General features: G+C 44.0%; 1 protein-coding gene and 1 pseudogene across 1 annotated transcript; both read right to left on the bottom strand.

Moving 5' to 3' along the window:
* Positions 1-103,464: 103,464 nt before the first annotated feature.
* LOC148477064 (uncharacterized) lies at positions 103,465-104,556 on the bottom strand (annotated as a pseudogene).
* A 19,585-nt stretch (positions 104,557-124,141) lies between these two features.
* On the bottom strand, positions 124,142-241,061 carry SLC6A17 (solute carrier family 6 member 17). Its single transcript, XM_088457312.1, has 12 exons — positions 240,997-241,061; positions 217,876-218,259; positions 204,649-204,806; positions 202,699-202,825; positions 197,933-198,114; positions 180,428-180,538; positions 180,108-180,349; positions 172,356-172,548; positions 145,035-145,227; positions 139,265-139,424; positions 138,425-138,587; positions 124,142-125,691 (listed from the first exon to the last, which is right to left on the bottom strand). Exons 2-12 carry the CDS (start codon positions 218,156-218,158, stop codon positions 125,323-125,325), a joined length of 2,181 nt encoding a protein of 726 aa, XP_088313438.1. The 5' UTR covers positions 218,159-218,259; positions 240,997-241,061; the 3' UTR covers positions 124,142-125,322.
* Between the last annotated feature and the right edge of the window lie 43,480 nt (positions 241,062-284,541).

The following is a 284,541-nucleotide window of genomic DNA, read 5'->3' as shown; positions in this document are numbered from 1 at the left end:
CTGAATGCCGCAGTGCAGCGGAAACTGCCATGGTGTTGAGATGGATTCACCCAGACGCTGCAGTGCGGTTGATACAGATGAATACAGACTGAACAGGAGAAGCAGGAACATAACATGAGAATAGATTCCAACACCAGTACCGGAAATACGTACAGGACGCTATAGCCAGTACCCGAGCAGAGAATCCACAGAGGTAAAAAGGAGAGGGATCCAATCATGATAAGGCAGAGATGACGAAGCAGCCAGGTAGAAGGACCTCATGAAGTAGCAGCCCGGCATCCTTGTTTCCTAGCAATGGGCCTGAGAGAGCTGCCCGAAGTACTACTGTCAGACAAGATGCAGCGGTGGCTTGTGACACTCCTATCCGTTCCTGACCTTGGCTTTCCTTGTGGCATGAATCCGTCTCCTCCCTGGTACTGCGATTGGTGATTCCGTTTTGACTTTGGTTATTCCCTGTGATCTGATTTTATCTGATTCTTGGTACTGGGCTGTCCATCTGGTTCTGCTTCGACTTGTTAACTTCATCTTGCATACCTTCCAACATACCCTCCTGTATATAGCAGCTCTTATACTGTGTGTTGGTGCAGCTAAATCCAAACCTCCTTGAAGAGGTCCCTGGTGAAAACAACCACCAGCATGTTAAACTCTGCACTAGGTCTTTGTCAATCCCAAAGTATGAGCAAGCATCCACCATCCACTAGAGAATAGTGACAGAATACTTTTGACCATAAAACAAATTGATGCCGCTGGTACTCAGTCACCAAAAAAGTTATTAGAGCATCTCGCCAGATTCGAGAAACAAGAACAAGAACAAGCTTCAGATAATGCAGTGCAGCAAGTCAGTGTGATTCAGTCACCTCTGGAGCAGTCAGCCCATCCATCGGTAATGCCAGAGCTTCTGCACCATTACAGATTCCAAACCCCTCCAAGTTTAATAGGGATCCCAAAAGCTGCCAGGGATTCCTGAGGTAATGCTCAATTTAGTTTGAGATTCAGGCTCATCATCTCACTGCTGTCTGGGTAGGCCTTAGCTTGGGCTTTCCTGCTGTGGGAAAGACATGACCCATTAGTCAACAACAGCGTTAACTTTTTCGAGGCCTTCAGATGAGCCTGAAAGAGTGTCCTCTGCAGCATTGGGCATCCTGCGATTGAAACAAGGCACTCAGGGCCTGATACAGAGCAGCTCGTAAGCGGCCGCTCGTTCGCTCCGAACGATGTTCGCACATCTGCACATGCATATGGGTCGTAATGCGCATGCGCCAACCAGTCAGTGCGGTCGGAAAACGTTTGTTCGCAAAATTGCGAGTGCCTGCTGATTTGAGTGACCGGATGAGGCGTCTGTGGGTGGTAACAGGGGAAGGTGCTTGAAAACGGGGAGTAAAGATCCGAATCTTTGAACTCGCACTGGTTTGCTTCCCAAAATGGTTACTCGTTTCCATATTAATGAGGAAATCGTAGCCAGGGCCTTCCAATCACCAGACCTCTTGGAGGTGAGGCCTCCTTGGATGTGGTCCATGCTCTCAGGATCTACATGCACCTTACCAGTTCTCTAAGGAAAGCAGACTCAGTATTTGTGCTCTATGGATTTCACAAGGAGGGTTGGCCAGCCAATAAACAGACATTGGTTGGATGTTATCGCATGACTACATCACAGGCTTATATGCAGGCAGGCCTTCCTGTACTGGCTACTGTCACTGCTCATGGGCAGCTCGCCGTGGCACCTCAGCTGAACAACTTTGTAAGGCAGCCATGTGGTATTCTTTTCTCACCTTTCTTAGGTTCTATGCCTTTGATATGTCAAAGCCGGATGGTTGGCTGAGACCTAAATTGTAACAATAATATCTTCAAGACGCCATTTTGTGTTGTCCGCATGATGCCATCCTGCGGCACTTACACAGTACTATTATTATTAGCGTCGTGCATCTGTCACTGCCCTATGTTAAAAGTCCCCCCACAAAGCACGTTTCATACTGTACTCCACAATCACGTAGACGCACAATGCATACTGGCGTCTTTACTTAATATCCCCACACATACACATTGCTCACATACACTGAAAGGTTTCCTAGCATTAAGGTTAATATTAGAGGTTTTACTCGTTGTCAGTTATGTTGTGTAATGAATGTATTTGATATCTAGGGTTTAGTACAAGATAAGCAGACCATGTTTGGTGCCATTCTAAACACTGTTTATTTGCAGATCTCCAGTTCCATCGGCAAGGAGATCGCAACATGCATCTGCAAGTTATGAATCATAGAGAGTTAGGTATTGAAATGTACTCTGTAATGTAATGTTTACTAGCCAGTTTAGACTTGTTCTTCACCGGGAAAAGATACACAAAGAGCCGTTGGAGGGCTGAACTACCACTGTACAAACTGACCTATGAACTACATCATAACAGAAGAACCAAGAGGAAGAACCAATGGGATTATGCCAACCCTTTCTATTGTATTGCCCACTCTATATACGGTATATATTCAGGCGCTCTATGTCCAGTAGTTAGTCATCATATTCTTTCTTTTGATGGAGGCTTCACCTTTGATGCTGGAAATTTGGATCCAGAGCGCCTGCATATGTATCGACTATACAGTACCTTATGAATGTATAATCTTTTGTGCTAAATTGTGTTAAGATCAAGGCATGTAACTGAATGCTTTTTATGTGAATAATAGCTTTTTGTGCTTTGGAACCACACTCAAAGTCTGGAAGGCAATTATTTCTTGTGCGACTTGCAACGCTAAATAGTGACTTTAGGGTATATAGATTATTAGGTATTCATAGTTGGGGGCTCTTAGTAGTGAGGTCACGCTACCACAATTTACACGGTAACACATGGTTATTGATCTCTCACCAAAGGGTGGACAGCGCCATATGCAGGAAAGGACGCACTGTGTCCGAAAACCTGCTACCACTTGATGTTGGGAGACCTATATCCGTTATTGTGTGAGTTCAAAGAGCGCTGATTAGAATCCAGGGACAAGGAAAGAAAAGTTTGTTTTCTTTCATTGATAAAGTTTTGTGTTAAAGGCTAAGTCACACAATAGCATACGCATATTTCCTGTATTGCTGCCATGTGTTCAAAAGGTCATTGTATTCATAGCATGATTGCTTGTTAAACCTCTGAATTACACTACTATATTTAGGGAAAAGGTTTAATTTGTTTTTTCTGCGCAGAAAAGGTATATGTAATTGAAACGTGTGATTGTAAAGAGGAATCTACTGTTTGTTAAGCCTAGGTGGAAACTCAGTAGGTGCCTGACGGTGCCATACAAGCTACTGGGTCAGTGTACAAAGCAGGTACATTGTGGTTATCGAGAAACTAAGGGCTTTCTTGGTCCGACACCCATTAATCGAAAAGTCCATTGATCAGTTCTTTGGGCAATGCGATCGAGCCACATGGTTATATAAACTGTGATTGTGAAGTGTGTTGTTATGGGAGTGAAACTGCTGGCAAGGTTAGGAGTTATTGGAACTCCTAGATGCTACCAGCTGGGAGTAAACTCAAAGTAGGAAGCTGAGAGGTGAAGCTTTGAGATGAATTCACCACAAGTAAAATAATCAGCGGTTATTTTACTCATCGTTTATGCACACGGACCATATCGCTTATCGGGAAAGTGGTGCATAACGGGATGAAGCGAGCGGCTGAAGCTTGGTTTGAATTTGCCGCAGGTAGAATAATTTACAAAAGGTGATTATTCTGCTCCTCGTTGTGCAAGCTGACTGTAGCGCCCTGCGGGCTGGCTGTGTATAATGGGAGGGAGTGCGTGAACGTAGCTCACTGGAAATAGTTCACCAATTTAAATTCTCTAGAAATTGCTAACCGTTTTCCCAGATGGGTGCGAAGCAATCTCTGGAAATGGTCAATGATGTGCTGCTGGTTGAAGGACCGACTAGATCAGCCAGGTATATCATGTTTAAAAAGTATGGTGCGTACACTACGGCGTACTGTAGCATATGGGTCAACATGACCAAGGAATGTAGAAAACCTTTTCCTAAGATTGGTAGCTTTGATCCAGAGGTACTGAATAATGTTAGAGATAGTATATGTTTAGTGAAATCTCTAAAAAAAAAGGATAAAGTTTAATTATTGTTTAAAGTTGTGGCAGCATGAGGGGAACATGTGGCTTAGCGGTGTGCACATGATGCAAACTAGCATTGCGCTCACGACGCAAGGGAGCACGTATGCAATACTAAATAGCATTGTGTGCGTGCTGCAAGAGTGCGCACACACACAGCAAGGTAGCGTTACCAAAGGTAATGTTAGTAGCGCATGCGCACCACCTCCGCCCTATATAATAACTATAAGGAACATGTTTATAATGCAGATGATGAACCTGTTGTAATGTCAGCTCTTTCCCATGTTGCCCAAATGTTAAATCTACCATCACAGCAAGCACAGGTAACTGACCCACTAGTACCAGTGATGGAGGTAGCCCCACCAGTGCAGGAAGTATTCACACCCGTTGTAACAGTAGCGGAGGTTGTTAATACCATACGTAGTAGTAATAGGCTAAACCCTCAACCAGGTAGCAAGGCCAAAGGTAGCAGTGTGGCAGGCTTCCATCCCATCCAGACAATAACTGTTCCCAATGGGAATCTGGACGCAAATGGTATAGAGACCACAAGGGATGTAGTGATGCATTGTCCATGGACGAGAGCAGAGCTACATTCCATAATGACAGATTTCCCTGACCCTAGGAAAGAACTAGCAAAGTGCCAGAGATTTGTAAAGGATTTAGGTAATGCTCATGAGCCAACCAACAAAGATTAGCAAGTGGTATTACGGGCATGTCTTCCACACTATACCGACATGAAAAAGTTTATCACGGCTTGTGTATTGGATGGAGATGGTCCCATAACTGATGAAGGTAATCAGGACAACATAACCCGCATAGTCACCCAATTGGCCGTTTATTTCCCAGTAGTAGTTAACTGGAGTAAAATTTTTACAATTAAGCAGAAAGAGAGTGAGCCTGCAGCAGATTATTTCACCAGAGCGCTGCAGACTGTTACCCAATACACAGGTATAGAGGATATAAAAGACAACACACACCACAGGGAAATGACCATAACAGTGCTTATGGTTGGTCTTAAAGATACTCTAAAGACCAGGGTTCAGACCTCACTTCCTGGATGGAAGGGAGTTAAGGTAGACACACTCAGGGAATCTGCAATTGATCTTGATAAAAACATCTGTAGGAAGAGAGAAATGCAGAGCGAGAAACTAATGGCTGTTAGTATTCAATCTCTGGAAGGAATGCAAATATCAGCGCAGCACTCTTATCACACACAGCCACAATACACCCGTCCCACACAACCTCCAAACCCATATCCCCATATACAACCACAATCTTTAAACATTCCCCAACCCACACAACAACAACCTTTCAATACACATCAACCGCGAAGGTGTTATATTTGTAACAAGGAGGGACACATAAGTAGGTTTTGTAAAGCTAGAATGTGAGAACCGCCAAACCAGGGAACACTGAGATACCCACAGAAAGGGCACCCACAACAGGACAGTTCCAGCAAACACCTGGTCACATCGTGGCAGTAAATGCTTTACTGAAGGAAGACAGTCAGCTCTAGGGATCGGGTCACACCTGTAGTCTACAGCCAGTCAGGTTAACTGAGGATACTAGGGAAGAACCTGTAATGATAGTTGATGTAGCTGGTACTAAATAGGGATGTGCGCCGGAACATTTTTTCCGAATTTGGATTTGGTTCTAATTCGTCGTCCGGCATTGGATTTGTATTTGCCAAACTGCGGTGACTGGCTTTGGATTTGGGTTTGGATTTTTTTACAAAAATTGACAAAAAAAAAAGCTAAAATCACATAAATTGGTCTTTTTTTTTCTTCCTAGAGTATTATTAACCTCAATAACATTAATTTCCATTCAAATTTAGAACACATCACAGCTTATAATATTGTTTTCAACATTATTGGCCAAAGGTTGCAGTGAGCTGACTGGTTACCAAGCGACAAAGCAGCGGTGCAGCGGCACAGCGGCACAGACACCACAATTTAAAGCACATCTATAACACATTGCCACACAGCAGTGGCAGAAATGAAAAGTAGTGCACCCACTCAGTGGGGTACGGCCAGCAGAATCACAGTACTTGTTTACAAAGTGGGCTACGGCCCTAGGAGTCACAGTGCACAATCTTATTCACATTACACCACACATAGGGGGTCATTCAGACCCGGTCGTTAGCGCCAATGCGCTCGGACCGGGTCGATGGCCCCCCACAGAGCGTGCGCACGACGGCGCCGGCGCCATCATGCGCATGCGTGAGACCCGCTACGACTGACAGTGCCGGTCGTAGTGGGTCTCGATCCAAAGGGGGCGAGCTGTCGATGTTGATTGACAGCTCGCCCCATTTGGAAGGCGGGCCGGGGGGGTGGCAGCCCAAATGGGGGCGTTCCCATGGGAACGCCTACAATTTGGGGGCGGCCCCACTGACATCACTAGTGATGTCAGTGGAGAGCTTCCGGCTCAGACAGAGCCGAAAGCTCTCTGGGGCTTACGACAAGGGAGACCCTTCCCTAGGGTCTCGTCGTAAGCAGCGATGGTCACGGTGGTCTTGACCATCGCGACTATCACCTTAGGCGGTCGTAAGGCTCTGGGTGTTAACTCACAGCCTTACCACTGCAAAGGAGGACGTCTTGAAAATTCAAGAGGTCCTCCCCTCATTCAGACCGACCGCACGCTCTGTGCGACCGGCTCTGAATGAGGTAAATAGTGCCCCTGATTCACATTACACCATACAGTAGTGTCTCTTATTTATGATACGACACACAGTAGTGCCCCTTTTATACAATACCCACAGTAGTGACCCTTTTACACAATGCCCAAAGTAGTGACCCTTTTACACAATGCCCACAGTAGTGACCCTTATACACAAAGCCCACAGTAGTAATGCCCCTTACACAATGCCCACAGTAGTAGTGCCACTTATACAATACCCACAGCAATAGTGTCCCTTACACAATGCCCCCAGCAGTGGTGTCCCTTACACAATGCCCCCAGTAGTGGTGCCCCTATGCAGTCCCCTTAGTCGTAGGGTCCCCTATGCAGTACCCCCAATAGTAGTATGCCCCCCAGTAGTATGCCCCCCATTAGCAGGCCCCCAGTAGTATGCCCCCCCAGTAGTATGCCCCCCATTATCAGGCCCCCAGTAGTATGCCTCCCCAGTAGTATGCCCCCCATTAGCAGGCCCCCAGTAGTATGCCCCCATAAGCAGGACCCCAGTAGTATGCCCCCATTAGCTGGCCCCTAGTAGTATGCCACCCCAGTACTATGCCCCCATAAGCAGGCCCCCAATAGTATGCCCCCCCAGTAGTATGCCCCCATAAGCAGGCCCCCAGTAGTATGCCCCCATAAGCAGGCCCCAGTAGTATGCCCCCCCAGTAGTATGCCCCCCATTAGCTGGCCCCCAGTAGTATGCCCCCCATAGTATGCCCCCATAAGCAGGCCCCCAATAGTATGCTCCCCCAGTAGTATCCCCCCAGTAGTATGCCCCCCATTAGCTGGCCCCCAGTAGTATGCCCCCATAAGCAGGCCCCCAGTAGTATGGCCCCCCAGTAGTATGCCCCCCCAGTAGTATGCCCCCCGGTAGCAGGCCCCCACAGTAGCAGGCCTCCCCAGCAACAGGCCCCCTGTAGTATGCCCTCCCCAGTAGTAGGCCCCTCCATTAGCAGACCCCCAAAACTTACCTGTATCCCCGCTCCAGCCGCCGTCTGCTCTGCTACCACGTTATGAGGAGGGAGCCAGAAGACAGAGCTAATGAGTGAGCTCCAGATGGCTCCCTCCATGCAGCAGCCAATGAGAGTCTGTGTGACTCTCATTGGCTGCTGTAACAAACACACAGCTGCCGCTGGTGGCTGTGTGTTTGTTCTGTGTAGGGCAGACCACTATCACTGCGTTCTGCCCTACACTCGAGGAGACCTGCTGTCGGATTCTCTAACAAGAATCTGACATCAGGCGGCCACCGTTCAGCCCCGAACGGGGATCCGAGTAGACGGAGAACACCCGAACCGGGTTTGGGTGGACTCAGATCCCCTATGTTCGGAGCGGTTCGGATTCCACAGAATCTGAACCGCTCATCTCTAGTACTAAACATTCTTTTCTTGTAGACACAGGGGCAACCAGATCAGTGATAAATCTCCATCTAATTTATAGGTGACCTGCAAGACAGTACCAGCAATGGGTGTAACGGGTAAAGTGCAACATTATCTTTTAACCAAATCTGCAGAGGTTACTATTGGGCCATTGCATACCAGGCATTCCTTTCTCCTGGCAGCAACAGCTGCTACTAATCTTCTGGGAAGGGATTTGTTATGTAAAATGGGATGTGTCATTTATTGTACCCCTGATGGTATATTTTTAGATATCCCAGAGAGAGTTGCACACGAGGTAAGGGATATACTGGACACTCCCCAAAGGTTAATGTTTCACTCTACCATTTCAGATAAAAATCCATCTCAGGTAGAGCAGATGTTATCTCAAATATCAGGGTCCCTCTGGAACAAAGATGGACAGGACACTGGATTGATGGCAAATGTAGCTCCCATAATGGTCAATCTAAAAAGTGGTAGGCAAGCTCCAAAAATTCCCCATTACCCATTAAAACCAGAAGTAGAGATAGGGGTTTATCCCATAATAGAGCGGTTATTACAACAGGGAATATTAGTCCATACAGCAAGTGTAGCCAATAGTTAAATTTTTCCAGTGAAGAAGGCTGGGGGAGGGGCTATAGATTAGTACAGGACCTTATAGGGGTTAATAAGGTAGTTGAGAGCCAATTCCCCATAGTGCCAAACCCAGCTGTCATCCTTATGCAGATTCCACCATCCGCAACCAATTTTACTGTCATTGACTACAATTCTTCCTTCTTCTCTGTACCTATTCATCCTGTCAGTACCTATTTGCATTTACATATAGGGGGTACAATACACATGAACACGATTGCCCCAGGGCTTATAGACAGCCCCAGTATCTTCTCCCAGGCCTTACACGACTGTTTACAATTTTTCAACCTGCCAATGGATCTGTTCTAATACAATATGTAGATGATTTATTGTTGTGTTCTGATTCGTTTATGTCATGTTTAAATTATACTAAACTACTGTTGCTTCATCTCTCACAGAAAGAACACAAGGTTGCTAAGGACAAACTACAGCCATGCCAGACCAGGGTTAAATACTTGGGACACTGTCTAACCCAGGGATTATGACATCTGACTACTGACAGAATCCAGGCCATACAGATCATGACACTGCCGCAAAACCAACAGCAAATCTGTACCTTCTTGGGAACGTGTGGATACTGCAGAATGTGGATCCCAGGTTTTTCTATTTTGGCTTTACCATTACAGGACTTAGTCTCTTCCTCAAAGCCCGATCATGTAATACACACAGAGGAAACAGAGCAGGCTTTCCTTAACCTTAAGGACAGTCTGACAAGAGCACCTGCATTGGGAATACCTGATTATGAAAAACCTTTTGATTTGTATTGTACAGAAGCTGACGGTTGCGCAGCAGTTGTCCTCACACAAAGATATGGTGATGCCAATAGACCCGTAGCATACTACAGTGCACAATTGGACACTGTGGCAAGATCACTCCCAATGTATTTAAGAAGTGTAGCAGCAACTGCTCTATTGGTCAGTAAGAGTGAGGATGTAGTATTTGGCCATGATATGATTGTTCATACACCCCGTCCTGTATTTGCTTTGCTGAATTTTGCCCAAACCAGACATGTTTCCTCAGCTAGGTTCATGAAATGGGAACTAGCCCTGATAGCACCTGCAAACATCACCATCAAGCGGTGCAATATGTTAAACCCAGCAACGTATTTACCATATGTGCCTCAGAATGCACCAAGGGTGGAGAGAGGTGAGTTGCTGGTGGAAGGTGAGTTCTGCAGGTATACTGATGCACATGATTGTATAGAGTATTTGAATCAAACCTTTACAGCTAGGCCTGACATATGTGATACACCTTTAGAAAATGTAGATGTAACATTCTACACGGATGGGAGTTGTCATAGACAAACTGACACTGGAGAGTTATGTACAGGTTATGCTGTGGTAAATGACGAGGATGTTATAGAAGCAGAACCCCTTGGTCCACCTCACTCAGCCCAAGTGGCGGAGCTAGTGGCACTAAGAGGAGCGTGTGAATTAGCAAAAGGCAAATCTGATAATATCTACACTGACTCCAGGTATGCCTTCGGGGCAGTACATGATTTTGGTGCTCTATGGCGTCTAAGAAATTTTATGACAGCAGCAGGCACACCAGTCGCAAATTCAAAATATACAAAAGGACTATTGACAGCGATTCAAATGCCTAAGGCAGTGGCTGTCATTAAGTGTAAAGCCCATACATGTGAGGACAATCCGGTGTCACTGGGCAATAACAGGACAGATGAAGCTGCAAAATGGGCAGCAGGTTTAAGAGTGAACATGCCAATTAATCAAATGATGATGTTTCAAATGAATGATATGCAGAAATTTATTGAGATGCAAAATTTGTGTTCCATTCAGGAAAAGGCAGTCTGGAGATCAAAGGGATGTGGACAGGAGTCCTCTGGACTCTGGAGAGATGGACAAGGTAAGCCGGTAGCACCCAAGGCATATTACCCAAGCTTGGCTGAGGCAGCACATGGTATGACTCACCTGGGAAAGCAAGGTATGTGCAAGTTGATCGGGGCGTATTGGTGTGCACCAGGTTTCTCTTCCCAAGCCAAAAAGAGGGCAATGTCCTGCTTGACATGCTTGAGGAAGAACGTTGGAAAAACAATACCAACCGAGCCATCTCACATCCCTCCAACAGACAGACCTTTTCAGGTAATACAAATTGATTTCATTCAATTACCACCCTGCAGGAATCTCAAATATGTATTAGTTTGCACAGATGTGTTTTCTAATTGGTTTGAGGCATATCCAGCTGCCACTAATACTGCTGCGTTTACTGCGAAAAAGATTGTTCAGGAATTTGTATGCAGGTACGGTATCCCTAGAATTATTGAAAGTGATAGGGGTACTCATTTCAAAGGAGATGTCTTCCAGAACATGTGTAAGTTGATGGGCATTATTAGTAGACTTCACACCCCTTACCGACCACAAGCCAGCGCCAAGGTGGAGAGGATGAACGGTACTATTAAAAATAAACTGAGTAAGATCATGGCAGAAACTGGACTAGGATGGCCAGAAGCATTACAGCTAGTCCTTCATAGCATCAGGACAACTCCTAGACCCCCTCTCAATCTGCCCACAAGAAGTCCACAAGAAGATTTGAAAAGTAACAATGAGGTTACTGTAAATTATCTTATAACAATGAGTAAACAGTTGAAGCAGCAGCAGTAGAAACTGAAATTGTTGTCACCTGATATGCCAGAAACAAACTGTCATGATGTTAAACCTGGAGAATTTGTTATGATCAGAATTTTCTTACATTCAGTTTGTCTGACAGATAGGTGGGAAGGTCTGTATCAAGTGTTGCTGATGAGTACAACTTCCTTGAAAGTGGCAGAGAGCGATAAATGGGTCCATTCCACTCACTGCAGAAAGATCAACCAACCTGTGAAGATACAAGGCGAAGTCGAGGCAGATAACGTAGACCTGTCAATTGCGAGCTTGTTCCAGGAGAGTTAAAAGTTGCAGTGAGACACCTGAGCTAAAGAAATTTGTAGATCACTGTTCCAGCAATGGAGTGGTGTGCTGGGGTTCTGTTTGTGTCTTCTTCCAGAGTTTTTATCATCCTAGTTTGTTTCGGGATTTCTGGTTCCTGTGATGGAGGACAGATGACGGAGAGGGGAGCTGATGGTGATATCGATGGAGTGGAGTTGGGAGAAGGAGTACTAAACCAATTGGGGGAGTATCTGACCAAACTCAGTACAGTAATTTCTAAGAGATCTGTTAGCCTGGAAACTCGGTGACAGTGTGAAGGTTTATCGTCTGAGGAATATTGTATTTGTGAGTTTTGTGGGTCCCTAATTGATGAGAGATGCACCCAATGGTGCAACCAGTATTGGGGTGGGTATCCTTTAGAGGATTATCATACCATGGTGGTCAAAGTTTTAAATCAGACTGACTGTTGGGTGTGCTCTCACATGCCTCAGGGACAACATAATGTAGGGTTAGTGCCATTTCCATTAAATGTCTCTGAGGTTTTGGAACTACATCAAGGGAAGATGCTGGATGGAAAATTTGTTATGTCCAAACCACCTCATTTTAAACTCCACCAGTACCAAGTAGATAGATCACTTTTGTGTTTAAACATCACTAACGTCAACAAATCAGGAAGTTGGGAGGTGACTGGGAATAACCAAATGATGACCTTCTCACTAAGAGCTGATAATGAACCTATAAATTTTGAACTTTTACACACAATTAGATTAGGTGGGAGACACTTCCGGTATCTGTATACACATAGTGACACCAAAGAAATGGTTGGTAGGGTTACCAGAAGGGTACTGTGCCAGGGTTATACAACCAGAAACGTGTGTTAGTCAGATGGGAGAACCTGAGAGAGAAACATTTGTTAGGTAAATGTGTTTAATGATTATGTGTTTATCCCTTACATTCTCCCTGATGATGTGTATTTTATATGTGGAAGGAAAGCATATAAGTGTCTCTCTCTGAGTTCAGAAGGTTTATGTTACCTGGGAAGGGTACTCCCATAGGTTTGTACCCTTACATATAATGAAATGCTTGGTATTCATAAAAACACACCATCACCATATCTTCAGACACAGTATGAACACACAGACAAAAGAAATATGATACCTGGTGATGTACATACAGCCATACAGTTGATTAGCGAAACAACTGTCTTTCAAGTTTTAGTAGCATTGGATCCCACCAGGATCGCTCGGGGTACTTTAAATTTTAGATACATCCAAGACCTTGCTAATGTAATAGATAATATCACCGAGATGTATGATGATACATTCACATATACAGGTAAAGAGTTACAGGCCTACAAGAAAGAACTTGTGCAACATAGGCTAGTGTTAAATTATTTAACAGCTGTCACTGGAGGGTACTGTGTGACATTGGCCACCCAATTTGGTGTAAAGGGTTGCACGTACATCACAAATAATACTAGTGACCTCAAGGAGGTGATAGACCGGAAGATGGACGAAATTCTGCAGCTAAAATGGGAATTTTGGAAGAACCATAATGCTTCAGTGACTGAAGTCGAGGAAAAGGTAGAAGAGTGGTTCTCTTGGTTGAACCCTGTAAAATGGTTCTCCGGTCTTGGAGAGTGGGTCCAGGAAATTGTTGCTAGTGTAGGTAAACTTCTGATCCTCATATTGGTTGTCATCTTAGTAATTGGCTTATGTGTCAGATGTGTTCCTGCTGTATTGAAGTGTGGAAAATGTAATGCTAAGGTAAACCGAGAGAATTAAATTATGATGGTGGTTAGTAGTAATAATATGCATATGAAGATAAATGAAGAACTGCATTACAATCCTGAACTTGAATGTACCAGCAGATGATGTATAGATTGAGCCATGCATGAAATGTATTATTAAATGTTATTCTAAACATCCTAAATAATGTAAGTCCCTATCCCCTTCAAGACTTCCTTTATAGGTTAGGTGCATCCCCACAACTTTCCAATGATCTTCTAAGATCTGCGGTGTGCGTATAAGGGTAGTTTTATGTCCCTCTCAGAGACACATTATTGATGGTTTAATGACCAAATTGTGCCATCCCATAATATAACATTAAATATTTCATAGTGTAAGCCTGAATAAACTTTAAGATCAGAATGTGATAGCATATTGTTTGCTATCAAAGGGTGGACTGTCGAAGCCAGATGGTTGGCTGGGACCTAAATTGTAACAATAATATCTTCAAGACGCCATTTTGCGTTGGCCGCATTATGCCATCCTGTGGCGCTTACACAATACATCCGTGTACGGCGCTATATTGTTATTAGCGTCGTGCGTCTGCCACTTCCCTATGTTAAAAGTCCTCATTATACAAATACGTACATTTATTAATACATATAATATGAACAACCCCGCAAAGCACGTTTCATACTGTACTCCACAAACAAGTTGACGCTAAAACGCATGCTAGCGTCTTTACTTAAAAACCCCACACTTACAAATTGCTCACATACACTGAAAGGTTCCCTAGCATTAAGGTTAATATTAGAGGTTTTACTCATTATCAGTTATGTTGTGAAATGAATGTATTTGATATCTAGGGTTTAGTACATGATAGGCAGACCATGTTTGGTGCCATTCTAAACCACTGTTTATTTGCAGATCTAAGGTACCATCGGCAAGGAGATCACAACATGCGTCTGAAAGTTATGAATCATAGAGAGTTAGGTATTGAAATGTACTCTGTAATGTAATGTTTACTAGCCAGTTTAGACTTGTTCTTCGGCGGGAGGGCTGAACTACCACTGTACAAACTGACCTATGAACTACATCGTAACAGTAGAACCAAGAGGAAGAACCAATGGGATTATGCCAACCCTTTCTATTGTATTGCCCACTCTCTATATGGTATATATTCAGGCGCTCTATGTCCAGTAGTTAGTCATCATATTCTTTCTTTTGACCGAGGCTTCACCTTTGATGCCGGAAATCTGGATCCAGAGTGCCTGCATATGTATCGACTGTACCTTATGAATGTATAATCTTTTGCGCTAAATTGTGTTTAGATCAAGGCATGTAACTGAATGCTGTTTATGTGTATAATAACTTTTTGTGCTTTGGAACCATACTCAAAGTCTGGAAGGCAATTATTTCTTGTGCGACTTCCAATGCTAAATAGTGACTATATAGGGTATATAGATTATTAGGTATTCATAGATACATCTCAGGATGCTTCATTTGGATGCTGGATTCTTCTCTCAGCTCATGAGCGTCCCTACCCTTGAATAATTGTTTTGGGACATCCCCAATGTTTCTCTGTGGAGCCCTATGGACCCTGAAGAAGAAAATGAGAGTTATGGTAAAACTTACCTTTGTTAACTCTCTTTCTTCTAAGTTCATAGGGTCCACAGGGTACCGCCCTGATGCACCTGGCTTCTATGGGCTATGTTTCCTGGTTACTTGTTTCCCCATCTTTTTCTGTGTGAGAATGTGATTCTTGTGTATACCAGTCTTCTCTCCTCTCCTACTCCGGCCTTAGGCTGGTCACGAACTGAAGTGCCTCTTGCTCGAGAGCGGGGTTTAAGGGGAAGGACCATTGCATCCTGGGAGCAAAGCTTTACCTGTTCAGTGCCCGGTCCTCAACTACCACCTACTGTACACCCCAAGGTCTCCCTGTGGACCTTATGGACTTCGAAGAAAGAGAATTAACGAAGGTAAGTTTTAGCATAACTTTCATTTTCAGATTAAACTTTACCAGAGCCGTAACTAGACATTTTGTTGCCCTGTGCCAGAATTTGCATCAGTACCCCCCCTCCATGTTGTAAACAGGGACAGTGTGCGCTACAGGCCCGCGTCCCAAAAAAGGGTGTGGCCACACTTTACTACCCCCCAATTCACATTACGAGACATCGTAGTGATTACCCCCCTGATTTACATTACACTACATAGTAGTGTCCCTTTATACATGTTAGTGATGCCCCTTACACATTATGACCACACAGTAGTAGAGCCCCTTACAGATTACGCCACACAGTAGTAATGCCAATTAAACATTATGCCCACAGTAGTAGTGCTCCTTACATATTATGCCCACAGTAGTGATGCCCCTTACACATTATGCCCACAGTAGTGATGCCCCTTACACCAGGGCCGTAACTAGGGTAGTGCGACCAGTGCCATGGCACAGGGCACCGCAGGGCAGGGGGCACTGTTGGGCCTGTCAATTTTCTATTCATTATCATTCTCACTTATAGCTTCCTATTCTTTTATCACCAGCATCTCCTGGCCTCCCTTATCTCTTCCCTGGCTCTTCTCCGTGAGGTCATGGCCTTTTTTGGGGGGTGTTTCGTCTTATGTGCCTATTTGAAAAATAGGGTGGTGCCAATGCTCTTTCTGGCACAGGGCACCAAAGAGTCTAGTTACGGCCCTGCCTTACACATTATGCCCACAGTAATGATGACCCTTACACATTATGCCCTCAGTAGTGATACCCCTTACACATTATGCCCTCAGTAGTAATGCCCCTAATACACTATGACCACAGTAGTAATGCCCCTTACACATTATGCCCACACAGTAAAATTCCCCCCTGCCCCTTACACATTATGCCCTCAGTAGTGATACCCCTTACACATTATGCCCTCAGTAGTAATGCCCCTAATACATTATGACCACAGTAGTAATGCCCATTACACATTAAGCCCACACAGTAAAATTCCCCCCTGCCCCTACACATTATGCCCACACAGTAAAATTCCCCCTCCCCCTTACACATTAGGCCAAACAGTAAAAATCCTCTCCTCCCCTTACACAGTATGCCAATTAAAATCCCCCATCCCCGCAGGTCTCTATCCATAAAGCAGCACTTAGCTTTATAACGAGCAGGGGGGTGGGGGCATTGACTGGGACTGACTAGGAGAGACGTCATGATGTCAAGCACACCGCTACTATTAATCGTTGTAGTGGGCAGTAGTGGGCATGATCGTAGGTGGAGGCGGCCAGTTCCGCCCACAGAGCAAGTGCGCTCTGTGCGGGCGCAACGGCCGCACCACCCTAGTTACGATTTGCACTCTGAATAATATTACCAAATTATAGTATTACTGCTGTGCAGTGTTATTGTATTATTATGGGTAGGTCTTTACTATGCCTCAGGCTTCCTGATACAACCGCACAATACGTCTGAAAATGATACTTGAAAAACAGAAGCATAAAACAAAGAATAGGATATGTCACTCCCATGTTTGTTATTTGCATGCTATTCTTTTACTCTCTACATTTTCCTGGCTGGACGGCTCCTCTTGCAGCCCCTCATAGGGCCCTATTATCAATCATCTTCTTACTAAAATAATGAGAGTTTTCACACCCTTTTCACATTATTTAACTTCCACCTACACATATGAAAGGGCAATTGGAGTAGTTTTCATAAAAAAATACTCCAAACCCCTAAATTCGCATGTTTTTAGTAAGCAAAACACCACCCGGAGAAAGCAGAGCCTGAAATAAGCTTCAGTGATCAGCCTGCATGTCTGATAGAAAAAATAAATAAATACCTGCACCCAGACTGGTGATCCGGTGAGCAGCTCGGTGACCCGGTCATCTGATCGCTGTGACCCTATCATCTGATCTGTAATCTGAGATGCTGTGCTATATCCTCAGTTTACAACATCAGATGAATGGGGCACAGCGATCAGATGACCAGAACACAGAGAAGCTCACTGGGTCACCGATCATCTGAAGAAGGTAAGTTTCAGTTCTCCTGGAAATGGGCAAACTGTGGACGGGAGAACAGTGGTAAAGCTGGTGGCAGCGCATGTCCAGAACCACTGTCAGCTTATATGAAAAATACCCTAAAAGTGTGCAAAGCTCTGTCTCTGCATGTGATATTTAATACATCCTTGCAAAGTATTAAAATATCACATTGCAAATCCTGTCGATTTTATCACATCCAAATTCGCATCTGAGATGCGGATTGTGATAAATAAGGCCCATGGAGCGGTGACGAGTTGTAATGACATTATGATGTCTTGTGCCCCACAACCTCATAATGTATGTAGTCGGAGGAAGATGGGAACCAGGCCAAAAGGAAAATGGGAACAAGTCCAAAAGGGATTGCCAATTGATACAGGATCTAATACAGTCATCATGTTGACAGCTCATTTATGTCGACATTCACCATTTCTACACGGATCATATGCTGACATAATAATCTGTTTGCAAACTATCCCTGGTGGTCTAGTAGCTGTTTACCTTCTCCTGGTACACAGAATTTCCAGCATCTTCTTCTGGGTCCCGGCAGTCACATGAAAAGCAGTTCCGGTGGCGACATTCTGGTCAGTATTCTATCCACTATCCCTAACCCTAATTCCTAACCCTCCTCCTAGTGCCTAACCTTAACCTCCTTCCACCGCAGCCTAACCATAACCTCCAATGCAGGTCAACCCTAACCCTGTTGGTGACACCTAATATTAACCCTTGGAATCCTGATTATGTCGACATTTCAGATGTTGACCAGTGAACATGTCAACATTCTGAGGATGTCGACATGATGCCTGTCAACATGCTGAACCATGTTGACATTGTGGTGTTGACATTATGAATGTCGACCTGGTTACTGTCGACTATCTGACCGGATACCAGAATTATTATATTTAGTACATTATAAAAGTGTGGAAATAATATTGATCTTTTCCAGGATTGATATTATTTCCACGTATGTGCAGTTGAATAGAGAGAGAAGGTGCATACAGTAATGTAAGAACATTGCCGCCATCATCGCGATTTCTTGCTCAATCCAATCGATACTCCATGTCTCCAGTTTTGGACATAAAGATCGATCTTTCCAAAAGATTGAAAGAGGTGTCGATCATTTTTTGCACCATGGGCACTCCGCAGGGGTTGAGGTAGTGCACATGCCACCGTTAGGGCATTGTGCCCTGGGAAACAGCAATGGCTGCATTTGCCCTCGCCGCTACCTCACATAAGCCCAGTTTTTACCACCTTTTCTGCCCCACTATCACTACCACCACCTAGCTATGCCACTACAGCAAGTCCTTCTCTTGTAGTGTATTTTAACATTTTTACTTCAGGCATGTCCCTGCTTAAAACTAAGACAGTGTCCAGTGGGTGACTGGACAACTGTACACAGCAGGGAATACACTTGGCTTGTCACACAAAATAAACAAGCTGCCAAAAGCTTAATTGTTGTTAGATGCAAAGAAGAATTCAGACAACCAATCAGAAAGTTGAATCAGTCAATAGGTTCCGAAAAATGGAGATGGATGGGGGAAGGAGGTTACCCATCTGCAATGTAACAGAATGGACCTAATGAAATAACAATCACAATAATTTGTTTATCTTGAATAGACTGTGCTGATACGGGAAGACTCTTGATTTGAGTGCTTTCACTAGAGCATTATGCACCTACAGCCTGGGGCAACTAATAATTCAGGTAGGACTATACATGAGTAGGTCATGTTTTTGTTTGTATTTGTGTCAGGATCTTGCATGTCTTTTTGTTCTCGGTGGAACGAGAATATGATTCTTAGATACAAAGAGTTAATCAAGCCACACAAGTAATATATGTTAAAAAAGACATTTATTACAAAGGAAAGGAAAGCATATTTAACTTGCTTTTAGATCTACTTAAAACATAGATGGCTTCATTCTTCCCAGGAGCCTCTTCCTCCAAAACCTTGGAGCTGGGATCTCATACATCAAGCATAGACAGAAGGCTCACTGTATACTGACAGGTTTAGGAAGGCAACGTATGCATAAGCATTTAACAAGTACAAAGGTCATTTGGAAATATTAAGTAAAAGAAAGAGGAAAGAACAGACAGTAGGGGGCACTGCTGCCTCAATTATGAAAGTTGGACATGTTGTAGACATATGACTATTTATGACGTGTACTCAGATAAACTGAAGGTAAGACTATTGACGGATGCTTACATATGTATGACCACATCGCTTTACACAATAAGACACTATTGAAGGATGCTTACATATGTATGACCACATCGCTTTACACAATAAGACACTATTGAAGGATGCTTACATATGTATGGCCACATCTCTGGACACAATAAGACACTATTGACAGAGGCTTAGTAATGTCTGGCCACAATGGGACACTATTTGCTGTTAGGATTAAACAGTGAACTTTGGGCATTGCTAACCTTTCCTGACACAGCCATTTATATTGCACATAAATGAAACTGCCGAACACAGATGTATATAGCTAAAAACGCTACCTGATGTCTTACACAGATATACCCAGATATCTATTACCTTTATATATTTATAAAATCACACAACAATATGGCTTCCAGCAACCATATTTGGTATCCCTACCACATTCCACCCTTGATTCTATAATGTACTAAGGTAATACACATTATCAGGTAAACAAACATGTATAAACACAATCAGTTGACACTTGAACATATTCAGGGGTATTCAATATGAAACGTAAACTTCGCCGTCTATGCGTATCGAAGTTTTCGCCGCACATCGGAGCTTTTGCTGCCGAAAAAGTATCGCGCGCGCCCCGATTATAATCGTATTCAATATGAAATCGGCGAAAACGGCACCCGGCGAATGTGAAATCAGCAAAGACTTCGCTGATTTTTGGGGAAATCACCCTAACACCCCCAAAAAGATGCTCTGACATGGGGGATCACTCTGGATACCCCCGAATAGCCCTGCTGAAGGTTTTTGGAGTCTTTAAACGGGCTCAATAGCTGTTATTTTGGGGATTTGGGAAGGTGGTGAAGAATAGTATTTAGAAGTTTTTTTTGCATAAAATAAGTAGTTCCAGCAAATTTTATTACTTGAAAATGTAGGTAAGCATTTTTAAAAGTTGCTAAAGTGAAGTTTTCAAAAACATTAAAAATCCACCTGCCGCAAACACCTGCAATGAAAAAAACACCTGGGGCATACTTGGGGACCCCCCTAGATTGTAGTTCGCTAGTTTTTAACTTTGTATCCCCCAATTTTTTTTTTTGCCCCCAAAATGAAAGTGCTTTTTTTGGGGTCCTCTGAGTTATTTTTCAAAAAATTTTTAGCACAGTTTCTTTGGGGGGGGACTGTCTGATGGTTTCCGGGTGGTTTCCAAAATGTTGCACCCCAAAACCCCAATTCTGCAGTTTTTTTCGCCACCCATTTCTTGGTGATACTTTTTCGCAGGGTCGAATGCAATATACTTTTCACACCGGCGAAACATTTTCAAATTGAATACGGTGTAAAAGTAAAACCGGCGAAAATTACGTCATCTGAGCGAAAACCTTGCAGAAACTGCGTTTTCGCTCCATATTGAATACTCCTAATTGAATCCTTGATGGTATTTGTCATTGTCCTGTGTGAGATCACACCAGATCTCCCCGCCCTTGCACTGTGGGTGAATCCATACAATTTAACAGTCTGTCACTGTTGTCATTGGCACTGTAATATAGTCTCTGATGTATAGTAATATCACAAGAAAGCTTCTGGTATCACGATCCTGGAATAAACATGAGGGACGTCATCTTTCTTGATAATACATCTTGAAAAAGAAAGGAAAACAGTCTCAATATCTAATACAATATAATACATCAGTCCTATAGATATAATTTTCAACTTAACTGTCTCAGGGTATTTGCCTAACAGCAAAATCTACACCTTAACCCTTGTTAAACTAACTAAACTAACAGAATTAAACATTTTCTTTGATCAGCTGCTACTGTAATATTAAATCTTTACATAACATTCGAACTTATCAGTTCCCTAAAGAAAACATTCACACATTAATACTGGCAGTTTGTGGATAGTAAGAAATGCAAATGACCGTTCGGTGTACTCCGTGCTGTGTTTGTCTAAAGTTTCTCAATTGTTTGTTGTCAAACATGAACGGTTTCTGCATTGTCTCTGTCCATGGTTGGAAATAAGTCTTTGCACAATCAGTGCTGCATCAGCGATGAATTTCACCATTCAATCTATGGGCATGTGTATTAGAATGTACAGAGGGTGAGTGACAATCACCAATAAGGTAGTAGGTGTACATCGCAGTGTGGACTCCCCCACGTCCAGTGGGCACAGGGCCAATAAAAGCTATCTGCCACACCTGTCCTGCTCGTTCTCCTCTGTATATAGACCCCATGTCTTCAGTTCGCTTTTACTTGTAGTTCCACAGCTGATTGGTTTTGAATTTCTCCACAATGTGTTTTGCCAGCAACTGTGTCATGGGAATTTATTTTCTTTGGGCCCAGGTATACGTGTGTTCTGCTCCTCTGCTTCATGAGCCATTTCTCCACACTGCACATGAGCCATTTCTCCACACTGCACATGAGCCATTTCTCCCAGATTGTACAGTTCTCTTCGCTCTCCAGGGGTAAGCACCATTGTTCTGCCTTGAACTAGTACATCCGTAACTGTATTGCCATCTAGTCCAGCGTGGGCATTGAGATGGCTCACGGACACAGGCCTACGAATGCACAGGGCAGTGTCACCCCAGATAACTTTGCTGTGGACTTGCCAGTTGTTCTACTTCCATGTCGGCATCCAAGTGGTGAAGCCTTGCAACACGGTCCAGCTGTCTGTGCAGAAATGTCCTTTCATTCTCAGTGTGGCTGATGCATCTGTGCACCACACAAGTTGCAGCTGGTGTTCCTTTAATTTGGCATACGACTCTGCCACCTGTATTGGTCTCGCACCTATTTGCAGCAGGGATGACTCCTTTTCTTCATGTGTCTGCCTGACAGTCTGCAAAGATGGCTGCATTGCTGCAGCATCAATCCATACAAGTTCTGTATCAGTGCAGGCAGCACTATAATCCAGTCCTGGTAACATTGGCAACAATGCCTTAAACTAAACAAGGCCAGCAGTCGGCTGTGAAATAACTGGTACAACATAAGGGCATTTACGCTTCATGCGAATTCTTTCCTGTAAGTACCATCGTCCATGTATCAAATGCTGATCTTGCATGCCTCTGTTATGCACAATCCATTCATCTGCTTTAAACTCCTCAGCAATCAACATGCCAGCTCTGGTAATTCCTGTTGGTGACTGTGCATCTGTAAGCGGTTTTAAAACAATTGACTAACAAGGTCTTATCAGGGAAAACACCTGGGTCTGATCTTTTTTACCATTCACAATCAGCCTTCCTGCAATACAAAACACAGTGCTTATATCCCAAATTTTTCACTCTTGTTCTCTGTTATTGAACAAGATTTTCATTTCACCACTCAGTTTGTATGTTGTGGGTGCAAAGCTGTTGTGCATTGCAGTGGCGTAGCTATAAATTTTGCTCACCCCTGCCAAAAATGTTTCTGACGCGCCCCCCCCATCCCATCCCATGGCATTTTGGTAAAGACATTACAGGGCCATTTATACGCAATTTGGCTCCCAGTGCAAAAGTTAAAAATGTGCCCCCACCCTCCCTAGACGGTTGACAGTATTTTTCCTCCTTGTAGTAATTACGCCGCATTATGCCACACACCATAATGCCCCTTACTCATTATTCCACACACCATAATGCCCAAACATTGTGCCACACACTGTAATGCCTATTACCAAAGTGCTACTTACATTTTTGCCCCCTGACATCATTTTATGCCCCACAGTAAGGCTTCTAATTACTGCTTGTTGTCAGGGGTCATATACAGTGCCCCCAGTAGTGCCCCTTATATAGTGCCCCCAGTAGTGGTCCCCCTAAGCAGTGCCCCTTACATAATGCCCCAGTAGTAGTCCCCCTTAAACAGTGCTCCCAGTCCTAACCCCCAGTAGTAGTCCTCCCCCAGCAATGTCCCCAGTAGTAGTCCCCCACCTATGCACTGCCCCCAGCAGTAATCCTCAACTATGCAGTGCCCCCAGTAGTGGTCCCACCAGTGCAGTGCCCCCAGTAGTGGTCCCACCAGTACAGATGCCCTGCCTGGGTGACTAACAGATGCTAGAGGTCCAGTAGGACCTCTAGCATATGTCTCCTCCTAGGCGGTGGCCATTTTGGGAGGGCTGTTTTCTGCAGATTTCATGCGGATGGCTAGTCCACATGGAATCTGCAGCCACCTCGCCCCACAAGTCTACGCACCCCCAAGCCACCGCGGGGGCTGCGGGGGTGGTAGTTACGCCACTGGTGGATTGCCATATGTGATGGCTCACTGGTTATCATTATCAGTGTGTTTCCCACCACTACTGACTTATCAATATCTGATACACCATAATCGTAATTTGCAAAGCATGCATTTTCATTATTGTGAAACTTCACAATAACACTTTGATCATTATCATCATGGGGGTAGTTCTCTGTCTCAGGGGTATGGTTTTTGACTGCAATCCTGCCCATTTTCCACCCCCTGACTCTGGGTAATTCCCATTCATCACTGGGCATCATAACCACTCCCCCATTATCACTTAGCCCAACTTTTTCAAATGGACACTCAGACACTTCCTGGTTATTGTTCAGTTCACCACGCATAGAGGCAGTATGTGGTAATTCAGGTGTACAATCATTCACCTCACAAACCAATGGCATGTTGTGAGAAACATAATTTTTTAACACACCTTGCACACATTTGTTCACATTCAATACAGAACCATACAATTGTTCTAACACTGTGTGACTATCAAAATCTTCTGCAATGTCACAAGACTCTTCAGATACATTCAAAGTTTCTATCTGAAAACTTTCTTTCTCAAAGGCAACTGTGCTTTTAAAGTGTTCTGTCTCACTCTGACTAGCAGCTACTGCATAATAAATCCCCTCAATGCCCCTCCCTTGGCAATTCATGGGACACAGGGCCTGATTCAGAGCCGGACGCTCTTTCAGAGCGCTCGCTCTGAATCAGTGCCCTCCCTCTCTTTTTTTAGAGCGGCCAACTGGCCGCTTGCATAGCTGTGGGTGACCACCCACAGCTATAGCGAGCGGCCAAAAAGATGGTCGCGATGGTCAAGACCATCGCGACCATCGGGCTTGCGATGAGACCCTTGTGGTAGGGTCTCGTCTGCCGCAAGCCCTGGAGTGCTTTTTGGCTCTATCAAAGCCGAGAGTACTCCCACTGACATCATTTGTGATGTCAGTGGGGTTGGCCCCAGACGGTAGGCATTCCCATGGGAACGCCTCCATCTGGGCAGCAACGCCCCTGGCACACCCACCAAAGGAGGCGTGCTATCACTCAACATCGACAGCACGCCCCCTTGTAGTGAGACCCATAGCGACGGCTTGCCCGTCGCTATGCGGGTCTCGCGCATGCGCACAACGGAGTTGGCTCACTTGTGCGGATGCGCACTTGGCCAACATCGACTCACTTGCGAGCGCTCAGTGCTCGTGAGCAGGTCTGAATCAGGCCCACAGATTCAGATTTTCTCTCTCTGTCTGTGAGAGAGGCTTTCTAATCACTGCATTGTTCTGCATAGGTTTTATGCTCCCTTCTCTCTTCCCAACATATATGGGTCTATGTAAAATTTCACTATTTTTACTCTCAGGCAGTGAAAAACCAACATTATGCTTTTTCTGGAAATCAGCAGCTGAACTTCCAATTCAGCTTTTAGCATTTTTGCATATTTCTTAAAAATCTTAAAATGCATTATTCTTGTTTGTTTTAGTTAACACAAACACAAAGACAGTAAACAGACAACATGCAGATATACTGTGGTGTACAGTATACACTCTATGACTGATCAGGTCACACCTCCCTCATTCAATTATGAGACAGAGGATATTTTACTTGTTTGCACCTTCCTTACTAACATATAAGACAGAGGATTTTTTATGGGTTTGCACCTCCCTTATTAACATATAAGACAGAGGATTTTTTACGGGTTTGCACCTCCCTTATTAACATAAGACAGAAGATTTTTTACGGGTTTGCACCTCCCTTATTAACATATAAGACAGAGGATTTTTTACGGGTTTGCACCTCCCTTATTAACATATAAGACAGAGGATTTTTTACTGTTTTGCACCTCCCTTTTTAACATATAAGGCAGGGGATTTTTTACGGGTTTGCACCTCCCTTATTAACATATAAGACAGAGGATTTTTTACGGGTTTGTACCTCCCTTATTAACAGTTCAGCAGTCCATAGACTGACATTGCATTGAAGCGGATAGGTGGTACTATTTGTTGTACTGAGTGCATTAGATTAAGGAGGAATTAGCTATACTAACATTCAGCACCAGCTCAGCATTATAATTCTGGCCTTCAGACACCATAGACTCCTGCCTATTGTATTTATAGTCAGGCACCACAATTGCTAACATAGCACCAAGGATTATAAGGAATAACTCTACAGGCTGGTGCATATCACTGCTAGAGCCCATTGGATGAGAAGAGACTAATTTTAGGAATTCCCTATAAACCCAGATTTTACTACTTAAATGCATACTACTCTACTAATACGTGCACCAACAAGCATGGCCATTCACATTGACTAATAAGGGGAATTTAAGAACCGCATATGAGAGGGTAATCTCTTTAAAGCTTTAAAGAAAACAGGTTATTGGTTATTTGTATGTAATTTGTATAGAATAATATTGTGACAGTTTTATTCATACGGGAATGTTATTCTGAAAATGGTATGACTAATGCATTGCTCATTAACCATACTCACCTTCAGCAGAACAGAGAGTTGCAGTAAAATAAACTATGTTACCTATTCGTGTTTAATCCTGAGTATGAACATAGATTAAATTGAAGTGAATTATTGCTGCTGCATATTTGTAAGTATCACTGGTGGGTTAAATCAATTGATATTAAGGTATAACTTGACACATAACCAATACTTACCAGCACGGGGTGTTCCCAAGTCCACTCCAGGTTTAGCATAATGAGATACAAGACTTGGGTGGAGGCACTAAAGGGAAAGAAAGATTAGAAAGGTTTATAGTAGCAAGTAATGGAAAGAGAATACCTGCTACATAATGGAGGCACTGCTGAGATGGGAACAACCAAATTATAGGGGTCTCTGTCCTAATGCTAAGGGCACCATGAATACAGAGAAAGAGTATCACTGGGTATGATGTGTACACATGGTGTCAAAAGTATGGGGTAGAGTTAGATAGAGGTTTTGGACTGAGTGGGAATTTAACAGACACCCCTAAGGAGGAAGTGTTAGGGGTGTTGAGTAAATTGTATAGTATAATACAACCACATATAGTAGATCAATGGGTAGGAGAGCATGAGGTTATTAATGCCCTACTCATTGAAAATGTGAACAAGCTAGAACCTGCAGTACTCCCTTCGATAATTGTTGCTGAGAATGATCGAGGAAAGCGGTGGAAATTAGTGTGGCCTAAAAAGTCTTCATTGAGTTCTCCTCATATAATAACACCAATTATAAACTCGCAAGAACATGCTCCATCACATGATAATTTGCCCTCTAACCAAAGTGGTAATAATACGGCAACCTTGAATTTTAAAAATGACCCCTTTGGAAATCAGTTTGAAAACTTTGTAGAAAAAGTGTTGTCACAACTAGAAAGGTGGCATTATGAGGGTAGTTATTGTAAACTTCGTATATTCTCTGGAATAATACCAATTCCTACTGGGGAAGAAACTTATGAGGTGTGGAAGGAGGCCGCCATGCATCAAATCGAAGAATGGCAATGTCCAGACTACGTAAAAAAGCAGAGAGTGGTGGAAAGTTTGCGCAGTCCAGCTATGAGCATAGTACAAGCTACTAGATGAAATAATCCAAACGCTACTGTGCATGACTATATCGAGGCCTTGGATTATGCTTATGGAACAATAGAGGAAGTGGACGATTTAATCTCTAAATTTAGCAATACGTTCCAGGAGCCTGATGAAGCATTAACTGCCTATATATATAGGATAGATAAAATTATTTTTAAGATAATAGAAAAAAGAGGATTTCAGAGAAGAGATGCTGATAAGCAAAGGATGAAACAGATTATCCGTGGTGCCTTGACATCTGACCCAGTGGCTCAAAGGATTCGTTGTTCAGTCCTTAGTGTAAATAATCCAACTTTAAGTGAATTTATTAAAAAAGCCAAGCAGGAAGAGGTGCTGATTGGAGCTAGAGAAAATACTCTTAGAAAGGTTAAAATGGTGATGCCTGGGCCAGAGACCAGTGAAAAAAAAATGCAGTTTCTTCAATTGATGGAAGGCCAGAACCAGAAGATAGACAAATTAATTGCTCTACATCATGAGAAGTTAATAAACAACAATCCACTGTATCAGATGAATGGGACACGTGAGACTGTGAGACAAAGAGAGGGTTTCCAAATAAAAGGTTGTTTTAGGTGTGGTAAACAAGGTCATTGTGCAGCCAAATGTGTACTGTTGAACTCACACAGACCCGCTGGAACATCACAAAATGTTTAGCAGCTTTGGGAAACGACCAGGGGGAGTCTGTAAACCCCAGACAAACCCCTCAAACTGTAAAGATTTGCATGATGGGGAGTGCCCGATGGAGTAGTACTCTATCTGAAGGATTCATGGGACCTACTCCACTGGTAACAGCTATAGTGAATGGACATCGATGCAAGGTTCTGCTTGATAGTGGATCGCAAGTGTCAATAATCTTTGAGCATTGGTACCGCCAGTATTTATCTGATGTCACAATACAACCTCTCACAGGTCTTACTATCTGGGGACTAAGCGAGCATAAATACCCCTTTTTTTCTATATGTAGTGGTGAACATCATGTTCACTGAAAATTCAACCAGTATGATGGAAAAAATCCTAATGATTGCCTTAGTGTGTCCAGACTCCCCAGGAGATAAAGGAGAGGTATCTATAATTGTAGGAACAAATACCCATTTGTTTAAACGTCTGGCTCTTTGGTGTCAGCAAGAGGATAAAGAAACCCCCACAACCCTGGGTATGGATGCATTGTCCCTTAGTCTAAAGATGACAAACATGAATCATCCTGATACAGAGAAATCAAAGACTGACCGATTGGAAATTTGTTTTGCTGATAGTGACATTTCCTCTTCTGATAAGAGTTGGCTATTACAGGAGATCATTCAGCATCCTGAAGTTTTTTCATGGGAAGAATGGGACATTGGGACAGCCACAGGAGTTGAACATTCCATCAAGTTGACTGACACCACCCCTTTTAGGGAGAGATCTAGGAGATTGGCTCCAGCTGATTTGGAGGATGTAAGGGAACATCTAAAGAAGCTAATTGAGATGCATGTAATAACACACTCAGAAAGTCCTTATGCTTCACCAATTGTTGTAGCAAGGAAGACATCAGGAGACATAAGAATGTGCATAGATTATAGGACACTCAACAATCGCACAGTTCCTGATCAATATACTGTCCCTCAGATAGAGGAAGCACTTGACTGTCTTGTAGGCAGCAGTTGGTTTTCCATGTTGGACTTGAGAAGTGGATACTACCAGATACCAATGCATGTATCAGATAGAAATAAGATGGCTTTCATCTGTCCATTGGGTTTCTTTGAATTCCTCAAGATGCCTCAAGGAATTAAGGGAGCTCCTGCAACCTTTCAACGAACCATGGAGCAAACACTTGGGGACATGAATTATCGCGAGGTGATTGTTTATTTAGATGATATCATTGTTTTTGGAACCACTTTACAGGAACATAACCAACGACTCATTAAGGTGTTAGACCGATTGATGAACAGAGGACTTAAGTTGTCATTAGATAAATGCAGACTTTGTCAGTCATCTGTTAAGTATCTAGGCCATATAGTAAGCAGGGATGGAATTGCCACTGACCCATCAAAGGTGGAGGCAGTAATGAATTGGCCTAGACCAAAGAAGCTAAAAGAACTCAGATTCTTCCTAGGATTCTGTGGATACTACAGAAAATTTGTACCCCAATATTCTAAGATTGCCAAGTCCCTCACCGATTTCACCATGGGTTATGCTAATGTGAACAAGAAAAAACGAGTAGCTCCAAACATTTATTATCGATCATCAGAGGAGTTTGGGGAACGGTGTACAGATGCCTGTGAGAAAGCTTTTGCAGCACTAAAAGGTAGTCTCACTAAAGCTCCTGTGTTAGCTTATGCTGGTCCAAAGTTGCCCTACATATTACATATTGATGCCTCCTTTGACGGGTTAGGAGGAGTACTATACCAGCGGCATGAGAATGGACTTAGCCCTGTATCCTATATAAGCAGAGGACTGTTTTCTAGTGAAAGAAATTATCCTGTACATAAACTCGAGTTTTTAGCTTTGAAATGGGCAATTGTTGATCGATTGCATGACTATCTATATGGAGCTAAACTGGAAGTACAGACAATAACCCTCTGACTTACATCCATACAAGTGCCAAGTTAGATGCCACAGGACATCGCTGGTTAGCCGCTTTGAGCATCTATGATTTTAGTTTGAAATACCGCACAGGTGTGAGTAATATTGATGCTGACAATCTTTCCCGTATCCCAGGTCAGTCAGAATCAGGGGGAGAAGAATGGGTGGAAGTTCCTGCCTCTTCAATTAGGAGTACCTATCAGTGCGTGCAAAGTAACAGTGGAACTAGTGTGGCAGCAGTAAGTTACTTAGGTGTTTCTGAAAAAGTCAATCCTCCAGTCTACTGTTGGCTTAGTACTATGGAATTGGATGGATTACCTAAAATATCTTATGAACAAATTAAATTGGAGCAGCAGAGAGATCCTGTAATTGGTCCAGTTTGGAAGATAATCCAAAACAAACATCCTTCAATTGATTCTAGTAACCTCTCTAAAGAGTCAAAGATATTATTAAAGCAGCGAAAGCAGTTAATTAGAAAAGGGGATTAATGTACAGAAGACGACTGAAAGCCCATGGACAGGCATATCTCCAATTGATACTGCCTCAGATATATTGACCCCTAGTTTTGACGGCTCTTCATGACAAACATGGCCATCTTGGAGTGGATAAGACATTTGGGCTGATCTCTGATCGGTTCTTTTGGCCATGCATGGACCAAGAAGTCAACATTGCAAGAATTGTGGAAATTGCGTATTGAGGAAAATATTACCACAGCATGGAGCCCCATTGGTCAATATTACTAGTCAAGGGCCCTTAGATTTACTCTGCCTAGATTTTCTGACTTTTGAAGGGCCATCAGGTAAAGAGTACCACATCTTAGTTATAACAGACCATTTTACTCGTTACGCCCAAGCCTATATCACACCAAATGAGAAATCCACTACTGTAGCGAAGACGTTGTGGGACAAGTTTTTCATTCATTATGGATTGCCAGCAAGAATACATACTGATCAAGGCAGAGAATTCGAGAGTCAATTGATCCATGAACTTTGTGCATGCTGTGGGATAACTAAGTCACATACAACTCCTTACCATCCCCAAGGTGACCCACAACCAGAAAGATTTAATAGAACACTATTAGATATGCTGGGTACACTGGATCCTCAAGCCAAACATCAGTGGAGTAAGTACTTGAGCCAGCTAGTGCATGCATACAACTGCACAAAAACTGAGTCAACCGGGTACTCCCCTTATGTACTGATGTTCGGGCATGAGGCTCATCTACCTATTGATGTGAGTTTGGGGATTTCTGCCAACAACACTTCTTTTCGACCCCATACCAAATATGTACAGCGATTAAGAAGGGAGCTAAAGGAAGCCTATGAACTTGCCAGTCAAATTTCACAGAAATCTGGAGAACGCAACAAGATTTACTATGATAGAAATGTGAAAGGGCATGCATTGAAAACTGGGGACAGAGTGCTACTGCGACAGCTAGGACTGGCTAAAAGGAATAAATTATTGAACAGATGGAGGGAGGAACCATATGTAATTGTTGAAAAACTACCAGATCTTCCTGTTTATCAGTTAAGATTGGAGAATGGATCAGGACCTATTGTGACATATCATCGCCAACATCTTTTACCTATCAGCCATGAAATTCAGTTACCTAAGCCCAGTAAAAAAACTCAGCAGCCACGTGAGAAGGAAGTTAATCATTTAAAGAACAGAGCACATAGTCATCAACCTATATCTGTAGACACACTTCCTTATAATGAAAATGGTGATACGGGGGAGGGTAGCTATGAGTATAACATTGTCAAAGGAGCTTTATCATCTAACAACTGGGGCGAACTATCTTTGTAATAATACCCTCCAAAGTATAATCCCCATACTGGTAGTGATATAGATGACCCTGAAGAAGGCCCAACTGATGGTTTTAAGGAGGGTAGAAATGTGGAGAGAATTTCAAGTTCTGGGCATGTAATAGAAGGATCACTATCGAGTGATTCACCAGTAGTCTCAGAAATAGAAATCTCTCTTGAACCAGTGAGGACTCTCAGTAACCGTCCTGTACGAGAGCGAAAACCTCCTATGATATTTACTTATGAAAAGCTAGGATTACCTGTAGAAATACCAAGGGTAATACAGTCGTATTTTGTAAATTCATGGCCCTATTTTGGGAATATTTACTAGAATTAGGATAATTGAGAATACTGGTCATGTTATGCAGAAATAGGAAATGTAATACAGGTTATGTAAAGAAAACAATGGTGCTCTGGATCTGAAAATGTATAGTATATCTGTTTCAGTACCTGAGCACCAGGGGGAGAATGTAATCCCTTGCAATATTAAAATAAGCAGCTTTAAGCATGTAAATAGTATGTATATAGTTATTATATATATTTATAAATATGTATAGTGTGCCACTGTACTGTAATGTAATGTATATGTAGGGGTTTAATCATTACAGTGGTGACAGTGGTATCATTTATTGGGAGGACGATGAACTATTGCAGTATCCCTGGCACTGAAGGGGTGCGATTGGCAGTTTGTGAAGTGACAGTTGGAGCTGGCAGAGAAAAACAGTTATTCGAGGGGGCTCTTGAACTGCTGCGTACCTGAATAGAGGATGGCGTGCCATGGTGTTTGAGAGCTGGAAACCAGTGATTGATAGGAGGGATGCTGAGGTGAACACTGCTAGATATTAGGGGGAGGAACTGGAGAGTGAGTGCTGCCTATAACTCAGCTTTGTGGAGGAGAAACTTGAAAGTCAGCAAACCAGAGGGTCTGAGGCCCAGCCCCCAGGAGGAGTCTAGTCAGCGCTGCTCTGCCTGTGGAAGAGATGGAAGGAGACAGAGATAAGTCTAAAATGAGTCCTGCTGACAGGTCTCTTTATTACAGTAATACCACATGAGTACCAGACAGCAGTTCAGCAGTCCATAGACTGACATTGCATTGAAGCGGATAGGTGGTACTGTTTGTTGTACTGAGTGCATTAGATTAAGGAGGAATTAGCTATACTAACATTCAGCACCTGCTCAGCATTATAATTCTGGCCTTCAGACACCATAGACTCCTGCCTATTGTATTTATATTCAGGCACAATTGCTAACATAGCACTAAGGATTATAAGGAATAAGTCTACAGGCTGGTGCATATCACTGCTAGAGCCCATTGGATGAGAAGAGACTAATTTTAGGAATTCCCTATAAACCCAGATTTTACTACTTAAATGCATACTACTCTACTAATACGTGCACCAACAAGCATGGCCATTCACATTGACTAATAAGGGGAATTTAAGAACCGCATATGAGAGGGTAATCTCTTTAAAGCTTTAAAGAAAACAGGTTATTGGTTATTTGTATGTAATTTGTATAGAATAATATTGTGATAATTTCATTCATGCGGGAATGTTATTCTGAAAATGCATTGACTAATGCATTGCTCATTAACCATACTCACCTTCAGCAGAACAGAGAGTTGCAGTAAAATAAACTATGTTACCTATTCGTGTTTAATCCTGAGTATGAACATAGATGTTAAATTGAAGTGAATTATTGCTGCTGCATATTTGTAAGTGTCACTGGTGGGTTAAAACAATTGATATTAAGGTATAACTTGACACATAACCAATACTTACCAGCGAGGGGTGTTCCCAAGTCCACTCCAGGTTTAGCATAATGAGATACAAGACTTGGGTGGAGGCACTAAAGGGAAAGAAAGATTAGAAAGGTTTATAGTAGCAAGCAATGGAAAGAGAATACCTGCTACATTAACATATAAGACAGAGGATTTTTTACGGGTTTGCACCTCCCTTATTAACATATAAGACAGAGGATTTTTTACGGGTTTGCACCTCCCTTATTAACATATAAGACAGAGGATATTTTATGGGTTTGCACCTCCCTTATTAACATATAAGACAGAGGATTTTTACAGGTTTGCACCTCCCTTATTAACATATAAGACAGAGGATTTTTTGCACAACGCTAAGTTTGCACAGCAACGCTAAAACCATCGACCACCGGGGGTTCATGGCCACCAGCGCCCACTCCTATATCCTCTCACTATCTCTCTGACTGCCTGACGCTGCTGCCGTGTATATGGCGCAGTGCAGCCAGCACCCGGGCTCTGCACTGCTAGCCTATAGCACAATCGAGCAGCCGGGAGCATCCTCTCTGCCTGCCTCCCACAAGCAGCCACAAACACGGCAGCAGCGGCGGTCGGTTGGAGAGGAAGGGATATAGTACTGGGTGTAGGTGGCCGCGCGCTGGTAGAAGCGGACCACCGGCCGAGCCTGTCAGTGAGTGTAAATTTGGCAGGGGAAATGTAGTGGGGCCCCTCGTTGTGAGGTGGGAGGGAGATTACTGGGGGGGGTGTTTGCTGTGAGTTGAGGCTTTGTGTAATGGGGGCTGGGGGGGCCCTACCTATTTGGTACATCCCGGGCCCCACGATTTCTGAAGGCGGCTCTGTGTACATATTTTACCTTTGCATTGCAGAGCTTTTATATGTTTACCCTAAAAGCACACTGTATGCAGCAATTAATAGCAGGTACACATGTACAGTATATATGGCTTCCATCTGAGCCATTTCCCACAGTTTCCACACACATATTTGGCTTTTAAGTGGTTGCTGAGAAAATTGCCATTTTTGTTAATAGCGATATAATAAAATGAATAAAATATTAATGCCTGGTTGAGTGCACTGCATTACATTTTGTGTGCTGTCCAATATGACAATAAATATTAGAGAAAAAAATCATTCAGTCCACAGACCATTTTATATTCATTAGAAATTCAACTTAAAAGTGCTCCCAATGCTATTTGAGATATGAATACAAAGAGTTCTTGCATTTGCTGGGCTTTAGAGTCACTGTTGGTACCATCAACATTGTACATATCGGATAGTAGAAATTTAAATTACAAAATGAGTCGAAGAAGCGACTTTGTTTTGTAAAGGCATAATACAAAGGCTTAAATCTGTATAGATATATGATATACCTGCTTATTATTCTCTCTTTCCCTCTGGGATCTCCCACGTCCAAATCAAAACTGGAGGTGACGTTTTGGCGTAATTCATGTAATCTCAGCCCATCCTCGCTGAATCGCGGCATCACACAGTGGGTGGTGAGTCTATACAGATACAAATTTCCTCATGAGGACCCTGGACCGCATATTTCTCCATTGGTACAGGAGGTTAGTCTACTCTGCTGAAATCAGGAGTCTCCTGTATGATATGTAGGCCAAAATGACGTAATGTGCATGCAGGGCCAGCTTGAGTGCCGTTCCAGTAAAACAGGCGCATGGGGGCACCACTCCCTAGGGAGCACAGTGCGGCCAGCACCCGGGCTCTGCCTGTGCCCTGCCTGTGCGGCCACATCATTTACTAACAAAGCAATGGTCCTACAGGGCTCCTATAGTTATATGAGACCTGAAGGAGCAATGCTTTGTAAAGGGCACAGTCTCTGACTCATCCACCGAGTGTAATCCCCTGTGAACCCTGCTGCTCGAGAATTCTGCCACCTGCACTAGGGCTGGTGACAGCAGCAGAAGTGAAAATGTAGTTCAGTGGTAGAGGGACCCAGCAATTAATGACGCCAGGCCACTGTTAGTGTTTAGAGGAGGAGGAAGGAAAGAGCCAAAGTGGTAGAAGGTACTGAGAGAGAGGAGGACAGAAAATGAAAGAAAGCAAAACCCTAACATAAGTACATTAAAGGGATGCAGGCGCTCAGAATGCCGGCCCCGGAATCTCTACCCCAGTCAGAATCCTGGCGCAGGCATCCTGACCACTGGCATCCCGACCACCGGCATCCCGATGATAAGTAGTGGGGTTAGGGAGAGGGTTAAGGGTTAGGCACTAGGGGGGAGGGTTAGATTTAGGCTAATGGAGGGGTAGGTTTAGGGTGCGTAGAGGGAGGGTTAGGTTTAGTGGTAGGATTCTGACTGACAGGATCTCAAGCGCCGGCATCCCGTACTCATCCCCTAAAACAATTTAAGTGTAGAACTGATAGTCTGGGTATTCTGGGCCTGATTCAGCTTTGGGGATAGAGTAAGAAAGAACAAATAATTCTGCATCTTGATAAAATAGCAATGTAGATGGCTTTGAAAATGTGGGAAGAATTATTTTCCAGGAGCCTTCCTACTGCCCCAGCAGTGTGCTTACTGCAGAACTATATCACTTAGAGAAAGATACTGATGTCCATTTATGGTACCACTGCTTTTCTGCCTCTGCCAGTAATGATCACTTCTAATACCCCCGAGAAGTCTGAATGAATGCAGGACAATAAATTTCAATCAACATTAACAGTACAAGTACAGGTACCAGAATTACAGTCTCAAGATGCCCATGGTTCTGTTAGTTGAAAAGAGGGGTTCATGCTTCAGGGTTCATAAGACTTTCAGTGCAGGCGTTTGTTTTTTGAGAGGGAAGATTTGGGGGGGTTGCATTTTCCCCTACTTTCCTTTGACTAAGATGAACTAAGAGTAAGATTATTGCTTAATTTAGTGCGAAAGCAAAATTGATGATTCGTAATGATAGATCAGGACAGTATGTTTAATGAATGACTGGTATGTTGGGTTGCTAATGTCTTTTGCTCAAATGAAACGTATTTTGGGAAAATAAATGCACACTTATTTTACAATACGAGTATTTAGATATGGTGATCAAGTTTGCCAAACCTGGGTTCAACATCCTTTATTACACAAATCCTAAGTGCTCAACCATTCTGGAATAAACCCAAAGATTTTAAAGGTATGGATACCTCTAGTAGGGGGTTAGCAATGCAATTTTCACCTTTCCTCCCCTATAATAGAGACAACAGCCCTGAGCTGACTAGACTAACAGATGTTTTTTAAATACAGTAGTCCCGGGGTGGCGAGAAATTTGGCTTTATGTGTAATTTGCAATAAGGCTGTGTTGCCTGCTTTTTTTTATTTATATAATAATAATCTTATATATAAAATGAATTGGTCTGTTTGTTTGTCTGTCTGTCTGTCCGGTTATGCATTTGGACACCCCTGCATCGATTAAACCAATGTGAGGCAGTTCAGTTGGATTCTGGCCAGGTTTTAGGGGGGTAAGGGGCCCAATTGGACCTCCCGTTGATGTATGCTGGGCAAAACCTTGACCCGGGAGTCTGTTCTGAGCCTTCCACTGGATGGATTTAGATGGATTTAGATGAAAACTTCACATTGGTAACATTGGATCCCATAAGACATACTAGGTGGTTGAGGTTCCGGTTGGACCTCCCATTTGTGTACGCTGGGCAGAACTTTGACCCGGGGATGCTGGGCAGATCTATAACCCAGGGAGCCTGTTCTGGGCCTTCCACTGGATGGATTTCGATGAAAACTTCACAGAGGGGTGTCAATTGATCTAGGATGCCTAATGGAGTGTTTGGGGTCCCAGTCGGACCTGACGACAGTGTGCGCCGGGCAGAACTTTGACCCAGGCAGCCTGTTCTGCACCTTCCACTTGATGGATTTGGACGAGATCACATAATTTGGATGAAAACTTCACAGAGTGATAACATTGGATCCCAGAAGACATACTAGGTGGTTGGGGTCCCAGTCGGACCTCCCATTGGTGTATGTTTGGCAGAACTTTGACCCGGGGAGCCTGTTCTAAGCCTTCCACTGGATGGATTTGGACAAAAACTTCACAGAATGGTAACATTGGGTCCCAGAAGTCATACTAGGGGGTTGAGGTCCCAGTCAGACCTCCCGTTGGTGTATGCTGGACAGAACTTTGATCCGGGGAGCCTGCTCTGGGCTTTCCACTGGATAGATTTAGATGAAAACTTCACAGAGGGGTGGCAATTGGTCTGGGATGCCTAATAGAGTGGTTGGGGTCCCGGGCAGACCTCACGACGGAGTGTGCCAGGCAGAACTTTGATCCAAGCAGCCTGATCTGGGCCTTCCACTGGATGGATTTGGATGACATCACATAATAAAAGGTAATAACTTACATTTTTAAACCCAAGCAATGCCCAGTAATTCAGCTAGTAATAATAAAAAAAATAATATGTTTGATTTTTAAGGTGTCACAAAGTTTCAGCTGTACAGGGAATATAAAAAGTAACAGTGAAGGTACAGTAAATGTAAGTTGATATATTGTTGGTCTAACACTGAGCAATAACACGACAAGCTAGGTAGGATGCAGACAAGAGGTGAGAGTTGGGTAACTGTGTCTATTTTGACAAGCAAGTGGAGGTGAGTCACAGGGAAGGGAAGGCAGTTCAGCACTCAATGAGCATGTTCTCAATGAAATGAGGTGAGTCACTGAATGGGACTAGAAGACAAGAAACAAGAAGCACTGTAAGCAAGGATAGTGCTATAATGAACATGAGGGAGGAGGGCCCTGTCCTTACATGCTAAGATGAGGAATGAACAGTTGGCAGTTAATTAGGGAGAAAATAAGGAGAGTGAAGATTTAGGTGGAGGGATAGTAGGCTTTGAGTTGACATTTGAAGCTGGCAAGACTGCCAGCAAGTCTGAGAGAGTCAGTTCTATTGGAAGGGATCAGACTGGGAGAAATATTGGAGGTTGGCAGGACAGGAGGTAACCAGGTTGATGTAAAAGTAAGAGGAGTTTGAACTGGATTCTGAGGAGTATGGGGAGTTAATGAAAATTGTTGCAGAGGGGAGGTCAATATAGAGTGGTTAGAAAGGAATATGAGATGGACAGCAGCGTTCATGATAGACTGAAGTGGGGAGTGATGAGTGTGGCCAAAGAGGAAGAGGTCACAGTAGTTGGGAAATAATGTCTGCAAGGTTGATGGTATTGATGGCATCAGGATTGAGAAGGTGCCTGATCTTAGTGAAGTTGCCATAGTGCAAATGGAGAGTAAGACTTATTTTGAGTGTGTGGGGTAACAGACAGGGAATAGTCAAGGAAGACACCAAGGCACATCTAGGAAGGAGATGATGGAGCCTTGGAATGGGTAAGATGATAAGTTCAGTTTTGGATTTGTTTAATTTCAGAATACGTTATATCACATTGAATTGCTTGAACTTATATATAAATATAGAGCAGAAAATATGTCCATAATTTAGAATGTCCACTGTGATGATTTTCAGTTGTGGGAAATCCACATAGTCATCTTAAAATAAGTGGCATATATGATAATAGAATGTACACATACTTATTTGTGGATGATTGTCCAGCATGTATCAAGGAGAATGTTAGCAGTCCTGTATAGGGTGGTGGAGTCTCAAAGTATCTTAAGCAATGAAATCCTTAGGCAGCAGTATCCTGGTCCCTATATTTCTTGGCTAGAATTAATTCAGAAATAGCTGTTACAAGTAGCCCACTGACAGTCCTGTTCCAGTGTCCTATAAACACCTAATACATTTTCCTGTAGCAGTCCTACAGCTTCATTAGAGGTACACAGGGAAATAGGAATGAGGTGAGTTGGAGATAAACAATCCTATCTAGAAGTTTGGAGGCAAAAGGGGAGAGGGATTTGGGGTGCTGGTTTAAGAGAGTCAGGGTCAAATAAGAGTTTTTTAGAGGTGGGTGCAACAAGTTTTTGAGGAGGGGCAATTATTCTTTACTTTATCTAACAGTACTGGTCATGTCCACTAAAGCAGGACCAGGGCTTTGGAGGAGGACCCCTCTGTAGTTTTCCCTGCCTTTTCTTAACCTAATTAATCAAAATCAACATCATAAACACTAATAAATGTTTTGATAAACTGGTAAAATATACAATTTTAATTGCATTTGATCCTCTGGTTTGCATTTAGCAACAGCTACAGGTTAAGTATTTCTTGGAAGTTATACTGGAGGGACAATAGTTGGTGCTGTGTCTCAAGTTATCACTGTGTCATCTTTCTGTGTTGTGAAAATGTACTCTCTTACTGCTTCCTATTAATCATCTATGTTTTGTAGTGTTATGATGTTTTAAATGTAATATTTATCCCACAGCTTTCCCTTCGGTGTTGACCTTGAGTCATATTCAATAACTTCAAAATGTGCAAATGCAAAATATCATTAAAATAAAGAAAACTAAAATGCACTTTGGTCCTGCTCCGTTTCCCTGGGGAGCTGTTATACTCCTATCTGCTAGGTCCCTGGCTCTCCACATTTGCTACTGGACTTATGTGTGCAGTTCCTGCTGCATCATGGACTCCACTTGAACTATTTATTTTATTCTCTCTGTATTTCGCAACTGCATGTTACACTGCTATGAATTGCTCATCCTGCCCACCGCATCCTATGTAGTGTGCCATAGATGGCTGCCTTGCCTGGTACTTTCAAGGACAGGATAAGTAACCCACTGAATTATTTATGCAGTGGGTATACTGTTAGCTCACTGCTAATTTTAGCATGGTATGTCCTATATCAATGCATTGCTTATTTGCACATCGTAACCAGCATGGTGAGCCCAACACAGCTGCCTGACCGGGTGCTGTGTGTAGAATTAAAATGCATGGTACAGGGGAACTTGCAAGGACCTTGCCTAGTATTCTTATTTCTTCCATTATATGTCATCAGTTCCAGGCATTGCCTATTCTGCCCAGTATGATCCTATGTAGTGCACCTTAAATGGCTGCCTCACCTGGCTCTTTCGTGGGTAGGATGAATAATTCCTTGCAACTCATGACCCAAAATGGCTACCACACCCTTGTATCACTGCCGTGGTCTCTGTGTTTCATGCAAAGCTAAACTTCCTTCTCATGTTCAGTTTCTGTACTGTTTTTTAACATGAACACCACGGTATCGTGTTCTTACTACCTTTTAAGTGCCTATAGCCCTATTGGAAAAAGAGCACTATATAAATAAAATTATATAATTAATCAAAAAATAGTTAACTTCACGTATCATAGAAAATTAATTGTTACACAACAGAAACCCTCACAATTTGATATAGACCACTGAACATGGCAGCCCTTAGTCAGTACAGGTAGAAATTATACAACTAAAATATACATGTATAAGTACTTGCCATTGTGCTTTAAAATTTGTGCTGGCATACATGGGTTGTTCCTGCGGTTTAAATATAGTATATTGTCAAATCAAAATACCACTTACTAAGAATATCCTTCAAAAGCACTTAATATGGGCATGCCATAAAAATAATAAATGCATAACAAAAATAAATCTATCTATAAGACAGAAAACCTATGTTCTGATTACAGTTTAATGCTCATTTTTAGGTCTTGTTCAATTTTCAGGCATAACAGATAGTGTTCAAGACCCAGGTCCTTCATCCTGAACTTCTGACCAAGTAGTCCCTTTACATCTTCAATGTGCTCTTCTTGACCTACCAGCAATAAGTCATCCAAATATACAACAATAATACATAGCTGGTTATCTATATGTTTGTGATAGAAACAGTGATCTATTTTTGACTGTTTCATTTACATCTCATGCAAAACAGCGTCTAGTTTTATATACCAGCACTGACTGCTTTGTTTTAATCCATACAATGCCCTTTTAAGGAGGCAAACTTCTCCATCCTTGAACATTCCTTCAACGTAGTGTTCTGGTGGCTCTATATAGATCTCTTCTACAAAATTCCCATCCAGTAATGCAAATCAAAATCCAGCTGTCACAGTGACATGTTTATAGAGCTGATATAGCCATAACGAGCCATAGGGTGCTATATTTTGCTACTGGGGAGTATATCTCACTGTAGTCAATCCCTGACTTCTGGGTATAACCTTTCACCACCAGTCAGGTCTTGTAACGTGCAATACTCCGATCGGCTTTTAGTTTCCTGCAAAATACCCTGTTACATTTAACAGTCTTTTGATAACTTTGCCTTTGGACCATGATCCATGTGTCACTATCGCTAAATTATTCAATTTCTTTATCTATGGCAGATTTCCACTTAGTCAAACCATTTCTGGATTTTGCCTCGCAAATACTTTGCAGAACTTTATGTTTGCATACTCTTCATCAGATCTTTTAGGTGGCTTGCCAATGTTTGATCTAGCAGATGACCTTTGTTGTGGTTGAACTTCCATGCTGGTAGTTTCTTTTATTGAGTTATCTCCAGCTGCTGGCATGTCCAATGACGCATACTCACCCTGCATGTCAAAATCTGGCTTTTCCTCAACTTCTTTTAAAAACAGCATCCCTGCAATTAATAAGCTTTCTTATAGTTGGATTCCACAATCTGTGGTCTTTACTCTCATGACAATATCTGAAGTTTATGCACTTTAATGACTTTGAATCCAGCTTACATCTTCTTTCCTTTGGTATATGGAAGTAAGCAGTACTTCCAAACTTTTCCAGATACTTTACATTTTTTTTGACCAGGTCTCAATTGGTGTTTTGTCCTTCAGGGCAAATGTTGGTGATTGATTCTTAAAGTAGACTGCTGTGGACACGACTTCCACCCAAAACTATTTCTTTAAGTTTGTGTCCTTCAATAGTAATAATATTAATAAATTGGACTCACAGTGTTTTACATTTGCCTGTACAGCATAAAATACAAAACAAGCTTAACAAGGGACATTAGTGAAATTCTTGGATGAACAGGAAAGTCTTGAGTCTATTTTTGAAGGATTCTAGAGTGAATGTTTTTCAAACTGTGTGGGGTAGCTAGTTCCATAGAGTCGGAGCCGTAAAAATGAAAGCTCGACCCCAAAATTAATTCCGGGACATTCTAGGTACTATTAATAGTCCTTCAACAGATCTCAATAATCGAGTGGGACAGTAAGGGATCAGAAGCTGCTTCAAGTATACACCTTGCTTGCTCCACTAGAGTATGGTTTCCTCATTCAATAACACCATTTTGCTCTGGACTGTAAGCAATGGTCAACTGATGCTCTATTCCATATTGTGTCAAGAATTTCTCCACCTCTCTGTTGAGATGCTCTCCTCCATTATCAGATCTCAGAATTTTTAAGTTTCGGCCAGTTTGGCTCTCTATGAGTCTCTGCAATTTTCTTTGCTACTTCAGATTTCTCCTTTATGAAGTACACGTGTCATTCTTGTGATGTCATCAATAAATGTCACAAAGTATCTATGGGCCTGATTCACTACCTATTGCAACTGCGATTGCAATAATGAATACGCACGCAGTTCAACTGCGATAGTATGCTAATCCATTGTGACAGCTATGCCGCTGCAGCATACCATAAGGACACCCACTTTACCTTACACACATCTGTAATGTTTAGCAAGACTGCAAAACCATTGGTACAATTGAGTACCATCACAGCCTCACACACACTTGCACAAGGTTAGAAAAGGTCAAAAATTGCTAACTTCAGCGCGCATTATGTGTCCTCAGGCTGCGTAGGGCATTGCAGTGGATAATTTATGCACGATCCTGCAACGGTTTTCAAATGCACTGGCACACCTGCATGTCGCCGACCACCTCCCCATCACCACCCACATATGGCACTTCCTGTCAATCACTGTGCGATGGGTCTGCGTAGTCTTGCGATCGCAGTCCTGATCGCAGTATCCAGCTCACCCATGTGCACTGTGATGCATACGCATGCGCAGAATGCAACAATCGGCCAATTGCATTCGTAATCGCAGTTGCGAACGGTAATGAATCAGACTCTATATCAACCAATAGATATTACTACCATTGATCTACACACATCTGAATGTTTTATATCAATTGCTGTTCTAGCTCTATTGGTTGATGACTTTGTTTTTGTTACAAGTCGCGGTCACGACTTGACACTTTCTGACAGTATGCCCAGACAGGATGGGGTTACTCCAGTTCTTCCTGTTGTTAGGAGATCGGCACGCCTCAGGAAGTGATGTGTTTTCCACAAGCGCAAACCTGATTGGGACTTCAGCGTATTTATACTCACTGATGTATTGCACCTGTGCCAACTATAGAGTGTCTGTGAGTTCCCTCAGCCTGGCTGCAGAGTCAGGTTGTTCTTGTTCTCCGGTTCACTGAACTCCCACACGGCTTCATACATAGCCGCTCCAAGTAGCTTCCGTGCTACCACCAATCTCCAAATGGCTTCCTAGCCATATCCAGCAGCTCCCGTGCTGCCATCGTTCACCATACGGCTTCCAGGCAGCTCCAAGTAGCTTCCGTGCTACCACCAATCTCCTAACGGCTTCCTAGCCGTATCCAGCAGCTCCCGTGCTGCCAACGTTTATCCTACGGCAATTGCCCCAACATCGGCACCATCGCTGCCAACATCGGCACACTTGCCGCACCATCTGCTCTCAAAGCCATCATCAAACCATAGACTGTGTATCCATGGCAATTGCCCCAACATTGGCACCATCGCTGCCAACATCGGCACACTTGCCGCACCATCGGCTCTCAAAGCCATCATCAAACCATAGACTGTGTATCCATGGCAATTGCCCCAACATTGGCACCATCGCTGCCAACATCGGCACACTTGCCGCACCATCGGTTCTCAAAGCCATTATTAAACCATAGACTGCTTGTCTACGGCAACTGTCTCTACATCGGTACCATCGCTGCAACATCGGCACACTTGTTGCACCGTCAGCTCTCAAAGCCATTATCAAACCATAAACTGCTTATTTATGGCAACTGCGCCAACATCGGCACCATCGCTGCAACATCGGCACAGTTGCTGCACCATCGGCTCTCAGACTGTTTATCTACGGCTATTGCCGCACTATCGGCACCATTGCCGCACCATCAGCATAATTGCCGCACCATCGGCACAGCTGCCACACCATCGACTCCCAAGCTATTGCCCAAAAAACCAAACTGTACTCTCACAACATCTTTACCATCAAAATCCTTAAAATCATCAACTGTGTCAGTACTAACCGTACATTCTTTACCTGTTGAATTCCCCTGTATCTCCATGTGAGCCACTACTACCTCGAGCATAAGTCCAGGTGGCCTCCTAAGTACCGGTGAACGTATCCCAGTTCTAAGGGAACAACGGGCGGTTGTTATTGGCAGAAGATCTTGCTAGCCGGGTTCTAGGGGTCTCACATGGAGCAGGCAGTGGTATTCGTAACAGTTTTCCAAATATGCAGCTTTCACATATGGATTTCTCTGAGTTAGTCACTGACATTCCTGTGACCATCCCATTCTGCAGCTTTTGAACACTATCATATCTGAGGTGACCAAATGTTCTGTGCCAGAGGCCCTGATTCAAAGCCGGATGCTCTGACAGAGCGCTCGCTCTGAATCAGGGCGTCTTTTTTTTTCATGGAGCGGCCTCCGGGCTGCTCGCATTGCTATGGGTTGCCACCCACAGCTAATGCAAGCGGCCAGGATGATGGTCGTGATGGTCAAGACCATCACGACCATAGGGCTTGCGACGAGACCCTTGTGGTAGGGTCCTGTGGCCGCAAGCCTCAGAGAGCTTTCGGCTCAAACAGAGCCGAAAGCTCTCCCACTGACATCACTTGTAATGTCAGTGGGGCCACCCCCAAACGGTAGGCATTCCCATGGAAACGCCTCCGTCTGGGCAGCCACCCCCCTGACCCACCCACCAAAGGGGGCGTGCTGTCACTCAACATCGACAGCACACCCCCTTTGGTGCGAGACCCGGAGCGACGGATTGCCTGTCGTTATCCGGGTCTCGCGCATGCACGCGACGAAGCCGGCTCCGTCGTGCGCATGCGCTCTGGGCCACCATCGACCCAGTTGCGAGCGCTCAGCGCTTGCAACCAGGTCTGAATCAGGCCCAGAGTTACAATGACTGTGACTTGCTAGTCATCATTGCATGGCAGTGCTGTGTATCAAGGACATACAATTTCTGGTGTTTTGTGCCTGTAGCAATGATTGTCCCACTTTTATTTCTCACAATGCACTTTTCTCTTGCAAACTGAACTCTGTGGTCCCTTTACTCTAGGACACTGATTGCAATAAGATTTGTTTCCAGCTAGATTCGTTACTCATCAGCATATCATTTCACATGGGCTGACTATCATCGCTATTTAGCGACTCATATCACAGGTGCGGACTGCCATCACTATACAACGTCTCATACCACCTGTGCTGACTACCATCACTATACAGCATCTCACACCACCTAGCGCTGACTTCCACCACTACTAGTATCTCAGTCTCCAGAGTTATCACCCACCGCTCATCTGCGTCTGGGTCTCCTGCATTTACATCCTTTTGGATCTCCTTGTCAGTCTTTACGACTGGAACTTCAGTGATATCATCTCTTACAAGAACACTTACTGCCTTGTCAGTGTATTATATAATCCTCTCAAATCTATCTCTGTGTTGTCTACAGGTACCTACCCTGAGGGCCGCAGCCTGTTCACTTGGTGCAGCGAAACCCACATCCTGCTTGGAGGGGTCACTGTCGAATACCATAAGGTTGACTAGACTCCGTGCCTTGGGGTAGGTCTCACCAACACCTGGGAGAGACATATGAAGAGGACTTATATATTGCCTTCCTGTTTCTTGTCTCCCGCTACCCTAGCTCTCCGTTCCTACGCCCTGATTCAGAGCCGGTCGCTATTTGCGGTCGTTCGTTCCAAAAAAAGGGGTGGCTTTTCAAATGAACAATTCGCTCTTTGCGGTCTGTTCACGCCTCTATGTCTGAACGAGCGAACAAAACTTGCGGTCGTTTTTTGGATAACTACGCCCCCAGGCCGCTCGCATCCTACGTCATGTCCGCTATTTATTGGATTAATCGAGTACATCGACCAGCGTATGAACTGCTCGCTATTCTTGTGGTTGGTTTTTCCTACCACAAATTTGCGAGCAGTTCTGACTATAAAATAACCCAGTGACGTGGTCAGTGACGCTGCTGTATTAATTATGCACACCCATAAAACGCCCGTTTTGACCTTTAAGCACGCCTGCGTTCGGATCTCCACTCCCCGTTTTCAAGCACCTTCCCCTGTTACCACCCACATACGCCTCCTCCTGTCACTCATATTAGCAGGCATTTGCTATTTAGCGAGCAAACGATTTACGGCCGCACTGACTGGTTCGCGCATGTGTATTACGATCCGTACGCATGCGCAGTTGGGCAAACATCGCTCGGAACGAACGAGCGGCCACTTACGAGTGGCTCTGAATCAGGCCCCTAGTTCCTACATTTGAAGCCAGTAAACACCTGGGCTTGACAATCTGAATCAATATACCATGACTCTTTTCTGTGGTTATCTGTTACACTCAGGACTGACTGATCTTTGTCATAACATTTCTGACTCTGCACTGGATCCACTTTTCTTTCTCTACAATTAATTGCCTTATAACCTATCTTCTGTCAATTATAACACTTGAACTTTAATTTTCTAAACTTTTCACTTTTTGTTTGTAATGCAGTTGTCTTAGCACTAGGTTCATAGGGTACATGTTCCTGGAACTGCAATAGTTTTGCTCTCACTGTGGACCTCATTCAGAGTCGGTCGTTGCGGCCGCACGGTCGTACGCCACCGATGTTTGCTAAACTGCGCATGCGTAAAATTCGCAATGCGCGTGCGCAAACTAGCTATTATGAACAGAAATTGCTCTCTCCTTCAACTTGGCCAGGTCGTTAGTTTGAGTGACAGGATGAGGCGTCTGTGGGTGGTAACATGGGAAGGTGCTTGTGAACGGGGGAGTGGAGATCCGAACGCAGGCGTGCCTGACTATGCAAACAGCGTTTTATGGGAGTGCATAATTAACTAAGTAGTGTCATGGCACATGTGACATGGGAGGTTTTTACACTGACTTGATCATAGTGCTTAAGAGAGGGTATGGTCAACCTTAAGGTCTACGACCAGCTCCGATGGTTCTCGATGGTCTCGATTAATCCTTATATGCCCAGAGATGACGTGTAATGGGAACGAGAAGGGGGCGTATTTTTAGTCTTACGGCCGCATCCTCCTCTCGCTCGTCCAGCTAACGATTCCATCTTAACGACGCAACTTGCGAGCGCTTCATTTGCATATCCGGCCCCTTTTACCTTACAACCGTGTGGCCGCAATGACCGACTCTGAATGAGGTCCTGTGTCTGTTGTCAAATTTGCACTCTTTGGTTCCATTGCTATGACTAAGAAGTCAAACACTGGTGTTAGATTCTGAAGCAGGGGTTAAAGTGGGCTAGAATGGTGCGGAACTCTTCTACGTTATTTGTATTTGGAGGTGGAATGGGTTCTGCCTTCTCCTGCCCATCTTACCAGGCCACAGCATGTCTACAGGTAGTGATGTGAGCTGCTGATGCCTGGTTAAGGAGAGGAGAAAGACTTGCCTGGGTGCTGTCTGGCCTCCCCCAGTGAGTTCCTCTCCTGCGGAGCTGGCAGCACAGGAACGAGATGATGCAGTGATGTCACTGGGCATCTGACTCTCCTGCTATGTGAAAAGGAGCCACTCTAAGAGGACCAACACGGATGCCACTCCTCATTGAAAAAAAAAAATTGTTAGTCTGCCTGTGTGCATCCCTGTGTGTACCTGCTGTGGAGTTCAGGCAGTGGGCATTTGTATAATTAACTTTGTGTGTGTGTGTCATGTCACAATTTAAGTCTGTCTCATGATGACTCATCTCATGTGGGGAAATGCTGGTTATCATTTTCTCCCCTGCCATTTCCAATTACACCTTGTTCTAATTATCAGCAGCTAGTATTCAAAAAAGTGTTTTCAAAATACTTAAATTGTGACATGACACACAAAGTTAATGAGACAAGCAGCACATCACTCATTAGTATTTCATGTAGAGTGTATTGTGCCCATGATATCTGGTTTGTTTGTAGTTCACCATCCCTTACAATGTAGTTCTGGGCTGTCAACTTGAATCAGAAAGGGGAGGGGCTAGGAGCATGGCATCTGCTAGGTGGGAAAGAAGAGAAGAGGCTAGGGGTGTGGCACCCTCAGCAGAGGGCAGCTGGGGGAGTGAGTACCACCACCTCTTTAGGACCACTTTAAGCACCATTCTAAAACATGTTAGTTACAATTTCCTCATCTTTTATCTTTACACCTAAATATGCTAACTGCTGAGATACAGACATCATATCTATATAGTCATTCATACCTCTGCATTCATGTAAACTTAGTGTTATATAATATACGTCTTAAGTTTACTCTCCTCATGAGACCTCCTCCTGATATGGATCTTGCAATGTAGTCCACATGTCTCTAGCAGACACTTTACCATGTATTGTGGAGTATACGTGTTGCTCCACACTCAAGCCTATGGTACCCATAGCTCTCTCTTCCTCATCTGGACTTGGCCTATCACCAGAATCTACTGTTAGTTTCCACAGTTTCTCTCACTTAAGTTGCATTTCCATAGCAAAGTTCTAGCTTATGTAGTTTTCTGCACCTATAAGTTTAATGAAACCCATTATAGGTGTTGTTCCTATGCTTGTGTTCCTTACAGTCATTATATCGCAGTTCTGATGTTGTAAAATATGTTTTCTGTGACACCTTTTAGCTAAAAATGCATTGTGCTTGTCTCCCTGTGTGCTGCAGCAGCTTTCAGCAACTTTACATGTGGCCAAGATGGCACCTATACACTTGTGTGCCATTTGTAACACACTTTCCACTGTGCCTGTGACACTTCTGTATACACATCATTTCAGGCTTTGGAGATATCCATGTTTGAGCACAGGTTAAATGCCTAAGGTACTAATTAAGTCACCTGTGGTCAAGCATGGATATCCTTAAACCTGGACTGTTATGATGTCTTAAGGACCAAGGGCCTGATTCAGAGCCGAACGCTCTGACCAGAGCGCTTGCTCTGAATCAGGGCCCTCCTCCCTCAACTTGGAGCGGCCTCATGGACGCTGGCATAGCTGTGGGTTACCACCCACAGCTATAGCGAGCGTCCATGATGATGGTCGCGATGGTCAAGACCATTGCGACCATCGGGCTTGCGTGACGGAGACCCTGCGGTAGGGTCTCGCTGCCGCAAGCCCTGGAGTGATTTTGGCTCTATCAGAGCCAAAATCACTCCCACTGACATCACTAGTGATGTCAGTGGGGCCGGCTTCAGACGGTAGGCGTTCCCATGGGAACGCCTCCGTCTGGCAGCCACGCCCCCGGAACTCCCACCAAAGGGGGCGTGCTGTCGATCAACATCGACAGCACGCCCCCTTTGGTGCGAGACCTGGAGCGACGGAGAGCCCGTCGCTATCCGGGTCTTGCGCATGCGCATGACGGAGCTCCCTCCATCGTGCGCATGCGCAGTGGGGCAACATCGACCCTCTTGCGAGCGTCCTGCGCTCGCGAGCGGGTCTGAATGACCCCCCAAGTTTGGGAACCTCTGACAAAGTTCCATCTGCTGTGCAGAACAGCAGATGGGATAAATGCAATGAACGACAAGGTTCTTTACATGCAAAATGTAAGGACACATCACACCAGGGTACACCAGATTGTGCAGTGTGCACAGAATGTGCAAAGTATCGTTACTTCGCATTGCACCATCAGCTGATCACACATCGTATAGTGTGTACCCAGCTAAAGGCTGCATCTAACTTAACATTCAAACAACATTTCACTATCTCATCCTCATCAAATGGATACATGGGTATTAGTCTAGCCTTTTGGCAATTTTTACACTTGTCCCCATTCCTTATGGCTTAATTCCTTTATCATCTAATATGTTTGGAAAAGCCTATTTTCGCAGCTGTTCTCGGCAAAAAGGGATCTTAGTACTGTTACCAATGTTGTTGTTGCACTCATCCCCATTGATGTTTTTTCAGCAAAGATCCCATATTACACAAATTACATTTTCATAGGACTTCCCTGCTAGTGGAGTCTTCCTTTATGCATGTGTTATCTTGTTATGAATGAGAATATCTATCTACAATCTACAGCTATCCTTGTAATTAATCTGTCTCTGATACATGGAATTAAAAGAACAAAAGACTTCCTTCATCCATGCAATAATTATTTAATTTGTCTTGGATGCTTATATATTTCTCTAGTCTTGGAATTGCATGTGTCACATAAAACATTTTGAGCAGAAACACTGCCACCACCAGATTCACAGATATTATTATGTGTGGCTTGCTATCCTTCTTCTTCTTAATAGGTTCTGTAAGAGGTACTTGGACCATTGTGCAATTCTGCTGCTGTGCAGGTGTAGTCAGGCGCTTGCCTTGCATCACCCACTTTCACCTTCAGGCCGCCGATGTGTTGATGGTCCTGGATCACAGGTTGGATATGGCTACTAGATGAAGATGAGGAAGATCTTCTGCAAGCGAAGACAGATGCACTTTTGGCCTCAGACTTAGCTACACCCTGGTGCAAAGCACCAGGATGCACCTGGTTGGAATCACCTGTTGAGACCACAGACAACAAGGATTGCACTCACCATCATAACCTTGTCATGTTGATTGTGGTTCACTGCATTCTGCACCCATCCACATAACATTTAGCTCCTGACACTAACCTTCTATGCTATGCCACCCACTTGAGCCTATCTACTGAGAGGCATCAAAAAGTACCTATAATAACTGGCCCTGTTGTAACAACTCACAGACTGGGTGGAGTATACTGGTACCTGAGGTGGCAGTAATAACATCCTACCACTATATAATCCATAATGGCACTACAACAATACAATAAAAGCACAATCAATGTGCCACCACTAGTTATTATACCCCTTAGCCTATCTTTTATTGGGGCTTCACTAGGAGAACCACCGTGGGGTGGTGATTTATCTAAAAGCATGCTGCACAGAGAAAGTTCATCCCCTATCTGTTGCACACACAACACTCACACACACATGCATAGTTTAATGGTGCTACCTAGCCACACACTGAACAGGAAGTGGCTGAATTATTGTGCTAGTTGGGGATGACAGCACCTAGTGCTGCTTGTCAGTGCGGTGGACACCTGAACTGAGGATCTAATGACTGCAAGTGACTCAGGCCTAGATCCCACAAGAGGTTCTGGGCCTAGTGCCTGACAATCTTGTAATACCCTAGTCAGCACCCTCAGGGTTTCTGGCACCTTCTGTCCTGTTTTTCACCTGGTGGACGGTGGTGAGCTCTAGCACTATTACAATGCTAACCGCTTTTCCAAGACTTTTCTGCATCTTCAACCACCACATCTTCTATTTTCTTCCTGCTGGGTATTTGCTCTTCTATGGCATCTTCTTTCTTCTCCTCTCTTACACCACCAGCGGACTCTCATGTCCCACCACAGCTAATATAAACCAGCATCCTGGTGATGACAAGGTGGGGAAACTACTGCCAATGGATCCACGGTCACCACTGAACCTCGTTGCATTGATTGACCGGGCCTAAAACTCTCTGGATTTAGGTCCGCCACCATGCTTGAAGCCTTCACCAAGCCCCTCTACAGTTCTACAAGGATTCTGAAGAATAAATACACATTTAACTGGCCTACATTTCTGCATCTACTGTCTTTTCACTCTTTAGGACTCAGGTTCCTTTCTGTTTCCGTACACTGGGCCTGATTCAGAGATGACGCTAATGCGATAGCAGCTGCAAATTTATATGCAACACAGCTGTGAAAAAAAGCTATTCTTAGCAAAGATCACCCGAAAATAAATACGCCAACTACTGCCTGTACTACCCCAATGTAATACCCCATAATTGTGTCCTGTGGATGTGTGTGTTGCATTGGTGGCAGTGGACAATGGAGGGGGCTGCTGCAGAGGCGGCCATGCAGGAGTGAGGCATGAGTCCCCACATGCCACAATGAAGCTGACTCGTGAGCCGGACAGTAGGCATTCAGGACCCGGTGAAGGGGCTTTAAAAGCAGGGTCTTAATGGCGGTTGGGGCGGTTAGGAGTAACTGGCTGAGCAGAGACGTGTGCTGAGCGTCGCGATCGTGGTTGTGATCAGCGTTGTGTCCCAGCAGACAATTTAGAAGCACTTCCCCCTGAAGTAAGCCCCAGAGTTCTGTATCCACTTTCCCATCAAGCTCCTGGAGAGTGGGCGGTCTGGAGGTGGAGCCAGATGGACTTAGTCAGCATTGCTCACATCAACAAAGGGAAGAGGATCTACAGAGCAGGATGGCCTCCCAACAGCAGCCCGCCCATTGGGCCAACCCACCAGTGACTCAACAGCTGAGAACCTACGGAGGCAGAGTAGAGACCTCTGCAAGTGTGAATGACAGTTGGGATAGCTAGAATCAATGTCCTGGAGGAGGTCTGTAAAATCCCTTTGACATTCCCCTACACCACAGATTAACTCATTAACTGCACCTAGCACAGGTACAGAGAGACATTGAGTTGCATCATAGTCAGTTTATTTGCCTTGTGGTCACTCTCTGAGAGTGCATACTGTGACCAGCTAGTACATGTTGCTTAGAGGGAGAACTATCATTTAGCGGATAGACTACCCAAAAATTGCCGACTATTGTCAGGACAATGATCCGGGTTACTCCATTGGACTTATTACGTCCAACCGAAGTCATAAGATACACCATTGACAGAGTGTTGAACAACACTTGAGTATCTTACAAGGAAAATATTAAAACTCCCAGCTACCGGCAGACAGGAGGAGCTCCTATAGGCAGTATCCACAGTACTGAGTTGCATCTTTTCCTAATACTACAGCTGAGTCATACTGCAGGACAGCATTGTAGATCAAACACTACTTTCAACCCAAGTTATATAGTCGACCAACTTCAGTTATCTAGTGCAGAGGATTAAACAGGAGATAGTAGTCACCAGCTACAACTATGACCCTGCAGGAACAAAATTAGCAAGCTTATTCTATTATAATTAACTGCACTTGCAACTGTTTGTTTTGTTTCTTTATTGTGCACCAACGAAGCCAACGATTCTGGGTGTGTTACACAATACCTAAAAGTGTTACTTACATTGTGATGTAGTTACTGTCAGTGAATATGTTTATTTACGATTGTTATTGAATACTGTGAGGAAATTTCTTTCCGTAACTTATTTACCCCTGGAGCCTGCCTCGAAGTGTTCCTTATTAATAAATTATAAACTGTTTCCAAATTGTGTGTTTATTGTGCGGGGTGCTGGGGACCACTTGCCTTTCTGCTGAGAAACTGAAAAGAGCAAGCCACCGGAACACCTATCAAGGTGATAGAGTATACATTGAAAGAACCGGACGCATTGCACATATTACATGTTAAATTTCTGGAGTCACGAACAGGATAATCCCATAAGAGACTAAAGCAAGTGATATGCCCAGCAAGTAATACCCACCGCTCAGAAAATATGTCTCACCAGGAGCGATCAGCCAGTGTAGGAAGCAGAGATGCACAAGATGATGAAGACTCTCCCATAACTACTGTGGCTACCCCCATAACAATGCCGTACTACTTTGGTGCTCCTTGGCTCCAAAGCTACTCTGGAGAGTCCCTGATGCCTGATACCAGTATGTTCATCGACTTCAAAATTAAAATAAAGGCCATGTTTAGGTTAAACCCACTTAACGATCAGCAAAAAGTAGAGATCCTCAGCAGACAATTAAAGGGGTCAGTGCTCCGGGAGGTGAACTCTTGGCCATTAGATCAAAAGAAGACAGTCAAAGAAATGTTTAAAAGGTTGGCCACTATCTTCAATTCCAAGACATTATCTGAACTTAAGATGCGTTTCTATGCTAGGAAACAGAAACTAGGTGAAACACTGCGTGAATTTGCCCTTAGCCTTCTAGAAGCCCTTAGAGCCATTTGCAAATGTTGATCCTAATGAAATTCAATTGCAGAATGAGGTGCTTGAGAGCCAATTTATTGAAGGAGCATATGGTGAAAGTATTAAGACCCAACTAGAGATGTTAAGGCTTCAGGCCCCAGATGACCCCTTCTTGTAGTTCAAAGAAACTGCAATTCGACTAGTTGGGAAGCAATGGGAACAAATAACTTTGAGTTCTCCATCCTCAGAGTACCCAGATGTGACAAACCTTTATGACATTCTACCAGGAGAAGCTGTGAACCCTTTCATAACCAAAGTAGCTGTGAGTCAGCACGTTCAGTCGACAGTAATGCCACATATGGTTAATACTTTTAAAGAACAGATTCCAGGTGTGACACAAGGTTTACACAATTTGTGTAGTGAGGTGAAGGAATTGAAGAAAAATCAAAGTCCAGTTCAGAGGGAGGAATGACATCCTGGAAGAAGAACCTGTTATAGAACTAGAGAAAACATCCCTCAGAGTTCCAGACGAAGACCCTCGGATCATTTCGATGCTCAGGGAAGACCGATTTGCCTATACTGTTGTGAAAGTGGCCATGTAGAACACAATTGCCACCAAGTTAGTGATTTAAACTCTGAAATCCTGAGGCCAGGGACACGTCAATAGGTCTGTTGTCAAGGGCATGGTGTCCCCAGTTTGTAGGGGAATGCCCATATGTGGAGATACAAATCAAAGGGGTCACCCTGCCAGCTTTTACTTGACACCAGATCACAAGTCACTACTATACAAATAACAACATTTCTAAGACATTGGAAAAAAAAGAAGTAACTTCAACACCGCCGTCATGGTTGAATCTCATAGCCAGTAATGGTTTACAGATTACTTGCGAGGGATACTGTGAACCCGATATAAAATTTGGACAAACTTCCTTGCCAAGACAGGGTTGCCTTATCACGACTATTCAGGATGATACTCTTCCTCCGGTGATCATTGCAATGAATGTTTTACAAAACTGTCAAGATGAACTGAATAGCACTCTGAAAAATCAATTACAGATGGTGGCACCGGTTAACTCATTAACTGCACTTAGCACAGGTACAGAGAGACACTGAGTTGCATCATAGACAGTTTATTTGCCTTGAGCCTCTCTCTGAGAGTGCATACTATGACCAGCTAGTACCTGTTGCCTAGAGAGAGAATTATCATTTAACGGATAGACTACCCAAAAATTGCCAACAAACTATTGTCAGGACAATTATCCAGGTTACTCCATTGGACTTATTACATCCAACCGAAGTCATAAGATACACCATGGACAGGGAGTCGAACTACACTTCAGTAGCTTACAAGGAAAATATTTAAAACCCCAGCTACCGGCAGACAGGAGGAGCTCCTATAGGCAGTATCCACAGTACTGAGTTATATGATACAAGTGTTGTTAATACATATTATTTTAATAAATTCATACTACACTGAACTCATCAACTGTCTCAGGCTGAGCGCTCTAATCCCCCCTTTTTCCTGTCCTTACAGATTGGTAAAGTTATATGAAAAGATCCACAACCAGATCTGTAAGCAGGTCTACTTGAGTTTGGCAGCCTGTACTTGGATGACAGTATCATATCAAATTGTTATTGTAGGGGTCGATAAGATAATGAACCACCTTAAATAGAGTGGCTTGCAACTAAATAGTCAACAGATTTGTCTGTATTATAAATGACACTTATACGGATAGTTCCAGAATGTATTATTTATTACAAACCAGTAGGTTTTTAATAAAAAAAAATAAAAATGCAATAGAATTCAACCCCTGTATTGAACCTCCAAATGTATACAGGTGAAAGATATTGCCCTAAAAATTAGCTTCCAATTAGTCTCTACCTGTGAATCATTAAACAGGCCATCTTTTGTGGATAAATACCCATACATTTAAATATCATTGGTCATACTGTAAATCTTGAAGAAAGCTGTAAAAATTAAGGTGAAAGAGCATTCTAAGAAAATTAAAGATATAGCACAAGAAACCAAAAGACTACAAAGTAATAATTAAGTGCTTGGATTTAGGAGTAAGCACTTTTGGATCAATTATGAGGAAACTGAAGATGAATCATACCATCCAGGCAAAGCATAGACAAGATGGTCCCCCATAAGCATCCGAGCAAGAAGGAGACTTGTAAGGGAAGCCACAGAGATACAAAACATCACTTTGAAGGAGTTGAAGAGTGACTAAAACTGAAGTGAAGATGCACCAGTACACAATATCAAGAGTTTTGCATACAACTGGCCTGTTTGGGATGGTGGCTACAAATAAGTCGCTACTGAAGAAAAACCACGTAAAAGCATGTTTGGAGTAACCCAGCTAAAACCTTTATATAAGCGTTTTGCGGTCAGATGAGACAAAAATAGAGATTTTTGGCCCCAAATCAAAATCCTATATGTGCGCAAACCTAAAGCTGCCCATTCCTCAGCAAGCACAATCACAACTGTGACCTATGGAGGTGACAGCATTATGTTGTGGAGAGGCTTTTCCTCAGAGGGGACTTGGCATCTTCTTAAAATTGAAGAACAGATGAATGGTGGAAAATACAGGGAGATACTGCAAGACAAAAGCTTGGGAAAAAATGCATCATTCAGCAGGACAATGACACAAGACAAAGCAACAGTGGTGTGGTTGAACAACAAAAAGATAAATGTTCTACAATGGCCAAGTCATACTACTTGTCAGGATGTGGCCTGGGATCGGCTGCTACTCACCTCTGCGCTGGCGTCCTTGGGCTTAGGTGTCCAGACGCTGGGAGTGGAGGTTTGGTGACTGAGTATTCTCCCTGGGGTCTGCTAGGGCTTCTGTGCATGCATCCTGGTTTCCGGGGTGCTGGGCATGGGCGCAGCCATGTTGGTTCATATCGCCTGACTAGTCTCTCCCAATGGTAGTCCTGTGGTCACTCAGCTGATCCTCTGATCCAATTATCAGCTACCCAGGAGTATTTAAGTTTGACTCCAGGAACAGGTAACTGCTGTTCAACTTCGCTGTTCCAGTGACTTATGATCCTCACCAGTGTTGCTCTCTGTTTTCCCTTCAGAGTGTTGCTTCAGCCCACTTACAGTTCTCTAGTATTCCTGCATTAGCTACCATGCTATTTTATGTCTGAGACAGTTCTCTCCCAGTACTCCTGTCTTGCATGTTTCTATGTCTGTGTGTCTTGTAATGTTCTGCCAGTTCTTCTGCAATTTCCCTGTGTTACTGAGGTGTTAGATTACCTGCTATTACTAATTAGCTCCCAGCTGCATCTCTTAGCATTCCCAGTATATGCTTGTGTCCACTCTGCTCTATGTCTTGTCTGTGCAAAACAGCACCTGCATTTCTAGCATTCCCAGTATATACCTATGTCCACTCTGCTCTGTGTTAGTCTGTGCAATCAGCACCTGGATTTCTCAGCGATCTTCAGTACATTTTTCAGTATTCCCATGCAAGCCTGTGATTAGGATCTCTACAGTGTCCTAGCATTTACATCATTTAATATAGTTCCGGTCTTCTGCCATTCCCAGGTACATGTCCAGAGGGCTGCGACCTGCTCACTTTGTGCGGCAAAACCAAATCCCAATTGGAGGGGTCACTGGAGAAAACCACCAAGTGAGTTAGACTCCGCGCCTCTGGGCAGGTCTAGCCAAACTTGGGTTCGGCCGCAACTAGGAGACCTAGTTCAGTCACGTCCTTAGTCACCCGAACCCCCCGGCTCACCGTCCTCCACAGAGGAACACTTACACCGGATCGTGACACTACTTGAGAATCTCTTCTACTATATGAAAATTACAGTCCAAAAGCGTCATCCACCCAACTTGAGTAAAGCTGCAAGGAAGAAAGGGCAAACTTGGTAGAAACTTGCCCTAACAGACTTAAATCTGTTATTTCAGCAAAAAGTGGTTCTACCAAGTAATAGTCTGCAGTGGTTAAATACTTAACCAAGTATCATTTTTCAGTTTTTAATTAAAAAAATAGCAAATAATCAATTATGAGTTTGAATATTAATACATATAATTAAATTGTGACTTTGTAATTGTAAAATTTTTAGGCGATTTGACTTTAGATGTATAGTTTATAGGGTACCTATACCAAATTAGCCATTTTTAAAAATTATGCCTGTCTGTTTGTTTTTTGTTTGTTTCTTAAGTTAAAACTTCTGAACCAATTTTGATAAAACCTTCACTAATCTATTTGATATATATCAGGGAATACAGTAGGATAGGCTAGATATTTTCACACCTGTACTCAAGGGGAATAAGCAGTAAAAAAAAAAAAGCAAATTGTGCGGAGGGGCCGCATGGCCTCAATGCGAGTAGTGGGGGAAATCACGGTCTGTATAATGGTCACTGGTCACATGGGCCAATCCAGTTTACAACTTGCTGATTTTTCAATACAACTAAAACAACTGAAATAAAAAAAATGTTGGCAAAAGCAAATTCAACACAGGTGAAGCTGCTAGCAACAGCTAGTATAGTAGCTGTTGCTAACAGCTTCACCTGTGATGAATTTGCTGTTGCCAACATTTTTTTTTTTTAAGAACCTACTAGTTTACAATAAAAATACTGTCTGGAACAATTTGTGTAAGTGTAATTTGCAATACACTTATCTTTGCTAAATAACAAGCTTAAGCATGTTTATTCCAATATTCAGCCCATCCCTCTACCACCCCCCAAAAAAAATGTTTCCTAGTGACCATATCTCCCAACAGTAGACTATCAATATCAAAGTATTATCCTGCCATGCCATGTGATGTGCATAGCAATTAACCACTTAACTGATGTGGTCACATGGGATGCGAACGCAGCCAACTGTGCTTCAGCTGACAAGGTGCGACCGCACCGCCCCACTGTGTTTGTGAAGAGGAAATTAATTCTACACAAGTGCAGAACGGATCTCCTCTGACTCCCCGTACTCTGCTGTGGACCCAGCAATTTCTGACTGGTTTTGCTGGAAATATTGACAGTTAAGTGGTTAAAAGGTAAACAAATGATAGCACAAATTCGCCTGTAATAAATCCATGAGACACAAAAAGGTATAGGCAAAATAACAATGTGGTTTATTGGAATAATCATTGTGATATCATAAATAAATAATCAGTATACCGGTCATAAAATTACTGTAAATCTAAAACATAATCTGCATGCAGAAAAAATCCAAATAAAACACATACACACACACACACACACACACACACACACACACACACATATATATATATTGCACAATGATCCGGCACTCACTGAAATCGATGTATAAATACTTGCTTCGGTGCCTTCCTTATCGGAGAACAGGGTCCCCTCCAAATAACCAACGTACCAGGCGGCACTCAGAGACCATGGGAGTATATCAAAAAAGAGCAATCAAGTTTATTGCATCCTCATCATCGACGTTTCGGGGCAACATCCCTTGACATCCCGGGGAACTTGACATCCTGATGAAGGGGTGTGTTGCCCCGAAACGTCGATGATGATGCAATAAACTTGATTGCTCTTTTTTGATATACTCCCATGGTCTCTGAGTGCCACCTGGTACGATGGTTTTTATATATATATATATATATATATAAAATCATCAGCTAATTAAGCTAATACAATATAGTCATTATTTTGGATCAATCTACTCAAATAAAATCTAATCTCCAAAGTCACAAAGTTTCATGTGCATGAAACATTGTATCCTTGCACTACAGAGACTTAGTATCCATGTATGATTGTTCCTAAGGTAATCGACCTGGACTCCAACAGTCTAGCTGGCTCATTGACTCAGTATTATGAACAGCACATATTACAATTCCACATAATCAATTATTATTGTTGTCATAATCGATAAACGTTTGATGATAGAAATCTGCACAGTCAGACTCACCAATAATGTAGTCGCTACATATCTTCCCTCCACCAACGTCGGTGGTAGAAGGGGTCTGTATGGTAGTGGCTGTGATTATGGCTCCTTTAATGGTTTTAACCTATTTGGGATCAACCAGTGTTAATTGCCGCAATAATGCCCAACTTTCCAAATAACAGTAAGAAGCGGGGGGGACGGCCTGTATTGCACCCAAGGACCCACCTTAATCGGTCAACCAAGGAGAGCCGTTTCACTGGCTATGTTCGCTCACCTGTTCCATGAGGGGTTAATTGCAGGCCAGGACACACTGTTATCACTGCGACTCCGGACTCGTGCAATATTCCCCCGGTCCACTGACCGCACGTCAATACCTGCTCTATAATGCAACTCGGGACTTATGTAGAGTGCCCGCTGTTGTAGCTATGGTCAGGGAGTCCATGTACTAGTATATTGTGAGCTGTGTCCTCCAGCTGTAATTACGACTTGTGATGCTGTATCAGGTGCAAGACGCTCCACTCCCCTTGTCCGTGTGGGGTTAATTGCAGGCCAGATCACACTGCTATCACTGCTGTTCCAGACTCGTATGTTATTCCCCCCCAATCCTCTGAAAAGCACACCAGGTCCCCCTCTACACTGCGGCTCCAGACTAGTACAGAGTACCCGCTGTTCTAGCTGCGGTCAGGGGGCCCGTGCACTACATGTGCCGTGGACTGCGTCCTCTCGCTGTAATTGTGGCTTGTGGGGCTGTATCAAGTGCAAGCGCTCTATTCTCCAATTAAAAGTCAGATATGGAGAATATGTGCAAATCAGTCTGCCATAATTCAGCAACACAGGTCAGATGTAGCTTCTTGATTTGGAGTTTCAGAAAAGGCATATAAATGGATTTATCACAAACTTGGTAACATTCATCATCTTCAATTGGCATTTGTTCCCAAACACGGCGCACACCCCACTCCTTGTCTCGGGTTGCGAAGAGGGATCCTTTCGGATCCTTCCGCCTCTGTCCAGCGCCTTCTGTCAAATGTCTGAACTTTTGTTCCAATGCGTGATTTGTAGGTCACGCATGCTCACTTGGCTCACTGCTCCAAAAGGAGCAGTGAAAAGACTCACTGTTCTGAAAGGAGCAGTGAAAACATTCCGGGAGACAGCTGATTTTCGGATAAGATCTCTCTTTGCTGGAGCAATGCCAGCGCTCGCCGCAAGAAGGAATATTAATTATCGGAGTCCGCCCAAACCCGATAATTAACTTAATGAATAAATGCCTAAGTTTTATTATGATATTCTAAGGTTTCCACTAGGTTCAGATAGCTCCCCGTGAAAATAAGTTTTATTAATTATAAAGACTGCAACATGTTGAAAAAATTTTTTCCTTAACAGTTTGTGAAACACTGCCCTCTTGTGTCTACTGGTATTTTTAAAACAATTGAGTTTGAAAATTGAGTAAACTCCTTAATGGTTGATGTTCATTAGTATACCATAAGCAAATGTAAAACATTAATATAACCAAAACAAGAAGACAAAAAGTTTTGAGAAAATTTGTATAATTTTAATAAATTAAATGAATTTAACTTAACTGGTAGCAAGTGAAAGCAGGAGAAGCCTAAAACAAAAAAGGGGCTATAACAGTCACCACTGTGCAGTTTGGTACAAAATTGGGGTCCTTTACCGCCCAACTACTCAAAAAAAATGAACCCCCTTGAAGGTGGCATCCATGACCTTCAGAGCAAACAGCAGGGGCAACAAAGGGCGCCCCTGACGAGTTCCCCTCTGAATCTGGAAAGGTTCTGATAGAAAGCCATTGCTTGACACTTGGGTTAACTCTGCATCTGGCGCAGCTGGCCTGACAGGCACCACAAAGCTGTTCTCACTCACCTCTCCGCCGCAAGGGGGCACAGGGGCCTGCCCTTCCTAGTACCTTCCTATCTCTAGGTGCTGTTTGAAACCCCCCTAGTCAGTTTTCCCACCGCCTGTGTGGATTGCAGTAGTGACCTTCCTGGCCTCTCAGGCTCATTGCGCCCGAACTCATCCGACTTTTGATGGTACATATTTCTTTCTATTTTTCTCACAATTTTGTGTATGTTGCTCATTTTATGAATGAAAATCACAAAGGTTGTGGGTATTTTGCAGAAATATGTAGGTTTGTCCAGGGTGGCCTCACTGCGCCTCTTAAAATTTAGTATTTTTTGTTTACTTGCTTTAAGGTTAATACAGTGCATCTGGAAAGTATTCACAACACTTCAATTTTCCACATTTTGTTATGTTACAGCCTTATTCCAAAATGGAATAAATTAGTATTGTACTCAAAATTCTTCACACAATACCCCATAATGACAACGTGTAAAAAGTTTTTTGCAATTTTTGCAAATTTAAAAAAAAAAAAAAAATAAGAAATCACATGTACATAAGTATTCACAACCTTTGCTCAATACTTAGTTGATGCACCTTTGGCAGCAATTGCAGCCTGAAGTCTTTTTGAATATGATTCCACAAGCTTGGCACACCTATCCTTGGGCAGTTTCGCCCATTCCTCTTTGCAGCATCTCTCAAGCTCCATCAGGTTGGATGGAAGCGTCGGTGCACAGCCATTTTCACATCTCTCCAGAGATGATCAATTGGATTCAAGTCTGGGCTCTGGCTGGGCCACTCAAGGACATTCAGAGAGTTGTCCTGAAGCCACTCCTTTGATATCTTTGCTGTGTGCCTAGGGTCGTTGTCCTGCTGAAAGATGAACCGTCCCCCCTATCTGAGGTCAAGAGTGCTCTGGAGCAGGTTTTCATCCAGTATGTCTCTGTACATTGTTGCATTCATCTATCCCTCTATCCTGACTAGTCTCCCAGTTCCTGCCGCTGAAAAACATCCCCATAGCATGATCCTGCCACCACCATGCTTCACTGTAGGGATGGTATTGGCCTGGTGATGAGCGGTGCCTGGTTTCCTCCAAACATAACGTCTGGCATTCACGCCAAAGATTTCAATATTTGTCTCTCATGGTCTGAGAGTCCTTCAGGTGCATTTTGGCAAACTCCAGGTGGGCTGCCATGTGCTTTTTACTAAGGAGTGGCTTCCGTCTGGCCACTCTACCATACAGGCCTGATTGATGGATTGCTGCAGAGATGGTTGTCCTTCTGGAAGGTTCTCATCTCTCCACAGAGGAATGCTGTAGCTCTGACAGAGAGACCATCAGGTTCTTGGTCACCTTCCTGACTAGGGCCCTTCTCCTCCGATCACTCAGTTTAGATGGCCGGCCAACTCTAGGAAGAGTCCTGGTCATTCCGAACTTCTTCCATTTATGGATGATGGAGGCCACTGTGCTCATTAGGACCTTCAAAGCAGCAGATATTTTTCTGTACCCTTCCCCAAATTTGTGCCTTGAGACAATCCTGTCTCGGTGGTCTACAGACAATTCCTTGGACTTCATGCTTGGTTTGTGCTCTGACATGCACTGTCAAGTGTGTGGGACCTTATATAAACAGGTGTATGCCTTTCAAAATCATGTCCAATCAACTGAATTTACCACAGGTGGACTCCAAGTAAGCTGTAGGAACATCTCAAGGATGATCAGTGGAAACAGGATTCATCTGAGCTCAATTTTGAGCTTCATGGCAAAGGCCGTGAACACTTATGTACATGTGATTTCTTAGTGGTTTTTTTTATTAAATTTGCAAAAATCTCAAAAATTTGCAAAAATCTCAAAAAAACTTTTTACACGTTGTCATTATGAGGTATTGTGTGTAGCATTTTGAGGACAAAAAATTAATGTATTCCATTTTGGAATAAGGCTATAACATAACAAATTGTGGAAAAAGTGAAGTGTTGTGAATCCAGATGCACTGTAAATGTGGTTTTGTGAATCAGATTTCCATATAATCTCTCTTTGTACATCCTAATGAAAGTCACTGATCACTTTAAGAGCATTAGAATTGAGTTAATTAGGTGCTAATGATGATTTTATAACAGGCGCCTGTCAGGCACATTGCGAATGAACCTGGGAGTCCCAGATGTGCGCCCAACGCAAGGTTAACGAACTGGAATATAAAGTCTGCAGGGTTTCAATAAAATGAGAAGGGAAACCAAATCTATCCAACATTTCATAGAAATGGTCCCATTTCTAAATCAAAAGCCTTTTCGGCATCCATTGAAATCATTAATAATTGATCTGGTGTAGTAGAATCTCTAATGGACAGTACATGCGCCAGCACTAGTCTAACATTAACCACAGAATATCTACCGACTATGAAGCCAGTCTGATCAGGGAATATAACACTGGGAAGTATTGACTTAAGTCTATCAGCTAATATCTTTCTTAGGAACTTTATAATCAGTGTCTAACAACGATATGGGTCGATAGGATCCCAAAAGATCAGGGTCCCAGTCAGGCTTGGGCAACACCTTAAAAATTGCAGAGTTAAAATAAAGAGGTCATTTTTTATCTAAAATAATATACATAAAGTATCACAAATTCTCCCTTGAAGGATTTTATAAAATCTCCTCATAGACTGTATGGACCTGGGGCATTGAACAATTTAAGATTCTTAAAAACCCTAAGAACTTCCTCTCTAGTAATTGGAGCAGTAAGTATATTAGAATGGTCCTATGAAATTTGGGATACCTTGATCCTGGACCAAAAATTGGATTTTGCTGATAAATTTATGGGCTCTTGTTGATAGTGATTTATAAAAGTCACTCAAAACTGCCATGATGTCAGGACCCCATTGACACTGGGAGCCATTGGGATGACAAAGAAGTTTAATATGAGAAGGGGGTGGTCTCCTCTCACTAAATTAGACAATAACCTACCAGACTTATTGTCAAATCTATGAATTAAAAAAAGTTGTAAAATGTGTAATGTTGTTCCATTTTGCGGAACAAGGCATCATATCTAGTTTTCGCTTGTAAGTATTCTTTTTTAGAAGCTGAAGATGGGGATGTTTTAAAATCCTGAAACTTTTGGTATTTAAAATATATTCTTGCCATTTTGCCTCCAGCATATTTCGGAACTGCACAGAATCAGAAAGATAAGAGGGGAACCTCCAATGTCTACAAGTACCACTATTCACTTTAGAGGACATGGTGATCCATATAAGGGCGTGATCAGACAGGGCAATGGATTCTATATCAGTATCTATAATCTATTCAGGATAGAGTGCCAATAGCCGCCGCAGACAGGTGTATTCTTTACCCAAAGATTGCAACATCCTCCAAACATCTATCAGTTGTAGTTGATCAGAAATATGCTGGATAGCAATCGGAGGCTGTCTGACAGACGTTTAGGTGGAAACTGTCTATCCAACACTTGAGAGGCTACCATATTAAAATCCCCTCCCACTACTAAGGGTAGATGAGAGAATGGGACAAGTTTAAGCAACAAACGGTGAAAAAACATTTAGAGTAAACATGTGGAGCGTATAGATTACAAAAACAATATCGAGAATCTACAATTGTTGCTTCAAGTATTACAAAATGACCCTCTGGGTCTGAGAATTGAGAATGTTTCTTTGGTGAAAGGTCTTGCTTTACTAATATAACAGTGCCGCTTGCTTTGGAGTTGTATGATGCAAATCCCAATACCTTAAATACCATATTATTAAGTTTAAGCACTTCCTTCCAACCAGATGAGATTCTTGTAATAAAGCTACCTCAGCTTTCATCTTGCAAAGATATAACAATATCTTTTTCCTCTTAATTGGGGAATTTATACCCCCTACATTCCATGAACATACTTTTAGGGAGGACATTTACACATCACTAGAGGATAAATCACTGGGTACAGAAACAAAAAAAGAGGGCAGAAGCATGGACTAACCGCCAGGCACTGCATACATAACAAAAAATTATCAAAAAAAACAAACAAGGGGGGGTGAGGAGATACTGATAGAAAATTGTAAACAGACAATGCACCATCCAGTGGTGGAATAAAAACAAACTAAAAAGTGCAAAAAGAAATAACAGATAAAGAAAACATACAGAGAGTACCACAAGAGTACTACCAAGATTGTCAACCTGACTTTCAGATAACTTATCAAATACAACCAATTCAAGGGAACGTCTGAATTGAAATCAAGCCCCTTTTGTAGGGGACCACAGCTTAAATGTAAAATAAATCAAACCGTGAACTAGCACACTAAGGGGAAAATTTACTAAGAATCGAGTCTGATTGAGTTTGTTTATTTTTAAACTCAATTTGCATCTCCGAAACTCGGGTGATTTTCCCATTTTTAAACTCATAAATTTGAGTTTAGCTGAAAGTGAGTTGGCTGATGGTGAAACAGATCGAGATTTCTCCAAGTTTAGATGATATTACTCACCCGAGATTGCAGTGTTTTCTCTCTGCAAAACTCTCCCGATCAAGCAGCCTGCACATATCAGTGAGATAAAGAGAAGGCTGCTTGTGTGTTGTACCTGTAAAAAACAGGCTAAATGTAAAAAAACTTACATAGGGTCACCCCCCCAAAAGCATAACCAGCCCTGGACTGCTCAGCCAGTTCTGGTTCTTAAAATTACGGGGCACAAAACGAGTAGGGTTCCCCTGTAATTTAGGAACCAGCACCTGGCTGCAGGGCCAGTGATGGTTTTAAATATAGGGTGAATAAAATGCGTAGGGTTCCTCCTATATATAAAACCAGCATTGGACCCAAACTGACCGGGGTGTAATGCCACAGCCAGGAGATCCTATCACAGGGGCTCTATTGCAAAAGCATTCACACCACAAGCCAGTCATCCCAAGCCGGGGATCTCAGGGCTGGTGGGGACCCCCCCAAGAAGGAGTCCCCCCTCTCCCAAAACCCCAGGCTTGGGCTGGAGCCCAGGGCTCTTCCCCGCACACCTGGGCTGTGGGTACGGGGGTAATAATGTGTTAAATAGTTATAAACTATTGTATTTTACAGTGGAACTACAGGTGCCAGCATGCGGCCGGCACCCGTACCCCAACTGTAAAATAGATAGTTAAAAAAAGACAGAACACAGACACCATAAATAGTACAGCTTTATTACATACATACCTACCTCACTCACACATACTTACCTACTGCCAGCTGGTCGGTCCACTTCTCCCATGTAGAATTCAATGGGTGTACCTGAAAAAAAGATATGATACTCACCTCCATCCTCGTGCTGCTTTCCGTAGCATCCCCGTACTTGGCAACATAACAAATCGAGTAACTGAACCCATACAGACAAGTATTGGTATGTGTTGGCACACAAACCAATGCTTCGCGAATGCCAGCTGATGGGCCTCCCCGAGAAATCCCACAGCCTGCCAGCCAATCAGAGGCCTCTGATTGACTGGCAGGCAGTTTGCTCCAATCTCACCCAAGATTGTAATCTCGATTCTTAGTAAATTTGCAAGTTGCATCTTTTTCATGAAAAGTACTTCCGAGTTTACCCGATGGTGAGTTGATTCGAGTTTCTCTCCCAAACTCACCTGAGATTGTCTTTAGTAAATTTGCAAGATGACAAACATGCCTCAACTCACCCGAGATAGATTCGAGTTTGGTCGAGATGACATAGTAAATTTACCCCTAAGTGTGCAAATATGAACCATCAAAACAAATGATACACATTTCAGCATAATTTTGACATCTCCAAAGACTAATGGTTTCTTTCAGGGAGATAGAATACAATACATAAAGAAAAACATACAGTAATATTGACTCATTCAAAATATCAGCACAATTAGTTTTATGATCAAGAAAAACATCACAGAAAATTATGTATAGTATCATAGAAAAAATATGAAACTTCAAGAGCCAAATGCAATGGAATCATTCCTAGGACATATACAAAAAGGGGTTAGATAGGTATAATTGGAGAAACAGGGGTTTCTCAAATTATACTGCACTAAGGGCCTGACGCAGAGTTGGGAATAGAGGGCCTGATTCAGAGCCGCTCGTAAGCGGCCGCTCGTTCGCTCTGAGCGATGTTCGCACATCTGCGCATGCGTATGGGTCGTAATGCGCATGGGGGCGTCTTTTCAAAATAGCGAGCGCATGTTTCGTTCACTCGCTCAGACATAGAGGAGTCAACTGACCGCAAAGAGCGAGCGCTCAATTTAAATAGCCGGCCCCTTTTTCTGAACGAGCGAGCGCAAATAGCGTCCGGCTCTGAATCAGGCCCAGAGAGAGAGAGATAGCACTTAACTGTGTACCGGGACAAACCATGTTGCAATGCAAGGGGTGTAAATACATAATTTTATTTTTGCATGCATGGTAAATACTGGCTGCTTTTACATGTAGCCCACAAATACTGCACAGCTTTATTATTACTCTACAATTTAGATTTCAGTTTGGACACCTCCCTCCCAAATCTAAATCTCTCTGCACATTTTAAAGCTGCCCCACCTGCAGTGCAGCATGGTTTCACCAAGATGATCAGTTGAGAGAGATATCTCACACTATTCCCAACTCTGAATCAGGCCCTACGACTGTCAGCTTCCTCATTTAGGAACGCCATTGCATCATCAAGAGTAGAAAAATCTTTAAAAGAGCCATTTTGAAACAAGCGTAACCTCGCTGGATACATCAACGCAAATTTACGGCTTTCTTGAATGAGGCGTGTACAAACCATTGAGAATGCTTGTCTGGCCCTAGTAACCTCAGCAGAGTAGTCCTGATATATAAACAGATTATGCTGTTCCCTTGTTAATGAACGTTTCTTCCTAGAGGCAGTCCAGATCGAATCCTTATGTAAGTAATATAAACAGCGAAAATGGTCACTCTGGGTCTAGCATTAGTGTTGTCTCGAGCAGGACCCACGCGATGCACATGTTCCACAACCATATCAGCACAGTCATTGACATTATCAAGTAACTCAGGGAGTGTGTTACGCACAAAGTGAGACAGAGCAGGGCCTTTCAGTGATTCCGGCAAGCCCACTATACAGGGGCAGATCTAGACTGTTGTATTAGGGGGGGGCGAGTTAATGATTCATTCCGGCTCCCGGGTCAGGTGACAGCCTGTTACTGACACATCCCCCTAACTGGGAGATGCCGGGAGCTCCAATCACAGCACAGCCCAGCCATTATCATCTCTCTCCTCTGAACTTAATGATGCAGAGGAGAGAGATGATAATGGTCGGACAAACTGTTCTGGGGGGGCGATCGCTCCAATCGCCCCCCCTGGATCCGCCACTGCCACTATATTGAGATTGTTTCTCCTAGACCTGTTTTCAAGGTCATCCAATTTGCTACGTGGAGAAAAATTTGATTTTTGCAGGTCTGAAATGTCCTGAAAAGATTCCCCCAGCCGAGATTCATTATTCTGGACTTTTTGGGATATTTGGGAAATGCTGGAGTGTATCTCTTTAAGAGCTTGCTGAAAGGTCCTAGCTTGTTCCTGCACAAGCGGTGACATAGTTTATTTAATAGATTTCACAACCTCCTTGTAGCTAACAGGGGAATCCATGCCACCAGACCCCACAGAGTAGCATTATCATCCCCTGGGAAAGGAGCTGGCATTTCTCCGACCTGCAGTAAAGTTGCAGCGGCCATATTGGATTTCCCCTTCTCCTTATCTCCCTTCGCACGCTGCTGATTGCGGGGAATGGGGGAGAATATATATTTGTCCATCCACTGCTGGCGATCCAGCGGACAATCAGTGACTGGAGAGCCCACTGTAGAGGTGCCTAGACACTGTGAAATAGCCGGATAAGCTGCGGTCCCAACGGAGCTGCTCCGCTCTGCTGCTTACAGCATGCCACCAGAACCGGAATTCGCACCCATTATTTTAATACTTACATCTCCAGAGTCCCACATCAATGCTATCAGTGCTATAAAAATCGCCTGGAAAATAGCCGCTGCGGCCATTTTCCTGGTGTTTTGCGCAGCGCAGTAGACTCTGGGCACAGACTATTGCTTTGGCGCTACGCTCAGTGTGCTGCCGGCTGCTGGAGAGAGAGGAGCGGGCCCCGGACAGAGACTGCACACGGGCCCCCTCCTCTCTTAAAACACCCCTGGAGACAGAATTCTGCTGCAGTGCTGCTCCACTATGCCCTCATGATCCTATACTAGTTGGTCAGGAAATTAACACATCTTCCTCTGAGAATGGGGTTATTGGGCTTCCTGACTTCTTGAATCTCTCAGATAGCAATCCGAGGAGACAACCACATCATTAACCTCATGCCTTCAATGTGCAATGGGGCTTCCTAATATTCCCCTCCCTCTGAGCATCTGCTGGTACCCACCCAACACCGACGCACGGAGCTCAAATTCCCCCTTCTACCTTTCCATCTGGTTTTAGAAACAAAAAGATGTATCTAAAATTGAAAGTACTGCAATTGATATTGGAAAAATACCAACACTTTAAATTGTTAAGAGAATGATGGATATGTAAGTATATATAAAGCCTGTAACAAAATATGTAAAAGGTAATCTACAAGAAAAACAAAAAGCTAATTGCCAAAAAGCAAGTCTAAACCACAAATGTCTTTGATTACATAAATAGCAACATAATAGCACAGAGCCAATAAAAAATAATTTATGGAAATGGATTGGAGACCATTAATAGAAAATGTATTACTGTACATTTCTTTTCATCATGTTTGTAAACATCACAACAAAGCCAGGAAGAAAAGTCATAGAAAATGTTTTTTTTTTTGTAAATATAAAAAGTCACTGTAGCGAACACTATGGGGTCGATCCAATTAGCAGCGATGATCTCTCCGGCACGAGTCCTCGCGGCAATGGGCACACTTTACGGTAGCCCGAATCAGCAGAATTTTGGGCTGCGAGCAAAATTCAGCTAATTTGGGCTAATAGCTGGTCGCGAAGGGCGCGAGATGCCGGTCCGTTGCCGGCATTTTTTTACGCCGTTGCAACAGCAACCTGCACCCTTTGCGACTAATTGGATTGACCCCTAAGGTTGATGTATGAAAAACAGTGAAAAAAAGTGGAGAATTAGGGTCCACCGAGGGAATGCAAGGGTAGAGGCCCATGCATAAGGGATGTGGTCAACCACTATAAGGGGTGTGATCAGCCAACACAGAGGCTTGGCTAACCATTAGAAAGTGCATGGTCTGGGCCCCCTCATAAATATATATAGTAAATGCTGATAGTGCATACATTATAATGTACCAGATTGATAACAGCAATGCACTGTAGTGAATATAACATGGGAATATAGTTTAATGTAAAATATGTATAAAAATGAAGTACATGATGTTGATACTGTCTATATATAACTTATATTTAAGGTAGGGATGGATATCCGTGCGCACAGAGTGTGTGCTTGTGTAACTAAGGTAAGTGCTGCTGCCACGAGTGGGCATACCCATCCCCACTGGGTATACTAGAAAATTGAGTTGTGTAGCGCTCAGACCTCAGTGGTATTGTTTCAAATGATTGGGTGATGTGTAAAGAAGAATGGACCCAAAATGTTGCAAGATAATAGTTTACTGGTCACAATAGACTGCAGCAGTAAACAGAATATTGTTGCTTGTACAGAGAAATTTAACAATCATAGATGTGGGTTGGTTTGTATGAACAAATACTGTAATGTGCAAAATGACACAAGTGGGGCAATCTTGGAAATGCAGGATGCAGCAAAACAAAACAAATGCAAAACAAAACAAGTCAATTTGGCAAAGTCCAGTAACAATGTTAGTGCGGCAATTATTTGCCGTAAAGTGGAGGCTGCTGGTATTTAGAGAGTCCAATACGTGGTTAAGCAGAGTCTAATTTCCACCTAGTGTTGTTGACTTTTCAGAGCTAGGGGCAGCATCCCACTTACCTGTCTGGTCGTCCTGGTTATGCGTGGCCGGTGCCTGGATACTTGTGGATGTGTAGCAGAGAGACATGGGCATGGGTGGCCTTGTGTGGTTAACCGTGGGATGTCAATCTCGCACAATGATGAGCTTCAGGAGATCCTTCATCCAGCAGTTCAAATGTAGACTGCCGTGGTGTATCGATCCTTCTTGTCTGTTACATCCAGGTACATTGCTGGCACGGTGTGATGAGACACAATAATCCAATCCTGGGGTTTTGCGGGTTGATTCCTGCTGGGTGTTGGTATAGGTGGTGATCTGCGTTGATATCGGCTAAGACCGGTGGGTAGCACGGCCCGCTGTGGGTGTGGGTGTTCATGCTAGCTGTGGTATAGTGTAGTGCTTGGTATGGAAGATGTGGATTCAACTCCAATGCGTTTCTGCCCAGCGTGGGCCTTCCTCAAGGAGTATGAGTGGTGCGGGCCAAGAAAAGTGTTAAGAAGCCATCTTGGATCTGGTGTCAGCGTTTGATTGGCTGTCAGTTTCAGGTATCTGATTGGTTGGTGATCTTGTCACTCAGGGAGTGCTTCTCTGATTGGGTGGTGGTTGTGGCTAGGTTATGGTTGGTTGTGCTGAGATAATCATGTGATCTTGTCGATTGCTAACAGATAAAAAAAAAATAAGAATAAGGTTTTTTTAATATCTTAGTACAGGAATTACTGGTCTGGTTAAATGAAATCAAGGGCCTGATTAATTATGGATTGCTATTGCGATCGCGGCTGCGATTTATACAGGCAGGTCTGCTGCGAATAAATACTAATTAATGCAATCGCAAAGCCATCGCACAGCCAGCATAGACACGCCTACTAATGCTATTTCACAATGGCGACACACCCCCATTTCTGTAATAGCTGCCAGGGAATGCCCCCGCTCTGCCTTCCAAGCGCCGCAGTCTGTCAATCAGGCTTCGGCTGGGAGACACTACGAACAGACTCGCAGTCAGGGGGCTGCACATGCGCAGTACACCTCCTACGCATGCGCATTCCTCCCACCTGCGCTACATCTCTGAATCAGGCACACTGTTATATGTTAGCTATTTATATTGACATTAGAGTGATTTGAATATTTTACATAATTATTATCTTATATTTTCGATATGTTTTACATTTTTTTCATTGAAAATTGCAAATTGCATATCAAAGAAAGAGCTGATGATATTAAAATTGAACCTCTATACACACCTTCCTATGCCTTCTAATATCCTGCCTATACCTTCTAAGGATGACGCTAATTTACGTACACAGTCATACGGTAAATAAAGACTTAAGACCTGGAATCTGTGGTTCCAAAGCACAAGTATTATTCAAGTAAAAGTACAGTCAGTTACACGCAATTGATCCAGACACAATTTAGGCGCAAAAGAATTATACAGACCCAAGTACAGTATACATACGCAGCGCTTCCGGTACCAGATGTTAGGCATCAGCAAGAAACCCCTCAGTCAGCATTCAGCAAGAAGACTAAAGACCCAGTCTTGGAGCACACATATTTATACCCCCCCATGAATAGGCAAAACAATAGAGACATTTGTTGCTGATGCTATTGGTTCCCAAGGGGAATCCATCTGTTACGGAACATTTAACAGGCTGGTTCACATAGACTCACCCAGCCTCTAACAACTTGGGGTCTCTACTTTCCCACCCCCTGTAACATCCTAACAGTTAATACATTTTGTTGCTTGAAGTCTCTGCGGTCCATAACTCGAGAATGCATGATGCGATCTCCCCACCTATTACATCGGAGTACTGTGGAAAGAGTACACAGCAGTACAAAACCAAACACGGCATGTTTAGCATGTATAATACCTTAGTTACCAAATATCTTTATTTCACAGAGTTTATATTAACTGAACAAACTTAAATCTTATACCTTAACGCTAATGGAACCTTGTAAGTGAATATGTAATGTGTGAGAGTACGGGGTTTGATATGAAGACGCTAGTTAACTGGGGACAGATGCGTGCGCATTTAGCTACTAAATGGTGTTTTCATACAGGATCTTAAGCATAATGTGTGTATGTGAAATGGTGAAAGATGCAATCGCATGATGCTAATAATTGTGCATTCGCTACTGGGCGTCATGTTAGCAGCTCAATTGTGCGTAATGTGCGGTGTTTATGCATGAGATTCCATCTATGATGGGCTTTATATATATATATATATATATATATATATATATATATATATATATATATATGCAAATGTGTTACCTCCAGCTGTGAAGCTAGGGCCATTCTGTCTGGGTGTGAAACTAAAACCTGTTTAGGATTCAGACACATTCAATTGTGTAGATCAATGCCTGGATTATATTACAATTGCCACAACTATACTTGTCTGCATTCAGGGATTCCCAATTTGTATGTAAAATACTCACAGTTTCTGGGTCATTGTCTATTCTATTTAGATTATCAAAAACATTGCCATCTGTTCTTAGCTCGTGAGTTGTAACTTAAAGTGACGCTGGTCGCAAAATGGCGTCTTGCAGATTCTGGTTTCTAAAATGGAGTCTAGCTGCCATTCGCAAGATGGCGTCACGCACGCTTCAATTTTAAACTGATCTTGTCTCAGCCAATTATCCAGCTTTGACAGAGCAGAAGTACTAACAGGAGTAGTTCTTTGAAGGTCGGAAGTGAAGAATCCAAGAATCATGACCTTGCTGGTTTAAATAGACAGCGGAGCAGAGTATCGATAACTCTGCTATCCTGAAAAATCCTGTGTTGACAGTGTTGAACGCGGAGCGATCAATCTTTTTGTTTATGTACTTTGTAAAGCGTTGTGGAACACTTGTAGCGCCATTTAAATAAATTATAATAGTAATAATAATCCCCATGCTGACACTGGATGTGCAGTGAGGGACAGTGCGCCAGCAGACTCTACTGCTCACCGCTGATACCAGCACAACGTCTCATACTAATCCGGACTGCAGCGAGAATGGGACAACCCTGTGGCCGCCCAGACCTCAGGTAAGCGTTCACACTATTTTGGCTCCTCTGCACTAGGGTGCATGGACGAGAACCGGAAAGAGGGCACGGGCAAGGCAATACCACATATGTAGACAGTAACATCAGCAGCAGGAGGGTATTTATAATGTTAAAGTTGTGCAGTTTGCAGTAGAGATGTCCCGGGAACGCAGATCGACCATGTTTCTGGAGACCTGCACATGCGCTGTAGACCTTGGCATAATGCCAGAGTCTACTGCACCGCCGGAGAGCAGGGGGCCCGATCAGAGCCTACACACGGACCAACCTCCTCTCTTAAAGCGCCTCTGATCAGGAGTTACAAATTTGTCTGTATCCTGACTGTCTATCTGTATAGGGTTGAGCATATACCTATTTCTGATAGCTGCTGTTTACGAGCAATCTTTATATTTGTATTTACACAAAAAAATATATACAAGCTAAGTAGGAGAGCACCTTTTCTTTTCTTTTTTTACTTGTCTGTATCCCGCATATTGAAAAGCTGCCTAGTGTGTGACCCGTGGGATTATTGATCTGAATTTGTTACACAGGCAATGGAATATACATTTTTTTAACTACTATGACAATTTTAAAAGCAATACAGAACTGATGTATGATTTTTTTCAGAGCAATTTTATTTTTTATTTTTGAACTAACTTTTCATCTTATTTTTTTTCTTAAATGTTTTTTGTCTTGTACCGGTATTAGACACCACTAAATAATTTATAGAATCTCCATACCACACTTCTGTAGAATATTAATATTGTTTGACGTTACTATTCAAAATCAAATAAAACTAATCATTGACTAAAATATTGTCATTGAATATTTTACACACATAGGGGCATGCACTGGTATTCTAGTTTTTGGTTATTGTGAAGCATCTACAGGTTTTGTAGTTTTACATGCACAAGGTGCTAGCAGCACTCCACTAGAATTTACGATCCCTCTCCAATTAGTGCAGCTTTTTTCTATACATATTGTCAATCGCAACTGCGCCTCTATGCACACACTCAGTGTAATGCATGTGCCATAGGAGGTTTTAGGGATTTATGTGCACACTCAACTCCATGAACATCTGCAATCAGGGGCGTAGAGAGGTGAAAGGGGATGTGGCCTACTCGCGGGAGGTTTGGCCACATCCCCTTGAGCTAAAGAAAACAGAAAAACACTTTTTCAGCCCCGCTGCACGCTGGGGAGAGGGGCGCTGCGAGCCCCCTCAGCCCAGCGCAAAGCCAGAGGGTGGTGCGATCAGTGTGATCGCTCCCCCCACAGGCATAGGAGACTGCTGCTCAGCAGCCGCGAGCAGTCTCCCACTGCAGCATAGCAAACGCTGTGTGCTGGGCTGCTATGTGGGTGGGAGGAGTGAGTGAGGGAGGGGGAGAGTGGACCAGGCCCCTCTAGCAATCTTAGGCCCGGGTAAATAGTACCCACTCCCCCACCCCTGTCTGCAATGAGTGTGATACAGAATCAGGCCTCATATGCTCTGATGGTATAAAACATAGGGTGCCTACTCTGACATCAAAGTTACCCTGCCACTTCATTGTATTCTGCTAAGGCAAATTTAAACAAATTAAAAAAAGAATTTTGAGGCAGTTTGTCAATTTTTCTAAGTGACATTTATCCAAATCAACTCATACAGCTTGTCTGGGGCTTCATATAACTCTACTGAGAGAAAGAACGGTACCACCAGGAATTGAGGGTTTATGGATAAAACTATATTTACTAAAGTGAGATTTTTAGAAGTGGAGATGTTGCCCATAGCAACCAATCAGATTCTAGCTATTATCTTCTAGAAGGTGTAGTTAAATGTTAGGTAGAACCTGATTGGTAAATTTAGCTCTTAGAAATAGTATTATCAGGAATTAAGTCAATGGCACAAATGTAAGGTGAGCGAAGTGGTAAAGTATCAGTCTACCATAAGTAGAACACAACTGGAGAAAGGAGTCCCAGAAACACTTTGGGGCCCATTTATGAAAGTGTATTTGAGGTATAATCTCCCCCCAAAAAAGGTTTTCGGGGGTTTACCTCAAATATTAAGTATTCCCCATATGTATCTCCGATACCTGCTGTGATCCCTCCATCCCCCATAAGTTTCTATGGGGGATGTAATTCTGCCAAATTTATCCAGAATGTGATGCATTCCAGATATTGGCCCCCGCAGCTAGCGCCATCTGAAGATAACATTAGCCGCTGTAGCCTATGGGCTACACCGTGCACTATTAGCTGGTGGAGGGATCCGCTGGAACCCTCCCCGGCTATGGCAGACGTGCATGTGCAAACCGCAGCCCCCCTTGCACTTTCGGAGCCCATGTCCCTGCGTATCCCGGATGATACATCTGGCCGATAGGATCGCTTTTTGCAGTGCGATCATGAGTGTTACTGTCATGCCCTGATCGTGTTGCAAAAGCGATCAGTGATAAATGGGCTCCTGTGACAAAGGCCAGAGGCAGAGAACAGTTGGGGTAAAATCTGTCAGGCAATTATTGAAGCAAAAAGGACCATATGAGAAATTTTATCCAGTGAAGATGTTCCTGTTCTCCACAGCCCTTTGCAGAAAACGTATCCTACCCACATCCCAGACAGGATCCTTTCTTTAACTTGAACTGCTAATCATATCTAAGGCTTGTCCTGAATACCCTATAGCATATACTGTATATCAAATACTGTATATAAACAAGAGCCAAAAACTTGTTCAGCATCTTTTCCTCAACCATGCTAGCCAAAATAGTAAAGTAATGGTACAAATTCCCAAATATTATCAATGTATATCCTGTCATTCCAATGTTAACTACTCTCATCTCCTCCCAGATAGTGTAAATGAAGTTGTTCCAATGGGAGTAAGGAAAATATTTACTCATCCTCCCTTCAAATCTGTTTCTTTGCCCCCTATTTCAGATGGTTCCCTCAAAACATACATACACAGATGTGTCCACATACACCTATGCTCAAATTGCACAAAATAGCCCCTTTTCGGCTCACTAAGAACTTTGCAACTAAGCTGGACCATGCCTCTTGCTACACAGTTTTGTGCCAAATATCGAAAATAGAAAATGACAGGCGCTATAAATATTAATAAATTAATGTAAGAAGACCACAATATAAGATTAAAATTAAACACAGAACCAAAAATTTAATAAATGAAACAAAAAGTACAAGACAATAAATAATCGAATAATTAATAATATGAATTAATATACCTAAGACAATAATTGATGAATGTAAAATATGGACAATGCTTGTTATAGATATAAATGTATACAATCTGCCCTGAGCAGAAAAACGGATCTGTAGGATAACATATGAGTAATGTAGCAATACACACAGGGTACATATGCTAACATATACACAGTAACAGTATCCTTAAATTATATCATTAGTGAGTGACTCTTGAATGGTCCATACAGCGTAAATGTAAATCAATCACTCTCACACACCTATGGAAGAGTGTTAATTAGAACACCAATAGTAAGCATAGTTCAAACTATAAGGCACAGTGTGAATATAGAAAAGGACTCGCAATGTCCAGTAGTATTCTAAAAAAGTTAAAATCTATAATGTAGATTTAGCCCTTAACGTTGGGCTTAATTAATAGTTCAGCTTGGAGCATGTGGCTGTTCCTTATTTATATATACTAGGGGTGAGCGGGTTCGGATTTCTGAAATCCGAACCCCCCCGATCCGAGTCAGATCCGAGTCAGGCTCGACTTTTCCCGCCTGACTCGGATCTGAAATCGAGGCAAAACGTCATCATCCCGCCTTCCGGGTCTCGCGGGTTTTGGATCCTATATAAGGTACCCACGTCGGCGCCATTTTCTCACTCGGCTGTGGATAGTGAAGAGGGAGGGTGGCAGTTAGGGCTGGCTGGGCTGGGCTGTGTAGTGTAGTGTAGTGTAGTGCAGAGTAGTGTTGTGCTGTGCTGCTGTTGTCCACTACTTCAAAGTCCATAGGGGCTGGCTGTGTTGTGCTGTGCTGCTGTTGTTAATAGGGGCTGTGTCCTCTACTTCAAAGTCCATAGGGGCTGGCTGGACTGTGTTGTGCAGTCAGTTCTCCATAGGGGCTGTGTCCATTCCAAAGTCCTGTGCAGTGTCCCAGTCCTAAAGGGGTGCTGTAGTGTTGTCCAGGGGGTGCTCTGTCCATCAGGGGTGCTCCCCCCAAGTGCTAAAAAAATAATATTCTTTCTGTGTTTGTGAATTGTGTGCGCAGTAGCCGCACGTGCATCAACAAAGTAGTGCCAAGCGTGCGCCTGTGTCATAAGTAAAGGGCCGGCTGGCTTGACCGTTAAAGGGTGCTGTAACTCCCAAAGTACACTCCAGTCCAAACCAAAAAAAAAATTATTTTCTGTGTTTGTGAATTGTGTGCGCAGTAGCCGCACATGCATCAACAAAGTAGTGCCAAGCGTGCGCCTGTGTCATAAGTAAAGGGCCGGCTGGCTTGACCGTTAAAGGGTGCTGTAACTCCCAAAGTACACTCCAGTCCAAACCAAAAAAAAAATTATTTTCTGTGTTTGTGAATTGTGTGCGCAGTAGCCGCACGTGCATCAACAAAGGAGCAGCGCCAAGCGTGCGCCTGTGTCCCATAAGTAAAGAGCCAGCTGGCTCATTTCTTAAAGGCTGGTGTAACCCACAAAGTGCACTACTCTCCAGCAAAAATAAAAAAATATTTTCTGTGTTTAGCCGCACGTATATATCAAATCGATATAACATAAATGGAGGACCAAACTTTCTCCGATAAAAATAAAATAGAGAAAGATCAAGAACCACTTCCTCCTAGTGCTGAAGCTGCTGCCACTAGTCATGACATAGACGATAACATGCCATCAACGTCGTCTGCCAAGGCCGATGCCCAATGTCATAATAGAGGGCACATACAATCCCAAATGACAAAGTTCAGGAAAATGACCTTGAAAAAAACATTTAAATCAGCTGAAGAGAAACGTAAACTTGCCAATATGCCATTTACGACACGGAGTGGCAAGGAACGGCTAAGGTCGATCCCTAGTATGTTCATGACTAGTGGTTCAGCTTCACATGACGATGGAAGCCCTCCTCCCACTAAAAAAAATCAAAAGAGTTAAGCTGGCAAAAGCACAGCGAAGAACTGTGCTTTCTAAGAAGATATCACAAATCCCCAAGGAGAGTCCAAGTGTGGTGGTGGTTGCGATGCCTGACCTTCCCAGCACTGGACGGGAAGAGGTGGCTCTTTCCACCATTTGCACGCCCCCTGCAAGTGCTGAAAGGAGCACCCACAGTCCACTTGCTGATATGCAAATTGAAGATGTCACTGTTGAAGTACAACAGGATGAGGATACTGGTGTAGCTGGCGCTGAGGAGGAAGTTGGCGAGGAGGATTCTGATGGTGATGTGGTTTGTTTAAATCAGGCTCCGGGGGAGACAGTTGTTGTCCGTGGGATGAAAAAGCCCATCACGGTCATGCATGGGCAGAAGACCAAACATTCCACCTCTTTGGTCTGGCAATATTTCTATCCAAATCCGGACAACAACTGTCTTGCCATATGTACCATATGTAAAGGTGAAATAAGTAGGGGTAGGGACGTCAACCACCTAGGAACATCCTCCCTTATACGGCACCTGCAGCACGTTCATAAAAAGTTACTGTCAAGTTCAGAAACTTTGGCTAAGACCGTAAGCAGTCCAGGGACACCTAAATCCCGTTGTCCTGTTGTATCCAAGCGCCTGCAAACCACACCGTCAACTCCCTCCTCGTCAATTTCCTCCTTAGTCAGGATCGGAAGTAGTCCTGCAGGCCATGTCACTGGCATGACTGACTCTCCTATCCGGGATTCCTCCGGAGGATCCTGCATTGCTACGCCTACTGCTGCCGCTGCTGGGAGTCGTTCATCATCCCAGAGAGGAAGTAGGAACACCACTACTTTTACTAAACAATTGACCCTCCAACAGTCCTTAGCGAGGAGGATGAAGTACGACAGCAGTCATCCTGAAGCAAAACGTATAACTGAGGCCTTGACTGCTATGTTGGTGTTAGACGTGCGTCCGGTATCCGCCATTAGTGCAGTGGGATTTAGACAATTGATGGAGGTAGTGTGTCCCCGGTTCCAAATCCCGTCTAGATTCCACTTCACTAGGCAGGCGATACCGAGACTGTACAGAAACGTCAGAAAAAGTGTCCTCAGTGTCCTGAAAAATGCCGTTGTACACAATGTCCACTTAACCACGGACTTGTGGACAAGTGGAACAGGGCAGACTAAGGACTATATGACTGTGACAGCCCACTGGGTAGATGTATCACCTTACGCAGCAACAGCAGCAGCGTCACCAGTAGCAGCATCTCAGCAACGCCAGCTCGTTCCAAGGCAGGCTACGCTGTGTATCACCGGTTTCAGTAAGATGCACACCGCCGACAACCTTTTAGAGAAACTGAGGGAAATCATCGCCCAGTGGCTTACCCCACTTAGACTCTCCTGGGGATTTGTGATATCTGACAACGCCACCAATATTGTGCGGGCATTACATCTGGGCAAATTCCAGCACGTCCCATGTTTTGCTCACACAATAAACTTGGTGGTGCAGAATTTTCTGAAAAGCGACAGGGGCGTGCAGGAGACGCTTTGGGTGGCCCGAAAAATTTCTGGCCACTTTCGCCATTCAGCGACTGCGCGCCGAAGACTGGAGCGCCAGCAAACACTCTTGAACCTTCCCCGCCATCACCTGAAGCAAGAGGTTGTGACGCGGTGGAACTCAACCCTCTATATGCTTCAGAGGATGGAGGAGCAGCAAAAGGCCATTCAAGCCTATACAGCCACCTATGACATAGGCAAAGGAGGGGGTATGCACCTGACTCAAGCGCAGTGGAGAATGATTTCCGTGTTGTGCAAGGTTCTCCAGCCCTTCGAACTTGCCACACGTGAAGTCAGTTCAGACACTGCCAGCTTGAGTCAAGTCATTGCCCTCATCAGGCTTTTGCAGAAGCAGCTGGAGAAAGTGAAGGAGGAGCTAAGACGGAGCGATTCCGCTCGGCATGTGGGACTTGTGGATGAAGCCCTTCATTCGCTTTGCCAGGATTCCAGGGTGGTCAATCTGTTGAAATCAGACCACTACATTTTGGCCACCGTGCTCGATCCTAGGTTTAAAGCCTATGTGGTGTCTCTCTTTCCGGCCGACACAAGCCTGCAGAGGTGCAAAGACCTGCTGGTGAGCACACTGTCAGCTGAAGCGGAACGTGACACGTCAACAGCTCCTTCTTCATTTTCTCCCGCAACTGGGGCTGCCAGGAAAAAACTTAGGTATCCTAAGCAACCCGCTGGCGGTGATGCAGGGCAGGCAGGACCAAGTTTGGACATCTGGTCCGGACTGAAGGACCTGGCAACAATTTCTGACATGTCTACTGTCACTGCATATGATACTGTCACCATTGACAGAATGGTGGAGGATTACATCGGTGACAGCATCCAAGTAGGCATGTCAGACAGTCCATACCTGTACTGGCAGGAAAAAGAGGCAATTTGGAGGCCCCTGTACAAACTGGCTCTATTTTACCTGAGTTGCCCCCTCTCCAGTGTGTACTCCGAAAGAGTGTTTAGTGCAGCCGGGAACCTTGTCAGCGAAAGGCGTAGGAGGTTGCTTCCACAGAATGTGGAGAAGATGATGTTCATCAAAATTAATTATCAGCTCTTCCTGGGAGACCAGCCTCCAGAACGTACAGAGGGACCTGTGGTGGTGGATTCAAGTGTGGACGAGTTAATACTTTGTGAGGATGAGGATGTACACACTGAAGAGGGTGAGGAATCGGTGGATGAGGAGGATGAGGATGACATCTTGCCTCCGTAGAGCCAGTTTGTGCAGGGACACATTAATTGCCAGCTTGTTTTGTGGGGGCCCAAACGAACCAATCATTTCAGCCACAGTTGTGTGGCAGACCCTGGCGCTGAAATGATTGGTTTGTTAAAGTGTGCATGTCCTGTTTATACAACATAAGGGTGGGTGGGAGGGCCCAAGGACAATTCCATCTTGCACCTCTTTTTTTTCTTTGCATTATGTACAGTTTGGGGCCTAGTTTTTCAAACTGCCATCCTGTCTGCCACTGCAGTATCACGCCTAGATGGGTCACGGGTTTGTGCCGCCCACTCGTGTCGCTTAGCATAGTCATCCAGCTACCTCGGTGCAACCTTTTGGACATAAAAACACTATTGTGAGGTGTGAGGTGTTCAGAATAGACTGGAAATGAGTGGAAATTAAGGTTATTGAGGTTAATAATAGCATAGGAGCAGAAAAACCTACAAATTCTGTGATTTTAGCTGTTTTTATGCTTTTTTAAAAAAAAATACAGATCCAAAACACAAAACCCAGAACCCAAAACACAGAAGGGTGGTTTTGGCAAAACCAATCCAGATCCAAAACACGAAGAAAGATCCCGATAAAAAAACACGAAAAGTGGCCGGTGCACACCCCTAATATATACAGAGCCGCTCCTATTCCGTGTAGACCACACAGCCGCAAATACTCTATTTGAGGTATCGGGGAGTGAAGATGAAAAAAAAATTATTATTTTTTTAAAAATGTGCACATTTAAGCATAAATGCTTTAGAGGATTTTTCACTCACAGTCCCATTGTGGTCATAAATCCTGCCGTAATCCTCACTTAGCTCTCTTAAGCAGTGGCTCCATAGTAGTCCACGGAGGAAACAAATTGGCTCCGGTGCATACACCCGTCGGTGAGCAGCGTGCAGCGTTACTGTTTGTCCTCCGGATAGGATGTTTAGTGACCCACTTTAGCCGGCTTGTGGTCTCACGTAATTCTCTCTATGCGTTTCTCCGCCTTGTAAATATCAGCGGCTTCTTCAGGAGACAGAGTTCTGGAATACTGGTGCAATTCCATTTAAATCAGCAAGGCTCTTATTTGTTCAGCTGATTGTTAATTAAATACATTACTCATACGTCTGGTGTGCAAACTGCTACTGCATTACCAGCCAGACTTTTCTGACATAGAGTTCAAACTTTTTTGTCCGTCCAACATTTCCAACAGAGATATAATAAAGACAAATAACCATCAATCGTTTATACACAATGTACAACTATAGCAGTCTAGCATTTTTTTAGAAAATTTTATTGTATCTTTGAGGCATATGGTATCAGGTGGTTTGGAACACAGATATAGTGAATATTCATAACGATGATTAACAGCATGCTTAATTCATCGTATCCAACTTCTTTGTATATTTCTATTTATGGACCGATTGACAACCTGATTTGGACATGAATACCTATGACTAGTACAGATAGATTGAAGTATTTAAAAAATAATATATTGGTTCCCATCTATCTGATCTGCTCATTTCTAATCCTCCATAGTCTACCACCACATATTAGAAAAACTCTACCTAACCGGACAGCCACAATATGTATCTATTCTATTACAACATATATATACTGTTGATGAAAATTCCGCTAACAACATTAGATAAAAATGATAGAGAATATAAATATAGTATGCAAGTAAATGTATATTATATGTAATAATGGTCGATGATAGAGAAAAAATAGTAATGATACCCATAACATAGTGCAGAGATCAAAAACAAACAGAGGAACATAATCCTCACCCTAATTTTATCGTTAAATTTACCAGTATCACCAATTCTCTCTCAATAAATTTCTTAGACATTGCGTTAACAATAGGTGAGGACCTTAAGATTCACACACAAACTTATATAAAAGAGGTAGACCAAAATAGATATCTAAACTATAGAAGTAGCCATCTACATAGATGGAAAGAAAATATCCCAAAAGGGCAGTTCCTTAGGTTAAAAAGGAACTGCTCTGAGGGTATTACATATGAGCAACAGGCTTCCTCCCTTTTTGGCTCCTTTCTGGAACAGGGATACCCCAAACAAGTGATAGATGATGCATATAATGGAGTAGCCACTCTAGACAGGAAGCAATTGATGCAAGGAAAAGAGAGAGATAAGGAAAATGAGGATAGATCTTGTGTCTTTGTGACACAATTTAATTCATATTCACATGAAATAAAAAAAGTACTTAAAAAGAACCTACCCATTCTTAAATTAGATAACTTTATTGGTCCACTGATTGTACCTCACAAATCAATAGTTTTCAGGAAATCAGCTAATCTAAAACTAAACCTAGCACCTAGTCATTTTAAAAGGGATAAAAAATGCACAGAAATACGTAATGACTGGCTCCCCCCCAAACCACTGGGTTTCCACAGATGTGGTAGAGATGCTTGTACTACCTGTAAATACACAGAAAGAAAAACAGTAGAATTCAAGTCCAATAACTCAGGGGAAATATTTCAAATTAGAGACTTTATAAACTGTAGATCGACGTTTTTGGTCTATGTGATTGATTGCAGATGCGGCCGGCAGTATGTGGGCCGCACCACGAGAACTCTGCATGTCCGCTTTATGGATCATAAAAGAAATATAAATAATCAACTAAAAACACACACTCTTTCTAGACATGTAGGATACTGTCAAGGGGGAGGTATGCAGGGGATTACAGTGAAAGCTATAGATTTCATAAAACCTACCAGAAGAGGAGGGGACAGATTCAATGTGTTATGTAAACGTGAAGCTTACTGGATATTTCGATTACAAACCTTATACCCTCAGGGACTTAACGATACAGTTGAACTTAACAATATTTAAATAATGTTCTAGTGATGTCCAAGAAGTATAGTACAGTCAGCTTAACTTCAGTTCATCAGTTGAGAGAAAATCTATTTAGGTCAGGCTGCTCTAAGTAATGTATGTTATGCAGATGCATAACTGTTGTCTGATTACTCTACATCTAATAGAAGTCTATATTTTAGGCTGCATCAATTAACGATAAGATTAGGGTGAGGATTATGTTCCTCTGTTTGTTTTTGATCTATGCACTATGTTATGGGTATCATTACTATTTTTTCTCTATCATCGACCATTATTACATATAATATACATTTACTTGCATACAATATTTATATTCTCTATCATTTTTATCTAATGTTGTTAGCGGAATTTTCATCAACAGTATATATATGTTGTAATAGAATAGATACATATTGTGGCTGTCCGATTAGGCGGAGTTTTTCTAATATGTGGTGGTAGACTATGGAGGATTAGAAATGAGCAGATCAGATAGATGGGAACCAATATATTATTTTTTTAATACTTCAATCTATCTGTACTAGTCATAGGTATTCATGTCCAAATCAGGTTGTCAATCGGTCCATAAATAGAAATATACAAAGAAGTTGGATACGATGAATTAAGCATGCTGTTAATCATCGTTATGAATATTCACTATATCTGTGTTCCAAACCACCTGATACCATATGCCTCAAAGATACAATAAAATTTTCTAAAAAAAAAAGCTAGACTGCTATAGTTGTACATTGTGTATAAACGATTGATGGTTATTTGTCTTGATTATATCTCTGTTGGAAATGTTGGACGGACAAAAAAGTTTGAACTCTATGTCAGAAAAGTCTGGCTGGTAATGCAGTAGCAGTTTGCACACCAGACGTATGAGTAATGTATTTAATTAACAATCAGCTGAACAAATAAGAGCCTTGCTGATTTAAATGGAATTGCACCAGTATTCCAGAACTCTGTCTCCTGAAGAAGCCGCTGATATTTACAAGGCGGAGAAATGCGTAAAGAAGGACGTGAGACCACAAGCCGGCTAAAGTGGGTCACTAAACATCCTATCCGGAGGACAAACAGTAACGCTGCACGCTGCTCACCGACGGGTGTATGCACCGGAGCCAATTTGTTTCCTCCGTGGACTACTATGGAGCCACTGCTTAAGAGAGCTAAGTGAAGATTACGGCAGGATTTATGACCACAATGGGACTGTGAGTGAAAAATCCTCTAAAGCATTTATGCTTAAATGTGCACATTTAAAAAAAAAAATAATAATAATTTTTTTCATCTTCACTCCCCGATACCTCCAATAGAGTATTTGCAGCTATGTGGCCTACACGGAATAGGAGCGGCTCTGTATATATAAATAAGGAACAGCCACATGCTCCAAGCTGAACTATTAATTAAGCCCAACGTTAAGGGCTAAATCTACATTATAGATTTTAACTTTTTTAGAATACTACTGGACATTGCGAGTCCTTTTCCATATTCACACTGTGCCTTATAGTTTGAACTATGCTTACTATTGGTGTTCTAATTAACACTCTTCCATAGGTGTGTGAGAGTGATTGATTTACATTTACGCTGTATGGACCATTCAAGAGTCACTCACTAATGATATAATTTAAGGATACTGTTACTGTGTATATGTTAGCATATGTACCCTGTGTGTATTGCTACATTACTCATATGTTATCCTACAGATCCGTTTTTCTGCTCAGGGCAGATTGTATACATTTATATCTATAACAAGCATTGTCCATTTTTTACATTCATCAATTATTGTCTTAGGTATATTAATTCATATTATTAATTATTCGATTATTTATTGTCTTGTACTTTTTGTTTCATTTATTAAATTTTTGGTTCTGTGTTTAATTTTAATCTTATATTGTGGTCTTCTTACATTAATTTATTAATATTTATAGCGCCTATCATTTTCTATTCTTGATTTTTTGGTAACTGTTGGGAGGTTCCAGATTCCTCCATCCTATGACGGCAGCTCTAAATTAATTAATCCCCCGGTCCTCCATCCATTCCAGACCTATCTCTCAGTCCACTGAAGTGGAATTAGTCTAGCGCCTACTTTTGTTTGTGTGTGAGTTTATTGTGCCAAATATGTATTTAATTCACATCACTAATGCAACAAAAGTACATTGCACAATTATCCTGGATACTATAACTACCATTGCATGCAGCTGTCGTGTGCGACTTGGACGCTAACGTGGTTAAAAAGGCAAAAGGCTGAGGACCAGTTGTGAATTTTACCTTGGGGATACTGGACTGCACCCCCACCCCAACCAGTAAAATATGCAACTCACGGGGACTGCCTAGCAGTGGCAGTGACTTCTCACCATCACAGCCAGACTGGCAGTCGCAGTGGAAGGTGTTTTCTCCCCCTTGAACTGCCAGTCCAGACTGCAATAGAAGAGAGAAGCCACCCCCCACTTTAACAGCAGCCCTCTTTGGCTTCTAGGGGCTGCAGCTGATGCAGTCCCTAGAAGCCAGCCTGCTTGCTAGCAGCTCAGAACTAAAGTCACACCCCATTATTTAGGCTCCACCGCTCAATGCCACTGGAATTAGCCCCCGCCTCCCAGTGACATCAGCTGTCAATCACCGGGATAGCAGGGAGGAGAGGGCTGCATAGACTGCAGCCTATGACAATAATATTTCCTTGAGGAATCTGCCTGGATGCCTGCCGCTTGTGTATGGTGGTCCCCGCTGCGTGCTCAATAGCTGCTCACTTAAGGTGTATACACACTAGTCGATGTGCTCACAAAGCGATATCATGAGCCATTACCCTTGAACTCTCCCCGGCAGCTCCCAGGCACTCCAGGACATGATATGGTGCTAAAAACTGTCCAATCTGACTTTAGATCTATCGTGCACAAAATCTATCTATTGTACAAAAAACGTGTATGAGATAGTCAAATCTTGCCTGCAGCAGGCAAGATCTGGAGATGCGCTGTATACCCAGCGGGTACACGCATCGGCATCATGATCGTGAGTGGACACTCACGATTTGGATATGTTTCGAAATCGTGCGAATCGTGTAAAATATCGTCTAGTGTGTAGACACTTTACTCTTTCCGCTGTGATTCTTGGGAGTATGGAGAGGAGAGACGTCATGCCATCTCTCCCATCCCAAATACAGAGAGAGCACCGAGTGCGGGAGCCATGAGGGAGGTGGAGCTGTAAGTGATAGATAGGCAGGGACCAGGGTTGCACCGCTGCAGTGAAGGTGCTGGGCCGGACGCACAACTACTGATATACACAACATTGTGCGCCCAGCAAAATAGGGATTGCAGTGGGCAGCCGGTTTCGCCCCAAGGCATCCTGCCCTCTGTGCGGTGGCACTGGCAGCACCACCCTAATTATGGCCCTGAGCAATGCCATACATCCGCCATGCAATGGAATTGGTATAGAGTTACAGATTAAGCAGAATTGTGCTTAATCTCTGGCTTTATACAGTACCAATTGCATTGCTACAAAAGTATTTATTTTAAGTGCCCAGGAAAAAATAAGCGACTTTGGATACAATTACAATACAAATAAAATGCTAAATTCAGATATGTCTGAGAATCCAGCAATCGATAGCCATCATGGAGCGTCTAAGTTGTCATGTGTCTCAAGCAATATTGCAAAAAGGATAGACTATGAGGACACATCTGTCACTTTCCCTTGACTGCGGCAGAAAATTCCCAGATTCCTTGCCCAGGCTGCCCTGACCCCCACTCCTGGAGGCTACCAAGATCACTTTTACGTCTGTCTCCTTTCAGTGCCCGGCTCCCGTCTTTTGTACTCACACACCACCACTGTCCACTATCTGGTTTTTGATACTAATAATAACCTGACTCCACTAAGACCAATTGTGACCAAGCTCACCAGGCTGGGCAGTGTCGGACTGGGGCATGGAGGGCACTCTAGGTAATGCAATCACAGAGGCCTGCTAAGGAGTGTGGCAAGCTGCTGGGTGTGGTGTGGCCATCTGACCAGAGAGGAGTGGTCAACCATTAAAGGAGCACCATAGTATATAAATAAATGTAACCTTTCAAATAAGGCCAGTGTCACATTTATCATTTATCCCCATCGTACTAGCAGGACATAGCATCATCTTTATAACAGTATCAGCCCTTATAAAGGTTAGAGGGCCTCACAAAATGCCCCCCAAACAGCATCATGTTGGCTATCACTGCCCTAGTGGATGGTCCTACGATAGAGCAGGCAAATACTGTATACTACAGTATACTAGTGTTCTCTCCTGGCTTCAACCTGGCACATGTTGTATACTACTGTTTTCTATCTATACAACTGGTGCATATGCCGTTACAGAGATGGATGCAGTATGAGATACTCCCAGCTCTGCAACCTGGCAAATACTGTATAACACTGTGTATCCATACATCTGGTGCACATGCCATTACAGAGATGGATGCAATATGAGATACGCCCAGCTCTGCAACTCAGCATACACTGTATACTACTGTGTATCCATACATCTGGTCAGTGGCGGATCTAGACTACTTTAGGGGGGGCGGTTAAAGAATACTGACTCCTCCCCTTCCTACTCATTACTCCTCCCTTACTTACTTACAGTTCTTCCCCCTCCCATTTTCAATCCCAACTCTTTTGGGCCCTTGCAAATTTCCTCTACTCAGATACCAGTACTGCCAGCCTAACAATAACAACTCTCAGTAATACATATTACAAGCTCAATATACAACATAATATATGTCACAGTGACAGGAGCCAATACCAAACATAGCCCTCTTATCCCCAAAACACAGTGACAGCCCATATAGGTATCCGTGCAACACACTGTGTCACGTGAAGCATAGACATCGTGCTCATTTTCAGCAAACGTCACACTAAAGGATCCCCTTTTCCCCACACAATATGCAAAAAAACCCCCAGCAATCTCCAGTTAGCATGTTTTAAAACAGGAGCCTATTTTTTAGCATCACCAGTGCTATCTGACATTCCATTGGGATACATATATGCATACTTAAGATGTGCACATCATGTTATTGTCACGGCCAGGGTTTCTCGGCATGGTGGTCACCGGGTATTACCTGTAAGGTCCTTGTGGCGTGGGGTCTCTGGCAGCGGTGCTGGTGTTTGGCGAGGGGCATTGGCTGCACGTGGTTCTGTGTGGGCATATTGTCACTAGGCCTGGTGAGGTCTGGCGGTGTTTCCGTTCCATTGGCATGGGTGCCACCATCTTGCCTGCGGCCATGTGATTCCAGCTGTCCAATCCTGATAGGTCATGTGCTCATTCCAGCCAGTCACAGCGCGGCACTGAGTATTTAGGAAGGTCCAGAGCCTTCCTTCCTTTGCCAGTGCAACGTGTTTCTCAGCTGCGGCTGAGAGAGACTACCCATAGGCAAACGCAGGGGGGTTTCCGTCTGCCTGGAAACCCCCCTCCCCAGCCCACACCATTACCACAATAGAAATAGTAATATAATCGAAATTTGCTAGTGCTGTATGTTCTTCTCAGTATCACAAATGAAATAATTAGCACCACCTGTGGATCTTTTAACATGTATCAGACAGTAATAAATAACCTGTGCACCAACCAGTAGAGTCTGGAAAACATGCACTGTTAGGGATGTGCTGCTATAGAGTCCAATATGTACATATATGTCCAGGGTAGTGCTAGGTTCTTCTGCTGCTCCCCCAGACTCCCGGACTTGCTCTAATACTCTGGAATGGTTCCCATATCCAAAATAAAACCATTCAGCTCAGGCAGGATGGCCCTACTGCCGCATCTAATGGGTTACACTAATTACTGGTTCTCTATATGCTGGAATTATGACACACAATACACTTTGTGTGACGCATATTAAAGCTGGTTAAGTACTAATTCTAACCGCTTCATGGACTGGCCACATTCACTCAGGCATTTGGAAACCCCCCACTAGAAATCCTGCGTTTGCCACTGCTACCTGTGCCTTACCTGCCTCCTTGGAAGCGCTACTAGCCTGAATCTTGCCTGCTCCAACCTGCTGGACTTACCCTGCACCCTCCATCTACCTTTTCACTTGCCTGAGTACCTGAACCTGCTGTTTCCCTGCACCTTGCCTCCATTCACTCCCAGCTGGACTTCATTACCTCTGCCTGCATCAGTTACAGCTCACCAAACCTGCATTCAGTTACAGCTTACCATACCTGTATAATGGACTGTTCCTGCCTGTCACTATCTGGACATTCTCCCATTAACCCCACGACAGTTATCAAGTGCACTTTAGTGCTATACCTGGACTTTTTTGTTTGCCATTCCCATGTCTTCTAAGCCACTTATTAAAAACTCCACTTTTTCATTTGTCTGCTTCTGTGTCTGCTCCTATCACCACCCCGGGTCCCCAACAAAATCAGAACCTCACAGTTATACCTTACATACAGGCATCATCCTTAATACCCTGCATGATATATTATACACATTGACTCCAATTTCAGCCAACAGATACCATAACCCAGTATATATAATTTGTACCATGCAGGGCTGCAACTATATACCCTAAATCAGTGGTTCCCAAACTGGGTGCCTCACGGCTCTTCTAGGTGTTCTGTGGGTCGATGGTCCAGTACGGAATATAAACTGTTTAGTCAGTGTGATGTGTGGCAAAACCTGTATTAATGGCTGCCAATCAAAACAATATGTGGACAAAAAGAAGTGCAGCCCTATAAACCACAACATAACTGAACCTAAGGGTGACATATAAGCACAATTTACTTAAGTTAATTTTTGTTGAATTTCTAAATAAGAAACATCTGGCCCAGGTGTGCCATGGAAAAAATACTAATGCTCTAGGGTGCCGTGATATGCAAATGTTTGAGAACCACTGGTCTAAATAGCAAGCAGCTGAATTTCAAATCAAATGTGAAAAAAAATAAAATGAAATGACCAACTGCACCCATGTGGTTGCCACTAAGCAAGTGATATATACATTGTTGACCATAAGTCCTATAGCAGCAGAGGGGTTAAATAGAGTGGTGATAAAAACAAAAACAGTTAAACATCACAAATCCATTACCAAGCCATCTCACTCACCTGATTTGTTGTACAGTCAGTCGTGTATATAATTGCATTAATTCACTGCAATGAGGCTGTCTGCAGACTTGAAGAGGACCCCTCTCACCTCACCTCAATTCAACCCCCAATACTCACCCTGCCCCCCTTGGATCAGTCACTAAGTGGTACTACCTGGCAGTGGAGGGCTCTCCCTCTTCAAGTTCTAAGCGACCTGCCATGTGTACTATTTCGTGCCAGTCCCAGCTAAGTGAGTATGTCACTCAGTCTCCCAATTCACATGCTGAGTTCAGTTGCTCTAGCAGCGGCCATCTTTGCAAAGGGCGCAATGCTTCATGGGATTTGTAGTTTATATTTTACTGCTCAGAGTCTGAGCAGTAAAACAAAAACTGCAAATCCCATGCCACACCACTTCCTTCAGTAGGTGGCCAGAGCTAGGAGATGTGTGTTACGGGGGGCGATCGCCCTTATCGCCCCCCCTGGATTTTCCACTGCATCTGGTGTGCACATGCTGTTACAGAGATGGATGCAGTCAGGGCTGCCATCAGAAATGATGGGGACTGGTACTGACAAAATAGGCAGGGCCTCCCTCCCCAGGGGATGTGGGGGCACAGGACTGGGAAGGCTGGCTTGACTAGTGGGGGGCACAGGGCTGGGAAGGAATAGCTGGACTGGGGGGCACAGGGCAGGGAAGGCTGGCTGGACTGGGGGGGCACAGGGCTGGGAAGGCTGACTGGACTAGGGGAGGTACAGGGCTTGGAAGGCTGGCTGAACTAGGTGGGCACAGGGCTGGGAAGGGTGGCAGGACTAGGGGAGGGCACAGGGCTGGGAAGATTGGCTGGACTAGGGGGGGCACAGGGCAGGGAAGGCTGGCTGAACTAGAGGGGGGAAGGAAAGGCAAGGGTGGCTGGACTGGAAAGGGTGCACAGGGAAGGCAGGATTGCTGGACCGGGGGAGAAGCATAGAGAAGGCTTCTCATGCTTCTTTGTAATGAATAGCATGGTACACCAGGGTGCTGTATGGATATAACTCACAATCCATGCCCCATGATCTGGTTACTTCCCATTTCCTAGTCCGAGGCCCCAGTCACCCCGGAACCACATTTTTCAATGGGTCTTCATTGCTCTGCTCCTTCTGTCCATTCAATAGCCCTGACATTCACTTCTTAACAGAGCAGAATCCGGAAACAAAGCCTCACCACTGCTAACTATCACAATTTAGCCATATTACCCACTAAACAACCTGATCACCATGATTAGTGTAATTCAATTAAAAGACTTCCTAGTCATATGGTAAATTCCTACACAACATGTTCCTTATAAATATAGCATGCCAATCTTCCTGTTTTGTATGTGAGCACATTTCTCTATTCTCTCTGGGCCTGATTCAGACCTGGACGCTATTTGCGTCCGCTCGCTGGCTAAAAGGGGCCGGCTATTTAAATCATGTGCTCGCACTGCATCACGTAAAGCCGCCCACTAAGTAATAGCGAGCGGCCGCACTATGCGCTCGCACCTGTATAAAGACGCCTCTTTGCCACTTGCAACACACTTTGCCATCGGAGCTGCTCGCAGTGCTTGTGGTAGCCTTTCCCTGCCACAACATTGCAAGCAGTTCTGGCTAAAATACAACCCAGTCATGTGTGTAATGATGCTACTTAGCTAATTATGAGTTAAGTTATACAGATGATATCAAGAAAACATGATCTCTGGGGGGTGATTCCGTCTTGCTAATATGCAAATGCAGCAGGAAGTGTCTTGACACACCCTGCTGCATTTGCGATGCCAGCACAGCGACTGAGCTTACGCAGGCTGGTCAGCTTGACTTGCATCCATGGATGCAGATCCTGGTTTGTCACTGCCAGAAATCGGGATGACATGCTCCCATTTTCGGGAACGCTGGTCATCCCCGCTGAGGCACTGCAAGGGCTGCGTGTAATCTGGAATCTGCGTTCAACATTGCACTGCACTTACATGCAATGCTGAATCAGCCCCTCTGTCTTTTAGTGAACTTCTCAACTCTACACTGCACTACTGCATTGCTTTCTCTGTTGCTTTGTATACTGTGCTAATTTTTCTGTTTAGAAAGCAGCTTTGTGTCTTTTGTAGTGTAATATCTTAATTGGTTAGACATCTTGCAAAAATACATACAGATGGGCCCAGCTGGTTTGTTGCTCATAGCGCGACACTCAGGCTTCTGAGTCACGCCTTGGAACGTTGCGTGATGGCTGTACTGTGACACACAGTGGCGTTCTACAACATAAGAGAATCCAGGGCATGTAATACACCGCTTAACCACTGGTTGGCGAGTGCTCCCCTGATGAAATTTATACTACTGAATACCATAGTGCAGAAGTGGATGGATGTCCCTGACAAGCCGGCCAATCACATTCACGCAGTGTATTTGCATGTTACATTTTTGGACAATCAATCTTTTTAATAATATTGCAGTACGGTAGTGTAATTGCTGTGTTGTTATGACAGTATAACCGATACATTAACGAGATGTGTTTACATGTACTAGGATATTATTTTGAAAGGAAGACACATTTCTATTATTATTATCAGCCGTTCCTGGCACCCTGCAAGCACAGGCCATGGTGTGGCACTGCTTCAGCATACCTACTGTAGTTACCGCCAAGAAGTGAATAAGGTGCACTACTGTGACATAACCTGGATAAGGGGCATGACTGTATGAATTAAGACAGCCCCTGCCTGCCCTGCCCTGTCACAGATTGTCCATGAGGTGAGTGCTTCATCATCTGTTATGAAATACTATAACATCATAAGGTAACATGAATAGAGGGCTCTACTGTGTTGTGTAACCCAAAAAATATTCACTACACTACATCCAGTTATATATTAAATATTATATAGAGTAATACTGTACATACAGTATTATGCTGAATATTTACAGTACAGTATATATATTTATTTTACCCTGTCTGGCCAAATGCCAGGTTCACGGACAAGTTTTTGTACTATACTGTATCTGTTTGTGTTGTTATTCGGGTAGAGACTTGTCATACTGTAGGAATTTTTGCATAACCCAATTGCTTACAAGCAAACTTTACTGTACTGTACATTACAGTTTTTTTTTTTCACAGGAAGTAAACAGCACCGAAGGCGCCATGCAGAGGGGGACCATCCCCAGGCCCAGGAGGCCGCAGTCAGGCAGCGCTGCCCTTCCATGCCTTGTACAGAACATTGTCTTCCATCTCTCTACTTTTTTTTTCCTTTTCAAAATGTCTTTCTCCCTCCTGTACTCCAAAAGGCTCATACACACTGGACGATATGCTCCATGAGCAATATCGTCTAGTGTTTGCCCGGGCTCTCCCAAGCAAATGATACAGTGTGAACATACACACTGAACGATATCGTTAACGATATTGTACAGTGAGATCAACTTGCTCCATCCATGAACAGGCAGAATCTGACAATACTGTATCTTCAGATTCTCCTGCAAGTTTGGGTGATGGAAGACATCTTTAATGATCCGCGAGAGCGGGAATCGTTAGCGATATCATGCATACACACTTGACGATCTGGAACCATATGAACCATAATGATGTTGTTATCATCCACATGGTTCAACTTATTGTCCTACTCTGTATGCAGCTAAAGACCCATCTCCAACCTCTTCTCCTTACACATGAATTTTTACTTGTGCATTTTTTTCAGTACTGTGCAGTATGTTTCGGTGATCTTGTCTTAAGGGGCATATACACTAAACAATTTTGATGAACAATAACTATATCATTCAACGATATATCGTTCATATCGACTATTGTGAATGCACTAAACGACCAACGATGCTCGCTCAATCGGGTCATTAACGATCTCCCCAGTCGGCTATACATGCAGTCTAATCTGGAGATATCATTAACGATACCATGCTGCCGAATGCACCCAATTCCCCATCATTGTTCATTGATGCCGGCATCATCAAGTGTGTATACAATTGCAGATGCCGGCACCCCCGCCAGCCCTCACTATATCTGCTCATATGTGTTATGTGCTAGTAATAGTACTGCCGGGCTTTATTTATTTTAAATTTTTCAAATTGTTTTGTGACAAAATGACATTGTGTTCTCTTTTCATAGTTCCAGACAATGAAGAGGAGGAGCAGCCAGCATAGGCATAGCAGGCCTTCCAGGCCTCATAAGTACTGTACCTCTACTGTACACTACTGTACTGTAGAGTAGTATTATCTTCTATCTCTTAACTTTTGTTCCTTTTTTAGAAGGTCTCTCTCCCTCCTTTAATCCATAGATCCATCTCCAACCTTTCCTCCTTACACACAAATTCTTACTTGTTTTTTTTTGCAGCACTGTGCAGTGTGTTTCAGTGACCTTGTCTTGTACTGTCAATAAAGTGTAATAATAGTAACATTACAGTCGGGCTCTATTTATTGACATTTGCACATTGTTTTGTGGCAAAATGACTTTGAGTTTTTTTCCACAGTTCCTAAAATTATTGAGGGGGATGTGCCCCAGGGTCAGAAGGCTGAAGCCGTCCCAAGCCGCCCTTCCAGGCCTCGTAAGTACTATACACTACATTGTCTTCTATCTCTCTACTTTTTTTCCTTTTCAGAGTGTCTCTCTCCCTCCTGTACTCCAAAGACCAATTTCTAACCTCTTCCCTTTACACACAAATTCTTACTTGTGTTTTTTTTTCAGTACTGTACAGTATGTTTCGGTGACCTTGTCTTAAGGGGCATACACACTAGATGATTTTGATGAACAATATGAATGACAATGATATCGTTCATATCGTCTAGAGTGTATGCACTAAACGACCAATGATGCGTGCTCCTGCAGTTCGTTAATGATGTCCCCAGTCAGCTGTACTTGAAGCCCAATCTGGAGATATCATTAATGATGCCATGCTTCCATATGCAGCATCGTCTACTGTGTATGAGCCATAACTGGATACTGCCAATAAGGTGTAATAATAGTAATAGTAGTGTCGGGCTTTATTTATTGACATTTTTCAAATTGTTTTGGGGCAAAATGACATTGTTTTTTTTCCACAGTTTCTGAAATTATTGAGGGGGATCTGCCACAGGCGCAGGAGGCTGCTGTCGGGCCTAGCTGCACTTCTTTTTCAGAATGTCTCTCTTCTTCCTGTACTCCAAAAACCCATCTCCAACCTCTTCTCCTCACACATGAATTCTTACTCATGCTTTTTTTTCAGTACTGTGTAGTACAGTATGTTTCAGTGACTTTGTCTTATACTGTCAATAAAGTGTGATAATACTGTAGTAATACTGTACTAGTGTCTGGCTTTATTTATTGACATTTTTCACATTGTTTTGGGGCAAAATAACATTGTGTATTTTTTCCACAGTTCCAGAAACTGAAGGGGATGAGTCCCCACCCCAGGAGGAGTCTTCTGATAGTGGTAATGATTAGTACTGTTAGGAACACAGGGCCTGATTCAGAACCGCTCGCAAGAGGGTCGATGGTTGGGCAGTGCGCATATGCCTCGTGTGCACTACGTGTGCGCGAGCCCCGGAGCGAGCGAGAAATCACTCACCCCGGGGCTCGCAACAAAACGGGGCAGCTGTCGATATTTATCGACAGCTCGCCCCGTTTTGTAGGTGGGGAGGGGGGTGGCTGGCCAAACGGAGGCATTGTCAGTAGTTGAGTAGTTGAGCTTCCTGCTGTTAGACCCTACCACAAGGGTCTCATCTCAAGCCCGATGGTCGCGATGGTCACGACCATCACCTGGCCACTCGCAAAAGCTGTGGGTGATCACCCACAGCTTAGCGAGCGGCCAGGAGGCCGGCTCCAAAAAAAAATGCCCTGATTCAGAGCGAGCGCTCTGGAAGAGCGTCCAGCTCTGAATCAGGGCCGCAGTACTGTAGTTACTGTATTTTTGTGACATGATAAAATTTTGTTTTTCTTTGGCAAACAGACTACCTTATAATAGAGGAAGTGTCACTTGAGGACAGTAGCCCTCCCCAGACCCGTAAGTACTGTAGTGTACAGCACATTGTATTCTACCACTGTGTACTTATGTTCCTTTTCAGATTGTCTCTCTCCCTCCTGTACTCTACCTTATTGAAACTTAAAACTGTAGTTTCCATCATGTCCCCCTTCACACTTTCACACTTCACTTCCATGTAGAGCCAATGTGTTTTATTATTCCTTTTACCTTTAGAAGAAGAGCCTATGGACACAGAGGAGGAGAAGGAGGAGATTGAAGGTAAATAATGTAATTACTGTGCAGTAATTATAGTAAATAATGCTTTTTACATCACCTTATTCGAACATTACTGCGATGTAAATTATTGTTTTTCCAAAACAGACAGACTATGGGGCTTTTGTAATACTCTAGCGAGATGCAGGCTGTGCTGGAGTTCCGGCAAGTACAGTGTCCACATATTTTTAAATCTGCAATCATGTACTGTACAAGGCAAAGCCAGGTTGTTTTGCCACACAGCCTATATCTCGTACAGCCTATATCTCGCTATCACATAAGCTGATGCCTGCCGAGGTACAGTAATTCTTATTACTACAGTCTTCTGTACTTCTTAGTATAATTTTCCAGTGTGTGTTTTTTAACTGTAGTGGGATTTTGAATGTGGGAAGATTTTCATGTGTTGGTACAGTATTTTGGTTAGAATAGCAGCGCTGGAGCGTGGTATTGAAAAATGTCACTCTGTATAAATCATGAGATTAGTGGTGTACTTTCACATATTTTATTTATACAATTCATCAATAAAATTTATCTGCAGAATAATCATCTTAAAATATAAACAATGAGATTTTCCCACAGAGAAACACATACAGTACAATATAACTATCCTCAATACCATCAAAGTACTGTAAAGTATTATACTAGAGTGTCTCATTGCTTATATTTTAAGATGATTATACTGTAGATACATTTTATTGATGAATTGTATAAGTAAAATATGTGAGAGTACACCACTAATCTCATTATTTATAGAGAGTGACATTATTAAATACCACGATCCAGCACGTCTACTGCATTCTACAGTACAATTGGTAGCAACCAACCTCCAGAGTACAGCTGCATGAGCTTAGTGGAACAATTTTATTCATGAGTATCCCTGGCCTAACATCTACAGTGTACAGTACCTCCAGACTCCAGTTGTTACTCAATCTAGTGTGATAGGATCACTGGTAAAGTGGTCTGTGGCAGGTACATTTGTCCCAGATTCCTGTCTTTTGTGTTTTAAACCCCCAGGAGAAAGTCTGCAGTGTAGCAGGCTTGAGTTTCTGCTTTTTGAAAAGCCGGTTTGGGACCTGGGGGTTGTGGGTGAGAGGAGAGGGAGGGCTCCACCCACGGCCACTCCAGGTTTTGGTTCTCGCAGCCTGGTAACAGGCTTGTTAGTTTTCCACCTGAGAGTGGCCAATATAAGCCTAGTGTGTTTAGGGCTGAGTGTCTCACCTGGGAGAGCAGGCAGGGAGTTTGCTCAGAGACACTTGAAAAACCTATTTGTGAGTACTGTGCTGTGCTTTGTTGCTGGCGAGGGCATTAGGCCCTGCCAGGTTCTGGTAGTGAGGGAACTACCTGTGAAGTTAGTGCCCCGACAGGGCTAGGATTTATATTTATGTTTTCTTTATATTTCTGTCATTGTACAATAAAGACTGGCGCCGACCAGCTTGTACTTGCATCCAGACTGGTGTGCTGCTTCCCTGCTGCTGTGTGTGTGTGTGTAAGGAAGGAGTCCTCTACCCAGGAGAGGGACCCCCTAACCTAACTGTGTCACACTAGTTTATGTTAGCGCCACTCCATTTTGGTGTAGCTTTATAGTACAGTATATCTGTATTTTGTTTTTTTGGGTATTTTGTCCATGTTGGTATTGTGGATGTACTGAAAGGGTTAAATATAGTACATTTACAGGTATTCTTACACTTTACAGTACAGACCGAGCTGATCATCTTCCCACATAACCTCCCACAATTGAATGATCTAGCATAGCCCCCATTTGTGCTGTCTTGGAGTTATCCTTGAATCTTCCCTCTCCTTAAAACCACACATTCAGTACCTCCTGCAGTCCTGCCATTTCCAGGATCTGAGGCTTTCTCTCCCTACAGTAGATGCTAGAAAGACCGTCATCCACTCACTAGTCATCACCAGATTGGACTACTGTATACTCCACTTACTGTATCTGGCATACTGTACTGTACCTTACTACTATACCACCTCTCTCCACTCCATTCTGTCCTCAATGCTGCTGTCCAGCATATTGTATCTTCCTCCGCTCTTTCAAGCAATACACTGGCTCCTCTACCCCTTCAGAATCTAAATCAAGCTTTTCACACTCACTTATAATGCACTGACCCAATACTATCCCATTTAAATATCTGACCCCTTTACACTCCTGCCCTCTTTGCTCCACAAATCCATGCCCCCTATCTTGCCTAGTGATTACTTCCTCACACTCCCTCCTCCAAGATTTTGCACATGCTGCTCCCTCTGGAATTCTCCACCTTGACTACACTCAAAATGGGCTCTGAAGAGTGAAGACCCACTTCATCAAACCCAGCCATCTCTCATACTAGCCCTCTGTTCCATGCTCACTTTCTGCATGCACCCTTTAAAATATAATGGTAGCTCTCACAAGCAGTGCCCTCTCCCTTCTTGTGCTTTTCATTCTCTTACTTACAGTACACTATTATCTACGCCATACAACAGCACCTACAGTAACCCTTGGTGTCTGACACCCTGATGCTTAATTCAGTGTCATAACCTTTGGTGCAGCAATGTTTAGACTGTATACTGTATCATGTACTCTACAGTACTTGTCCTGAACAGTCTTTTACTGTACAGTACATACAGTAGCTGTTTCATTGTTTTGCTCATTTGTTTAAGTACTGTAATCTGTTAGGAGCTACTCAAACCTAGTAGCACCATACAGTATAAAGATTAATAATACAGTACCGTACTGTAATGTGAATAATTATTATTTGTTTCCCAATACAGTAATCCATGGGGGACCATGGCTGGGCTATGACCAGGCCCAGGGCCCACAGCCACGCAGGTGCATGATTCCTGGTAATGTACTGTATCTACAGTAGTGACAGTAAGGAGGACATGTTCTGAACCTGGAGTGGTAGGTTCAGGGGAAATTTGAGGAAAAATGACATCACAGAAAGGGTAGTGGACAAGTGGAATAGGCTCTCATCAGAGGTGGTAGAGGCTAAGACAGTAGAGCAATTTAACATGCATGGGATAGACATATTCAGAAGAACTAAGGATCAATAAGGATTGAGGTAACAATATGTTTAAAAATGGGACAGACTAGATGGGCCAAGTGGTTCTTATCTGCCATCAAATTCTATGTTTATATGTTTCTAAGATAGTGGATGTCAAGATTTTACAATATACTGTACAGTATTGCATATTAGTGTTGTAATACTGTACCTTTTTTTTCTCCCCACAGAGCAACTTCAGCAGGTCACAGACCAGTTCTGTAATTTTTTTTTGAGTTACAATTTTTTGTTTTATTAAAATTTATATTTGTATACAACCTGTTTTGACTTTTCTTATGGGATCCGGTTGATAGATAGGCAGGAGCCACCAGATAGACAGTATAGATGAGCCACGAATATTATCCACAACACTGCCCCAGGGGGGCTTTTCCATTTTGTCAGTCTTGGGCACCACAATTTATGAGAGCAACCCTGCAATAGGTGCAGTACCATTGCTATGGTGCACAGAGAATTAGGGGGGCCATGACCCAATATATAAAGTTGCATACAGTACCAAATTGGCATTTGTGGCATACAGTATACTGTACAGTATTAATGGATAAGAATATTGATAATCAAAATATGACATGACACCAGGTTGTCTTTAGGACACTGTATTTATTGCCAGCAGATAATATTCGTGTAACAGTAAATCACAGATAATACAGTATACACACTACTTCTCCTATGAAAACATGCTGTATGTCTACAGTACAATAAGACTGTAAACAAAATGTACTGTATGTAGGTTTGCAAGCTTTATAAACATTACTATATACAGTACAGTCTCATATTATATTAATGAATATAGCCCTTGTCACATACTGTATTAATACAAATTTTATTATTTTTAACTAATTATTGGTGCTTACAGTATTTTGGTTTCACTATTACAAACTGTTATTATACAGTACTGTATGTTTGACTGATTTTTTTTCCTACATTCCAATATACAGTACTGTACAGTATATTGTAGACTGCTACAGTAGTACAGTATACAGTATTACTGAATATACAGTACAGTTTTTTTTATTTAGATACTGTGGCAGTGGTTTTACATTGTGCTGTGACCAGGAAGAGCTTGCTGTCTTTGTGGGATGACGATCCTCCATGGCTGTCTGCTTTGCATCTGTAGCAGGCCATTAAACTTTATAACAATACAGTACTCTACTCTGCAAAAATAAACAGAAAAGGTTCCTCAGTTTATTGATACCAACAATACAGTAAGAAAATAAATTACTTCAAGCATACAGTACATGAAGCTTTATTACAATACAGTACAGTTAATTGCAAAAATTAACAAAGTTTCCTCAATTTATTGATACTGTAGCAATAATACAGCAATAAAATAGAGTACTTAATGAAAACATAAAGTACATTACAGTATGCAGATTTAATGAATAATGCACATTACTAATTATATAAAATATATAGTACTGTACAAGCTACATAGCAGTTGCTTGACCATTTCATTTGATTATAACAGGTAAGACATTATACAGATGATTAATATAATTGTTACACTGGGCAGGTGTCAGTACTGTTTCCCAAAACTTTAGTATGCCATCTGATAGTTCTTTTTTTGTTTTTGGTTTCAAATCAGACTGATGAACCTCTTCAACTGGGCAAACCAACCAATTCAATGGAATACATGTCTGGTGACCTACAGGACAGTACAATACTTTAATAAAAAGTTTACTAGAATAATTACTGTACATACTTTATTGTACAATAAAGAGTGAATACAGTAGGACAATACTCACTCTGGTGGTGTGCGTTGCCAATTTATACCTCCCTCTTCCATGAATTTTGCTGAGGCAGAGTGTTTAGGATCATTATCCTGGAATAATAGGTGTCCTGATGGATAGCGTTTTCTCACATATGCACCATAAAGCCATCCACTATTTGTTCTTGGAAGAAAGTCTTATCCATGATATCTAAAGACATGAGAAATTTTGGTCAGGAACAAGTGCACACTGTACTATTGTACAGGACTGTAAATATTGCATTATACATTTTTTACAACAAACATTACTGTACATTCAAAAATTAAGATAGGTCCTACACCACAATAAGATATAGCTCCCCATACATGGAGCTTTAATGGATGCTTGGGAAGAGGTTTAATTGAGAGATGTGCCAGGTGCCGGAAGTGCAGTCTTGAGAACCTCTCCAGAGAAACTGAAGTTTCATCTGTGAAAATATCATTAAAATTGTCATCACTCTCTATCCACCGTCATGCTTGTTCAACTCTCTTTTCTTTATTAACATCCATTATCATGGGATGTATCCTGTGGAATAAAAAACATATTATTAGTTTACTGTCCCGTAATTCAGTGCATTATTAAGGACAGTTTATTGAATAAAATAGTGCATTGTAGAGTGCATTTGTGGGTTATTGTACAACACTATTTTACCTTGTAGGGCCAAAAGTCCATTCCAGTTCCTTATGCATCCATTTGATGCTGGAACAGGAGATGTCCAGGTCACATTCTTTTTGTAGAATACGTTTTATTTGTAAAGCTGTATGTTCATCATCCTCACAAATTAATTGGTGCACAATCTGTTTGACGCTCCTACGGTATAACACATACAGTACATATAGAAATTATTACACAGTTACAGTCTGTTGAGATTGGAACACAGTACAGTAGCAATCTAGTAACATTTAAAAAAGGTTGATGTAATGTCCCTACCATGTGCTCAGCATTCTCTCAAATGCATGATAGCGCACAGTCTGTAAACTGACTACAACTCCACTCTCTTTTAGCCAGGCCTGAATCTGTCATGTTGTTTTGTGTTCGTTGTTTGCAATTATCTTGCTCATGGATTTGCTGATCTTTGTCAGCATGTTTGACGACAGGGACTGTAGAGAGAACAAGATAAATACAGTGACTGAGTATTGTGAAAGGGACAGCATGCTTTCACATGAAGTTGATGTGGAGCAGCAGGTTTGGTCAGAGTTGGAGCAATAAACAGCATGGTAATGAGATCCAGTCCAGGTTTTCCTGGGATCACTTGTAAACCACAAGAAAGGCTAAATAGCAGCACCTGTCACCTGTCTTTAAACTTGTGTTAGTGCAAATCCACAATGATCCTGATGGTGAAGTAGTCGCCCAGGTTATAGGCCCAGGGATGACTAGTGTTAGGGATCCTGGATCTGAGGGTCCACTAAAAGAACTGTATTGCTGTATGGAAGATTCTGTGTACCTGCTGTAACATCATGCCTGTGAATACTGCACTGACCTGTATATCTGCCTGTGGTAAGAAAATAAACTTCTGTTGGATTTTACTCTGATCTATTTGATTCTTGCCACATTTGGCACCCAAACAGGGACCTTGCTGGATACTACTACGCAGCAAGAGCCTGGATACAGTGACCGGATCCACCCACAGTGGAAGTGAGACCGAGGCACAGTGGATTCCCATCCAAAAGGAAGTGTCTTTACAGGACTTTGGCCAAGACCAACAGAATGCTGGGAATTTGATAAATGCATATGAAAATGTTGTAGAAGTAAATGGTAAAGTAATCATGGCTTTACCAACAGAAGGTGTACTATACTTTGTTATTTGTTACATTGTGTAACATATTTGCAGGGTAAGAAAGTAGGCCAATTGGTGGTTCCACAGAAACACTAGCAGCTGGTGTTGAGGGTGGCTCATACACACCTGTGGGGTGGCCATTTAGGGGAGGAGAAAACTCTCCAGCATTTTCAGTTAAGATTCTTTTGGCCAGTAAGAAAATATTGTCAGGAATGTCCAGTGTGTCAGAAGATAACACCCCGCCCAGGGTTTCGGGCACCCTTGGTTCCCCTCCCTGTAATTTCTGTACCTTTTGAGAGAATTGGTATGGAAAAATCTGCTCGTGGGCATCAATACATTATTGGTAGTAGATTATGCCACCCGGAGGTCATACCACTACGTCATATGAAATCTAGCACTATTGCCTGGGAGTTATTGATGCTATTTACCTCTCTGAGAATACCAAAAAAGGTCCTTATGGATCAAGACACCCATCTAAATTAATGAAGTTTTGTGCTGACTGTTAAGGGTATATAGGATTACCACCTCAGTTTATCACCCACAAACAGATGGCCTAGTAAACTCTTTAACCAGATCCTTAAACAGATGGTAAAGAGGGCGGTGTAACAAGAAAAGCAAGATTGGCCTTATTTGATGTTTGCAGTTCGAGAGGTGCCCCAATCCTCCATCTGGTTCAGTCCCTTAGAACTCCTCTATCAGAGGCAACCTAGAGGGATTTTAGATGTGTTAAAGATCCTAATATCATTCAGTTTGTGTCTGAATTGTATGGCCGGTTAAGGCAGACTACTGAACGAACATATGGACAGAGCTCAACAGCATCAGAAACGCAATTACGACATTACCAGTAGACTGGTCTTTCAAACCGGGAGACAAGGTACAGTACTCATGCTTGTGCCTACTACTGAAAGCAAATTGTATGCTCAATGGCGAGGACCTTATGAGATCATAGATGCAATGGGACCTGTAAACTACAGGGTACGACAAAAGGGTAGAAGAAAGGTGGCACAAATTTACCATGTAAATTTATTAAAACCTTGGAAAGAAAGTGCCAGTCAGCCCTCTTGGTGGCAAAGAAAATTGAGGTCTCCCTCAGTCTTAGCCAAAAATAGGAAGTGGTGAGCTTAGTAGCACGAAACCAAGATGTATTCTCTGCTATTCTGGGAAAAACCCAAATTATACAGCATGATATTGTTTCTCCTCCTGGGGTGATAAACTCCTCCCGGGGTGATAATAAAGCAGAGACCCTATTGCATACATGAGGCAAAATGGGCAGCAGTTAAACGAGAGGTGGAAAATATGCTGCACTTAGGGATCATACAGGAGTCAAACAGTGAATGGAATAACCCCATTGTCTTAGTGCCTAAGCCTTCAGGGGCATTAAGATTCTGCAATGACTTTCGCAAGTTAAATAAAGTTTCTCAGTTTGATTCCTACCCTATGCCCCGGGTTGACGAGCTAAAAGCCAGTATCTAACCACTGATAAATAAAATATATATATATTTTTTTTAATATTTTTTTTTTATTGTATTATTTCTTATGTTTAACATTACACTTTGGTTCTTTATACTTTGGTATTATTATAGAAGATCTAGAAATAGAAATAATTATATGTTTATATGGGAACTTGTGTATTTACAGTATATTTATGTTTTATACTTATTTAGTTATCAGTATTAGTAACACGCCAAACAATAGTACTTTTGTAGTAATTTGATTGACATGGATTGACTGTACCAGATTCTCTGTATGTAGCAGGATATTACTAGTATATGTGTGTATATATATATATATATATATATATATATATATATATATATATTAATTGGGAAAGTAGACCTCTCTCTATTTAGTTTATATCATTTAGGATTTGGATTGAGATCAGTTAAACAAAAAAACTCCAACCTGCACCTGCCAGCTATCATGATTGACAGGTGCACACCTACAGGTGATTTACTAGTGAGCAAGGGTTTAAAAAGCCATTCATTGCACATTCACCTATTCTGCCTTCTTGAAGAAGCTACTATATGAAGTGAAACGCGGATTACAGAAAGGATCAATTACTGTGTGCACTAGCAAAGCTGACTACTCATTCAGATTTCAGTATCTGTTACGCTGTCTGTCTACTAGCCGTGGCGCAGCAGAGCGGAGAACACAAGCGCGGCTGCATCATTTCATTTAATCTCTCTGGAGAGAGCAACCTCACTGCCGGACATCCCACTGCCTCACTGATTGCAGTCCTCACAGCGGAGCTTTGGCTGTGTCCCACGACCGCCGAAGCGGCCAGTCCTCCCGGTACACGTGTGTAACCACTCCGCACACTCCTTGGCACTCTCCAGCTGCGTACCGGCCTCTCACCAACAGGCTGGCACCGCATCCTTCTCTGGAGCAACATACCATCATTGCCTTGGGGTGAGCTTTGATATGTGAGCTATTTAATATAGGACAATCCATATGCTATCCGGATAATTTGCTTTATTAACTTTTATATACTTACTGCAATTTATTTTTACCATCAACCATATACGGATCCATTTAATATTTTGGTCTATCCCAACCAGGCTATCTCCTTGGAGCTTTACATCTTGCCAGATATTTGGGAATAGATATTTAAACACATTTTTTCTTTATTGATATTTTTGTATCAATGTTTACAGCTATGTGATACATGAGTTGCTACAATATATCGATTGGCAACACACATATCCTGGTGCAGAGTGTCTATATATTAATTTAATACATTTTTATATGTTGATATTATTGCTTTCATTGATATCCAGTACTGTATTAATTACATTTATAATAAACGTTTTATGCAATTTCATTTATATCATGGTTTATATGTGATACTAGTGCCATTCCACCTTCTTCCATTTTCTACAGTACTCATGCTTGTGCCTACTACTGAAAGCAAATTGTATGCTCAATGGCGAGGACCTTATTAGATCATAGATGCGGTGGGACCTGTAAACTACAGGGTACGACAAGAGGGTAGAAGAAAGGTGGCACAAATTTACCATGTAAATTTATTAAAACCTTGGAAAGAAAGTGCCAGTCAGCCCTCTTGGTGGCAAAGAAAATTGAGGTCTCCCTCAGTCTTAGCCAAAAATAGGAAGTGGTGAGCTTAGTAGCACGAAACCAAGATGTATTCTCTGCTATTCTGGGAAAAACCCAAATTATACAGCATGATATTGTTTCTCCTCCTGGGGTGATAAACTCCTCCTGGGGTGATAATAAAGCAGAGACCCTATTGCATACCTGAGGCAAAATGGGCAGCAGTTAAACAAGAGGTGGAAAAGATGCTGCACTTAGGGATCATACAGGAGTCAAACAGTGAATGGAATAACCCCATTGTCTTAGTGCCTAAGCCTTCAGGGGCATTAAGATTCTGCAATGACTTTCGCAAGTTAAATAAAGTTTCTCAGTTTGATTCCTACCGTATGCCCCGGGTTGACAAGCTAATAGCCAGTATCTAACCACTCTTGATTTGACAAAAGGGTATTGCCATATTCCTTTGACTAAAGCTGCTAAAGGAAAAACTGCCTTCTCTACCCCAGAAGGCTTGTTCCAGTACAAAATGCTGCCTTTTGGTATGCATGGGGCCCCAGCAACCTTCCAGAGGGCTATGAATAAGTTGCTTCGGCCCCACAGGGAGTATGCAGCTGCATATTTAGAAGACATCATCATCTTTAGCTCTGAGAGTCACACCTTCTAAGGGTAGAAGCAGTGTTACAGTCTTTACATTACCTGGCCAAAACCCAAATGTAAATCACAACACAACATTCCTTGGTCTGGTCAGTTACTACCACAAATTCATACGTGATTTTGCCACTAGGGCAGCTCCACTGACTTAGTGCCTTAAAAGACATTCCCCAGACCAGATAATATGGTCTAAGCCAGCAGAGACTGGTTGGCAAGATTTCAGACGAGCCTTGTGTGTAGAGCCTGTTTTGCAAGCTCCTGACTGTAAGAAGCAGTTTGTGTTGCAGACTGATGCCTCTGGGACATGCTTAGGAGGTAGATGGGGATGAGAAACCTATACTTTATCTTAGCCAGAAATTGCTGCCAAACAACACAAGTACTCAACTGTGGAACAGGAGTGCTTGGCGATTAAGTGGGCTGTAGAGTCACTAAAATATTATCTGTTGGGGTGAGAATTCTGGCTAGTCATAGATCATGCTCCCTTACAGTGGATGCACACAAATTTACAGCCATTCAAATTTGAGGTACTGCATCGACCAGGGAAACAGCACCTCAATGCTGATGCTCTTTCCAGTTTGTGGGTCCCGAACCTCCGAGCAACCGTATGGTGAAGCTAGGGGAGGAAGAGGGGGAAAATGGTAGAGGAGCGCGCATCGCTGGCCATTTCCAACATTATAGTGCATGATTTTGTGCACGATTAAAGAGCGATTGAACGATTACGATGTTGTAATCGTTCAATCGCTCATTAAAATTGCCTAATGGATACGCGTCTTTAGTACATACATATGTGGCTAGGGACATGGACATAGCACAAACATGTAAATAAAATATACTGGGCTAGCATGGGACACAGCAGTAAAAGTTTATGCACGAGAGGGAAAAAATGGCCGCTGACCATTGAATCAGGCCACCTCATAGTCGCACTATAAGCGGCGGCATGCAGGGCATGTCAATTTACACTGCTTTATGAGACTCGATACACAAATATGCGTCTAGGGGCATGGACATTGTAGCAGCATGGAAAAGAGATACTGGGCTAGCATGGGATATAGAAGTATAGGCCGAAGCATGAGAGGGACAAAATGGCTGCCAATCATTGAATCAGGCCACGAGGGGGCTGGACCTTATGGAGCGATCGGCGGTGAGCAGGGCATAAAAAGAGAAGGTGCTGCTTTATGAGACTAGATACAAAAATATGAGTCTAGGGGCATGGACATTGTAGCAGCATGGGACAAAGATACTGGGCTAGCACGGGACATAGCAGTATAGGCCGAAGCATGAGACAAAATGGCACCCGACCGTTGAAACAGGTCGCGAGGCGGCCGGACCTTATGGAGCAATCGGCGGCGAGCAGGGCATACAAAGTGAAGGTGCTGCTTTATGAGACTAGATACACAAATATGAGTCTAGGGGCATGGACGTTGTAGCAGCACGGAAAACCGAGATACTGGGAACAAACAGCACTGGGCTCAGCCGAGCCAGTCCTGGTTTTGGATATACAGGGGACAAAAAGCGTAGGGGTCCCCTGTATATCCATAACCAGCACCAAGCTCTTTCTAGCAGAGGAGTAATGCCACAACCAGGGGAACACTTTCACCGGGTCTAGGGCACCCCAGGCCTGCGCTGATAGCCTGGGGCTATCCCCGGCAACTCCTGGGTTGATTATGTAAAATATGGTGCAAACGAAAGAAGTAAAAATATTGCCTTTTGCAGTAGAACTACGGGAACCAGCAAGACTCCCCCGCATGCTAGTACTTGGAGAATCACAAGTACCAGCATGCAGGGCATTACGGGCGCACTGGTACGTACCTGTACATGTAGTTCACCTGCAAAAGAAATATTACAATAAACACAGGACACACACACCGTGATAGTAAAATGTTATTAATGCATACATGCACAGTGACACTCACCTACAGTACTTTAGGTGCGTTTGAGTTTCTGAACCCCAACACCTGTGGGTGCGTCTGACCAGTCTAAGCCCTTGACGCTGTGAGTGCGTCTGAAACCTGACACTCCAGCCCACCGTGTGCAGTCTCCATCACAGGCCCCCTCCTCTCAGTCCGGTGGCCAGCGCTGCACTGATAGACTCTGGGCACTACAGTGTGCCAAGAGTCTATAGCGCAATGAGCGTTTTTGCAGCGGTGATACCAGCGCAGATGTGGGACTCCGGAGAGATAAGTATATTATAGCTACAAGGTGTGCGGTGCGGTCCCCCCCTGGACCTAGGGGCCCCTGTGCACTGCACATCCTGCACCCATTATAAATACACCAATGCTTGAGCAACTGCACCACATAACTGTATTGGTGTGACATTGCAGGGTGCAGTTGAGTTGTTGAGCAATGTAGTGCCTTCAATACGCTACTGCAACATTATTGAACAGGAGATCATGTGGTCTTATTGAAAACTGAGGTTGCATTTGAGTCCCTGAACCCCAGCACCTGTGGGTGTGTCTGACACGTCTAAGCTCCTGACACTGAGAGTGCGTCTGACACCCGACACTCGAGCCCCTGCTCCCCATAACTGTATTGGTGTGTCATTGCAGGGTGCAGGGGAGTTGTTGAGCAATGTAGTGCCTTCAATACACTATTGCAACATTATTGAACAGGAGATCATGTGGTCTTATTGAAAACTGAGGTTGCATTTGAGTCCCTGAACCCCAACACCTGTGGGTGTGTCTGAAACTTGATTAGTATGGATGGATCCACCACTGTACTTTATGGATGGAATGAATCTAAAGTAATCATGATTACAAAATAATATTGGGCTGTGGTGAGATTTGAACCCTGGACGACTCTACCACTAGGCCTAGAAGGATTTCACATCCATCTAGTGAATCCTTGTGCACTCCACCCACCCGCTGCTGTTAGGGGGGGCGCAGTAAGGGAAGCATAATTATAATGATAGTAATAAATGTGGTGTCCTTTCTAAATATTATACTAGTACATGTAAACACAGTAACCGAGCAGTTACCCGAATATTAAATCATCCCGTCTCATTGAAAGCTGTGCATGCGACCCGTCTGAGTCTGAGACAAATATATTAAAACATATATATTTTTTAAAAGTACATGACTCACACAGATACTGTACTGTAATGATTTTAAACTTTATTCCCTACAGCCCTGATTCCATTACGAAAACGCTGTACTATAGTGTACCGAATCACAGGTTCTGTCAGTCAATCACCAGGCAGTGATACAGAAAATGCAATGGATATCAGAAGCATGTTTAGGAAAAGTGACACCTGGTGGACAAAAACTTGTATTACACACTATGACTTTTTCCAGCGCTATTGTATGTTCCGTTGCAATTAATACTGAAAGGCGTACCATGTGGAACGAGATGCAGGGAGTGCTACATGGCATATGGTGCAACAAACTAGCTGGGCCCATCTGTAATATACTTAAACACATGAAAATATACATTATAAATAAAAGGGCAGATAGCTGTCATTAGAGCTGGATTAAAGGGGGGCTCAGGTGGCCGCCCTGGCCAGAGTTGCTCTGACCTAGCTCTGGATGCTGATGTCCCCCCTTCCGTGACTGGGACCTTCCCCTGCGCCACTGGCTGAGGCTGCTGCAGAGACACTGGAGACACAAGGGGCAGGGCTGAGGCAGCTACAGAGACAAAAGGGGTGAGTTGAGACCATGGAGATACATGGGGCAGGGCTGAGGCTGCTGCAGAGACAAAGGGGGAGGACAGAGCCTGCTGAAGAGACATAGACCCTCATTCAGACCCACTCGCGAGCGGCTGTCCGCTCGCAAGTGGGTCGATGGTCCCCACTGCGCATGCGCACGACGGAGGGAGCTCCGTCGTGCGCATGCGCGAGACCCGACGAGAGAAGGACTTTCCTTCGCTCGGAGTGTCTCATCAAAGGGGGCGTGCTGTCGATGGTGACTGACAGCACGCCCCCTTTGGTGGGCGTGCCGGGGACGTGCCTGCCAGACGGAGGCGTTCCTACCGTCTGAAGCCGGCCCCACTGACATCACTAGTGATGTCAGTGGGAGTGATTTTGGCTCTGATAGAGCCAAAATCACTCCTGGCCTTGTGGTTAAAAAACCCAACCGCAGGCTTTTGCTCGCAGTTTCGATGGTCGCGATGGTCAAGACCATCGCGACCATCATTCTGCACGCTCGTATATGCTGTGGGTGGTGACCCACAGCTATACGAGCGTCCAGGAGGACGCTCCATATTAATGGAGGTGGGCCCCGATTCAGAGCGAGCGCTCTGGTCAGAGCGTCCGGCTCTGAATCAGGGCCATAGTGGGGAGGGCTGAGGTTGCTGTAGAGACTTAGGGCGTGGCTGCTGCAGAAACTCAGGGGGTGAGCTGAGGCTTTGGATAGACACTGGAAGCAGAGCTTAGGCTGCTGCAGAGACACAGGGGTTGAGCTGAGACTAAGTAGCGGGGAGGGATGGGGCCCCCCAAAAAAATTAGTGTACTGGGTCCAAAGATTTTTGTTGCCAGCCCTGCTGCTGTCTGGGGATGATTCGGTTTGTCTCCAGCCTCTGCCACCATCAGACTGATTATGAGCAGAATTGGTCCCCATGCTGCCCGATAGGAGATTCCAGAGTCTGTAGGACCTGCGCTGCTACCTCATGGAGGTGCAGGTGGAGAAGGCACATACACAGTGGGCACAGCCAGGGGGGCGCTGATACACTGCCAACGAAAACATAATGTATATTTCAAAAGTTCTTACAGTGTGAAGTTCCTGCTAACTGGAAATTTACCTTGTCTTTGGTCAAGACATCAACATATAGCATTTGCAAAAAATAAAATAAATAAATTGGTGACTAGAATGGAAAATCAAAACGGTTTTGGAAAAAATGTTCCTTTCAAAACAATAGCATCTATGGGAGATTTATGTGACCTGCTGTTATCCTTAGATGAAGCAAACAAGCTTGCTTGCAGAGATAATTGCTTCATTGTACCAATTATATTCTTGTTGGAACAATTGTTAAACTATAATCAGCAAGAAAATGGTAAACAGAGCAATGGTCTTTAACCCTCTGAAACAAATATTGACAAATGTGTACATTGTTATATCATATGACATCGCGGAGAACGGCCCAGTGATGAGGATGGGTAGATATGTACTGACACAGGCAAGAACAAAACAATTACTGTGAAGATGACGAAATCCAAAATAAGATAATTCTTTGGTGGTAAGTAAGCAGCAGTCATTGTATGGGCTATGTTTCTGTGTGATAAATATAAAAAAGGGATGCGCCCAATATCCCGACCACGAGGATTCTGGCGTTCAGAATGCCGGCACCAAAATCCCGACACCCGTGACTGGGACCTTCCCCTGCGCCACTGGCTGAGGCTGCTGCAGAGACACTGCTGCAGAGACACTGGAATCCCGAAGGTAAATAGCGAGGTTAGGGGGAGGGTTTGTGTTAGGCACTAGGGGGTGGGTTAGGGTAAGGCACTAAGGGGGGAGAGTTAGGTTTAGGGTGCAGGGAGTGGGAGGTTAGGTTTAAGCACTAGGGGGAGGTTAGGTTCAGACACCAGGAGAAAAAGACAGTAATGTTCTGGAAATATTTTAATTGCCCTGAATTGTTGTGTTATCAGTGGCGGTTCTAGGGGCAGGCTAACAGGGCCATCGCCCGGAGCGCCGGCCCCTAGAGGGTGCCACTGAGTCCCCAGATGGAAAAAAAAAATCCCATAAAAAAAAAAAATCCCATAAGAAAAAAAAAAAAAAACAGCGCCGGTCCCCCCCGCGTTGCCGGGCGCCCACTGATATTTGTTATTGCAGCGGCAGGCGGGGCATGTCTATAAGGGGCATTACTACTGGGGGCATGTCTATAAGGGGGCATTGCTACTGGGGGCATGTCTATAAAGGGGCATTACTACTGGGGGCATGTCTATAAGGGGACATTACTATTGGGGGCATGTCTATAAGGGCGCATTACTACTGGGGGCATGTCTATAAGGAGGCATTTCTATAAGGGGCATTACTACTGGGGGCATGTCTATAAGGGGGCATTACTATTGGGGGCATTACTACTGGGGCACTACTAATGTGGGCACTACTATAGGGGGCACTACTATTGGGGGCATTACCAATGGGGGCACTACTATAGGGGACTTTTCGAATGGGGGCATTAACACTGGGCACTACTGATAAGGGCACTGCATGGGGGGCACCACTACCGGTCCCATTGTGTAAGGGGCACCACTGCTGTGAGCATTCTATAAGGGGTACCACTACTGTGGGCATTGTATTAGGGGCACTACTCCTGTGGGCATTGTATTAGGGGCACTACTACTCAGTACTGTGGGCATTATTTGGGCATTGTGTAAAAGGGGCACCACTGTGTGTTATAACATGAATAAGGGACTAATGTGTGGCATAATTTGAATTGGGGATACTGTATTATAAAGGGAATTACTGTGTGTGGCACAATGTATTATACAGGGCATTACTGCGTGTGGCATAATGTGTTTATAAAGGGCATTACTGCATGTGGCATAATGTGTTTATAAAGGGCATTACTGTGTAAGGCGCATTACTGCACATGGCAATTATTCGCCACGAAGGGAGAGCTTGAGGGAAGCCCAGCACCTTCACAAGTGCTGGGCACGCCCCACAGTGTGATGAATTGGGGGTGTTCCGCAAGGACACGCCCCCTTTCCGGAAGCGCGTGTGCTTTCAGCACGTGCAGAGGAACGTCATCTAAAAAAAGTTTTATTTTTATTTTTATGGGGGGGTGCAACTGTGAACTTTCGCCCTGAGCTCCACAATGTCTAGAACCAGCCCTGTGTGCTGTATATATTATTGTACGACCTAAAAAGTGGGTAATGGTATTTGCTAACGAAAAAAGATGGCTACATGGGGTAGTTCAAACCTTACTTGCTGCTAGGGATAGGGCTTTCAAATCAAATGACATTGATGCATACAGTATAGGACTGCGATGCTAAATTTACAAAGAGGGATAAGAAATGCTTAAAGAGAATATTCAGATAAATTTAAACAGGTTTGAAAGCATCAAAGATTCAAGGTTTACGTAGAATGGTATACCGGATATTACAGATTACTGAGCCAATAGGACTATTTCAGGTACAGTATACAGCAGAGCTGTAACACCGACTCTTAGTGCCCTGTGCCAGCCCTGCCCTTTTTACGCATGACGTCCTCATGTCGCGCTTAAGAGAGTAGGGGCACAAGCACCCGGAACTGCAGCAGTGCCCGGACAATCTTCTAAATGCTCCAGGCAGCTGTAATTACGGGAGGGTGCCTACCTGTAGCATTCAAAGGATGCTACAGACAGCACTGTCGCTGTGATACCAGCTACAGGGTGCCTTTCCTTGATTTCATCAGGACAAATGTTTTCCTTTGTTTTCTTTACCCTAGCAAAGTGTCGTGGGAATTTTAAGTCTGGGGACAAAACAAACCAAACATACGTATTTTCAGCACTGTTATCTGCCAATCCATGTAACCCATTATAACACCATCAAATATGAATTATTAGAAAAAATGTTTACACAATAACATTAATACTAACAACTCAATGACCCCTATGACTACTGCATAACCTGGGTTCTACAAAAAAATTGTTTTTCTTTGGAATCATTTGCATTCTTTGAGGGTTATTCACTAACAATGTTAAATATGCAGCAACTCATAGCACTTAACTTTGATCATTATTGTACAAGTTATAAAAAAGTTGTGATTGGTTTGATAGTAAATGGCTTCCTTGATATGCATCCAGGAACAAAACATGGCATCTTCAGGTACCATAGCAAAGTTTGGTGAGTAGGCCCCAGCAATTAAGATCCTTGTCCCTCCCTCCCCCAGTTTCTGAAAAAGTTAATGCTGGCCATGACAGAAAAGTGTCAGAACACACAATGCATCGCAGCTTGCTGTGTACGGGCCTGTGTAGCTGCAGACAAGTCAAAATGCCCATGCAGACCCCTAGTCACTGCCAAAAGTGCCTACAGTGGGCACGTCAGCATAATATTAGTTTTTTGGCATCATGTGGAAGGCCAGCGGCATGTGTGTTGTTTACCTGGGGAAGAGTTGGAATCTTGGTGCGCAATAGGAAGAAAGCAAGCTGATGGAGGAGGTGCGATGCTCTAAGCAATCTTCTGCTGGGAAACCTTTGGTCCTGGCATTCATGTGGACGTTACTTTGACACATACCACCTACATAAACATCGTTACATACCAAGTACACCCCTTCATGGTAATGCTATTCCCTGATTGCAGTGACCTCTTTCAACAGGATAATGGGCCCTACGACACTGCAAAAATTGTTCAGTAATGGTTTGAGGAACATGACAAAGAGTTCAAGGTGTTGACTTGGCCTTCAAATTCCCAAGATCTCAATCTGATGGAGCATCTGTGGGATGTGCTGGAATAACAAGTCTGAGCCTGGGAGGGACCACCTTGCAACTTATAGGATTAAAAGGATCTGCTGCTAACGTCTTGGTGCCAGATACCACAGGACACCTTAAGGTTAGAAAGGTAAATTGATTACGACATCAGCTTTCTGAATATTTTCTGGAACATAATGCCATTTTAGATTACAAATAAACAATATCATTAAAAAAACAAACAAATAAAGCCATTCTTATAAGAACTGAGTTTATTCATGTACATTGTACACATGTACTATCTGATCAGTTACACACCTTATTTTATATACTAAACAGAGCACTGAAGAGAATACTTATGGAAGTAGAAGATATTTATTATACACAATTAGAGATGAGCGAAATGTTCAAAAGTGTAATATTTTCCAAATTCCGCTTTTGGGACAGAATTTTGCACATGTCTCCAGCAGAATTTAACCTTAAGTGTTCTGCAAAGAATTCCCTGCTACTACCTCAACCACATCACAGAGCAGAACATTGTTGTCCCACTTATCAATAATGCAGAATTCACAAAACCATTTTGGCATTTTTCATAATGGCAAACTAAATAAAAAATGAAGTAAAGATTGGTTCTGCTGTGAAATACTATTTGTGCAAAATCCCTCTGCAACTCCACTCATCTCTACATACAATGAGCAGAATTTCTATATGACAACTGATACGTGGTGTGTGCTGCATAAGGAAGTGATACAACAGCATGTCAGAACACTCTTCAACAATCGCCGTGTGTCACTGCCTCAAGCTGGAGCTGTTTCTCCGTGTAACAGACCTGTTACTGTACACTACACACCGGATGTTCAGTTTCAACATATACACAAATGAATAATGTTCCCATGTTATTCAAGTTGGCCCTGCCATTTTGGAATATTGACAACAGTGGCATATTTTTCCCATGTCATGTTTACAATATTAACATTGTGTAACCTTTAATACCATCTACTACAATAAGTCCTGCTGCAAGATTTTTTTTTTTTTTTTTTTGATCTTAAAATGGCTCACTTACTATAAAACTCCACTATCAGTGGTAGGAAGCCTGTGAACAATGAAAATGATGGCAGCTGGTGTGGACTGAGTTTCCCTTAGTACATTTTCATACAGTAATTTATATTTCTACATTTATAAGTGTTTTTTTGTACTTAATTTATGTAACAAAATTGGCCCATAATTTTGTTTGCTATGTTCTTTTTTTTGTGCTATTTTTGAAGCATATATACAGTAGTTATTTGCTTGTGTGTTATCTGCTTTAAATAAGAAGAGTACTTTGAAATTATTGCTAAAGTGCCAGTTTAGTTCTAAACAGTTACCATACTGCATTAATTAATTCACTATGGCTGGATTTACGGGTAGGGAGGTGGGGCTGTGCCTTACAGTTCCTGCAGCAAAGGATGGAGAATAGTAACATTCCTCTTTCCCTTCCTATGAAAGCTTTTGGGCACTTCAAATTACAGTACAGACATCCACGTACTGCAGATATAACCATTAACTACTGGACTATGTTTAACCAAAAAGGGGAAAGAGACCAAGAAGAACAGAAAGCAAAAACAATTGTAGGATGGGTGTGCCTGTAACCTATCTGTGAGGAATATGGTCAATATCCCAACAGTCGGGATGCTGGCAGTTAAAATGCCCGTCGCCGGTATCCCGGCGGTAAGTACTGCGGTTAGGGGGGGGGAGTTAGGAGTTAGGCACTAGAGGAAGGGTTAGGCACTAAGAGAGGAGGGTTAGGTTTAGGGTGCAGGGAGGGGAAGGTTAGATTTAGACACTAGGGGGGGAGGTTAGGATCAGACACTGGGGAGGGTTATGCATAGGGTAGGGAGAGGGGGAGGGTTGGGATACTGACGGACAATTGTCGGCATGCTAATGCTGTTGGGAAGCCGGCATCAGGATTGTGACCGCCAGGATCCCGAGAGCCGGCATCCCGACCCAACCCACCTAGAGGCAGCACATTTTTGGGGGCAGGCCTGGATTTGTGGAAAAGATATGTTATCCCAATTTTCACCATTTTGTTAGTATGTTTTCTTAGAGTTTAACTAAATCTTTATTAAGTTGGGGGATCTGAAGTGCTTTGCCTGAGTATAGTAAATTGTGAATAGTGTATTCAAATTCAAGCTTGTTGCAGATAATGTATATATTGATTTGCGCAATATTTCAGGTGCACCCAGTGGCTTAGCAATAGGGGTTGAGAAAGTTGTATCTAGGTCCAGAGCAGTATTCCTGAGAACTTCCGGAATTAGCTTTCAAATTTAGCTCTAGCAATATCTCTAGTGCATCACACCCGAGACCAAATGCTTGATTGTGTTGTTATGCCAGATCATGGAAGAAGATGAGGCAACAAGTCAACGAAGTGGAGACAGGAAGACAAAAGCAGACATGCTGTACAAAATGGAGGAACATTTACCAGACAAAGTGGAGCAGACAACTAGGAAAGAGATAAAGAGAAGCGGACAGAATGTGATGCGAGGGTATACAGGAGGGTTCATAATAGAGAAAACATCCAGTATTGGAAAGAAGAAATGTAATGGAAGAGAGCTACAACACTGGGGACAGCAGCCAGAGTCTGTAAATGGCTAAAGCAGTACTTCCCAAACTTTCTTGAATCACATCACCGTAGAGCACAGGTTCTCAAACTCGGTCTTCAGGACCCCAAACAGTGCATGTTTTCCAGGTCTCCTCACAGAATCACAAGTAAAATAATTAGCTCCATCTGTGGATCTTTTAAAATATGTCAGTGAGTAATGAATACACCTGTGCACCTGCTGGGTGACATGCAAAATGTGAACTGTGTGGGGTCCTGAGGACCGAGTTTGAGAACCTCTGCCCTAGAGTATCAGCATTTGTTTCACGGCACCTTGACAAATTCTGCAAACATTATTAAATTAAGTCAATTGTGGTTATCTGTCATCCTTTGGGTCAGTTATGTGGTGGTGGACAAGGTTGAGCTTCTGTTTGCCTATCACATGGACCATAAATAATTTGATTTGGTCCTGGACCACCAACCTGTGGCGGGATGTAGTTATAATCCCGACAGTCAAGATGCCGGCGCTTAGAATGCCGGTGCTGGAATTCTTACATCTGTGACAATCCCAGCATCGGCATCCTGACCGCCAGCATCCTGATAGTTAGTACTGGGGTTAGGGGGAGGGTTAGGTAATAGGGGCAGGTTAGGTTTAGGCACAAGGGGGGGAGGGTTAGGTTTTGGCAGTGGGGAGGGAGGAGTAGGGAGAGGGGGATGATTAGGATACTAAATGACAGGTGTTGGTATCCTAAACCTGATGAGATCCCGGCGTATGGATTCTGACCGCCGGCATCCCATACCCAACACATCTGTGGCATCCCAGGGTGTCACTGCACCTAGTTTGGGAACCAGAGGTCTAAAAGCTCATACCGTAATGCAGGAGGACACTTAACAATAATGGCTACATACTCTGACTAACTGACTACAGTATTCCTCCTTCTGCATTCGTATATGAGGAGTATACCAATGAATGACTGCAAAATGAAGAGTGTGGAAGGAGAGGAAATGATCCAGATGATTACATATAGACTCAACTTCACTGCTGTGTCCAGAAGCTGCCTCAGCAAGGATAACTGATCTGCATGTAGTCTATCTGTAGCATATGTTTCTAGTATGTTTTATGGATCCATTTGAAAACTCTGCCTATAGTGCTGGTGAATATATTTTATTGTTTTTATTTTAACTACAGCATTACTATCACCACTCACAGCTATTCTGTTCATTAAACATCTGACTACACCCATTTTGATTATTGCTGGGTTTTCTTGTGCTCTTATATTACTATTCTTATTTTGCCACCCTACTGCCCCACCTCTTATTCACTACAACATTGTTGTGCTATATATCTGATATATAGTATTACTGACCATATGTTGATCAGCAATGTGCTTTTATACCAAGAGAGAGCTTGGCTCATTCTGTTTCCTTTGTGCTTCTCAATTCTTTATGTGCTATTTTAAAGCTATGTATTTTTAGGGCAGATTAGATATCGGCTGGAACTGCCCTCAGAGACTGATGAAGCATTGTATTGAGCTCTAGAAATGTGTTTAGTTGGTCTATTACATAGCACTGGCTCTCTCCCAGGCCATTAATTGCTTTAGTATGCAGGGGATCAGGTGAAGATGTGGCTGAGTATTATCCTTTATTAAGCTATGGAGCAGGCCCCATCTAAATGATATGTGCACACTGCTTCTCTTCTGCTTCCGCAGACGTTAAAATTCTATATGGCTCTAAAGTATATGGGCCGACACACAGATTATTCTAACACAACACACAGTGTTAACTAGCCCTAGCGTTAACTTAGAACTGTTAGCACACAGAAAATGACACAAAGCAACAAGCAGTTCTATTTCCAAAACCACCTAACTACAGTCACATACAATACAAGTAACCAGAAAATGAAAGTTATTTTACAGTATACAGCAATATATACAAAATGAAACGTCAAGTAGTTCACGTTATCTGAGGGACATAATTTACATTGACATATACAATTGAATATACAATATAACAATATATAATTATACATAGAATTCAGTGTATATATAGCTCTAATATTGTGACGTTCTATTGGCTTAATTATTTCAATTCTAATAGGAAAATAATCTGTTTACAGATACTAACATTTGGTACCAATCTCAAGTGGTTGAAGATGAGATGTACATTAATTGCTTCTGCCTGACTATAAAATAAAAACAATACAATGTATGCATACTTTGTAAGCTGGCAAAAATACAGACATTAGGTGAGTTTCACAAAACACTGTTGTCATGGTATTTAAACCTGAACTGGCGATGCATGCAAATATCACAAGATCAGGTTTCACCAACAAAACAGCAACACAAAATTAATTTCACAAAATGTCTACATTGCTTTGCAAAAAGACTTAGAATCAACAAAAGCACTGCAAATACTGATATTGCACAGTGTGTAAATTACATGGGCTACAACGAAATATAGAGACCCTGAGTAATAATATTTAAATCTCCTTTAAAGTGCATATGTAATCAAATAAGGAGGAAAGGAACTGGGCGTTAAACTTCATTAAGAGGCTTATTAGAACATAATTAACTGTCAATCAATGTTATTTTCTGTCATGTGAAGATTTTACTATATTATTCTAATTAATTAGTCATTTATTATCACAGCACAACAAGCAGTTTTAAGTTAACCCAATAATTTGGTCTGAAATTGTACAGTAATTGGTCAGCCAAACAAACAAATTTTATCATAGAAAATAAAAAAATATTCACCTTTGTGGAAGTAAACTGGAAACAAAGAATTACTAGATCATGCGATTTAGCCCTCCAGGTGAATGGATATTTAAATTTTGAATTCAAATATCCCCACTATGTACTAACTGTAACTCGCAGGGACAGTAGTAGCGCTAACCGCTGTCCCTTTGAGCTACGTTCCCAGCATATTGGAGGAGAAGTTCATATTTGTGAAAGACTCCTCCAGGGGAATTTGACACTGCGCATCCGCACAATATCAGATTCAGTAGCCGTCCAGAGGTGGGAGAGGGATCGGAAGGTCCCTCTCCTGTGAGATTGCTTCCATAGGATTAAAGTGGTTTATGTCATCTAAGCATTGACGTAAACCTATGAGGCCAAACTACGAAAAACTTTGCTCTTCCGAATTTGGTACATACTTCACAAAATTATGCAGAAACTAAAGTTTCTACAGAATTTTATGAAAATAGATGCTTGATAAATAGGCCCCTTGATCTTAAAGAGATATCATGTGGTTTCGGACCGCATGAACCAAAATATGACCACAACTCTCACTCCAGTAGAACAGAAATCATCTTGTGTCATATATCATAAGTAAAAACTATTATAGGATAAGAAAATTGTTATGTCAAGGCTCATTTGATATTATTATACTTTAGCTTCTTTTAATTTTTTCACAAGCCCATAAGTGCTGGTAAACATGCCACTTTAGATATGACGATGCAAGGACAATTTGTAAATTTACAGACTGCACTGTTCCTATGACAACGCTGAAGCAAGAAATTGACTGTACTTTTATGATTCAGGACCTGTAAAAATGGACCATATAAAGATATTATTTAAGTTAAAATATTAATTGTGCAACTTGGAAAAAATGAATTATCTTTAAATGTTCAATAAATGTAAAATACAAGTTGACTTATATAAAGCAGCTACTAATACCAGTCACATACCACATTTTACAACATACTTGATAATGACCATATGGGTCTGAGCTACATTATTATTAGACATCACACCCATTTTTAGGGCATCACAGTACGTAATCAGACCAAAGCACTATATCGCTGTTAACATTAAATGTGTGTGGCCAGTATAAACCTAAAAACCTACTTTTGCAGAAAGTGTCTGAAAACAGAGAGCAATAATCAAATTGCATAACAAATCTAATGTCATGCATCTCAAATTGTAGGTATGGGAACAAGCACACATATATTAATATATAATTGTAACAAAGGGGGCCAAATAAGAACTTGTTTGGTGCCCCTTTGGAATAATTGTATATGTTGCCTGCCTGGCTCCTCAGCTGGCAAGGGATCAGAAAGGGGAGCAGCCAAGTCTTTAAAGATTTTACAGTTTTTATAACTGTCAGAATTTGATTATATTAGTGCTAGAGAAAGGTTTGCTTTGAATATATATATATATATATATATATATATATATATATAATAAATTCCCATACGTGACAAGACCTGAGATATGCACACATATTATGTTATTAGTAACTGTTTTGTATGAGGCAAAATGTGTTTCAGAATTAGTGTCCCTTTACATTGAGACACATTGCATAGAAAAAATATAATTTGTAAAAGTGAACAAATATATTGTATAATCTAAACACATTTATAGCTAAATCACTAGGAGAGGACTATTGTGATACATAGTGATTTGTGCAGCCTGCTGGACACTGAAAACAACAATTACTTACTGCATAGGAAACCAGTGCAACACATTTTTCTATTTTTAAAAGTGCTTTAGCTATGTGCACACAGGCACTTTTTATCTGCTTATATATTATATAGATAAAAAGTTTATATTTTTTTCCCATTATATCATATTTTATTATTTATGTTAAAAAGGTTTCTTAAATATGTTTTTATACGATTCTTTCAGACTAAACACATTTTCTATGCCTGTTTTTCCTCTTCCTGTTCCCATTAACTCAATAAAAAAATAAAAACAGAAAATGTAGGGTATAAACTGCAGCTTTTTAACAAAATTAAAAGAAGTGATAGGAAAAACTGATTAGAAAATGTCCACGTGCATTAACAACCCATAGGCCTCCATTGACTGCAGTCTTGTTATACCTTTCCCCCATGAAAGACAGAAAAGCAATCCATCTGTGTACACAGGCCCTAACCCTTACTTTTATCTCACTGCTATGACTGCTTAGCATAGTAATGGCTACAATAAAGTGGACATACATTATCTTTCTCTTATAGCTTCATATTTTTTCTATGTAAATTAATATGTTCAGCAATAATTTATTCAGTCTCATAGTTTGTACATACAGTAGGTTATGCTAATAAACCACCTTTGTTGTGTTGTTATTACTCGTACTTTTATGTGTGTTAAACACTTGCAAATATTTAAAATATTTCAACAAGGGAAAAGCATAAAACAGTTGATAAAGTATACATGTTTTAAAACAATTATGCAGTACTATACACCAAGAAGCTTTTCTCTTCTAAGCATGAACATACATAGTGGGAGGATGAATAAACTCACAAAGCAGAAGCAAGCCGCCTGATGTCCATGATTGGAGGACCACTGTGGCACGATGACCTTTCTGATATGCCAAAGACAAGACAAGTCGTGCTATGGTAGAACATCTCTTTCTTCTCGTTAGACAAAAGTTCCATTGTTTTTATTAATCGTTTGCTGCAAGCTGTTTTGGAAAGGGCTTTTAATTGCAAAACATAAAGTTAATTGCATTTGACAGTGTTGTGAGATAATCCAGAGGGCAAGATCAAAGTTCTGACTCGGGAGTGATTGCCATTACATAGCCACTCCCATACTGCCCATTTGCTGATCCACCCAAATCCAAAGGAGAAGCATTTTCAGGACCGAGATATGGACGATGAGATGGCATTGGAGATGGGGTCTCACTAGGCACTTTGCTCAGGATAAAGCGTGTTTCATCATTATCTTCCAAGTTGGACATATCCTTCATCATACGACCTTTCTTGTATGACACGGATAGTCTATTGGAGCCATCCGGTAATAGTTGCAATTGAGAAAGAATCAAGATTACTGGCACTGGAAGGATTGCTAATATTATCAGACAAATAAGCAATGACAGAGCCCACGGAGGATACAGCAGAAATTGTTCTGCAGCCTGAAACAGAATAAAGGGTATAGTGATTAAAGTATATGAATGTTTCCATCAGGAAGCACTACATCAAATACATATACTGTACAGCCATAATCCAGGCCTAGCGCTCTATCACACACACCTACTCAGCATCCATAATCCAGACCTAGCGCTCTATCACACACATCCACTCTGTCCTTTTATATTTGTATAGGGAGTATTTGTGTTGCTCCCCAGGTGTGTGTAGTGCAGCAGGTAGCTTGGTTTACTGCGCAAGAATTGTACTCACCCAATTTTTCTACAATATACTGTACAGAAAAACGGATAATGGTACAAAAAGTAAGCCTTGTAACCATGCTTTAATTTTTGCAGTACAAACAGGTTTGAGAGGAAAACTAGCATTAATTAGTGGTCACATAGAACCCATACCTAGAGGTTCTACAAAAAATTATAGGCAATTCCCACCAAAGTTCTATAATGACATCAGGCTATTTTTCCTAAGATGTACAACCTCTGCACTTGGTGCATGTATGTTTAGTAAGGAATTTAGAGCCTGATTCAGCAGTGCACTAGCTGATCGCAGATTCCCAAATGGAATCTACGCATGCGCAGGACTCATACTGTGCATATGCAGTACGGGTCTGCGATCCCGCACGCAGTATGGTAGCCATTGACAGTCTGCTGCCATTTCTGGGCAGTGATGACCTCTGTTTCTCAAAATGGAGGCGTTTCGCTGCCACTGGGGAGGAGTGAAGAAGCCCAGATCTCTGTAAGTTGACAGAGAATTTCTGGCCTCTTTTGTGCATCTGTGGTATCGCAGATGAACCATTGCTGCGTCCTAGGATGCAGCTCGGATCAGTAATGGATGCAGGAGGCATAACACCTCCTGCTACATTACCATATTAGTGCTATCACAACTGCTGCCATGTTAGCAGCTGCAATAGCATCTCAGTCCTCTGCTGAATCAGGCCCTTAGACTGTAAGCTCCAATGTGGCAGATAATGATGTGACATTCTCTGTAAAGAGCTATGTAATGTGTTGTCACTTTATACGTACAGGGTAAAAATGATAAAACCGATGGAAAGGTACCAACAACGTCGTAGCATAACCAAAAGCATAAAATCCAAGGTACCTTCTCCGGCAAATTATCTAAAGAAAGAAGTGTCATTCACATATCTACACTACTAACTAAAATGGTCAAACCTGGTGACAAGATGATTCCACAAGTGTGACCGACCTGCATTCAGCAAGGAATGCCCTGATCTCTTCAGCATCAAAACATATATGCACTTCCCATAGAAGGCAGTGTCAGTGAGGAGTGCAAAAATGTTCATCTTTAGATACTGAATTGTATCCGGTGTCTGCGATATTAGCATATTTTCATATATCATCTGTGTATAAAATTGCAGCACGACGGCAATAGCGCACTTCTCTGAATAAGACCCCAAATCCTCCCCAGCCAAGGAGATAATACTCAAAGGGGTATATTTATTAAAGGTCGATTTTAATTGAGTAAATGTGTGATTGAGCCCCTGAAACACAACATCGATGTTGATCAATTTAAATAAATTTTCATTGATATTAAACTGATCAAATTCGATTTAAATAGACCTTTAGTAAATATACCCCTAAGAGAAAGTTTCAGCTTGGTCAGTATGGTTCACTGCAAGATCTAAAGTTTTTAAACGCACACTGTGGGTGTGGTTGGATATAACTTAGTCAGTGCCAGATGTGCAGTTAATGGCTGCGATTGGACTGGATGCAGGGTGGAAAGGATCAGCTGCAAAGCTGACTTTGCTATGGGAGGATACTGAGCTTAGGATCTGATTCAGACCCGCTCACTAGGATGCGTTCGCTCGTAGCTGGCCGATCACATTGTGCACATGCGCGAACCAGTGCGAGAGATGGGGAAGCGTTTGCTTGCTGCGCATAGACAGCCCAGCAGAGTGAGTGTCAGGAGAAGCCATTTGTGGGTGGTGACATGGGCTGGCCATTAAAAACGGGGGAGTGGAGGTGCGAACGCAGGCGTGCCTGAGCGTCTCACCACCGTTTTCAGAGGCGTGTATAATTACCAGGCAGCGTCAAAGTACACGCCACATGGTTGAATTTCAAACTGAAGTGCTTGCAGTGCTTGCGGTGCGGTATAGTCAACCACAAGCGCTGCGTTCGCTTCTGATGGTCCTTGATGTACCGATGGTTACATACACTTCCTGGAGATATAGGCCCTCATTCAGAGCCGCTCGTTAGCGGCAGTACGCTCGTTCCGAGCGATGTTTGCTCATCTGCGCATGCGTACGGTTTTTAGTACGCATGCGCGAACCAGTCAGTGCGGCCGAAAATCGTTTGTACGCTATATAGCGAGTGCCTGCTATTTTGAGTGACAGAATGAGGCGTATGTGGGTGGTAACAGGGGAAGGTGCTTGAAAATGGGGAGTGGAGATCCGAACGCAGGCGTGCTTAAAGGTCAAAACGGGCGTATTATGGGTGTGCATAATTAATACAGCAGCGTCATTGACCACGTCACTGGGTTATTTTATAGCCAGAACTGCTCGCAAATTTGTGGTAGCAAACACCAACCACAAGAATAGCGAGCAGTTCATACGCTGGTCGATGTACTCGATTAATCTAATAAATAGCGGACATGACGTATGGTGCGAGTGGCCAGGGGGCGTTTTTAACAAATAAACGAGCGTATGTTTTGCTCGCTCGTTCAGACTTAGAGGTGTGAACAGACTGCAATTTGCGAACGGATCATTTGAATAGCCACCCCTTGTTTTTGAACGAACGACCGCAAATAGCGAACGGCTCTGAATCAGGCCCATTGTGCGCAAGTGGGCATCTTTAGACTGGCTGGTGGGCGTCTGCATACACAAAGCGATCGCACGCCAAGATATAGTGGGCCTACTAATGCCTTGCCATACGATCGCCTACTTTGCCGTTATTTAGCTGAATTTGCATAAGCATCCAGCGAGCGTATGAATCTAGCGGGCGGGTCTGATTTAGGTCCCTAGTCCCTACCTAGTAGGTAGCACGGCTCAGCAGTCAGGATCAGAGTGACTGAGACAGAAGCCGGTGAGTAATAGGAGTATGTGTAATTTTCAGTGTGGAGAGTTTTTATACAATGAAAGGGTTCATCATGTTCATGGGACAATGCGTAAGTCAGGCCTACGGCAGACTAGCTGCTGTACCCGGCTATATCAGAGGAGACATAGGGCCTGATTCAGAGTTGTATGCTAATGTCACAGCTGCTGGGAATGTGTACGCAGATGCTATGTGAAAATATGTAAATATCACAGATGCCAGGAGATGTACTGAGCCGGCTACCAGCGGCTTTGCAAAGGCAAGCATCTGCATACAAAGATGCAGCATCGGTCACAGATCATTTGAGTATCCCAGTCCTGAGTGAGCCCATGGTCCTGCACAATGGTGTGGGAACTAAGACGCCGGAGCCATACTTCTTGTGTACAGGATCACCAAAATGGCTGTAACACACCTGCGTTCTACCCGTTACTTCCTCCAAATGCTCCCTGTCAATCACACTGTGAATAAAAAGTTTCTGCGTACTACAGGACTACGGTAATGTTCCTTGATGCATGCGCAGTGCAATTTAGACACATTCGCGGTTTACTGATAATCGCTCAAATCCATAAACATAGGCAATGCATACAACTCTGAATCAGGCCCTTAGTGGAATCCAGAGCAGATTGCGGTGAGTGGCTGCACCCGTCCGCTCCACCGGCCAATTCACTGGCTCCATATTTACCTCAGTGGTAACTTTATCTACAGTGTCCCAGATCCACCCCAGAGACATTTGCCAGCTGTGCCTGATGCCGGCTGCCATGTGTGACTGCACTCTTGTATTCCTCAGCCACTACCTGTTTTACATCTAACACAGCAGCAGCAAATTTCAAGTGATCTGGGCACTATAGAGGCATATTTGCAGGGCACATTATTTGCACTACGCCTACAAGAATTAGACTCTTTAGGTTGGTTTATAACTATTGGTCACAAATATACTGTATATACTGACTGTTCCCTCAGCGCTGAGTGACTCGGTTTATTGTATTGCCATCACATTTTGCTACAGTATTTATATGATTTATACATTTGCAGAACATTTTTAATATCCTTGACACAGTATATTTTTTTTGTAAGAACATATACATTCCTTACTAAGCTATTTTCATTCTGATACAGGCTTGTAAAATTACTAATACTGTGCATATTAATATAATATATCACTATAGCGCTTTGTTTAATCAGATCATATTAGCAATTTCCTTTTTGTTGATACATTGTTATATTTATGTCTACATAGTTTTCTTTTAATGTTTTTATTGTTGTCTAATAAATTGTCATTTGTGATACATGATTATGGATTGGAATATAAAGTTATTATATTCTATTTTTTTTTTTTTTGTGTTTATTTACCTATTTTAGAGTATTGGTGGACCCCTAAGTCTAGCAGCCGCTTCGTTCCATGTAGTGCTGTTCAGTGGGCGTCTTTTCTTTATTCTTGACTATAGCATCAGCAACCACCAACCACAGTACAAAGCTGGTGTGGCAGGATTCCAGAGTTGTGCTCAGTGTGAGTGATTTGCAGTCCCATGGCCAGCTACTTGGAAAGACCTAGCCCGACTAACAAACTGTTATTTATTCAGCTTTTTTTAAATTCACAGCAACAATCCAGCATGGAAGTATAACCATGGGTTCATGCTGAGTTGGCACACAACCGTATAAGTAGCATATAAATATATATATTACATGAGCAAGACAAAGACTGTTCATACTGTACATCCATGTGCAGATGTGACACTTGTGCCTGCTTATGCTTTGAGATACAGAACAGGGAAGATGCATGAAAATGCAGTCCGCATAATTGTGAACTGACCCACACGGAGACGCAGATATGTCTGTCAGTAGCTGTATCATTTGCAGGTGCCAGAGGGATGGTGCCAATACACACTAATGATGATGATGAAGGTCGCCAGCACTTGCTGGTCACATCTGATTGGTTGATTGTGGATTGACCATCTGAAGGTTTATACATTGCTTATGTCTACAGTATATGACTGTGTAGGCATATGTGTGAGTATGTTATTTGCTACTTTCATTCGCAAATGAGAAGGAAGCGCATACCTTATAAAGAGCCTTTTTATTTAAAGGAAACCTAATAGTGAATAATTTTTCCCTATCTAATGTTAAAATAACTTTTCTTGTACTTATGACCTAGTTGGCTGTATCTGGTCAGTGACGTGCAGTGAGGTAAATGGCTGGAGAGGCACTTGCTAGTATCAGAGCCAGATTTACAGATACATATATGAACCTGAGGGTTCATGTGGGCATTATACAAAGGTGCAGCAGTATATAGTGCTGGAAAGTTGATGAGTTTTGATCAGGGATGTGCAGAAAAGGTAGACAGGGGAGGCAGTGCCTCACCTGCCATACACTTTTTATTTCAGAGTTTTGACTATAAAAATGATTAAATACAAAGAATATGAGATATGGTAAGAACTTACCCTTGTTATCTCTATTTCTACGAAGTCCATAGGGTTCCACAGGATACCTTGGGGTATAGGCGATGGCGGAAGACATCCAGGCACCACAGAGTTAAATTTTCAGCCTCCCAGGATGCACTGGGGTCCCTCTCCTATACCCAGCCCCCGAGCCTCAGGCCACTCAGTTTCGTAACAAGCCATAGGCCGGAGCAGGAGCAAAAAAGAGAGAGAAGACAGTCTGGAACACACAAGAATCACATTCTCACCAGAAGGAGACGGAGAAACCGGTGACCAGATCAAAGCCCATCTGCAGTACAGGTGCGACAGTCCTGTGGAACCCTATGGACTTCGTAGAAATAGAGATAACAAGGGTAAGTTCTTACCATATCTCATATTTTCTACTTCAGGGTCCATAGGGTATCCACAGGATACCTTGGGGATGTCCCAAAGCAGTATCCTTTAAGGGTGGGGACGCTCCTGTGCTGTAAGGAGAATCCGCCGCCGAAAGGAAGCATCCTGAGAGGCGAAGGTATAAAAAGCATAATACCTTACAAAAATATGGACAGATGACCACGTGGCTGCCAATCACCGCTGAGGCGCCACGTCGAGCTGCCCACGAAGGACCCACAGACCTAGTGGAAGAGCTTTAATAGAGGATGGAACAGGAAGACCTGTGAATCCATCCTGCCAAAGTTAGCGTAGTGGCAGGCCAACCCTTTTTATGGAAACCAGAAAGGACAAAACCGAGAGTCTGATTTCCTAAATGGACTGGTACGGTCAACTTAAATTCTTAGCGCCCGTACCACAGTCAAATAGGCCTCACCAGCAGACAGGACTGGGGAAGTAAAGGCAAGCACTGCCCTGTTCCTAGGAAAGATGAGAAAAAGGGAGGTCTACATGACAGAGCCTCCCTTTCTGAGATCCTACTGGCCAAATTAAGAGCCAGAAGGAATACAGTTCTAGCCGTAAGCCATTTGAAATCCACTGAGCCCAGTGGATCAAATGGCGGTCCTCAGAGAGCCCTAAGGACCACAGCCAAATCCCAAGGAGCCAAAGGGATGCTGAATATAACGTACACCCTGCACAAAGGTGCGGACATCAGGAACAGTAGCAATCCTACACTGAAACCATACTAACAGGGCAGAAACCTGCACCTTCAGGTAAGCAAGGCGAAGACCGTTATCTAAGCCCACCTGTAGGAAAGCCAACCTCTGGATATCCGGAATACCCGAGGAGCCTAGCCTCTAGGGCGACACAACTGAAAGAAAGTATACCATACCTAATGGTAAATTCTTGCAGATAAAAACTTCCGAGCTCTTAGCATGGACAGAGCCCCTGTTAACTATAGAGCTGGAAAAAACTCCTAGACCTTAAGAGGGCAGTCTCCACCGCCACAGCGTCAAGGACAGACAACCCAGGTCTGGTTATCAGCCAGGATCCTGAGACAACAGGTCCGGGCGTAGAGGCAACAGCTTCGGAGTGTTAACTGAGAGGCTCCGAAGATCTGAGTAATAGTGCCATCTGGCCTACGCTGGAGCTATAAGCAGGAGCGTGCCTCCTTCTTGCTATTACTGGAGGAAGAAGGGATAACGGAGGGACGAGGTACACAACTTGGAAGGTCCACTGGACCTACCTACGTCTATCAGAAGAGTCTCATCTCTGAAAGGCTCCACTTGTTCACCAGAAGATTGAACACCTCCTGATAAAGAGGACATTTCCCTGAATGCACGTCTTGACGGCTGAGAAAGCCTGCTTTCCATCTGAGGATTCCTGAATGAACACTGCCGATGACGGCAGGGATATAGCCTTCCACCCAAGCCAGAATTCGGGACACCACTGTTAGTGTCGCCTGACTTCGGGAACCTCCTAGGTGGTTTACATAAGCCATCATGATGGCGTTGTCAGACTGTACCTGCACGGTATTTCCTTGGTGGACCTGTCCTGCATGCTGGAGAACCTTGAATACTGCTCAGAGTTCTCAGATGTTTATGGGAAGCGCAAAAACTACTGGTGTCCACCTGCCCTGGAACAAGTGTGGACCCGTCACTGCTTCCCAGCCACGGATACTGGCGTCCGTCGTCAGAAGGACCCTGTCCGCAATCCCAAAGGGGGTGCCCCTTGTTTAGGTGAGCTTTCTGCAGCCACCAGGCCAGAGAGAGACAAACCTCCGGGGAAAGCCTATTGACTTTATCCTATGGGACAACCCATCCCATCCGTAGAGGATCAAGTTCTTTAGAGTGAAGCTGGGTACTCTCCACCATGTCGAACAGCGACATCCTGGAACCCAGGAACCACATTGCCAAGTGAATAGACACTCGGCGACTCTGCAGGCAACTGCGTACCTTTGCCTGTAATGCAGAGATCTTTTCCTCAATCACAAAGATCCTCAGATGTTGGGATATGGAGCATCCTCTGTGAAGAATCAGAGAGGACCATTTCCAGTTTATCAGTCAGCCCTAACGTAGCAACACAGATATTGTCCGTTGCATATGGCACTGAAGTATCTCTGGAGACCGTGGTAATAACAGGAGGTCACTTGGATAGGGTAACAAGCGGACCCCCTGCATCCGCAGATGGGCTGCCATAACTACCATGACCCTGGTAAACCGTGAGGCGCGGAGGCCAGACCAAGGGGCAATGCCAGAAACTGGAAATGTTTATCGACCACTGCAAACCTGAGGAAAACACTGGTGTGCTAAGAAAAGAGGGATATTCAGGTAGTCACCCTGAATATATCCAACGACACCACAAAATTCCCAGGCTCCATTGAATGATGGAATGCAGGATCCCCCTCCCGAACCGAGGAACCCTTAAGAATTTGTTGAAGGATTCGAGGTTGAGAATGTCCTGGTAAGACCCATTGGGTGTCTGTACCAGAAAGAGGATGGAGTAATACCTCGTTCCCCTTTGGGGCAACGGAATAGGTACTATAACTCCTGCCTGGAGCATAGAGTGTAACACCCTCAAAAATTACAGGGCCTTGTCTTGAATTGACAGAAGACCTGTAACGAAAAACCGTCTGGGAGGCTTTTACCGGGAGGAGAGGACATACCTTCAAGAAAATACTTCTCTTACCCCGAGAGGAGGCCCGTCCCGTGAGGCTGAAGGCTTATAGTCCAACTTGGGAGTAGGACGTCTTGTACTCCAAGCCTGTTCTTATGGCTGAGCAGATTTTCTGGCTACTGACTGTCTTGGAAAGCTGTATTTTAGACTTACCCTGGCCTCACAGGGCCGAAAAGACAAAGCCCCAGACCCTGATGGGACTGTAGCCGTTGGCAGACACGCAGATGTAGCTGCTGCCTGCAGGGCCACAATTGCGTCCAGACGAGGGCCAAACAGGACTTGTCCCGTAAAAGGCAAAGCATTCCAAATGGAATCTGCGTCCGCTTTCCAAGAGCGCAACCACAGGGAGCGGCAAGCCGCTACTGTTGCCGAGGAGATTCTGGAAAGGAGTAGGCTATATGTAAGACCGTCTCATTATGAACGTGGCAAAGTCTCTGAGAATTTGCCACTATCCACCTGCTCTGCTGAAGAGTCAGTGTGCAGAGATCCAGTTACCTACTCAGTGTTCCATGGCTCTGGCCCCCCAGCACACGGCCATAGCCGGCCTGGAAGCCCCTCCAGCAAGGGAATATTGGATTTTAGATATATTTGCACCTTGCAATCTGGAACCTCCTTCAAAGAGGACCTGGAGGGCAAGGGCAACGTAGCACTCCTCACTAGGCGTGTAACATGAGAATCTACCCGTAAAGGTAACTCCCATTCGGAAATGTAATTATCCGCAAAAGGGGTATGCAAAAGGTCAACCGTTTTTGAGGCTGGAACCGCTTACCCGGAATTTCCACGCCTCCTCTAAATGATCCACCTGACCAGATAGAGGAATTACAGTGGCAACACCCTTATCCTTAAAGAAGGCATATCTGGATTTAGTCACGGGGGATATGTAATAACCAAAGCCGCACGGACTGCCCGTAGAAGGCCAGGTATATAGACTTTAGACCCAGACTACACCTCCTTTGCACTAAGGGGCTCGTGTCTGAAAAAGTCAATAATGTCACCGTCATCAGACGTCATGTCTTTACCCGTCTGAGACCCGAAAGGCCGTTTAGAAGGCCGAAATGGTGACTCCCCCTGTAAAATGTCCATCAGGTGCTATACCATTTGGACAATAAATTCACCCACACAGGCTCCTGTGAGACCTGGGGGGGCGAAAAACAGGATACACTGGGGTACCATCAACTGTCGAGGGACCCCTGCATGTGATGAGACCACCACAGGCTGCGATAACCCCTATGGGGAAACGCAGGGGGCGTTGCCCCAAAGGCTGTAAGCATCTTAGCCAGCCGAGGGCGGTCCCCTTTTTTGTGCAGGCACAGTGACAGAAATGGGGCGTGATATATAATACAACATGCCCTCCATAAACCCTCAGCGTCTACATATCCCTCCGCTAACTGCACATGATATCAGTACATTATAGCTGGAAGAGGATATCCTCGTTCACTTTCCGACATGAGGAGTGTGAACGGAGCATATGTGACCTCCCACACAGAAAAACCACGTTTACTGTGAGGTAATAAACACCCTGCAACACCGCACCGCAAGGGCTGTAGCAGAAGAACAGGGATAGGAAAAGGCTGACAGTCAGAAATGAAAGTACAGGCAAACAGCGCTAGCATTTAAGTCACATACAATGCACAGATAACATCCTGCATTAAAAGCACTGCAATCAACTACACAGACCAGAGCCTGGTAGGAAACAGTGCTGCATACACTGACCTTAATTGAGGAGAGGTATGCGGGGGACCCGGACCGCAATGGCATCTGTATCAGCTTCCAGCAGCGTTTGCCATCCCCAGCATATGTAGTGAGAAAATGGCCACCGAGGAGCAGAGAGAAGGTAGGGCCCGGGGGAGGAGCTCTGACACAGCCCGCTCAGACCGCTGTGGAATGGCACTGTGCAGCGGGGGAGACGCCGGCTGTGAGACAGGGAAGGCGTTCTCCCCTGGCGTGCTATTAACCCCTGGGACGCCGCGCTGTACCGCACATGCTGCGGCCCGCTGTCCCTGGTGGTCTAGTGGAAGGCGCAGGATCAGTACCTGGCCCCACGCGCAGCCGGTCCCCAGGGAGCCCCCTGCCTGGGGACCAAACAGGACTGTGTTACCGGCGGGTGCCCACCGCGGGACCCCGCCGCTTACCTTGTTCCCCGTGCATCCGGCCACAGTCCAGGTAGCCGGGGATCACCGCTAGCTGTGACCCCAGCTACCTACCAGCATCCCCGGATCGGTACCGGCGTTCTGGTACCGGCGGGGTGTAGGAGTGACAGCATGGACGTCAATACTGACTGTCCTATGCTGGAGCACTCTAGTTGTGCAGCCACAGCTGCGAAGAAATATTCAGGGGCCTTAAAAAGACCCCCCTCTGTACGGTGCGACTGGTCCGGCCAGGCACCTACGAAAACTGAGTGGCCTGAGGCTCGGGGGCGGGGTATAGGAGAGGGACCCCAGTGCATCCTGGGAGGCTGAAAATTTAACTCTGTGGTGCCTGGATGTCTGCCGCCATCGCCTATACCCCAAGGTATCCTGTGGATACCCTATGGACCCTGAAGTAGAAAAGATATTTATAATATTTTCTTTCTATTTTTCTAACCTGCCTTACCTGTCCGCACATCACTGTATCTGGGAAAAACTGAGAATGATGAAAACCTGGCACATACTGTATGCTACTGGTGCAGAGCTGGATACATCTTCAGATACCTTCTATTCATATATGAACTTAAATATGATTTTATAGCTATTTTACATGCATGTGTGACCATATCAGCATGAGCCTTATTCTGGTGTGATGTGACAACTCAGGCAGGGTTCAGGTAATAAAGAGCCAAGGCGCATATTTGCCACCTGCGATAAGACTGCTGCAGCATTTCATTTGAAGATCCACAGGTTTCAATATGACATTCAAAGCAAAGCATGTGCCAGGCATAGAAACATAACTGCAGTCACCTTGTCACACCTCTAATGGTAAGAATTCTGGCTAGCCACATACAACCTACAGGAGGTGGAACCAACATTTCCAAACCTTATTTTACAGATCATCAAGCGGTTATAAATTCCTCTGGCAAAATTTTCTAGCTTCATCTACTTGACTGGCCTACGTATCAGCTTGGAACGATAAATATGAAAAAGCACATAAGATGCAACCTCCCGATCCTGGCCATTGCACGAGCGTTATAAGCCATTTATCGAACACTCCTGCAACAGTCCTGCATACACACCTTAAGAACCATCAATAGATTTATTAGTTACACAAATTACATATCCAAAACAAATCAGTAGATTAGGGGGGACTCTGAGTCATTTTTCTATCGCAAAGAGACTTGGTCATATGCTTAATGAGGTTGCAGTGAGTAGAATGAAAGGGAACGCAGCATTTGTAACACATTCTGTCAACCTCCGCTGCTCAAGTTCCTATTCAATGTGGTTTTTTAAAAAGTATATGTTGTTTGCTATCACTCTAGGGGAGAGAGGCAGACTTCTTGTACTGGGGAGCATGCACAGCACACTTCTACTGGAGCAATTATAGTATACAAGAAAGTGCTTGGCAATAAGCACTGCAGTCAGTCACAGCATGTACCTCTGGAGCGACACAAAAGGATATTTCCATATGACAACATATGGGTGAACCCAAGGAGGGTCAGAGTGAGTACCTGCTAGAGCCAGGCAAAGTGTGAGTGCAGTGGGCCCACTCCCCCGATGTCTTAGCTTGACAATTCGAAGTGCTTTTGCAACTCCCCCTTTTCTAGATTATTCATTAAACTTGTTTTTCCATGCCCCAATCAGTCTTTTTATTCTATGGTGGGTAAAGCCCAAAGAGTAGGGGACATCAGACATGCTTAGTAATTTATGATTATTCCCCTTTCTGCTCAATTAACGGTAGCCTATAGAGATTTTGCCAGGATTAACTGCTCACTTTTAACTACTGATTTGAAATTAAGAGTACATATGCCCATATTAGTGCTCATATAATTTAACAGATGATGGTAATAATATCATTATAGTAGAAATTGAGCAGGCGTTGGTATGAGAAAAGTGCTCAATGATGCAAGGATACATTCTGGTTATTTTTGCTACTAAATACTTTATATTTTAGTTTCTTTTTCAGATTTTACTTTTCTCTACTTTATGGAGCTTTTCAGGTTTGTTCAATTTTTTCCAAATCTGGCTCAACAATTTGTAGTCTACATAGATCAGCGCTTTACTTACCAGTTCTCTGATCCATGCACTGTATCCTGGTGGACTGATAAAGAGTTGGATTACACTAGCTGACAGCAGAATTGCCATGAAGATTGGTGACACATACTTCCACGCATAAAAGTAATAGACATATGGGCGGAATCCCAGCATCTCTGTGAGCTCCTGCATAAATCTGGAAACACCGAGACAGAACGAATGTGAATCAATGTCCACAAAAATACACACACAAGACAAAGATCTCATGGTGCTCATTTGCTGAGTGGGGTGAAGTGTTAGCTCTTATCTTTGTTACAGAAATGAAAGGGATTTTTCTAAGAATTAGTACAAGACGCTCAACAAAGAAATAACCCTTTGTGTTTTTTGTATTTTAATGTTGCAATAAATAATATTAATATTTGTATTAAATACTTATACTTAAGCTAATTGTAGATGACCATTTGTAACTTATTGTTGCAGATGTCACACGTCATCAGTTTTATAGACATCATTTTTTTATACAATTCTCAGTATATAATACGTACAATGTTTGGTAAGTTGACTTGCTACTCGTATACTGCAGTTTGCATCTGGTCAGAAGTAACCAGTAAAAAATATTTTAGATCTAACTAATGGAGCAAGAAGTAAAATGAAACAATATTAAGTGGAGACAAGGAGAGTTAATAAAATCGGTTAGGTTAGTCTTCAAAATGATATTGGACAGATGATACAAATATTATTCATATAAAGAGCACATTTTATAAAACGTTATACAGTAGTCAGTAAATGAAGCACAAGACAGAAAGATCAAACTGGAAGGGAGGAAGTTCAGGTTGAAGGTGTTTGACAGACACGGAGCGGTAGAATTCTTACTTCTTTGTGCCATACACCCAAGCTACTGCAATGTTTTCCAGGATGACCACAATGGTGAGTGGTAGTGTGGCTGAGTAATCATCAAACATGGTGACGAAATAATTCCCAGAACGCTGAACAAAGATCAAGCCCAGCAGGAAGGCAAGGATGCAACAGCTGACTACAATTATTAGCAGAAAGAAAAATTATACAGTGGAATGATGTGCATGGTACATGAATGTAACAGTATCAACATGCAAGTTATACATGCAATCCACAGCGGATCGGGACAGTTCAGTTACCAGCAGAACTTCCTCATTCAGGATCCACTTGGATTTGCTATTACAGTGAAATCACTTAAGTCATCATATCCATAAACATGCTGAGCCAAAGGTCTGCACCCCCCAAAGTGATGCATACATGTAAATTTATAGGTAGCAGAGAAGCTAAATCATGGCTAATTATAACGGTGCAGATGCATTTAATTTCATGATCATAAATTGCAAATAAATAAAATAAATAAACATTATAGTGCTTCACTTAAGGGAATTCTTTTTTTTAGCAGTGATACTGTTAATGTGCATACACATGTAAAGATTTTCTGTCCAACCATCCAACTAGTTGATTGGTTGGAATGAAAATCTGGTAATGTATGAAAGCAAATGACAATCATCAATTTGCTCCCAAACGCCAGAAAATGGACAAAAACTGTTGTTTGAACAAATTGTTTAGATCAAACATTTAACAAACTTGTCTGACGACCATTTTCATCTGTTTTCTGGCATGTAGGAGCAAATTGCTGATCATCAGTTACTCCCATACCTTACCAGATTTTTATTTAAACCAATCAACTAGTTGGATGGTTGGACAGAAAATCTTTACGTGTGTATGCAGCTTAACTCTACCATGAGACGGTCTATGTTTGCATACATACATAGGTTGTTTAGGGAACATGCTTATATGTCTGTCGCACATATTTGTTCAAAGCGGGAACACACATCTGTGTTCTACAAGATTCAGTAGGTGTTAATATGCTCATCTGTATTTGCTATTTTGGGCTAAACCATTAGACATCATAATATTAGTCATAATTTATAGGACAAGAATTAACAAAATTAGCAACAAATAGTGATCATTTCTCAATATTTTAAGTGTAACAAAGTGGCAATGCAATGAAAGCTGTCTTCTTCCCTCACTGGCAGTTCTAAATATATAATTTATGGTTTTTAGTGTTTATTTTGGGGTAATTTTGTGTTTAATATTCTTGGATTTTTTTTCAGTGTTTATGAAATAAATATACCATAAGCATATTAAATACTCTATAAATGATCTTGTCACTTTAACTAATACCCCTTTTACACCGACCTAAAAATCCCAGGTTGATGTGCATTAACCCGGGATTTTTGTCTGTGTAAATGGATCCACCCGGGTCCAGAGACCCGGACATCCAACTCGGGTACTTTGCAGGGTTGGCCACGGGTCGTGGCACCCTGCAATGTAAACCATGCGATCCGGTTCACGATGACCCGGATCGTGCCGCATGTCGCCTGATTGGCCGGTTTCAGAGGCGCTTGCATCTCCAAGTGTCCACTGCAACGCCGGTAACAGCCAGGTCACTGCAGTGACCCGGTGTGAACAGCGCCGACTTGGGAATATCCTGGGTTGACGCCGCAGTATGAAAGAGGTAAGTTCCGGGTCTGATCCGGATTGGAACTCTGTTCCAACCCCCAGATCAGACCCGGAACTTTTGTATAACATTTGTATAAGTCAATGTCAAACTATTAAAAGACTAACATAGTTTCTCAGGGAAGATGGTCATCAGAGAGAATGAAGGGTTTGGAGGAGAATGTCAGAGACAGAGTCTCAAGGGACAGTGTGCTCTTCCACCAACATAATGCAGGAGATTGAATTAGCCATAGGTTGTACCACACAACAGCCTCTGCTCCAGGGTAAAGTGTCCAGAGCTATTCAATTTGTCTTTCTTTTTTTTTTTGGAACCTTAGGTGTGTTCTCCTGTTTCGCAGCATATTTAATTGTTATTCACAAAATATTCTCCCTTTTCACATACTTACAGAAATTTTTATCAGCTCCTAGTTGTTTCCAATCTACAATTCAATTAGAGGCCTGCAATCAACCCGCGATTAGCCCTGAAACAGCACGTAACGCAGATTTGTCCTAGCAACTTCCGGAGGCAGCGATCAGAAATCCGCATTAGATGCTGCCTCAGGGATAGTCGTTGGTTGATCATGGGCCTCAAATTGAATAACAAGGGAGCAGAGTCTGTGCGGTACAACCAGCAGCTCATTGAATCTCCTCCTAAGGACCTTATGTAATAGCCTGCGAGATGCAGACACAGGCGTAATTTTTATTAATCTGCCCGTATTTTTAAAGCAACGATAATTTCAAAACCTGGTTTGCCTTTTAAATTATTGCTACTTTAAAAATGTGGGCAGACTCACGGGAATCACACCCATGCCTTCATCTCGCAGCACAGGCTATTGTACAAGGCCCTATTCATTCTAGTTTTCCTATTTTGTTTGCAAGATTCATAGCATTTCTTACTATACTGTGTATCTGATATTTTTATCACTCTCTCAGAAGCATATCTTTATCACTTCTACTAACCCATCCCACAATTCCTCCCCATGGCTCCTTGGCTGCATCCCACAATTCCTCCCCATGGCTCCCTGGCTGCATCCCACAATTCCTCCCCATGGCTCCCTGGCTGCATCCCACAATTCCTCCCCATGGCTCCCTGGCTGCATCCCACAATTCCTCCCCATGGCTCCCTGGCTGCATCCCACAATTCCTCCCCATGGCTCCCTGGCTGCATCCCACAATTCCTCCCCATGGCTCCCTGGCTGCATCCCACAATTCCTCCCCATGGCTCCCTGGCTGCATCCCACAATTCCTCCCCATGGCTCCCTGGCTGCATCGTACCTTCTTTCTCTTCTATCTTCAACCCTTTCTTCTCTGACGGCTTGCCACACCGTCGCTGCGAGATTATTTTCTCACTTTAAAACTTTCTTTAAAAAATGGGTCACTATACTGTTGTTTGGTTCATGCTAAACCTTATGTTGTGTATATTTTGTGTTTTATGTATTTTTGAATTATGATGGTTGTACTCAATTGCGATTCGCTTAATAAAACCTGTTTCAAAAATCTAAAGAAAGCAAATATCAAGAAACTTAATGTGTTTCAATGCATCTTCATCAGAAGGATATATTTATCACATAACCTGTCATTACCTATAACTAAGATATCAGAATTTCTCTTAAAGCGATATTGCTTCCATAAATGATGGTCATTTAATCCTTTATGCAACTCAGTTAATGCAGTTTAAGAAATATTTATAATAATGATTGAATATTTTCTGCAATATTTTAATAATCATCATGTTTAATGGGTGAATAAATGTGAAACTACATTATGCTACCTCTGGGTTAGAATTTAATTTCCTGACTTCATTTTGGTGCTGGTTATTTCTTTTCTAGACATTTTTAACAAAAATGACACAAAAACATTGAAGATCATTTATGGAGCACTAAACAGCTAAGAAGCTCCACCAAATCACTTTGGCAGTGCAGTACGTCTTGATTTGTGTTCTACTCTGCAAGATTTTGCCATCTGGACTTATGTACAAAGTAACACTCGCTTTTCCACCAAAGCAGTGCATTTTGGAATAATAATGTTTCAAAGGGGATTTGTTGAGGAATGTGTACTACAGAGCAGATTCTTAGAGGCAGTTCTATATGTGCCATCCTCATTCATTATACCTGGAGTGTCTGTTCCATTTTTCCCCACCTAGTTCTGAAATGAATTAGCCTGAAATTAATTAAGTGGTGTAAAAATAAAAATACATTTAAAATCAGTTATTCCTGTTCAGGAGAATTTATTAAGAGAGTTAGAGTGAACCGCTGGAACAGTGGCCCTGATTCAGAGCCAGAAGCTCTGACAGAGTGCTCGCTCTGAATCAGGGCCGTCCTTCTGAATTTTTAGAGCGGCCTCCTGGCCGCTCGTATAGCTGTGGGTGACCACCCTCAGCTACAGCGAGCAGCCACGAAGATGGTCGCGATGGTCAAGACCATCTCGACCATCGCGCTTGCGACGAGACCCTTGTGGTAGGGTCTCGTTGCCGCAAGCCCTGGAGTGCTTTTGGCTCTATCAGAGCCGAAAGCACTCCCACTGACATCACTAGTGATGTCAGTGGGGCCGGCCCCAGACGGTAGGTGTTCCCATGGGAACGCCTCCGTCTGGCCAGCCACACCCCTGGCACGCCCACCAAAGGAAGCGTGCTGTCACTCACCATCGACAGCATGCCCCCTTTGTAGCGAGACCCATAGCGACGGCTTGCCCGTCGCTATCTGGGTCTCGTGCATGCGCACGACGGAGCCGGGTCCGTCGTGCGCATGCGCACTGGGCCAACATCGACCCGCTTGCGAGCGCTCGCGAGCGGGTCTGAATCAGGCCCAGTGTACAATGTCTGGGTAGAACAGATCATGGTAGGAAATAAACTGTATCTTACATACGTTTCTGCAGCTTAAAACCTGCACACGTCTTTCATAAATAACATTACATTATTATACTAAACAATTATTAAACAATAATAGTTGTGCAATATTTTTAAATCAGTAGAATAGGCTCTTCATATTATAATGTGACAAAACCTTTTTGTGACAATGGAGACTTATGGGATTCTCAACCGGTGGAGTCTAATATAATTTCTAGGATTACTTCAGCCTTTTACATTTAAATCAAAGTGATGCCGCGTATCCACTAGGCGATTAAAATGAGCGATTGAACGATATCGACATTGGGCACTATGATGTCGGAAACGACCAGTGATGAATTTTCCGCTGGTCGTTTCCAACATCAATCATCGCCTGAACATGCCGGTTAATCTGCCGATAACGACAGATTGGGCATGTTCGGACATGAGGGAAGGTGCCTGCACTGAATGTCATATCATTCAGTGTAGGCACTACAGGGGGGATGTAGTTATGTGACAGGAGGCCGCAAGGTTGTCGGTCACAATCCTGACAGCAGAATGCTGGCTAGGGATTTATGATAGGCGTTGAAATACCAACACCTATCATAATCCCGACGCCGGAATCCAGGACGACGCGTGCCTGAACGAGGTAAATGCAGGGTGCTTGTCCTGTTAGCCATGGGGGGGGGGTAGGTAGGTTTAGGGCAGTTAGCGGGGTTAGCATTAGGTTTTGGGGGGTGGTTAGAGTTAGGCACCCCTAGGGGGGAGGTTTAGGGAGCGGTAAGGGGGGGGTTAGAGTTAGGCACTAGGGGGGAGGTTAGGGTTAGGTACCACTAAGGGAGGGTTAGAGTTAGGGGGGGGGGGGGGGCAGGGGAGGTTAGCATACTTAACTGCCTGTGTCGGAATTTTCATCCTATCGGACAGCCACTGTCGGGATTTGAACCAGCGGCTAAACAGCCGTCCGCATTTCAATCCCATTCCCTACAGGGGATGAGGAATGACTGTACGATTACAATGTTGTAATCGTACTGTCGTACCACTATCTGCTATTGGAAACGCACCTTGACAGTTATCAGTATTATTACATGTTAAAATAGCCATAAAAATAATAAGAGGAGCAATTATTACATATTTACAGCCATAAAAATATAACATGAATCGAATAAAGGGCTCAGAAACCACTAAAAGATTTACAAGAAACCTTCCAGAAAGAGAGGCACTGGACACTTAAAACCTTCAATGTAAATTAGATCGATGTAAACACAATTACTTTTCTGTACGCCATTTCTAAGAGCTACTTACCAGTCAAAACTTCCTTTCGTACTTTAAATGTGTCAATGAGAGGAGTAATAATACCCGACATGGTGCCAATCATACTTCCTAGCCCAAGATTAACCAGCATGAAGAAAAACATAACAGACCAAAAGGGAGAGGCTGGGAAGTGAGTCATGGCCTCAGTGAATGCAATAAAAGCCAATCCTGTTCCTTGTACTGCCTGTGATACATGAAATCAGAATTAACATTTACTAAGTGCATACTCTGATCTATACCAACACTTCACATAAATGAGTCATCATTTTCCTGCCAGCACAAAGGAATATTAATTTGATATATTAACAGCAGAACAGTTTTCTGTGGTATTAGTGCACCAGCAGACCTCCATTATACCATTTAAGCACTAATTTGGAAGTAGATGTCTCAAAAAAAGAAATAGCAATGATTATCTTGTCATATGATGATTGACAATGCACGGCCATTTAAAAGTGAATATACACTGTATACATAACATAAAAAGCAAGTCTAAATCACCATTAATGTAGAAATCGGCATATTAATCAGTGTAGAATCAGTTGAAGTGAAATTGAGCAGTGATAGATAATAATGATGTTACAATTAACAATGATTAATATGATATAAATGGCATTATACAAAATGACAGTGAATACGTAAGATTTGTAAGAAGTCATTTAATATCTACACATTAGTGCCTAAGGCCCCTCATTCACTGCAATCATAATGCAAATGCAGTACTGTACATGCTTTTATGCACATTTTGTAATGTTATTAAAAACATGTAAATATGTAACAGACTGGAACCAGGCGTTAAAATAACCTAATAACCAGTAGTGTTTGCACTTGTGGTCAGGAGAATTAATTTTGAGACAGTGAAATGAATTGAGCTGAATGATGAAATAAATGGAAAGAGATAGGAAAGAGAGAATTGATTATGAAGGTAGAGCAAGCGTATGTTTAGAAACAGAGTCGGATTGGCTGACAGGGGTACAGAGGAAATCCCTTGTGGGCACCACTGCCTGAGGTCCCCACCCTCTCCTCTAATGTCAGGTTCCAGACTGTGCCCTCATGGGTGTTTTGTTTGTTTCTATATAAACTACACACATTTGCCCTCCTGCCAATCAAAATTATCAGTTAGGTTAACAGATCTAATGTTTTCCTGTGTGAAAATAACATTTAATATATAGCATATTGCAAACTAACGGCCTCATTTATCAATGAGTTTATCACTCAAAACTAGTGATAAATGAAACTTTTTATGATAAATGGTGCTCCAGCCAATCAGCTCCCAACTGTCAACTGTTACAAAAATGACAGTTGGGAGCTGATTGGCTGGAGCACCATTTATCACAAACAGTGATATTTATCTCTCATTTTGAATGATAAACTTGTTGATAAATAAGGCCCTTTAAGAATGTAGCTGTAAAAAAATATAAAAAGTAACCCACACTTAAGTCAACCCAGTGGTAATAATATTTGGCCTTTACTAGACCTAATGAAGATCTCTTTGAGTTTTAGACTCTGAATGGTGTGTACACAGGACCAAGTTAACAATGGGGCGGGTGGAGCTGCAGCTCCAGGCCCTCCAATGAAAATAGGCCCACACCACCAAGAAGGATCCGTTGGAGACTGAACAAGCGGCCATCCAAGGTCCTGCCCTTTCAAACCGCAACCCCAACCACCTCCGGGGGACATAATAATGGACACGGGGGGGGGGGGGACATACATAATATTGGACACAGGGTGGACATAATAACGGACAGAGGGGGGGACATAATAATGGACACAGAGAGGAGGACACAATAATGGACACAGGGAACACACACATAATAATGGACATGGGGGGGACATAATAAAAGACACAGGGGGGACTGGAGAGGAGGGGGTAGCACATTACAGAACATACAGATGAGGGGGTAGCACAACATCAAACATACAGATGAAGAGGTAGCACAACATCAAACATACAGATGAGGGGTTAGCACAACACAGGACATACAGATGAGAGGGTAGCACAACACAGAACATACAGATGAGGGGATAGCACAATACAGAACATACAGATGATAGGGTAGCACAACACAGAACATACAGATGAGGGGATAGCACAATACAGAACATACAGATGATAGGGTAGCACAACACAGAATATACAGATGAGGGGGTAGCACAACATCAAAAATACAGATGAGGGGGTAGCACAACACAGAACATACAGATGAGGGGTTAGCACAATACAGAACATACAGATGATAGGGTAGCACAACACAGAACATACAGATGAGGGGATAGCACAATACAGAACATACAGATGATAGGGTAGCACAACACAGAATATACAGATGAGGGGGTAGCACAACATCAAAAATACAGATGAGGGGGTAGTACAACACAGAACATACAGATGAGGGGTTAGCACAACACAGAACATACAGATGATAGGGTAGCACAACACAAAACAAACAAATGAGGGGATAGCACAACACAGAACATACAGATGATAGGGTAGCACAACACAGAACATACAGATGAGGGGTTAGCACAACACAGAACATACAGATGATGGGGTAGCACAACACAGAACATACAGATGAGGGGATAGTATAACACAGAATATACAGATGAGGGGGTAGCACAACATCAAACATACAGATGAGGGGGTAGCACAACACAGAACATACAGATGAGGGGGTAGCACAACATCAAACATACAGATGAGGGGGTAGCACAACACAGGACATACAGATGAGGGGTTAGCACAACACAGAACATACAGATGATAGGGTATCACAACACAGAACATACAGATGAGGGGATAGCACAACACAGAACATACAGATGATAGGGTAGCACAACACAGAACATACAGATGAGGGGGTAGCACAACATCAAACATACAGATGAGGGGGTAGTACAACACAGGACATACAGATGAGGGGGTAGCACAACACAGGACAAGCAGATGAGGGGGTAGCACGACACAGAACATACAGATGAGGGGGTAGCTCAACACAGGACATACAGATGAGGGGATAGCACAACACAGAACATACAGATGATAGGGTAGCACAACACAGAACATACAGATGAGGGGATAGCACAACACAGGACATACAGATGAGGGGGTAGCACAACACAGAACATACAGATGAGGGGGTAGCACAACACAGAACATACAGATGATAGCGTAGCACAACACGGAACATACAGTTGAGGGGATAGCACAACACAGAACATACAGATGATAAGGTAGCACAACACAGAACATACAGATGAGGGGTTAGCACAACACAGAACATACAGATGATAGGGTAGCACAACACAGAACATACAGATGAGGGGGTAGCACAACATCAAACATACAGATGAGGGGGTAGCACAACACAGAACATACAGATGAGGGGGTAGCACAACACAGAACATACAGATGATAGGGTAGCACAACACAGAACATACAGATGAGGGGGTAGCACAACACAGAACATACAGATGAGGGGGTAGCACAACACAGAACATACAGATGATGGGGTAGCACAACACAGAACAATCAGATGAGGGGGTAGCACAACACAGAACATACAGATGATGGGGTAGCACAACACAGAACATACAGATGAGGGGGTAGCATAACACAGGACATACAGATGAGGGACTAGCACAACACAGAACATACAGATGATGGGGTAGCACAACACAGAACATTCAGATGAGGGAGTAGCACAACACAGAACATACAGATGAGGGAGTAGCACAACACAGAACATACAGATGAGGGACTAGCACAACACAGAACATACAGATGAGGGGGGCAAGCTTAGTGCAATGCATACAGTTATGAGGGGGTGGGGGCAAACAATCCAGTACACACAGACCAAGAGGGGTACAATCATACATATCAAAGGATGGAGGACAACACAAATGTAAGATGGAAAGAATAATCTAAATAATATGTATATTATGACTGCAATAGTAATATTAGAAGGCTGTCTATCCAAATATATAAATCCTGAGAAGGTAAATTGGGGCTGTAGTCAGAATAGATAATTGTCAGTTACTTATTATTACTTTGCCCCATCTATGATAATTTTTGTGGTTAATATATTTAGATAGGTAACATTTCCACTTACATTATTATTACAATCATAATATATCCCATCATCTCCCCTGTCCCCCAACTTCACTGTTTGGGTGTCACCCTTGACTCCACCCTCTCCTTCACACCCCACATTCAATCTCTGGCTCAATCCTGTCGGTTCCAGCTACGCAACATCGCTCACATTAGGCCTTTCTTCTCCCAGAATGCTACCAAACTCATTATTCATTCACTAATCACTTCTTGGCTTGTCTACTGCAACCTTCTCCTTACTGTCCTCCCACATTGCCATCTTGCCCTCCTCAAGTCTGTTCTCAATGCTGCAGCTTGACTTATCTTCCACTTCTGCTGCTCCCCTCTGCCAAAACCTGCACTGGTTCCCATTCCCCTACAGAATCCTCTTCAAACTCCTCACCTTCACATACAAGGCCCTCACTAATTCCACTGCTCCCTACATCTCCAACCTCATCTCCTCCCGCTCAATCCGGTCTGCCAATAACTGTTACCTCTCCTCCACCATGGTTACTTCATCTCATGCTCGCATCAAAGATTTTGCCCATGCAGCCCCCTCCTCTGGAATGAGCTCCCTCGCTCGATCAGGCTCTCCCCGACCTTGCAGAGCTTCAAACGTGCACTGAAAACCCACCTGTTCATCAAAGCATACCCTTTCACCACATAACCATGTTACCAGGTCTCTGTCTCTCCCACCTCAGCCATCTCTACCTTGCTTACTTCCTGCACTCAGGTCCCCTTCTACACACTCATGCCTCATGTCATCTGTCTGTCTTCCCTCTCCCCTAGATTGTAAGCTCCTAGGAGCAGGGTCCTCCTCCCCACTGTCTCACAGCCTTCTTCTCTAGCACTTCTATGACAGCCTTCACCTTCAGAGCTGTACTGTGTATGGAGAATTGTGTTGCTAATTGTTACTTGTGTTCTGATTATATTTTGGTTACTGTATTGTAATGTAATGTTCTGTGTACCCTTTACTGTATGTACGGCGCTGCAAATGTAATAGTAATAATAATACTAATAATACTAATAAATTCTATTTACCTGTATATATATTTATATACTGTATTTGTGCCATTTTTTTCTTTTGCATTTTGTGAACCCTCTTCTAAAACAGGCTACCCCCGTGTCCCAGGCCAGTGATAGAAAAATAGCAACAGAGAAGCTTCTGCGTAATGCAGCCAGCGGGAGAAGGAGTGAATAACAACGGGACAACTGAGAGGTAGTAATTAAAAACTTAAAATGTTATAAAATTTTCTTTTGGTGTTTTTCTTTTTATGTCAAATTTTGAAAATAGTATTTGTGTGTCTGTTATGTTGTCAGGGCATGATGTGTGTGAGGGGTATTTGTGTCTGTTATGTGGTCAGGGCATGATGTGAGTGAGGGGTATTTGTGTCTGTTATGTGGTCAGGTCATGATGTGAGTGAGGGGTATTTGTATCTGTTATGTGGTCAGAGAATGATGTGAGTGAGGGAATTTGTGTGTCTGTTATGTGGTCAGGGCATAATGTGAGTGAGGTGTACTTCTGTCTGTAATGTGGTCAGGGAATGAAGTGAGTGAGGGGTATTTGTGTCTGTTATGTAGTCAGGGAAAGATGTGAGTGAGGGGTATTTGTGTGTCTGGTATGTGGTCAGGGAATGATGTGAGTAAGGGTATTTGTGTGTCTATTATGTGGTAAGGGCATGATGTTAGTGAGGGTATTTGTGTGTCTATTATGTGGTCAGGGCATGATGTGAGTGAGGGGTATTTGTGTCTGTTATGTGGTCAGGGAATGATGTATGTGAGGGTATTTGTGTGTCTGTAATGTGGTCAGGAAAAGATGTGAGTGAGGGGAATTTATATGTCTATTATGTGGTCAGGGCATGATGTGAGAATATTTGTGTGTCTATTATGTGGTCAGGGCAAGATGTGAGAGTATTTGTGTGTCTATTATCTGGTCAGGGAATGATGTGTGTGAGGGTATTTCTGTGTCTGTAATGTGGTCAGGGAATGAAGTGAAAGAGGGGTATTTATATGTCTATTATGTGGTAAGGGAATGATGTGAGTGTATTTGTGTGCCTACTATGGGGTCAGAGCATGATGTGTGTGAGGGGTATTTGTGTCTGTTATGTGGTCAGGGAATGATGTGAGTGAGGGTATTTGTGTGTCTGTTATGTGGTCAGGGCATGATGTGAGTGAGGGGTATTTGTGTCTGTAATGTGGTCAGGGCATGATGTGAGTGAGGGGTAATTGTGTCTGTTATGTAGTCAGGGAATGATGTGAGAGAGGGGTATTTGTGTGTCTGCTACGTGGTCAGGGAATGATGTGAGTAAGGGTATTTGTGTGTCTATTATTTGGTCAGGGTATGATGTGAGAGTATTTGAGTGTCTATTATGTGGTCAGGGCATGATGTGAGTGAGGGGTATTTGTATGTCTGTTATGTGGTCAGTGCATGATGTAAGTGAGGGATATCTGTGTCTGTTATGTGGTCAGGACATGATGTGATTGAGGGGTATTTGTGTGTCTGTTATGTGGTCAGGGAATGATGTGAGTGAGGGTATTTGTGTTTCTATTATGTGGTAAGGGCATGATGTGAGAGTATTTGTGTGTCTATTATGTGGCCAGGGCATGATGTGAGAGTATTTGTGTGTCTACTATGTGGTCAGGGCATGATGTGAGTGAGGGGTATTTGTGTGTCTGTTATGTGGTCAGGGAATGATGCGAGTGAGGGTATTTGTGTGTCTCTTATTTGGTCAGGGCATGATGTGAGTGAGGGGTATTTATGTCTATTATGTGGTCAGGGTATGATGCGAGAGTATTTGTGTGTCTATTATGTGGTCAGGGCACGATGTGAGTGAGGGGTATTTGTGTGTCTGTTATGTGGTCAGGAAATGATGAGAGTGAGGGTATTTGTGGGTCTGTTATTTGGTCAGGGCATGACGTGAGTGAGGGGTATTTGTGTCTGTTATGTGGTCAGGGAATGATGAGAGTGAGGGTATTTATGTGTCTATTATGTGGTCAGGGAATGATGTGTGTGATGGTATTTGTGTGTCTGTAATGTGTTCAGGGAATGATGTGAGTGAGGGTATTTGTGTTTCTATTATGTGGTAAGGGCATGATGTGAGAGTATTTGTGTGTCTATTATGTGGCCAGGGCATGATGTGAGAGTATTTGTGTGTCTATTATGTGGTCAGGGCATGATGTGAGTGAGGGGTATTTGTGTGTCTGTTATGTGGTCATAGAATGATGCGAGTGAGGATATTTGTGCGTCTCTTATTTGGTCAGGGCATGATGTGAGTGAGGGGTATTTATGTCTATTATGTGGTCAGGCTATGATGCAACAGTATTTGTGTGTCTATTATGTGGTCAGGGCATGATGTGAATGAGGGGTATTTGTGTCTGTTATGTGGTCAGGGCATGATGTGAGTGAGGGGTATTTGTATCTGTTATGTGGTCAGAGAATGATGTGAGTGAGTGTATTTGTGTGTCTGTTATGTAGTCAGTTCATGATGTGAGTGAGGGGTATTTGTGTCTGTTATCTTGTTAAGGAATGATGTGAGTGAGGGGTATTTCTGTATGTTAAGTGGTCAGGGAATGACGTGAGTGAGGGGTATTTGTGTGTCTGTTGTGTGGTCAGGGAATGATGTGAGTAAGGGTATTTGTATGTCTATTATGTGGTAAGGGCATGATGTGACAGTTTTTGTGTGTCTATTATGTGGTCAGGGCATGATGTGAGAGTATTTGTGTGTCTATTATGTGGTCAGGGCATGATGTGAGTGAGGGGTAGTAATATGTCTATGATGTGGTCAGGGTATGATGTGAGAGTATTTGTGTGTCTATTATTTGGTCAGGTCATGATGTGAGTGAGGGGTATTTGTATGTCTGCTATGTGGTCAGGGAATGATGCGAGTGAGGGTATTTGTGTGTCTGTTATGTGGTCAGGGCATGATGTGAGTGAGGGGTTTTTGTGTGTCTGTTATGTGATCAGGGAATGATGTGAGTGAGGGTATTGTGTGTCTGTTATGTGGTCAAGGCATGATGTGAGTGAGGGGTATTTGTGTCTGTTATGTGGTCAGGGAATGATGTGTGTTAGGGTATTTGTGTGTCTGTAATGTGGTCAGGGCATGATGTGAGTGAGGTGTATTTGTGTGACTGTTAGGTGGTCAGGGCATGATGTGTGTGAGGGGTATTTGTGTCTGTTATGTTGCTAAGGAATGATGTGAGAGAGGGGTATTTCTTTATGCTATGTGGTCAGGGAATGATGTGAGTAAGGATATTTGTGTGTCTATTATGTGGTAAGGGCATTGTGTGAGAGTATTTGTGTGTCTACTATTTGGACAGGGCATGATGTGAGAGTATTTGTGTGTCTGTTATGTGGTCAGTGCATGATGTGAGTGAGGGGTATTTATATGTCTATTATGTGGTCAGGGCATGATGTGAGAGTATTTGTTTGTCTATTCTGTGGTCAGGGCATGATGTGAGTGAGGGGTATTTGTGTGTCTGTTATGTGGTCAGGGAATGATGCGAGTGAGAGTATTTGTGTGTATGTTTTGTGGTCAGGGCATGATGTGAGTGAGGGGTATTTGTGTCTGTTAAGTGGTCAGGGCATGATGTGAGTGAGGGGTAATTGTGTCTGTTATGTGGTCAGGAAATGATGTTAGTAAGGGTATTTGTGTGTCTATTATGTGGCCAGGGTATGATGTGAGTGAGGGTATGTGTGTGTATGTTATGTGGTCAGGGAATGATGTGAGTTAGGGTATTTGTATGTCTATTATGTGGTCACGGCATGATGTGAGTGAGGGGTTTTTGTGTGTCTGTTATGTGGTAGGGGCATGATGTGAGTGAGGGTATTTGTGTGTCTGTTATGTGGTCAGGGAATGATGCGAATGAGGGTATTTGTTTGTCTGTTATGTGGTCAGGAAATGATGCGAGTGAGGGTATTTGTGTGTCTGTTATGTGGTCAGGGAATGATGCGAATGAGGGTATTTGTTTGTCTGTTATGTGGTCAGGAAATGATGCGAGTGAGGGTATTTGTGTGTCTGTTATGTGGTCAGGAAATTATGTGAGTGAGGGTATTTGTGTGTCTGTTATGTGGTCAGGGAATGATGCAAATGAGGGTATTTGTCTGTTATGTGGTCAGGAAATGATGCGAGTGAGGGTATTTGTGTGTATGTTATGTGTTCAGTGCATGATGTGTGTGAGGGAAATTTAAATGTCTATTACGTGGTCAGAGCATGTGAGTGAGGATATGTGTGTGTCTATTATGTGGTCAGGGCATGATGTGAGTGAGGGCATTGTGTGTCTGTTATGTGGTCAGGGCATGATGTGAGTGAGGGGTATTTGTGACTGTTATGTGGTCAGGGATTGATGTGAGTGAGGGTATTTGTGTGTCTATTATGTGGTCAGGGAATGATGTGTGAGATTATTTGTGTGTCTGTAATGTGGTCAGGGTATGATGTGAGTGAGGGGTATTTGTGTGTCTATTATGTGGTAAGGGCATGATGTGACAGTATTTGTGTGTCTATTATGTGGCCAGAGCATGATGTGAGAGTATTTGTGTGTCTCTTACATAAGAGACACATAAATACTCTCACATCATGCTCTGGCCACATAATAGACACACAAATACTGTGTGTGGTCAGGGCATGAAGTGAGTGAGGGGTATTTATTTGTCTATTATGTGGTCAAGGCATGATGTGAGAGTATTTTTGTGTCTATTATGTGGTCAGGGAATGATGCAAGTGAGGGTATTTGTGTGTCTGTTACGTAGTCAGTGCATGATGTGAGTGAGGGGTATTTGTGTATGTAATGTGGTCAGAGAATGATGTAAGTGAGGGGTATTTTTGTGTTTATTATATGGTAAGGGCATGATGTGAGAGTATTTGTGTGTCTATTATGTGGTCAGGGCATGATGTGAGTGAGGGGTATTTATATGTCTATTATGTGGTCAGGGCATGATGTGAGAGTATTTTTGTCTATTATGTGGTCAGTGCATGTTGTGTGTGAGGGGTATTTGTTTGTCTGTTATATGGTCAGGGAATGATGCGAATGAGGGTATTTTTGTGTCTGTTATGTGGTCAGGGCATGATGTGAGTGAGGGGTATTTGTGTCTTTTATGTGGTCAGGGCATGATGTGAGTGAGAGGTATTTGTGGCTGTTATGTGGTCAGGGAATGATGTGAGTGAGGGTATTTGCGTGACTGTTATGTGTTCAATGCATGATGTGAGTGAGGGGTATTTGTGTCTGTTATGTGGTCAGAGAATGATGTGAGTGAGGGGTATTTGTGTGTCTGTTATGTGGTCAGGGAATGATGTGAGTAATGGTATTTGTGTGTCTATTATGTGGTAAGGGCATGATGTGAGAGTATTTGTGTGTCTATTATGTGGCCAGGGCATGATGTGAGAGTATTTGTGTGTCTACTATGATGTCAGGGCATGAGGTGAGAGAGGGGTATTTTTGTATGTTATGTGGTCAGGGCATGATGTGAGAGTAATTGTGTGTCTATTAAGTGGTCAGGGCATGATATGAGTGAGGGGTATCTGTGTGTCTGTTATGTGGTCAGGGAATGATGCGAGTGAGGGTATTTGTGTGTCTGTTATGTGTTCAGGACATGATGTGAGTGAGGGGTTTTGTGTGTCTGTTATGTGGTCAGGGAATGATGTGAGTGAGGGTATTTCAGTGTCTGTTATGTCGTCAAGGCATGATGTGAGTGAGGGGTATTTGTTTCTGTAATGTGGTCAGGGAATGATGTGAGGGAGGGGTATTTGTGTCTGTTAAGTGGTCAGGGCATGATGTGAGTGAGGGGTATTTGTGTCTGTTAAGTGGTCAGGGCATGATGTGAGTGAGGGGTAATTGGTCTGTTATGTGGTCAGGAAATGATGTGAGTAAGGGTATTTGTGTGTCTGTTATGTGGTCAGGGAATGATGTGAGTGAGGGTATTTCAGTGTCTGTTATGTCGTCAAGGCATGATGTGAGTGAGGGGTATTTGTTTCTGTAATGTTGTCAGGGAATGATGTGAGGGAGGGTATTTGTGTGTCTATTATGTGGCTAGGGAATGATGTGTGTGAGGGTATTTGTTTGTCTGTAATGTGGTCATCACATGTGAGTGAGGGGAATTTATATGTCTACTATGTGGTCAGGGCATTATTTGAGAGTATTTGTGAGTCTGTTATGTGGTCAGGGAATGATGTGAGTAAGGGTATTTGTGTGTCTGTTATGTGGTCAGGGAATGATGTGAGTAATGGTTTTTGTCTGTCTATTATGTGGAAAGGGCATGATGTGAGTGAGGGGTATTTGTGTGTCTGTTATGTGGTCAGGGCATGATGTGAGTGAGGGGTATTTGTGTCTGTTATGTGGTCAGGGCATGATGAGAGTGAGGGGAATTTGTGTCTGTTATGTGGTCAGGGCATGATGTGAGTGAAGGGTATTTGTGTCTATTATGTAGTCAGGGAATGATGTGTGTGAGGGTATTTTTGTGTCTGTTATGTGGTCAGGGAATAATGTGAGTAAGGGTATTTATATGTCTATTATGTGGTCAGGGCATGATGTGAGAGTATTTGTATGTCTATTATGTGGTAACGGCATGATGTGACAGTATTTGTGTGTCAATTATGTGGTCAGGGCATGATGTGAGTGAGGGGTATTTATATGTCTATTATGTGGTCAGGGCATGATGTGAGTGAGGGGTATTTATATGTCTATTATGTGGTCAGCGCATGATGTGAGAGTATTTGTGTGTCTATTATGTGGTTAGGGCATGATGTGAGTGAGGGGTATTTGTGTGTCTGTTATATGGTCAGGGAATGATGCGAGTGAGGGTATTTGCGTGACTGTTATGTGGTCAGTGCATGATGTGAGTGAGGGGTATTTGTGTCTGTTATGTGGTCAGAGAATGATGTGAGTGAGGGGTATTTGTGCGTCTGTTATGCGGTCAGGGAATGATGTGAGTAAGGGTATTTGTGTGTCTATTATGTGGTAAGGGCATGATGTGAGAGTATTTGTGTGTCTATTATGTGGCCAGGGCATGATGTGAGAGTATTTGTGTGTCTACTATGATGTCAGGGCATGATGTGAGTGAGGGGTATTTCTGTGTCTGTTATGTGGTCAGGGCATGATGTGAGAGTAATTGTGTGTCTATTATGTGGTCAGGGTATGATATGAGTGAGGGGTATCTGTGTGTCTGTTATGTGGTCAGGGAATGATGCGAGTGAGGGTATTTGTGTGTCTGTTATGTGGTCAGGACATGATGTGAGTGAGGGGTTTTTGTGTGTCTGTTTTATGGTCAGGGAATGATGTGAGGGTATTTGTGTGTCTGTTATGTTGTCAAGGCATGATGTGAGTAAGGGGTATTTGTGTCTGTTACGTGGTCAGTAATGATGTGAGTAAGGGTATTTGTGTGTCTGTTATGTGGTCAGGGAATGATGTGAGTAAGGGTATTTGTGTGTCTATTATGAGGTCAGGGTATGATGTGAGTGAGGGGTATGTGTGTCTGTTATGTGGTCAGGGCATGATGTGAGTGAGGGGTATTGTGTCTGTTGTGTGGTCAGGGCATGATGAGAGAGAGGGGAATTTGTATCTGTTATGTGGTCAGGGCATGATGTGAGACAGGGGTATTTGTGTCTATTATGTAGTCAGGGAATGATGTGTGTGAGGGTATTTGTGTTTCTGTAATGTGGTCAGGGAATGATGTGAGTGAGGGAAATTTATATGTCTATTATCTGGTCAGGGTATGATGTGAGAGAGGGGTATTTGTGTTTCTATTATGTGGTCAGGGCATGATGTGAGTGAGGGGTATTTGTGTGTCTGTTATGTGGTCAGGGAATGATACGAGTGAGGGTATTTGTGTGTCTGTTATGAGGTCAGTACATGATGTGAGTGAGGGGTATTTATACGTCTATTATGTGGTCAGGGCATGATGTGAGAGTATTTGTGTGTCTATTATGTGGTCAGGGCATGATGTGAGTGAGGAGTATTTGTGTGTCTGTTATGTGGTCAGGGAATGATGCGAGTGAGGGTATTTGTGTGTCTGTTATGAGGTCAGTACATGATGTGAGTGAGGAGTTTTTGTGTGTCTGCTATGTGGTCAGGGAATGATGTGAGTGAGGAAATTTGTGTGTCTGTTATGTGGTCAAGGCATGATGTGAGAGTATTTGTGTGTCTATTATGTGGCCAGGGCATGATGTGAGATTATTGGTGTGTCTATTTTGTGGTCAGGGCATGATGTGAGTGAGGGGTATTTATACGTCTATTATGTGGTCAGGGCATGATGTGAGAGTATTTGTTTGTCTATTCTGTGGTCAGGGCATGATGTGAGTGAGGGGTATTTGTGTGTCTGTTATGTGGTCAGGGAATGATGCTAGTGAGAGTATTTGTGTGTATGTTTTGTGGTCAGGGCATGATGTGAGTGAGGGGTATTTGTGTCTGTTAAGTGGTCAGGGCATGATGTGAGTGAGGGGTAATTGTGTCTGTTATGTGGTCAGGAAATGATGTGAGTAAGGGTATTTGTGTGTCTATTATGTGGCCAGGGTATGATGTGAGTGAGGGTATGTGTGTGTATGTTATGTGGTCAGGGAATGATGTGAGTTAGGGTATTTGTGTGTCTATTATGTGGTCACGGCATGATGTGAGTGAGGGGTTTTTGTGTGTCTGTTATGTGGTAGGGGCATGATGTGAGTGAGGGTATTTGTGTGTCTGTTATGTGGTCAGGGAATGATGCGAATGAGGGTATTTGTTTGTCTGTTATGTGGTCAGGAAATGATGCGAGTGAGGGTATTTGTGTGTCTGTTATGTGGTCAGGGAATGATGCGAATGAGGGTATTTGTTTGTCTGTTATGTGGTCAGGAAATGATGCGAGTGAGGGTATTTGTGTGTCTGTTATGTGGTCAGGAAATTATGTGAGTGAGGGTATTTGTGTGTCTGTTATGTGGTCAGGGAATGATGCAAATGAGGGTATTTGTCTGTTATGTGGTCAGGAAATGATGCGAGTGAGGGTATTTGTGTGTCTGTTATGTGTTCAGTGCATGATGTGTGTGAGGGAAATTTATATGTCTATTACGTGGTCAGAGCATGTGAGTGAGGGTATGTGTGTGTCTATTATGTGGTCACGGCATGACGTGAGTGAGGGGTTTTTGTGTGTCTGTTATGTGGTAAGGGAATGATGTGAATGAAGGGAATTTATATGTCTATTATGTGGTCAGGGCATGATGTGAGTGAGGGCATTGTGTGTCTGTTATGTGGTCAGGGCATGATGTGAGTGAGGGGTATTTGTGACTGTTATGTGGTCAGGGATTGATGTGAGTGAGGGTATTTGTGTGTCTATTATGTGGTCAGGGAATGATGTGTGAGATTATTTGTGTGTCTGTAATGTGGTCAGGGTATGATGTGAGTGAGGGGTATTTGTGTGTCTATTATGTGGTAAGGGCATGATGTGACAGTATTTGTGTGTCTATTATGTGGCCAGAGCATGATGTGAGAGTATTTGTGTGTCTCTTATGTGGTCAGGGCATGAAGTGAGTGAGGGGTATTTATTTGTCTATTATGTGGTCAAGGCATGATGTGAGAGTATTTGTGTGTCTATTATGTGGTCAGGGAATGATGCAAGTGAGGGTATTTGTGTGTCTGTTACGTAGTCAGTGCATGATGTGAGTGAGGGGTATTTGTGTATGTAATGTGGTCAGAGAATGATGTAAGTGAGGGGTATTTTTGTGTTTATTATATGGTAAGGGCATGATGTGACAGAATTTGTGTGTCAATTATGTGACCAGGGCATGATGTGAGAGTATTTGTGTGTCTATTATGTGGTCAGGGCATGATGTGAGTGATGGGTATTTATATGTCTATTATGTGGTCAGGGCATGATGTGAGAGTATTTTTGTCTATTATGTGGTCAGTGCATGTTGTGTGTGAGGGGTATTTGTTTGTCTGTTATGTGGTCAGGGAATGATGCGAATGAGGGTATATTTGTGTCTGTTATGTGGTCAGGGCATGATGTGAGTGAGGGGTATTTGTGTCTTTTATGTGGTCAGAGAATGATGTGAGTGAGGGGTATTTGTGTGTCTGTTATGTGGTCAGGGAATGATGTGAGTAATGGTATTTGTGTGTCTATTATGTGGTAAGGGCATGATGTGAGAGTATTTGTGTGTCTATTATGTGGCCAGGGCATGATGTGAGAGTATTTGTGTGTCTACTATGATGTCAGGGCATGAGGTGAGAGAGGGGTATTTTTGTATCTGTTATGTGGTCAGGGCATGATGTGAGAGTAATTGTGTGTCTATTAAGTAGTCAGGGCATGATATGAGTGAGGGGTATCTGTGTGTCTGTTATGTGGTCAGGGAATGATGCGAGTGAGGGTATTTGTGTGTCTGTTATGTGTTCAGGACATGATGTGAGTGAGGGGTTTTGTGTGTCTGTTATGTGGTCAGGGAATGATGTGAGTGAGGGTATTTCAGTGTCTGTTATGTCGTCAAGGCATGATGTGAGTGAGGGGTATTTGTTTCTGTAATGTGGTCAGGGAATGATGTGAGGGAGGGTATTTGTGTGTCTATTATGTGGCTAGGGAATGATGTGTGTGAGGGTATTTGTTTGTCTGTAATGTGGTCATCACATGTGAGTGAGGGGAATTTATATGTCTATTATGTGGTCACGGCATTATTTGAGAGTATTTGTGAGTCTGTTATGTGGTCAGGGAATGATGTGAGTAAGGGTATTTGTGTGTCTGTTATGTGGTCAGGGAATGATGTGAGTAATGGTTTTTGTCTGTCTATTATGTGGAAAGGGCATGATGTGAGTGAGGGGTATTTGTGCGTCTGTTATGCGGTCAGGGAATGATGTGAGTAAGGGTATTTGTGTGTCTATTATGTGGTAAGGGCATGATGTGAGAGTATTTGTGTGTCTATTATGTGGCCAGGGCATGATGTGAGAGTATTTGTGTGTCTACTATGATGTCAGGGCATGATGTGAGTGAGGGGTATTTCTGTGTCTGTTATGTGGTCAGGGCATGATGTGAGAGTAATTGTGTGTCTATTATGTGGTCAGGGTATGATATGAGTGAGGGGTATCTGTGTGTCTGTTATGTGGTCAGGGAATGATGCGAGTGAGGGTATTTGTGTGTCTGTTATGTGGTCAGGACATGATGTGAGTGAGGGGTTTTTGTGTGTCTGTTTTATGGTCAGGGAATGATGTGAGGGTATTTGTGTGTCTGTTATGTTGTCAAGGCATGATGTGAGTAAGGGGTATTTGTGTCTGTTACGTGGTCAGTAATGATGTGAGTAAGGGTATTTGTGTGTCTGTTATGTGGTCAGGGAATGATGTGAGTAAGGGTATTTGTGTGTCTATTATGAGGTCAGGGTATGATGTGAGTGAGGGGTATGTGTGTCTGTTATGTGGTCAGGGCATGATGTGAGTGAGGGGTATTGTGTCTGTTGTGTGGTCAGGGCATGATGAGAGAGAGGGGAATTTGTATCTGTTATGTGGTCAGGGCATGATGTGAGACAGGGGTATTTGTGTCTATTATGTAGTCAGGGAATGATGTGTGTGAGGGTATTTGTGTTTCTGTAATGTGGTCAGGGAATGATGTGAGTGAGGGAAATTTATATGTCTATTATCTGGTCAGGGTATGATGTGAGAGAGGGGTATTTGTGTTTCTATTATGTGGTCAGGGCATGATGTGAGTGAGGGGTATTTGTGTGTCTGTTATGTGGTCAGGGAATGATACGAGTGAGGGTATTTGTGTGTCTGTTATGAGGTCAGTACATGATGTGAGTGAGGGGTATTTATACGTCTATTATGTGGTCAGGGCATGATGTGAGAGTATTTGTGTGTCTATTATGTGGTCAGGGCATGATGTGAGTGAGGAGTATTTGTGTGTCTGTTATGTGGTCAGGGAATGATGCGAGTGAGGGTATTTGTGTGTCTGTTATGAGGTCAGTACATGATGTGAGTGAGGAGTTTTTGTGTGTCTGCTATGTGGTCAGGGAATGATGTGAGTGAGGAAATTTGTGTGTCTGTTATGTGGTCAAGGCATGATGTGAGAGTATTTGTGTGTCTATTATGTGGCCAGGGCATGATGTGAGATTATTGGTGTGTCTATTTTGTGGTCAGGGCATGATGTGAGTGAGGGGTATTTATACGTCTATTATGTGGTCAGGGCATGATGTGAGAGTATTTGTTTGTCTATTCTGTGGTCAGGGCATGATGTGAGTGAGGGGTATTTGTGTGTCTGTTATGTGGTCAGGGAATGATGCTAGTGAGAGTATTTGTGTGTATGTTTTGTGGTCAGGGCATGATGTGAGTGAGGGGTATTTGTGTCTGTTAAGTGGTCAGGGCATGATGTGAGTGAGGGGTAATTGTGTCTGTTATGTGGTCAGGAAATGATGTGAGTAAGGGTATTTGTGTGTCTATTATGTGGCCAGGGTATGATGTGAGTGAGGGTATGTGTGTGTATGTTATGTGGTCAGGGAATGATGTGAGTTAGGGTATTTGTGTGTCTATTATGTGGTCACGGCATGATGTGAGTGAGGGGTTTTTGTGTGTCTGTTATGTGGTAGGGGCATGATGTGAGTGAGGGTATTTGTGTGTCTGTTATGTGGTCAGGGAATGATGCGAATGAGGGTATTTGTTTGTCTGTTATGTGGTCAGGAAATGATGCGAGTGAGGGTATTTGTGTGTCTGTTATGTGGTCAGGGAATGATGCGAATGAGGGTATTTGTTTGTCTGTTATGTGGTCAGGAAATGATGCGAGTGAGGGTATTTGTGTGTCTGTTATGTGGTCAGGAAATTATGTGAGTGAGGGTATTTGTGTGTCTGTTATGTGGTCAGGGAATGATGCAAATGAGGGTATTTGTCTGTTATGTGGTCAGGAAATGATGCGAGTGAGGGTATTTGTGTGTCTGTTATGTGTTCAGTGCATGATGTGTGTGAGGGAAATTTATATGTCTATTACGTGGTCAGAGCATGTGAGTGAGGGTATGTGTGTGTCTATTATGTGGTCACGGCATGACGTGAGTGAGGGGTTTTTGTGTGTCTGTTATGTGGTAAGGGAATGATGTGAATGAAGGGAATTTATATGTCTATTATGTGGTCAGGGCATGATGTGAGTGAGGGCATTGTGTGTCTGTTATGTGGTCAGGGCATGATGTGAGTGAGGGGTATTTGTGACTGTTATGTGGTCAGGGATTGATGTGAGTGAGGGTATTTGTGTGTCTATTATGTGGTCAGGGAATGATGTGTGAGATTATTTGTGTGTCTGTAATGTGGTCAGGGTATGATGTGAGTGAGGGGTATTTGTGTGTCTATTATGTGGTAAGGGCATGATGTGACAGTATTTGTGTGTCTATTATGTGGCCAGAGCATGATGTGAGAGTATTTGTGTGTCTCTTATGTGGTCAGGGCATGAAGTGAGTGAGGGGTATTTATTTGTCTATTATGTGGTCAAGGCATGATGTGAGAGTATTTGTGTGTCTATTATGTGGTCAGGGAATGATGCAAGTGAGGGTATTTGTGTGTCTGTTACGTAGTCAGTGCATGATGTGAGTGAGGGGTATTTGTGTATGTAATGTGGTCAGAGAATGATGTAAGTGAGGGGTATTTTTGTGTTTATTATATGGTAAGGGCATGATGTGACAGAATTTGTGTGTCAATTATGTGACCAGGGCATGATGTGAGAGTATTTGTGTGTCTATTATGTGGTCAGAGCATGATGTGAGTGAGGGGTATTTATATGTCTATTATGTGGTCAGGGCATGATGTGAGAGTATTTTTGTCTATTATGTGGTCAGTGCATGTTGTGTGTGAGGGGTATTTGTTTGTCTGTTATGTGGTCAGGGAATGATGCGAATGAGGGTATATTTGTGTCTGTTATGTGGTCAGGGCATGATGTGAGTGAGGAGGTATTTGTGTCTTTTATGTGGTCAGAGAATGATGTGAGTGAGGGGTATTTGTGTGTCTGTTATGTGGTCAGGGAATGATGTGAGTAATGGTATTTGTGTGTCTATTATGTGGTAAGGGCATGATGTGAGAGTATTTGTGTGTCTATTATGTGGCCAGGGCATGATGTGAGAGTATTTGTGTGTCTACTATGATGTCAGGGCATGAGGTGAGAGAGGGGTATTTTTGTATCTGTTATGTGGTCAGGGCATGATGTGAGAGTAATTGTGTGTCTATTAAGTGGTCAGGGCATGATATGAGTGAGGGGTATCTGTGTGTCTGTTATGTAGTCAGGGAATGATGCGAGTGAGGGTATTTGTGTGTCTGTTATGTGTTCAGGACATGATGTGAGTGAGGGGTTTTGTGTGTCTGTTATGTGGTCAGGGAATGATGTGAGTGAGGGTATTTCAGTGTCTGTTATGTCGTCAAGGCATGATGTGAGTGAGGGGTATTTGTTTCTGTAATGTGGTCAGGGAATGATGTGAGGGAGGGTATTTGTGTGTCTATTATGTGGCTAGGGAATGATGTGTGTGAGGGTATTTGTTTGTCTGTAATGTGGTCATCACATGTGAGTGAGGGGAATTTATATGTCTATTATGTGGTCACGGCATTATTTGAGAGTATTTGTGAGTCTGTTATGTGGTCAGGGAATGATGTGAGTAAGGGTATTTGTGTGTCTGTTATGTGGTCAGGGAATGATGTGAGTAATGGTTTTTGTCTGCCTATTATGTGGAAAGGGCATGATGTGAGTGAGGGGTATTTGTGTGTCTGTTATGTGGTCAGGGCATGATGTGAGTGAGGGGTATTTGTGTCTGTTATGTGGTCAGGGCATGATGAGAGTGAGGGGAATTTGTGTCTGTTATGTGGTCAGGGCATGATGTGAGTGAAGGGTATTTGTGTCTATTATGTAGTCAGGGAATGATGTGTGTGAGGGTATTTGTGTTTCTGTAATGTGGTCAGGGCATGAAGTGAGTGAGGGGTATTTATATGTCTATTATGTGGTCAGTGCATGATGTGAGAGTATTTGTGTGTCTATTATGTGGTCAGGGCATGGTGTGAGTGAGGGGTATTTGTGTGTCTGTTACGTGGTCAGGGTATGATGTGAGAGAGGGGTATTTGTGTCTGTTAAGTGGTCGGGGCATGATGTGAGTGAGGGGTATTTGTGTCTGTTATGTGGTCAGGAAATGATGTGAATGAGGGTATTTTTGTGTCTGTTATGTGGTCAGGGAATAATGTGAGTAAGGGTATTTATATGTCTATTATGTGGTCAGGGCATGATGTGAGAGTATTTGTATGTCTATTATGTGGTAACGGCATGATGTGACAGTATTTGTGTGTCAATTATGTGGTCAGGGCATGATGTGAGAGTATTTGTGTGTCTATTATGTGGTCAGGGCATGATGTGAGTGAGGGGTATTTATATGTCTATTATGTGGTCAGGGCATGATGTGAGAGTATTTGTGTGTCTATTATGTGGTTAGGGCATGATGTGAGTGAGGGGTATTTGTGTGTCTGTTATGTGGTCAGGGAATGATGCGAGTGAGGGTATTTGCGTGACTGTTATGTGGTCAGTGCATGATGTGAGTGAGGGGTATTTGTGTCTGTTATGTGGTCAGAGAATTATGTGAGTGAGGGGTATTTGTGCGTCTGTTATATGGTCAGGAAATTATGTGAATAAGGGTATTTGTGTGTCTATTATGTTGTAAGGGTATGATGTGAGAGTATTTGTGTGTCTATTATGTGGCCAGGGCATGATGTGAGAGTATTTGTGTGTCTACTATGATGTCAGGGCATGATGTGAGTGAGGGGTATTTTTGTGTCTGTTATGTGGTCAGGGCATGATGTGAGAGTAATTGTGTGTCTATTATGTGGTCAGGGTATGATATGAGTGAGGGTATCTGTGTGTCTGTTATGTGGTCAGGGAATGATGCGAGTGAGGGTATTTGTGTGTCTGTTATGTGGTCAGGACATGATGTGAGTGAGGGGTTTTTGTGTGTCTGTTTTGTGGTCAGGGAATGATGTGAGGGTATTTGTGTGTCTGTTATGTTGTCAAGGCATGATGTGAGTAAGGGGTATTTGTGTCTGTTACGTGGTCAGTAATGATGTGAGTAAGGGTATTTGTGTGTCTGTTATGTGGTCAGGGAATGATGTGAGAAAGGGTATTTGTGTGTCTATTATGAGGTCAGGGTATGATGTGAGTGAGGGGTATGTGTGTCTGTTATGTAGTCAGGGCATGATGTGAGACAGGGGTATTTGTGTCTATTATGTAGTCAGGGAATGATGTGTGTGAGGGTATTTGTGTTTCTGTAATGTGGTCAGGGAATGAAGTGAGTGAGGGAAATTTATATGTCTATTATCTGGTCAGGGTATGATGTGAGAGAGGGGTATTTGTGTTTCTATTATGTGGTCAGGGCATGATGTGAGTGAGGGGTATTTGTGTGTCTGTTATGTGGTCAGGGAATGATACGAGTGAGGGTATTTGTGTGTCTGTTATGAGGTCAGTACATGATGTGAGTGAGGGGTATTTATACGTCTATTATGTGGTCAGGGCATGATGTGAGAGTATTTGTGTGTCTATTATGTGGTCAGGGCATGATGTGAGTGAGGAGTATTTGTGTGTCTGTTATGTGGTCAGGGAATGATGCGAGTGAGGGTATTTGTGTGTCTGTTATGAGGTCTGTACATGATGTGAGTGAGGAGTTTTTGTGTGTCTGCTATGTGGTCAGGGAATGATGTGAGTGAGGGAATTTGTGTGTCTGTTATGTGGTCAAGGCATGATGTGAGAGTATTTGTGTGTCTATTATGTGGCCAGGGCATGATGTGAGATTATTTGTGTGTCTATTTTGTGGTCAGGGCATGATGTGAGTGAGGGGTATTTATACGTCTATTATGTGGTCAGGGCATGATGTGAGAGTATTTGTGTGTCTATTATGTGGTCAGGGCATGATGTGAGTGAGGAATATTTGTGTGTCTGTTATGTGGTCAGGGAATGATGCGAGTGAGGGTATTTGTGTGTCTGTTATGAGGTCAGTACATGATGTGAGTGAGGGGTATGTGTGTCTGTTATGTGGTCAGGGCATGATGTGAGTGAGGGGTATTGTGGCTGTTGTGTGGTCAGGGCATGATGAGAGAGAGGGGAATTTGTATCTGTTATGTGGTCAGGGCATGATGTGAGAGAGGGGTATTTGTGTCTATTATGTAGTCAGGGAATGATGTATGTGAGGGTATTTGTGTTTCTGTAATGTGGTCAGGGAATGAAGTGAGTGAGGGGTATTTATATGTCTATTATGTGGTCAGGGCATGATGTGAGAGTATTTGTGTGTCTATTATGTGGTCAGGGCATGATGTGAGAGAGGGTATTTGTGTGTCTGTTATGTGGTCAGGGAATGATGCGAGTGAGGGTATTTGTGTGTCTGTTATGTGGTCTGTGCATGATGTGAGTGAGGGGTATTTGTGTCTGTTATGTGGCCAGAGAATGATGTTAGTGCGGGGTATTTGTGTGTCTATTATGTGGTAAGGGCATGATGTGACAGTAATTGTGTGTCAATTATGTGGCCAGGGCATGATGTGAGAGTATTTGTGTGTCTATTATGTGGTCAGGGCATGATGTGAGTGAGGGGTATTTATATGTCTATTATATGGTCAGGGAATGATGTGAGAGAATTTGTGTGTCTATTATGTGGTCACGGCATGATGTGAGTGAGGGGTATTTGTGTGTCTGTTATGTGATCAGGGAATGATGCGAGTGAGGGTATTTTTGTGTCTGTTATGTGGTCAGGGCATGATGTGAGTGAGGGGTATTTGTGTCTGTTATGTGTTCAGGGAATGATGTGAGTGAGGGTAATTATGTGTCTGTTATGTGGTCAGTGCATGATGTGAGTGAGGGGTATTTGTGTCTGTTATGTGGTCACAGAATGATGTGAGTGAGGGGTATTTGTGTGTCTGTTATGTGGTCACGGAATGATGTGAGTAAGGGTATTTGTGTGTCTATTATGTGGTAAGCGCATGATGTGAGAGTAATTGTGTGTCTATTATGTGGCCAGGGCATGATGTGAGATTATTTGTGTGTCTATTATGTGGTCAGGGCATGATGTGAGTGAGGGGTATTTATACGTCTATTATGTGGTCAGGGCATGATGTGAGAGTATTTGTGTGTCTATTATGTGGTCAGGGCATGATGTGAGTGAGGAGTATTTGTGTGTCTGTTATGTGGTCAGGGAATGATGTGAGTGAGGGAATTTGTTTGTCTGTTATGTGGTCAAGGCATAAAGTTAGTGAGGGGTATTTGTGTCTGTTATGTGGTCAGGGAATGATGTGTGTGAGGGTATTTGTGTGTCTGTAATTTACTCAGGGAATGATGTGAGTGAGGGGAATTTATATGTCTATTATGTGGTCAGGGCATGATTTGAGAGTATTTGTGTGTCTATTATGTGGTCAGGGCATGATGTGAGTGAGGGGTATTTGTGTCTGTTATGTGGTCAGGGCATGATGTGAGTGAGGGGTATTTGTGTCTGTTATTTGGTCAGGGCATGATGTGAGTGAGGGGTATTTGTGTCTGTAATGTGGTCAGGGCATGATGTGAGTGAGGGGTATTTTTGTCTGCTATGTAATCAGGGAATGATGTGAGTGAGGGTATTTTTGTGTCTGTTATGTGGTCAGGGCATGATGTGAGTGAGGGGTATTTGTGTCTGTTATGTGGTCAGGGCATGACGTGAGTGAGGGTATTTTTGTGTCTGTAATGTGTTCAGGGAATGATGTGAGTGAGGGTAATTTATATGTCTATTATGTGGTCAGGGCATGATGTGAGTGAGGGGTATTTATATGTCTATTATGTGGTCAGGGCATGATGTGAGAGTATTTGTGTGTCTATTATGTGGTCAGGGCATGATGTGAGTGAGGGGTATTTGTGTGTTTGTTATGTGGTCAGGGAATGATGCTAGTGAGGGTATTTGTGTGTCTGTTATGTGGTCAGTACATGATGTGAGTGAGGGGTTTTTGTGTGTCTGTTATGTGATCAGGGTATGATGTGAGTGAGGGTATTTGTGTGTCTGTTATGTGGTCAAGGCATGATGTGAGTGAGGGGTATTTGTGTCTGTTATGTGGTCAGGGAATGATGTGTGTGAGGGGTATTTGAGTGTCTGTTATGTGGTCAGGGCATGATTTGAGAGTATTTGTGTGTCTATTATGTGGTCAGGGCATGATGTTAGTGAGGTGTATTTGTGTGACTGTTATGTGGTCAGGGCATGATGTGTGTGAGGGGTATTGGTGTCTGTTATGTGGTTAGGGCATGATGTGAGTGAGGGGTATTTGTGTCTGCTATGTGGTCAGGGCATGATGTGAGTGAGGGGTATTTGAGTGTCTGTTATGTGGTCAGGGCATGATATGAGTGAGGGGTATTTGTGTCTGTTATGTGGTCAGGGCATGATGTGAGTGAGGGGTATTTGTGTCTGTTATGTGGTCAGGGAATGATGTGAGTGAGGGGTATTTGTGTGTCTATTATGTGGTAAGGGCATGATGCGAGTGAGGGGTATTTTTGTGTCTATTATGTGGTAAGGGCATGATGTGAGTGAGGGGTATTTATATGTCTATTATGTGGTCAGGGTATGATGTGAGAGTATTTTTGTGTCTTATGTGGTCAGGGAATGATGTGAGTGAGGGTATTTGTGTGTCTGTTATGTGGTCAGGGCATGATGTGAGTGAGGATATTTGTGTGTCTGTTATGTGGTCAGGGAATGATGGTGAGTGAGGGGTATATCAGTGTGTCAGCATCAGGGTTAGGGAGTGGTGGTGAGAGGGAGTAAAGATGGTGAAACATGGGGTCAGTGAGAGATAGTGAATGACGGGTACTTGAGTGTTTGAGGGATGGTCTCTATGAGTGGTAGTGGGTAAGAGGTTCGGTATACAGCATTGATTGATAGACAAAAGGTATTTCAGTGGGTGTTGGGTAATGTAGTGTATTACAGGCAGCAATACTTACACCTGTGCCTACACAAATGTGGTGCGATAGTTTACTATTATCGGCCTACCAAAATACGTGCGTGTGTGGGGGTGGGAACCCAATAAATATGCGAAGAGTGGAGGGTCATTGGAGTAGTTAAAGGTAGGCGCCAGCTATGCCCATCATGATGCTAGCCACACCCCCTGCACAGACCACTCACCAACACACTGGTCACCCCTGTGACACTGGTCATACCCCTGCGGAAGCATACAATAGGCCCTTCATAAATTCTCCAGGCCTATTTGGACCTTAATCTGGCACTGTGTGTATGGGGTCCACTATCACATGTAGAGTACATTAATGTGGAATATATAGACAGGATCACCATCATATGCTTTATTATTATAAATTACATTATACTGCGTTCCCAGGATAATGGTCCATTCACCACAGTTCAAAATCTGATAAATCATACTCCGTGAACTAGTCTATCAGTATTTACTATATATATTTATAAAGGGGCCTAGACCATGCACTATAGTATCCATGTTGTCTGCGTGGCTATGTCCTCTTTTATAATTGGACAAACCTTTGTGGTGGCTGGTCACACCCCCTATGGTGGCAGGCCACACGTCTTAAGCATGGGCCCCTGCCGTCTTAAGCATGGGCCCCTACCACTGCATTACTCGGGTGGGCCCTTCATGCCCCAGTCCAACACTGTTCAGTCAACTGAGTGAGACAGATAGTTTCAGTCTGAGAGCACTGTTGTGCACCTATATGAAGGAAAGGTATCAGTACATAGGAAAATTGATGTTGCCTTACTCAGGATGATCTAACAAGTGGAATTAAGTGAAAAGTCCCTCTAAGCTACAATGCATGAGTCAAAAATAGTACAGTGGTGTATGACTGTCAATTTAGAAAACAAAACAAACTTGCATACTGTACATCCACTAAACTGTATAATGGGTGGCTTACTTTGAATATTAATTATACAACCAACATTTATTGAGCTGTCATGAGTTGTGAAAGTCAAAAAAAATTCAATATGTATATGTACAGGCTGTAAATAAATACATATATGTAATTTATTTATTGCTATTCTTTCTCTTTATCAGTGCTCTGTAGTAAGCCTGTTGATGAACAACATGAAGTGGTGGTAACCCCTTTTACTGGAATATAATCACTGCATGATAAATAGATCCCTGTACATTGTAAGCTGTATTGAGTCAGGGACTGATGCAAATGAATAAATATTTTCTGTAAAGTGCTTTATAATATGTAGGTATTATTTAGAGAATTGTTAATAAATAGTGTTGTGACATGATTCCATATTTTCTGGAGTTGTTCTCAACTCCAAGCTTTATGGCAAGATATATTTGATTTGATTTCCAAGGTTTTGAAAGTGAGTATACAGCAATCCCCTTCTTTGGCACTACTACACTTTTACCCTTTAATTATGTCCAAAAGTGACTGTTATATAGTGGGTCATATTTTGATAGCAGCTAAGACAGCTATAGCACAATTATGGAAATCATCTACTCTACCTACTATTTATAAGATTATCCATAAGGTACAATTTGCATTTCTAATGGAAACAGCAGATGTGGCTTACTCCACGTCCGCTTCTTCACCAATGATGCGGTGGTTTAAGTGGCATGAATATGTAACTGATGGTGAGGGTGTGGACCTTCTGCTTAGGGAGATGTCCTCCTTATGAAGAATTACTTATATTATTAGACTTTATTCTGATTTGGGTATTCATCTGATCCCTATATTAACAAATTTCTATTTTTTCTTGTTTTGACAAGGATATAATGTAATGTTTATTTTTATGTATTGAGGTATCTTCCCTTTTTTCCTTCCGTTTTTTTTTGTATTTCTCCCTGTTTTATTTTATTGTATTTTATTGTGATTAATACAACTATTACAGTTATTAGTATTGTGATTTGCCTTATTTTGGTTCTGTATATGTGTTTTCCTTTTTGAAAATTCAATAAAAATGTATTGGAAAAAAATAATTAAATAGTGTTGTGATAGTTCTAAATAAAAGTAAGTAAGTAAGTGGTCTATGTGCCTGTAAATAGGATATCATCTATGTGAAATTGAATGAAATAATCATGACAGCACAATAGTTGTATAATGACCAGCAAGGGCAATGAAAAAATGATCATGAGTTGGGTCCTCCAAAACTGCTGCCCATTTTGTCTCAGTCTGTGATGTCATACCACAGTTCTACTCTCTATTAACCCTTCTGAATATTATCAAGCCCTGCTTACTGCTCTTTCCTGCTTGTTTCACTGTGTTGTGTGTTATCTGCAGAGGAAAAAGTGATAAATATCGCAATTCCACAAAGCTAATCAATAAAATGTGATGTATAACATATAAACACCTTATTTAATTCATCCTCTAGCAGACAGGCATCCAGATGAAGATCTTGAAATTGATTTTCTTTCACCGTTTTAATGACTTGATACATTTCCGCGTAATCCGCTGTTGTTAAGTGAGAAAAGTTCACATGTGGTGGGATAAGATCAAAGCTCAGAACATGAGCGTTCAAATAGCCAAGAATTTTCTCTGCATTTCTATAAAGAGGGAAAAAAGCAAATATTACATCAAGGAACTGAATACAAAATGTAATTATTCTTGAACACTGCTATACAACTGTGGACCTCTCTAAGACACTTGTGGGCATAGGGCAAAGATAGCAAAGTATCGCTGTGCAAAACAAGAGGGTAACAAATGGTATTCCTGCAATCAGGTGAAGCAAATAATATGAGATATGGTAAGAACTTACCTTTGTTATCTCTATTTCCAAGAAGTCCATAGGGTTCCACAGGATACCTTGGGGTATAGGTGATGACGTCAGGCATCGGGCACCATAGAGTTAAGTTTTCAGTCCTCCCAGGATGCACTAGGGTCCCCCTCCTATACCCCGCCCCCGAGCCAAGGCATCTCAGTTAGTTACCAAGCCATAGGCCGGAGGAGAAGGAAGAGAGAGAAAAAAGACCTGGACACACACAAGAATCACATTCTCACCAGAGGGAGACGGAAAAACTGGTGACCAGAGTAAAGCCCATCTGCAGCACAGGTGCGACAGGGCGGGAGTCCTGTGGAACCCTATGGACTTCGTAGAAATAGAGATAACAAAGGTAAGTTCTTACCATATCTCATATTTTCTACTTCAGGGTCCATAGGGTATCCACAGGATACCTTGGGGATGTCCCAAAGCAGTATCCTTTAAGGGTGGGGACGCTCCTGTGCTGAAAGGAGAATCCGCCGCCCGAAGGAAGCATCCTGAGAGGCAAAGGTGTCAAACCTGTAATACCTCACGAAGGTATGGACAGAGGACCACGTAGCAGCCTTGCAGATCTGGACTGCAGAGTCACCACGTCGAGCTGCCCACGAAGGACCCACAGACCTAGTGGAATGAGCCTTCACAGAAGGAGGAATCGGCAGGCCTTCATGAAGATAAGCTTCAGAAATTGCCATACGGATCCAGGCTGCCAAAGTTTGCTTTGAAGCAGGCCAACCCTTTTTACGGAAGCCATAGAGGACAAACAAGGCGTCCGACTTCCTAAACGAAGAAGTGCGGTTCCACATAAGTCCTTAAGGCCCGCACCACATCCAAAGTGGCCTCACCCACCGAAAGACCAGGTCAGTTAACATGAAACTGGGAAACAACTTTGGGAAGAAATTCAGGACGAGTACGTAGCACTGCCCTGTTCCCATGAAAAATCAAGAAAGGGGGTCTACAAGAGAGAGCCCCCACATCAGAAACATGTCTGGCCGAAGCTATGGCCAGAAGGAAAACAGTCTTAGCTGTTAGCCATTTAAGATCCACTGAGCCCAGTGGTTCAAACGGCGGTCCTTGGAAAGCCCTCAGGACCACAGCCAAGTCCCATGGCACCACAGGTGGAACAAAAGGCGGATGAATACGCAGAACGCCCTGCATAAAGGTGCGTACATCGGGGATTGTAGCAATCCTACGGTGAAACCAGACAGACAGGGCAGAAACCTGCACCTTCAAAGAAGCAAGGCGAAGCCCATGGTCCAGTCCCGCCTGTAGGAAGGTGAGTACCCGAGACAGACGAAACTCCCGCGGTGCATAACCTCTCGGTCGACACCACTGGAAGAACGTATGCCACACGCGATGGTATATTCTCGCGGAAGACGGTTTCCGAGCTCTTAGCATGGTCCGCACTACAGAGCTGGAAAACCCCCTGGACCTTAACATGGCCGTCTCAACAGCCACGCCGTCAAAGACAGCCGAGTCAGGTCCGGGTGAAGACAAGGACCCTGTGACAGAAGGTCCGGTCGTAGCGGCAACCGCAGAGGACTGTCCACGGACAGACCCTGAAGGTCTGAGAACCAGTGCCGTCTGGGCCATGCGGGAGCTATCAACAGGAGCGTCCCTCCTTCCTGTTTGAATTTCCGGATTACCCGTGGAAGAAGGGAAACCGGAGGAAAGAGATAAGCAAACCGGAACGTCCACCGGACGGACAGAGCATCCACCAGAGACGCCTCTTCGTCTCTTGTGCGAGACCCGTACACCGGCAACTTGTTGTTGTGCCGGGACGCCATGAGGTCGATCTCTGGAAGACCCCACCTGTCTACCAGCAGTTGAAAAATGTCTGGGTGCAGGGACCACTCCCCCGGATGAACGTCCTGGCGACTGAGAAAGTCCGCCTCCAAGTTTAGCACTCCCGGGATGAAGACCGCTGATGTGGCCGGAAGATTGCACTCCGCCCATACCAGGATCCGAGACACCTCTACGAGAGCTGCCCAACTTCGGGTTCCTCCTTGCCAGTTTATGTAGGCCACGGTGGTAGCGTTGTCCGACTGGACCTGCACTGGGCGACCCTGGAGAACCCGATGTGCCTGCTGGAGAGCATTGAAAACTGCTCAGAGTTCCAAGATGTTTATTGGAAGCTCCGCTTCCGCCGGAGTCCACCTGCCCTGGAACAAGTGTGGACCCGAAACTGCTCCCCAGCCCCGAAGACTGGCGTCCGTTGTCAACAGGACCCAATTCGCCACCCAGAACGGACAACCCCTGTTGAGATGGGTCGTCTGCAACCACCAAGCAAGGGACAGGCGAACCTCCGGAGTGAGCACTATCGACTGGGATTTCAGAGACTGAGGCAGTCCATTCCATTTGGACAGGATCAGGTGCTGCAGAGGTCTGGAGTGAAACTGGGCATATTCCACCATGTCGAATACCGACACCATGGAGCCCAGTAACCTAATCGCCGAGTGCAGAGACACCCGGCGGCTCTGCAGATAACTGCGCACCCTCGACTGTAAGGCAGCGATCTTTTCCCCCGTCACAGAGATCCTTTGCTGCCCCGAGTCCAATAAGGCTCCGAGGTGCAGAATCCGCTGAGACGGGATCAGGGTGGACTTCTGCCAGTTTATCAACCAGCCGTGCCGTTGCAGTAGCGCAATGGTCAGGTCCAAGTGGCGGAGAAGGAGCTCCGGAGATCCTGCCACTAAGAGAAGGTCGTCCAAGTATGGCAACATGCGGACCCCCTGCAGCCGCAGGGAAGCCGCCATGACCACCATCACCTTGGTGAAAACACGTGGTGCTGTCGTCAGGCCAAAAGGTAACGCCCGGAACTGAAAGTGGTCGCTGCGGATTGCAAACCTGAGGAACTGCTGATGGCGCAAAAGAATAGGGACATGCAGGTAAGCGTCCTGTATGTCCAATGACACCATGTAGTCCCCAGGTTCCAGCGCCAGAATGATGGACCGTAGGGTCTCCATCCGAAACTTCGGCACCCGCAAAGATTTGTTGAGAGCTTTGAGGTTGAGAATCGGACGAAACGAACCATTGGGTTTCTGCACCAAAAAGAGATTGGAATAGAAACCCTGGCCCCTCTGGGAGAATGGAACAGGCACTATAACTCCAGCCTGGAGCATAGTGTGTAAAACCTTCCGCAGCTCCGTGGCTTTGTTCCGGTCTGATGGTAGACCCGTGGTGAAGAATCGAGCCGGGGGTCTGTGCCGGAAGGAGAGGGCATACCCGTGTGAGACCACCTCGAGAACCCAAGTGTCTGTCGTGGTGACCGACCAACACCGGGCGAACTGCAGCAGGCGGCCTCCCACTTTGGGATCCCCCAAAGGGAGGCCCGGACTGTCAGGCCGCAGGCTTGTCATCTGGCTTAGGGGCCGGACGTCTGGTACTCCAGGCCTGTTTCCGGGGCTTGGCCGATTTCTTGGGGCCAGCCGGTCGGGGAAAGGACTATGTCTTAGGCCTACCCTGGGCCCTATAAGACCGAAAGGACGGAGTACCTGAACGAGAAGGAACAGCAGCCGACGGGAGACATGCCGATTTAGCTGCCGCCAGCGTGGCTACAATCTTGTCCAGGTCCGGACCGAAGAGAACTTCTCCGTTAAAAGGCAACGCCTCCAAACCCTTTTTGGAATCAGCGTCCGCCTTCCAGGATCGCAACCACAAGGTGCGACGAGCAGCCACAGCTGCCGAAGAAATTCGAGACGCCAGGGTACTAATATCCAAGGCCGCTTCGTTGATATAAGTGGCCGAATCCCGGAGATTGCCGATAAACTCTGTCTGCTCAGCCGAACAGTCGGAATCGAAGGACACCTCCAACGCATCAGCCCAGCGCTCCATAGCTCGGGCAACCCAGCAAATGGCCATAGCCGGCCGCGCTGCCCCCCCGCAAGGGAATAGACGGACTTCAGGCAGATCTCCACCTTGCGGTGCGTAGCATCCTTAAGGGAGGACATGGATGGCATGGGTAATGTGGCACTACGGACAAGGCGTGTCACATGAGAATCCACCTGAGGCGGGGATTCCCATTTGGCAAAATAATTGTCTGCAAACGGATACGCCACTGCTAAACGCCTTTGAGGCTGATATCGTTTGCCTGGCTGTTTCCACGCTTCCTCCAGGTGGTCAACTAATTGCCCCGAAAGAGGAAACACTGTGGTATCTCCTTTAACATCTTTGAAAAAGGCGTACTTGGACTTTGATACCGGAGGCTCCTCATCCTCAATAACTAAAGCAGTTCGGACTGCACGAATAAGGCCAGGTATATACACCTTAGACTTAGCGTCCGACTCTTTAGGACGGGAAGGTTCCTGGTCAGAAAGATCCAGAATTTCCCCATCATCGGACGTCCCGTCGTCATCCTCATAAGGAGCAGACAGAGACGCCACCGGCCGCTTGTGAGGCCGCATCACAGACTACCCTTGCAACACTTCTGACAACTGCTGTACAGAGCTTGTTAACGAATTAACCCACGCAGGTTCATGAGAGACTTGAGGAGGGGAAATAGGGAGACTGTGGGGTACCATCAATTGTCTTGGGAAACCCTGCATGGGTGACGACACCACTGACTGCTGGGACAAACCCATCTGAGTGAGGGCAGGCTGCGGAGCTAACTGGCCCACGAGGGTTGTAAGCGCTTTGGCAAAACAAGCCCAGGGCGGCTCCTGTACCGGAGCCGTGACCGTAATCGGTCGCGTCAATGAATAACACCGTCCCTCCGCACTGCCGTCCCCCTCCGCTATAGGTACCTTGCATGTAGTACATAAAAGCTGGAGAGGAAAATCACTTTCAGACATAATGGTAAGTATGTGACCCCTCTCACTGATACTCGTTAGTATAGTGTGAGACCACCCTGCAAGCACCGCACCGCAAGGGCTTCAGCAGAAAGAATAGGGTCAGTTAAATGCTGACAGATAGAAAATGAAAGTACAGGCAGCAGACGCTAGCATAGGTCACATACAATGCAAAGAAATCAATTCCTGCACTATCAGCGCTGATCCTCAACTATACAGACACAGCGCTGCATACACAGACCTTATCCAACGGAGGAGAGGTATGCAGGGGGACCCAGATCACGATGCCACCGTTCTTCAGCGTCCAGCAGCGCTCACCATGCTTCTTCCAAAGATGGCCACCGAGGAGCAGAGAGGAGGCCGGCCTGGGGGAGGAGCGCTGACACAGGACCAGTCAGCGTGTGCAGAGAGGGCTGTGTGCAGCGGGGGAGGCGCCGGCTGTGAGACAGGGAAGGCGCGCTCCCCTGGCATGCATTTAACCCCTGGGATGCCGCAGCGCTACCGCTCTGCCGCGGTCCAGCTGTCCCAGGGGGTAGTGGAAGCGCAGGTTAGAACCTGGCTCCACGCTGCAGCCAGTCCCCAGGGAGCCCCCTGCCTGGGGACTCTGGACCATGTAACAGCGGGGACCCACCGCGGGACCCCGCTGCTTAACTTGCTGTCCCCCTTGATTCCGGCCATGGTCCTGAACATCTGGGGTCACCGCTAGCTGTGACCCCAGATGCCTACCAGCATCCCCGGATCAGTACCGGCGTTCTGGTACCGGCGGGGGTGTAGGGAAGACAGCATGGACGTCAGGACTGACTGTCCATGCTGTACTTCCAGATGTGCAGCCACAGCTGCTTGAAGAAAACTTCAGGGGCTCTTCTTAGCCCCCACTCCAACAGATGCATCCGACTCCGGCCGGGCACCAAACTAAACTGAGATGCCTTGGCTCGGGGGCGGGGTATAGGAGGGGGACCCTAGTGCATCCTGGGAGGACTGAAAACTTAACTCTATGGTGCCCGATGCCTGACGTCATCACCTATACCCCAAGGTATCCTGTGGATACCCTATGGACCCTGAAGTAGAAATGAATGTGGTAAGTGACAGGGGGCAAGGAATGGCATGGTGTGCTGAACAGTCTGGACAGCATTTCCCTATCCCTCCTCGTGCTTATGCTGCCACTGTTCCATGAACTGGTGACAGCAGGTGATACTGTAGACAGGCCACATACAATTTAGATGGGAACAAACTTATGGAGCGTACACACGGTCAGATTTGTCAGACTTGTCAGATTTGTCAGATGAACGATTGAACGATTAAACGATCTGAACGATTTGACCAAAGTTTTGAACGATTTGAACGATTTGAACGATTGAACGATTTTTGACTGCATTAAAATGAATGGAATCGTCCAAGTCTGACTGCAAACCCATCAGATGTCAGATATCGTTATCTGACAAACGGGAACGCGCATCGTTGATCGTCCATCGTTCAGGCATGTCAGATATGAACGATTTTCCTTCAGATATGAACGACTGAACGATTTTTAAATCGTTATCGTCCATATCTGAAGAAAAAATCTGATCGTGTGTATGCACCATTAGCCTCCCGGTATAGCTACCTCTATCCCTTGTATCTCCCCTATACAGAAGACAGGCATGGTGAACTCATCATATGATTAGAAAGTGCATCTTCACCTGCCAGTCTGATTGAAGAAGGGAAATTAAAGCAAGCAAACCATAAAAAAAAACACTTCCTGATGGAGCATTGGAACCAGGATGGCCCTGGGGAATATGCTGCAAATATATAATGATAAATAGCCCCCTAAGAGGCGTATTCATCAGACTACAATATGCAGCTAATCCTCTTAAAATGGCTGTTTTTGGAGGGTAGTAACATTTTCTATTATTAGGATCAGTCATCCGAAATATCTGCTGTAGTTCCCTTCTTAAAACTGAAATCATCATAACTTTCCATGGGGACTGTGTAATAGCCCCATTTGAGGAATTTGACGCTGCTAGTTAGCGCTATCGCAGAAATGAACACTTTGCTTTTTTGCCTTCGATGAGACAGTCTATTTTCAGAGCCCGGCATATGACTAATATTATTTAGTCCCAAAAAGGAATTCCAAATTGCTGTGATATGCGGCCAAAAGGAATGTTACTTATCAAGGGGGCTTTTGGACACTCCATGCTTCTAATCTATGTCTTTGTAACTCTATTAAACAAATCAGATGGAAAATTAAAATACATTTCTAAGTTACTGTTTCTCATAAAAAAAAACTTGAAAAGACAGGAGGAGTCAAGAATTAATGAAGCAGAGTATTAGAAGCAGGCATTAATAAAAGATTAGGGCTATTGAGGCAATAGTTAGGGCTCTTGTGACTGACGTGCTTATACGGGTTTGTGGGAATCAAATAGATAGCTTTTGTGTTGAACATTAATTTAATAATAAAGGGTTCGAACTTAAAAACTTTATATAACAGGAAAACAGAGTTGGAGTGTGCTTATTTTGTAAGAAAATATATGCAATCTATCACTTAGAGTGTAATAAGGGGTACTTGGGTCTGTGTACTTACTGTACTACACATTTCTCGTTCATCATATTAGCTTTGAACCCAAGGACAGCGAACACCACCAGAGTGGCCAGCACAGAGGTGAAGAAGTTGATAAAAGAGACGAGAGCTGCATCAAACTGGCAGTTATTATCCTGCTTGTTATAGCTGGAAAAGGCAATGACACCGCCAAAGCCCAATCCCAAAGCAAAAAACACTTGAGTTGCTGCCTCCCTCCATACCTGTGGGTCCATCATCTTCTCAGTCTAGAACAGACATTGAACAAATTAGACACTTTGCCATCATAGAAAGATTGTCATAGTGTGAAAGCGATAAACTCTTACCTTTGGAGTTAACATATGAAGAATTCCATCAATTGATCCTCTTAGCAGTAATCCACGGACAAGGAAGCATATCAGTACCACATAAGGGAAGAGGGAGCTGAAGTACATTACCTGCAATGAGGAAGCATGTCTTACTGTATTTTTTTTTGAATTATGAAACACTTAACATTTTTTAAAGGACATAACTATAGTAATAAAAACTGCTGTGTAAAATGTTTACATATTTCCTCCTAGTTGCCCCAAATCAGTATGATGACTTGGATTCCACCTGTTCCAAAACGCAGGATTAGGGGAATATCTAAAGAATAGATTTGTTTAATTTGTTATTTTATTTGTTGCTATTGTTGCCATTATCAGGGGTGTAGCTACCATGGGTGCAGTTGCTATGGGGCCCAGAGAACTTACGGCTCAACTAACTAAGCACATTGTGCTGCTAGTGTTCGCATCGCTTGCTCAGCATTTAGAATTTACAGAAGCTGATCAGGTGATCAGCTCTCCTGCACCAAGCTCTGTGACTTCACCATGGACACGGAGCTACACAAGGATGGGGTGGGGCTACATGGGATTGGGGGCAGAGCTACACAAGGTACCGTTGGACTCAATAGCCGGGCCAGCTTTGGTCTGTGTGTTGGTGTGTGGTTCGGTTTCCGTGGACATTGAACACACCTGAACTTAGGGGCTCTGAGCCGAACTGAGAGCCAGTGGCTCGGGCCTTCCCGCCAAGCTGAGATCCCAAAATGAGGCAAAACGTCATCTTGCCGGCGTCAGATCTTGCATGTCTTGGATTGCATATTAAAATTCCTCCCTAGTGATCGGGCACCATTTCACACAGACCAGAGAAAAAAAGTGTGGAACTGGGCTGCAGCACTGTGGGGCACTAAAAAACGCCATTTGGAAGAGTGGACTGGAGCACTTTGTTAAAAATGCCAATAGGGGCACTTTGTCTTAAAAAAAAATAAAAATAAATGATTAGGAGCACTGTGTTAAAGGGGCACTGTATGTAGAGGCACTGTGGACTGTAACACTCTGAGGTACTAAAAAAACACCATTAGGAGTGGACTGGAGCACTGTGTTAAAGCCTACAGGGGCACTTTGTCATTAAAAAACCACCATTAGGAGCACTGTGTTTAACCTAAAGGGCACAGTTGTCAATTCAAAATAATCGCCATTAGGAGCACTGTGTTTAACTTAAAGGGGTCACTGTGTAATACAAAAAAATGCCATAGAAGCGCTGTGAGGCAGTGTGTTGTGTGTTCAGGCACTGTTAAGAAAAATGAAAATAAATCTTGTGTGTTAAAAATATAACCTCACCAGGTGTGCAGGGCTGGCTCTAGGGGTGTTCGACCAGTGCGGCCGCACATGGGCGCCACCCATAGAGGGCGCACCCCTCTCTAACATCCCGATTTCCACCCATGTGCTGAAGTGGCCCGTGGGTGGTCAAATCGGGATGTTGGGGACACCCACCGCCAGAGCATCCATTCAGTGATGAGAAAGGGCTGGGGGAAGCCCAGCTAGTGAGGCTCCCCCAAGCCTGATGTTATTTGGAGGAGTGCCGTGTAGGCACGCCTCCAAATAATGGCACATAGGGGGCGTGGCCTATGGTAATTAGGCCACACACCCATTTTTGGTCGCACGTGGCTTCGCTGTGCGCGATGTAAGGGCGCTCTCTTAAGAGCAGGTACAGGGTGCTCCGCACGCTCGAGCCGGCCCTGCAGATGTGCCACCACCACCAGGATCGCGGTGAGGCAGTGTGTTGTTTGTTCAGGCACTGTTAAAAACAAATGAAAGTAAAACTTGTGTGGTAAAAAATATAACCTCATTAGGGTGCCACCATTACTAGGAGCGCTGTTAAAAAAAAATAAAATAAAATTTGTATGTAAAAAAAATATAACGTCATTAGGGTGCCACCATTACTAGGAGCGCTGTGAGGCAGTGTGTTGTGTGTTCCGGCACTGTTACAAATAAATTATTTTTAAAATTGGTGTTAAAAATATAATGTTATTAGGGTGCCACCATTACTAGGAACGCTGTGAGGCAGTGTGTTGTGTGTTACGGCACTGTTACAAATAAATTATTTTTAAAATTGGTGTTAAAAATATAATGTTATTAGGGTGCCACCATTACTAGGAACGCTGAGAGGCACAGTGTTGTGTGTTCAGGCACTGTTTAAAAAAAAAACAACTTGTGCGTTTAAAAAATCTAACGTCATTAGGGTGTCACCATTACTCCCTATAGATTGTAAGCTTGCGAGCAGGGCCTTCCTACCTATATATCTGTCTGTTATTACCCAGTTTTGTTCTATTGATGTTTACAATTGGAAAGCGCAACGGAATATGCTGCGCTATATAAGAAACTGTTAACAAATAAATAAATAAATAGGAGTGCTGTGAGCCAATATGGATCAGTCGATAGAAGAGCAGGAGCGGCATACCAGTACTAGTGACTTAGGGCTCAATTCAGACCCGCTTGCTAGGAAGTGTTTGCTCGTAGCTGGCGATGTTTCGCAATGTGCGCATGTGTACGCATCGCATTGCGCGTGCGCGAACCAGTTCGAGCGATCAGGAAGCGTTTGCATGCTGCACATAGACTGTCCAGCTAAGTGAGTGACAGGAAAAGCCATTTGTGGGTGGTGACAGGGGTTGGTCTTTGAAAACGGGGGAGTTATGGTGTGAACGCAGGCGTGCCTGAGCTTCTCAACGCCATTGCAGAGGCATGCATAATTAAGACGCAGTGTACACGTCGCCTGGCTAGAATTTACACTGAAGTGCTCGCAGTGCTTGCCGTAGGGTATGCTCAACCACAAGCGCTGCGTTCGCATCCGATGGTACCCGATCGTACCGATGGTTACATACACATCCTGGAGATGACGTTTATAAGTGGGCGTTTAAAGACAGGCTGGTGGGCGTCTGCATACACAGGGTGATCGCACCCCAGAACATAGCGATCACCTGTCTTGCTGTCACTTAGCCGAATTTGCATACGCATCGAGCGAGCGTACGCACCTTGCGAGCGGGCCTGAATCAGGTCCTTAGTCTGATACACTAAGCATCAATAGAATAGTGGAGGATTATTTTAAAGACAATGGCCCTGATTTAGACCCACTCGCGAGCGGCTGTCCGCTCGCAAGTGAGTCGATGTTCTGCACTGAGCATGCGCACGACGGAGGGAGCTCCGTCGTGCGCATGCGCCAGACGCGACGAGCGAAGGACTTTCCTTCGCTCGTTGTGTCTGATCAAAGGGGGCGTGCTGTCGATGTTGATTGACAGCACGCCCCCTTTGGTGGGCGTGCCGGGGGCGTGCCTCCCTGACGGGGGCGTTCCTAAGGGAACACCTCCCGTCAGAAGCCGGCCCACTGACATCCCTACCATCGCGGCCATCAAACTGCACGCTCGTATAGGCTGTGGGTGGTGACCCACAGCTATACGAGCGTCCAGGAGGACGCTCCATTTTTATGGAGGGCGGCCCTCATTCAGAGCGTGCGCTCTGCTCAGAGCGTACGGCTCTGAATGAGGGCCTATGTACAAATTAGCATGTCACACAGTCATTTTGATTATTGGGAGAAAAAAAGGCAATTTGGAGCCCCTTGTATAACCAGCTTTGGTGTACTTAAGCTGCCCACCCTCCACTGTGTACTCAAAAAGAATGTTTAGCACACCTGGGAACCTTGTGAGCGCTTGGCGTAGGAGGTTACTTCCTCAAAATGTGGAAAAACTGATGTTCATAAAAATGTATTACAAATTCTATGAGGAAGACCTTTCACACCAAATGCAACAAAGTACAGCTGGATCATTACACACCGTTGTGGCAGTTGTGCTAAACAGCCCCTCTTGGTGCGCCAGGTTGAGTGAGACTCTGGTAGCGCCAGCCGTATTTTTTTGACGAAAATGCATCTAAATTGAAATGCAATGTGAATAGTGCGCACTTGCAGACTGTGCTGATTAATTTGATATGTGACTGAGGACCTCATTCAGAGTCGGTGGTTGCGGCCGCTCAGTCGTATGCCACCGATGTTCGCTAAACTGCGCATGCGTAAAACTCGCAATGCGCATGCGCAAACTAGCTATTACGATCAGAAATTGCTCTCTCCGTGAACACAGGGCCTGATTCAGAGCAGGCCGCTATTTGCGGACGGTCGTTCCAAAAAGGGGGCGGTTATTTAAATTGAGCGCTCGCTCTTTGCGGTTTGTTGACACCTCTATGTCTGAGCGAGCAAAAAATGCGCTTGCTATTTTGTAAAGACGCCCCTTTGCCGTTCGCATCACACGTCATCTCCGGTATTTATTAGATTAATCGGGTACATCGAAAGGCATCTGAACTGCTCGCAGTGCTTGTGGTAGGTTTTTCTTACCGCTACTACTGCGAGCAGTTCAGGCTAAAAGACAACCAAGTGACGTGATCGATGACGCTCCTTTACTAATTATGCACTCCCATTAAACGCCCTTTTGACCGTTAGGCACGCCTGCGTTCGGATCTCCACTCCCCCGTTTTCAAGCACTTTCCCGTTACCACCCACAAACGGTACATTCTGTCAATCAAATTAGCAGCCCCTCGCTGTTTTTTGAGAGCACGATTTCCAACCGCAATGACTGGTTTGCGCATGCGCTTTACGACCCATACGCATGCGCAATTGTGCGAACATCACTCAGAGCGAACGAGCGGCCGCTTACGAGCGGCTCTGAATCAGGCCCACAGCCAGGTCGTAAGTTTGAGTGACAGGATGAGGCATTTGTGGGTGGTAACAGGGGAAGGTGCTTGTGAACGGGGGAGTGGAGATCCGAACGCAGGCGTCCCTGACTATGCAAACGGCGTTTTATGGGAGTGCATAATTAACTAAGTAGTGTCATGGCACATGTGACATGGGAGGTTTTTACACTGACTTGATCGTAGTGCTTAAGAGAGGGTATGGTCAACCTTAAGCTCTACGACCAGCTCCGATGGTCTCAATTAATCCTTATATGCACGGAGATGACGTGTAATGCGAATGAGAAGGGGGCGTATTTTTAGTCTTACGGCCACATCCTACCCTTGCTCGTCCAGCTAACGATCCAACTTGCGAGCAACTTGCGACGCAACTTGCGAGCTTCATTTGCATAACGGCCCCTTTTACCTTACGACCATGCGGCCGCAACGACCGACTCTGAATGAGGTCCTGAGTCTCTTCTGGGGACTCTCTCAGCCAATGAAAGACTCCCCCCATTGAAGTCAATGGTGAGAGACGCAGGGTTACTAAAGTTGATTCTGCGGTTCCCACCATTGACTTCAATGGTGGGAGACGTTCATTGGCTGTTAGAGGCAGGGTGAGACCTCTCTCAGCCAACGCTCAGACACGGCCCTACAAAGGGAAGAGCTGCGTCTGAGCTCTTCATTCGGGAGGTAACAACCATCGTGGTTGTTACCTGTTGCGTGACTCGGGTTTTCGCTTTTTTTTTATTTTACGAAGACCTAGGATGCCTACAGGGAGAAGGGGACCAGTCCAAGTAATGTAGGTGAGTATGTGTGAGTGTGTATGTATGTATTAAAACTATACTGTCACGGTGTGTGTGTATTGTGTTTATTTAAACATTTCTTTACAGGTGAACTAAAGGTACCAGCGGGCCCTTAATGCCCCGCATGCTGTTACTTGTGGTTCTCCAAGTACCAGCATGCAGGCGAGGCTTGCTGGGACCTGCAGTTCTACTCCTAAAGACAATGTTTACACTTATCTTTTTTTACACTACACTTACACTATCAACCCGCCACCCACCGCCCACGGGCAGCGGGGATAGCCTCAGGCTGTCAGCCTAGGCCTGGGGTGCCCTGGAGAGGGGGACCCCTTTATTGGGGGGTACCCAACTCCCCAAGGATCCCCGGCCTGGGCTGGCTAGCGGTCAGGAGTAATGTTTCGGCTGGGGAACCCGGTGATAGGGTTTCCCTGGCTGTGACATTACCCCCCCCCTGCTAGAAAGGGTCCGGTGCCGGTTGTGGGAATTACAGGGGTACCCTGTAATTCCAGAACCAGGACTGGATCTGACCCTGGTTCTGCTTGTGCTAAGAACAGGGATACCCTACGCAATTTTTTCCCTGTACTTACACAACCAGGGCTGGCTATGAATAGTCCGGGGCTGGTTGTGTATTTAGGGATTATGGGGGGGGGGAACCCCACGTAATTTTCTAAAATAAATGAACACTTCACAACCATTTTACAGTAAGATTCATGCATGCATCTCACTGATGTATGTATGTATCTGTGTGAAATCAAACTGCTCATGCTGAAAATGAAAGCATGAAGCTATTCATTTGGGGCTTTGAAGTTCGTTTTGAAGTGGGATTTGGTGTTCGATTTGTACATGAACATGCAAAATCTTACATCAAATCACTGTACAAAATCGAACCAAATCGACTTCGATTCAGAAAAGGCTTCTAAAATCGAATTTTAGTAAATGTGGGATTTGAAGAGGGATGCAATCGGGAAACCGGTTGTCTTAATCCTGACAGCCGGCTTCCCGACGGCTTTATCCCGGCGAGGGTTAAATGACAGGCGTCTATATTTAGACGCCTGTCATTTTCCCGACGCCGGGAGACAGGCGCCCGGCATCCAGATCGAATGGACGCCGGCCGCCGCGAGTGGACAGCCGCGGGGGCGGAGGGTTAGGTTTAGGGCACCCGGGGGGGACTTAGGGTTAGGCACTCCCCCGGGAGGGTTAGGGTTAGGCTAGGGGGAGGGAGGGTTAGGGTTAGGCACCCCCGGGGGGGACTTAGGGTTAGGCACCCCCCGGGGGACTTAGGTTTAGGCAGCGGGGAAGGGGGGGTTAGGGTTAGGCACTTACAGGGGGGATTAGGTTTAGGCACTTGGGGGGAGGTTAGCGTTAGGTACGCCTATGGAGGGTTAGGGTTAGGTTAGTTTTTACTTACCTGCGGACGGTCGGGGTTTCCAGCGCTGTCGGGCTTCCGCTGACGGGATCTCTGCTTCTGTCAGCCTGCCGCGGCCGGGTTTCGAACTGCCGGCCAGAGGGACGGCGGTATTTCATACCGATTCCTGTACTTTCGATTTGATTCGATTTGAGGTGAGCTAAATCGAACATCAAAACGAAGGTAAAAACGAACTTTGATGAATATATCCCTCTGAATCTGTATATGAAGTGCTACAATGTAGCGGCAGCAGCTCTTTTCTTTCCAAGTTCTGTTGTAGTTCATATACAGACATACAGTAGGTGCTTACAGATATACAAGCGTCACATATCAGATTAATCAAGGACAATTCCATTGTGGACCACTGTTCAGATTACGTGTGTTTGACAGGCAGCGTATATTTCAATACTTCACTTGGCCTTTGGTATTCTGTAGTTTGCGCAATCATTTTTTTTTTTTGGTCTCTGAATAGTTATAGGGGCTTATGTAATAGGTTGTTAACTGCAGCTGCTGCGGGAATGCCTGTGAGTCTTTCTGTATTTTTAAAGCAGCAATCACTTTAAAGACAAAACCAAGCCCCATAGTGTTTCATAGTTTTTTTTTGTGTACACATTTAGTTTATTGTAACAAAGCAACTGGTACACTTTAACGGTTAAACTGAGCATTTTTTTTCCCAGAAAAAAAAAGTTTGAAAATGTCCGTTTCCAATATTTTCCCCACAGCGTCCTTCTGAAGAGAGGGCCCTATAGGGTGCCAGGGCTAAGAAGTCACCAGATTTTTTCTTTAATTTCACAAGTGTCTTACACTGCATGGATGCCTTCAAAAATATAAAAAACATGCCAAAGAGAAAAAGCCACATTTCCAAAATGCCCAACCTAGCCCTCCCAAACCCCTCCCTGCTGTCCCTAAAATCATTGATACTGACTTAAGGGGCCTATCCATTACCCGACTTTGTGAATAATCCGACCAAAACCAAGAAGTTTTGGTCGCCTTATTCAAAAAGTCGGGTAATGGATAGCCGGCAAGGACCAGCGATGCGTGTGCACGCTGGGTCCTTGCAGTCCCCAACTATCTACTGAACATGCCCGTCAACCTGACGACGCTCGTCAGGTTCAGCATGTTCAGGGATAGGAGGTTGGGCTTTTTCACTGAATGACGTTCAGTGAACGCTGTTCAGTGCGGTGCCCGCACCTCAGCGACCTGAAGGTCTGAACACTAGACGTTCAGACTTTCAGGTCGCCTAATGGATAGGCACCTTAACCCTCCCCAGTTTTTTTATTTTATTACATGTCGGTAAATGCTAACTGTCCATACCCACATGGAAATAGTGTCATTTCTGAGCTCAGTATACACAGGAGACAAAAGTGGGGAAACAAACAAAAAGATAGACTGCTATGTACACAGGGTCCAATACTCCTCATCTTCCATCAGTGATGGCAGCCAAGAGGCATTGGTGCCCCACTGGTACAGTTTGTAGTTTGAGTTTAGGGAGAACAATGAACTTGAGAACAGAAACTGGTTAGAGATTTCTGCTGTATTTTTACTCAGTTCTCACCTCTCCCCAAAAATAACATTATAAACCATGGTATAAAGTGGATAAAGAGGGAGGGGAAAGGAACCAAACACTGAGGGGGAGATTCAATTGTTGTGGCAGCTATTTTTTTCAGGTGCCTGACGGAGCAATTCAATTGTTGCTCCGTCTGAGCGAGATAGCCGCCGGCGCCAACATTTCTGCTTGCTCCCTAAGGAGGGTGCGAGAAGAAACATGTGAGAAACCCATGGTTAGGACGCCTTAACCAGAATTTTAGATGGGTTTAGCCGTTTTACATGGCTAAACCCGGTCTAATGGGGCGTGAAGAGGGCGATAATTAATGAGCGTACAGAAGAATTGAATTGCAAAACTTTTCGCTCATTAATTCTCACACACAAAATTTGAATCTCCCGCTCAGGGTTAGGAACTGGATGGTCTAAAGAATTAAAGGTCTAATAAATAATCAATGTCTTCACAATTTGCAGGTTACTTCATAGAAAATTACTATACATTAGCTATAGTTTTCAGGTCAGTCATTTTAGATGGACCAGTGTTAATGATCCAGATTTAGCGGACTATGGCCCTCATTCAGACCCACTCGCAAGCGGGCGCACGTACGTTAGGCGTACGTACAAAAATATTTAAATTCAAGGGCTCGCTCGTATTTTCGTTCGCATCTAAAAATCCTCCCCAAACTCAGACGACCCCTCCTCTAACTAATGAGCGTGCGAAATAGCGAGCGTACATCCCCGAAATAGCTTGAAGGGAACGCACGCACAAGTATAAACCGGAAGTGGCCTTGTCAGATGTCGATTACCTGCTCCTTTATTCTGCCTACCTCCATCAATCGTATCATGCCAATCAATGTATCAATTAGCTTAATTGTTTTTTTTTTTTCAACACAATGCAAGAAACTTTACTCTTGTCCGTGTTTGTGTTTACCCGCAGAATACGTACAGCTTAAACATTCGCTTTTATTGCTCAAAAAACATGTTAGCCACAATTAAACAATTGTTCTATTGCTGTGGATCCCCGCATATTTCCCGGGGTTCATTTCTTTATTTAAATTTGCTTACGCATGTCACTGCATCAAGCCTATCATAACTCTCCAGAGATTTCTGGCCCTGTCGAACACATGACTCATACACTAACCAATAAAATTGCTCCTGTTAATTTCCAAGATACATTAGCCAATCAGAAATTTTTTGCACACTTTATCAAAAATGATTTTTATGAAAAACACCATTGCCATCATGAGAGCCTCCGCATTCACCAGGCGCGAGCTGCTGGTGCTAACGGAGGTGATGGATCGGCGTATCACCAGCCAGCCTCCACCCATCACCAACCGGCAGAAGCGTTCCGCGTATGCGGAGGCACGGGCCCGCCTGCGCTCCTTCGGCTCACGCCGCAACATCGGCCAGCTGGAGCGCAGGTGGTCTGACCTTCAACGGCGAACGCCCCGCTTGCTGGCATGCTTTCGCATGCAGATAGTGGAAAGTAAGTGTTATGTATTGTGGTTTTCATGTTTGTCTTTGTGGGGCAAACTGCGTGTGCATGTTTTCATGTCTGTCCTATTTATTCATTCTCCTCATATCTGCGTGTGCATGTTTTCATGTCTGTCCTATTTATTCATTCTCCTCATATCTGCATGGCCATGTTTTCCCTCTATTTCTGATTTATTCATTCTACTCATATTTGCATGTTTTTTGTTGGTGGTGGGTGATTTTAAAATGTTATTTGGCCAGGATTTGGCCAGAAACTAACCACAATTTGTTTGACATCTTTTAGGGGGACAGCCAAGACTACGCCGTCACCGTCCGGCCAGACGGCGGTCCCGCCCACTCTCACCAACCCCCAGCCAACACTCCACCCCAAATAATTCCCCTATTTCCCCCCTCCTCCCCAGCCTTCCAAGACCCTCTCCCGGAACTGTCGGGCCTCCTTCCCCTCCGTCCCACTTCCCCCTCTCCTCCAACCACCCCTCTTCCAATTACCCCCTCCCCGGAGTCCGTGATAACCCCGCCCCGTTCTTTGGGGAATGAAGGCTCCTCCGAGGATGAAGATGGAGGGACTTCCGGATCTGCCGTTTTGGCTACCGGTATGTTTTTCTTTCGCGTTTTTTTTAAGCACAAACTGTTTGTATGTAATCATGTGTCGTTCCTTTATTCGTGCTTTTTGGGTTGATTTTTGGTGATTTAGCAGTTTGCCTTTACCTTTTCCTGCTGATTTCAACATACACATATCACACCTGTGGGAATTTCTACATAGGCCTTGTAATTTTTGCAGCACCCCTTTTTTTTTTTTTTTTGGTTTTGGAGTGATTTCGTTGTGTTTTTGTTTTTTTAATGTGGATTCCCTATTGTTTTATTAATCCACACACTTTTCTCACCCACAGAGGAACAGAGGCGTCGGCAAGAGGTCGAAGAATGTGTGGCACACATGCGCCAAAATCTAATTGGGGTGCTTGTGGCCCTTGACCGGCTGTCTGGCATCCTTCGGCAGTATTTTTTTTTTTTTTTTTTCTTTTTCAAAATAAATTGTTTAATTCTAATATACGTTCTGCCTCATTCGTTTTTTCAAAACCAAAGATAGTTTACCCTGACATAAGTAGACTGTTCCTGCAAGGTTTTGCATTTTTGTTAAATTAGATTGTGTTTTGTATTTGTATGTAAAACACCCTCAAGAAACACATAACAGTAACAATGTCATTTCCCTTTTTGTGTGTAGTGTCAATTAGATATTTCTACATTTTACAGGTTCCTAGTTGGTGTGCAAGCTGCTTAGGCCAATCTTACAAAGCCAAATGATTGGACAGGCTTCCTTTTGGTGTGGGTTGGGAACCTGAAAACATATTTCATTTTTGCTCAACTGGCGTCAGTACTGGATTACCCCTTAGTCAAATGTAAGGTGTGTTAACCTGGTTACACTTGCTGGTAACGTCCAAAAAAAGGAAGAACATTTAACTCTCCAAACATTTATTCACAACATAACTGAGAAATCAAAGTGGTCACTCACAAAAAAAACACACAGTGATAATCTCAAATACAACACATACCAATAAAAAAAATAAATAAATAAACAAATCAAGAACTGGTTGATGAAGGACCATGCCAAAATGATTCCACAAACATGGCGTTGCGATATGGGTTCCAGAATATATGCCCAAAATGACCAGATCCAGGTTTGGTAAGGGTAGCATGAAGTAGTGAGTGTTGTAGTGCCAAAGATTATGTGAACAAACAGAAGATGGTGAAAAAAAGAAAACAAAATTAGATGTTCGCAAACAAACACAAACACATTAGGTATAAACACTGTTGTTTTGTTAAAACTTACCTAAAAAATCTGGCCACCACATCATCGCGTATGGCCCCCCCACATACTGACCTCCGACCAACCTCGGGGGGGCCATCCTCAGGTAAGGCATCCTCTGGCTGCATTGGGACACCACTCCTTATGGCGATGTTGTGAAATATCCCACACAGGACCACAATTTTCGACACCATATCCGGCAAATACATGAGCTCGCCACCAGAGCGGTGGAGGCATCGGAATCGGCCTTTTAAAAGGCCGATACAGCGCTCCACCACTTGCCTGGTGGCTGTAATTGCGGAATTAAACGCACTTTGTGGGCCTGGTGTGGGAGCCAAATAAGGAGTGAGCAGCCAGGACATCCACTGTCTCCTATGGAAAAGAATAGACAACATCAGGAACACTGTGTATCAAGCTTAACATTGTTATGTACTAAAGGTCTCCACTTACCCAGAAGCCACGCATCACCAGCTTGTAGGTTGGTTAATTTGTGCCATATCCCTGATTGCCGGATGACGAAGGAGTCATGTGCACTTCCGGGTAATTTAGCATTCAGGGACAGGATCTGGAGGGAGGCATCACATACCACCATTACATTCAGGGAGTGATAGTGTTTCCTGTTTCGAAATATGGCCTCCAGCCGTGCTGGAGGCTGAAGTGGTATGTGAGTACCATCCACAACCCCTATGATGTGTGGGAAGGCAGCTATTTGGTAAAAATTGGCCGTGGCCACACTAAGGGCACCCATATCCAAAGGCATTTGAATAAAATGATGGCGGTGCTTGAAAAGTGCCTCCATCACTGCCCTCAGGATCCGGGAAAAGGAGGATTGGGAGATGCCCGCCACTATTCCCACCGTTGTTTGAAACGATCCTGAGGCACAGAAATGTAACACCGCCATAAATTGCGTAAGTGGTGGTATTGCTGTTGGACTGTCAATTTGCCGCTCAAGATCACTATTAATGAGAGAGTGTCTATGATGATTTTGGGAGGTAGACGGTAGCGTCTTAAAACCTCATCATCAGGCATTCCAAAAAGGGTGACACGTGTTCGAAATATCTGGGGCCTTGCATGCCTACGCCTGGGACGAGATTGAGGTTGGTCGGCTTCCGGGAGCATGGCCAGAACAATCCGCCCCAGATCAACCTGAAATTCAAATATTTCAAAGTAAGGCTTTTGACCCACCCCAAAACTATATTAAAACAACTTAGCTTGATGATACCATCCATTGCTGCTTACATGCCGGGGTATTGTCATGATACGTCCAAACTGAAAATAAACACCAAAATTATTTGACACATTTCACTCTGTGCATTTTTGTTTATAAATTTTGTGCTAGACCAAAGTTAAAATATGCAAAACACCCATTTTGTAAAACAGCAAAGCGACATTTAACACAGTACATCAAAATGGGTCAAAATGTTGGCACAAAAAGCGAAAGAGAAACCACCAAAAAGTTAGAATGATTATTAAGCAGTTAAAAATGCGCTAATTAGTTCGCTAATACAAGTCACAAGAGTAACTACTAAAAATGCGCTAATTAGTTCGCTAATACAAGTCACAAGAGTAACTACTAAAAATGCGCTAATTAGTTCGCTAATACAAGTCACAAGAGTAACTACTAAAAATGCGCTAATTAGTTCGCTAATACAAGTCACAAGAGTAACTACTAAAAATGCACTAATTAGTTTGCAAATACAAGATAAAAAATGGACTTACCAAGAGCAAATATATAAGAGTCAAAATCAAAAGGTCTTTTGGTTCGAAAATAATCAAAATCTAAAATAGAAGAAATTATGGATCCAAAATTTACAAAAAATAAGAAACACAATGAAACAACAATTGAACAAAAGTTAGACTTCACAAAACTTACCAAATCAAGAAACGAGGTCCCAAAAATATAAACCAACAAAGATAACGGAAAATAAAAACGCAAATCTAACCAACAAACGAATCTCCAACCGCCAACTCCTTTCTACGCAATCAATAAACTCCAGCCAAGATAACCTCCAACAATCCAAAAACGCCACCTCGACTTGAGACACACCAAGCCATAAATAGTGTTTTGATTCCCGCACAAATTAAGGAGGGATCATAGGGCCGCACAATCAATGATGCGGCCGCAAAATAAGGACGCATGTATAAATACGTCACGAAAACACATTAAAATTCTGGTGTATTTCTTGTTTGGACCTCAGACATGGCGACAGACCAGGGAAACAATGCCCAAGAGTCAGGCGGTAAGTCTTTCATGCATTTTGTATCAATGATTAATTTGAAACATAAGATTATACAAGTTGTGATTTTGTGAATTCTGAAAATTTACACAAATAGGTGAGGAGGATGACATGGAAGAGGCTGCTGGGCCCAGTATTCCGGCCAAAGCGGCCAAAAAAAAAAGGCAGCCACATTTCACAAGAAAGGAGATGGAGGTTTTGATCCAGAAGTGTGTGGACATCCTGCCACAGGCAGACAGGAATATGAGTCTAAGCCAGAAGTGGAGAATGTGGGAAGAGGTAGCCGTTGCTGTCAATAGGGTGGGTGATTATGTCCGTCTAGCCCCGGGATGTCAAACGGCGGTAAGTAAACCCTTGCCCCCCCTAAAAACAAACCCCATTTTAAACCAAAGGATAATGGCTTCCAATTTTCCCCACAGATGGGCCGACTTCAAATATCGCCTAAAGCAAAAACTCGCGGACAGGGCTAGGCATGCAAGGGGGACAGGTGGGGGTCCCACCCCTGTGTCATTGGAGTTGACGGATTTAGAAGAGCTGGCACAGGGGTGTGTGCAGCCTGTGGAGGTGTTTGGCGTGTCCAACATGGATACGGACATGCCAGACTTTGCGGCTCCTCATGTTGTCCCAGGTAAATCTTTGGATGTCATCAACTCTGAAATGTTATTGTGCCAATATGTAGATTGTAATGTGAGGCTTTTCTCTTTTTTCCTAACAGAGACACAGGCGGATGAGTCTGCTCCAGAGGGGAGCCTTGGCCACAGAATTTCTGCTGGCTCTGCAGGGGAGGAACCAGTACATCCGGCTGAGGACCCTGCAGAAGCCAGTCCAGGGCAATCCCCCTCGCAGGCAGTGGCCCTCCTCACAGAACTCAATTTCAAATCGGATTCCCATACGGAGATTCTGCAGAGGATGGACGCCAGTCTGCTACGGGTGGCTGAGGCCCTGGAGCAAAATGCTGCGGCCAACGTGACCATTGGTCAGGCCCTGGCGGAAAATACCAGGGCCAACATCCGCATCGCCAATGCCCTGGAGCAGCTCGTTCGCCAGCACATGGTGGAGCCGACCTCCCTTCCTGCCGGAACATCAGGATCCTCCACCTCTGGCACAACATCAGCCAATCCTCCAAATGTGCCTAGCCCTGTGCCTAGTCCAGAGGCCACAACATCTGCCTCTGGACAGGCCAGCGCGATGACATCCCGGACCCGGTCTGGCGCCCTCCCTCCCCCATCCAAACGGGTGAAAAAACGGTGACAGCAATGGTGACTTTTCCCACAATCCTTCTGTGCTTGGCTCATATTCCTTTCTGGGCCAAACTTCCCTCTCCTTTCTTGTGAAATGTTTTTATTTTTTTGTTGTATGTTTATGTCAACAGTTATGTTGGGCCAATTTGTTTGATTTTGGAACATATCTTTGGGCAAAAAAGATGTCCCCAAAATTTTTAAATTATGTTTTTTTGTTTGAGCAATAAATTGGAAATTAAAAAATGACATTGGATTGTGAAATTATTGTACAAATGGGTTACATTTAATCCTGGGCCAAAAGGCAAAAACTTGCCCAAAAAAAAAAAGGGCTCTTTAAGGTATGTTTAAAAATTCATATAACTAGGCAAATTCAAGAGGCACAAATAAAATGGTGCGAAACTGAAAACATGATGACATTATTGTTACAATAGGCCCTAACCACCAAATTGCGGGCAAAATAAACCCCCACAAATGTACGCAAATTGATTGTGTCATCCTGACATTAGCAGCTCTGAGTTCCACCTGCGTACGGTTTTGTGCTATCCCAAAAAACTGATTTCAAAACACATACCAAGCCGGATCTCAATCCAACACTAATTGCTTTTCTGCCCTCCCGCGATTAATCGCAACAACATCGTGGAGTCCCGGGACGGAGGAGAAGGCCATCGCCAATGTGGTCGAGTAATCCAGACCCTAAGCTGTGCGAGCATTTGGAAGGGAAAGAGGATCATCCAGTGACGTAGGAGTCGGTCCGTACACATTTTACGCTCGCATCTGCTAATGTATGTACGCCCCAAAAACGCCTCGCCACGCCTGCGTTTTTCCATCTCCACCCTCGTCAACATCCTAAAACGCCCTGTTCTGTCAATCACATTTGACATGTCACTTCCTGTACGCTATTTTAGGAACGAGGCCAAAAAAACTCGCAATCTGCCGTACGCACATGCGCAGTGTTACACCGACGCATGCGCGGTTAGTCAACATCGGAACGCAACGAGCGTACTGCTGTTAACGAGCGGCTCTGAATGAGGGCCTATGTACTAATAATCGTGGATTATTAGTCACGATTATTATGTATCCAAATTGCAGGGGATATTTTAGTTTTTAATGAAAATATCCCCACTATGTACAAACTGCATCTGTGTTGTAAGCCATTCCCTTCCCTCACTCCGTAGTAACACATTTCACAATCCCCTCCCTCACCTCTATAGTAAGTTGTAACACATTCCCTTTTCACTGCTGTTGTAACACAATTTCTTCTCTTGCCTCTGTGGCAATACATTCCTTCACTCACACCTGTACTAACACAATCCCCTCCCAAACTTGTGTAGTAACACATTCCCTTCCCTTGCTATTCAAATAGGGAAGCCACAACAACTGCCAGTGATGTTTGGCAGCACTTGGGATGACAGTTGGTGTTTGAAGATTGAACTGTGCTGAGTTAATCAGTGAGGACATTGCACAGGGGGAAGGAAACATTTTAGTCCTTTTCATCCCCTTAGGAGTCGAATTTTGAAAAATCCCTGCGTAGTGGGTACCTGTGTCATGGAAGGCATATACTCCCAGATTTTCATGTTTCTAGGTCCAGTAGTATGGACTGGGCGTTGATGAGTCAGTGGGCGGTATTCAATTGTTTTGCCCCTTTACGCGCACGACAGGAGCTATTCAATTGTTTCTCCTGTCGGGCACAACCAGTTGCCAGGGGGTACAAGCTGAAATGGGCAAAAAGTGACCTGTTTGGGCGCCCAAACGCCACTTTTCGTGATCGCACCCAGCACTTTGGTCGGGGGTAGCCATTTTACGCGGTTAAACCCGACCAGATTGGGCGCGATCAGTGTGAAATACAGCAACAATTGAATTAACGCCCCGCGATCTCCTGTCACTTTAGACGGGAGATCGGGCGCACTATAACAATTGAATATCGCCCAGTGAGTCTGTCAGGACATTTGATTTTAAATATATGGATTGATAGTAGAAATTGCATTATTAACTTCCTACTCTGCTAGATTAGGTTTTGCGTTCAAGGAATACATTTACTAAACCGCAGCTTCAAAAAGTAACCACTTCTCAGAGTGTTTAGGCAAAACAATGTAAAACAGCAATACTATTCAAAGCAAAAAAATTCAGTTTTTTTCTTATTTAATAATTTCTGTGTTAAAATTCCTAATTAAATATGCAGAGAAGTGGCTCCTTGCTTAGTAAATTTACTCCCAAATCTTTTGTACCTATTGTATAGCAGAAATGCTTAAATATTCCAACTTAATATATCACAGATAAAAATCACCAGATTCTCCTTTACCTTGCCTGATGACTGGATGCCTTTAATCATGGCCATTCCCACAATACTCCATGCACATAATAAGCACAAGGTCATTTTCCAGTTGAGACCTCCACCTTCTGATATTGAATTTGAAATGTCTAGAGTTTCCCGGTACCAGAAGTATGTTGTAGCTGAGCTTTTGTCACATTCAGCCTCCACCACTGGAAAACAAATATTTAATTAAAATATGTTTAAGCGCTTCACTTGCTAGCACTTGTCACTCAAAGAACAAAATCTAAAACATGTAATTTGCCCATGTATCAAAATTTATTTTCTGGACACTCTCTTATGTACTCTCACCAGTGTTCTATTAATAGTTCTGCTCATGTGCCCTTACTCTGATTACCATTTGTGGTACATACTAATAGACGGCAATAGAACCTTCCGCAGGGGCGTAACTAGATATTTAAAGGCCCCATAGCAAAAGTTTGTAAGGGCTCCTATGTGCCACAAAATGGTGAAAAATGTATATAACGCCCGCTGTGTGTACTACATGTGTTGTGAACTAAAGAAGTTATAATATAAATGTATGATGATATAACAAGTTTACACCATGTTACTCTATTCTAATATGAGCAATACGGCTATGTAGAAACTCCGTTGTCAATTGAAACCCACAACTGGCAAGATTGTATCCATGTGATGAAACTTTTGTAGCACAGCTACAACAGCAGTAATTTATTCACCTGGTACAATCACAGTATGCTCTTTATGCTATCTCAACATATATTGGCAATATATCTGAAGGGTACTCATATTATATAGAGGCCTCAGTAGTATACCTATGTTTGAGATGAGCTCAGTTCACTGTAGGATTTCATCCACATTGTGGGTAATATAATGTCACTACTCTACAAGAATACTGTGATTCAATTCCATTAAGTCTTCACTTACCCTAGTTAATATTGCTTCTATGGGATCTATTGTTAATTGATAGATACAATATATAGCCATATCAATAGTGGAGAGATTCACAGTAAATAATCGTATAGTGGCAATAAGCACATATGTGAAATAATATGTATTAACCGGACAAGATTTTGTATTGAGATAGTATGTGAGTAATAAAACCTTCCATACTATAATAATTGAGACTCTTCTATTTGCCCGTATATAAGGGCAAATACGTAAGGATTTTCTCATTTAATCAATGTCCAATTAAGACTACTTGAAATTAATACTTGTCTGTACATGTGACATTTTGACTCCGAGTTTCACTCATATAACGATCTAGGAATAATAATACAGTCACACTGCAAGGGTTTTTCTTTAATTTTTATGTTTCACCAATTTCAGCTATTTTCACATTTTCATATCATTATTATTTTTTCTACTTTTAACCTCTATTTCGCTGGCTATGTCCCATGTTGGGGCATTTTAACGTATACCCAATAAAGATTGTTTTTTATTTTTTATATATATCTCTGTGCGCCATACCATAGACAACCTTTTCTCTTCCCCCTCTCTGGGGCTATTGAATATATACTTGTATTTGTCTTTTGGCAGCACCCCTCATCTACCAAACTATTGAAGGGTTTTCTATAATATTATTGTGTGCAGATGTTTTTGTTCCTTTGTATCTACCCATGGAATATTGCCTGGATGCCAGTCAATGGATAGACAATGAAACGGTCGACAGTGTCTAGGTAGACAACAACTGGTAGGCAGGCAATAGGTCGACAGGTACAAAAGGTCGACATGGTCAAAGGTCGACACACAAAATGTCGACATGGATGAAGATCGACAGGTTCAAAGGGTCGACCTGTCATAAGTTCGACATTTGAATGGTCGATACAAGATGGCTGCACTTTTTTTTTTTTTTAGAGTTAGGCACTTACGAGATATGGTTAGGTACTTACCCAAATGGTTAGGGTTAGGCACCAGTAGGGAGGGTTAGGGTGAAGATTAGGGTTAGAATAAAAATAAATCACTTGTCAATTATTTTGTGTTGTCATTTACAATGTCGACTGTTTGACCATGTCAAGCTTTTGTATCTGTTGATCTTCATCCATGTTGACCTTTTGTGTTTCGACCTTTTAACCATATCAATCTTTTGTACCTGTCGACATATTGCCTGTCTACCAGCTGGTGTCGATCTTTTGACTGTCTATCTAAATAGTGTAGATCTTTTAATCCACACCCTATTGCCCTTCAGGGACTGTCCATAATTTATATTAATAATTGAGACAGTGATGTCCTGATAGTAATCTATAGATTGATATTGTGAGTACTTCTATATGGGCAACAAGCAACAGGTAGCTCTTCAACCAACTGTGAGTAGAGTACCTGACATATAAACTTTCCTCCTGATGAGGTCATCTGCACGTGCAGAAAGTTATCTATATCTAAACTAATTAGACCTATAATCAAGTATAGTTGTAAATATCTTACTGGTTTAATATCTGATCTGTCAAGGCCTTTTCAGGTTGGCATTAATAGAATAGCTGTAGCAATAATTATTGCTGAAATCATTTTTTTTTTCAGACTGTAAGATTTTAACATGAATGGGTCTATTTTCCAACCTCCCAGTAAATAAATCTTTTCTGTGGGGGAAGTTAGATATAATATAACTTATATTATACTAGGGACCCGCCCCAACTTCGTACGGGAGCAATTTTGAATTTACGACGAATATACATCTTTTTTTAACCAAGGTCTTATAAGATTACCTTGTAGACAACATTAGTCATTTTTCCTCCTGACATCAACAGGAAAAGATTTTGTTTTGACATGACACGCAAAGGGGCCACGTAAAGTTGTCCATGACAAAAACTGTCTCCACCTATTTCAATTCCAGCCACGTTAAGTGTTTGTCCCTGTGCTTTATTTATTGTCATGCCAAAGCCGACTCTTACCGGGAATTTTACACGTTTAAAATTAAAGACTAATTTTTCACATAAATGAAATAGGAATGGTAAAAAAGGGTAAAACTGCAATTTTGTATCAGTAAACAGGGCTTCTATAAATGATTCTGGAAAAAACGGATAATACATATCAATCTCTACATGGTATGAAATAAAGTCCACCATTGTGACATATCTTTAACGGTTTAAGCAGCGTAAGCAAAAGAAATCACTCTGACGTCCATTTTTTCATTGACTTGCTTCACTAAAATCTTCACTGCTGGGCTCCCTTTTGTCATACATAAATGTTTCATACACCTAAACCTTCTTCCACAAATGCTCTATAACAGTGGTTCTCAAACTCGGTCCTCAGGACCCCACACACAGATCACGTTTTCCAGGTCACCTAGCAGGTGCACAGGTGTATTCATTACTCATTAACACATTTTAAAATAGCCACAAGTGGAGCAAATTGTTTCACTTGTGATTTTGTGAGGACCGAGTTTGCGAACCGTTTGAGAACCTGTGCTCTATAGAATAGTGAAAACTGCATCAAAATCCGCCTAGTGGTTCTCAAGATTAGTACGAACAAACAGACAGACGCCTACCAGAGACTTTATTTTATACGTATAGATTTACCTTACTTTTTATATAAAAATCTTGTTGTTGGTCTTTTCAATTTTTCTTTCTTTCATTTAGGTTTCAAGTTAACATATATTCTTCTGCCAATTACTTCTAATATTTTGTTTATTTTATTTGGTTGGTGATTTATCATCTATAGTTTTGACTAACTTTATGTTGGTAACAGATTCTTCACTTTCTACTAGTTACAATGTGGTGAGATACTAGGTTCTTTGGGTCACCTTTTTAGCTATGGATGCGTCTTCTGCATCTTCACAAGGAGTTCAGTGGTGCCATTATCAGGCATCTTTACACACTCGTAGTTGCTACTCTTTATAAGGTTACTTACCAGTGGTGGCTCCAGAGGTGGGGCTGCAGCGCAGTCCAAAATTCAAAAAGGGGAGCCACACGAATTGCCCTTCTAAACATTGCCGGCTGGGAATCACTGGCAGTTGGTGTGGCTCCCCTATTTGAATTTTGAACTGCTCTGCAGCCCCACCTTTGGAGCCGCCACTGTTACTTACTGTTTTGTGTTTAAATTGTGTTTCAATTCTTGAACACAGTTTAACAAAACTGAAACATCTTTTTGGAAAATGTAATGACTTTGAAATCCTTGAGTGCTGCCTTTCCATATCTGTACAAGTCTATTTGAGGGAGGTTTCAGGATCTTCTAACCAGGATATGTGCATAGCAAGTAACCTACATACTTCTGGCCTTGCAGCAAGACATCAGGTTGATTAGTAGCTGCAAGGTCAAAATTAACAGCCTTCTGGAGAGAGAGAGAGAGAGAGAGAGAGAGAGAGAGAGAGAGAGAGAGAGAGAGAGAGACCTGAATATATTGTGCTTTATTCAGAGGTGTACGCAATGCCTCTCGCTATTTTGAAAATATATGTAAATGTCACAGCCACCGGGATTTGTATTGAAACGCCCACAAGTGGAGTCTAAAGTCAGCCACTTGCTGACACTGCGTCCACCTCTGAATCAGGGCCATTGTGAGAGCAACTTTCTTACAACCACTGTGTATGTGGTTTGCACACTAGCCCCCACAAGCAGAGAGCAACTTATTGTTAGTAAGTGCCGGGATTTATTATGGACTCATTCTGTTGATGTAATATTACTTTATTGCCTATAAAAGCTAGCTGTGGCTAGATGAAACATTTTTCTAACTTTTGATGTCACTTACTGCCACTATCTACCCTGGGATGCGGCTTCTGCTACCTGTTCCCAGGACAATATACTGTGTATAATGGAATGCTCATTTTCAAATTAGCAATTACTTACTAGCAACAGTTCCATTTTTCACAGTTGGACATTCATTCCAAGGCAGAGGATACTGAAAGGACTTAAAGAAGTAGAATATGCTCCATCCAATGATAACATTATAGTAAAGTCCAACAAAGAAGCAGACCTAAGGAAAATGTGGAAAGAATCACAATGGTACCAAGATCACTGAAAAGTCCCTGTCATACCAAATGTAATTACATTAACTCTTGATTCGCATAATGTAATAATCAATAAATACATGTTAAGAGATAGAATAAAATGCCTAGTAAATTTTCTTCAAAAGGAACATCATGACTGGGAATTTTCATCAGTGCGCACAAGAGATAAAAAGGCTCATACAGCCATCTCTGCATTACTTTCCAGAGGCTTCAGATGTTCTTTTGTTCTTTGTAAGTATTAAATTAAAGGCCATCCAAACTATTTAAATTATTCTTTAAAAAGGTTCATACAAATATAAAAAAGCAGCTGTATAGAAAGAAAAAAATATCTAATCACTTCATATTGTCAGGCCAACAGCTCAGATCTTGATTAAAAAGATGTCCTAAAACTGTTTTATTATATATTAGTAATTCTGAAACTATTCAATTAAACTGCATTAAAATGTCTAATGTGTATCAATTTAGAAAGAAGCACTGCACTGTATTTAGTGAAACCACAATACATGTTGACACCAGGGGTGTTTTAAGAGCTGGGGCGGCCAATAGAGAAGAATAAAGGAACATTAATCAAAAATATCTGTCAAGATTAGGTGCCTTCTATATTTTCACACCTTTCTAACCCCTTCTATGATTTTAAACTGTGGTTATTGAGTTCCTAGGAAGTCAATAAGATGGAGGGAAACAATGGTTACTAAGGATGGAATTCTAAACACAGTTTCAATTAAGTTCTCAATTAACTTTTTGCCTGTTTTGGACTAAAATTAATTGTCTTTATGAAGACATTTTATTGGAGCAAATAAACATCTTCCCTGCTTCCATAATGCCTGCATCTGCTTGTATCCTGTGACCACTAGAATAGCGCAAAGCGTATTCTGGTCTCTGGCAGTCCTGCAGTTGTGCCCTGTGTCTCCAAGCCCTGCTCTCTGCATGTCAACAGTAAGCGGCCAGTGGGGAATTAGCCAACTTCATCCAGCAGGTGTTACAACACATACCCAGAAATATTTGGTGCCATGAACTGGTGTAGGAGACTGGGATAAGTGATTCCAGGTGTAGGAACCTGGGAACCTGGAAGAAGCAGTTCCAAATGCCGGTGTAGGAGTCTGCTGGAACCAGTGGTTTCAGATGACGGTGTAGGAGCTTGGGTGGTGAATTACACGATTGTAAAATATCAATCCGGGCATTTGGAGGCAGGGTCGGACTGGCCGATAGGGGTACAGGGGAAATCCCTGGTGGGCCCCACTGCCTGACGGCCCACCCCCTCCTCTAGAGATCCCCTATCACAAGTACAGTACATGTAGTTTATATAAACAGGATCACCATCATGTGCTTTAGGGCTATGGTATATTCAGTACAGTGCTTTGCTGTTATCAATCTGGAACAATAGCATGCCTGCACTATCAGTATTTATTTTATATTTATAAAGAGGCCCAAACCATGCACTCTAATGGCTAGTCAAGCCTCTGTGTTGGCTGGCCACACCCCCTCTGGTGGCTGATCACACCTCTTAAGCATGGGCCCCTACCACTGCATTCCCCCAGTGGGCCTTTCATGCCCCAGTTCAACACTGTTTGGAGGCAGCTTTCCTATGCGATTCCTCCCACAACCTCCTTTTTTTTTCTTTTACATATCTTGGTCCTACTTTAATCTGTATTTATTTTTGGTTATTTTTATTGTTTTAAATTATTTTTAAATAAACTGTCTTGCTAAAAAACATATTTACATAATAATTAGCAGAATACAGCTATAGCTTATTTAAATAAAGAAACAAATGTTTGAACCCAATGCTTACAACACAGCTAGCATAGCCAATTCCTCCCAGTCGAGGGCAGATGTAATTCCACACTCCGATGCTACCCCTGCGAATTCTCTGCCCCACGGCCAGTTCAAGGAAGAAGAGAGGAATGCCAATTAATATGAGCAAGATCAGGTAGGGGACCATATAGGCTCCTAGGGAAATAAAGAGTGATGTCAGAATACTAACATCAGACAGAGCTTTAAAGTCTACATAAAGTAACATAAAGAGAAATATAACTAAAATAATAAAGTAAAAAGACAATTAAAAAAATAATAATTTAAGCATTTATTTAAGGGACTTGTTTCATTTCCTTCATAAAGACCTATATCTTCAATTTAGTCATATTTTATGTTTATATAATATTCAAAATATATAGAATGATTCTTGCGTATTTACGCACTGTGCATGGTCCGACTGTTGACTGAAGACGCGTAACTGGGCTGTTCAGTGGCAAACTTGCCTACTTTTGAAAACTAGTTTCATGGAGATTATGACCCTGATTCAGAGCCGGACGCTCTGACAGAGCGCTCGCTCTGAATCAGGGCTGTCCTTCTTGATTTTTAGAGCAGCCTCTTGGCCGCTCGTATAGCTGTGGGTGACCACCCACAGCTATAGCGAGCGGCCAGGAAGATGGTCGCGATGGTCAAGACCATCGCGACCATCGGGCTTGCGACGAGACCCTTGTGGTAAGGTCTCGTTGCTGCAAGCCCTGGAGTGCTTTCGGCTCAAACAGAGCCGAAAGCACTCCCGCTGACATCACTTGTGATGTCAGTTGGGCCGGCCCCAGACGGTAGGCGTTCCCATGGGAACGCCTCCATCTGGGCAGCCACGCCCCCGGCACGCCCACCAAAGGGGGCGTGCTGTCACTCAACATCGACAGCAAGCCCCCTTTCGTACGAGACCCGGAGCGACGGTTTGCCCGCTCCGTCGTGCGCATGCGCACTGGGCCAACATCGACCCACTTGCGAGCGCTCAGCGCTCGCGAGCAGGTCTGAATCAGGCCCTATAGTCGGTAGTAGTATGTGGTGCGCGGTCGAGGGGGTGTGCCATGCTCCACTCAAAGGCCGTGTCTAGCTGCACCCATTCAGGGGTGTGCCCTGCAGTGGCAGTTCATCAGCACTGGCACCAGCCCTATGCTAGGTGCAGAATCTTCTACCCCCAGTACTATTACCCACTACCTGTACTGCTACCCTAGTACTGCTACCCCTGCGGCCGTTACTCTCTCTTTCTACCCACTGTTGCCCCACAGCACTGCCACCACTGTCGCCTATCGCTATCCCCTGCTACCCACAGCAGAGGCCACCTCCAACTCTGCCATCTCTATCACTTTCACCTCCCATTACCCACTGCACCACACATTATTATCCACCCAGCACTATCAACCTCCAGCAGTTACCCTCACTACTCACTAATACCCTCCCCAGCACTGCCATCTTTAACACTGTCACCCCTGATACCACACTGCTACCCTCCACATCCAATACTGTCATCGCCTGGCACCCCACCACTCAACGCCACCTCCTGACACCGCACTACTGCAACCAACACTACTACATCCTGGTGTCCCACTACTACCCTCAACACTGTAACTTCTACCACCGCTGTCTCCCGATATCCCACCACTTCCTCTATCACTGATAGCTCCTGATACCCCACTGTTACCTCCAGCACTGCTACCCACTAGTACTCTACTGATACTCCCTGATACTCCACTCCTACTCCCAAATATGCCTCTGCTACTCTGATACCACATAATCACTTCTGCTTCCATCCCAGTTGTTACCTCACACCCCACTAATACCTCTAATACTCCACTGCTACCTGCTATAATACTCTACTGCCACTTGCATCACTATTACTGCTAATGCACAACTGCTTCCTCCATCACAATATTACTGCCACCATATCTCAGCTACTCTGCACCTTGCATTCCTAACACCCTACGACCTACATTTGTAGGTGATAAAAATAACAATAACCACTTTTCACCTGTATCACATCCACTCCTAACAACTCTCCCTTGAACTTACATCAACACACATATTCAGATCTCTTTTCAGACCCAGTCAGCAAACCCACAAATTATTAATTAAGCAGCAGCCCATGTACACAGCTCAGGGTCAGGGCCTTCCTCTTTGTGACCTATTAATCTTTAATGCACCTCGCTTTCATTTTTTTTAAATTCAGAGTCGACTCTGTTGGGCGAGGTGGCCACCGCTACCCACAACCCCTTGGTGGCTGGCCTATTAAGTATCCTGACTTCACATGTCATGACATCTTGGTGGCGTTCTTTCGTCCATGCTCAGCCCCCATCATATCCGGACTTGCGCATTTGCAGTCTGGATTCCCGACAGGGCAGGGGAATCCTGGGGTCTTGCATTACTTTCTGGGGCAGCAGGAGACTCAACAGTGAAACAAGAGTCTCCTGCAAGATGCAGGAGGGTAGGCAACTATGACAGAAGCAAAGTTCAGTGAAGGCTTGTCAATGCAACTGCTAGTTATGCAGAGTTGAATGTAAGCGAAAATATGCCTGTCTGGTTTGCATATGTGCAAACTTACACTTTTTCCCACACACTCATGTAATGGGTAATGTTCACCTATTGATAGAGTGCACCATATCATGTAAAAGTATAAAAAAGGTAGTGCCTAACCCTAACCCAACCCCTAACCCTAAGTCTCCTTTTAACCCTAATACAACCTCCACAATCTGTCGGGATTCTGACTTTCGGGATGCTGACTACATCCCCTTTGTGACAGCCTTGAGGTCAGTACAATGTATTCATGATTGCAATTTATTGTTAACAGTCAATAGTGACATCACTGCAATGTATTAAGATGATGTTGCCGGGACAATAATTTGCTGTCTTCACTGCCGTGTTTTGGAATTGGCAGAGGTTATACACACGTGAGAGCAATATTGTAGCCAATGGTAATGCTTTTTGAAGCTCGATATATTCAGCCAGATGGTAGTCGCCATAGAAACCTAAAGGGACTTCCTTGCTGAACAAAAAATAGAGGGTTGTTCTTACATATGATTTATGTGGAAATCCTCAGAGAAAAGCAGTTTTCTGAGGATTTTCGCAAAACTGTATTAGGCTGTCTAAAGAGCTCAATTGCGTAAATATTTTTTGGTTTGGTCTATCCCACATAGTATACAGGAGAAATGTGGAGCAAATATGGATACACAAAAGAGAAGGGGAGATGCCTGAAGTTGGTGGTTGCTGAATATACAGAATGGTATGGTCATAGGCAAGACTAAGGGCCTGATTCAGAGCCGCTCGTAAGCGGCCGCTCATTCGCTCCAAGCGATGTTTGACCAACTGCGCATGCGTACGGATCGTTATACGCATGCGCGAAAAAGTCAGTGCGGCCGAAAATCGTTTGTTCGCTAAATAGCGAATGCCTGCTAATATGAGTGACAGGAGGAGGCGTATGTGGGTGGTAACAGGGGAAGGTGCTTGAAAACGGGGAGTGGAAATCAGAACGCAGGCGTGCTTAAAGGTCAAAACGGGCGTTTTAAGGGTGTGCATAATTAATACAGGAGCGTCACTGGGTTATTTTATAGCCAGAACTGCTCGCAAATTTGTGATAGCAAACACCAGCCACAAGAATAGCGAGCAGTTCATACGCTGGGCGATGTACTCGATTAATCTAATAAATAGCGGACATGGCGTATGATGCGAGCGGCCAGGGGGCGTCTTTTTCAAAATTACAACCGCAAGTTTTGTTAGCTCGTTCAGACATAGAGTCGTCAAAAGACCGCAAAGAGCGAACGGTTCATTTGAATAGCCACCCCTTTTTGTTGAACGAACGACCGCAAATAGCGACCGGCTCTGAATCAGGCCCGAAGTACTCCCTAATGTCAGGTCCCATGCCTATCTCCTAGGTTTTTTGTTTGTATTCAGGGCAACAGAGCAGAGAGCTGTGATCTGATCATTGTATTGATGGCCCATAGTGCTGTGTGCAGGGTTTGACATTCTGGTGCATCAAATATAAACTTGCTCAGCTAATAGAAGTGCTCAGAAAGGAATTGATCAATTATAAGTTCCACACCAGACAAGCGAGGTGGCCCAGGTAAGTAAGGGTGAGGGTAGTCATGTGGAAGATACTATTATAAGCTTGGAGCGAGGGATAATGAAGTATTATGATAATGATGAAATGAGGTTAATGATTAATGGATGAAGTGTATATGAGAGGTGGTTTACGATTGATGGATTAATCTTTGGGTGCACGCCCTAATGAAATGCTTACGCCTATGGCCATCTGCAGCATCATTCCATCTAGTAAAAAAAAAAAAACACTCCCAGAAGACTTCTGTTTTGTCTGTACTCGGGCCCAAAGTTATTAAAATTAATTTTCTTCCACCTGATGTCCCTGCAGGTCCCCTGAAGATTCACAAGCTTGGCTCATTTATGTCAATGTCAGATTCTAAATTACTGTTGCTTATTTTTGTGAGTCTCCACCTGCCAGGACTAACCATGGAAAAAACCCTGTGTATGCAGACGCCCACTAGCCTGTCTTAAGACACCCATTTGCGCACGTCATGTCCAGGAATTGTATGCAGTGGCGTAACTAAGGGGGTCGAGCAGGGCATGTGCCCTGGGCGCCGTAGGACCGGCGGCGCAGGGGGGGGGGGGGCGCGCGCCGCCGCCGGCCACGGTGCCGGCCCGCCCTAGTTAGCCAGTGTAGCGCCGACTGTAGTGTGTGCGGTCAGCGCTACACATTTACGCAGGACCGGCGCTAAGCTTCCAGCGCCGGTCCTGTGCTGCACAGCCAAGCCCCTTCTCTCCCCCTGAGCACTTGCCCAATAGCGCCAGGAGGAGGGTGGCAGGCGGGTTCAGGCTGTGCTAACACACACATCACCACCAGCACGGCAGCGATGTGTGTGTTAACCAGCCAGCAGCCAATGAGTCAGACAGACTCTCATTGGCCGCTTCTTCTGCTGCTGCTGCACACAGAGTGGCGGCGATGTGTGTGTGACTCAGCAGCCAATGAAAGTCAGACAGACTTTCATTGACTGCTGCAGCGCCCACTGCAAGAGCCGGGCTTCCGTCCGGCTCCTGCAGTGGGTAATGGGAGAGACGTCATGACGTCTCTCCCATAATGCAGAGCGCGCCAGCCAGGAAGGACGGACATGTGGACGGCGGCGGGAGCAGGAGCGTGGACTCAGATAAGTATTTTTTTTTATTCATTGTTACTTTAATTTCAGTGTGTATTTGTCGGGGGGGGCCGCATCTGGGGGGATCTATTGCTAAGGAGGGGACTACTACTGGGGGCACTGCATCGGGGGGGACCTATTACTAAGGAGGGGACTACAATTGGGGGCATTGCATTGGGGGGGGACCTATTACTAAGGAGGGGACTACTACTGGGGGCACTGCATTGGGGAGGGACTACTACTGGGGGCACTGCTTTGGGTGGGGGGCCCACTACTGGGGACTACTACTTGGGAGGGGGATACTACTGGGGGCACTGCATTGGGGGGACAACTCCTCTAAGGAGGAGACTACTGCTGGAGGCACTGCTTCGGGGTGGACTCCTACCTGGAGGTATACTACAAGGGGCACTGCATCAAGGGGGACCCCTCCTGGGGACTACTACTGGGGGGGATACTACAGGGGGCACTGCATCAAGGGGGACCACTACTGGGGACTACTACTTGGGGGGGGGGCTACTACTGGGGGCACTATACAGGAGGGACTACTACTGGGGGCACTATACAAAGGGCACTGTATAGGAAGGACTAGTGCTAGGAGCACTGCATAGGGGGGATAACTACTGGGGGCCTGCATAAGGGGGACAACTGATGGGGGCACTATATAAGGGGCTTACTACTGGGGGCACTATATAAGGGGCTAACTACTGGGGGCACTGCATAAAGGGGGACCTACAGGGGGCACTATATAAATGGCACTGTATAGGAGGGACTACTACTGGGGGCACTATATAAGGGGCTTACTACTGGTGGCACTGCACAGGGGGGGGCACTGAAAAGGGAGAACCACTACAGGGGGCACTGCATATGGGGGATAACTACTGGGGGCATGCATAAGGGGGACAACTACTGGAGGCACTGTATAAGAGGCACTGCATATGGGGGATCACTACTGGTGGCTCTGTATAAGGGGAACTAATGGGGGGCTGCATAAGGGGGACTACTACAGGGTGAACTGTGTAAGGGGCACTGTATATGGGGGATCACTCCTGGGTGCACTGTATAAGGGGAACTGCATATGGGGATCACTACTGGGGGCACTGTAGAAGGGGAACTAAGCGGGGGCTGCATAAGGGGGACCACTACTGGGGGTACTCTATAAGGGGCACTACTGGGGGCCTGCATAAGAGGGACCACTACTGGAAGCATTGTATACTGGGGGTATTATATAAGGGGTACCATTGGGGGCCTGCATAAGGGGGACCACTACTAGGGGCACTGTACAAGGGGAACTGCATTTAAGGTGCAAATGGAAAGAAATGTTGCCAGTGACAAGAAAGGGGTGTGTGTCATGTTAACACGCCCCATTTTTCAGTGGCCACTCCCCTTGCGGCCAAGCCCATTATTCGATGCGCGCGAACATAGCGGGGGGTGAGCTCCATTTTAAAATTTGCCCTGGGCTCCAAATACCCTAGTTACGCCACTGAGTGTATGTAACCATCGGTACATCGTGAGCCATCGGAAGGGAACGCAGCGCTTGAGGTTGACTATACCCTACCTCAAGCACTGCAAGCATTTCAGTGTGAAAAACAACCAGGTGACGTGTACAATGATGTTGCCTCAAATATGCATGCCTCTTAAACGGCGTTGAGATGCTAAGATACGCCTGCGTTCACATCTTCACCCCCCCCCGTTTATAGTGGCCAGCTCCTGTCACCACCCACAAACGGCTTCTCCTGTCACTCACTCTGCTGGGCAGTCTATGCGCAACAAATGATCGCTTCCCGATCTCTAGCTCTGGCTCGCGCAAGCGCACTTCAATGCATACGCTTGTGCAGAAAGCAAACATCAGCCAGCAGCAAACGAACGTATCTTAGCATCCGGGTCTGAATCAGGTCCTCATTTTAGAAGGAATATTGCGTACAGGTTGGACCTTTCCATGTATGGGTAAGCTTTGTTTGGTCAAGTAAACCAATTTAACCATAGACTGTATAGTGGTTGGACTCATTTTTACACAATATGTACAAGTTTAATTGCAGACCAGAAGCATGATAAAGCCTATTGATCCCTGCTGTGATTTTTGAAGGGCTGAAAATAAATAGGAATGATGACCTTGTACTCATATGTGCCAGGGGACCATGCAAAGTTAATACACAACAATCCAATCATAAATGGATTCAGGGACTAGTCTGAACTAATGCACAAAATGTGGCAGTGCAATTGGCTATAAACACTTATATGCCTCAGATTGTAAGGGAGTAGCTACAATAGATTATATTAAAGATTGCATAAATATTGGGACATTGACAGAATTTTCATATTTTGGCCTCTATTCACCACCACAATGGCTTTGAAATGAAACAAACAAGATGTGCTTTAACTGCAGACTTTCAGATTTAATTTGAGGGTAATTACTTGCAAATCAGGTGAACGGTGTAGGAATTACAACGCTTTCTATATGTGCCTCCCACTTTTTAAGGGGCCAAAAGTAATGGGACTATCAACTCAAAAGCTATTTCATGGACAGGTGTGGGCTATTCCCTCGTTATTTCATTATCAATTAAGCAGGTAAAAGGTCTGGAGTTGATTCTAGGTGTGACATTTGCATTTGGAATCAGTTGCTGTCGACTCTCAATCCAAAGAGCTGTCACTATCAGTGAAGCAAGCCATCATTAGGCTGAAAAATCAAAACAAACCCATCAGAGAGATAGCAAAAACATTAGGTGTGGCCAAATCAACTGTTTGGAACATTCTTAAAAAGAAAGAACGTACCGGAGAGCTCAGTAACACCAAAAGACCCGGAAGACCACGGAAAACAACTGTGGTGGATGACGGAAGAATTATTTCCCTGGTGAAGAAAAACCCCTTCACAACAGTTGGCCAAATCAAGAACACTCTCCAGGAGGTAGATGTATATGTGTCAAAGTCAACAATCAAGAGAAGACTTCACAAGAGTGAATATAGAGGGTTCACCACAAGATGTAAACCATTGGTGAGCCACGAAAACAGGAAGACCAGATTAAAGTTTGCCAAACAACATCTAAAAAAGCCATTACAGTTCTGGAACAACATCCTATGGACAGATGAGACAAAGATCAACTTGTACCAGAATGATGGGAAGAGAAGAGTATGGAGAAGGAAAGGAACTGCTCATGATCCAAAACATACCACCTCATCAGTGAAGCATGGTGGTGGTAGTGTCATGGCGTGGGCATGTATGGCTGCCATTGGAACTGGTTCCCTTATATTTATTGATGATGTGACTGCTGACAAAAGCAGCAGAATGAATTCTGAAGTGTTTCGGGCAATATTATATGCTCATATTCAGGCAAATGCTTCAGAACTCATTGGACGGCGCTTCACAGTGCAGGTGGACAATGACCCGAAGCATACTGCAAAAGCAACCAAATAGTTTTTTAAGGCTAAAAAGTGGAATGTTATGCAATGGCCAAGTCAATCCCCTGACCTGAATCCGACTGAGCATGCATTTCACTTGATGAAGACAAAACTGAAGGGAAAATGCCCCAAGAACAAGCAGAAACTGAAGACATTTGCAGTAGAGGCCTGGCAGAGCATCACCAGGGATGAAACCCAGCGTCTGGTGATGTCTATGCGTTCCAGACTTCAGGCTGTAATTGCCTGCAAAGGATTTGCAACAAAGTATTAAAAAGTGAAAGTTAGATTTAGGATTGTTTAGTTTGTCCCATTACTTTTGGCCCCTTAAAAAGTGGGAGGCACATATAGAAACCGTTGTAATTGCTACTCCGTTCACCTGATTTGGATGTAATTACCCTCAAATTAAATCTGAAAGTCTGCAGATAAAGCACATCTTGTTTGTTTCATTTCAAAGCCATTGTGGTGGTGAATAGAGGCCAAAATATGAAAATTCTGTCAATGTCCCAATATTTATGCACCTGACTGTATATATATATATACATATACATAAAAGTATATAGTAAATACCCATGTGACAAAATATATGCACACTGAGATGCAGCTGAACATGAGCGGTTGTTGGTGTTTGTGTTATAGCTTCTTTTATGACCTCATTCCTCCTAGCTGGGAGCTTTTCAATAACTCCTTTTGTCTGATGACTCATCCACATACAGTATATGTGCATGAAAACTAACATGTGCTTTAGAAGCGTATCAAAGACAAGTTTTTTTATATATTTTTTATGTTCTTTAGATTCATTGCACTTTTACCAAGACAATCTATTGTATTAGTGTCACTTGTTAAAGAATGGAAGATAGGTTGTGTTACTTTCATGTTTTAGAATGCAATGGTGAAAACATGTCCAGAAGGAACTATTTTATTCATTTTTTTATCCTTTTTTTAGATGTTAATTAGCGGCTACAAAAACATATTAAAAGCAAATACTGTAGAAGTGAATAAGCTCTGATGGCTTTTTATAGCGCAGAGGTTCTGGCTGTTTCCATAGTGTATCAAACTACACGGTGTGTGCATTGTCCTTTCCTGTGAATTCATAACAATACATATGAATCTCTTTCATTCTTTCTTTTCATTTTAGTACTGCTAAATTTCACACAATGCTAAAACCATACTTGCCAACTCTGCCTCATTGTCAGGGAGACTCCCTGAAATAGTAGCAATCTCCCTGTCTCCCTGAAGAGCCTAGCAATCTCCCAGATTGCACCTTACCCCCATTATGAAGCTGTTATATTAAAAAAAACCAGAGATATATACATTCAAATGGGATCATTAGTATAATTTCCCTGCATTGGTTATAAGGTACAACGATCCCTATGGCTACATGCATTTTCAGAAAAGTATCAGTGTGTTTTCATCAACATATAGATCTTATTAACTGTTTTCGGGCTTGTTTACATTTGGATGTAAGTCAGTTTTATGACACACCTCTCAGATGTAGCAGTACACGTCCACTGTAACGTGCGCCTATAGGTGATGCTTTCACAATCTCCCTGAAATGCTTTCTCAAAAGTAGGCATGTATGGTTAAAAATCAGGATGGTCATTCCCTGTCAGCATGGGGTTTTTTTACCCCATACAGTCCCGCATAAAATGTAATTGATTATGATTTAATATATACATTTTCAATCACATTAGTAGGGTTATTGGAAAATATCCAGAAAGGGGGCGTTGCTTGGCCACTCCACCCAAAGTAATTTCTGACATTAAAAACAATTAATATAAAAAGTATCATTATGACAAAACTGCTGATGCTTGTAGGTACCCATCAATCTCACTACTTCAAGCAGTATGGCAAACATTACAATATGTACAGGAGTACATGACCGCCACTTCCCAGTGTATTACTAAACAATGGAGGACTCCAGATTGATTCATTTTTGTTCAAAATGACCTGCCCCTGGACCTGGTTCTGGTTTGGGAGAGGGTCTACTCAATGGGATCCCCACCCTTCATGTGTTGCTTACCCTGTATTAGTGGCACCAATGAAGTGTAATTAAGATGAAGAGCAAATGGCTCAATCTCCACTAATTACTAAAAATACTCAAGAAAAACCACAACAATGCATTCTGTGAAATGTAATAACTATAAAGCAAATTAATCACATGCTGTCAGATCGGAATACACTGATCACCTGTCGGTCATGTCACAGAAAAAGAGTAACATAGAATGGAACTATCCACCCACAAGCAGCAAGCAACCATCCCATTCAGCACCAAAGGCCATTCTGAGGGGTAGATGTATCAAGACATGTGGCGGGATGCATGATGCATCGCACTCGGGATGAGATGCATTCCGCCGGTCTTCGCATGCATAACGATCACCACAAAGGACCGCTCTCTGGGTAAGAACGGCCCTTTGCGATGAAGGGATTTCCGGGTCTATGACCCAGAAGCCCCTCCGGCATCCTTCTGCGCATGCCGCAGGGGTGCTGGGAGAGATCCGATTGGATCCCTCTCATAGCACTCTGCGGAAAGAAGCCCATAGGCTTCTATAGGTAACGCCATCAGAAAGATGGCGTTACCCACCGCAACCAAGCCCCGGAGTGCATTCCTTTCATGGAGAGATATGAAGTGAAGTTGCCCAAAGCAACCAATCAGCCTCTGTCATTTCAAAAGACTGTGCTAGATAATTGACATTATCATTATTATTATTATCCTTTATTTATATGGCGCCACAAGTGTTCCGCAGTGCCTTACACAGTACATAAACTAACAAGTGAACAAGAAACCAGTGACTTACAGTGGTTTATACAAATTGCAGCATTAGCCATCATAACATTCATAATAAGCAGTAGGGTGTTAGTAACCAAGTGCTAGGTGTCTTTGTGGGGAGTAAGAAGTAGATGAAAGTAAAGTAAGGAGAAGCACAAGAGGGTAGAGGGCCCTGCTCATGATAGCTTACATTCTAAAGGGAGGCAGACAAACTCTTCTATCGACTGATCCATATTGGCTCACAGCACTCCTATTTATTTATTTATTTATTATCAGTTTCTTATATAGCGCAGCATATTCCGTTGCGCTTTACAATTGGAAACATAAATAGAACAAACTGGGTAATAACAGATATATAGGTAGGAAAGTCCTGCTCGTAAGCTTACAATCTATAGGGAAATAGGCATTGATACACAAGGATAGGTGCTATATATTGCAATTTTGGTTAAGGCATGACACAGATGGAGAAGACAGGGAGGAAGGAGCATGTAGCAGTGGGTTAGGATAAGAGCTGGAAGGCTTTGATGAAGTAGTGGGTCTTGAGAGCCCATTTGAAGCTTTGTAGGGAGGTGGAGAGTCTGATAGGGAGAGGGAGTGTGTTCCAGAGGTAGGGAGCAGCACGGGCAAAATTTTGGAGGCGGGAGTGGGAGAAAGTAATCAGTTGGCAGGAGAGGCAGTGTGCATTTGTTGTTCAAAGTCGGCGGGCAGGAGTGTGAAGGGAGATGAGGTCAGAGATGTCAATGGAAGAGGAATGGATGAGGGCTTTGTAAGTGAATGTAAGAACCTTGAAGGGGAAGAGGAGTCAGTGTAGGGATTGTAGGAGAGGGGAGGCAGATGTAGAACATTTGGAGAGGAAGATGAGCCGAGCAGTAGTATTGAGGACAGATTGGAGTAGAGAGAGATAAGGAGTCAGGGAGGCCAGATAGGAGGAGGTTACAGTGGTCCAATGGGCATGTTTGAATTCAGAAGAGACAGTGCCAAATGAGAGGGAGAGATTGAGGAGGTGGGCAAGATGGGAACTGGCAGAAGGAAAGAGTTAGAGGAGGAGGTGGGAAGGGATAAGGTCAAGGTGGAAGGGGGGGACCAGGTGAGGGCCATAACTTCCTCTTCAGAAAGGAAAGGAGGGGGTAGAGTGCTGAGGCTCTGGTTAGAAGCTGATTGATTGCTACGGGCAACTTCTCCACTTTATCTCTCTCCAAGGGGGAGATGTTCTAAGCCTTGGAGGGCGAGATGCAGCCCTGAAAATGCGGGTTTGACCGCATTTCTCATATGCACCAACCCCCGGAATGCGATGAACTCCGGAACTTGGTTGCGGTGCGTAATGCCATCTTCCTGATGGCGTTACCCATAGAAGCCTATGCCCAAGTGCTCCAAAGTACTTGGGATGCGGGAGGGACTTCTGGGTCATAGATCATCATGCATGCCGGTGTTACCAACGCCGGCATGCATGCAATGACCGGCGGAATGCATGGCATCGCGAGTACGATGCGTCATGCATACCGTCCCCCGAGAGATATAGTGAAGAGACATAATTTTCCAACCAATCAGCTCCTGTCACTTTACATGCTGTGCTTAAGAAAGGAACTGATTGGTTGCTACTTTATCCCTCTCCACTTTATCTTTCTCTAATGCTTGATACATCTCCCCCTTGCATTTGAACATCTCCACCATACCAATTAACTAGACCTCCTACTATTGGTCAGGTGCATGGTTAGCCACCATTAGCCACTATATCTCAGGGGGCAAGTTTAAATTCACATATATCTGATGTCCGGTGACTATAGACATGAAATAAGCTTACCAAACTATCCAGAGTAATCCTACAAATTAGACATCTTGCTTGAACTTGTATCCCTGTCATGCAAATTTTGATAACATGCACAATAAATAATTTGCCTCTTACCTCCACCATTTTTCTGACACAGATATGGAAATCGCCAAACATTGCCCAGGCCCACCGAATATCCGATTTGTGCTAGAATGTATTGTAGCTTGCTGTTCCATGCTGGTCTGTCCTCTACTTCTGTGCTATCTTCCAGTTGCTTTCCTTTATACTCATCTCCTGCTACATTTAGAGCACTTGCTTTATGATCTACTGGCTCTTCATGGGCCAACAGGTCAGCAACTGATTCTGTGACATGCTGGTTGTTATGCTCTCGCTGGGTCACTTTACTCTGTTTAGGCATTTGGAGAAGAGTCGGTTACTGGAGACTGAGGGAGAGGCTGGAGCAGAGAAACAATCCAGCACAAAGAAGCTATTTAATGCTGGCTTCCATGCAAAATAGATCTGAAAAAGAGATAGTCAAAACATTTGTGCTTAATGTCGTTCAGCTGATCTATCACGTTTTATGCCACTTAAGTTATAAAAGAAAAGGATGTGATACTGGTATTGTGTAACTAGTATGATACATTGAAATGGAACCATATGTAGATACAGATACTTTACTGTATACCAACTGGCTTGCACCATGGCCACCTAGCAGATAAGAGTTGAGTGCAGAATACACAGAGGATCTCATTTAGAGATAGGATCATATCCACAAAAGGGGGCTGATTCGGGGTCACATGCTGCTGTGACCACTTAGCGTCTTTGCAGTAGTGGCACCTGCAACTTTATGCTAATGCTAGTAAAAGCCCTTCTCCTAGTGTAGAAGCGTGCGTGTGAATGCAGAAGGACCAGCGGCGTCTCCTACATGAGGGGAGCTGCCGCCGCTGAAAACAAGAGGGTCACTCACTTCTTCACGCCGGCTCCCGGTGTCAATCTGTCAGGCTCCGGGACCGTCGCATGCACACTTGTGGCTGGGAGCAGCGCATGTGCATGTAACTGGCTTCCAAAGGGCTGTATCGTCTTCAGCCCCTAGGAGCCGGTTAGGGCTGGCGAAAAAGCAGAGTGGCAGCTTCCTACAGGAAGCCGCTCTCTGCTAATAGAAGGACTAGGATACCCACTTTGTGCAACTGCAGTCACAACCATCAGATGAGAAATCAGGACTAGGGACTTGCACCAGCCCCATGCTAGGGGCTCGCTCTGAATCAGGGCTTCCCTATTTTTTTTTAATTCCGGCCTCCAGGTCACTCGCACAGCTGTGGGTGACCACCCACAGCTTGCGCGAGCGGCCTGGCGATGGTCGCGATTATTGCGACCATCGGCATTGCAAGGAGACCCTTGTGGTAGGATCTCAGCACTCGCAATGCCAAGTGGACTTCCAGCTCTAATAGAGCCGGAAGTCCACTACTGACATCACGAGTGATGTCAGTAGGGCCGCCCACAAACGTCAGGCATTCTTTCGGGAATGCCTCCGTTTGTTCAGCCACCCCCCCACCCGCCTACAAAACAGAGCGAGCTGTTGATCAACATCGATAGCCGCCCCGTTTTGCTGTGAGCTCCGGAGCGACTGAAGGTCTCACTGGGCCACCATCGACCCGCTTGCGAGCGCCATGCGCTCACGAGCGGGTCTGAATCAGGTCCAAATTGTTTAGATCAAACATTTATTAAACTTGTCTGACGACCATTTTCATCTGTTTTCTGGCATTTAGGAACAAATTGCTGATCATCAGTTACTCCCATACGTTAACAGATTTTCATTCCAACCAATCAACTAGTTGGATGGTTGGACAGAAAATCTTTACGTGTTTATGCAGCTTAACTCTCTCTGCACAATTGAAATCTGCCCCACCTGTAGTGCAGCATGGTATTACAAAGATGCACAGTTACTTGCTAAGTCTTAAGGTGTGTACAAACTGGCCGATATTTTGCACGATTTGCCAGATTTCGACAAATCGGAAAGCCAAATCATGCAAAATATGTGCATAACGTGAGTATCCACTCACGATAACGATGACATTGCGCGTACCTGCGGGTCGTACATCGTAACTTCAGAACTTGCCTACAGCAAGCAAGATCTGCCAATATCGTACATGACGCACTGGAAATTGTTAAGGATGCACGATAGATCATTGGTCAGATTGGACACTTTTTAGCACCATATCGTGTCCTGGAGTGCAGAGGAGCTGCCGTGGAGAGTTCAATCGCATTATGAGCACATCATCTTGTGTGTAGGCACGTTAACTCTATTTCCAACTCTGAATCAGATACTTTATTTTTACACTGCAATTTAGATCTCAGGGCCTGATTCAGACCGGTCGCGAGCGCTGAGCGCTCGCAAGTGGGTCGATGTTGCCCAAGTGCGCATGCGCATGACAGAGGCGGCCAAGCCGTCGTTATGGGTCTCGCACCAAAGGGGGCGTGCTGTCGATGGTGATTGACAGCACGTCCCCTTTGGTGGGCGTAACGGGGCGTGGCTACCCAGATGGAGGCGTTCCCATGAGAACGCCTACCGACTGGGGCCGGCCCCACTGACATCACTAGTGATGTCAGTGGGAGTGGTTTTGGCTCTGATAGAGCCAAAAGCACTCCAGGGCTTGCGGCAGCGAGACCCTACCGCAAGGGTCTTGTCGCAAGCCCGATGGTCGCGATGGTCTTGACCATCACGACCATCATTTTGGCCGCTTGCTATAGCTGTGGGTGGCAACCCACAGCTATGCGAGCGGCCAGGAGGCCGCTCCAAAAAGGAGCAGGAACGGCCCTGATTCAGAGCGAGCGCTCTGTCAGAGCGTCCGGCTCTGAATCAGGGCCTCAGTTTGGACACTCCCTCCCAAATCTAAATCTCTCTGAACATTTTAAATCTGCCCCACCTGCAGTAAAGCTTGTTATTGCCCAAGATGCAGTTACTTGCCAACTTGGACTAGGACACATACCCCTCCCAACTTTAAATCTATTCACACATTTAAAAGTTCCTCCCTTGCAGCACAGAATAAGTTTGTGAAAGTTCAAAACTCCACCTTCTAGCTTGATTTATAAATCACTGCAAATGAGTTACAAACATTTTTTTCTATAACTGTTTGTGAGCCCTAATCAGCTCTCATAATGACTATTCTGAAAAATGCACATGGGGCTCATTCTGAGGGGTATAGTTACTAAATCACAGGTATTTAGAAGTGGAGTTGTTGCCCTTAGCAACCTATCAGATTCTAGCTATTATCTTCTAGCAGATGCTATATAAATGATAAGTAACATCTGATTGGTTGCTATGTGCAACAACTCCACTTGGAAAAACCCGCATTTCAGTAAATATACCCGAGTTGGGAGCATAGCAAAAAACAAACAAAAAAACAAGTAACTTTGCACCGGAATAATCTTTATCATTTTTCAAACACAGCCTGTAACATGACTGTTAGGAGCTGAGTGGCTGGTAGTTTATCACTCTGCACTTTATCACTTTCCAGAGCTTCATACATCTGCCCCATTGGCTCTTATTGCATGTAGCCTACAAATGCTGGACAGAAGTATTTTTACACTGCAACAAATCTAAATCTCTCTGCCCCACCTGCTGTGCAATGTGGTTTTCCAAGGGGCAAAGATAGTTGGTTTTTTCTTTGCTCTCAAGTCAGAATCAGCTCCACATTTTTTTCAGATTGCCAGTCCAGAACATCTACACAATATGCAAAAGGTACCCAGACATGACACACTAACAAAAAACAAAATACTGAAGAGAATCCAGTTTACATAATTGTCAGCATACAGTCATGTCAAACAGCCCCTCTCGGGCCCACAAGGTCCTGTGTGACTCTGCTTGTGCCAAGTTTTTGTCACATGGGATGTTCAGAGCTTCTTTAGGGTTCAACATTTTTAGTTCACCTAAAGTACTTTTAACCCAAAGTGCCTCTTTTTCTGTTTTAGTCAAAGCCATATATTCAGTTTCTGTTTCTTACATCACCAGCGTATCCATGCACATGCTAATTCAACTAGGTATTCAGCATAAGAATGTTTGTCATCCTCATCTGATCCCCAATCTGCATTGCAGAAAATTTTAAGTTTTAGTCTTTGAAATCATAAGTGTTAATGAGCTAGTATCTATTAGGTATCTCATGATCCTCTTAATCGCTAGCCAGTGCTGTTTTTCAGGTTTCAGTAAAAACTGGCTAATACAGCTCATTCCATGTGTGATGTCCAGGTGACTTCCAACACTTACACACATCACACTCCCAATTGCATTCTGGTATGGGATAGCTCTCATCTCCTCTATTTCAGATTCAGTATTTGGCGACATGCTGCTAGATAGTTTTGTACTTTTGTCGACAGCAGTATACACTGATTTTGTATCTGACATACTGTAGTACAGTTTCAATATAGTTTTGCTGACCTATACTGATCCGGCTAGTTCACCATTCCGAAATTCTGAATCAAAATCTAATTGCTATAAAAGGAAGTCATATAGTGCAGATATGGCAATTACCAGGGCCGTAGCTAGGGTAATGCGGCCGGTGCCATGGCACAGGGCACCACAGATCATGGGGCCGCTGTTTGGGCCTGTCAAATTTCTGTTTATTATTATTCTCACTTATAACTTCCTCTTATTTCATCCCCAGCATCTCCTGGCCCTTCCCCATGAGGCAATTCCCCTTTTTTGGGTGCATCATGTCCATTTGAAAAATGAGGGGGCGCCAATGCTCTTTATGGCACAGGGCACCAAAAAGACTAGTTACAGCTCTGGCAATTACTGTACCAAATGTAGAGTACTGTACCTTGTGAAAGAGGAGTATACTTCACCATAATCAATTTTGGACCTTTGAGTACGGTAAATGCCTTTGCAACAAGGTGAGCCTTGTAACGGGCAATTGAACCGTCTGTATTTAGCTTTCTACAGAAAATCCATTTGTTTTTAATTGTTTTGCGGTGGGTTGGTCTGTTCACAGTAGTCCAAGTCCCATTTTCATCTAAAGATTCAATTTCTTTATCTGCAGCAGACTTCCATTTGGGCCACTCACTACTGAATTTTGCTTCTTCTAAACTTTGCAGCTCTGAGAATACAATATTGGCAAATTCCACACTATGGGGCCCATTTATCATTTTATATTTGCAGCTATATCCCCGAAAACATCTGGGGGGTTAACGAAAATATTATGTTTCTCCCGGATGTACCTATCGGAGCCGCTTCCCCATAGGTTTCTATGGGGGATGCGATGCTGCCAAATTTACCAACATCTGGAATAAATGCATTCCGGATATTGGCCCCCGCAGCTAATGCTATATTTTCGGAGCTTGACTGTGGGAGCATTCGCCATCTTCCTATGGGAAGGAGGTCCGGGTTGCAAAGAGGGATCCGCCCCTGTCCGGCTCCTTCCGCCGGACGTCGGGGCTCTTGTGCGCATGCGTGACCTGTAGGTCGCTCATGCTCAGCCTCGTCACTGCTATGAATGGAGCAGTGAAAAGATTCGCTGCTCCGAAAAGGAGCAGTGAAGCCGCTCATGGGGGCAGCTGATTTCGCAACAGCTGTCACCGCGCTGGAGCAATGATGAATTGCTTCGGCAGGCGCGGCAAATTTGGATGTTAATTATCGGGGTCCATTCGGACCCCGATAATTAATATCATGAATATACCCCATAGCATTAAATCAAAAGCATATGATTCCCTCTTTCTGAATATACAGGAGTAATTTGAAAAAAAGAATTGGAGGACACATGAAGGCATATTTACATCTCTGCTACAATCATTTTAGCTAGTTGTCACAAATCAGCACTGCAATGTCAATGCTATTGATAGTCATTACCTTAATAGTAGCACAATCATGGTGAGATCTTAAGATGAAGTATGATTATCATCATTTCAAATCAGATCTGATTATATGATGTTGCAATATCAATCACCCAAACATGATGAAATTCATTCACTTGTTTCTAAATCTATGCTCAATTAAATACACTATGTAACTCTTGTGTAACAAATTCTTCTGCATTATTTGCATCATTAGGTGCAATGTACCACACATATATAAAGTGAACCATGGGGATGGTCAGAATTATGCATCCATTTCCCAAATCCCCATGAAGAAGTTCTACTGTGAAACACATGCAAGATGCAGATTACTTGTTTTGTATTTGGTTTGGGGATAGCATTGTAAAATGTCAGCACAAGGCTACCATTACTTTGATCTATTGTGTTTTTTTCTCAGAAAATTCATTCCACTTCTTTTGTTTACATCTTTCACACAAGACTAATCTGTCCACACAGTGTACCTCTCAGACATTTCACCAAGCCTATAAAGGGGCGTTTCTAGAGCGGAGGGATCCCGTGTGCACGGCGCCCGGCAGCGCACTGAGCTGTGTGCGGCCAGCGCCGGAGTTATAGACCCTGGACACTAGAGTGCGCCCAGAGTCTATCGAGTATGCGCCGGCCACCGGGAAAATGGCCGCGGCGGCCATTTTCCCTGGACTGTGCATGCGCAAACGACGGGAAAATGCCTGCGGCGGCCATTTTACAGTCGTTTTTGCAGCGCCAGACCCCCGCGCGGATGTGGGACTCTGGAAAGGTAAGTAATACTATAGGTGCAGTGTGTGTGGTGCGGGGGCCCCCTGGACCCAGGGGCCTGTATGCCCTACACACCCTGCACCCATTATAGCTACGCCCCTGTGCCTATCATAGAAGTAGGTGTCTGCCCACACTCCACTTCTGTAACCTGGGCCTGATTCAGAGCCGGACGCTCTGACAGAGCGCTCGCTCTGAATCAGGGCCGGCCTTCTTGTTTTTTAGAGCAGCCTCCTGGCCGCTCGCATAGCTGTGGGTGACAGCTATAGTGAGTGGCCAGGAAGATGGCTGCGATGGTCAAGACCATCGCGACCATCGGGCTTGCGACGAGACCCTTGTGGTAGGGTCTCATTGCCGCAAGCCCCAGAGAGATTTCGACTCTCACAGAGCCGAAATCTCTCCCACTGATGTCAGTGGGGCCGCCCCCAAACGGAGGCGGTCACATGGGAACGCCTCCGTTTGGGCAGCCACTCCCCCGGCCCGCCCACCAAAGGGGGCGTGCTGTCACTCAACATCGACAGCACGCCCCCTTTGGTATGAGACCCGGATCGACGGTTTGCCCGTCGCTATCCGGGTCTCGCGCATGTGCCCGACGGAGCTGGCTCCGTCGTGCGCATGCGCACTGGGCCACCATCGACCCTGAATCAGGCCCACTGTCCAAGCAAAATCTGTGACTACATTAGCAGAACTTCCAATCCAGCTAGAAAGAATAAAATCCCCTTAAGACCACCATCATCATTAGTTTCACCTTTATTTTCTGCTACAATACAGTTCAATTGAGCCGCACATATGCCTTAGGGGCTTATTAATTCTCAGGGACCAGGTGGTCCCAGATAATTAAGTATCCAACTTGCTGCGAGTAGCAGTGTGGATACAAAATCACCAGAGCAATTCAACATTGCACCGCTGCGTAGACAGCTGATCCGAAGCTCCACTGTCCCTGCGATTTTATCAGCGCTACTTCACAAGGAAGAGGGAGCCAAGGGGGACTACCCGAAAATTCGGGAGACTCTCGGAGGTTATATTCAAATATCCTGTTCAGCATTCTACCAGTTTGGCCATACTCCTCTCACCTCTTACTTTAACAAGGCATTTTCTCCCAAAGAAATGCCACTCACTAGATATATTTTGTTTTATGCACCATTCATTGTAACCTCTAGAGACTGTTGTCTATGAAAATCTAATACCCGCAGTTTCTGAGATATTTAAGCCACCCAGTCTGGCAGCAACAATCATTCCATGTTCAAAGTCAATTAGATTACTTTTCTTCCCCATTCAGGTGTTTGGTCTGAACAACAACTGATCCCCTTGACAATATCTCCGTGCATTTATGGACTAAGTTGCTGCTACATGATTGGCTGATTAGACATTTTTTTAATGAGCAGGTGTACATGTGCACCTAATAAGTGGCCACTGAATATGGGCATTTTGGTCAGAATTTTCTATATGTTCAAAAACATATATAAAAATGTATCCTTACTGTATCCATACTGCAGATATGAATGCTGCTATGTTTCTGAGGAGGAGAAGAATAATAAATGTAATGTGTTTAATAATAATAATAAGTGCAGACTAAGCATTCACAATTTTATAATAAAGTACAGTACTGTATAATTGCATTGTAATTTGCTAAGCATTAATATTTGCAGATTTTCCCTTTGCTAGGGGGAAAAGGCACAAATCTGTGTGAAAAAGAACATTCCGTACAGAGGGCCTGATTCAGACCCGGTCGCAAGCGCTGAGCGCTCGCAACCTGGTCGATGGTGGCCCACAGCGCATGCGCATGACGGAGCCGGCTCCGTCGTGCGCATGCGCGAGACACGGCTAGCTACGGGCAATTCGTCTCTCCTGGTCTCGCACCAAAGGGGGCGAGCTGTCGATGTTGAGTGACAGCTCGCCCCCTTTGGTGGGCGGGCCGGGGGGGTGGCTGCCCAAAAGGGGGCGTTCCCATGAGAACGCCTGCCGTTTGGGGGCAGCCCCACTGACATCACTCGTCTGTTAAGAGCCGAAATCTCTCTGGGGCTTGCAGCCATGAGACCCTACCACAAGGGTCTTGTCGCAAGCCCGATGGTCGCGATGGTCTTGACCATTGCGACCATCAACCTGGCTGCTCGCTATAGCTGTGGGTGGTCACCCACGGCTATGCGAGCGGCCAGGTGGCCGCAAAAAAAAACCAGCCTGATTCAGAGGGAGTGCTCTTTCAGAGCGTCCGGCTCTCAATCAGGGCCAGAGAACATTCCATACCTTTTACACCTTCCCAGAACTACTCTGTGGGCTCAATCCAATTAGGTGCGAGTTTGCAAAAGCGAGTTTGTTTCACAAAACTCACATACATTGCACGAATGCGCACAACTGAGAAATTTGAGATACAATTAGAAATGCCAATTAGCGTGACTTTTTTACAAAATGCGAAATGGGACAAGTGCATAAAAAAGTGGGGAAAACAACCTGGACCGCAAAAAAAGGGGCAACTGAGATATTTACCTGAAAACTGATGTGTTTATTGGCTAAATTATGCTATTTAAACCCCTCCAAGTGCATAATTATTCATTGGGAGGGGTATCCAAGGGGTTCTGCACTGTCTCCTGACATTGTTACCTTGAAATAAAGATTTTCCCTACCTTTCACATGCTCAGGGGGCTGCTAAAAACACACAATTTCAGATGAAAAAAACAATGGAAAAAAACAAATTAAATTCACGGTGTGAGTTCGCTATGAGTAAGTCTCGCAGAACCCAACTCGCACCTAATTGGATTGACCCTCATAAAACCAGTGATGGATTGGGTCAATTCCCTAATCCCCAGATACCAGGGCCAGGACATCTGTGAAATCTAACACATTGGATTTCCCTGATTTGCCAATCACAAACAAAATATGATTGTGATCATCAAATCGGGGATTTTTAACATTAAGAATTTCACTGATTACCAGACAGATAGGAGATCATCAATGACGATTTGAATTTCTGACCTGTGGATCGGTGGTTCTGGTTGAATTGGGGAATCAGTGAAACAGCCATCTGATGTATGGGACTCTTTAACCGGGGTCGCCATCAGGGGGTATGGTGGCAACAGTTGTGACTGGCCCAGGCTATCAAGTGGATACCGTCCAACATATATTCTTGTTCACTCACCATTCGGTGATCAATTATACCATTACATTGTCTCCAATCCTGAAACCTGAGCGAATTCCGCTCCAAAATGGCAGTGCTCTGATAATATCCTCAATTCGTTCACATATTTTGTTATGGATTTGCCCTGCTTCTGACAGCGTCACTGCAACTGGAATCTCTAAGCAACTGCTATGGGCGTTGAATTTAAGTGACTCTGGAAAATGTCCACAAGATCCTTAAAAGACTTATCAGCAGGTTTCATTGGAGTCAATTAATGCATTAAAATAGAGGTTTTAGGGCCTAGGATGCTCAGTAAAAACTGCCACTTTCTTAACTTCCTCAATTTTATTGGGCTGGCTATATAATTACGCTCTTTGTATACAGTATATTTGGTCCAGTCCTGAGTATCATTGTCAAAACTGAAAATAGATCCAATAATTCAAATGCTTTCAACTGATTCTATTCTCCTGTAGGTCATAAATTGCAGTACTCAGGCAGCCCTCTGTATACTTCCTAACAGACCCTCAGTATACTCCTTCACAGGCTCAGCAAGAAGTCTTATCACACTGCTGACTGCCCTATGTGACTAACTGGCAATCAGATGCTCCATGAACCTTCTCTTACTGCCATCCACCTTTTGTTTAAGCATCTTTAACTGACATTCATAGGGGTCTATTTAGTAAACTTAAAAGTTTTTTCTGCAGCATTTCAGCTGGAGAAAGCCTAAAATATAGTGAATTATTGTGTCTCTATATTTATTATAGAGAAAAGTACATAGAAATCACTGATTTCTCTTGCTTGTGCAGCGCCTATAGATTTCAATGGGTGCTGCGCACAAACGCTATTTATATAGCTGAGAGAAGCAAAGCTTGTCTCAAAGGGCAGGGTGCAGCAAGCATTGCTTATTTCATGCGATGAATCCAGCCCCTCATTGCATGCATGCCAACGTTACAAACGCCGGTATGCATGAAGATTTGCGAGTAAAATTGCAAAGGACAGCTCTCTTGATAAGAGCTTTCCTTTGCGATAGAATGACTCCCGGGTTTATGACCCAGAAGTCCCTCTGCACATGTGTCATATGATGTGTGCGCCATGGGGAGAGCTGGGAGTGATCTGCACCCACCGTGGGAGGAGCTGTGAGTGACCCAACTGCATACCTCTCGGAGCAATTTGTGAATGAAGCCCATAATTTTGACATTCTTTGTCGGGTTCCTGCTCTGCGCATGCACCGCGTTCAGACTTTTGTTGCTGTCCTTTGCTATTGTGAAAGACTGCAAACAGCCCTGTTTTCTCCTTGCCGGGACATGCCAATATCGCATAGTCTGTCCCAGCAGAAGTTTTCATATAACTACTGCGAATTAAAATAAGTGAGACAAGCTGATGGTTATGAATCGGCTTCCACATATTTTATTAAATAGAGCACATCTTAAAGAGATACAATAAATGTGCGTACACACTGGGCGATTCAAGTGGACGACTGAACGACAACCACAAAAAATAAAGTGCATGTACGCATACCAAACGACTTTTCAAGGCTTTGTCCTGTCATCCACATGTCACTCATAGGGGTTTGATGGTAAAAATGGAAGCAAAGGTACCAAGGACTAAAATAATCTGAGACCACATTTAATAAAAATAAAAATAAAAACATACATCTAAGAGCAGGATAATCAGCTTATCTGGTTGAGACCATCAGCAAGAGGGTATGGACCACCTACACCAGAAATTTGTCTACGCGTTTTGTCAGGAAGCCAAATGGCTAGACTTCTTTATTTATATATATATATATATATATATATATATATATATATATATGTATATTAGGGGTGTGCACCGGCCACTTTTCGTGTTTTGTGTTTTGGTTTCGGATCTGGATCTTTCTTCGTGTTTTGGATCTGGATTGGTTTTGCCAAAACCACCCTTCCATGTTTTGGGTTCTGGGTTTTGTGTTTTGGATCTGTATTTTTTTGAAAAAAAGCATAAAAACAGCTAAAATCACAGAATTTGTAGGTTTTTCTGCCCCTTAATTTCCACTCATTTCGAGTCTATTCTGAACACCTCACACCTCACAATAGTGTTTTTATGTCCAAAAGGTTGCACCGAGGTAGCTGGATGACTATGCTAAGCGACACGAGTGGGCGGCACAAACACGTGACCCATCTAGGCGTGATACTGCAGTTGCAGACAGGATGGCAGTTTGAAAAACTAGGCCCCAAACTGTACATAATGCAAAGAAAAAAAAGAGGTGCAAGATGGAATTGTCCTTGGGCCCTCCCACCCACCCTTATGTTGTATAAACAGGACATGCACACTTTAACAAACCAATCATTTCAGCGCCAGGGTCTGCCACACGACTGTGGCTGAAATGATTGGTTCGTTTGGGCCCCCACAAAACAAGCTGGCAATTAATCTGTCCCTGCACAAACTGGCTCTACGGAGGCAAGATGTCATCCTCATCCTCCTCATCCACCGATTCCTCACCCTCTTCAGTGTGTACATCCTCATCCTTACAAAGTATTAACTCGTCCCCACTTGAATCCACCACCACAGGTCCCTCTGTACCTTCTGGAGGCTGGTCTCCCTGGAAGAGCTGATAATTCATTTTGATGAACATCATCTTCTCCACATTCTGTGGAAGCAACCTCCTACGCCTTTCGCTGACAAGGTTCCCGGCTGCACTAAACACTCTTTCGGAGTACACACTGGAGGGGGGGCAACTCAGGTAAAATAGAGCCAGTTTGTACAGGGGCCTCCAAATTGCCTCTTTTTCCTGCCAGTACAGGTATGGACTGTCTGACATGCCTACTTGGATGCTGTCACCGATGTAATCCTCCACCATTCTGTCAATGGTGACAGTATCATATGCAGTGACAGTAGACATGTCAGAAATTGTTGCCAGGTCCTTCAGTCCGGACCAGATGTCCAAACTTAGTCCTGCCTGCCCTGCATCACTGCCAGCGGGTTGCTTAGGATACCTAAGTTTTTTCCTGGCAGCCCCAGTTGCGGGAGAAAATGAAGAAGGAGCTGCTGACGTGTCACGTTCCGCTTCAGCTGACAGTGTGTTCACCAGCAGGTCTTTGCACCTCTGCAGGCTTGTGTCGGCCGGAAAGAGAGACACCACATAGGCTTTAAACCTAGGATCGAGCACGGTGGCCAAAATGTAGTGGTCTGATTTCAACAGATTGACCACCCTGGAATCCTGGCAAAGCGAATGAAGGGCTTCATCCACAAGTCCCACATGCCGAGCGGAATCGCTCCGTCTTAGCTCCTCCTCCACTTTCTCCAGCTGCTTCTGCAAAAGCCTGATGAGGGGAATGACCTGACTCAAGCTGGCAGTGTCTGAACTGACTTCACGTGTGGCAAGTTCGAAGGGCTGGAGAACCTTGCACAACACGGAAATCATTCTCCACTGCGCTTGAGTCAGGTGCATACCCCCTCCTTTGCCTATGTCATAGGTGGATGTATAGGCTTGAATGGCCTTTTGCTGCTCCTCCATCCTCTGAAGCATATAGAGGGTTGAGTTCCACCGCGTCACAACCTCTTGCTTCAGGTGATGGCAGGGCAGGTTCAAGAGTGTTTGCTGGCGCTCCAGTCTTCGGCACGCAGTCGCTAAATGGCGAAAGTGGCCAGAAATTTTTCAGGCCACCCAAAGCGTCTCCTGCACGCCCCTGTCACTTTTCAGAAAATTCTGCACCACCAAGTTTATCGTGTGAGCAAAACATGGGACATGCTGGAATTTGCCCAGATGTAATGCCCGCACAATATTGGTGGTGTTGTCAGATATCACAAATCCCCAGGAGAGTCTAAGTGGGGTAAGCCACTGGGCGATGATTTCCTTCAGTTTCTCTAAGAGGTTGTCGGCGGTGCCTCTTACTGAAACCGGTGATACACAGCGTAGCCTGCCTTGGAACGAGCTGGCGTTTCTGAGATGCTGCGACTGGTAACGCTGCTGCTGTTGCTGCGTAAGGTGATACATCTACCCAGTGGGCTGTCACAGTCATATAGTCCTTAGTCTGCCCTGTTCCACTTGTCCACATGTCCGTGGTTAAGTGGACATTGGGTACAACGGCATTTTTAAGGACACTGAGGACACTTTTTCTGACGTTTCTGTACAGTCTCGGTATAGCCTGCCTAGTGAAGTGGAATCTAGACGGGATTTGGAACCGGGGACACACTACCTCCATCAATTGTCTAAATCCCACTGCACTAATGGCGGATACCGGACGCACGTCTAACACCAACATAGCAGTCAAGGCCTCAGTTATACGTTTTGCTTCAGGATGACTGCTGTCGTACTTCATCCTCCTCGCTAAGGACTGTTGGAGGGTCAATTGTTTAGTAAAAGTAGTGGTGTTCCTACTTCCTCTCTGGGACGATGAACGACTCCCAGCAGCAGCAACAGCAGCAGCGGCAGCAGGAGGCGTAGCAATGCAGGATCCTCCGGAGGAATCCGGGATAGGAGAGTCAGTCATGCCAGTGACATGGCCTGCAGGACTACTTCCGATCCTGACTAAGGAGGAAATTGACGAGGAGGGAGTTGACGGTGTGGTTTGCAGGCGCTTGGATACAACAGGACAACGGGATTTAGGTGTCCCTGGACTGCTTACGGTCTTAGCCAAAGTTTCTGAACTTGACAGTAACTTATTATGAACGCGCTGCAGGTGCCGTATAAGGGAGGATGTTCCTAGGTGGTTAACGTCCCTACCCCTACTTATACCACCTTTACATAAGGTACATATGGCAAGACAGTTGTTGTCCGGATTTGGATAGAAATATTGCCAGACCAAAGAGGTGGAATGTTTGGTCTTCTGCCCAGGCATGACCGTGATGGGCTTTTTCATCCCACGGACAACAACTGTCTCCCCCGGAGCCTGATTTAAACAAACCACATCACCATCAGAATCCTCCTCGCCAACTTCCTCCTCAGCGCCAGTTACACCAGTATCCTCATCCTGTTGTACTTCAACAGTGACATCTTCAATTTGCATATCAGCAAGTGGACTGTGGGTGCTCCTTTCAGCACTTGCAGGGGGTGTGCAAATGGGGGAAAGAGCCACCTCTTCCCGTCCAGTGCTGGGAAGGTCAGGCATCGCAACCACCACCACACTTGGACTCTCCTTGGGGATTTGTGATATCTTCTTAGAAAGCACAGTTCTTCGCTATGCTTTTGCCAGCTTAACTCTTTTGATTTTTTTAGTGGGATGAGGGCTTCCATCGTCATGTGAAGCTGAACCACTAGTCATGAACATACTAGGGATTGACCTTAGCCGTTCCTTGCCACTCCGTGTCGTAAATGGCATATTGGCAAGTTTACGTTTCTCTTCAGCTGATTTAAATGTTTTTTTCAAGGTCATTTTCCTGAACTTTGTCATTTGGGATTGTATGTGCCCTCTATTATGACATTGGGCATCGGCCTTGGCAGACGACGTTGATGGCATGTTATCGTCTATGTCATGACTAGTGGCAGCAGCTTCAGCACTAGGAGGAAGTGGTTTTGATCTCTCTCTATTTTATTTTTATCGGAGAAAGTTTGGTCCTCCATTTATGTTATATCGATTTGATATATACGTGCGGCTAAACACAGAAAATATTTTTTTATTTTTGCTGGAGAGTAGTGCACTTTGTGGGTTACACCAGCCTTTAAGAAATGAGCCAGCTGGCTCTTTACTTATGGGACACAGGCGCACGCTTGGCGCTGCTCCATTGTTGATGCACGTGTGGCTACTGCGCACACATTTCACAAACACAGAAAATATATATTTTTTTGGTTTGGACTGGAGTGTACTTTGGGGGTTACAGCACCCTTTAACGGTCAAGCCAGCCGGCCCTTTACTTATGACACAGGCGCACGCTTGGCACTACTTTGTTGATGCACGTGCGGCTACTGCGCACACAATTCACAAACACAGAAAATAATTTTTTTTTTGGTTTGGACTGGAGTGTACTTTGGGGGTTACAGCACCCTTTAACGGTCAAGCCAGCCGGCCCTTTACTTATGACACAGGCGCACGCTTGGCACTACTTTGTTGATGCACGTGTGGCTACTGCGCACACAATTCACAAACACAGAAAATAATTTTTTTTTTGGTTTGGACTGGAGTGTACTTTGGGGGTTACAGCACCCTTTAACGGTCAAGCCAGCCGGCCCTTTACTTATGAGACAGGCGTACGCTTGGCACTACTTTGTTGATGCACGTGCGGCTACTGCGCACACAATTCACAAACACAGAAAATAATTTTTTTTTTGGTTTGGACTGGAGTGTACTTTGGGGGTTACAGCACCCTTTAACGGTCAAGCCAGCCGGCCCTTTACTTATGACACAGGCGCACGCTTGGCACTACTTTGTTGATGCACGTGCGGCTACTGCGCACACAATTCACAAACACAGAAAATAATATTTTTTTTGGTTTGGACTGGAGTGTACTTTGGGGGTTACAGCACCCTTTAACGGTCAAGCCAGCCGGCCCTTTACTTATGACACAGGCGCACGCTTGGCACTACTTTGTTGATGCACGTGCGGCTACTGCGCACACAATTCACAAACACAGAAAATAATTTTTTTTTTGGTTTGGACTGGAGTGTACTTTGGGGGTTACAGCACCCTTTAACGGTCAAGCCAGCCGGCCCTTTACTTATGACACAGGCGCACGCTTGGCACTACTTTGTTGATGCACGTGCGGCTACTGCGCACACAATTCACAAACACACAAAAAATATTATTGTTTTAGCACTTGGGGGGAGCACCCCTGATGGACAGAGCACCCCCTGGACAACACTACAGCACCCCTTTAGGACTGGGAACTGACTGCACAACACAGTCCAGCCAGCCCCTATGGACTTTGAAGTAGTGGACACAGCCCCTATTAACAACAGCAGCACAGCACAACACAGCCAGCACCAATGTGTCGGAATCGGCCAGATCGGGTAAAATATCGCTTTGAAGTAGTGGACAACAGCAGCACAGCGCAGCACAGCACAGCACAACACTACTCTGCACTACACTACACTACACAGCCCAGCCAGCCCTAACTCCCACCCTCCCTCTTCACTGTCCACAGCCGAGTGAGAAAATGGCGCCGACGCGGGTACCTTATATAGGTTCCAAAACCCGCGAGACTCGGAAGGCGGGATGATGACGTTTTGCCTCGATTTCAGATCCGAGTCAGGCGGGAAAAGTCGAGCCTGACTCGGATCTGCCTCGGATCGGGGGGGCTCGGGGGGGTTCGGATTTCAGAAATCCGAACCCGCTCACCCCTAATATATATATATACTATTCTATCAGTCAGTCATAGTGTTAAGCTGGCCACACACAAAGCGATATTTTACCCGATCTGGCCGATTCCGACACATTGGAACGACAGATCGTGTAAAATATGGCCAAATCCTCAGTAAATCGTGAGTCCCCACTCAAGATCACGATACGCGTCCCCGCTGGTCGCACATCGCATCATCAGATCTGCCGTGCAGTAGGGCAGATTTGAAAATCTAGGAGGCGATGCACTGTGAAAGTCTTGATGCAGGAGAGATCGTATGAAGATTGGACACCACATCGTGTGCAGATCGTGTAGAGGTTGTGTGCAGAGCTGCCGGGGAGAGTTTCAAGGGAAATCGTACACAAATCGTACACATCGGCTGATCGTCTGCAGATCGCCATGTGTGTGGCCAGCATCAGTGCTAAATATGAGAGAAGACAAGTGTCTCCTGGATGAAATTAGGCAGCTATTAGGAATGCAGACTAAACTAAAAACTGTTGTGCTTAATCGAATATCAGTGTGTCATTATTTAGCCAAATACATTTCCTAGCTGCCACTGGTATCCCAACATTTCCAGCTTTTGGCATATATTACAGTCAGTTAGAATATTGATGCCCAGGGGCTGGCTGGCAACACAAGCAAGTGGCCCCGGCTTTTGAACCAGCACATTGTGGAGCTTGGCCCCGATAGGGTAACGCCATCTCCAGATGGCGTTACCCTATAGAAGCCTATGGGCTACTATTCTCCTGGAGAGGGGTGCTCCGGATCCCTCTCTGTTGGCCCTTGAGAGCTGCTCATGCACAGTGTGTGCTGAGGACCTGAACCAGAAAGCAGTGTGATAGCGTTACGCTATCACATTGCTTCCAGCTCTATTCCAGGGCAGGCTCTTATCAGAGCCCGTCTCCTGACAAGAAGATTTTAGTAAATTTGCATGAAAATATTAATTAACACATTGCCTATTTGGGCATAAAATATTTATCACAACTACATCAAAAAATGCGGATTGTGATAAATAAGTCACTTAGTAACAGACTTGCCATCCTTCGGTTCAGTTTTGTGGACTGAATGCGAAGAGTGGATGTGTATGGGGCAGGAGGGTAGATGTGTATGGGAGAGGAGGTGGATTTGTAGTGGGGAGAAGGGAGCATGTGTGTGGTGGAGGAAGGGGATTTGTAGGGGGGAGGTAGAAAATGTGTAAGGGAGGAGGGCGGTATGTAGTGGGGGGAAAAGATGTGGCAGGGAAGAGATATAATTGAAGGGAGAGGAGGAGGTAAGAAGGGGATAATAGAGGAGCAAGGAAAAGGAGGGACATTTACATAAGGCGGGAGAGGAGAGTGGGTGGAGGAGATAGACAATGGGTCAGATGGGACAAGAGTAGCAGATAGATCCTCCTCCGTAGATGTACCCCGATGTCATCAGTTACTGTCCAACGTCATTCCCTACTATCCACGTGGACATAGAGGGGGAATATAATTCTGTGGTGAGCGAAGAGAGCACACAAGGGGACAAGTATATATACACAATATATATATATATACAGTCAGGTCCATAAATATTGGGACATTGACAGAATTTTCATATTTTGGCCTCTATTCACCACCACAATGGCTTTGAATTGAAACAAAAAAGATGTGCTTTAACTGCAGACTTTCAGATTTAATTTGAGGGTAATTACATCCAAATCAGGTGAACGGTGTAGGAATTACAACAGTTTCAATATGTGCCTCCCACTTTTTAAGGGGCCAAAAGTAATGGGACTATCAACTCAAAAGCTATTTCATGGACAGGTGTGGGCTATTCCCTCATTATTTCATTATCAATTAAGCAGGTAAAAGGTCTGGAGTTGATTCTAGGTGTGACATTTGCATTTGGAATCAGTTGCTGTCGACTCTCAATATGAGATCCAAAGAGCTGTCACTATCAGTGAAGCAAGCCATCATTAGGCTGAAAAATCAAAACAAACCCATCAGAGAGATAACAAAAACATTAGGTGTGGCCAAATCAACTGTTTGGAACATTCTTAAAAAGAAAGAACGCTCCGGAGAGCTCAGCAACACCAAAAGACCCAGAAGACCACAGAAAACAACTGTGGTGGATGACAGAAGAATTATTTCCCTGGTGAAGAAAAACCCCTTCACAACAGTTGGCCAAATCAAGAACACTCTCCAGGAGGTAGGTGTATATGTGTCAAAGTCAACAATCAAGAGAAGACTTCATGGTACATGGTATCACCAGCAGCAGTGTTGGGCAGCAATCACTCCTCCTCCCCCTCCCAGAAAGAGCCACAGTTACTTACCGGCACTGAGGTCACTTCACCGGATGGGGGGATATAGCAGCCAACAGTCCAACTACCGCTAGCACCGCCCGGCTACTGCTGCAGCTGTCCCCGGCGGCTCCTTCTGGCACCCGGAAGTGGCCGCTATTCGGAGCCTACCACAGAAGTCCTGGAAGCGCACAGCCGGCGGATGTGAGCCCGTCCTGTCAGCGGACGTGAGCCAGCCAGACAGGCAACCTGGCAGAGGACCAGCTGGCCCTAATGCTGCACAGTTGTACCGGACCTGCCCGGCTCTGTTGATGCCCCATTATTTAATATTGGATAGTGCTCTGCCTGCCCTCTACAGACACATATTTGTACAAATTCCAAAACAGCTAATCGATATTGCAGGTTTAATTACTGCATCTGCATGTTCCTGTGAGTCAAGGTTAAATCCTGATTTCTCCACAATTCTCTGCTTTTGGTTATTTTGATATTGATATTGCAGTTGACCATTTTTTTCTCAGTTACTTTTAGAGATGTGCAGTTCGGTTCTCCAGAAACCTGAATCCACCCGAATTTCGTGAATCCGGGTAAATCCGAGTCGCGGTTCTATTCTCCTGTGGAGATCCGGGTAAATCCGGGTCGCGGTTCTGATCTTTTTGCGGTTCGGGTTTTGGATTGTATAAATAACATGATTTTAGCTGTTTTTAAAACTTTTTATCTATTTTTTATTTAAAAAATCCAGATTCAAAACCAAAACACTTGAGGGTGGTATGCAAAACCAAATCCAGATCCAAAACCTTGAAGAAGATACAGATCCAAAAACCAAAACAAGGGGGTGGGCGCACATCCCTAGTTATTTTACATACAAGTTCGGCAAATGTTTATTTAAACAATGTTCATCATTTTGTCATAATACCTTTTTATGCATTCATGAGATAATATGTACAAAAACAATCCATGTTGTATTGTGAAAACATCAAAAATCACCTCCTCTCGGCTTCAATCCAAAAATGCCATTTTATTGTGTACAGGGAAAGTACGTCAAGAGCAGGTTGAGAGGAGAACCAACTGTCTCAAATAAAAGAGCAATGTATCAGGCATCTAACATTTACAGCACTGACTGACTTGTCAGTTACAGCATACAGTATGTAGGCTGTACAACAGTTAAGCTAGGTACACACTATATAATTATGCCCAACGATGCTAAAGACTAGACCGATCTCAACTGTCCTAAGTGATCCCGAAAATGACAGGACCGACATAGGGTGTGCAACACACGCTATGTCAGTAGCCGATCTGAAGGGTTTTTCGAAAGACCATTGAGCCCTGGTCTGTGTACACACCAAACAATTCTCGGGCTGACCTGCCAGAAAAAGCCAAATTAGTTCAAAAATAATGCAGGGCCTGATTCAGAGGTGGATGCTAACTGCACGAACTGCCGATGTTTACACAGCTGAGCAATTATTTGCTACTGCGCATGCATGAAATATTCTGAAACACATATGGCGCATGAGTTACCTTCAGTATATGCACAAATCCGCTGGTATTAGAAATGGCGAAGTAAAACCATGGGCATTCCTGGAAAGTGACTGGGAGGTGGCATGGAGTGAACGCAGAAAAAGCCATCTCATGGATGTGTGATGGGAGTGTCGCGGGTGTGTCAGTGAAAGCGGCTGCAATCTCATACACGAAACTGCAGCCACAGAGGCCATCGTTCAGACGGATGGAACTGCTCCTGCTCTAGGCTGGTGCAAATGTTGATGGTGAATGCGACGGTATGCAGATTGTCCAGAACCACTGGCGGTGTCACACCGAGCACGGGCATTGAAAGTGGGCATCTCAGGGCTTGCACATTCCAGCGCATGCTAGTACACAAAGGTAAGGCTGAAACATATGCATTTGCATATTATGGGCTCCGCGACTCCGCAAACATACGCACCAGTGGCTGCAACTGCATCCACCTCAGTGAACATGCTCCGGAAAGTTTTGGTTTCCAGAGTTTTATGCATATTGGGAATGTTGTTAAACCTCCAAAAATTGCATTTTCTGAGGTCTGACCGCATTCTTGCATCCTTCTATTGGGGTTGCAAAGCTGTCACATTTACAAAGCTCCGGAATTCAAAGCATTCCGGAGCCTGGACCCCCCAGCTTACGCGGGGTCCAGATGGCGTTGTGCTGCCGTTGCCTGTGGGAAACACTTCACTAAAATTACTGGGTGAGGGTTTCTCCGCAATGGCCACCACACGTGTGTGGTCTGTAGATCGCGAATGCGCAGCAGTCCCAATAGAGAAGAGACCGATGATGGGGTCACTTCACTCCGAGCACATCGAAGGAACACGCTCCTTTCTGAGCCCCTGTCCCTGTGTGTGCTATTTAATAAATTCCAGCGGCATTATAGCATAATGTAATGTGATCATGGGCACTAATATTGCACCCAGATCGCATTGAAGTATGTGATTCTTGATAAATGGACCCCATAGTAACTCAAACGTGTGTATACCTATTAAAGTTTCTTGGCAATAATTCAATTGCAAAATTATTTTTCACAAGCATTTAATATCTAATGGCTCTATACATATTAAGGACAGGGTTTTATTAGTGCATCTTACACATCATGCTGGATTCAAAGGTATGACATATGTCAGCAAAGAGAACAAGCAAGAATGTTTCATAATATCTCTTACAGATATTTCTGTTCATGACTTCTGAGATGTAACTCGGCAGAATTTTCATATTTGAAAGCAAAATACAGTCACAGAAAAGGCACAGAAAAGGCACACATGACAGGAAACAACATGTTCTAGAAACCAAAAAACATGTTCTAGTAACAAATGTGAACAGAATTGTTTAGAGGGATTCTGCAGTACACATCTTTGCAACTAGCATGTGGCAGCTAGGTAAGTCACGGTAAAAAATATTTATGGCACGAGAGAGAGAGAGAGAGAGAGAGAGAGAGAGAGAGAGAGAGAGAGAGAGAGAGAGAGAGAGAGAGAGGGAGAGAGAACTATGAAGACAGTTTCCCATTATAGATATCCAATACTTTGAGTCGAATATATGTCTTCACAATCAGTTTGGCTGAAGCCACCCTTTTACGTTCATCTAGCCAGGAGGGTAAGCAACACACGGCCCCCCCCGGATGTCGTAGAACTACATATCCCAGCAAGCCCTGACACAGCTTTGCTATTTGGTCATGCTAAAACTGTTGAAAGGCATGTTGTGATTTGTAGTTCAACAGCTGGAGGGCCACTTATTGCCCACCCTTATAACCTTTGCCCAGTGTGACCTGCCACATGCATTCTTTGCTAGAATACTACTATGACCACACATAGGACGGGCACTGGCTGCTGCAGAATTTCCTGAAGGGTTAAGCAGAGTCATGCTTTCCTTGCTCCGAGTCCGTTAGGTAAGGTAGGTAATGAATTCACGACATTCGTGCATGGTTTGTTCGTCAGGATGTTCTGCAGCAACAATACACTTATTGGCATTAAACATAAATGAATACATTGTCCAGACGAGATTAGAAAACGACACCCCCAAATGGACAAATTCCTTCCTGAGGCAAGGAGAGCTAATTCGGCTAACTCCAGGGTGCTAATGCCATTGTGCTAACAATGCAAGCATACAACGTCATGGCCGCGGGAATTAAATATTCAGATCATCTCAGAATGGAAGTCAAGGTCACGGAATGAGCAGTCCAGGAGTGGGAGGCTGGGGGTGGGGGTGATGGGGGAAGAGGATGCCGGTAGGATAGGCAGCCTGAGCTCCATGTCAGCACCCCACCTTGGGCTCAGGTGTGTCCGGCTGGCCTCCAGGTGACAGTACTGTGAGGGTCTATAACTCCATCCTGTACCTCAGCCAGTCACTGCCTTGATAGGTGCCAGTACATAGCAGCTGTGTGACATGACCTTTCCAGCAGGTGAGAACACCCATATGCACCCTCCAATGTCACCCTGTCAAACCCCCATAACAAGCAACCGAAACATCGTCTCACGCTGCCCAGGAGAGAAAGCATACAGATAGAAGGAAAGTACATTACCGTTGCATGTGATGCTGCGGGGACATCGGTGGCGCTGCTGGTACTGATGCAGGAGGAGACAGAGGGGGAACTGTGCGCACGGATCAGGGCGACCTGGTGTCCATTGCCCGGGTGCCAAGTAGAGCTGCGCACGCAGGCGTGACGTCAGGACCCAGGGGGGCACAGTATACATACCCCCAAACCCAATACGGGCCCGCAGATACCACTCCCCAAGTCACACGGTGACTAATTCCCCGGGGAGGATCGTCTTACCTGCTGCCTGAGGAAAGGAGCTGTTCTCCCGGCTCTTCCCCACGCACTAGCCGCTGCTGACGCAAAGCTTGAGTCACCAAGAGATGCTGCTGCCCGTCACTTGTGAATGGAAAAGTGTGAAAGAAGCTGGTGGGGGAGGAAAGTCACGGGGATGAGAAGATATCCATCGCAAGCTGTATAGCTGCCTCTCTCTCTCACACACACTCGCACAAATATATATATACACGAAAATACACACAGCTACATGTGAGAATACACATGTGACAATACACAGTTATATGTGAGGACACACACAGTTACATATATGGATAGTCTATTATGTGTTGAAAATCAATTTGTTTGAATAAATAGGCGAGATGCACCCAAATATAGTGATAGAACATTGTGGGGCACATGGCCGCGATATTAGCACCCATTATAACGCTGCAGGATTTTATGTTGGGGGGGCAACATAAAATCGTTCCTCCCCTTGCCGCCGCCCCCACCCCCAACTTACCTGTTGCGCTGGAGCTCCATGGTCATGAAACCCTGCTGTATCCATGGAACCGCGGACGGTCCCCTGCACCACAAGGTAAAGCACAGCCCCTGACTGCCCATGTCCGGCGCGGCGCCTATCAAATGTTGGGGGGGCGAGCTGCCCCCTTGTCCCTCCATTCCGATTCCTATGCTAATGTACTAAAGTGTAGCCGCAGGGACAAGGGCTCCCAAAGGAAACCACACATGAGCATGGGCCATTGCCGGGGGTAGGGCAGTTTCTAGGGTCTGCAGCTTCCAGTGCGAACAGTCAAAATGCACCCCCCCCTTTAAGATGCAGTACTTACTAATTTTGCACGCACACGCCTCCGGGAAAGGGGCATGACCTCACTAAGGGGAGTGGTCTCACTGTAAGGGGGTGTGGTCTCAAATAAAAAGATCACAGAATGTCAGCCGCTGTGACTGCTGAGCCCTCGGGTGGCTATCCAGTGAAAGGCATAGAGTCAAAAGATATCTGTAGTAAAGTTAAAGAGCCGACAGCATGAGTGCGCCAAAGGCACGCTCTCAAAAATGGGGCATGGCCTAGCTGTCACAAGGCTATGCCCCATTTTTGTGTGCATGCCTTTGGTATGACATTTGCAGGAGCATGACCTTGTGTAACACCCCTGTTTTTAGTCATGCTGGGGGTGAGCCCAGTACATTGTTAATACAAGCCAGATCCACATACAATATACTGAAAAAGCCACTGCAACAAGCCACTTCCACATAAAATACATTGAAAAAGCCAGAGAGTTATCTCAACAGTCCAACTCTGCCCCCATAAGCATAAAAGCAGGCATTGTCCCCCCAGCTCTCAGGCTGTCTCCTCACTGGCTCTCAGGCAATAGTGCCGCTGTGCCCCCTGTATTTGTGCCCCTTATGCAGTGCCCCCTGTAGTTGTGCCCCTTATGCAGTGCAGAGCAGGAAAGTGAATATATTGAGGAGGACAGGTCTCCAGACATATTTATTACAAAATAGCTAGATGATGGTTTCCTGACTGTCAAATCCCGATTATACCTACGGCAGGAGCCCGACGCCCGGCATACTGAAAGAAGGTAGGCCAGGCGCCGGGTGCGGACAGCTGCGGGGGGAGGGTTAGGGGCTCCTGGGGGGGGACTTAGGGTTAGGCACCCCCCACATGAGGGTTAGGCACCCCCGGGGGGAGGTTAGGGTTAGGCTCCCCCCCCCCGAGGGTTAGGTATAGGCTGCAGGAAGGGGAGGTGGCATCTCCAGACCAGTCAGTGCTCCCACGTCCACGCCCAGTCCAGTCCACTGCTCCGACTCCTCACGAAATGGCGCCCATCCGGGCTCCTCATCATCCAGGCGTGCCTTAAATAGGCTGCTCGTCATGACATCACGACGTAGGTGCATCATGCAGTGGGTGGGCGGGGATGGACCAGGAGAAAGGAGCGGCATCGGCGAGCGCAGGGCAGCGGTCACTGCTGCCTCTGCAATTCATCTGTGTGAGTCTGACTGACAGGGCTAGGGCGGAGCACCCCGTGCGATTGCATGAGTCGCCCGCCCCTAGAAACGGCCCTGGCCGGGGGAGAGTTTCTATGGAACCCTCTTCCGGGTAGTTATACGATATGTAGCTCATAATGTAGAGTGGCTTATGCCATCTTCATCTGGCAGAAATGTAGGGACAGCATCAGATATTGGAGATATTTGCTGCGATCCATCTATAATACATCTGGGGGATACTTAATATTTGTGGGCATCCCCTGAAAACAGGTGTTTTCAGGGAATAAACCGCAAATATCAAGGAAGATGCACTAAGCCTTGGATAATGATGAAGTGGAGAGTGATAAAGTACCAACTGATAAGCTCCTGTCATTTTTCAAACACGGCCTGATTCAGACCCGCTCGCTGCCGGAGGCAGCTTGCAGGTCTTATGGACGTTTTTTTTTTTCTTCAGGCCGCTCACAGCTTTTGCGAGATGCCAGGAGCCCGTCGCGATCATCGCGACCATCAGGCTTGCGAGGAGACCCTGTGGTAGGGTCTCAGCTCTCGCAAGCCCGAGTGGACTCCCTGCTCTAATAGAGCAGGAAGTCCACTACTGACATCACTAGAGATGTCAGTAGGGCCGCCCACAAACGCCAGGCGTTCCTAAGGGAACGCCTGTGTTTGTGCAGCCACCCCCCCTCCCCGCCTACAAAACGGGGCGAGCTGTCAATCAACATTGACAGCCGCCCTGTCTTGTAGCGAGACCCATAGCGACGGAGCAGCCGTCGTTGGACGGGTCTCACGCATGCGCACACCGGAGGCGGCGCATACGCAGTGGGGGACCATCAACCCGCTTGCGAGTGGGTCTGAATCAGGCCCACAGTCTATAAACTGAAAGTTAGGAGCTGATTGGTTGATATTTTTATCACTCATCATTTTTCCAAGGATTAGTGCATCTCCCCCTTATTATAAATGGGCCACTGTATCACGTCAGTTTTAACAGATCTGGATGACATTACTCTGTAAAATAATGGTCATAACTCCATGAGAAATTAACTTATGTACTTAAAATTACCCAATTAATTTTGCTAACAAACCTTTGTGATGATAAACAGGAGAATATGCAGCACGCTGGTACTGAATTTCAATGTTATATAGATGAGCTTAATAATTTTGACCAGAATTTTGTGACAAACTCAATCAGTAAATAAAGCATTTGGCTTGGTCACCGGAAGCATTGTGGCTATGTGGAGTTTATCACAGGGGAGATGTCTCAAGCTCTGAAATAAATGGCCTGCTTCAGATTTGCACGCAAATGATATTACAGCTGCGATATCTCACGGATCGCAATTGCAAAAATATGCTAATGACTCTTCCGTTGTCCAGTGCTTAGAGACACCCACTGAAAGCATCTCACATCCGCTGTTCACGCACAAAACCGGAAACCTCGAACGTAGATCAGACAGCCATCAGTCTTCTGGGTAAGTCTAAGGTGCCGCATACATAGCGTTTCTCTAGACACACAGAGGGCTCTCCTGCTGCGAACAAGGACACAGTGGCAAATTTATGCACGCCATGAAACAGTGTTTAAACAGTCTGACACACCTGCATTTTTATGACCAACCCTCTTACCGCCCTGAAATGCTGACTTCCCGTCACTCATCATTTCTAATTAATTGCATTTACAATAAATCTGGGCGTGATATTAGTGCCTATGATCCCATTGAAGAGTGCGAATACATCCTCTGGAAAGGGTATGAAATACCGCTGGCCGCATGGCCGCACGACAGGAGCAGAGTGCGACGCAGCGGAAGCCCGACAGCGCTGGAAATCCCGATCATGGATAGGTAAGTATCCACTAACCTAACCCCCCTAACCATCCTTAGGGGTGCGTAACCCTAACTTCCCCCCCAAGTGCCTAACCCTAATCCCCCCCTCTAAGAGCCTAACCACCCCCTTCCCCGCTATCTAAACCTAAGTCCCCCTGGGAGGTGCCTAACCCTAAGTCCCCCACGGGGGTGCCTAACCCTCCCTCCCCCTAGCCTAACCCTCCCGGGAGGGTGCCTAACCCTAAGTCCCCCCCCCGGGAGCCCTAATTCTAACCCTCCCCCCCGCGGCTGTCCGCTTGCGGCGCCCGGCATCACTACGATCGTGATGCCGTCGCCGGTCTCCCGGCGTCGGGGAAATGCGGGCGTCTACATCTAGACACCCGGCATTTCACCCTTGCCAGGATAAGACAGTCGGGAAGCCGGCTGCCGGTATATAGGCAGTCAGCTTCCCGATTGCTTCCCCATCCTCAGTATGTATTGTAGAGCACTTGCAGGGAAAGGGGCACCGAAAAGAGCCCGTCCCTGTGATGTGCTTCAAGTGCTGCCGAAGTTACTGCGCATGCGTGGTCCCGCTGACCGCACATGCACAGTGCCCATTTCCGGGGAGGGTTACAGGGGAACCCTCTGCCTGCTGAATCCGCAATGTGTAGCCCTTAGGCTATGATGAGCTACCGCCATCTTCAGATGGCAGTAGCTGTGGGGGCCAATCTCTGGAATGCTTTGCATTCCGGAAATTGGTAAATATGGCAGCATCGCATCCCCCATACAAATCTATGGGGGATGCGACTGCTGGCGGGAATGGATGGATCACAGCAGGTTTCTGAGAGATCTGCGGTTCCTCTGTGATACATCTGGGGGAAACTTAATATTTGCGGTTAACCCTTGAAAATGGATGGTATTGGGGATTAAGATGCAAATATACAATGATAATTGGGCACCTTAAACTGTTTAGCCAAGCCTAGGTGTTTTTTACAGGTGTTGAATTACAGAGGGATGTCATTTGTACATGTTCATTAGCACCGAATAAATATCCATATTCATCAGTTCAGGTTCTTCAACATTATTATCTTACTAGTCTTTTCCAGGTGAAAGCCTATGTGACATGGTGTGGCTATTATGTTCTAGGAAGTGATGTGAAGGCCCTCCCGCACGTGTCCTCTGCAGACCTATTTCCATAAGTGCTCTGATAGCAGGCTATAAATAGCTCTGTGAATTCAACCCTTCTGACTCCCAGCATCCAGAGCAGAGGATCTGTCACCATGGAAACCTGATCAGCATCTTTGAGATGCTCCTGCATGTGTCTGAGAAACACCAGCTGGTCAATAAGTGAGCTTCTGTAGTTTCTTAACACATCAAACCTTATAAAATAGCAGTTGTAAATCTATACAGTATCGTCTCTGCAGATTATCCTCAGCAAAAAGCTACAGTACACAGAGCTTTCTGCATATGGAAGATTAAAGAGATTACAATATGAATATTAAGCACAATGTTTCATTGCACATTTGCAAAGAAAAAAAAACAGAACAAAAAAAAACAGGCAGTGTTAGCATTCCAGATTCTGAAGCTCTGGTAATACAGAAGTCATATTACATATACATCTAGTATAAACTCCTGTAGATTATATTACAAGTGTGTAATATTAATAATTCCTTGTAAGGGTAAACCGAGTAAATAGACAGATACTGTATAAGGAGAGAGAGGGCCATAATCAGGGAAATGTAATACTACTTGTGATAGAGGCACTGGAGAAGTTGGGGATGGCATGTATGTGTGTCCCAGATTCCTGACATATGTATTTTAAACCCCCAGGAAAAGTCTGTTTTACCAAGCAGTTTTGAGTGACGGCTTTTGGTAAAAGTCGGATAATGGGTCCTGGGGGTGTGGTTGTGAGAGAGAAGGGAGGGCTCCATCCACAGGGCCACTTCAGGTGTTGGGCCTTTCAGCCTGAGACCAGGCTAATAAGTGATTACCCCTGGAAGTGGTTCAAAAGAGCTGTGTAGAGTTTTGATGCAGTGTCTCACACACCCTGGGGAGAACAGACATTGAGGTTTTGTTCTGAGACACTGTGACATTGGTATGTACTATGTTTGTGGTCAGGCAGTAGGCCCTGCCACATGTAGAGAGGGAGTTACCTGTCTAGTTAGAGCCCAGACGGGCTAGGGTTTATTTTTATGTTTTGTTTGTTTGATTATTGGTGTCACACAATAAAAACTGGTGCCGACCAGTTTGCACGAAAACCCACGACTAGTGCTGTTTCCTGGCTGCTGTGTGTAAGGAGGCGTCCATCTACCTCAGGAGAGGGACCCCTACCCCGATAATATCATATACTACATAAAGAACATGTGTATTCATGTAGCAATGATCCTAGGGAGAGTGGTGCATCTTGTAAAGAGCACATTTCTTTAAAATAAAAAAGGCACCCCCACACAAAGCTCTTGCTCTTTGAATTTGTTGCTCACCTAATTCCATCGTCCCTGGGGGGATCCCTACTTTCTGCTTAAAGAACCCTTAACGCAAATGAGAATGTGGTAGAGTATCACTTCTATTTAAACAGTGGGATTTTCAAATGGTCTGAGGTCCCCTTGTAATAACCCATTCGCCGCTGAGGGTTTTCTCACCCCTATGCTTAAGCCAAATCTTGCCATTAGCGTTCATCACATCCTAACATCAATATTACTTATGTTTATGCAGAAACCCTACAAATATTACTTATGTTTATGCAGTAACCCTACAAATATTACTTATGTTTATGCAGAAACCCTACAAATTGTGCCATTTTTTTTAAAGCAGACTTCATATGGTCATATAATTTGTAGTCTGGTTTAATCCACCTTTCGAAACAGTAAAAAGCAGGCTTCTCTTTGTAGGTTTACATAAAACAATCTGCACTTGAAAATAATTATTGCAAATGTTTACTGTCTCAATTTAGACTATTACTAGATGTAGGAATAATTTGATATTCTAACAAATTCTGCCATTTTTTAAAGTAGACAAGCAACAGCTTCACGGGGCATCAGTGTCTTGTGTGTGTTTTTGCTGGTGGTAAGTCTGCGACTATATACTAATACCACTACAAGTCCCTAGTGTACATCCCTGTGTATAAATGTGCAAGGACTGAGAAGCCCACTTTCAGTGTCCTTATGCTGGCTACACACCTGACAGATATATCTGCAGATTGAATAAACTGCAGATATATCTGCATGTGATGGTTGTTCATACACACTGAACAACCATCATCTGTCATCTCCCCATGGATCCTGCTGGCCGGAGGTTGTGTTACACCCCCCTCCCCACAGCCTCTGCAGGAAGTGTACTGCCTGTACACACTGCACGATCCCCCAGTATATCTGCAGATATATTGGGACACGCCTGTGCGACACAGCCAACGCGATATGTCTGTGAACGACATAATTCACAGACATATTCCTGGTACACACTGATTGATCGGCCTATATATCTACTAGTGTGTACCCAGCATTAGACGCTCAAACACCATTGGACGCACCATTAGAACTTGCACCAGGCCTATGGTAGGTTCATATTATCCGTATGACTACAGCCTTCTATGTGAACGGTTCTGCGTTTCTGTATGCACCCAGTATCAGTCACAGGCCTGCGACACTCCCATAACACGCTGATAAGATAGACAGTCTCCTTGTGTCGACTTCGCCACTGCCTGGGAACGCCCAATATATTTTCTAAACATTTATGATGTCCCGTGCACCTTAATCACAACTGCACTGACTTTGGACAAATCCATAGTGCAACATAGATGCATGCATAGAAGAAGAAAATTGCTCCACTGTTTCTGACATTGGCAGGGCATCTGACTCAGATGAGGTGAGGTGCTGAGGCATCTGACTAAATGAGGTGACTCCTTTTTTTGATTTGACACAAGATGGGGGAGATATCGGCTTTAGATCCCCATCTGTGGAAATTATTAAAGCTATTTTGGTGTACTGTTTCTATTACTGTCTGGTGATCTCTTATATGAGCATTAGGGGCCTATTTCTCTTTAAATATTTGGGCATATTCCCAGAAAACACCAGTTTTCAGGGGATACGCACAAATATTTAGTATCACCCCAATGTCTGAAGGAGGGAAGCATTTTGGAGTATGACTCCAGCAGCTAACACTATCTGAAGATGGTGTTGTGCTGCTATAGCCTATGGGTTACACTTCGAAAAATTTACCAGGAGTGGCAATGGCCACCACGCATGTGGAAATGTATACAAGAGGCTAAGCCTGACCCAGTCACAGAGGAATGGACTGAGAAAGACCAGAGTACGATATCTCTCAGTGTAGATGATGATCAGATTGTGCATATGTGTAATTGTCACACTGCAAGAGAAATGTGGGATATGCTACAGAAAGTGTATGAGAGAGCTAATTTAAACAATAAACTGTAGGTAATAAGAGAGTTTTACCAGACTAAACTGCTTAAAGGCCAGCAATGCAGGATTATATAAAATGTACAGTAGGGATAATTGAGCATTTGAGGTGCATAAGAGAAGAAATAGAAGACTTTTATATACTAGCCCTGCTACTTAGTGGTCTCCCAGACAGCTATGAGACACTTGTAACAGCAATTGATGCCAGACCAGATAATGAACAAGGTATGTTAAAGTTAAAACTTGTAGAAGAATTCAATCACAAGACATAAAGTGAAAATAAGCATTATTTAGAAGCGAGAGTTCAAGACTGTGGGGTTTATTTACTAAGCTATGTTAGGAGATAAAGTGAACGGTGATAAGGTACCAGCCAATCAGCTCCTAACTGCCATTTTTCAAACAGCCTGTGACATTGCAGTTAGCTGATTGGCTGGTACCTTATCACCGTTAATTTTATCTCCTAACACAGCTTAGTAAAGAGACTCCTCAATTATTAATCACACTATTCAGAGACCAGAAATACGAATGTTTTGTGTGTAAGAAACTTGGGGGGAATGTGATAGAGTCCGAGTTTTGTATGCAGGATAAACTCAAACCTCACATATTTAAAGGTCCGAGTTTGTCCCACAACTGAGCAAGTGAGTCTGCGAACTTGTGAGTTTGAGCCTATTACATTGTGTGAGTTTTCTCATATAAAAACTCGGACCTTGTAATGTGACTTTCATTACAAGGTCCAAGTTATACAGAAGCCTTCACAGATCAGTCAGTGAGATCCATGAAGGCTTCTGTGTTAAAAAAAATGTTAAGAAAAAAACAACCAACACTGGGCTTTTTCTGAGCTAGTCCTGGTTGTGAAAATACAGGGAAAGAAACCGTAGGGTTCCCCTATATTTTCATCAACCAGCACCGGGTTCAGGGAACTAGTCCTGTTTGTGAAAGGGGACAATATGAGTAGGGGACCCCTGTAATTTCCACAGCCAGCACTGGACTTTTTCTAGCAGGGGGACCCTTTCACCGGGTCCTCGGGCCAAAGCATTGACACCTGACTGTTAGCACAGTCCAGGGATACCTGTGAAGATGAGGACCCCCCAATAAAGGGGTTCCATCTCTCCAGGGCACCCAAGGTCTGGGCTGATAGCCCGGAGCTATCCCTGGCATCCCTGGGTGATTGTGTAAAAAATATATTAAATAATATTGTCTTTTACAGTAGAACTAGAGGTTCCAGCAAGCGTTCCCCACATACTGGTACTTGGAAAACTACAAGTACCAGCATGCGGGGCATTAAGGGAACGCTGTTTCCATGCACTCATTTATTTACTCACTCACACACACTCACCTACAATCCCTGTAGCCATTCACATCCTCTTCTCCATGTAGCATCCAGGACACCTGTAAAATAAAAATCCATACTCTCCTATTCCTAGTGTAGATCATATCCTCTTCAGCCCTAGTAAGCATCCAAGGAGTTAAAAAAAAATCCAATAATAGGAGCCGCATGAGGAACAAGAGTATGTAACCAGAGCGGTCATCTTATCTTGCTTGGACATCACCACAACCTGAACCAGAATGGAAAGAAATGCATAATTTGACTATCCATGAAATGGAAAAATGGATTAAAGCTGCTAATGAAGAGATTGAATCTCTCAAACAGCTACAGACATGGGGTCTACAGAGTTACATCTAGGAAAATATGCAAATGGATGTAATTGGGCTTTTAAGACCAAATGTGACTCTGAAGGTATACTGTAGTTTACAGATTTAAAGCACGATTAGTAGCAAAGGGTGAAGTTTATGATGTCACTTTTGCACCAGTTGCAAAACAGAGTACTTTCAAAGTCTTGATCACCATAGCTGCCTTACGAAATAATGAGACATTATGACATCAAAACTTCTTTTCTTAATAGTGATCTAGAAGAAGAATGACCAAGATAACCTTGCTTGCAAATTCCAAAAATCAATCTATGGTCTTAAGCAGTTGGTAAGAGCATGGAATTATAAAATGAACAAAGTTTTATTAAAGCAAGAGTTCACAAGAATTAAAGCTGATCCATGCTTATACTCAATGTTTGTAAAAGGGAAATAGATGTGTCTGCCCTTATATGTGGACAATTTGATTATTGCCTAAGAAGAAGAGATCATAAAACTAAGTGAAGTTATAGACTCACACTTTGAAACTAAAGACCTATGAGACATACTACTTTGGGATCCACATACAGTGAGAAGATGGAAGTTTTCTACTTAATCAGTCTGCTAAAATTGGTACAATTGTCAATCAGTTTGGAATATCAGAAGCAAAAGTTTTGACAACACCAATGGACATAATGGACCAATGGACACATCAGGGTATATTTACTAAAGTTACTGTAAAAAAGATTTAAAATCAATGAAACTCGATTAAAATTGTTGTATTTCTGGGACTAAATCACACATTTAATAATACTTAAAAAATCTAATCAAATTGTTTCTTAGTAAATGTGTGATTTAGCCCCATAAACACAACATTGATGTTGATCAATTTTTTAATTTATTAAAATTGACCCTTTGTAAATTTACATCTGAAATTTGAAGATGATCTCTTACCAAATAATTACCAGTACAGACAAGCAGTGGGGACACTTTTATATGTGGCAACTATTACAAAGCCTGATATTTCAGTAGGTTTGTCTCATCTTTGTAGCTGTGTAAACCTTGTTAAATAGATTGGAATGCAATAAGAGAGTGATACAGCACCTTAAACACAGGCAGGACTGATATTGAACCTGAAATTGTCAGCAGAAGGTAAACTTGAATCGCAAGGATATGTAGATGCAGATTGGGCAGGAGATTACAGGGATCGCATGTCAACAAGTGGCTATTTGTTCAAACTTGAGAACAGTCTAATCTCATAGGGCCTGATTCAGAGCCGGACGCAATCAGCCGTTCGCTCGTACGCATTCGATTGTTTTAAACCACGCATGCGTCCGATTAGCATTGCGCATGTGCGGCTGGATCATTGCGGTCATTTTTCGTTCGCTCTTATACACAGCAAACAGGAAGTGACCTATGTAATTTGATTGACAGAATGTAGCGTTTATGGGTGGTAACGGGGGTGGAGATGAGAAAACGCAGGCGTGTCAAGCCATTTTTTGGACGTACCTGTATTATCTTGTGCGAATGTCCAATTTGGACGTTCTTTTGGATACGTCACTGTGTGATCCAGTTTCCATTATGACTGCTCGTTCAGCTTGCGGTAGGGTATTGGATTTCGCAAATACGATGGTCTCTTCGTAGCTCCCTTAGCGAATCGATGTTTTGCTATTCTCCTTTACAAGGCACAAGACCAATCACCTAATAATTGGTTCACTTGCGAGAAGGTGATTTGCAATGGCCATGATTTATTAGCTAAGTTTGGGACGCATGTTGTGTTCCTATTTGTGTTTTGAAATCACAGCAATCACAAAATAAATGTTTAAATAAAGGTATAAATGCTTGATGTTTTTGCTATATTCCGTACGCATGTTGTTGTCAGATTTATTTTGTTTTAAAAGCCCAACACCTTTTTTTTTTTTAACATTTTGGTTACAATACAGAAAGACAATCAGCTACTAATTGCTTTGCTTGTGTTTACTTACCTGTTACCTTATGTTTTTTTAAATGAAACATTTGTTTACATATATGACCTTTGTTATGTATTTAAGTATGTTTGTTCCAGTCCCTTTTAGCCATTTGCTAATGAATTTGACACATTTTTTTTTTAAGGATTTTTATTTTTCAAAAAATAAACTTTTACGTTTTGGTAGTAATGTGTTTTTTTTGCCGCCAACTTTTTTTATTTTTTTTAGATCCCAAAAATAAAGTAATGTTTAAAAATAAAACAATTCACAAGAAAGGAGAGGGAGGTTTTGTGGTGCAAAAATATGGGGCAATCACAGAGATGGAATTTGGGGAAATTAGCCAGTGCTGTCAACGCCTTCTCCCCCGCTTGGCTTGATGTTGGAGGGAGCATGACTTTGTCTATCTTGTTGTATGGCGTGCCTGGCCAGAGGTAGCTGGTGTTTCCTCTGGCCTAGGCATAGGGCTAGGCACATTTGGAGGGATGGCCGATGTTGCGCCAGAGGTGGAGGGCCCTGATGTTCCGGCAGGAAGGGAGGCCGGCTCCCACATTTGCAGGCGGACGAGCTGCTCCAGGGCATTAGCTATTCTGACATTGGCCACAGCGTTTTCCTCCAGGGCGTCCGCCACCCGTAGCAGATTGGCGTCCATCCTCATCAGAATCTCTGTGTTTTTATCCGTTTTATCATTGAGATCTGAGAGAAGGGCCACTGCCTGCGAGGGGGAAGGCCCTGGACTGTCCGCCACAGGGTCCCCAGCTGGAAATACTGCTTCCTCCCCTGCGGAGCCAGCAGATCTACTGCGGCCAAACCTCAGTTCTGAAGCAGACTCGTCCTTTCTGTGCCTGTGTGAAAAAGAGAGATCAGACAAATATTAGTACATTTGTAAATTTACTTAAACAAGTTTTTCAATAATTTTTAACTAAATTACCTGCAGCAACATGTGGAGCCGCAAAGTCTGGCATGTCTGTGTCCATGATGGACATGCCAAACACCTCCTCTTCCTGCACACATCCCTGTGCCAGCTCCTCCAAATCTGTTAGCTCCAATGACACAAGGGTTGGCCCATCACCTGTCCCCCCTGCATGCCTAGCCTTATCAGCCATTTTTTGTTTTAGACAATATTTGAAGTCGCTCCATCTGTTGTTTAAAAAGTATGGTTAGATTTTTTCAAAATTTATTAAAAATTTGGAAATAGGTTACAGCATTTACGTACCGGTGTTTGACCTCTTTGGTTGAACGGACAAAATCACCAACCCCATTGACAGCACTGGCTATTTCCTCCCACAGTTTCCATCTCTGGGTTGCACCCATATTTCGGGGTGCCTGTGCAAGGTTATCAATGCACTTTTGCACCAAAGCCTCCATCTCCTTTCTTGTGAATTGTGGCTTCCTTTTTGCTTTTGGCCCTGGCCTGGGTACTAGGCCCTGCAGCCTCCTCATTGTCAGTCTCAACACCTTACAAAAAAATTACATAAAAATTTTTAAAATGTTTTTTTTTTTTTGGGTGGTAACTTGGAGAGTTAAATTTTGGAGCTATTTACTGTGAGGTCCTGGATTTTGGCTTTGCTGCTGTTCAGTGGACATGATTAAACCTTTGAATTCAGCAGACCTATTGTGGGCTCTCGTGACGTTTTTATAGATGCATGTGCATTATACGGGCGCATCTGCGTCATTGATTTGAGCGGGAAAGTTCGGTCTATTTAAGGCTTTTTTGTAGCCTTGTTTCGGGGTGGGTTGTTTGAAGTGGTTGGATTTTGAGATTGATTCGGAGTAGTGGTTGGTTGCAGAGTTTTTTGGATTTTGTGAGAGTTTTCTGTTTGTTTATTTTCTTTCGCATTTTTGCGTTTTTTCAGATCATATTTTTTTGTTTTTTGTTGAGGTAAGTTTTTTGGGTCGATTTTTGGGGCGATTTAAACTTGCAAATATGTTATTCTTTTTTAATGTTAATACGTGTTTCCTTTTTTTTTTTTAGATTTTTTTTTTTCCCTTTCGTGTTGTGGATCGCGTTTATTTTGTTGTGATCGTCTTTGTGCGGTAAGTGTTTTTTGTCATACATTAGACCCTGTTATTTTTATTAATTTTTCATGTTTATATAAGAGGGTCACGCTATGCAGATAGGTGTACGTTGTTTTTGTTTTTTCCAAATGGTTTTTTTGCAATAATAAAAGCGAAATGTATTGCGTATATTTTGCTCATCTCCTGTCTGTGGCTTTAGCGTACCATTTAGCGTTATTTTGTCACCTCTATTGCGTATATTTTGCTCATCTCCTGTCTGTGGCTTTAGCGTACCATTTAGCGTTATTTTGTCACCTCTATTGCGTATATTTTGCTCATCTCCTGTCTGTGGCTTTAGCATACCATTTAGCGTTATTTTGTCACCTCTATTGCGTATATTTTGCTCATCTCCTGTCTGTGGCTTTAGCGTACCATTTAGCGTTATTCTGTCACCTCTATTGCGTATATTTTGCTCATCTCCTGTCTGTGGCTTTAGCGTACCATTTTGCGTTATTTTGTCACCTCTATTGCATATATTTTGCTCATCTCCTGTCTGTGGCTTTAGCGTACATTTTCATTTTCTTGTAAAAACCTAGAATAACAACATCATCTGTGTAGTGCATGCATTCTTTATATTTTAGCCTTAGCCTGTCTTTATTTTGTGTTAATTTTTCCTTTTTTTTATTGAAAATCTAATTCGTAGGTTTACTTCAAGATGTCACTGCCTAACCCTGTAAGATTCTTCTTAATGTGTATAAAAGATAAGTATATTTTCTCATTGTTAAATGTTTGAAAAATAACCACATTGTCTAACATTTCAGATTGATGTTTGGCGAATTATAGTGGTGATGGTCCACGACCCCGACCAACCTGAACATCCTCCTAGGCGTAGGCATCATAGGCGTGCAAGGCCCCAGATATGTAGAACAGTATGCAATTGGGAAGCCTTTATCATGAGGCCTTACATTTGACAAAATTATATATGTGCCTTTATCATGATGTCTTATAATTGGTATATTTTACCGACTGTCATATCCCGGCAAGGGTGAAATGCCGGGTGTCTAGATGTAGACGCCCGCATTTCCCTGATGGTGGGAGACCTGCGCCTGGCATCCCGATCATAGTGATGCCGGGCGCTGCGAGCGAACAGCCGCGGGGGGGAGTGTTAGGTTTAGGGCTCCCGGGGGGGACTTAGGGTCAGGCACCCCCTGGGAGGGTTAGGGTTAGGCTAGGGGGAGGGAGGGTTAGGGTTAGGCACTCACAAGGGGGGGACTTAGGGTTAGGCACCCCCCCGGGGGACTTAGGTTTGGGCAGCGGGGAAGGGGGTGGTTAGGATTAGGCACTTAGAGGGGGGATTAGGGTTAGGCACTTGGGGGGAAGTTAGGGTTAGGCACCCCTAAGGAGAGTTAGGGTTAGGGGGGTTAGGTTAGTAGATACCTTTCCACGATCGGGATTTCCAGCGGTCGGGCTTCCGCTGCTTCGAACTCTGCTCATGTCGGGCTGCCGCTGTCGGGAATCGAACCGCCGGACATGCAGCCGGTGGTATTTCATACCCATTCATGTAGCACACGTGTCACCCTTTTTGGAATGCCTGATGATGTGGTTTTAAGGCGTTATCGCCTACCACCCCAAATCATCCTAGACACTCTTTCATTAATAGAGAGTGATTTTGAAAGGCATCTAGGATCTAGCAATCCAACAGCAATACCACCACTTACGCAGTTAATGTCGGTGTTACATTTTTGCGCCTCAGGATCCTTCCAGACCACAGTTGGCATCGTTGCGGGCATTTCCCAATCCTTCTTTTCAAGGATCCTGAGGGCAGTAATGGATGCACTCTTTAAGCACCTCCATCATTTTATTAATATGCCATTGGATATGGTGTCCCTTAATGTGGTTAAGCAGAAATTGCAGGCTTCTCACACATCATAGGGGTTGTGGACGGCACTCACATACCACTTCAGCCTCCAGCAGTGCTAGAGGCAATATTTAGGAACCATAAACATTTCCATTCAATGAATGTAATGGTGGTATGTGATGCCTCCCTCCAGATCCTGTCCCCGAATGCCAAATTTCCAGGAAGTGCACATGATTCATTTGTCATCAGGCAATCAGGGCTTTGGCACAAATTATACAACCTACAAGCTGGTGATGCGTGGCTTCTGGGTAAGTGGTACCCTTAATTTTTAAAACAAACACTGTTGACTTAGAAATGGTACTGAATGTTTTTTATTTTCACAGGAGACAGTGGTTACCCTTGCACGCCCTGGCTGCTCACTCCTTATTTGGTTCCTACACCAGGGCCACAAAGTCAATATAATTCCACACTTACTGCCACCAGGCAGGTGGTGGAGCGTTGCATTGGCCTTTTAAAAGGCCAATTTTGATGCCTCCACCGCTCTGGTGGCGACCTCATGTATTTGCCGGCTATGGTTTCCAAAATTGTGGTCCTGTGTGGGATATTTCACAACATCGCCATAAGGAGTGGTGTCCCAATGCAGCCAGAGGATGCCTTGCCTGAGGATGGCCCCCCCGAGGTTGGTCGGAGGAGAGTGTCAGGGTGGGCATACGTGATGAGGTAGTTACACGCTTTTTCAGGTATTTGATTTTCCTTTTTTTTTCATTTGTTGACATTGGGAATAAGGAAAACTATGTGTGTTAACTATCCTATGTTTTGATTTTTAATCTATTTTTTGGGGGGTTTTTTTGTTGCAAAATCCAAACAACAACCTGGTTACTTCCTGAAATTGATCGCCAGTGACAATAATGACTCACAAATAACCTTTACACCTGGACAAATGTGTTTCTTACCTGATTTTGGACAACATGTTGGCATGCACCATCTTCAACCAGTTCTTGATTTGTATTTTAAAAAATTTGTGTGTATATTTTTTTGTTTGTGACCTAATTTGTATTAAACAATTTTGATTTTAAATTTAATGTTGTTTGACATGAAAAAACCACAAAAGCCTTGCACAAATGGACAGTACCTTTGAAATTAATTTCAAAGTGTTTTTTGTTTTTAATTTGGGTTTGGTATTTTTGTATTTGTAACCTAAAATATAACAACATGTTGGCATAGTTTGCCCAACCTTTTTTGCTCTTTATTTTCATATTTTTGGAGTTGCATTTATACATTTTAAAAAATTAAATAACTACATAAGGGTATTCTAGCAAAACATTATGGAGTTAATGTCAATTTACCCATTTTTTAGACTGACAAAATATGTCTACAATTTCTGGTAAACCATTCATTTTTGTATTTTTTGAAACATTTTTTAGTGTGGAACATTGTTTGCATTTCCATATGCAAAATCAACCCCGCCCCCAAAAAATAATAAAAACTAACACATTGATTGACCTTGTGAGCTAATGTTTGAGACAATAAATAAGATTTTTGGAAAACAAGAATTTTTATTAACAAAATGAAAAAGTAAAAAATAAAAATGCTTAAAAAGAAATTAAATGGTCCATTGTCACAAGTAGCTGCACCAAATGGCCCCTCATGGCTAAAATATGGCACAAAATTTGATGCTCCCGCCTCCTTGGGTCTGTGGAAAGAAAAATCTGTGTTTTACTAAAAATTATTAATCAAATAACAAAAAAAATAACAACAATATGATTTTCCACGAAAATTAGTTAACATTCCATGCTAAAGTTTAAGCACAAATATAGTGGTTACATGAACTTGCCTAAATTACCAATTGGCACTAACAACTTACAACAACATGAACTTGAGAATAGTGGGTTGAACAATCACTTTGGCATATTAAATAATCCTTACACAATTTTGATTTTAGACCAAAAATTTTAAAAAGACAATGAAACTTGTATTTTGCTCTGGTATATGTGGATTTTTAATACATTATTTGGTAATGAAAAATGCAGACAATCGGCAAAATTGAATAACACCAAAAAAAAAAATATGGACTGGCCTTAGATTGAATTCAGGGATACCACAGTGTATGCATATAGGGCACCTTTTCACACATTAATTGCACACATGAAAAACAAATACCTGCAGCATCAGGGCCAGGTTGGCCCAGATCCTCATCATCAGATAAAGTGGGCCAGTGGATAGCTGAATCAGGTGGGTTCATTTCCAGGGGGGATAAAGGGGAGGGAGTATACACCAGAGTGGGTGCATCAGGGGAGGGTGTGGGAATGTGGATGGGGAAGGGGAAATAGGGATGTCCAGGTCAGGGGAGGGTTGAGAAATTTGGGAGGAGTGGGCAGGGGAGGAGATGGTGGGAGTTGAGGAGGGGGGTCGTGCAGGCCTCCGACTCCATCTCTGGATCCGCTCCTCACCTAAATGATGTATAGTTTGGAATATTAGCAATTATGTATTCCAAAAAACAATTAAAATGTAAAACATTAACCCAAAAGAAAAAAAAAACACAAATTAAACCACATTAACAAGGTCTCATTTAGGCCAAAAAAAAACGCATACTGCACACATGCACACACATTAATGCAAATTTAAATTAGCAAAGACAAAAATTAAAACAATTTTGTCATAGATATATAAACATTCAAATAACCACTTACGCCGACGGATCCTCATCCGAAGATGCGCAAGCAGTTGTGGGGACCTGCGCCGTAAATCTGACCACCGGCGCTCCAATTGCTCGATGGTCCGCCGATACCCCATAGTACGCAGCCTCCGCCACAACTCCGCGTACACCCGTCACTTTAGCCGGGGGACGGCCTATCCATTATACGGCGATCAATGATTTCGGTGAGCACCAGCAGCTCACGCCTTGTAAAAGCACTGGCTCTCATGATGGCAATGGTTTTTTTTAAGACAAATCAGTTTTATTACAGGGACCCCTAAATTTTGATTGGCTAATGTACTTTCATAAATAACATGAACAATTCTATTGGTTAATGTGTGAGTCATGTGAACAACCCATAAAAATATATTGTGACTTAGGATTGGCTTGCTGCATTTTGATGCGTTAGCAACAATCCTGAAAAAAAAATTTTATTTGCAATATTAGAAACCTAAATAAAACCCCCAAAAAACGCACAAACAGCGTTTGGATTTAAAAGAAAAACAAGTTTGCCGTTAAAAGCGGACGGAAACTACGGACCAAAATGAACACAAAACAAACAATAAAGTTTATTGACATTCAAAATAGAAACAAGATTTAAAACATTCGACCAACAATTAAGTAAATTAAGGTAATGATTGGCACCAATCGATTCATGGATGTTTGCCGAACGAGAAACAAGGCAATCGACAAATGACAGGCCTACTTCCGGTCGTACTTGTGCCAGCGAACACTTCAACAAAAAAAGAGTAGTGCGCTCGCTATTTCGGACGCTCGTTAGCTAGAGGAGGGGTTGGGGAAATATGGGGCGGAAGACTCGCTACGAGCGACCACACGTTCGAGCGCTTGGTTTGACATTTGGACGGTCGTACCTACTGTGGGCGAACAGCTGATTGCGTCCGGCTCTGAATCAAGCCCATAGTCTAGTAAAAAGCAAATACTTGCTTTATTATCAACAGAAGCTGAATACGGCCTATGCCAGTCAAGAAGTAGTTTGATTACATCAGCTACTATAGTACAGGATTTTGGAGAGTCAGTAGCTGGACCAACAGTATTGTTTGAGGACAATCAAGGGTGTATAAAGCTTGCAAACAGTGGAAATATAAACACTAGAACCAAGCATGTTGATGTGAAGCATCATTACCTTCGTGATCTTGTGGAGCAATTATGCTTATTTATTGTGAGACTGAAAATATGTTTGCAGATGTTTTGACAAATTAAATTCCAAGGCCAAAGTTTGAGGACATTAGATAAAAGATGGGGTGGTTTAAGAAGCAGTTGTTGAGTGGGGATGTTAGACATGTGTCACTTTGATATTGTAACCACTGACTTTGGGTCTGATTCATTACAGATCGCAACTGGGATTACATCAGAGTTGCCGACTTGTAGCTCCCTCCTTCCGGGAGGGAGCTGTCGGGCATCCTCAATAGGGGGGCGTGTCCCATCAAAAGGTGGCGTGACCCGGACCTTGACTAGTCAATGGGGGCGGGGCATGACAACGCGATCGCGTCATCGCGGCCCCGCTTCCTCTTCACAATGCCAAGATAAATGGCAGTGCAAAGCAGGAGGCGGGGACATGAGGACGCGAATCGCGTCATCGGGCCCCCCGCTGCCGGGGATAATACTGTATTCGCGGGGGGAGCCAGATGGATCGCCGGGGACCGGGAGACTTACCTACCTTTCCGGGGGGCCGGGAGCGGCACCCGATTTTCGGGAGGCTCCCGACCAAATCGGGAGGGTAGGTAAGTATGGATTACATACGCAGACCCACTGAAAATATGCTGTTTGCGATAGCTATGCCGTCCCAGGCCAACATTAGGTCGCCCACTATCCCTTACCCACATTCGTAAAACCTTGCAAGTCTGCGAAACCATCGGTAACATCGAGTACCATCGGATCCTCACGCACAATTGCACAAGGTCAGACCTTACTCAAATATGGCTAAGCATCCTGAACGCAGTGAGAGCTGAAACTGCGTATGCCATCGCAGTGGCTAATTTATGCACGCCCCTGTAACAGCGTTCAAACGCATTGACACACCTGCATTTTGCCGACCACCCCCCGTCAACACCCCAAAATGCTCACTTCCTGTTAATCACTCTGAGATGGGTCTGCGTGAATAGTGCTATCGAAGTGCTTCCTTTGCGCACACGCACTGCCATGCTTACGCATGCGCAGTACTCAACAATTAGCCGTCTGTGCGTGTAATCGTAATTGCGATCCTTGCTGAATCAGGCCCTTTGTTACATCTTTCCTTGCTAAAAACAGGAAGACACTGAACTTATTCCCTACCACATGAGTAGAGCAGTGACGTGCATGGCTTAGCAGCTGGGATTGTGCTTTAAGATGACTGCAAAAAATTGCTGGTTAAGTATATGAATGCAAATTGTAGTTTAGTGATCACATTTGGGCTACCTTATTCTGTTATGTGTGTTATACAGGGGTCTATTCATCAACACTTAATTTCTACAAAAGCTGGTGAAAATTAACATTAAATAACCGAGGTTTGCATAGAACAGAGGGCATATAAACCTCTAGACAGGAATGGATGGGGTTAATAAAGTGAAAGGAGGGGTAATTTAGGATTGACAGTTGTTAAAGTCACAGGTATAGGTTGTTTGTTAAGGGGGGAGTGGTTACAGGGTTTATGGGTAATGTCTGTAGAATATTCTGCCTCTTTGATTCTGATCTGCAGGCTGAATGGTCACACAGGTTGTAGAGCTGATTATGCCATTTATAAGGCCTACAATTTAAATATTCTCTTTTCTGTCTAACCTCTCTCTTTCTTCTTGCTGTATTCTAGCTTCACTTCTTTCTCTCTGTGTGATCCCTTCCTCCCTCACCACTTCCTCCTGTCTCCCATCTTCCTCTCTTCCTATATCTTACTGCAATACCCTGGTGGTCCAGTGGACATGACACTGCATTATTATATGGAGTGACTGGGGTTCAGATCCAGTATGGGATTATGAGAATATTCCCAGCGCCATCACCAACTGTCTGTCTAATGCAGCCAGATTTGGGGTGGTGCCTGCCTGGACCACCCCTGACCCCCTTATGTATGGCCCCTTCTGTCCCTTATAGGTGGCAATGTCTCTCCTCACGGCGAACTGGTGAGGTGGGCATGGCTTCTCCTATGTCCCTTCGTAGTTTGCTGTTTGCTTGCCGCTACTACCAGCACGGGTTTCAGTCGCAAGTATTGGCGGTGCCCTCTCCCTTTCCCTGGCTGTGTCCTGCACTGGGACTGTAAACAGCAAGGCTTCTGGGGGCAGGAGGGGGCCCCATGGACATGCGGGCCTGGTGCCTGCCATGGCGCCGGATCATGCTGCTGTGGCGGCCATCTTCTGCAGCGGGGAACTGAGCCAGGCTATTTTATATATAGGATATTGTTATATGGCAAAGTGAAGCACAGACTATACGCCTAGTGGCAATTGGTAATTCATTCATACACGATGTAATTATTAGTATATGTCCGTTCTGTCAAAGTCAAATAATTGGTTATGATCGTACAATTATTGTCTGACGATCTAATCGTCTATGTCTGATGATGTGTTTCCACAACGCTACTTTGTGTTGCGCAATCCGATGCGCTAAACTGGGTATTCACAACACGCATTCACTGATGCCCATAACGCACACACATATAAATGAATATATACTTATATACACGGATGCTCATATGCGTATACAGATACTTAGACATGGACGCTCATTTGTATATAGTTGCAAATTCAACACACAGAGGCACATATGCGGACGCATATGTGCAAGATGGTTCCCATTCACAATAGTTACTAACCAGAGTTATTAAAGGTATTTTTAACTAATAATTATGATATAATATGCACTTAAATGAGATCTAAGGTTTAGAGCATAGTGGACATGTCATGTTTGGTATCATACTAAATCCCTGTTTATTTGCAGACTCCCGTTCCTATCGGCAAAGGAGTCGGATCTTGCGTCTGCTAGTTATGGATGATAGGGAGTTATTGCATTGAATGTTAGTATCTATATGCAGTGGTGTAGCTAATATTAACCAGTTGTTCGGCGGGAAACTACACAAAGAGACCGTTGGAGAACTGAGACATGCCCCTGATGACACCGTATGAATCAACCAATGACCAGATTATCCTGAAGCAAGAACCAATGGAAATCTGTCAGCTAGTTCTTTTGTTAACGTAGAACTCTGTAAGGAATATAAGCAGTGACCCGACCCCAGTGTACAGACATCCTCTTTGATGATCACAGACTCTGGATTGATGACTGTATACTGGGACCAGTGAGCATGCGTGTGTATCGTCTTGTACTATTATTGATTGCTTTTTATTCTAATTGTTAAATCTTTTACCAGGTTACTTTTTCTTTACATAAATAACTTTTTGTGCTTTGGAACCTGTCAGGACTGTGACTATTTTGGTACATAAAGATAGATTACTCTTTCCAAAGTTCCTTTGTGGTCATTGGAGGAGCTATCCTGCTTGCTGGCGTTCTTCACATACAGGGAATAGAGAGTTAAAGTGATCATCTGTTTCCAAGGTGTTGTCAGGTTGTGGGATTCCTAGATTGCTCATTATTTCAAACCTGATTCCATTTGGGTCACATGTTCTGAACTTCCTATTGGTCACAGACCTCTAGGATAAGGCCTGTTACTAACTGTGTCTTAGTGTCTGTGCAACGTTACTTTCAGGTCTTTCTTGGACTCCTGCCAGATCCCTGCTGTGCCTGTGGGTTGCTGTGGACTTTGCTATATCTCTGCTCATGTTCCAGATTAACTTCTGATGCCAGTTACCAGCTGTACTACAGAGCTCAGCATAGCCATTGCCTAAGTATTGCTTTCTGCTCCACTGCTGTGGTTTCACCTTTTGCTGCACTATTAACGTTGCCTGTTGCCTCTCCTGTGGACATCAAACCCATCTTCGTTACAGTTGTAAACTGCACCGTTACAGTTATCATCACCGCATTGCGGGGCTCAACCCTGCTTCAACCTTCATTGCATCGCGGTGCTCAACCCCGCTCCAGATTTTAGTTACAACGCAGGAACTACACCACTTCACAGGGCTCAACCCTGCTTCGATCTCACTGCATAACAGAGCACAACCCTGCTCCGACCTCATCACATCACAGGGCTCAACCCTGCTCCGACCTCACCACATCACAGGGCTCAACCCTGCTTCAACCTCACAGCGTCACAGGGTTCAACCCTGCTCCGTCTTTCACTGCATAACAGGGCTCACTCTGCTCCGGATCTCCATCACTACAGGGTTCCACCCAGGTGAAGCTCCTCTATACCATCCTGAGGTGTTAGCCTCATACTGGACTTGGGGTTCCCTACCATATTAACTTTTCTGTGTTAAAAACTATATGGGGGGTTTTCTCTTATACTCATTATTGCTTATGTGAACCTCAGTGTTGTTGAGACTTTATGTGAGACGTTGCTATTATATTTCTCCTGTGAATAAATTCTATTTACTTTTATTCCGTGCTATCGAGATTTCATGAAAAGGTCATTCCAAAAGCCTCCCCAGTTTATTGTGCCTAGTAGGCCTGCCTCCTCCCAGGAGTCTCAAATGTCGGCAGCCATGACAGAACCACATAATTGGACTGGAAAGCAATTCTTTCTTAAGTGACTTGCAATGCTAAATATCGACTAGCGACTATTAGGAATCATGCTACTGGAAATTACTCAAAGCGACGATTGGATTTCAATTCTGCAACAAAAGGTGGACGCGTCACATACAGGTAAGAACGTAATATGTTTTAAACCTGTTTTGTACTCAGTGTTGTGAAATTGAATATCCGTTCTATGTATGATCTAAGGAGCGCTGATTAGAATCCAGAGACAAGAGAGAAAAATCTGTTTCTTTTATTGTCACTTTGCGCTGCAATAGGCGATTCGCAAATAGTGTATGCGTCTTCCCTGTATTACTGCCGCATGTTTAAACAATTGTAATAGTCTTGTATCACTTGTTAAAATCCTCTGAATGGTATTGCCACTAGGAAAAACATTTTTCTGCGCAGAAAACAAAGGTATATGAATGTATGCATGTGATGTGATAAGGGAAAAGAAAAACGGAAAAGGTTTTCTTCACTGTCGGAGTGAGACAGGAGAGACCCGGTAGGTGTCTGATGAGGCACAACTACTACCGAGTAGGTATACATAGCAGGTATACTGAGTGGGAAACCGGAGATAGTTTCTCGGTCGACTTCCAATTGTAATCGCAAAGTCCATTGATAGGTTAGCGTCTCTGGGCAATGCGATCGGACTGCATGGTTGTGTAAAAAACCATGATTGTGGAATTGGTTGTGGTGGAGGAAATCACTGGCAAGGCTAAGTGTTATTGGAATACTTAGATGCTACCATGTGAGAGTAACTCAAAGTAGGGAGCAGCAGGGGAAGCTTGTTATAATTCGTCTGGAAAGCAGAAGTATAGTGTGAGGGGTGGGTGCGGTGCAAAGCCTGCTGCCGTGCAGGTGTACATCTGTTACTTACCTTGCGTAGCACCCTCTCACCTTCAGGCCGTGTGTTGAGCAGACGGTCCTGGAACCTCCAAATAGAGCACGGACACGATGACCTAGGGGGGGAAGGAGACGAGGTGAGTACCGTCCTTCCTCACATCGACCGACGCGCCCTACCGAACCGGGGGATAAATTCAGGTTTTAAGTGAAGATCATCATTGGCACTTTTGGCCTCAGATCCCGAATTTTCACCTATCGGTACTCACGCACCAGGTGAAGATCCGTCCTTGCACCTGGTTGCAAGGTTCACCGTCCGCCCAGAAGGAAGGAGAGATAGATAGTGACAAACAAACAGGGAGAGACAGTACACACAGATATTCCTCACCGTGTCCACTCTTGCTCTTCATCCGCTCACTCGCCTACAGGTCCCTGTAAGGAGATACACAACACAGCCGTGCAGGGCCTAAACCTATGTCAAACAACTACACATACTAAAACGGCATCACCCTCAACCTACAGTGTGTGTAGTGCGACAGATATAACAATAACTAAACTTTTGCCCTGCACGGAACACCAAACAGACTAAATATACAAGAGCAAAACACGGTGCTGTCCCTTTAAATGTCTGCTACCTATCCAGAGCTGGCCAGATCCTCTTCTCGGTGACTGGGGAAACCACTACCTCATGGGTGGAAGCCGTACAGCTCTCCACCACTGCTCACACCTCTCATCCGCCTCTCTGTTAGCGCTGCAGCTAATGGGCTCAGGGCCCTGGGCCTATCGCCCAGGGTCTTACCTGCGGCTCAGGCCTAGGTGCCTGCCAAAAGGTGGGCTCTGGTAGTGGTCTGGGCCTAATGCCCAGACCACTTTTTATGGGGCTCAGGCATAATTGCCTGCCTATCTGTGGGGCTCATATATATAGGGCCTAGTGCCCTCCTGTATGGGTACAGGCCTATGCCTGATTTATGGCCACGGGCCTGGTGCCCACCTACTTTATTGAGTAGTGACCTGGGCCTAGTACCCAGGCCACTTATACCTGATTAAGGGGGGGATCCTTTTATGGGGCCTAATGCCTGCTACTGTGCCCCGGGCCTTGTGCCCGACTAATTGCCCACGGGCCTAGCGCCCGACAACCCTGGCGGTCTAGGGAGGGTGGGGTTATATGGTGGGCCTCACGGAGGGCCTACCTGCTACGTTGGAAGAGGCAGCGGGGGGGAACTTCATGACGCTCTTTTACTTCCCTCCCCCGCAGTCCTCTCCGGTCCTCAGCCGCATTCTTCTGCCGCTGGCCCGTCCTGGCCAGTGGCGCCGCCTCTTCTTCTCTTCCTCCAGCCGGCACCGCCTGTCTTCTCTCTTGATAGCGGCGTCTTCTGGCCTCTTCCGCGGCCACCGCCCCTGTTGCCACGCCGATCTTCCGCTCTTCGGGAGGTCTTCTCTCCTCCCTCTCCGCTGCCGAACTGAACTTTTCCCGCTCGGCGCCGTCTAATACAAGACAGCGCGAGTGGGTGGGGCTATGTCGTGGCGAGCCGCGATTGGCTCGTCGCGTCCGCCTCTGATTGGCTGCTGGCCCGCGAGCCAGGTTTGGCTCGCGGCCAGAGCCAAACACCCGCTGCACTGAATGCCTGACCGGCGCTGGGAGCAGGTACTCTGTCCCAACGCCGGCTACCCGCCGCTTCTTGGCTGCCGGGCGCCAAGCTCCGCTGAGCTTGTGCCCGGAGCCAAGCTTCTCCCGGAGCCAAAGTACCGCCAGCACTGGTGAAAGGGACCAGGCGGTCCTTCACCAGGTGCCCGCGGTATCTGCACCGACGCTAGGGACATTACTGTCCCAGCGCCGGCAACGGATGTGTCCCGCAGAGGACACATCCCCTCTGCCTGCCCCTGCACCTCGGCTGATGCTGGGATCAAACACGTGATCCCAGCACAGCCTTCCACATTTCCTCCCCCTTTTTCCTTTGTAGTCCCTACAAAGTCTTCTTCCATCTCCATCGTCCGCGGGTCAGGGTATTCTATGGTCCCTCCAGCGAGGATCTGTTCAAGGGCCCAGCCGGGACCGACCATGACCCCACATTCCTTCTCCACTGGCTCCGGGCTCTCCATCTTCGTACCTCCTGACTTCACTCTGCGGATCCTCTGTGGGAGTGGCAACTCGGAAGTGCCACTCACGATGGGCCACCATGGGGAATTTTCTTCTAAGGGTGCCGCAGCCACCCACTCTTCTTCCAACTGGTCTGGGGCATCTTCACTATTCAGGGTGTGGCACTAACCACCACCCAATAGTCACTTCCTCCGGGGCATCCTCTTCTTCCCGGGTCTCTGCCGACATTTTACAAGAATCTGGACTCTTCTCCACAGACTCCTGCAGCAGGCGACAATTTCCTTCTTCAGCGTACTCCATCTCTTTCGCTGACATCTCCGGGTATCCAGGTCGCGGACTCTTCCAGCATGGGGAGATCCTAGAATTCTTTGCCACTGGGTCTTCACGCTCTTCCTTATAGCGTGGCATCTTCACCTTCCAGTCATCCACATCCGTCCTCTGCGGGCAAGTATCCTTCTTCACTGGAACCTCTTCGGGGCATAACAGTGCCACTGCATCTTCCCAGGGACACTCATGGGCCAAGTGTCCCTGCCGCCGACACTTCCAGCACGGGGGTGCTGTTGCCATCTTCATCACAAAGGGGTTTCTACCCTTCGGCTCCTGCTCAGGAACAATGGGCACCTGCGAACGTACTTCCAGCAGGCTCTTCTGCTCCACTTCCCTGGCTTCTTCTATCCACTTCTGGGCTCTGCCATCCAAGATCATCCGGTCTTCGTCCCACGGACAATCTCGAAGCTCATGCTCTGGATCTCCACATCCTTCACACCGGAATTCTTCATCCTCCTGGTGCCACTCTTCATCACGTGGACAGCTATTATGCTCATGCGCGTAGGTTCCGCAGAGCATACACCAGAGTCTCTTCTTCACCGAGTTCTTCTGACCACATCTCTGGACCGCTTGCTGGGCCATCTGTGTGATCTCCAACGGAGACATTTCTTCCTCTTCTGTCGCCCTAAATTCATGCCAGGGACATTCGCTGGCATCATGTCCCAGCCGCTGACACGTCTTGCAGGGGGTCACAGTGGATTTCTTGCGCCCCTTCTCCCAGCGCTCTTCCTTGCCGCGCTGTACCGACCGCTGCACCATCTTCATGATGTCTTCTCCCGACACCGTAATCCAATCACTCTTGTCCTCATACACCCGGGGATGGTTCCACTCCGGAGCTGTCCATAGGGGGGTCCTCTTGCCGGTGGTCCACATCGTGTCCGTGATCCTGCTGACTACGCCAAAATGTGAGGGGTGGGTGCGGTGCAAAGCCTGCTGCCGTGCAGGTGTACGTCTGTTACTTACCTTGCATCGCACCCTCTCACCTTCAGGCCGTGTGTTGAGCAGACGGTCCTGGAAGCTCCAAATAGAGCACGGACACGATGACCTAGGGGGGGAAGGAGACGAGGTGAGTACCGTCCTTCCTCACGTCGACCGACGCGCCCTACCGAACCGGGGGATAAATTCAGGTTTTAAGTGAAGATCATCATTGGCACTTTTGGCCTCAGATAACGAATTTTCACCTATCGGTACTCACGCACCAGGTGAAGATCCGTCCTTGCACCGGGTTGCAAGGTTCACCGTCCGCCCAGAAGGAAGGAGAGATAGATAGTGACAAACAAACAGGGAGAGACAGTACACACAGATATTCCTCACCGTGTCCACTCTTGCTCTTCATCCGCTCACTCGCCTACAGGTCCCTGTAAGGAGATACACAACACAGCCATGCAGGGCCTAAACCTATGTCAAGCAACTACACATACTAAAATGGCATCACCCTCAACCTACAGTGTGTGTAGTGCGACAGATATAACAACAACTAAACTTTTGCCCTGCACGGAACACCAAACAGACTAAATATACAAGAGCAAAACACGGTGCTGTCCCTTTAAATGTCTGCTACCTATCCAGAGCTGGCCAGCTCCTCTTCTCGGTGACTGGGGAAACCACTACCTCATGGGTGGAAGCCGTACAGCTCTCCACCACTGCTCACACCTCTCATCCGCCTCTCTGTTAGCGCTGCAGCTAATGGCCTCAGGGCCCTGGGCCTAACGCCCAGGGTCTTACCTGCGGCTCAGGCCTAGGTGCCTGCCAAATGGTGGGCTCTGGTAGTGGTCTGGGCCTAATGCCCAGACCACTTTTTATGGGGCTCAGGCCTAATTGCCTGCCTATCTGTGGGGCTCATATATATAGGGCCTAGTGCCCTCCTGTATGGGTACAGGCCTATGCCTGATTTATGGCCACGGGCCTGGTGCCCGCCTACTTTATTGAGTAGTGACCGGGGCCTAGTACCCAGGCCACTTATACCTGATTAAGGGGGGGATCCTTTTATGGGGCCTAATGCCCGCTACTGTGCCCCGGGCCTTGTGCCCGACTAATTGCCCATGGGCCTAGTGCCCGACAACCCTGGTGGTCTAGGGAGGGGGGGTATATGGTGGGCCTCACGGAGGGCCTACCTGCTACGTTGGAAGAGGCTGCGGGGGGGAACTTCGTTACGCTCTTTTACTTCCCTCCCCCGCAGTCCTCTCCAGTCCTCAGCCACATTCTTCTGCCGCTGGCCCGTCCTGGCCAGTGGCGCCGCCTCTTCTTCTCTTCCTCCAGCCGGCGCCGCCTGTCTTCTCTCTTGACAGCGGCGTCTTCTGGCCTCTTCCGCGGCCGCCGCCCCTGTTGCCGCGCCGATCTTCCGCTCTTCGGGAGGTCTTCTCTCCTCCCTCTCCGCCGCCGAACTGAACTTTTCCTGCTCGGCGCCGTCTAATACAAGACGGCGTGAGTGGGTGGGGCTATGTCGCGGCGAGCCGCGATTGGCTCATCGCGTCCGCCTCTGATTGGCTGCTGCCTCGCGAGCCAGGTTTGGCTGGCGGCCAGAGCCAAATGCCCGCCGCACTGAACGCCTGACCGGCGCTGGGAGCAGGTACTCTGTCCCAGCGCCAGCTACCTGCCGCTTCTTGGCTGCCGGGCGCCAAGCTCCGCTGAGCTTGCGCCCGGAGCCAAGCTTCTCCCGGCGCCAAAGTACCGCCGGCACTGGTGAAAGGGACCAGGCGGTCCCTTCACCAGGTGCCCGCGGTATCTGCACCGATGCTAGGGACATTACTGTCCCAGCGCCGGCAACGGATGTGTCCCGCAGAGGACACATCCCCTCTGCCTGCCCCTGCACCTCGGCTGATGCTGGGATCAAACACGTGATCCCAGCACAGCCTTCCACAATAGCATAGGCTAGATTTTGTTTCCTCATTGTGTACAACTGATAAAACATGCTTAGCGGTCATTTTTACACAGTGGGCGGAAGTGAGTGGATGCAACTTGTTGTAATTCGTCCACTTGTCGAAATCTCTAGTGAAAGTAGCAAATCGTTGTCCCAGATGGGTGCTAAGCAGTCGCTAGGGATGGTCGATGCAGAGCTGCTTATGAATGGGCCGATTGGATCTGCAAAGTATATAATGAATGTGAAGTATGGTGAGTACGCTACTGCATACTGCGACATATGGGTCAAGATGACCAAAGGATGTGTAAACCCCTTTCCTAAAGTTGGCAATTTCGATTCGGAGGTACTAAATACAGTTAGAGATAACATATTTAGTTAAATCTTTGAAGAAAAGAGTAAAGTATAATGATTGTTTAAAGTTATGGCAGCATGAGGGGAACACGTGGCACGATGGTGTATGTGCATCGCAAAGCAGTGTACTCACACCGCTGGGCAGCGTGCACACGCCGTAAAACAGCATGTTCACGATGCAAAGTAGCGCACACACGTGGCATAGTAACACATCGCAAAACATCGTACTCATGCCACAAAGCAAGATGTCGCTCGGTAGCATGCCCATGCTGAAAGGTAGCATCACTGTGCATAAAGAAGACAGCACAAGTGCACCTCGGTCGCCATATGCGACCGCAAGTAAATGTACAGCCGATACCAAAAATAATAAAAAAAATCATAATAAGTAACTTGTATCCTGATTTAAGTCCCCTCCAGGAAAATGTTTTGGTAGAAGATGATGAACCTACTGTAATTTCAGCCACTACACATGCTGTTAATATATTAGATGTTCCACAGAGAGGAAAGGCAGTGATCCAACCAGCAGGGCCAGCAGCTGAAATTGGAGAGACTAGTAGAGACCGTACTAGCCGAGGTAATCCTGAACATAGTGATGTGGTAGGTGCACATCCTGTCCGCACAAATGAAGTTCAAAATGGGAAACCGGACAAAGATGGTATAGTTCCCATAAGGAATGTAGAAATGCATTGTCCATGGACGAGAACAGAATTACATTAAATTATGTCAGATTTTCCAGACCCTAGGAAAGAGTTAACTAAATGCCAGAAATTTATTAAAGATTTGGGTAATGCTCATGAACCAACTAATAAGGATTGGCCAGTGGTGTTAAGGGCCTGTCTCCCCTCCAATACTGATGTGCAAAAGTTTGTAAAGGATTGTGTATTGGAGGAGGATGATTCTTTAATTGATGAGGATAACCAGGCAAATATAAAATGTATAATAACACAATTGGCTATATATTTCCCAGTGGTAGTTAACTGGAGTAAAATCTTCACTATTAAACAAAAGGATAGTGAATCTGCAGCAGATTATTTTGCCCGAGCACTGCTAACAATAACCCAGTACACTGGGATAGCAGATATTAAAGATGATGTACACCACAGGAAAGTAGCTGGTACGGTACTTATGGATGGTCTCAAGGATAATCTAAAAACTAGAGTGCAAACCTCTCTACCTAACTGGAGAGGAATTACGGTAGATACACTTAGAGAGTCAGCCATAGAACATGACAAGAACATTGGCAGGAGGAAAGGGGCACTGAGTGAGAAATGAATGGCAGTGAGCATTCAGGCTCTAGAGGGATCACATACACAGCCACAGCCTTACAACACATACCAGCAACGGAGTTATACAGTAAAGTGTTTTTATTGTAACAGAGGGACACATAAAAAGGGATTGTAAACTGAGAAATCAGGGACCACCTAGAAAGGGAACACACAGATACGCTCAGAGAGGGCACTCCCAAAATCCAGGCAATTTCCAACGGTCACCCGCTCACATAGTGACAGCCAATGCTCTGCTGGAGGATGATAGTCAGTGCTAGGGGTCAGGTCATACCTGTAGTCTACAGCCAGTCAGGTTAACTGAGAATACTAGGGAAGAACCTACAATGATAGTTGATATATCTGGTACTAAACACACTTTTCTTGTAGATACAAGGGTGACCAGATCCGTGATAACTTCTCCATTTAATTTACAGGTTACTAACAAGACCATACCAGCATTGGGAGTAACGGGGAGAGTACAGGATTACCCTCTAACCAGATCTGCAGATGTTACTATCGGGCCGCTGCAAACCAAGCATTCCTTTCTCCTGGCAGCGGTGGCTCCTACTAACCTGCTGGGAAGGGATTTGCTGTGTAAAATGGGATGTGTCATATACTGTACCCCTGATGGTATATTCCTAGATATACTGGAAAAGGTTGTGCATGAGGTACAGGACATATTGGACACACCACAAAGGTTAATGTTGCACTCTGCAGTTTTAGAACAAAGTCCATCTCAGGTAAATTAACTGTTAATGCAAATACCAGGTTCTCTCTGGACCAGAGATGGACAGGACACTGGATTGATGGCAAATGTATCTCCTATAATGGTAAATTTGTGGTAGGCAAGCTCCAAAAATCCCTCAGTACCCATTAAAGCCAGAGGTGGAGTTAGGGGTTTATCACATAATTGAAAGGTTACTGCAACAAGGGATTTTAATTCGTACAGCTAGTCCAGCCAATAGTCCCATTTTTCCATTGAATATGGCTGGGGGCAGGGGCTACAGATTAGTACAGGATCTTAGGGGGGTTAACAAAGTTGTTGAAAGCCAATTCCCTTTAGTGCCCAATCCAGATGTCATCCTCATGGAAATTCAACTGTCTGCAACCCACTTCACTGTCATTGATCTATGTTCTGCATTCTTCACTGTTCCTCTTCACCATGACTATCAATATCTGTTTGCATTTTCCTATAGAGGGGTACAATATACATGGACATGATTTCCCCAGGGTTTCATAGATAGCCCCAGTATTTTCTCTCAGGCATTACATGACTGCTTGCAATCTTTTCAACCAAGCAATGGGTCTGTCCTCATTCAATATGTAGATGATTTGTTGTTGTGCTCTGATTCGTTTATGTCATGTTTAAATGATACTAAACTGTTGTTGCTTCATCTCTCACAAACAGGGCACAAGGTTGCAAAGGAGAAATTACAGCCATGCCAGAATAAGGTCAGATACTTGGGACACTGTCTAACTCAGGGCCTATGACACTTGACAACTGACAGAATACAGGCCATACAGACCATGACACTGCCACAAAACCAATAGCAAATCCATACCTTCTTGGGCATGTGTGGATACTGCAGGACGTGGATCCCAAGTTTTTCTATTTTGGCATTACCATTGCAGGAAATAGTTTCATCCTCAAAACCTGACCGTGTCATAGACACTGAGGAGACAGAGCAGGCTTTCCTTAACCTTAAGGATAGTCTGACAAGAGCACCTGCCCTGGGAATACCAGATTATGAAAAACCCTTTGAGTTATTTTGTACGGAAGCTGATGGCTGCGCAGCAGGTGTCCTCTCACAAAAACATGGTGACACTAGAAGACCTGTAGCATACTACAGTGCACAATTGGACACTGTAGCAAGATCACTCCCAACGTGTTTAAGAAGTGTAGCTGCAACCACTCTTCTGGTAAATAAGAGCAAGGATGTAGTATTAGGGCATGATACAACTGTCTATACACCACATGCAGTATCTGCCTTGTTGAATTCTGCCCAAACCAGACATGTCTCTTCAGCTAGGTTCACGAAATGGGAACTAGCTCTAATGGCACCTGCAAATATTACCATTAAAAGGTGCAATACGTTAAATCCAGCAACATACTTACCATATGTGCCTCGAGATGCACAAAGGGTGGAGGAAGGTGAGTCTCTGGTTGAAGGTGAGATTTGCAGGTATACTGACACACATGATTGTATGAAGTATTTGAATCAGACTTTTACTGCAAGACCAGACATACGTGATACACCATTAGAAAATGTAGATTTGACATTTTACACGGATGGGAGTTGTCACAGGCAGATGGACGAAGGAGAATTATGCACAGGTTATGCTATTGTAAATGACGAAGATGTTGTAGAAGCTGAACCACTTGGTCCCCCTCACTCAGCCCAGGTGGCTGAACTGGTGGCATTAAGGAGAGCGTGTGAGCTGGCAGAAGGTAAATCAGCTAATATATACGCTGACTCTAGGTACATCTTCGGGGTAGTACATGATTTTGGGGCTCTTTGGCATCTTAGGAATTTTATGACAGCAGCATGCACACCAGTCACACACACACCACATAAAAGGACTTCTGACAGCAATTCAACTACCAAAGGTAGTAGCTGTCATCAAATGCAAAGCCCACATATGCGAAGAAGACCCGGTGTCAAGGGGCAATAACAGAGCAGATGAAGCTGCCAAATGGGCAGCAGGGTTGCACATAAACTTAACAACTGATAAAGTAATGGTCTTCCAGACAATAGACACACAGAAATTAATTGAGATGCAAAATTTGTGTTCCCTACAGGAAAAGGCAGTCTGGAGATCGAAGGGATGTGTTCAGGAGTCCTCCGGACTCTGGAGAGATGGACAAGGTAGGCCTATTGCTCCCAAGACATATTACCCAAGCTTGGCTGAGGCAGTGCATGGTCTGACTCACCTAGGAAAAGAAGGTATGTGCAAGTTGGTCAGAGCATATTGGTGTGCACCAGGCTTTTCTTCTCAAGCTGGAAAGATAGCAATGTCCTGTCTGACTTGTTTGAGGAAAAATCTTGGCAAGACAATCCCACCGAGCCGTCCCACATTCCTTCGACAGACGGTCCTTTTCAGGTAATACAAATTGACTTCATTCAATTACCACCTTGCAGGAATCTCAAGTATGTATTAGTTTGTACTGATGTATTTTCTAATTGGGTAGAGGCATATCCAGCTGCCACTAATACTGCTGTTTTCACTGCTAAAAAGATTGTATGCAGATACGGTATCCCTAGAATCATAGAAAGTGATAGGGGTACTCATTTCACTGGTGATGCTTTTCAGAAAATGTGTAAGCTTATGGGTATTAATAGTAGACTTCACACCCCCTACCGACCGCAAGCCAGTGCGAAGGTGGAGAGATTGAACAGTACTATTAAGAATAAACTGAGTAAAATCATGGCTGAAACTGGATTAGGATGGCCAGAAACCTGACCGCTAGTCCTGAATAGCATCAGAACCACTCCTAGATCTCCTCTTAATCTGTACCCCTTTGAGATACTGTTTGAAAGACAACCTCATTTGATTATAAGTCCAAAGGATGATTTGAAGTGTAATAATGAGGTTACTGTGAGATATCTTATAAAAATGAGTAGACAGTTGAAACAACAGCAACAGAAATTGAAAACGTTGTCACCTGATATGCCAGAATCAAACTGTCATGATGTTGAACCTGGAGACTATGTTATGATCCAAAATTTTTTACTCTCAGGTTGTTTGACAGACCGGTGGGAAGGTCCGTATCAGGTGTTGATGAAAAGTACCACATCGTTGAAGGTAGCGGAAAGAGATTCCTGGGTCCATTCCACTCACTGCAGAAAGGTCAACCAGGAGATACAAGGCGGAGTCTAGACAGATAACATGGACCTGTCAATTTGCGAGCCTGTTCTGGGAGAGCTAGAGACTGCAGTGAAACACCTGAACTAGAGGCATGTGCAGACCACTATTACAGCAATGGAGTGGCGGGCTGTTTTTGTGTCTTTGCTTCCTTCCAGGGTTCTCCTCATCCTTATTTGTTTTGGGATTTCCTGTTTCTGTCATGGAGGACAGATGAAGGAGGGAGAGGCCGACAGTGATGTCAATGGATTGGGGTCAGGAGAGAGAGCGATAAAACAATTATGGCGGTATATGGTCGAACTCAGTACAGGAATGGTTAAGAGATCTCTTAGTCATGAAACTCAGAGATGGTGTGAGGGATTATTGTCTGTGAAATACTGTATTTCTGGTTAATAAGAAATGAATCTGTATTTGGGCGGGCATCCTTTAGATATTAATCATTCCTTAGTGGGTAAGGGTTTAAACCAGACTGAATATTGGGTGTGCTCACAAGTACCTCAAGGACATAGTAACTCGGGATTAGTGCCATACCCATTAAAGTTAACAGAGGTACTTGAATTACATGGGGGAAGAATGGTGGACAAGAAATTTAATATATCTAGACCCCCTAGTCTTAAGTTCCACCAGTACCACGTAGATTGATCCCTGGTATGCTTAAATATCACAAATTTCAGAAAACCAGGAAATTGGGAGGTGACCTGGAACAAACAGACAATGACCTTTTCACACAGATCTGATAGTGAGTCTATCAATTCTGAACTTGTACACAGTATTATTGCAAGTGGAAGATACTTCCGGTATCTGTACATGCATAATTACAACAAATTAATGGTTGGCAAAGTAGCATTAGGATACTGTGCAAATGTTATACAGCCAGAAACGTGTACCAGTCAAATGGCGGAACTGGGAGCAGGATTCTTTGTAAGAATAATGTGTTCGATGATAATGATGCATTCTATTCCTTACATTCTCCCAGATGATGTGTATTTTATATGTGGGAGAAAAGCGTACAAGTGGCTCTCTCCGAGTTCTGAAGGTTTGTGTTATCTTGGAAGGGTGGTACCAGAAATTATGACCCTTACACATGATGAAATGATTTGTATCCATAAAACCGCACCACCTTCATACATACACACACAGTATGAACAATGTGACAAAAGAAATATGATCCCTGGTGAAGAACATATAGCCACACAATTGATTAGTGAAACAACTGGCTTCCAAATTTTGGTAGCATTAGATCCCACCAGGATCACTCGGAGAACTATAAATTTTAGATATATCCAAGACCTGGTCAAATTAATAGACAACATCACCGAGATGTATGATGACACTTTCAAGTATACTGGTAAGGAGCTACAGACTTACAAACAGGAATTGGTACAACATAGGCTACTGTTAAACTACCTGACAGCTGTTACTGGTAGATATTGTGTGACTTTGGCCACCCAATAAGGTGTCAAGTGTACATCACTAATAATACTGATGACCCCAAAGAGGTGATAGACCGGAAAATGGATGAAATCCTACAACTGTGGAAATTTCGGAAGGACCATAATACTTCCTTGTATGAGATTGAGGTAAAGGTAGAGAAATGGTTCTCGTGGTTAAACCCAGTCAAATGATTCGCCGGTCTGGGAAAGTGGGTACAGGAGATGGTTGCTAGTGTAGGTAAGCTTCTTATTCTTAGACTTTTTGTCATCTTAGTAATTGGCTTATGTGTCAGATGTGTTGTTACTGTGGTAAAATGTGGAAAATGTAACACCAAGGTAAATCGTGGAAATGAGATCATGATGGTGGTGATTGGTGGTGGTATGGGTACTAAGGTTAATGAAGAACTGCATTACAATCCTGAAATTGAATGTGCCATCAGATAAATAACATGTGAACAGGCTTGGTCATGTATGATAAAATATTGTAAAATGTTCTATTAAACATCCTAGATAATATAGTCTCAGTTCCCCCAAACTTCCTTTATAGGTTCGATGAGGTCTCACATCTTACCAATGGTCCCTTATAGATCCACTGAGTCCGTATAAGGGTTGTTTTACCCTCTCTTGAAATGCATTATTGACGGTTCAGTGACCATATTGTGTCATCCTATCTAGAACATTGAATAATAATTTATTATGCATGACTAAGTAGGTTAGGAATAGAAGGTGATAGTTTATGTTTGCTATCAAAGGGTGGACTGTCAAAGTCAAGTAATTGGTTATAATCATTGTACAATTGTCTGACGATCTAATCGTCTATGGTCTGATGATGCGTTTCCATGATGCTACTTTGCGTCACGCAATGCAATGCGCTAAACTGCGTATGCACAACACACTTTCACTGATGCCCATAACGCACACACATATAAATGAATATATACTTATATACATAGACACTCATATATGTATGCACATACTTACACATGAATGCTCACTTGTATATAGTTGCTAATTCAACACACAGACGCACATATGCGGACGCATATGTTTAAGATGGTTCCCATTCACAATAGTTACTAACCAGAGTTATTAAAGGTATTTTTAACTAATAATTATGATATAATATGCATTTAAATGAGATCTAAGGTTTAGAGCATAGTGGACATGTCATGTTTGGTATACTAAATCCCTGTTTATTTGCAGACTCCCGTTCCTATCGGCAAAGGAGTCGGATCTTGCGTTCGCTGGTTATGGATGATAGGGAGTTACTGCATTGAATGTTAGCATCTATATGCAGTGTTGTAGCTAGTATTAACCAGTTGTTCGGTGGGAAACTACACAAAGAGATCGTTGGAGAACTGAGACATGCGCCTGATGACACCGTATCAACCAATGACCAGATTATCCTGAAGCAAGAACCAATGGAAACCTGTCAACTAGTTCTTTTGTTAACGTAGAACTCTGTAAGGTATATAAGCAGTGACCCGACCCCAGTGTACAGACATCCTCTTTGATGATCACAGACTTCGGGATTGATGACTGTATACTGGGACTAGTGCGCATGCGCATGTATCAGCTTGTACTATTATTGATTGCTTTTTACTCTAATTGTTAAATCTTTCACCGTGTTACTTTTTCTTTATATAAATAACTTTTTGTGCTTTGGAACCACACAATTGGACTGGAAAGCAATTCTTTCTTAAGCAACTTGCAACGCTATTAGGAATCAATAGTTCAATAATAAAAGCCTAATGCTGCCCACACACTAGACCAACTTACATCCAACCAGCCAACTTGTTGATTGGTTGGAATGAAAATCTGGTAACGTATGGGAGTCAATGATTATCAGCAATTTGCTCCTAAATGCCAGAAACCAGATGAAAATGGTTGTTAGACAAGTTTGTTAAATGTTTGATCTAAACTATTTGTTCAAACAACAGTTTTTGTCCATTTTTTGGCATTTGAGAGCAAATTGCTGATTGTCATTTACTCCCACTCCTTACCAGATTTTCATTCCAACCAATCAACTAGTTGGCTGGTTGGACAGATAATCTGTAGATGTGTGGCCAGCTTAAGGATGATAAACATAGTGGTAAAATTGCTAATTCATATGGTCCTTTCTGGTATTAATTAGGTGTATATTATAATGTAGTTGTAGGACATGTATTGGTAAGCTAGTAGTATAAATATATTAGAAGTAACTGTAGGGAGAGGCAGTTGTATCAAATCAGGTTGCAGTCTAAAAGGAGTTCTTAAGCACTGATGTCAGCCGCAGCTCCCGATGCGGGATGTGGGAAAATGTAATGTGCAGAGCTGAGAGTCTTCCTCGCTGCTCTATGACAAAGAAAGCAGTCTTATGCTCACTTGTTGTTTCTCTATAGTGCTGGCTCACTTCTCACGACATCCAAAACAGAGGGACGTGGCCTAACTCGTTTCTCGGCTATGTGCCGTTTCCTCAGACGCATCCAGCCATTCTCTCTCACATCCTTTGTTGGACTATTAACCAATCGGCTAGTCATTGTCCAAGAACCAGATTTATTAATCAATATTATTGGTAGAGAACTTTTTTCATAAATAAATGAATAAACTATGACTACTCGATAAATAGATTTGTAGAACACGTTTTCATAAGCTAGCATGTCAGAAACCACCGTGCCTTTGTTCTTAGGTTCTTCTGGCACATTCTCTTATTAGAGTATTGTGTATATGAATATATGCATATTAAATTCAATAAATTATACGTCGGAAAGATATATTGATTCTAATATTAAAACAATCAATTCTTTATTTCAGTCTGAATAAAGACCATATCGTCCATCAAAATAATTTCTAACAACAATACATTCATGCACATAGATCAAAAGTAAGTACATAAAGGGGTTAATGGATAGGGAAATATGTATCATGGAGTATTCAGCAGATAGTATGTCACAAAGGACACATTCAGTAAAAGTTATGAAATATTGCTAATATCACGCTAAAATTATATAGGCTCTAAATCATATCTACTGAATCACTTTACATGGGTATTAAGTTAAATAGAGATTGGGAATGGTATGGGACCTAATAAACATGTAGGGTCCTAAAGCGAGTAAGAAACCCCTCCCCCCATCCATTCAAATTGGTTTCATCTTGTGAATTGGTAACACAGGCTCATAGTCTATAATTTCCAGTATACCTGAAATTATTTTCAATGTTGTTTAGCTCTATACTGTCATTAAGTACATTGGGGGATGGGGAATTTAATCTGACCAAATTTCTTCTAAGTATTGGGAACCTGTCACCTCCTCTTCTAGTAACCTTAATATGTTTACTTGCTGTAACCAGTGGGTTAAATAATTAATTTCTACATAGGCATATACATTGTAACATAACCCATGCTAGGCCCCATTGAGATTTGAAAAGAGATTGTATTCATACAGTTGCAGTCTTTGCATAGATTGGTCATATTCACCTTTTGAGGTCAAACAAGACATAAATAGAGAGGCCCTACCTTGTACCTGTCACTATTAGTAAATGTACAGTATAATGAGCCATTCATAGCTTATATGGTGTTATCAGTAGACAGTGAGCCACATTCCAGTGGGGTGACCATTGTAAGATGTGTAGAGACACTAAGCATTATGGGTAACTGTTAGTGATGTCCATATTCTCTACACACAAATGGACTTTGAGAGTTTATCTCCAGACATACTAGGACACATCATTACTATATTTCTTTGACTGGTAGTATATGTTAGTGCTTACAGAGCATGTGCAAGAGATAAGAATGGTCTATGCTATATTCTACCAATCAGTGCTTGATACTCAGTTTGTAACTAATATGGGCTTAATATCCGGAATGCCAACACCCCATACTAGGGTATATAAATAAAGAGCTAGACAAAGACTCTTTGGCTCGTGCATGGACCTGAGACTGCAGTACATGGTGCCTGCAATGTATATTGAACTGCCTGGGCGTTATTGAAACGAGAGCTTCCCCGATGAAGATGAAGTACATCTTATGTTAAAGATGATGAATTACCGGTGTCATCTGAATGCATAGACAAAAGTTGAGTATACTTTATCCTTTGTATGTTAACTGTTACTCGTTTGTTACTTGTAAATAAAGTGTGTTCATTTGTACTCACTCAAATGGTCATGTGCGTGTACTATTCATTTCAATCAGAATGAAACCCACCGTTATGCACTTGCTTTCACAGTTAGAATTTTTAGACCATCTTTTGGTCATAAACATACATGCCTAGGAGTACTGTAGTCATTGGATTGCACCTCATATTTGTTCTAATAACCATATATTTAGTGTATGAATAGTACAAATTTTGTATCCCAAATATTGTATGCCACAACCGCAGTTAATGGCATGTATAACAGGTTTTGATTTGCAGTTCGGAAAACCTTTTAGCTGGAATACCTTTTTATTTGTGTATGATGTTATTGAGGTGATTCCATGGTTAACATGATCGCTTATGGGGCAATTTGTTCAGGTTTCTGTGGTAACCACATTCATTTTGAAGTTCTGATGTTTTCCTTGTTTGCTTTTCTAAGCACTCAGAGCTAAAAGTTGTTTTGGATTATTAAATATCTCCTATAGTAGGTGCCAAAAAAAAACAGTCCATCTTTAATAGTGCAGCATTTTCTTTTGTCCTTATGAGTTTTTACTAATACTTTCTGTATCTGAATGGTATTGATTCATGTAAGTTAGGCTGCTGTTCCCTGTAGCCTGTGCCCCTGGATTGGTTTTATTACCCATGAGAGGGTGTCTTTCTATACAGCTGACTATTTTGAGAGCTTTGTCTAAAACATTATGGGGATAGTCGTGTTACACAAAGGTCTTATACACCTGCTTGGATTATTTCAAACATCTCACTGGATCAGTTTCTCCTCAGACACAAGTACTGGCCTTTGGGAATATTGTTTTAATTTTTTAAAATTTTTGTGTTGACAGTTTTTATAGTCCAAATATGTGTTCATAGAATTTAGGTGAGCTACAAAATTTAAATTGAAGTCTCATCTCCATCCCAAATAAGACCTAATCATCTGTATATATTGCATACAGAAACAGGTTTGACCAGAGTCCTCTGTAATACTGGGACATGACCCTGCCTTGGATACCCCCATGCAGTAGGCTGCGGGCTACTACTGGCTTGGATGAGCTGAGGCAGCCTTCTCTAGCAGATTTACTGCAGGGTTGAAAGTATCGGGGAATACTACATCCCTGGTTACAGGAGCCATCGCTGTGCTGCTTGTATCAGTGGGGGTGCTCCGATGCCCCTGCTGTTGCAACAGGGGGTGTCATCACCTGCGCCTCCAGCATCCGCCATGCCGACACTCTTGGGTCCACTCATTCAGCAGTAAGGGAGGATTCGTGGTCTGTCTCTCTTTTCTTTGCCTGTTGTTCCCTCTGTTTCTTTTGCTCTTTCCACTGCTGTGCCTGCAAATCTGGTTCATAGCCTGACTGCAGGGGACCCTGGGAGTTCACAAGATCCTGCCCCTGTGTTTATTTTTCTTTCAGACGTCGATGTGGTCGGACTCCCTGTGGTCGCTCCTACTGCTACCCCAGGGATCTATGGTGTCGCTTCTATTGCCAGGCCTGGAGGTGTCAGCGCAGCCGGTACCCTTCCAATTCTCAAGCCCACATGGAGTGGCTCGCATGTTGGTCCTTGGTCCCTCACACCTTGATTGCCTATCAGGCTTTGTGGCAGCAGTGAGAGACCTTCTTGCATAGTCACAGCTTGGCAGGCTCTGTGAAGATGGAAGTCCGATGCCTATCTGAGATATATTCATGTGGAATCATGATGTGTAACAATGCTTGTGGACTTGAGTGCTTTGGCCAACTTGCCACCTTTCCAGTACGGGTCTCGAGGGAGTTTACCTTATTTTTTGCACGGCTTAGGACAACGATTGAATATGAAAAAAAATTAAAATTAGTAAAACTGAATGGAGACAAATAAACAGCAAAGACTAAGAGAATGGCATTACTAACAAAAATACAAGATCCAGCAGGTTTTTTGTAGGTTTTTACCTTGGGTCAAGTCCTCCTCCCCCCATTTCCCTCCCTCCTCCTCCTTTGGTGATGGTTTCTATAGTTACATGTTCTTCATATATTTGGTTGTGTGTACTGCAGGTGATTTCCTGGACTCTAGGCCCAACTGACTGGTTGGTCACTCTTTTATATGTGGGCTGCACAGTCCTGTTTTTCATCCATTTCCTTTATTTTCCCATGGTGGGATATAGTGCGGTGGTTAGGACGTAGGGGTATGTTTTGAGATGCTTTGTTGCATGGTCTACAGATGGCAGCAGATTCCATTTAGGTTCCCTTGTGTGT

The sequence above is a fragment of the Taudactylus pleione genome, unplaced genomic scaffold (genome assembly GCF_031769625.1).
Source record: "Taudactylus pleione unplaced genomic scaffold, aTauple2 ptg000755l, whole genome shotgun sequence".
Taxonomy (NCBI): domain Eukaryota; kingdom Metazoa; phylum Chordata; class Amphibia; order Anura; family Myobatrachidae; genus Taudactylus; species Taudactylus pleione.
Note: the sequence above shows the minus strand (reverse complement) of the source record. Positions and strands in the feature narration are given on the sequence as shown.

Excerpts from the sequence above, each read along its gene's own strand:
- SLC6A17 (XM_088457312.1), bottom strand. The coding sequence starts at position 218,158 with ATGCCTAAACAGAGTAAAGTGACCCAGCGAGAGCATAACAACCAGCAT. Across the intron at positions 198,115-202,698 it reads GAAAAATGGAACTGTTGCTA|TGGTGGAGGCTGAATGTGAC; the intron begins GTAAGTAATTGC and ends TTTGTTTTCCAG. Across the intron at positions 180,539-197,932 it reads GCATCCAGTCATCAGGCAAG|GTAATGTACTTCAGCTCCCT; the intron begins GTAAAGGAGAAT and ends TCCTCATTGCAG.